The sequence below is a fragment of the Mauremys mutica genome, chromosome 7 (assembly GCF_020497125.1).
Source record: "Mauremys mutica isolate MM-2020 ecotype Southern chromosome 7, ASM2049712v1, whole genome shotgun sequence".
NCBI classification, from domain to species: Eukaryota; Metazoa; Chordata; order Testudines; family Geoemydidae; genus Mauremys; species Mauremys mutica.
The window spans coordinates 63301316-63545108 of NC_059078.1; the positions used below are offsets into that span (position 1 = coordinate 63301316).

The following is a 243793-nucleotide window of genomic DNA, read 5'->3' on the forward strand; positions in this document are numbered from 1 at the left end:
GGTATGTCTACATTGCAATTAAAAACCCACAGCTGGCCCATGCCACCTGACTTAGGCTAGTGGGGCTCAGGCTAAGGAGATGTTTAATTGCAGTGTAGATGTTCGTGCTCTGGCTGCAGTCCAGGCTCTAGGACCCTGTGAGGTGGAAGGATCCCAGAACTCAGGCTCCAGCCTGAGCCCTAACGTCTACCTCAGTATTAAATGGCCCCTGAGCCTGAGCCCCGTAAGCCCAACTCAGCTGGCATGGGCCAACTGCAGGTGTCTAACTGCAGTATAGCTATACCCTAAGGGATAAAGATTCCTAAACATAAGCAAGAGATCCCCAACTACACTGATTTGCACGAGCTGAGGATCTAGCCTGTTTTATCTAATTGTTATGACTATACTTCAGGGGAAGGTAACAAGGTCAGGTCCTTCTCAGACAGTGTAATTGTGACATCAGAGATAGCTCAACCAATCACCTTTTCTCGTCAGTTAAATTTGCATGCCACAATTCTATTAGGTAAAGAAAACTGCACATGCATCCTGTGAAGGAGTGGGCTGTTCCTGGTGGCGAGGTTTAGCATGTCAAGTGATCCCCTCCTTATTTTACCCTCAACTGGGGCATCATAGATGCATAGATTCCAAGACCAGAAGAGACCATCGTGATGAGCTAGTCTGACTTCCTGCATAACAAAGGCTAAAGAACTTCTCCACAATAATTCCTAGAGAAGCTATTGTAGAAAAACATCCAATCTTGATTTTAAAATTGTCAGTGATGGGAAATCCACCATGGCCCTTAGTCAATTGTTCCAATGGTTAATTACTCTCACTGTTAAAAATATACACCTTCTTTCCCGTCTGAGTTTGTCTAACTCCAACTTCCAGCCATTGGATCATGTTATACCTTTCTTTGCTAGATTGAAGAGCCTTTTGCTAAATGTTTGTTCACCATGTAGGTACTTATGCACTATAGTCAAGTCACCCTTTGACCTATCTAAACATACTGAGCTTCTTGAGTCTATCACTATAAGGCAGGTTTTCTAATCCTTTAATCATTTAATCAGTGCCGGCATCAGTCCCCTGCTGGCAAAAGTTCTCCCCCTTCTCCTCACATCTGTTGTGCTGTGCATAGGACACCCCAATAACTTGGATGGCATTAGACTCACTGGTGTCCAAATGGTTTGCAGGAGGCACCATCTTGTCTTCAATGGGCCAAAGGTACATTCCCTCACCATCCTGCTCATCGTATGAACCTTCCCCTGCCAGGTGCTCTCTCAGCAGGGTAGGGCTTCATGAGCCAGGGCAGCAGGTTGGCTCTCCCAAAATAATGGTGGGCACACACAACATGTTGATATCCATATTATTGGGTGGGAAATAAAGTTCCAGATTGTCCTCATTGGAAAACACCACATCTCTGTAATACCCTGGCATCCCATGTGCTTGCCAGTACATCCCATGTTGGTGTCCCTGAACCTCTCTCTACGATTGACCAAGGCCTGCATAATGAGTGAGTACTATCCTTTCCTGTTGACATATTCATGTGCACCTTGGAGGGGCAGACAGTGGGCACATGTGCACCCTCAGTGGCCTCAGCATAGTTCAGGATCCCCATTTACTTTTATTTTGGGGACATTAGCAATCTCCACCATCAGTGGGTGAAGCATAATAGTCAGTAACTGCCTCACAAATCTCCATCCCCACAACCCCGACAGCTGACTTTCCAACACCAAACTTGTAGACACAGACCTGTAGCATTCAGGGTAGCCAGCTTGTAGATGGCAACAGCAACTCACTTCTAGACTGGAAATGACCTCCCTCCTGTGTGTCTTGGTGCTGACGCTCCTCTCACAGCTCCATGAAGGTCTGCTTCCTCATGCGGAAGTTCTGTAGCCACTGCTGGTTATCCTATGTCTGCATGACAATGTGATCCCATCACTCTATGCTTGTGGCCCTGCTCCAGAATTGCTGGTGAGCATAGGTGGGCTCCACACCTATTACCCTGCATCAGCTGTCTGCACTGCTCCATGGCTGCATGCAACCTGCCTATCCGGGGGGACAAACTGTTGCTGAAATGCCCTTTGCCATGTCTCATGCCCTACATCTGCCTCCTGTTGCTGAAATGAGAGTTGTGTTAATGCCAGCCGCTGGGATAGGTCTCTGTCCTGAGCTGGATCAACTGTGGTTGGCTGGATCACTGGTTGGAATGGAGGCTGTAGACAGAAGGCTAAAGCATGCTAAGCAGGAAGTGGTTTATTTTACTTATTGTTGGGCTAAAAGCATTTTCTCACAGGGGCCCAGGAAGGACAGACAAGCTCTCCCACAATACATTGTGAAAGAATTAATAAAGCAGTGCAGCTTAGTGTGGCACTAAGACCCAGGCGATGTACCCCCAGAAGTTCTAGCACCTCACATGGGTGAATGCAGCGCCAGTGTGGACACAGCAGGTCGGGTATGGTTCAGGGATTGCTGTGCAGTGGGGGCGCTCACGGCCGGATTAGGTCAACCTGGGTGCTCAGCCCCAGGTGCCAGTTACACAGGTTAATGGGGCAGGGGAGGTGCAGTGGGAGCAGGTTTGTGTGTGTGCTGGAGAGGAGCACTGAGTGTCCTCTTGGATGTCCCCATTCTGGGCTCTCTGGAAGAATGGAGATGGGGCCAGGCCATGTGGGCTTCTCCCAAGGAGAAACATGTGAAATCCCACCACTGGAGGTTGTTAAGAACAGGCTGGATAAACACCTCTCAGGGATGGTCTAGCTTTACTTGGTCCTGTCTCAGCGCAGGGCCTGGACTAGATGACTTCTCAAGGCCCCTTCCAGTCCTACATTGTTATGATTCTGTGTTTTCTGGGAGGGGTGTGTGTGAGACAGAGAAAGAGAGAGAGTGTCTGTCTAGGTGGCCAAGTGCACGTATGTGCAGATCTGTTTGTGTGGCGATACGTCTTTCTTGCTCTGTCTCAGCTGGTGCAGACAGTATCCAACTTGTCCGTGCTGGGCAGATGAAGCCCCGTGACAGAGCTCATGTTGTTTTATGCTTTTGATGCTGCTGTTTTAAAAGAAGTCACTGTTGTTCTCACTCCCGCTTTGTCCTGCCTGGCTCCTTCAGGTGGAGGGAAGGGTGAATCGATACTGCTGCACTGTGTGTTCTTGGGCCTGGCTGTGGGGTGGGAGGTTCTCAGCTTGCACCTTCAACATCAGATATAACCTTTCAGGGGCGCCTTGCTGCACTTTCATGGACACTGGGAACTTCGGCAAAGGACATACAGCTCCTAGCCCTACCTCAGCCCTGCCCCTAGTGGTGCAAAGGGGACTGAGTGCTGCACTAAAAATACCTGATTGCCCCACCCTGCTTTGCACTCCAGACAGGCACCAGTGCTTTAGCACGGTGGCTCTCAATCTTTCCAGACTACTGTACCCCTTGCAGGAGTCTGATTTGTCTTGCGTACCATTACCAGTCCCAGCCCAGGCTCCTGCCTCCTAGGCATGGGCTCTCCCCACATGGTCACCCTGCCTGGCAGCTGACTCCATCACAGATCATGGCCTGGGAGGTGTTTAGCTCCCGGGCAGAGCCTTAGCTAGTTCTTCACACTGTGTTCTGCATTCCCGGGTGATTCCCTTATTTGGCTACTACCCAGAGATGTGTAAGTAACTGATAACAATCCCCAGCATTCCCAGTTAGCAGGATCAAAGGAAGGACAGGTTAAAAAGACCATGCTCTGGTGTGTGGGGGGTGTGCGTTGGAGTGGGGGAGGCTCTGGAGAAGGGGCTTTGATCTCCCTACTTATCTTTTCCCTTTTCCTTTGCGGTTTTCTGGTTTGTTTCAGGAGACATGGTCATTCTGGTGGGACAGGCAAGAACAATTAGATCCCAGTGCTATTGGACCAGCCTAAATGTTATTAGCTGCCTAGGGCCAATCAGGCCCCGCAACGAGGTGATGTTTTTATGAATCTGTCAGATCATTCTTGGGAATATTACAGTAGTCTTCCTGCATTAGTGCCAGATGCTGGAGCCCTTTCTGGCCCCAGTCTCTGATCTTGTAGAGATCTTACACTTCTGCAAGCTTTTCACACTTCGATCTCTTTCTGCCAAGCACCTCATTTCAATGCCCCAAGCTAGTTTCAGGCTGTGAACCTTCTACCTAGGAACACATTCATGTGATATTACCTTACACACATGCTCACACACATACAAGCTGTCACAGGGACCACTTGTGGTAAGGAGAGAATGACCTGCTGAGGTGATCTGCGAGCTGGTTCTGCACCCCTGGCAAGTTAGATGCTTCAAGCCCAATCGAATGTATGATGCAAAATTCCCACAGATGAACTGCATCATTTAGCACATGGCTGATGTATTGTCTGTGAGAACTGAGACTGTCTTGTTTGTGATATGGGGCAAGAATGTCTGACAAGATAGTCGGACTTCCCTGAATTCCCTGAGATTGATATGGAGCAAAAGCTCCTCTTGGAGTCCTAAGATGCCCAAGGTGGGCTCCCCAGCCCAGTGCCAAAGCATCAGAGACCAGATATGCGGCCGGACAAGGCCTTGTGAAGGATACCCCCGCACAGACTGTGCATCAGTCTAACCACCCTGTCAACAAGTCGAGGGTTTGAGATGGCACCGTGAGAACCCTGTCTAGGTGATGTCTGGAGGGATAGTATACCATAGCAAGCCTTGGCCACTGTCTTGCCCTCGTCCACAAGGGCAGAAAACTCCTGCTGGTTGTCCTGGGGAAGTTTGTCCTTCATTACTTCCCACATATTAAAATCATTGCAACCCAGCAAGGCCTGTTGACTTGCTATGCGGACCTGTAACACCCCCCCACCACCCTTCTGTGGAGTAGGCTTTCCTCCCGAGCAAGTCTAGCTTCTTGGGATTCTTCGCCTTTGGGGTGGGCCCCGCCTGGCCTTAACGGTCCCTTTTGTTGGCAGCCACCACCACAAGTGAACCAGGGGGAGGGTGCAAAAATAAAGATTCACAACCTTTATAAAATACTTCCGCTCCGTCCGTTTAGCTGTAGGAAGGAGGGAGGCTGGGTTCTGCCACAGAGTCTTGATGGGCTCCACAATCACCTCATGAAGGGGAAGAGCGACTCTTGCAGGGCTTGCAGCCACCAAGATGTCCAAGAAGCCATGAGCTGGCTCCTTCATGACCTCCGCCTGTATGTCCAAGTTTGATACCATCCACTTTATTAAGTTCTGGTGGGCCTAATAGTTGACCTGGCATGCAAATGCCCCCTTAGATACCAGTGTGTTGTCTGTCAAAAAGGAGGAAGAGGCTTGAGATGTTGCCCTAGCCTCTACTCTGTCCTCTGAATGGGGGACCTGTTCCGGTTGTTCAGTACCAGTCTTGGCACTGGGTTTGGTACCAGTCTCTCCAAGACAACTGAGTAGGAATGCCTTGAACTGGTGTTCTAACCTGGGTGAGACCCCCATGGGTTCCAGAAAGGCCACTGCATAGGTGCTGGTCCCCATGGGCCAAGTGTTCTGCGGAATCATCACGCTAAAAGCCCCTGTAGCTAGAGATGGTCGCAGGGAATGGCACAGACAGTCCCGGTGGTGCTCTTGAGCAGCAGGCCCCAGCACAGGGGACAGTCTGGGGTGGAGTGGAAGTGTGTCTGGGGTGGACCAGAGGAGGGAGGATATGGATTGGGGTCTGTAGCATGGGATGGTAGGGTGGATCTGTGCCCCTGCCATGGACCAAAGGGGTCACTGCAGCAGAGGAGCAAGATAGGGAATCCCTGAGTAGCCCATGCCTGTGCCAGGACTACATCAGCCCTTGCAGCCCCTGATGAGGAGAGGTACAAGCTCCCCTCCGCACATCCCTGGAGCAGAAGACGGGGTGCTCTGGCCCATGGTTTCCTTTTAGTGTCTGGATTCTGCAGCCATAGAGCATGCCCAGCCTTTGCTGTGCTGTTCACCAGAGCCACCCAGAGCAGAGCAGGGCAGGGCAGGGCAGGGAGGAGAGGATGCCTCTTTTCTCATGCCAAATGACTGAGCAAGGAGAATGCCTGCTGGTTCCAGGGTTGTCAGGGCTTTTCCATGCTCACTGTAACGGGCCTGGCCCTCAAGCAGCAGAGGGCAGCGGTTCAGATGCACAGGAGGGAGAGGTAGAGCCGGAGCTCTTCATGATAGCAAGAAGGGCTACAGGACAACACAGAGAGCTGGGGCTTCAGGTGACGAGACAAACTGTCTTTCCTCTGCATCGATTCCTTGTGTTGCAACAAACCATGAGAGGGAAGGACTAGGAACCAACAGCGGGAAGAAAGTCAGAGAAATGGTTTCTAGCCTGTAACAAATTGGCTGATTCTCACTTTCCAGCCTCAAGGTGATAACCTTGGTCTGTTTCAGCAGCTAAAACCTGCATGATGATGACCAGCCAGATCTATGTCTCAGGAAGGAATCAAACAAAGCTCCCTGAGATGCCACTGTATAGGGCACTAGATAATTCCTCGGAGCCCAGTGTTACTCCTGTCTTTCTATAGCAACCTTGGGATAAACGGCTGCAGAAGATGAGCTGAATAAAGCTGACTTTGCGATGTACTAGTGGAGTCACTGCCCTGTGGAGGAAGGCTGGCTGCAATGGGTGTGCTGCATCTTGGTGAGCAAATGTTACCTTGCAAAGTTGGTTAATAAAATACAGAAACACATGTGCTTCAAATTACCCATTAGCCATAGAGACGCTTAGGAAAAAGAGGTGGGTGTGGATCAAGGGATAGCTCGCTCTCTGAAGCTGGAGAGATACATGGGTCAACGGCTGTGAGATGGGCAATTCCTGCAGTTTTGATATTTTGGCTTTTAGCTGGCAGCCTCCTCTTGACAGGAGCGTTAAGCTGGGCGGGAACGTCAAAAATTACTCAGCTCCTTCTGCTTTTGTTTTTTCCAGCATCAAAAGCCCTTCTCTGCCTGCCATGCTACTCCAATCTCTGTTACCCGAACACATCAGCTCCAGCAGGAAGGGACCGAGATGCAGAAATGTATCATCCTAGAGATCTCAAATGCTCTACAGTTGCAGGTTCTGCTTTGATTAAAGAACACATTGCTAGGAGATGGGCTTTGAAGTTGAGAAAGAGTTTAAATTGAGCACTTAGTTTATGGTGACAACAAGAGGCTATTTGACATACACAACATATGGACTGTCACCTACCGAGCTGGGCACTGGGATGTGCAGGAGCCAAGGAAGTGTTTCAGAAGCCAACTCTTGTGTGTGTCCTCAACAAGCCAAGCTCAATGGGTCACTGGAGCTGTGTGTGGGCAGGGCTGAGAGCCAGCGCCAGGCATCCTGTGCCCATTGCACAATCAGAGAGCACGTATGACCTGGATTTCCTGCCAACTGAGGAAGGTCTCTGTACAAAGGGGGTTGCATGGCTGTGTTATTTTTGCAGGACCATGAGTACTTTGCCAGCTGTGTGTTTGGATAATGCACTCCTCACCAGGTAGCCAGGCCACCAGAGCTGGCTAAGCTGTCTGCTGGCCCCTAGTTCACAAGGCTCGGATTCTTTACCCTACTCCTGCTGCATCAATTCAACAGCTGCGTGAAGAGGAGGGATGGTCTTCGGTGCCTTTTGCAGGTGGCAGGAGGACTTGTGGGTCGAGTGGGGGACTCTGAGTTCTGTTCCTGCTTCTCCCAATAATTCCCTTTGACCTGATCCAAAGCCCATTCAAATCAATGCAAGTCTTCCCACTGAACTCCATGCACGTTGGCTCAGGCCTCTGTGACCTTGGGCACAATTCCCTGGCCCTCAAAGGGATGGTGGGAGAAGGCAGCAGAAACTGAGCAGAAAGCTTTGCTCCTTTTTACCACTGCCTGTGTACTGGAGGGGAGCTACAACGTTTGAGCACTCTGGTGCAGCTGTAAGGGCCACGTAGCACTGATGTGGCACAGCCGCCTAGGGAGGACTCACTGACTCATAGCAACCTCAGCAGCAAGGAAGTGAGGTGTCTGCTCCACAGGGGTCCTACCCTGGGCTAGGTGAGAGGTCAGTCCCAGGCTCCCTCTTCTCTGTAGGTTCTTGTACCACTCATCACTGCAGTACTCCAAGGCCAAGTGTGCCAATCTGGGCACTGCAGGGACAAACACCTGCTATCCCCCGATTTGCACCCCCCGACAGCTCTAGGACTTAGATGCTCCTCCTAGAGGTCCTGCTCTTAGACAGTGATATGTGTGGTGTGACCCAAGGACCCCTTGGTGATAACTGGATGAGAGTGCAGGGGGCGCATAGAGATTTACAGGGATACCTTGGGTTAGATATATGCATAATAGTTCACTGAGGGACAGCATGAGGTCTCTAGCAAGAGCCAGGAGCCCACTGGTTGATATAATGATTGCATGTACAGATAATAGCTAAGGAGTTATGTATCTATACTAAGATTATGTTCTCAAGGTCTTGGAGTTAAGGCAGGTCACCAGACAGTTACATTCCTTATATACGTTCCTTTCAGGCAGCAGGTAACAGACCCCTATCTCCCAGTCTGGTCAGGGGGTTAGTGTGTATTCTATGCCTCGCAGTGTCGGCCTATTTACATACTGAGCCACAGGCAAAATAAGAGACTGTGAAATCTACGAAAAGAGAGCTGCAAGATGAAAAAAAACAGCAGGGGTGGGGTCCTGTTTATGAATAAAGACAAAGGATGGGACTGGTGTATCTTGAGGGGGGAAGAAACACATTGAATCCTTCACCTAGGAGGCAAGATGGCAGCAGGCTTCTGTCCTGCCAGGAGGGTCACAGCCCACCTAGCTGTAAAGCACTGCAAGGATTTGGGGTGAGCCACACTCTACAGAGGCAGGAGTATTTTGTTAATTAAGTCTAGGCTCTAGAACATGTATTATGATTTTTCAGACCACCATTTGTTTCCAGACAGCTGCACCTATGTTGCTTATTGTATCCTTGTGATATAAAGAGCTCTTTGAAAGCACTTCCTGGACCCCTGTTCCCCTAGAAGCAGGGTCTGATAGCCCCAGTCCCTTCCGCTATATGTTCGTTTTAAAATGACATTATGTTTTCTCAATCACAGTGAAATACTAAACCTTGTTCTGGCTAATAACTCAGCTCTCTCCTGGAAAGGCATAAATTGGCGATCCCAAGCACTTCCTTAGTCAAACATTAGGAGAAACAAAATACTAAGGCTTCAAAAATGCTTCCCTTCAAAGTGTAGATGACCATTTTGTTCACCCGTTGTTAAAATGCCATTCAGAGCAGAGTTCCGGTCAATAGAAGGGGCAGGCATGTATCTGCTCTAGAAATGCCTCCATCCCAAGATGGAGTGATGATCTGATTTCATTCTCATCTGCTCTCCTCTCTGGGCTGGGTGTTAGGAGGAAATACTTCACATATGCTTGTTGCTCTTCAAAACATTTCTTTTGAATCACATCCAAACCATGAACAATAGTTCACATAGAAAACAACAATTCTGTAATGTTAAGCTTGTTTTGCACATTCTTGTGGTTTGAGTTGATCAAGCATTATAAGAAATTTTGTGTCAACTTTAATCTGTATCAAATGTGAAATTGCACAGTAGAGCTTGTAAAAGGCAACATTTGTTAATTTGATCTGTTTTATAATTTGCTAATTCACTGCAGATGTTTGATGTTAATTTATTCCCCTTTCTCGTTTATTCTGAAAAATGTGTTTTGAAATGGGCTTGGCTATAAAGACTGCTTTCCAGAGAGAAGGCAATAGGAGATTTGCTTTGGCAGAGTACAGAGCAGTTTGGAAGATGGGGCAAAGGACAAGGCTGCTTATGTCTTAGGAGTACTAACAATCATACCCCACCAGTCCCAGTGGAAGGAAAGGACTCTTTAGCCACTCTTCCCTAGACCTAAATGTATGCTACTTTCCCAGCAATAGTAAGTTTACCCCCAGAGTTGTCCTTCCAGTGAAGAGTTAAAGGGAAAAGGAAATGAAGAATGGGTCAGTGTCTAGATCGGGGTGGGCAAACCACGGCCCACGGGCCGGATCCGGCCCCTCAGGGCTTTGGATCCGGCCCGTGGGATTGTCCCCCGTGGTGCTGCAGGCCCCACACCGGTCTCAGAAGTGGCCGGCACCACTTCTCTGCAGCCCCCCAGGGGCGGGGGGGCAGAGGGCTCCATGTGTTGCCCTTGCCGCCAGGCACTGCCTCCCGCAGCTCCCATTGGTTGGGAACGGGGAACCATGGCCAATGGGAGCTTTGGAGGAGGTACCTGGAGGCGTGGCAAGGGCAGCGCATGCGGAGCCCTCCACCCCCCCTTCCCCCAGGGGCCACAGCGCTTTCCGGAACGGCGCAGCGTGGGGCCAGGGCAGGCGTGCAGGGAGCCTGCCCTGGCCCCGGTTCGCACCGCTGCCACCCCAGAGCCGCTTTAGGTAAGTGGCACGGGCCGGAGCCCGAACCCCTCCTGCCCCCCACCCCCCAACTCCCTGTCCTAAGCCCTCTGCCTGCACCTCCCACCCCTCCTGCACCCCTACCCCCTGCCCTGAGCCCCCTCTCGCACTCAGCACCCCTCCTGCACGCCAACCCCCTTCCGAGCTCCCTCATATGCCCTGCACCCCTCCTGTGCCCCAATCCCTTGCCCTGAGCCCCTTCCAGCACACCACACCCCCTCCCACATCCCATACTCCCTCCTGCACCCCAACCCCCGCCCCTGCATACAATTTCCCCACCCAGATGTGGCCCTCGGCCCAAAAAGTTTGCCCACCCCTGAGCTAGTGTCTAATGGCTGGAAATGGACTACTGTCAGCATCCTCTAGTAAATGTCGTCCCACCCTCAAACCCGCTTCCCTTATACTGGGAAGGGAGACAGGAAACAGCCTGACCAGATCCCCATGGTGGAAACTCAACAGTACAGCCCAGAGATCAGGTGCATGTGAACATACAGCATGGAATAATATTCCTTACAAGACTTCATGAGCACCAGTGCTCTAATGACCTGCCCAACGATTCATGACACTTCGCTCCCCGCATTCACGGAAGCAGAGTCTTCGGACTCATTGCACTGAGAGCGAATATTAGTGATTGGTTTATACAGCACATCCCAATCCTCGAAGTGCTCTGCAAAGCTGTCAGCCATGTTCAGATGTAATAAAGACCTCTTCCTCCACCAGGGAAATGAATGCAGCCGCCACTAGGCACCAGGAGAGTCAGTGGACAATACTCTGAAGAGTTATCTGGGATATTAAGATTTTTTAATGTATTTTCCAAACACAAAGAGCAACTTTTTGTTTTAGATGAAAGAAAAGGTCAAGGCAAGAAAGAGCCTTTGGAGTTCCAGTTACACAGCTACAAACAGTGACAGCAGAAATAAAACAAGACTTCCCTCTCTCCGTTCTAAGCTGAGGAGTGCAGGATTGAGCCAGGTTTCTCATATTCCTATGAATCACAGATTTTCTCTCTTAAATGCAAAGATCCACTTATGTTTCAAATTATAAATTCAAATATGTACCAAATGCCTAAGGAAATGACATAGCTAGCCTCTATCCAGCTGAGATATATGGTGATTAGCTGTAGAAGAAAGCATTTCATTCGATGGGCTGGTCTGATTGGGAGAGATTTACCTCTCAGCTTTCCTGTTAGGCCTTTGAGAACAGTCCCTGAATTAGGTTTTAATGTCTAAAGAAAACAACCACAAACTTTCTCATCCTGCATAATTACAGCTGGGTGTAATGTGACATGGTCATTAACACTGGGTCTGATTAGTAAAACAGTCAGAGAATTTACACATGATTTTCATACTTTGCATTTTCAAAATGTACAGAAGCTTCTTGTGCTATGTAAAAGCTAACCAGCAGTGACATGTCCACATTTCTACAACACAAACCCAGAGGAATATCCCAAATCAGCTATGGAATCCAACCAAGTAGAGCAAACGAGGCACGGTAGGCGTCCAAAGCAAGTTAAATGATAAGTAGATACTTAAAAGTGTAGCGAGGAGGAATGATGGTTTTGAAGCATTTTTCCTTCTGCTGCTTTGTTTGTATGGGACCAAGAATCCCCAGCCAGGCTCAGGGCCCCAGTGTGCTAGGTACTGTACTATGAAAACATTAGGCATGGCCCCGGCTGTAGACAGCTGACATCTAAGAAGATGAGGGACACACAAAGTGCAGCGCATAAGGAGACACTGGGATACTGACATTGCAATACTTCAATATTTTGTATATACGTAACCAGTTAGTGAATGGATAAATTCTGGTTTCCCCCACTACCTGTGAGCCTGTGGCTGGTTGCACAGAGGTCCTGAGACAGACGTGGCTTTGGAGAAGGTGTTTGAGGGAGCAATTGGTGGCTGGTAGTGGGTCAGTTCCATGCCTAGGGGAGCAGAGGAGAAAGCAGGAGGCCATAGCTGGCATTGTGTGGGGAGGGAAGAGGGCAGGAATGGACAAGACAAGGGGTTGATTTGCAAAGAGTCTCAAGGTGAGGACAAGAAGCTTGCACCTGGTGCAGTGGGAGAGGGGGAGCCAGGAAAGGGATTCTAGGGGAGGGGTGAGGAGGTCAGAGCAACACACAACTTGGGTGACCAGTGAGGAGGAAGCTGCTGTAACCCAGGCAGGAGGTGGAAAGGGCCTGCAGGAGAGCTTGGCTGCCTGCACACAAGGACGAGCACCAGTGTTAGAAACGTGATAGAGGGAAAAGACGAGGACAGTCTGGGTGCATAGAGAAGAGATAGGAGCCAGTATGGATCTCCTAGTTTTACAGAATTGATTGACAGGAAGGAGGATGCTGTTATCGCCAGCTACAGTGAATGGGAGGGACAGAGGATTGCATTGTGGGAGCGGTCGGGGAGCAGGCTGAGATGCAGGATTGGATGAGCACATCTGTGAGTTAGCAGCATGAAAGTGAGGTCACATGATTCCCATAGGAAATCGCCCCAAAGGGTGCAAGGGGAGGAGGAGCCAAGTGCAGAGCCCTCAGGGAGGTGGGGAGAGGGACAAGGGCACAAGCAGAAATGGAGGTGAATAAGGGGTGGAGTGAGCCACAAAAATCGAGGGAGGAGAACATGGACCAATAAGGTCAAAAGCAACAGGGAGGCCAAAGAGGGTGCAGATGGAAGAGATTTAGCCAAGAAGATCTTGGTGAGAGTGAAGGGATGAGTTGGGCTGGAGGGAACTCGGGTGGAGCTAGAGGATGAGATTTATGGCAATGCCTGTAAACTGGTGTGTTCGCTAGGTCTGGAGGGAAGAGAGAAGGGGGTGGGCCATGGCTGGAGAGACAGGTAGGAGCCATCATAGGCTCAGGATACCTGCACTGGGTTTGTACTGTATTGGAGAACTGACAGATCTCCCCCAAACAAGTTTGTTCTCCCAGAAAGGTGTTAACAGAGCTTGTTCCAGACTGGCATTCAGCGTGCAGTGTCACCAACCCCAAAGTTCCCCCCAAAAACACCACTCAGGCCACCAAAAAACAAAAACAAAACAAAAAGCCCAGCTTATTAAAAAAAAAAAAAATCACATCAGTAACATGACATGAACCTCACAATGTTCCCGCAAGGAGGCACAATAGTAATTGTCCTTATTTTTCAGACAGGAGCTCTGCAAAATGAGATGTTAAATATCCAAAGTCACTAGTGACTGAGCCAGAAACAGAACCCAGCAGTCCTGACCTTACACCACTCTCCTCCTGCCGAGCTATTGTGTATTTATCATTTATTTCCATCTCTGAAAGCCACATTTGAAAGTTAGGGTTGCAAAACGAAGCACTAAGGAGATTTCTAAGTGCTCAGTACTGGCTAAACTTTGTTCTCACTGAAATTAAGGTGGGAGCTTTACTTCTGGCTTCAGTGAGAGCAGGGTCAGACTAACAAGGAGCACTTCTGAAAATCCCCAGCTTGAAGGTTATAAAATGTCCTTCCAACTCTAACTCAGTGTGTGTCGTACATTATGATACAGCCTCTATCTGCATGGTCACATGCCGTTCTACCCTATTGCTGGTTTGACAGTAGTGCTGAGAGGCCAGGGCCCCATTGTGCTAAGTGCTGTACAAATATAAAGCAGAGACAATCTCTGCCCTAGGGAGCGTACAGTCCTCACCTGCGTCTGCACTCACAGGCCTTGCGACATCTTGTCCTCCTTTCCTTGCCTAGCACAAACACTGGACTGCAGCTCTGCACGTAGGAATCATGGTGTCAGGCACTGAAATGGACTTTAGTGGTGAAGGACACCGCCTCCAAAAAGAATTCCATGGCAAACCAACCACCAGGATTCCTCCAGCAATAAGTGACAGCACCATCACCTACAGAGCACCAGAATTTCTATCATGCCTCTCTCCATAGCTGAGGGGGCAGATTTTTGCCACTTGTCCCAAAATTCCACCACAAGGGCCAACAATAACTCCATTTCCCACTATATGTGTCCAGGAGGCAACATTCCAGTAAGACAAATGCAGATGCCCTGGGATTCCACCAGGAGGGGAAAAGAGGGGCACTCATGCAGAACCACCCAGACCTTTGAGCCATCTGGGCCTGGATACAGGATGGAAATCTAATGAGAACTTTCACCAGGAATTCCTGGTACCTCCCAGTTGAGGTCAGACTAGAAGACTCATTGGAGCAACCTTCCTCCCCAAATTTCAGAGTCATCCACATTCAGTCTTATTTGGAACCACAAAGAGCTGAGACTTGGAAATTAAGTGAACAGAAATTAACCCCTCCAGAGAACAAGCTGAATTTCCCAAATCTCCACTGATTGGTTTCAGACTAGGCTTGGCCCTGGACTGACTGTTTAATCATGTGTATGGAATGGAGGAAAACTCACTTCTAAAAGTCTCAGAGAGAAGCCCCATGTCCTGTAAAGGATCACTTAATGCAAGGGCCTGCACAGTTTTGAGGACGGTGCAACTGCAAAAGGAATTATTAGCAATTTTGGATCCAGGGTCCCCTACTCCATTGCACCAAACAGCGAGGGTCCTTATAACCACATCCCCAGCTTCCCTTCATACCCATTGTCCCTGCTCCCTCATCCCCATTATTATCTATAGGATATGATTCCAGGAATCACTCTAAAGCCTAGAATGTCTGGTGAGTCAGCGTAAAGTAATGGAAACAGCTACAAGCATGTCCGAGAACTCTTTTTGTTCAGAATATCCCCATGTTCAATCATCACTGGGCTTCATGGTCTGTAATCCCCTGTGACGGGGTGTGTATACCCCACACTGGACAAGAGAGGGTTAACCCCACACTTTGGGTGGCAGAAGTCCCACCCCTCAGACCATGCTGGGCATGCTCCATGCTCCAACTACTGCCTCAGTACAAAAGAGAGCAGCCCTACTCATTCTGGGTGGACCACTGGAGGGGAAGGACCCTGGGGAGAGGCTCCAGCTGAAGAGCCATCACAGCCTTTGCCTGCAGGAACTGGGTACCCTGACAGCCAGACTGGAGGCCTGCAGCTGACGGAGCCACAGGGAATCACCCATGCTGAGGAGCCCAGAAACCCCGATGTTCAATGGACTACTACAGCGTCTGGAAGTGCGGTAGGAAGTGACCCAGGGTGGGTGCGCGAGTGGTAGCTCCCACCTGAGTGAGGTCAGTGTGTTTCGGTAGGAGTCCCCACTGACCCAGTAGCAGACCACTCCACCACCATCAGGGCTCTGGGTTGAGGCCCAGTGGAGCTGGGTGGTCCCTGGCCTCCCTACCTGGGCTGCCACCCCTTTCTCCTCCCTGAGTACTAGCCATTGGCCCACACTGCCCTATGTCTAGGGGCTACTATATTCACACTAGCCATTGGGTCACACTGCCCTGTACCCAAAGGCTGTTATATTAACACTGGACCTTGGGCCTCACAGCCCTGTGTATAGGGGCCACAATATTGACTCTGGCCACTAGGCCACGCTGCCTGAATGCAAGGGCTGCTGTAGTTGACTCTGGCCTCTAGGCTGTGCTGCCCTGACCATGAGGGCCGCTGGAATTGATTCTGGCCATTGGGCTACACTGCCCTGACCCCAAGGGCCGCTATACCATCCCCAGCCTCTGGGCCATGCCACTTGCAGCCTAAGGACTGTCAGGGAGACTGTGACAGTGGCGGTATCACAACCCTACCCCAAGCCAAAGGGGTGACGGGGTGTGTATATCCCGCGACACGATACAATTTTTAAGTTCTCAGCCATTTTCACTTTACAAGTAGACCAATTCAGCGTAGAGCTTCAGTGAGGCCTGTCTCTCTGCCTTCCCAAAGTCCTAGATCATCATCCTATCAGAGGTAACTCAACCAATCACCACCTTTACCTTACAGCTAATTTGCATGCAAAGGTTGTACGAGGAAGGTTGCACAGATGGTCGATTACCTGGCCCAACTGCCACCCTCTCAGAGCCAGTGGTGAAAGTAAGCCAGTCCGGTCCGGTACGGCGTACTGGCAAGAGCCAGTACGCTGTGCCGGACCGCACTGGCTTCCATGGCAGGGATTTAAAGGGCTCGGGGCTGCCTGCAGCTGCAGGCAGCCCCGAGCCCTTTAAATCCCGCCCACGGCTCCGGTGGCCGGGCTGGGGCCGGATTTAAAGGCCTCAGAGCTCCTGCAGCTGCGGGTAGCCCAGAGCCCTTTAAATCCCGCCCGCAGCTCTGGCAGCCGGGCTGGGGCTGGAATTTAAAGGGCTCGGGGCTCCCTGCAGCGGCAGGAGCTCCGAGCCCTTTAAATCCCGGCCCCAGCCCGGCAAAGCTCGGGGTTCCTTGTGGCAGCCAGAGCCCCAGGCCCTTTAATTTGCTCCTGAGCCCCAAGGGGCTTCCAGCTACCTCTGAAGCTGGGAGCCCCTGGTTGATTTAAAGGCCCTGGGGCTCCCAGCCACAGCCGATGCCCCAGGGCCTTTAAATCTTGAGAGGCCCCACCTCTTCTGCTTGAAGCCACGCCTCTTCTGGATGAGGCCACGCCCCCCCTCAGGACTCCGGCAGTACCAGTAAGTCCTGTAAGTTACTTTCACCCCTGCTCAGAGCACCATAAATTTCCCAGCACAGCCCGCACCCAGACACAAATTAACCCTCATCCCCTCATTCGACACCTGCACAAATCCACACAAGTCAGACCCCAGAGTTCTGTGTAAGCGCTAAAGTATGTCTCACAGTAAGAGATTACCTCACCCAGCTTGTCTCTAATAATTGTCAGTCAGTAGGTTATGCTTCTGCACACAATCCTATATGTTCTGTTTAACTGGGTGTATTGGCAGTTAGATCTATGTGTTGGTACATATGGTGCTATTTCCTTGGGAAACTATCACACATGGTACAGTTTTTTCATTGCCTGAATCTCTATGACTAGGATCATTCTTAGGTGCATAGCTGCTGCATACAGGATATACCTTCTAAAATAAACCATTATATGGCATCTGAAACCCTTTCATTCAGGAGACAGAGCAGCAGTTTGCCCTTCTCTTGAATACATTGCTGGGTGCTGCAGCTTTGGAGGTGGCTGTTGGTTGCTTCCACTGGTTGTCCAATTCTGCCCTGTTGTGACACTAGGAGCAATGTGTCTTAAAAAAAAAATCAGTTACCTCTATAAATAATGTTATACACTAATCATAACCATATGGTCATGTCATGATGTCACTACAGGGCAGAATTAAGGTGCATTAACTGTACACTTCCATACCTTACCATGTCTTGATTTCTTACACTGAATTTCTTGGGTTTATAAAATCTGTTTCGGGGGATAATTTCACCAGTCCCCGAATGTTTTTAACCCTATAATACAGACAAGTGCTCTCCATCTTAACTCCAGTTTGAGATGACTTTTACCTGGGAATATATTTTATATTCGCTGAACAAAGTTCCGTATAAATGTACTGCAACCACTGTTTTGGCATCTGGGAATCTGACACCTTTTGCAGTCAAACAAATGACTAAGGGAGCCCAGAGCTCTGGCAAACCACCAGAGGGATATCTTCCACAAGCCCCCTAAGGAGGACACCCAGGTGCCCTGCAGGAAAGTTGTCCTTGGAACTTGGGCTTCAGATGATCTGGGAAATAGCAAAAAAAGCAACATCTCCAGGACCCAGGCTCATGCTACTATCAGCCACTTCTTGCTGATTCTTTGGCACTTCTCCCAGCTCCTGTCATCAGCAGCTTCTTCCATGGTTGCTACAGCTGGTGAATCCCTCCACTCCCCACTGACACCATTGCCTCTTGGTTCTCCAATTCCCCGCTTTCTCCTTTGCTTTCCTCCTCAATCCGACACTGCATCGCAGCTAACTTTGCTTCATCTCTTTGTGGTCTCGAAGTTATGTGGTCTCAAAGTTAATGGACCCACTCTTTGAAAGGAAGCACAAGCTACAGAGGACTGGTTTTCAGCTCAGCTAAGTTCAAAGCTAAGCGCTAGTTTGCTCATCATGTAGGATTCTCCAAATCTAGGTGAAAGGTTAGCCAACATTTTCAAACTTGGGTGTCTCACGTCAGTGGCAGCAGCTGGGGGGCTCAGCAGGAGCTCCGCCAGCTTTTTTGCAGTCCTAGGCGGTGGAAGGTCCCGCCCCTGAAATGCCACCCCCGACAGAGATGGCGGAAGGTCTGGCTGCCACAGTCACCGCCCCCAAAATGTTAGCGCCCTAAGTGACTGCCTAGGTCGCCTAATGGGTTGTGCCAGCCCTGGGGCTCAGCACTTGTGCATGCCAGGCCACTGATTGTGTGTTGCCTTAATATCGATTTATGCTTGAGACCCAAGTTTGGAAATCAGTGCAGCTGTAGGCTTAATGAATACATGCGATATGCAGCATACTGAAAACCACTGTGTTCATTGTTTTAAGGAAACACGCCAAGGAAAGCCATATTTTTTGTCTGTCATATGTATCTGTCTAATGCTTGTTAAAGGGTAACATCTATGGCAAGGAACAGCTACATTCATATTTTATAAACAGGGCAGGAAAGTTATTTGTAACGTTGCTGTATAAAGAATTTGTGTCTTTCCTTAAAGAATGGAGTCAGCCACCAGCACAGCAGCATTTCTAAAGCAAACCTTACCTCCCAAACTGATCGCGAGGGAGCTGAAAAGTCAAGCCTCCTGCCAACGGTCAGCTGCAGGCCTCCAGAGTATTAAATGCTTCTACACAAAGAGAAAAACCTGGGTGGACAAGAACATAAAAGGCAATCAGGGGGACTATACTCTTTCCTCCTGCATTTTTTAATTAGCATAGCAAGCCAATCAGTGGGAGCACTCACTGATGGGAGATGCCAGCCTTGATTGATGTCACATGTGTTCTATCAGGCTAATTGAAGCAACCTGACACACCAAAAAAAAAGGAGCCTTGAAGACCATGACAAAAATGAAGTAAATTCAGGAAACAAGAATGCCATTCCAAGAAAGAGGCAACCAGTCTCCCTAATGCAAAGCAGAGCAGTTCTGCAGCTTGGTGAGTCTCTCCAAACTTCAAATGTGAACTATTTGCCTTCAGCTAAGACCTCTAAATAAAAAGCATGCTGGAGAGCCAACAAATACAGAATATTCTGTGTTTCATCCTTCTTTTCACATGCAGAGAGGACAAGCTTCCATTGTTGAGGGGACCCCTGATATTGGAAACTGGATCCAGGTGCAGCTCCTCCCAAAGGATATAATGCTCTCTCTGTTAACCAGTACCCATCTGAGATAGCCAGATGGGCAAGGAACCAGCCACCAGCACTATATAGCAGAGATGGACTAGTAGGGGACCTCAGAGCTCCTGTTCCCTAAGAAAGAGAAATAATCAGAACCAGGAAGAGTCCACTTATTGACTCAAATTCCATTTGGAAGTGGAGCTCTCAGCTGCTTGGCCAGCAGCTCCCCATTTTGTGAACAGAATATTCACCACCCCCACTCAGCAGCCAAGGATGGGACATGGAACGAAAGCTTCATCAAAAGAAAAAACCAGCTGATCAATACCTTACGCCATTTCCCAGATAGCTCAGCTTTGTCCCATAAAATCCAGGCCCTAGTGAAAACATGCCCCCACCCAAAGAGCGTCTCTCGGCGTCTTGCTTTTCCATGCTCCCTTGGCATTGCTTTGGGCTCTCAGAACACTCCTAGAAACACAACCCATTCCTTCCCCATCCACACTCACACACTGGCTTCTGTTTCAGCAAAGCAGGTGGAGAATTTTGGCTGCAACCAGCCAAGCCATATAAAGTGCTGAGGGTGAGTCTGATCCTTGCTCTCTCATCAGGAAGAGCATGCCAGCTAACGTGGTTTGAGTATATCAGGCCATCAGAGCCAGTGTCTGGCTCAAGCTTGATTGAACTCCTCATGACAGGTTTCCTCTCTAGAATACTGCTCAGAACCCTGGCTGCCTGGAGACCATCAAGCAAAGATCTAAATGTTTCTAGAGAAAGAGTCCTTTCAGCCTGTAGAGTCAAGAAAGGCTGCTCTGCTGTCATGAGTTCCACTGATCTCCCTGTCACCCCCCACCTGCTCCCAGTGACCTTCTAAAAATGAAAAGTTTTCATGACACTGGGAGGCTCTCAGCTGAGGACATCACTGTGCTTTACATACCCTCGTTGTCCCAGCACCCTGTGAGCTCAGTAAGCATGAGCCCATTTTACACATGGGGAAGGGGGCTCTGTGCCTCCATTTCCCTAAGAGTCGGACAATGGCAGTGCTGGGAGTACAATGGAAAAGTCCTGATTTCCACCTGTGCAGTCCCACCACTGTGAATGTCCCACATTTTTTTTCCTCCAGAAACTAGACAGAAGACTGAGCTGCAAAATCTGTGTCTGGATTCAAACATCTCCACCATATTGGGATGTTTGGACCCAGGGTTTTGGTTGATGGCACCACACGTACATTGATCAAACAACTGGTGTTGCTCCTGTGCAATAGTGAACTCAGGCAAAAGGGCTAGGACCCTTGTGGAGAAGCTCCCTGTGGAAGGGGGCTCTTCTCTGCCACAGGGGCCTGGCTAACCTTTCACTTTCTGGGCTGATTTTCTCCTTTTTGCCCTTTGTTTTTAAATATATTTTAAAGTACTGGGCCCAGGGTGCGGAGGGAGGAGATGTCACAATATTTGGGCCACCCTGGTGAGTGGAATCTCAGCATTAAAGCATGAATCTGAGAAGGGTCCTGGGCAGGGGGTCTCACTCCATCCTTCACTCTGCTTTGCCTCCTTCACTTTCACCCTCATGTGGTCCCCAGTAAATGCCTTAAACCCTCACCAAAGACCCAGTCTGCCTCCTCCACAATTCTCCAAGTTCTGCCAGTTTAAGGCATGACAAGAGATTAAGGCAAGAAATTGAAGAGAGGGGGATTGTAACCTCAGAAAGGGGGTGGAGAAGAGGCCATGTGATACAGTTCTATAAAATGGTGAATGGTCTAGGGAGGGCAGATGGGGAGCCTTTGTTCCCCTGCCTCATAACAGGAAAAACAGAGCATTCCATGACATTAAAAGGTGGGAAACTCACAATCACTTAAGTCTTAAATACTTCTGAAAACCTGGCCCTAGGTGCTTAACAGTGCAGTTAAGCACCAAGTGGGATTGTCCAAGGTACCAAAATTAGTTAGGGGCCTGTAATAGGATGGCTTTCCCATGGGCTGGAGAGCCTGGGGCTAAGACAGCCCTGATTACAAGATGAGCCCAACACGAGCAGAATCAGGGATTCCCCTATAAAGGGCAGCAGGAAGCTGCAGGGATGGGTGTGGTTTAGAGAGATGGGTGTGGTTAACCTTGGCTAACCTGGCTCTTAGGGTATGCCAGAGGCAGAAAAGGCTTGGAAACAGGAGACAGTGTGGAGCTGAGGCTAATGAAAGGAGAAAGTCTGGTTCCTGCAGAGCCCTGGCCAGATAAAGCCTGGGACTATGAGTTAAAGCTGGGATGATGAGCTGAAAATCTTTGTTTATTTTGGACTTTTGAGTTCTGGATTTTTGACCAACTATTGCCAGCCTGAGGCAAACTGGTGAAGAGTGAATTAAAGGATTTGTGCTCAGCTGATCACTGGACCTGACTTCTTAGAGGGGCCTGGATGAAGAATAAATAGAGGCAGGACAGCCACTGAGGCCACCCTAGATGCAAAGGGGCTCTTGGAGGGCAGTAAGTGGCCACGGCCCTATAATGCCCAACTCCAAGTGACATTAGTGGCCTTGGGCACCTAACCTTGGCTAACCTGGCTCTTAGGGTATGTCTACACCGCAGTGTGGACACTGGCATGGACAGCGGCACTGGCTAGCCACCTAAGTACAAGACTGCCTGACTCCTGCAGCAGGAGTTGTTGCCCCACATCTGCCTGTCCCATCAGCACAGCCCCTCTTGTGAGAACAGCTTTGGGTTGCTGAGTGGAGGGGCAGGGGAAGAGATCCCTGACTGCAGCAGCTGTGATTGGCTATTCTGCTCCAGGAGGCAGGCCTATGGGGCAGATACCCAATCAGGTGGCTGAAATATGCTAGAGGGATGAAGTTTCTTGTGCCATGGCCAGACTGGTGCCAGCCCCAGCCGAAATCCCATCCCATCTTTGCAAAAGCATTGCCAGATCTGGTGACAGGGTGGAGACAGCCAGGCAGGTCCTATGGCTCAGCCTAGACAGGGCCAGGGTGGGGAGCTCTCTGGTGCTGCAAAGCCTAGTGTAGCTTGTGTTGGAGGAGAGAGCTGTCATTCCCTGAGCCCCATTGCAGACCCATTCCTTCTCCCAGCCACACTCCTCTCCCTGCACACCAACAACCTTTTCAAGAATAAAAACACCTTTGTGATGAAGTTGCAATTCTAGGCATATGAGCTGGGTGAGTGCCTGCCACTTTCCCAGAACATTAGCACTAAAACCCCCTAATATTAGCATCCCAGCAGATGCAGGGTTAAGGTAGCACTTTCACAGTATATATAGGCTTATCTCCACAGTGCCGCATTCATTCACATAATTAGTACAGCCTTAACTCTACCCCAGGAGACAGAAAAAGCCAAATCTCTCCTTAAATTTGAATATTCTGGTTTTCACCAGGAGCCAGATTCTGCAATGGGTCTCTCCTATGCTTAGTCAGGCACATGATCAGGGCCAGTCACAGGGGGAGCCAGCAGGGCCATTTGGCCTGGGCCTCAAGCTGAAAGGGGGCCTCAAATTTAGACACTTGTTAATTTTTTGGCATTTGATAAGTTTCACAACTTGTTCTTATGCGCATCCCATTTGCACAGGAAAAGGCTAGAAAAGCATTTGTTAAATAAAAAAATATTCAAATTATGTCTCGCTCTTTTTTCGTGCCTTATTTTGTCTTCATGTGTCGTCATTTTTAATGTTTATTATGGCTAGGGGCCTCAAAAGCTGGAAATGGCCCGGGCCTCTCTGGACCTCTGAGAGGGCCTGCATGTGATAGCGCTGCTGAATCAGGGACCAGGAGAAAATAAGGGACACTAACCCCTTGGCTAGACATTCATCAACAGTTGGCACATAAGTCACGTCAACAATTTCATGTTCACTCTCCTGACTTCCCTCCCATAAAGGCATCCAGCTGAACCCAGCCTTCCTCCAGCTGAACCTGACAATAACATTATGCAGTACCTTTCCCGTCACTCCAAGAATGCTAACTTGTCACTGCTCTGCTGGAGCAAAGTTAAGGTTGTTCTGGTTAATGAACTTGACTGTGTGGTTTGCAGTGGCAGTACAGCCTCAATTCTGAACATCCTGGGACCCTAACCTTGGTGCTTTGGGAACTCTGATGTCCTGGAAAGGTGACACGTGCTCTCTGATCTGTGCCTGGAACTACAGTTCACCTGCACAGAGATTTTTGGCACATAGCACCACGTTTGTAAAACAAGGTACATCACATAGCTTCACCACAATAATGACACTGCATCAGAAAGATATTTGGCTGCTTCAAACAGACATTTATCCCAGTTGATTTGGGTAGAGTCATATCCCTGGACTCTACCCTGGGGGGAGAGGGATATCAAACAAAAATATTTGACTAATGGAGTCTACAGAAGTCCCATGGTTTTCTCCTCCTGCAAAGGTCACCTTCGTTATGGAGGTTGCATCCAGGGGCGGTGAATTATATGGGCCCATGGTGCTCATGCTCCAGCAATATTTAGGGGCCGGGGGCCCAGCTCCACCAATATTCAGGGCCATGTCTCTCCCCCGGCCCCGCACGCCACCCCCGCACGCCTCCCCTGAGTGTCCCTGCCTGCACCCTGGGCAGCAGGTGGCTGTTCCCTGCACCATCCCTACACCATCACGTTGGCTCCCGGCATCAACTGCCGCCACAGGGTCCTAGCACCCCCCAACCACTAGTGCCAGGACAGGCTGACCCAGGCTGACCCTGCCCCTGCCCTTCTGCCTCGGATGAACAGACCCTTCCCTTTTCCGGCAGGACCCTCCACCAGACTCCCCATCCAAACCACAAAGCTGCCTCTCGCGTGGAGGTGTACTGAAGGGAAGAATGGATGTGCTGAATATCGCAGGATCTTACAGTGAGCAATTTATTGAGTAATTCATCCCGTCTTCCACTCCCAGCAATGACTGATTTTGCTGTGTGACATCTAGAAGAGCCATCTGAAGGAGAGATTTAGCATTTCTCATGGGAGTGACCTGGGCACCTACCTCAGTGAAAAAGGTGGAAGAAATCACTGAGGCGATCTTTGGCAGAGAAAGATACTGAAAGAAATACTCCCGGCAGACTGCCCGACATAAAGCTGTAAGTAAATATTAAGTCTGTGAAGTCAAACTACCACAGTAAATCTTGCTGACAGTATAAACTGAGAGCTGCTTTTCAAGCAGTAAAAATATCCATAATTGTCCAGAAAGGAAGAGAGTTTTATTACCAGTTGCAAAATCAATGAAGGAGGCTTGATTTTCAGCTGGCTTCTTGATTTCAGCCTGCCTGTTTCCTAGGTAATGACAGCTCTTGCATCAGGACAGTAGTGCACAGACCATATACAGTGTGAGTCAAGTGACTGTATCAGTCACACAGGGACAGGGCTGTTTATTCAGATTTTATAACTGAGATATAATTAAGGCCGTAATGAATCGCTCTTGTACAATCTTCAGTGTAGCCTGGCTCCATTGCATGTGTAATTGTATGTCTACCCAAACCTCCTCCAATAATATGCTATAATTAGGGCCATTTTTGTGTAGTCTCTTTATATTTCACATAAATAGATAATTTAATCATGGCATCTGACCCTATAGACCCTCTCACAAGGAGCCCCTGCTGAAGGCAAAAGGAGTCCTGCATCTAAGGGCAGGCCCAGAAAAAGCAGCTTAAAAACTAGTCATGCAAGAGCTTTCCCATATATGTGACATCAGTAAAAGGTGCAGTTAAAGGATCCCACAGCTGATCTCCACTGCCACAGACTGAGGAATTCTGTAAGGTCCTGAAGCATGGTAAGGCATAATATTACAAAATGGAAAGGAAATTTGTGTTAGACACCAGCTCCCTTGTATTGATTGCCATGGCATAACTCTCAGAGCCACTGAGTGCTCAGGTACAGAAAAAGGTGAATTGTTATCAACTGGGCTTTAAACCCCCATCATAGAACATCTTTCTAAGTTTATTTAGCAATGAGTTTACTGCTGGTGTCGGGGAGGATTTGCCACCCTGGAAGATGGAGTCCCAGCTTGTGCCAATAACAGGTACCAGACGGACAGCTGTAATTCAGATATCCTGGACATTGTGACACAGCAATGCACCTTACCCACACTTACATTCCTTCAGACTCTGCAGCTCCTGCAGTCTATGCACTCCTTCCTGAGAAGACCAGGAGAGCTGCATGATTGCAATAAAGGAATATAGACATTGCCAGATGGGGTCAGGCCCACAGTACATCTAATCCCCTATCCTGTCTGATGGTGCCCAGAGCCAGGTGCTGCAGAAGAAGGTGTAAGAACCCTGTAGTAGCACATGGGGGGGATAATCTGCCTCCCACAGCAGGATCAGGATGAGATCTAGTAGTTACAGATTGGTTTAAGCCCCAAAACAGAAAGTTTAATATCCAAATACCCTTCCAAAAGTGTTGTTACTAATAGCAGTTATAACTTTGGATGGTTCTGTTACCCATATAAATGTCTGATCCCTTTGTGAACCTGGCCTCAGTTCTTGACCTCAGCGACTTCGACACTCTAATTCTGTGTTCCATGAGAAAGTATTTCCTTTTATTGATTCTGAATTTGACACATTTTAAGATCATTACATGTGGTCTAATTCTTGTGCTGGAGACAGGGAGAAGAGAAGCCCCAATCTACCTTCTCTAGAACCATTCCTAGTTTGGGCACTTGATCAGTAAGCAAGCTCCTTTCTAGCAAACCATTGTCTAAGTTAGAAATGCCAGAGAGAACCTCTCACAGAAGCACAATTCCTAAACTCGGTCTTCCTCTAAATAAAATAAATATGAAGACTGAATATAGCGCCAGCATGAACTGACCATCTCTTCCCCCTCCCTGACCTCACTGGGCCAGCCAAGATTGCAGCAGGCCATTCATCCTTCTAAAGGAAAAACTTTCCCTACAAACATGTTTATTTTTTAAATGAATCATCCTGGAAAAAGACAACTTGGTTTCAAATGACAGAAAATTAAAAGGTTGGTAAATTCAAACTAGGCTGGGAAGATGGCAAAGCCTTTATCACCACAATTTTCCCATCCCAGTCAGAGGCGCCTTCCCTACATCTGAACGTCAGTGATTCCTTCTTGCTTCCTCACATAGGAACGTCAGTGCTTCCAGCCTCCTTCCACATGCAGCAATTACAGAGTTTCTCCACAAAAACTACTCCCTGCCCCACAAATTGTTTTCTTGAAATCAGTTGCCCCTGAAGAGTTGCTTTCTGTGATCCCATATCTGATGATGGTGAGTTCAAGTCCTTTATAGTCACGGCTCCAAACTCACTAGCACTTTATCCTCTTGCACCAACAGGTATAGTCATTTCCTCCTTGGAACTGCAAGGCTAGGTTAGGCCACCGGGTTGGGGCTAGGGGCGGCAGAAGGAGCAGGGCCCTGGGTGGCAGAAGCGGTGGGGTGGGATGGGGGGCTAGTCTTCCCAAACAGGGGGTTCATGCACCACCCATGAAGATACACGAGTAATACTTAGCATAAGAGTTGGGCCCAAACAAACTCCAGATACAAACAACCTCAAGGGAGTTCAGATGTTTCTCAGACCAGAGCTTTGTTGCCTTGTCTCATATCTACTTATCACTCACCTAATGCTTCGCAGGTAATCTGCTGATCTCAGTTAAACAGGTGTAAACCAAGAGTAACTCCACTGACTGCACTACAGCCATTAGACTTGTGCCAACGGAACTGAGAGCAGAACCTGGCTCCCTCTCTTCCAAATGTGTCTTTGATCTGAGCCTGCCCCCAGTCATAGCTGCTACTGCCCCCATCCTTTAGCCATGCTGCCTGTGTCCCTTCCTGACCACAGGTGAATTTAGCCTAAATATGGCCCAGGGCCAACGCCACTTCAGGCCACTCAAAAAACACTTTTCCCAATACACTCTTTCTTCTAGCCCAGCTCTCTTCCAGGCACCCACATGGATTCTATTCTATTCAGATTTGTATACAGCCTCGTCACCCGATTATCTGAATGCCAATTGTCTCCCTCCCCTGCTGGGAGCTTCATTTTAGTGGCACAGCTGCGCCACTACAGTTAAGGATGCATCGCAACTTCCATTTATAGGTCAACATTTAAGTACTCAAATCGACATACTTAGCGAGATTCCTTTGAAATATGGTGTGCTTCCTGGGGCTTGGGGGTTGTGATAGTGATCCAAATGTGAGGTCATTTGACCAAGGGGTTCCCAAGTTACAGCCCTACCCACCCACCCCCAAAAAAACCCCAGTTTCCTTCTGCTGCCTTTTAATGTTAAGCAAAGAGGTACTAGTGACTGGATGAATCACAGACCTTGTTGAGATTGATGCGTGTGAATTCACCCTTCAATTATCATAAAGGAGAAGTTAATCATAAGCCCCCCACCTAAGACAAAAGGAGTTTTGAACTAAATGACTGGAGGTTGCTACAATTTGAGAGGCATGTGGCCATTTTATTTTGGGAGGAATGTAATCAAAGTATTTTGAGATAGACATGTGACTGCTTCCTGAGAGGGGAGAGGTATTAGGAGGCAGAAGTGAGTCGAGTTTTACCCAAGATAGTGCATCGGTAAATCTTTGGGGGACCCTAATTGTGAATGGCATTTAAGAACACATTCACAAATTCACATCCCTAGATGTGCAATCTGGAAAGATTACCATGTGCATGTGCCAGTGAAGAAGAACAGAGGGTTTCTGTGCAGCTTGACGCTTACATGCCACAGCCATCACCCTGGCGAACACCCCTCCACTGATGTTTCTAGTCTGAACCTTTGTACACATGTACAATAAAGAATTAATAATGCATGTTAAGTGCAACAAGTTCTCTCTGTTACAGCATCATGTGTTTTTATTTTATGGGAGGTTTACTGTGAACACCACAGAATAGTCAGCAGTTGGTCTAACCAAAACCTTTGTTATACCAAGTGGGGAGAAGCCAGACACAGAGGACTTTGGGAGGAGAGGGGATGGACCCTGAGGATGAGTGTAGGCAAGCCCTGAATTGGTTGTTCCTTAAAATCTGTGTTTTACCAGTCCCTGGGTGGGGGAATGGTTCCTTCCTGATCGGGGGGCAGATTAATGTGCTGTTTCCAAAGACACATAGCATCAAGGGTTATAAGAAGTGGAACAGCTCCAAGAGGAGAGACTGAGGAAGCACTATAGTAGAACATTCCATAACCCACTGGCTAGGGCATTCTCCTGCAATGCTGGAGACTCAAACTCTAATCCCTTCCCACATCAAGCAGCTGGGAAGAACTGAACTTGGGCCTCCCATATCCCAGGTGTGCCCCAAACCAATCGGCTAAAGCTCCTAAGGGAGGCAGCAGCCCCTGGCCATGTGGTAAATCTAGTCCTCCTTGTCAGTGAGCATGAAAATCTAAACACCATTTTCCAGGCTGAAACCAAAGGAAACGTTTGACTTTTGTGGTTCGAGCTATACTACTGGGCAAACTCCACATGAATTCACCAATATATTCGGTCATTTTTAATCAAATAAACTATTTATCCAAAAAAACTTTCACCCAGCTCACTGAGTTCCACATCCTCTGGGACTTGAGCTCCTCCAGATGGCAAAGGAAGGAGTGAACAGGAGTTGGGGCTATTGCCCTCTCCTGCTCCTGACACTGGAGTTCTCCTGATGCCCAACGGAGAGCACCCTGCACCTTCCTGAGGACCACAGCATCAGGCCCACTTCCCCTGTAGCACAGGAGAGATTGTGCCTCCATACAGCACAATGTCCCCATAGGGTAGGAAAGAGCTGTGGTGCACTGTGCAATCACCCCACTTTGTACAATGTGGCTTTTCCCTCCTCGCCCACTCTATGCTCCACCCTCAGGGAGCCCAGTTACTGGATTTTCACCCAGAGTGAGCCGAGCAAAAACTCTGCTGTGTTTGCCCAGTGCAGGGTCTTCAAACACTCATCATTCAGTCAAACCAATCTCTTCTGAAGCAAGGCCATGTACTGCCCTTCTGTGAGAGGTATCTCCATGCTAAAGTACAGCACTCATGTCTCTGCCTGCCAAGCTGTAACTGCTATGGCCCAAACAAGGGCAGTCAGGACCATGGGGCACAGCAGGGTCAAACCTGAGGCTAGAAGTAGCAGAGGAGTTTGTAGTCAGGTTCTAGGCCAGGGTCAATACCAAGGGTCAGAATCCAAGTCAGGAGGCAAGATTAAAAACAAGTCAAGGTCAAAGCCAGGAGTTTAAGAGCAGGAGTAATCAAAGCAGCCATAGTCAATCCATACTGTTGCCCAGACACTTCCTGGAACACCCCTTGGGTTTATGTAGGGCGGGGAGCCCATAGGCGCCGACTCTGTGGGGCTGGAGCACCAATGGAAAAAAATTAGTGGGTGCTTAGCACCCACCAGCTGCCAAGCTCCCCCTTTCCCCCAGCACCTCTTGCCCAGTGGCCTGCAATCAATCAACTCATCCCCCTTCCTCCCAGCGCCTCCTGCATGCCGCGGGAATGGGGCATGCTCGGGAGAGGGGGTGGAAAGAGGCGGGGTGGAGCTTTGCGGGAAGGAGTGGAGTGAGGACAGGGGTGGGAAGAAGCAGGGTGGGACTTAGGGGAAAGGGATGGAGTGGAGGCTGGGCCGGGGTGGAGCAGGGGTGGAAAGAGGCAGGCCAGGCATGAGAGCTTGGGGGAAGGGGTGGAATTAGAGTGGGGTGGTGGAGCGGGGGTGGGAAAAGGTGGGGCAGGGGTGGGGGGCTGGGCGAAGGGGTGGAGTTGGGGCAGGGCCTGGGGATGAGCGGGAAGAAAATTAGAAGCCAGTGCTTGTGGGGGAGCCAATCAGGAGCCATGAGGCTGCTGCCTATCAGACCACTTGAGGCAGGACTGCCCATGGTCTGTGTCCACAGTGTGTCATGGGCAGTGGAGCACAAGCTAGTAACAGCTTTTGGAGATGTCTTCTGCCTGGTAGCTCTACAGGCCTGCATTCTAGACCCCCCGGGCCTTACATCACCCCCTGGAAGGCTGCCATGAGGTTAGGAGGCAGGCTCTCAGGATTGCTCCTCTGTGCCAGAGACCTATCAGTCCATGAGCTACCAGGGGGAGTTGCATCTGATTTTTGAGTCCAGTATCTAATGGACCTCATACTCATTGTGTCCTACTCATTGTGTGCTTGGATCCGCACAGCATGGGGCAGTAGTTGAGCCCGGTGAGCAAATGGGTTGTTGATGTAGAGTTTTAGCAGGATACATGAAACACTGGGTGTATTTTGAGGAATCTGGGTAACTGAAGCTTCATGGTCACTGGATTGATTAACTGGCTGATGGATATTCCCCTTTTCGGGATAAGGCACCAGCGACCTTGTTCTGGGCCCCTGGGTGGTACGTGATGGTGAAACTGAAGCATGGTGAAACTGAATCCCAAAGCTGCCTCTCATTCAGCACTTTGGCTCAGTGGAGATACACTAAGTTTTTATGATCCATGTATATCTGTATTGGGTACCGTGCACCCTTCAGCTAGTGGCACCACTCTTCGAAGGCCACCTTGGTGGCTAGAAGCTACTTATCTAGAATTTTGTAATTCTGTTTGACTGGAGTGAGCTTCTGTGAATAGTAGGTGCAAGGGTGGAGGTGCTGCTTTTGCATAAAAGTAGTGTCAATGGGGCAATTTGGCCTGAAAACCCAGAGATGAAGTGCCTATAAAATTTAGCAAACTCCAGGAAGTATTGTTTCTCCTTATGTTTTGGGGGATGCCAAAGTCCATATAGCCTCCACTGTCTTTGGAGGCCATCAGGGGACAAGATGTAGCACAGGAACTCCACTGACTGCTGGTCAAAGATGCACTTTTCCAGCCTTGCATATAGGCCATGTTGGCAGAGCCATTTCAGCACCAACCGGACATGCTGGGTGTGTTGCTCAGGATCCTCAGAAAAGATGAGGATACCATCTAGGTAGACTACCATGTACTGGTCTAGGAGGTCATGGAAGACCTCATTTACAAAGTGATGGAATGTTACAGGAGCATTTATGAGGCCAAATGGTGTTACCATAGTGGCCATACTGGGTTTGAAAACCTGTCTTCCATTCATTCTTGGCTTGGATCCAAACCAGGTTGTAGGCCCTCTGTAAGTCAAATGTTGTGAATACCTGGGCTAATCGTACATGACCAGTAGTTTTGGAATGAGTGGAAGGAGTATTGGTGTCTGATGGTAACCTGTCTGAGGGCCCAGTAATCCATGGATGGAATACAGGTGCAGGTTTCTAACTTCATTTTTAATGAACAGAATAGGGGTTGTGGCAGGAGAAGTAGATGGCTGTGTAAAACACTTGGCCAGATTCTCCTGGAGACAGGAACGCAGGGCAGCCAGCTCAGGTTCCAACACCGCACAGAACAGCACCTTGGCCCACCGTTGCAGCTCAGTCAGGCAGTCTTAATCCCGGTGTGGTGGTAGGGTGTCAGCATTCTTCTCCTCAAAGACACCACCATAGTTGCTGTACTTGGGGGGCAATGCTGGAGTCAACTCTGGGGGTGGACCCCACTTGACCTACAGCCAGGGCCAAAGGGGACCTGTCTTGGTTCTGGGGTTTGTCAGATGCATAGGCAGACCTGGGAGAAGCAGTTAACCTGGTGCTCATACCAAAGGACATGTGGATCATGAGCCATCAGCCACAAAATGCCAAGGATTATGGGGAAGTGTGGATCATTCCAAACTGAAGGACTTTCTGATGGTCCCAAATGGCAATTTCCAGAGGCACCATCTCCTGTGTCACTGGCCCCGATGATAGGAGTGAGCCATCTATAGTTTCCATTCGGTCAGGAACAGTTTTTGGTTGAACTGAAATACACAGGGCTTGGGCCACGTCAGCATCTAGGAAGCTGTCCGCTGTCCCAGAATCCACCAGTTGTGAGGGATCACAGGCCTCAAACCTGGGCCCATAGGTCCCCAGGCAGTGCTCAGGCCATAACCATCAACCAGCAGCTCACCTGAGAAACCAGTGAAGGGTCGGCTCGCAGAGGGCTCCACTCCCAAAGTTCTCAATTTGGAGAAAACATCCAGCACCTTGGTTGGCTGAGGAGCACTATATAAACCAGGATGTAACAACAAGAAGTTGTCTGAGCAACTAGAAGAATCTTTGGCTTACTGCTACTATGGATCCTTCCTGCTTACCAGGCTCCTGAGTCCTGCATTCCTGCCTGCTCCCGGTTCCTGCTTGCTCCTGGTTCCAGTCCTCTTATCCCAGACTTCAGTCTACTCCCAGTTCCTGCTGTCTTGCCTTACTCCAGACCCAGCTTCTCCGCTTTACCTCTGACATTGTCTCCATCTCTGCTCCCTGGCTTGGCATCTGATGCTGTCTTCAGTTTTGACCCTTGGCTCTGACTATTAGGCCTGGCTCCTGCTCTGACCACTAGGCATGACTGCCCATGCCCCGGTCATTGCACCATGTCCACTCTAGTGGAATTCATTAAGGCTCCCCTGGAACACAGAGGCAGACCTGGACTTTAAGGTGTGGGGAATGCTCACCATGCCAGAGGCATGCCTTGGTGAGAAGTAAGGGGGCATTATCTCAGGGCTTGCCCAGGCCAACCCCATGGCGTGGTCCTGGGTGTGGTCATTTCTTGAACTGTCATGCTAGACCTCAGGATAGGCAGTGGGTAAGAGTAGGGCCAGATCCTACACAGGAGAAACACAGCCTATGGTGACAATGGTGCTTTTTTCTCAGGGGTCACATGGCAGTGGGTGCTATCCAGCTGCATGAGTCCAGGGTCTAGATTGGAAACAGGTATCAATGGGCACCGGTCGAGTAGTAGCACCGACCCCTTCTCTTCCTCACATTGCTCATTAAGTCTATCGTCAACGTGTATGACAAAGTTGACAAAGGCATCTAGGTTGGTCAGGGCCTCCTCATGAGCTAGCTCATCCTTAATCTACTTGCATAGTCCCCACCAGAACTGGTAGAGCTGGGCCGCTTCATTCCACTCAGTGTTGGACACTAGTTGCCAAAAGTGGGTGTCGTAGGAGAAGGCCAGTTCCTGCCCCCACTAGAGTTTGCACAGGGCCACCTCTGCCAAGCAGGCATGGTGGAGATCATCAGATATGTTGGGACCCATGGAGGAAGGCATCCCAGTTTGATAGCATCGGGCTCACTCATTCGAGTAGGGGCAAGGCCCAGTCCAATGCATCTCCCATCAGAAGGTTTAACAATAAGCCCCACTTTTGCTTGGTCAGTGGGGTAGGACCAGGGGTGGAGCAGAAACAGCAGGTGGCATTGGTTGATAAACCCCCTGAATGTTTGGCAGTCCTCATTAAAATGTTCTGGGAGGGGAACTGGGTCCAGGTACGCAGGCGCAGTGCTTGCCCATAAGTGCAATGTTCTCGTCCTGCAGCCGGGCCTCCTGCTTTCATAGCATATGGTGGTCTGCGGTCGGCTGTGCCAGTTGGACCCACAGTGCCACGTTTTCATCATGGAGCTGGGTGGATTGCCTGCACAGAGTGTGGTTCTCTGTTGCAAGCTGTGATGCTTGAGCTTGAAGCATGGGTTGTTCTTCCTGGGAATGGTCAGTTCATTCAGGCATCTCCAGTACTGGCGGGGGAATGCCAGGCAGGGAGTGGTCTGCTGCCACCATGTTCCCCCAGAGTAGGCCTTCCCACAGTCTAGGGTGGTCCAGGCAAACTGTCAGGATCCTAACAAGGGCAGTCAGGACCAAGGGTCAGAGCAGGGTCAAACCTGAAGCTAGGAGTAGCAGAAGAGTTCGTAGTCAGGTTCCAGGCCAGGGTTGACACCAATTTTTAGAGTTGGAGTCAGGTTTCAAGGTCCCGATCAGGAGTGAATTCCAAATCATGTCAAGGCCAATGCCAGAAGTGCAGAGCAGGAGATCTGTACTGTTGCCTGGACACTTCCTGGAATGCCCCTGGGGTTTATATGCAGCAGGGAGCCAATCACGAGTCATGAGGCTGCTGCCTCTCAGACCCCTTGAGATAGGAGTTCCCATAGTCTGTATTCACAGTGAGTCATGGGTAGTGGAGCACAATCTGGTTACAACCTTTACTGGGTAGCAGCATGAAGATGTCTGCTTCCTGGCAGGCTTGGGTTCTAGACCATCTGGGTCTTACAGTAGCCCTGTTCTGGTCTGACTAAACAAGGGCTGCATAGTATAAACAATTACTGAGGGCAGTTGGTGGTAAATGGGGGATTAGAACGCAGCCCTAGGAGGGAGGAGAAATTTTGTTCTGGGAGTAGCAGAGGAGTTCTTCGTATGGTATGTTGTCAAGAGTGTTTGGAGTCATTTTCCAGTGAAGTTAGCAATCCTCATGCATGCATAGTGCATCATTTCTTAGGCCCAGTCTACACCTAAAAATTACTACACCTAAATTTCACAACCAATGTGCCATAGTTAGGTCGACATAACCCCCACTGTAGATGCAGCTAGGTCAATGGAAGAATTTTTCCATCAACCTAGCTACCATCTCTCCGAGAGGTGGATTAACTACATTGACAGAAAAAAATCCCTTCTCTCGATGTAGGACATGTCTACACTATGGTGTTACAGTGGCACAGCCACTACTAGGCCATTACTAATCCCACTTGCCAAGCAGGGTTTGAATGGGATGCAGTACACAAAGCAGGGGGCATGTGCTAAACTATGATGAGGAAAAAATATTGCACAGTTCTCTCATTCCTGAGCACCATCCATCCTGTGCACGGACTGAGGCAGGGGTACTGTGGAAAAAAATAGCACGTGACCATGTAACTGAAGACCGTATATGAATATATATACACAACATCAGACAACCTTAAATCTGCCATTTCCTGATTACTGAGTGCTTGACTTTGTGACCTATATAACTTTAATAATGTAGCTTTTGTGTGTAATTTAATATTTACACTAAAGTAGCACTCAAAGACTCATATCAGGATTGGGTTCCCACTATGCTGGGAGCTGTACAAACATTTAAGAAAAATGATCCCTGCCCTGAAGAACTGATAACCCAAGTTTCAATGAAAGAATCGAGATTTAATTTGGTCTAATTGCAGATATTATATTGTTACTCTTTGGGGCACAGGCCATCTTTATTTTTCTTCATCAACAAAGACATTGTTAGCACTTGACAAATAATAATAATCAATCTACTGAGTGAAAAACAAAAATACTTTTAAAAGTACATTCTTTCTTAACAGCTCATCAGTGACAGAAAAGGTCACTAACTCTGCCCACTGGCACCAATCAACCAAAAACTCCCTAAACCACAGAAGACCCACCCACCCGCCAATCACAGAGCCTCACCCACTTTCCTCACTTCCAATGCCAGCAGGCACTAGTTGACAAAAGTTCATTCTGCCCAGAGAGATAACTCTGCTCCTTAGCCAGTGAAAATAGCCGGAGTCAGGCACTGAGCTGTTACAGCAGTGAGCACAGTATAACTATCTGGGTGGATCACATTCAGTTGGGTCCCACAGTGATCCCTCACAGCTCACATAATTCTAGTATATTTCAACCTGCTTTAACATTTTGAAGGCAACACACAATGGGAGATAATGCCAGCATGTGTCAGTGTTTGCCATGGCACTTTCACTCAGCAGGGATGGCCCATCTACCGTCACCAATATGCATAGGACGGGACCCAACTGCCAGGGGCTTTGGATCAGGCACCAAGCCAGCACCATTGAACATCACAGTTGTGTGAAACAAACCACAGCAATCTGGGCACCACAAAGTGCAGGCCACAGCCCAGGCCCTGGTGTGCTATGATTGGTTTGTTTGTTGCAGAGCAGTGAGTTAAAGACAGAGGCTGAGCTCTAGCTCTGTGAGCCTTTTGCAGGTCCCTAGCACAGAGAGGCGGAATGGTGTTTATGTCCTTAATTCCCTGGCTGCGGGGCAGGGCCCGCATGCATTCCAGAGTCTCTTTTTGATCTAAATTAAAGTGGCTGCCCTCTGCAGCATAACCTCTCCCTACTTTCCCTCAACCCTCCTCTGAAGTGGCTCCGGCACTAACGTGCCCCTAAAAACGCACTTTTTCCAAGCCCTCTGTCTCACTGTGCAAAGTTGTCACTGGATACAAAAGCTGTTTTTAATAAAGTTAAAAAGGAAGGGATGAAAAGAAGATGAAATTGAGCAGCCCAAGCTGTATTATTGCTTCTCAGTATGGGAGCTGCCCTCTCGGAGGTGCTGGCAGCTTCCAGGAAGGGGGTGATGTGTTGCCATTGCTGCCTGAGGGCAGTGCAAATTATTTGCCTCTGTCAGGCTTCAAAGAAAGCAATTATACTTAAGTAAAGCAATGAATAGATATTACAGCTTGCCAGCAGCTTTGAAAACAGAAAAGCTCTTTGAAGGAGCACCACACCTTTGACTAATGCAGGGTAACACATATGATAATTGTAAGAGTGTCCTGCCCCTGAACCAAGGGAGACAGCGCATGTTAGCCAATGGCTCCTATTTGACACAAAAAGAGTCCAATGGCTGCACTCAGTATGAGCTGCATATTTAGTGAGGACAGCCATTGTGAAGGCACTTTGAGCAGTGGCACATACAAAGTCAGCTTCCTAGTGACGTTCTCAAAGAGCCTTTGATTGGAAATTGCTTTGGCAGGGGGGCTCACCTGCAGAGAGGAGTCTATAGTCCTTTTGAAAGCACAGCAGCTGCCAGGGCTGTAAGTCTGGGCACCTAGTGGGAAGAAGAATAGAAGATGGGGAGCCTTTGAATGAGAGGCCACTTAGTAACAGAAGGCATGTGCCAAGCTTGCAAAGTAAGAAAGAAAACTGCTCTTCAGAGTTTACTAAATATTTGAAGGAGACTTTTTTTCTCAGCTATTCTGTCCCCCTCATGTGAATAACAATGCAAGCAACAAAGTCACTGCACTGCAGAAATATACAAACAATCAGCCAATGAAAAGGGTGAAGAGTTAACTGAAGTGTGGAAGCCATCAATTAAAGAGAGCAAAAGCTAAAAACCCAGCAGGAAATGCACATTCTAATGCAGAGTTATGTAGGCACAGTGAGCAGATGCCCCATCAATGTGTTTCTATAATTAATTACTTGCAGTGCAATAGCAACGTAATGTGCATTTCACATCTGCAAGTAGGAGTTGTTGCATTTTGTATTTCTTGTTCAGCTCTCCATGCTTTTTTCCCTGCCTATCTATGTTAGCATCAATAGATGCAACATGATACTGTTAATATTGTATTTTCTTACTGAAGCCTGGTCATCAAAAATTAAGTTACCATGTTTTAAAAAAAAAATCATATTAGGCATGTCATTCAGATGATATATGTTAAAGTCAAGTTTTTTTAGGATGGTCTAAAATTAGGCTTCTAAATCCATATTTAGACTTCTAAATAAGTGGCCAGAAGAACTGAGCACATAACAGCTCCCAGACCCCAGTTCAGCAAAACATTTAAAAGCACGCGCTTAACTTCTTGAAAATCTTGCCTGACGTATTTCCTCTTGCAAACACAATTTCACATTTCAGCTCGGTGAAAACATTCTAAAGTCAAGTGTCAAACAGGTTTTACTTTCATTAGTCTGTCAGGTTTCTTCTTATCCAGTATCTGAAGGGAAATTTACTAAACTGGTGATAGCAACTGGGAAATTCGCAGAAAATTTCCCAAGTGTAGACAGAGCTCTAGTATCTTCATTGAGGAAGAACTGTGGTTTTAAGTTTAGGTTGCTGTCCTAAGAAAAATGGGTTTGGTTATCTCAATTAAATGAGAGCCCATACAGTAAGAACACTGCTTGTAATCTTACATGATTTCTTTGGCACAGTTGGCAATAAGCATCTCCAGAAGCTTGGCAGAGGAAATGGACTCATCCAGCATCTGACCCCAAAAAGGAAGCAAATCACTTTTGTGTTTGTGTTTTGAGTTGTCAGCCATCTTCAGCAAAGCTTTATATTTTCCTTAGAGCTCTTTCGAGCTCTGTCCCAAGCTGATTCATCGCAGAACATTTCAAAAGTAACCTGAAAGAGCAATCATCCCAACAGAACAGCTTTGTAACAGCTGGCTTTCAGCAGGCAATTTGTCTGTTCATTAATTCCCTAAGTACATCTTACTCTGTGGACTTAAAGGAGGCCAAAGTTTGCAGAATAACTGTACAACCAAGAATAAATTATTCTAGCACTTGTGGTTGCTGAGGATTTAAAACCTTTTTGTTATGGATGGAGATGGCTGTCTCAGATTTATTCAGATTTTATGCTTGCACTGCTCCAGAGTACAGTAAGGTTGTTTAGATATAGTTTGCTAATGCATCTGATGAGTGACACGTGTTAATGGTGCTGGAGGAAGACTGCACTTTCTTGTTGTTGCTGAGGATTCCTAGTTTATTTAGTTGTTGTTAATATTTGGGTTGGTGGTTATTGTACTTGAGCAACCTTCACTGAAACACTGGGTATTTTAATCTCCTTGTTTTTTGGAAGTCGTACACCATAGCATTATGGATATAACTAACAAGTTAAAGTTTAAGTTTAAGTTAAACTTTAAAATTTATTTTTTAAGTATGCTGATTTGGAAAACAAAATATTTAATATTAATTTTTCCTACAATAGCTGTTATCTTTCAACATCAATATTTACATGTGTAAAAACATCAATTTTGAAAATACTTTCTGAATCTAATGTGATTAATCTAAAACAGTGGTTTTTAACCAGGTCCACGGACTATGTCTAAGATTTTCAAAGGGGTCCACACCTCCATTTGAAATTTTTTAGAGGTCCGCAAATGAAAAAAGGTTGAAAACCATTGATCGAAAGTGTTCCTGAATGCCCATGCCACACTTTCCACAACTGTGAGATGTTTCCAGTAATTTCTTTAAATTAATTCTTGTGCAATATTTTTCACCATCGTGATTCAAGAAGCACTTAAGAACATGCTTGAAACAGCCTCCCTATTCAGGAAAGCAGTTAGCATACACCTAACTTTAAGCATGTGCTTAAGTGTTTTCCTGAATTGGGGACATAATGTTTAACACAGACATTTGATTTCTATTTTTCTTTTCATCTTAACAGCTAAGAAAAGTCTTGTTGAAGGAATCATTACAGACTCTAAAAACGACATGGAGTGCTTGTGGCACCTTAGAGACTAACAAATTCATTTGGGCATAAGCTTTCGTGGGCTAGAACCCACTTCATCAGATGCATGGAGTGGAAAATACAGGAGCAGGTATAAATACATGAAAAGATGGGAGTTGCCTTACCAAGTGTAAGGTCAGTCTAACGAGACAATTCAATTAACAGCAGGATACCAAGGGAGGAAAAATAACTTTTGTAGTGGTAATGATGGTGGCCCATTTCAAACAGTTGACAAGAAGGTGTGAGTAACAGTAGGGGGAAATTAGTATGGTTCCAACCAGGGCTGCTCTTCTGGGTAACTTCTTCCACAGACACTTTCTCCTTCTCTTTACTAGTTTGCTGTTTGGTTTGGTCTGGATTGTGGTATGTGCTCTCAGCCTGAGCTCTAGCATAACAAAGATTTGGTCTGGGGATTCCCATAGGGGGCTTTAAAAGGGTGAAACATTTATGGCATGTCCTGGGAGCAAGAGAGCCCTAAATTCTGCAGCACAGAGGGGTCAGGTGTGCCAGGGAGCTCAGCAGGACACTGGAACCATGGGCATTCAGGAAACAAGGCACCTTATAAAGCTCTGTAGCGCCACAGCCAGCCTAAATGAACCAGCTTCCCAGTACTCCTGAGCCTTCCCTGCTACCTCCCCCATGCTCTAATCCTCAGCCCTGCTCCCTGCCTCCCTCCCCAGCTCTGTGCTCCAGGGGACAGCCCACATTTTTAGATTTGGTAAGTCACACATCTTCCTGCCAATAAGCTCTGTATAAAAATCAATAAATTGCAGGCTTGCATAAATGTGTCCTTTACATATATTTAAATAATTTGCATACGTTCACAATGATCTGTGCTCAGACACTGAGAAAACAAGGAAAGGAACTGGAGAGATGGGGGCACGGAGACCCTGGCATTTCATTCTCTCCCTCTGCATCAGCATTCATTCTCCCCTTCCTTCTCTACCAAAGCTTTTCATTGGTTCCCTCCAAAAGCAAGTGGATTTAAAAGCACCCTCCTCTTACTTCCAAAAAAACCAACTTCACTTAGTCCCCACTCCAAGATTGGCCACTCCATTTTTCAAATGCATTTCTTCCTTTTTCAAACACTCCCTGCCCCAAAAACTGACATGAGAAGTCATTTCCCCTTCCACAGACTCAAGTCATTGCTTAAGGAGTGTAAATTCATCCTCAGAACAAGTTCCTTTACCAAAAGCTCCCCCCAAAAGTCCACCAAATGGATTTAACCTCCCCTCACCCATACCAACCATTGCCTTCTAACGCTTGGGCCCATCAACTTCACAAGCGCAGGGGAGTACAGCACAAGGAGGATTTTCTCTCCCACCTCTAGGCCTGGGAGGCGACAGCACAAGGAGCCAGTAGGGCTGGCTACTGCCCTGAGAAGCTCTCAGCCCAACAGCTGGGAAACAGGGAGAGAGGAGTCAGCATCCTTTCTCCCCACGCTGAGAGATGAGGCTGACCCTTGGCAAATGCAGCAGCTCTGACTGGCTGTCCTTACCCAAGAGGCAGGGGGAATGGCAAAGGGTAGCCAATCAGAGGAGATTTCCCCGCAGACCTGTACAAGTGTCTGAAAAATTGTAGTCTACCAGGAAAAGTTGTAACCTAGATAGGTGTGAAGTCAGCCAGACCCACAACCCCAGTAGGGATGATTTGGATATCTCTCTAATGCGCATGCGTGTGGACAGGCAAAGGCCTATGCACTAGTAAATAGGGAATTCTCCATTGTTCCAGCCACGCATGGATATCATAACTGGCTAGAGAACCAAGCAAATAGCAAATGGACTCAAGTAGCAGACTCGAGGGGTGGAAATTGTCCAGGAGGGTGCTGCAGGGATCACTGCCTGCATGTATTTGTAGAAGTAAATATCCTGGAGTGCCAGGATTTATGAGAGTGGCTTGAGGAGGTGAAATAAGAATAAGGGGATGAAATTAAGCAAAGGACAAAGTAAGCCAAATGTCAAGGAGATGGCCTGCTTTATTGGCCATGGAATCATCTCTGAAGAAACGCAAAGGAGTCCCCATCTCTTGGGTTATTTATTAAAACGTGACTAGACTAGAGATCTAGAAATTGTACTGCAGGGAAGGAACCAGCTCTGCCCACCCTGCCATTATCTGATTCAAACAGTTGCAAAAGAAGTTAAGATCAAAGCCGTCAACCCCACTGGATGTGTTGTGCCTGCACAGAGGCAGATTGAGATTTACTGGGGCCCTGGGCAAAAAGAACATTTGGGCCCCCCACACCTCGGGGGCACAGAGGCACCGGAGCAGGGGGGTGGGAGCTATGCCCACCCACTTTTTAACATGGGCGTAGAAAGCCTTGGGCAGGTGCAGAGTAGGGGCAGCAGAGGCTGCACTTTTCAGCACCGTAGCTGATAAGGTGATCAGCTTCCCCCGCCACAAAGTGCAGCCCCTGCTAGGGATGCCAGCTTCTTCCCAGTGGGGGGGCTGAGGTGGGCCTTAGCCCCCCCTCACCATGGGGCAATGCCCCCTGCTCCTCCTCTCCCTCCCGATATCCCTAATAGCCGCCCAGGGAGCCTGGGTCACTGTGAGGAGCCCCAGGCCCTCCACCTGCTCTGGGTGGCGCACCCCAGGGGGTGGGAACATGGGCCCGGGGCTGCTCTCAGGTCCCCTGGATCCCCGCCCAGGGCAGGTGGAGGGTCCAGGGCTCCCCACAGTGGCCTGGGCTCCCTGGGCAGCTCTTACCTCAGTCTGGTTCTGGCTTCTGGCCTGGCCAGGGGGCAGGGTCTCGGGAAGGAAGAGGAGGAGTAAGGGTGGGGGCCTGGGGGAAAGAGGAGGAGCAGGGGCTGGTGGCTCTACCCCCTTTTACCCCAGCTCTGGTGCTCCTGGGGCCCCCAAACTGAGCAGAGCTCCTGGGCTTGAGCATTAATCTGCCACTGCACCTGCATGATGTCGGGGACAGTCAAGAGTGCCTAAGAATTCTGTTGATGAGAGATCATGGCTTCGCATGAGATAGATTTTTGTTTAATGCAGAGGTGCTAATTTTGAAATATTTATGGCACAGCAAGTAGTGTATATGCTGCCTCCTTAAAGTCTTTTTAGTTTGCAGATGTAAGCAATATTAAATAATCCAATTTCATTCAGAATCCAGGTTGACAAAATATTACTTTTTAGGGGAGGGAAAGTTATTTGGGAGATATCCAAAGGTTATGACTAAGGCACAAAAAGATATTTAAATCTATTGCTCCTCAACAGCTAGGTTTCCAAATTAATGCCTCAAAGAGAAATTCTTGCAGCTACTTCTGTCAGTGATCCCACAGTAGTGAAGACAGTCCAGTTTTAAACAGAAAAATCTGCTGCTTCTTTGGAATTTTGAAATATCCACAGAATCCCAAGTGTGTCCTTGTTAGCCTGGAAAGTGAACTTACCAGGTCCTACTGCATGTATTATATCCTCACACAGTTTTGTGTCCCCTAAGGTGAGCACAGCTGTACAATGCTCCTTCGGGTCTTAGCACTGGGGTAGCCACCCTCACTGAAGTCCAGGTTCACATTTGCCTGGGCCTCAAGGAGTCAGAGCACACAATGGAGGATGTCAGGTCTCAACTGGTATGTCAACAAGAACCACCTGGAAAGACAAACACCATCACAGAATTTAAGGCCAGAAGGGATTGCCAGATCATCTAGTCTGACCTCCTGCATAGCACAGGTCACCAAACACCACCCAGCAACCGAAAACTAACCCCATTAGTTAGTTCAGTGAGGAGGAGAAAACGCACTGGAGGAACATTTCCATGAAGCAAAATTTGGGTACAGGTGAGAATGCCATAGAGCAGCTGCTCAGAGCCCAGGGCAGCTCCCTCCAGGCCTGCAATAAGAAATGAATGGAACAGAGAGAGAGAGTCCAGCCCCTGAGTGGCTGAGGCAAAGGGCATGAAGTCTGTAGAGACACACAGTCTGCACAAGAGAAATAGCATCCTTAACAACATCCCCTCCTCTCTTCACTCATCCTTCTTGGGTTATTTCCATTTTCAGCTTACTGCTACTCACTGCCAGAAGAGCCATGGGCATCGCTTGAGGAGTAAGAACTAGCTGTGCTCTGTTGGGGGCTCCTTGGGCTATCTACTCCTCCCAGCCGGCCACTGAAGGGCTCTGTGTGTGTCACCTTTGCTCTGGAGCAAGAATACGGTGGTTACAATGTACATTGACCTAAAATGCAAGTCTTGAGACGGGTCCATTCAATGGTGTTCTTGATGAGAAATGCCACCCAAAGGAAAGCCTGCCATATCTCCGAGGGTCAGCTCTTTTCTCACAGAGTTCTGATTGAATAAGAAGAGAATTAGCCATGGCTGACTAATATTTTAGAATGAAAAACACTAGGAAGTAGGTTCCTGAAGAAAACAGTGGGGGACTTTGCTAAGCTATTGCCACTGACAGCTTGACAATGCCTTGGTGATTCTTGCTGTAGGCACCACAGTAAAGTGATCACCAAGATTTGGGATGGGGAGCAACTTCCCTAAAGCAAATAATGGCAAATGACTATTTTTATAGTGGGCACTGAGCAGGGACTATCCGCCAAGAGCAGCATCACCTGCTCTCATGTTATCTCACAATATCTATATGAGTTTTTATAATCTGCTCAGGGAAGCATGGGGAGCAGGAGAGCGACCTTGTGTGGTAGGACACTGAATAGAAAATGAGACAATATGAGCTGTACATGGGAGAGAGGAGATTGGGGAGCATGGATGGATAAAATGAACGAGGCAGGAGACTGGTGGGTCTGGGAGGGATATGAGGAGGGCTGGGTGGGTGGGGGGAGCCAGGACAGTGATGGGGAAGGGGATATAGCGGGAAGAAGTGACAGCACCACAGCTGAACTGTCTCAGTGATTGGGTCAGAGCTGGGATTTTCAGTTTTTCCATTGCAGGGAGCAAAGCCAACCATGGGGTTCACACCCAGAGCCAGATCCAAGCTTCCTCACAGTTTGGAGTGCTTTGCTCCTGGAGAGAAAGTTTAATGGAGGAGTTCAGGCCCATCTCTGGATGGAGTCATATACTGTCTGTGCTGAGCAGATAGAGAAGCAGGTAGGGTGGGCAGGCCAGAAGACAGGATGGGGATGGGGGGACTGCAAGACAGGAGCAGCAGAAAGACCGTGAGAGCAGGCCAAATACAGAACAGAAGTATTTATTGGACACTTCTGCATTAATAAAAAGGAGACCTTTAAAAATGTGCTTAGCTAATTGTTTCCTAAAATTCTCTCCAAAGCAAGCATAACAGCAAACTACCCCGCCAACATGAGGTAGCAGAGAGCATTAAGGATGGTCAGGAGAGCAACTGAGTATTTGCCTGGGCTATTAAGGAGAGCAGGTCCATTCAGAGTATTCAGCCAACCCTGCATGTCTGTGCAGAGGATTTAGCCAACCACCTCCACTTCCCCATGGAGAACCCTGTATACACACTCCAAAAAACACAGGAGCAGTGGCACTGCCAGGCCAGATCAGACACATGGTCCATCTAGCCCATCTCCTGGTTCTGCAATGCAGTGGGAGGTGCAGGAACCGCTGACTGGATAATTCTTCTCCCTCACCCTAGGTATATGTCCCTGCAGAGCTGTGGGGAACCCTGACCAAAACCAGCCCTCTCCAGTGCAGAAACCTAGTAGTTACTCTGCCCTGCACTGACTGGTTGTTTGTTCCAACCCTCGCCCTCACCGCCTCCTCATCTCAGCTTCACTGCACACCTGCTTTCCCCTGCCCTGTCCCCCTCATCCCTTCCCCTCTCTTCTCTTTGGCTGATACCTTCCTAACTCAACCTTCCTAACTCAACCCACACAAGAAAAAAAATTGTGGCACTAACATAACATTTGCTGCCATCACATTGTTTCCTCTGTGGTGTGTTGGACTCTTGCCCCCACCCTGGGCCTGCCTGGTCTATTTAGCTTGTGAGCTCTTTGAGGCAGGGTGTATCTGTGCAGCACCTAGCACAATGGGGCCCTGGGTACAACTATAATAAACATGATTAATAATCATAATGGATGAGAAAACCATCTGCAGACATAAAGAGTGTGTGAAAGGTACACACAGCCCCCTGCTAAAATATACAGAGCTGGCCATAGTAAGAGGCCTCAACTGTATTTTGAGAGGAAGAAAGCCTATAACTCTTCAAAACCACAGCCTCCAAAAGTGATCTGCAACAAAAAGCCTCTGCCAACTCATAGATTCCTAGATTCCAATGCCAGAAGGGACCATTGTGATCATCTGTGTGTAACACTGGGTAAAACTTCCCCAAAATAATGCCAGGAGCAGATCTTGTAGAAAAACATCCAGTCTTGATTTTAAAATTGTCAGTGATGGAGAATCCACCATGACCCTTGGCCAATTGTTCCAGTGGTTAATTAGTGTCTGAATTTGTCTAGCTTCAACTTCCGGCCACTGGATCATGTTACACCTTTCTCTGTTAGATTGAAGAGCCCGGTAGTAAATATTTGTTTCCTGTGTAGGTATTTACAGACTGTGATCAAGTCACCCCTGAACCTTCTCTTTGTTAAGCTAAATAGACTGAGCTCCTTGAGTCTATCACTACAAGGCATATTTTCTAGTCCTTTAATCATTCTTGTGGCTCTTTTCTGAACCCTCTCCAATTCATCATCATCCTTCTTGATGTACACTGCTCCAGTGTTTATGAACAAGTGTCTCTTCCACTCACTCACAATGACGAGGGACTGAGAAAAAACAGGACACGTTAAAATTGTTGCATTTAACCACCACAAATGCTGCCATGTCTAATCGAACCCTCTTCTGGTAGCTGCTGAGGAAAATAGGAAGGGATGAGGTAAGGCAGCAGGTACATGCCCACAGCAAACTAACCCACCATGTTCCCCAAGAATGATATGCAGGCAATGAATGAGGATTAACCTTCCATTCCACTGCAATTGCTGATTACTTTGCTTGGAGGATATAACTCCACTAATTGACACCGAGACCTCTTTCTGCAACTCTACTGAATGCTTTGGCTGAGTGCACCAAGTGTTCCAAACTCAGGTGCACATTCCCTGACAGCAGAACGCACCAGGATCCTCAGACATTAGCCACAATATGGGAAAAGGAAGAAATTCCCTAAACTCTCTACACTGACGGTGCAAATATCTACAATATTGTGACAATGCAGACAACACAATAAGCAATCACCTCCAGACGGATACGGAAAATGGATAATCCCAAATCTGCACAGTGACCTTGACACTGACTAACCCCACAACTCCAGTGGGACATGAGCCCTGGCTAATCCCACAGATTCAGTGCAACCTGGCTAACCCCTCATTCAAGTAAAATATAGTTCTGTCTAATCAAACACCTCCATAGTGATGTGAGTCCTGGCTAAACTCTCTCCTCCACTGTGATATGTGATACTTAAACCCATGCCTCCTTAATGACATAGCTCCCAGATAATCCCACACCTCCAGCATGACATAGGCCCTGGCTAATCCCAAACCTCAAGACTGCCATGAGCCCTGGCTAATCCCATATCTCCAAAGTAATTTGAGCCATGGCCAATCCACCAGCTCCATAGAACCATTAGCCTGGGATTAGGTGTCTGGATGGAGGGGGAGTACTGGAATTAGGTGGATGGAAAGATTGGGATTAGAAAACTAGGCAGATGGCTGGGATTTGGATTAGGAGGCAGAGGGGAGAATTGGGATTAGGAAGATAGGGAGAGGGGAAGGATTGATATTGGGTGGCTAGGTGGAAAAGGAGGATTGGGAGTAGGAGGCTGGATGGAGGGAATGAATAGGATTAGGAGACCAGATGGAAGAGGAGGATTGGGATTAGGAGTCTGGATGGAGCAGAGAATCGGGATTAGGAAGACAGGCAGATGGCTAGGATTTGGATTAGGAGGCGGGGAGGATTGAGATTAGGTGGCTGGATGGAGGGGAGGATTTGGGATTAGGAGGCTAGGTTTGTCAGAGAAAAGGTCTCAGAGGAAAGGAAATTGGATAGGGCAGTTTTCTGAAGAGACAGCAAGGCCTCTTCCCAGACTCACAGGACTGTGTGCCACTGAACCATGTACCATCCTGGCCAAGTTTTGTCAGGCTGAGCAAAGAGTTTTGTAGTAATGGCACAAGGGGAAGCACATCATGAAGCTGTGTTTACATTTTTGCAGATGCCACTGAGCTTACTCAAAAGTGTTTTCTCACTCACTTAAACATTTCATATATCATGGCTCCCCAAACCTTTCACAGCCTGGTTACCTGATTACATCCCTCATAGTAAGGGCTCATATAGCCCAAAAGCTTGCTGAAGTCCTTTTCTAACAAGTGTGGTTACAATTTTCTTTTTCCAGCCAGGGAAGTGTTTTCCCTCCTACTTTCCCCATAACTCAAAAACATCTGATTTTGCTTAAATGTTCGGGGGGGAGAGGGGGGGAGTTAGCCTTGGAGAGTGGCTGTGTATGGAAATTTTCAGCCCAAAGTGTGAGTTTTAGAAAGTTGTCAATTTATAAAAATAGGGGGTTATTAGAGAAACTATTCTGCAACCTTATCTCATAGCATTAGTGAACAGCAGCCGCTAGAATTGGATTTTGATCCACTAGTATTCTGAAAGATATCTATGCCTCTACACTTGTGACAGACTGGAAAGTTATAGAAGAGGAGGGGGGAGAATGGATGGGGCGGGGTTGCTGCAGGAACAGCATGCTGAGCAGAGTTAAGTCTGTCTGAAAACTGGGCTCACCAACATTTTGGAAATGAAAAAAGAAGCTAAATTCCTCAAATAAATTATTTGTTCACCTCTAGTACCAGGAAACAATGGTGCACAGAAGTGTCGTTGGTAAAGAGTGTGCACTCTGTACTGTGCAATAGGAAGCACACAGATCACCTCTAAAACATTTCCAGATGTTTATATTCATTACAAGCAAGATTTTTTAAGAAGTTCAAATTAGTCACCAACTAACTGAAGAATCCTGTCTCCCTCTGACAGCTCAGTCCACAGCTCTGATCATCACATGAGTATAAATCAACTTGCAGCAGCAGACAACTATTTACTGTAAATCAAATGCTGTCCACACAGCTGTTGCAAATTGATTCATTCCCTGTTAATAGCTGGAATGGCTGCTGCTGACTAAAGTGCTGCAGAGAGTAAATAATTGTTTCTTAATGTCTGGCCTATTTCAGTCTTTTATTTTTGACTTAACATCTGAACAAATTCAGAGGCAGCCTTAATTAGGTCTTTCCTTTGTGAGCAGTGGAGACTCTTGGTAATATCACCAGACTATCACATCAGAAAAATCTATACATCAACAGTACGTGTACAATAGGGAGCTGGTAATGACACTTGATTCATAGATTCAAAGATGCTAAGGCCAGAAGGGACTGTTATGACCATCCCATCTGACCTCTTGCTTAACACCTAGTAATTTTTGCATCAAGCCGAGAACTTCTGGTTGAACAAGAGTGTCCCTCTAAGGCTATGTCTACACTACAGCTGGGATCCATGCTCTGAGATTGATCCACCAGTGGTCGATTTAGTGGGTCTAGTGAAGACCCGCCAAATCAACAGCAGATCGTTCTCCAGTCAACCTGTACTCTACCCCCGACAAGAAGAGTAAGGTAAGTTGTCGGGAGAGTTTCTCCCGTTGACCGCCCGCCGTGTAGACCCCGCGGCAACTCGACCTAAGGTATGTCTACTCCACCTACATTATTCACGTAGCTGGAGTTGCATAGTGTAGGTCAATTTACTGCAGTAGTGTAGACATAGCCTTAGAAAGCTAGCCAGTCTCAATATAAAAGTACTGGAGAAACCACCTCCACCTTAAGTCAGTTGTTCCAATGATTAATTACCCTCACTGTTCACAATTTTCATCTTATTTCTAGTTTAAGGGTTGGTCTACACTGAAAACTTACATCAGCATTGCTGTGTCTCTCAGGGATGTGAAAAATTCACACCTCTGAGAGATGCAGCTCTGACGACCTAACCCCTAGAAGAATTTTTTCATCTACCTAGCTACCACCTCTCAGGTAAGTGAATTACCTATAGTGATGGGACAACATCTGTTGTTGTAGTAAATGTCTACACTGAAGCGCTGCAGTTTTAGTGGTTTAAGTGTAGACATACCCTATATTAATCAAGCTCTAGTTTCTAGCCATTGAATCTTGTTCTGCTTCAATATAGTAGATTAAACTGTCTTCTACTATCAGAAATCTTCTCCCCTGGCAGGTACATATAGACAGTGATCAATTCACTTCTTTACCTCTTCTCCCATAAACTAAATAGATTTATCATGTTAAATCTCTCACTGAAAGGCAGGTTTTTCAGAGCCTGAATCTAGAGCTGGTCAAAAACAAATTTGCTGAAACTTTTTTTATTTTTGGGGGTAGAAAAAAATTGATTTAATTGAAAACCAAATTTGTCAAGAAAAATTTCATTTGATTAAATTTTTCATTTTTGAAAAAAAAAGTAAGAGTAATTTCAGGAAAACCTCAAAATCTTTTGATATTTTAGAAAATTTTCAGTTCAAAATTGTGCCCACTTTCTCTAGTTGTTCTATTTCCCATACCCACATTCAACTTTTCCCACTAGAAAATTGAGGGGGAAAGAAGTTTAAAAAGTAGAGAAAGTAACACTTTCCACTTTTTAACTTTCTCTTTCTATGAAAGAAAGACATACAAGGAGGAACATTTTGCTGATGGCTACATCTACATTACAGCCGGGATCCACGGTCTGAGATCGATCTACCAGCTGTCGATTTAGCAGGTCTAGTGAAGACCCGCCAAATCGACAGCAGATCACTCTCCAGTCGACCCCTGTACTCTACCCCCAGTGAGAAGAGTAAGGTAAGTTGACGGGAGAGTTTCTTCCGTCGACCATGTGCGCTAACTCGACCTAAGGTACATCAACTCCAGCTGTGTTATTGTGGCAGGGAACCAGTAAGAATAGGCTGATTGGGGGAAGTAGCCACAGGTGGGGTCATGCCCCAATCAGGCTTCAGCTGGCCCTATAAAAGGGCTGCTAGGCAGGAGCTAAGTCAGTCTCTCTTTAGCTTGCGAGAGAGAAGGGCCTGGCTGCCTGAGAGCAATAGGATTCCTGAGTGGAGCAGGGCTGGGGAAAAGCTAGAGGGGTTGGGAAGTTCCAGCCGGGCAACTCCCCAGGCTGCAGACCTTGAGAAGGGTCTAGAGAAGGCACTGGGGCTGCAGAGGTGCAGTCCGGGGGTTAGACAAGGGCAGCTGGTCCAAACCCCTCTTGCCTATGATGAGTGGCATTTACACTGAAGTCTGCCCCAGGGAATGGGGGCTAGCTGATGATTGGCAGTGGCCATAGACTGAGGTGAGGTGGGGGTAGAGGGTTGGGGGTTCCCCGGGGAGGGGAGGCCCAGACAGCTGTAGGGGTACTGCTGGGGCAGAACCCGTAGGCAAAGGGGCACTGGGGTCTGGGAGGGACATGGGGCCTGCACAAGGCGAGACACCGAGGGCGCGGAGGAGCTGGAAACAGAGCTAATTCCCAGGATAACTAGCAGGGGGTGCCACTGGTGAGTCGTTGCGCCGCTACAGTGTGTTAAGGTCTACATTTACTGTAATCTGTTCAAACCATTTAAATTAAATTTTAAAATATCAAACCATGCATGTTTGCTGCCATGTTCTAAAGAAAGTCCAAACGACTGAACTGGGAGAAGTCACTGGTTAAGCACCTGGAACCAGAGTTGAAGTGCTAACCTAGCTTTTGACAGCAGGAGCCTCTTCTGGAGGCACAGAGAGAATGTTTTCTTCATTTAAGTTTATTCAACTGGTTCATACTTCATTCAAAGTAAAAAAAAAAAAACAATGAGAGCTGAAAAGGCAGAAGAGTTTGTTTCTGTCTCCCACACAGTCCATGAGGAGCTAGCACCCCCACCCAGTCCAGGGGGAGCTAGTCTCTCCCACACGGTGTCCAAGAGGAGCTAAACCCTCCAGTGTGCACGCACACACACACACACACACACAGAGTCCATGAGGAGCTAGTGCCCTACTCTCTCCCTTCTCTTCCCCCTCCCCAGAATTGTAGAATCATAGAAATTTAGGTCTGGTCCAGACCCCTGTGCTGTGGCAGGACCAGGAAAACCTAGACCATCCTGGACATGTGTTTGTTCAACCTGTTCTTTAAAAACTCCAGTGACAGGTAACGCTTGGTAATCTATTTCAGATCTTAACAACCTTATAGTTAGAAAGCTTTTTCCTAATATCTAACCTAAATCTCCCTGGCTGCAGATTAAGCCCATTACTTCTTGTCCTACTTTCAATGGACATGGAGAACAACTGATCACCTCTTCTTTACAACAGCCTTTAACATATTGGAAGACTGTTATCATCTTCTCCCTCAGTCATCTTTTCTCAGCCTAAACATGCCCCGTTTTTTAACCTTTCATCATAGGTCAGTTTTTCTAAACCTTTGTTCATTTTTGTTGCTCTCCTCTTGTTCCAGTTTATCCACATCTTTCCTAAAGTGTGGTGCCCTGAACTGGACACCGTACTCCAGCTGAGTCCTCACCACTATTGAGTACAGCAGGACAATTACCTCCAATGTCCTATGTTCAACACTCCTGTTAATACATCCCAGAATTACATGAGTCTTTTTTGCAACTGCATCACACTGACTCGTTCAATTTGTGATCCACTATAACCCCCAGATCCTTTTCAGTAGTATGACCACCTAGCCAGTTATTCCCCATTTTGTAGTTGTGTGTTTGATTTTTCCTTCATAAGTGAAGTACTTTGCACTTGTCTTTACTGAATTTCATCTTGTTGATTTCAGACCAATTCTCCAATTTGACAAAGTTGTTTGAATTCTAACCCTGTCCTCCAAAGTTCTTCCAATGCCTCCCATCTGCAAATTTTATAAGCTTACTCACCACTCTATTATCCAAGTAATTAATATAAATATTGAATAGTACCAAACCTGGGACTGACCCCAGTGGGACCCCACTAGATATGCCCTCCCAGTTGGACAGGGAACCATTGATAACAACTTTTTGAGTACCATCTTTCAACCAGTTGTGCACCATCTGTGATGAACTGCTAAAATTGTGTCATACTGTTCAGCCACTAGGTGCAGCCACATGTAACATATTTAACTTGCGCTCACAATACCCATTCTTGACAGTACATTGAAGTATCTTATCATTAACAAATCTCTGGTGTATTTGTCTGGGAAGGAAGCTTTGTAGCCACTCCATATCTGGTACAAGAGCCTGACCTGCAACCTACCATGTACATAACATGGTGTCAGAAGTAAACTAGTATGAGAGGAGAACAGAAACAGAAGGAAATCAGCAACAAAGATTGCAAACAGGTGTCAAAGCAGCAAAGGTTCCAAGATCAATCTCAGCAACATACCACTCTTCAGTGCCACTGAGAACTTCAGTTTTGGTAGACCTACAGAATGGACAGACTGGAAACAATATTTTGCAAGATTTTGCATTGCAAACAAATTCTACAAGAAAACTTCAGACATTCAGGTGTGCTCTTAAATTTATGCTATGGGGAAGCAGGCAGAGCAAATCTTTAAATCTTTTGACTTTACTGAAGATAGTCACATAGATGACTATGCAAGGATTCTAGCTATGCTTGCTGTGTACTTTATACCTCTGAGAAATGTGGTTTATGAAAGAGCATGTTTTCACCAGACAATTCAGGAACCAAGAGAAAATGTTGAATCTTTTATAACAGCTTTGCATGCATTGGTTGAAAACTGTGATTTTTGGGACTGCAAAATATGAAAATATCAGAGACGGACTGGTTATATGGTTAACAAAAAGAATCTTTCACAGAGCTACAGTTAAAGACAGACTTAAATCTACATATAGCTATTGAAATAGTAAAGCAGTCTGAGCTAGTAAAACAGCAAAACCCTAGAGCAACTTGTGAAACTTGAAAAACCTGAAACCAGCTTAGAAGCTGTAAACAGACATATGAATTCTGAAGGTCATTACCATAAAAGCTATGAGGAAATTCCAGGCAAACACCAAAGCCTTTCAACCTAAATGCACAAGATGTGGAAAAAAATCATAGCCTAAGTCAAGAGATGATGCATGTCCAGCCAAAGGTGCAAGATATGGGCATAAATAAATGTACAAAATATGGACATTTTGAAGCAGTTTGCCATACCAAGGTAGGCAGGGAGCTGTCTAATATTACAGACACATAAGACCATTATTTCTGGGATCTATCCTGTGTGATGACATAGAACCTGCCCGGAGAGTGAAAGACTATTGAACTGAAAATTGACTTAGCAGCAGACATCACAGTCATCTCTGAAGGGACTTACAATCACCTTCAAGTTCTCCCAGTGCTGAAGCCATCTGACACAGTTCTGACAAGATCTGGACATATTCTGAACTGCATGGACTAGTTCACCACAGAAATAACTTAACAAAGACAAAAGCTTTGAATGCAGAGTGCCTTTGATCAAAGACCAACAATCTTCTCCACAATATGGCAGCCATTATGGGCCTAATGAGAAACGTGGCAGAACTCAGAGGATTTTATGATAGAGGACTTTCGAAAGGAGATCCTGTATAAATAACTTTAAGAGACAATGCTCTAAATATAGAACAACAACATCTCTACAGGACTCACTTTGGAAGAGACTAGCTGCAGATTTATGCAGATTCAGAGGATATCATTACCTGGTCATAGTGGACTATTTTTCCATATATATAGAAACAATGTACAGTAGAACCTCAGAGTTATTAATACCTCGGGAATGGACGCTGTTCATAACTTTGAGATGTTTAACTCTGAAAAAAACATTATAGTTCTTTCAAAAGTTTACAACTGAACATTGACTTAATACAGCTTTGAAACTTTACTACGTAGAAGAAAAATGCTGCTTTTAACCATCTTAATATAAATGAAACAAGCACAAAAACAGTTTCCTTACCTTGCCAAATCTTTTTTCTTAAACTTTCCCTTTTTTTAAACTAGTTTACATTTAACACAGTACTGTACTGTATTTGCTTTTTTTTTTTCCTCTGCTGCTTCTGCCTGATTCCATACTTCCAGTTCCAAATGAAGTGTGTGGTTCAGTGATCAGTTCGTAACTCTGAGGTTCTACTATACTTGAAAGACATAACATGTTGCAGTGTTGGTGAGAAACTGAAGTGTCCTTTTGCTCACTTTGGTATTACAGAACAACTAGTGATGGACAATGGACTACAATTCACTGCAGCAGCATTTAAATTATTTCAGACAAAATATGATTTTGATTATATTACTAGCTGCCCACATTACCCACAGGCTAGTGGAGAGGCTGAGAGAGCTATACAGACAGCCAAGAAAATCCTACAGCCATTCCTTGCTCTTCAGAGTTACAGATCAACACGAATAGCTGGATATAGTACAGCACAACTCCTGATGAGAAGACAAATCAGAACTATTGTTCCAAAGTTGGAAGAGAATCCATCTCCGAAGTAGTCAGACATGAAGAGAGTAGCCAAATCAGACAAAAAGAGCTTACAAAAACTTTCATATCAGACATGACTCAGTTACAGAACTGCCAGGTCTAGAACCTGGTGACCATGTTCATGTCAAATTGGACAAGAAAAAGGAACTCACCACCCAGATCAGATATGATTGAGACTGAAAGTAAAGGGTTCAACTGAAACTGTTGACTTCTATGGTTTGTTCCTCAGAACAATGTGCAGAGCAAACTGTACAAATGGCAGACACAAAACAAAAAGAAGACTCAGATTCCAAACTGACCACAGCCACTTGTTGCAACTAATGGACAACCAGATAACCAAGTTGTTATCCATTTGAGTCGCACGATTAGAAGAAACAGTATGATTCAGCGACACTTAACAGACGGATCCATGCTGAACTTAAAAGGTAGCATGATAGTGTAAATTTTGTAAATGGTAGGAATGTAAAACATAAAGGGGGAGATGTGATGGAATGCTAAACTGTGTTATACCATTCAGCCAGTAGGTGGTGATGTATGTAACATATTTCATAATAGCCATTCCTGGCAGTACCTTAAAGGCTCTCATAGCAAACAAATCTCTGGTGTGTCTCTCTCTCTCTGGGATGGAAGCCCTGTAGCCAGTCCACATCTGGTACAAGTGCCTGACCTGCAACCTACTGTGTACAAGATGTACATGACACCCACCTTATAGTAATTTCATCTAGACCAAATTTCTAGACACATGACATTGTTTACGAGAATGTCATGTGTGATTTTGTCAAAAGCCTTGCTAAAATCAAGATATATCACATCTACTGCTGCCCCCCAGCCACTAGGCCAGTAACCCTGTCAAAGACAGAAATTAGGTTGGTTTGGCATAATTTGTTCTTCGACAAATCCATTTTAGCTATGCCTTATAACCTTAATATCCTCTAGGTCAGGGGTGGGCAAACCACGGCCCACGGGCCGGATCCGGCCCCTCAGGGCTTTGGATCCGGCCCGTGGGATTGTCCCCCGTGGTGCTGCAGGCCCCACACCGGTCTCAGAAGCGGCCGGCACCACTTCTCTGCAGCCCCCCAGGGGCGGGGGGGCAGAGGGCTCCATGTGTTGCCCTTGCCACCAGGCACTGCCTCCCGCAGCTCCCATTGGTTGGGAACGGGGAACCATGGCCAATGGGAGCTTTGGAGGAGGTACCTGGAGGCGTGGCAAGGGCAGCGCATGCGGAGCCCTCCACCCCCCCTTCCCCCAGGGGCCACAGCGCTTTCCGGAACGGCGCAGCGTGGGGCCAGGGCAGGCTTGCAGGGAGCCTGCCCTGGCCCCGGTTCGCACCGCTGCCACCCCAGAGCCGCTTTAGGTAAGTGGCACGGGCCGGAGCCCGAACCCCTCCTGCCCCCCGCCCCCCAACTCCCTGTCCTAAGCCCTCTGCCTGCACCTCCCACCCCTCCTGCACCCCTACCCCCTGCCCTGAGCCCCCTCTCGCACTCAGCACCCCTCCTGCACGCCAACCCCCTTCCGAGCTCCCTCATATGCCCTGCACCCCTCCTGTGCCCCAATCCCTTGCCCTGAGCCCCTTCCAGCACACCACACCCCCTCCCACATCCCATACTCCCTCCTGCACCCCAACCCCCGCCCCTGCATACAATTTCCCCACCCAGATGTGGCCCTCGGCCCAAAAAGTTTGCCCACCCCTGCTCTAGGTGCTTACAAACTGATTATTCAATCATTTGTTCCAGTGCCTTTCCAGGTATCAAAGTTAGGCTGACTGATCTGTAATCTCCTAGGTCCCCTTTGTTCCCCCTTTTAAAAATAGATACTATGTTTGCCCTTCTCCCATCCTCTGGGACCTCACCCATTCTCCAGGAGTTCTCAAAGATAATTACTGATGGTTCCAAGATTGCTTTAACTAGTTCCTCAAGTACCCAAGGATGAATTTCATCAGACCATGCTGAGCTGAATACATCTAATTTATCTAAATAATCATTACCTGTTCCTGCCCCCTTGTTCGTATTAATTGTATTGAGTATCTGGTCACCCATCACCCATTTTAGTGAAGACTGAAGCAAAATAGACATTAAACACCTGCGCCTTCTTGAATGTCATCAGTCATTAGCTCTCCTCCCCCCTAAGTAGAGGACCTGCACTTTCCTTCTTCTTTCTCTTGCTCCTAATGTATTTAAAGAACCTCTTTTTATTGTCTTTCATGTCCCTTGCTGGGTGTAGCTCATTTTGTCCCGTAGCCTTTTTGATTTTCTCCCTACATGCTTTTGCTATTCTTGTGTACTCATTCTTAGCAATTCGTCCATGTTTCCACTTTGTGTAGGATTCCTATTTTCATTAAAGAGCTCTTGATGAATCTATAATGGCCTCTTACTATTCTTCCTATCTTTCCTTTGCATTGGGGTAGTTTACAGTTGTGCTTGTGCAGTTTGGCAGCTCTTCTGACCTCCTTTTTTTCTTTTAGATTTTCTTTCCATGGGATCTTACCTACCAGTTCTATGAGTTAAAATCTGCTTTTTTGAAGTCCATTGTCCTTATTCCACTGCTCTTCCTCCTTTCTTTTCTTAGAATCATGAAATCTGTTATTTCATTATCACTTTCACCCAATCTGCCTTTCACCTTCAGATTCACAACCAATTCCACCCTGTTGAACAAAACCAAGTTGAAAATGGCTGTCCTCCTGGTAACTCCATCCATTTACTGGAACAAAAAAATAGTTCCCAATACATTCCAAGAACTTTCTGAAAAAATTGTGTTTTGCCATATTACTTTTCCAACAGATGTCTGGGTCACTGAAGTCCCCCATTACTACCTGGTCTTGTGGTTTTGATATTTCTGTAATTTGTTCTATAAATGCCTCATTCCCCTCCTCTTCCTGATTTGCTTGTCAACAGGGCCGGCGCTTCCATTTAGGCGACCTAGGCAGTTGCCTAGGGTGCCAGGATTTGGGGGGGGCAGCATTTTGCCGGGAGGGCGGCAAGCGGCTCCGGTGGACCTCCCGCAGGCATGCCTGCAGAGGGTCCGCTGGTCCCGCAGCTCCATTGGAGCATCCGCAGGCATGCCTGCGGCAGGTGCACTGGAGCCGCGGGACGAGCGGACCCTCCGCAGGAACGCCTGCGGCAGGTCCACTGGAGCCGCTGGACCGGCGGCGAAATGGGTAGAGCCAGCCCTGCGCCTAGGGCGCCAAAAACCCTGGCGCCGCTTCTGCTTGTCAATAACAGATCCTTACCATGACCATGTAATTTTTTCTCCTTTTATCTTCACCTAGAGTCTTTCAGCTCATCTGCCTCTCACCTCCTTCTGAACCTCAGAACTTGTGCATCTATTCTTGATACATAATGCAACACCTCCTGCCTTTCTATTCTGCCTGTCCTTCCTGAAGAAGCTGTATCAAGCTACTCTGCTGCATACCAATATTCCAGTCATGAAATTTATCCCACCAAGTCTCTGTGACACCAACTGGCATAATTTCTCATGTACTAATACTTCCAGTTCTTCCTATTTATTCCCCTTACTCCTTCCATTTATGTATAGACATCTCCCCTCCAGACACTCACACGGTTCCTGGGGAGCTTGTCCCTAGGGTCACACACACATTCCCCGGGGAGCTAGGGCCCCACGCTGACTCCTCCCCTCCCCCTCCTCCACCCCCACCCATGCTCCCTGTACAGGATTCAAGAATGGGGAGGCCAAAACTAACCAACAAAAAAACCCCATGTCCCCTTCAGGAAGGGCTCCAAACCAACCCCCTTAGCCGGCAGAGCTCCTAGTTCCTTCCTGGTCCTAGGAGGCAGGCTGGCTTTCCCCTTCCCTTCTGCATCAGGTCAGGGGAGGACTTACTTAACCCAGCTCATGAATCCCTTGCCTCTGAGCCACCTAAGTTATAGTCAGAAAAACAACAACATCTCTAGGGCCCAGGTCAGGCTAATGACCTGGGGCCTGCAACCTACAGCAGGCACCATGGCTGCTCTGCCCTCCTCAGCTTCCTTTTCCTGTGTATAATGCTCAGCCACAAGGGCAGGGCAGGGCAGGGCAGGGGGCTCCTTGACTGCCCCCAGACTGCCTGACTGTACATAGCACTAGCCCTTAAAAGAGTAATACACCCTGTTACACTCCCCCAGTCTGTGAGGGGGTAGGCCCTGAGCCCCTAGTCTGTGAGGAGGAGGCCCCATGCGAGGAGATTAGTCCCTGAGCCCCTGCCTAGGGATCTTTTAAAGATGCGTTTGGACTCAGACTTGGCCATTTTTACCTTAAATGATGCAGGAATTGACAAATGCCTAATGTACAGAGCCTTCAAGCCAGCAAGCAGGGAATCAGAGTTTATGAGGAGATGGGGCCACAGATGTAGTATTTTGTTGGCTGAGGGTTTTGGCTCACTCACTTGCTTGTACATGGTTTGTCAGGGTGACGTTTCATAATGAAATTCTATTGAGTTCATAGGTTTTAATTAACTTCCTTCTTAGAGTTTTCAAATGTACCGAATCTCTGGGTTAGCCATGAGAGCTTGTACACAGACTCAGACACCTGAGACTCATCTTCCAATTATCTTTGATCAAGAAGAAGAATTGAACAGATCTCTATTATGTGACTTAATTGGCTTCCGTCGATTTGTGTAAACACTGCCCATGATTGCAAGGTTTCCCACACAACTCTCATGAGTTCTCCACTCCTTCCCCTGCAGCCTCCTATTATTCCAGTTCAAGTTGCAGTAACTCCAGAGCTCCCCTGAGAGAACACTATGTTTGGTTTGGTGCAACAGAGATTGTGAGTTTACTTAACATGTAGACTAGCACTTCATTTTCTGTCTCAACTGGGGACCCTGTCGTACATGTGCTCAGTATATTGATAAGTACTTCTCAGTTTGAAACATTTCTCTAAAATAAATTTCACATTTACTTTCACCCTGCCTGATATCCTGCGTCATCAAGTCCGACATGGTTTTTGCAGTCAGTGGCATAAAGCTGCTTTGAATCTGCCCTCAGAATAGATATTTTTTCCTCCCAATAATATGCTTAGAACATTCCTTGTTTTCATTTATGCAAACTATTTGCATTTGCACATTTTAGGATCCAGTGGACATTTAAATAAGTTCTCAAAACAGTGTGTATTAGCTCTGCCATTTCACTCTAAAGCAACACTCCTGGCAACTCAGCGACAAACACCTACGAGTCTGGAAAGAGTTCTCTATTGTTGTGAAGGTTATTGTGTCCTGAGAAACAATTTGGTCAAGTCAGGACATGGCAACTAATGATTAATACTCTCTGGTTTATCACAGTTCTACCAAAAGCTATCGTTTACCTCAGCTTTGTGGTTTACAAATTGTACGGAGGCAGTGGAAACCAAGGCTAGATTATACAGTAATTCCAAGCAAAACAAGCCTTAGCATTCTTCTGCGCAGGGCAGGCTGGGAAGTAAATGATGAGCTCCTAATGCCAAGTTAGAAAGTCCTTCCTAACACTGTTATGTGCAGTGTGTGTCAGAATCAGAGCAAAACTAATTTAAGACCAAATCCTGACTTCACTGGGGGCTGAGAGTGCTTAGTACCTCTCAAAAGGGATTTGGCCCCTACAAGGGTTGTGGGGGAGGGGAAGGGTCTCTATTTTCAGGTTATTTAAACCTACTCCTGTTTCCTGAATGCAAAATGGATATCTGACATGCTCACAAGTGGAGGGGAATCTGTTGCTGAGAAAACATATGGGCAGGTAAATGGGTTAAGCCCAGACTTTGTGATATAGTAAAATGATGTTATTCTAACCCGCAGAGCAGTAACTACAAAAACAGGTACATGGCTGGGATTAAGATGCAATTGAAAAAGAAAAATTCAAGGTTCAAGACATGTCCAAAGTTGTGAAAGGAAAAAAGAAGCTGTCCCAGAGTTGTTTTAGAGATGCTCCTTGATGAGCCCCAAAATTGGTTGTTTCTATGGGTTGATTTTAAAGTAAGCAGAGTCTGAATGAGCTCTCCCCTGACATCTAGGGGTGAACTGTGGAAAAGGACTTCAGGAGCTGATCATAGACTCATAGACTCATAGCCTTAAGGTCAGAAGGGACCATTATGCACACCCACCTGCTTTGGGACAGTGTCTCTGATGCAAGAGACTGCCCAGTGTGTACCAGCAGTGAGGCTCCCCCCACTAACAACTGAAATCACTGAGAGCTGTATTAAGTGGGTGGCCCTGAAAACATCTTGGTGTGGCTAGCAGGGCGGCTGGTGGGGAGGTGTGGCAAGCGGCCGGCAGGGTGGCTGGTGGAGAGTGCCAGAGCAGAGCCCTGCAGAGAGGGGTGGTGAGTAAGTGCCCGAGCAGTGGAGTGAGTAAGGTGCCTCATTAACCCCCCTCCCCTCAGGGTGGGAGGTGAACTCCGCAGGTGCACCTCTGAACTCTGGGTCTGCACTGTCCAAGGACAGCAACTATGAGTGGGGTGCACATAAGGGATGGGCACATTAAAGGGACTTTTGGGTTGCTGGATTTAAGAACCTTAGGGGAAAAGAACACTGCCTAACTTACTTGAGGGTGGGTCTTTTGATCACGGTTTATGTTTATAAACCCTGTTTGCAGTGTTTCCCCAAATTAATGCCACATTATTTCCCTCCTTTTATTAAAAGTTTTTTGCTACACTGAGACTCTGTGCTTGCAAGAGGGGAAGTATTGCCTTTTAGAGGCACGGAGGGAGTGGTGTGTAATTGTCCCAGGTTACTGGGTGGGGACTCGAGTCGGTTTTGTGTTGTATTGTTGAACCCAGCCCTTGTTGCTGCCCACTCTGACTGGCAGACAGGATACATGAATATACCCACCACTGTATCATCTGGGTTCATCCTCTAGTTACAAACAAATGGTAACCCACTACCTAAGCAGCTGTCCTTTGTCTTTTTGCTGGATATGTACTTGATGTACTAACTTCTCCATAACAATAACATGCCATTTTTTGACACCATTCTGCTAATTTGGGGTAATGATTCTCTTTAATAACAAGAAGCTACCAATAGTCCAGTACTATAGATTAATTCTTCATTTCCTTGTGTGTGACCATTTCTGCTGAGATGCCCCAGAATGATTATCAACAGATTACCCCATAATAAATGTCCAGCAGTTTGTAATATCTGATAATGAATCACATCTCAATACATTTTAACAGCATAAAATTAACTCTTTCCCTGTAATTTCTTCAACATTCACCCCATCCCCAGTCTGTATAATTTTTAACATTTCTGGTTCCAATGAAACAGGAATTTCCTTGTATACTAAGAATTGAGGTTGCTGATCCTCTTTTTCCAACTCAAAGCCCGTTCCTCTGGGATATATTTTCAGAGGCATTCCCATCATATAGTATACAGTTAGTTCTTTATTAGAAAAGTTGCCGGCATAGATAGATATATATTAATTGCATTACTTGGTCTCCTATAGAAGTCATCACTTCTATTAAAATTAGCTTCCTGTACAAAACACTTTCTCTAGAAAATGGAGAGACACACTTAAGGTCCCTGCAATGTCAGGGAAACAATTAAGGGAGACATACTATCATGGGGTGCATTGCTCACTGCTTGAGGCGCCTCCTGCTGGTTGCTCTGGGGATTAGCTCTTTCAGGTGATGCCCTTTTCCCTGGTTCCCACACTGTCACTCCACCTCCCTGACCAGCCTGCAGCCCCTCTCTCCACCTCAGCAACCGCATTGTCCTCGCTGTGACTCAGCCTTCCAGCAAGGTCACTTGAAATGCCCCCTTCTGGGGGTGGGGGAAGGAGGGAGAAGTTAGCTCATCAATAGTCCTAGGCAGTCTTCCCGCTCACTGCCTCAGTGCCTATTGCCCAGCGGCTGACAGGGTAACCCAGGCCAGCCCTCTTCTCCAGGTTCCAGCCCAGGGACCCTCAGCTCAGCAGTCTGGGCCTTCTCTGGCCTCACTGCTCTGTCCCTTGGCTGCTTCCTACTACTGGTTACCTTTACTTCCTGGGCCTACCAGTTCCCAAAGTTTCCTCCCTCTTCCCAGGGAGTGACTTCAGCCTGCAGTCTCCATCAAGTCCTCCTCTTCTCCTGAGAGTGTCTGCCTTTTCCCAGCCACTGCAACTCCCTGTGTGCAGCTGGCTACCTGGTTTTGTGCAGGCCCTGCCTGTTCTGGCACAGGTATGCCTGTTCCTCTAATTAGGGCTCTTCCCCCTCAGCATTCCATCTGTTAGGTTAGTTGGCACATCTAGCCTTCATTAACCCCTTCTATGCCTGGGGGGGTGAGGGGGTAGAGCAAGAGACCCACAACCCATGCTGCAGAGGAAGGCCAAAAAAGGGGGGGGGACCCCAAGGTCTCTGCCTGTCTGACCTGAGGGGAATTCCTTCCTGACCCCACATATGGTGATTAGTTAGACCCTGAACATGTGAGCAATAACTAACCAGCCAAGAAACTGAGAGAAAGAATGCTCTGTAACATCTCAGAGTCCTGGCCCACCCTGTCCAGTGTGCCGTCTCCTGCCATGGCCAGCTCTTATGCTTCAGAGGAAGAAAATCCCCCAAAATCCAAAAACATAGTGAAGGGAAAAAATTCCTTCCTGACCCAACAGGTAACCAGCTGAAGCCCTGAAGCATGACTTTTAGGAACATAAGACATAAATTAAAAGGGACTCCCAGAGCTGCTGAGCCCACCCCCCCAATCACAAGAAATCCCATGATACTATTACACTCATAAAATTGTCCATCTCTTTCTTAATACTAGCGATCTGGTAGCCCCTTCTGGCCTTCAATTTTATGACTTTAATTAAGTTGCTTGCCTCCACTGCTCCTGTTGACAGGCCGTTCTAGAACCTCACCCTCTGATGGTTAGAAACTTTCTTCTCATTTCCAGCTGCAATTTGCTCATGTCCAGTTTCTCCCTATTTATTCTTGTGCCTAAATTGTCCTTTAGCCTCAATAGCTCTTCCCCTTCCCTGGTGTTTACCCTGCATGGATTTGTAGAGAGCAGTCAGAGCCCCTCTCAGCCTTCATTTTGCTAGGCTCAACAAGCCAAGTTCTTGCAATCTCCTCTCATAAGACAGGCCCTTTGTTCCCCTGATCATCCTAGTAGCTCTTCTCTGCACGTGTTCCAGTTTGGGTTCATCTGTCTCGAACATGGCTAACCAGAATTGTACAGACGATTCCAGATGAGGGCTCACCAATGCTTTGTACAATGGCATTAATACTTCCCTCTCTGCTGGAAATGCCTTGCCTGATACATCCTAGGACTGCATTTGCCCCTTTTTGTAGTTGCATCACATTGGTGGCTCATAATCATCCTGTGATTGCCCCATGCACCCAGATCTCTCTCCTCCTCTGGCACTTCCAACTGAGGAGCTCCCAGCATGGAGCAGAAATTCTTATTATTAGACCTTAAGTGCATGACCTGGCACTTTGTACTATTGAATTTCATCTTACTTCTGGTTACTCCAGTCTTCAAGGACCCTGAAAAAGATTTGGCGGGAGATAATCAGCTGAACATGAGCTCCCAGTGCAACACAGGGCCGCCCGGGGGGGGAGGGGGAAAGTGGGGCAATTTGCCCTGGGCCCCGCAGGGGCCCCCACGAGAGTTTTTCGGGGCCCCTGGAGCAGGGTCCTTCACTCACTCCGGGGGCCCTGGAAAACTCTCGCGGGGCCCGGCCCCCCGGAGCTTCTTCCGCTCCAGGTCTTCGGCGGTGGGGGGTCCTCCCCCCACCGCTGAATTACCGCTGAAGATCTGGCACTTCAGCGGCGGGTCCCGCTTCAGCGGTAATTCGGTGGCGGGGGGGCCCTGCCGCAGGTCTTCAGGGAACTTTGGCGGCGGGTCCCGGAGTGGAAGGACCCCCCGCCGCCGAATTACCGCCGAAGCGGGGGCCCCCCACTGCCGAAGACCCCAGGCCCCCTGAATCCTCTGGGCAGCCCTGGTGCAACACTGCAGCCAAAAGAGCTAATGTAATCCTTGAATGCATAAACAGGGGAATCTCAAATAGGAGCAGAGAGGTTATGTTACCTCTGGATTTGGCACTGGTGTGACCACTGCTGGAATATTGTGTCCAGTTCTGGGGCCCACACAATTCAAGCATGATGTTAACACTGATTCAGAGAAGAGCCACAAGAATGATTAAAGGATTAGAAAACAGGTCTTAAAGTGATAGACTCAAGGGAACAAATACTTAATAATGGGCTCTTCAGTATAGCAGAGAAAGGTCTAACACCATCCAGTGGCTAGAAGTTGAAGCTAGACAAATTCAGAATGGAAATACAGAGTACATTGTTAACAGTGAGGGAATTATCCATTGGAACAACTTACCAAGGGTCATGGTGGATTCTCCATTGCTGGCAATTTTTAAATCAGGATTGGACATGTTTCTAAAAGATCTGCTCTAGGAATTATAGTGGGGCAGTTCTCGGGCCTGTGTTATACAGGAGGTCAGACAAGAAGATCACAATGATGACTTCCAGCCTTGGAATGTATGATGGTCATCCAATTCTTCCTGAATAATATTCTGATCCTCCTCTGTATTGATGATGCCTCTCAAGTTTGTATCATCAACACATTTCCATATAGACTCCTACTTTTTGTGCGAACATCATTAATAAAAATATTAAATTGGTTACACTAGTGGTTCTCAGCATATTACACACTGTGGGTCACATATGCGGCTCATAATGTGTAACTAGGGCCACCGGGGCAGGGTGGCAGGACAGTGGCAACCCAGACCCTGACCTCCGCCACACAGGCTGCTGCTTCTGGACTCAAGGAGCTGGCCAGATGCCCTGACCCTGGGACCCCTGCCACGTGGGGCAGGCCGGCTACCTGCCCTGGTCCCCCACAACAGGGCTGCCCTGGAGCCCATGGAGCCGGGCAGCTACCCTGGGCCCTGATCCCTGGCCCGCCCCGCAGCTGCCCCAGCCCCCGGAGCTTGCAGAGCTGGGCGGCTAAAGGTAAAGGTAATAATTGGAGATATACCAATCTCCTAGAACTGGAAGAGACCTTGAAAGGTCATTGAGTCCAGCCAGCTGCCTTCACTAGCAGGACCAATTTTTGCCCTAGATTCCTAAGTGGCCCCCTCAAGGATTGAACTCACAACCTTGGGTTTAGCAGGCCGATGCTCAAACCACTGAGCTATCCCTCCCCGCTTCTAATGTTTGTGGACCCTGGAGGGCAGGCTGGCTGCCCTGGACCCCGAGACCCCTGCCACACAGGGGGGGCCAGCTGCCCGGCCCGGTCCCCCGCCATGTGGCTGCCAGGGCCTCTGGAGCTTGGCGGGGCTGGGCGGCTGTCCCGGACCCAAGCTCATGACCCCCCAGGGCCAGTGGGGAGCCCCAGACCCCCAACTCCACTGGGCCGGCCAGGAGCCCGACCTCCTCTCTAGGTGGTGGGGCACCCCAGAGCCCTTTCCCCCGGGCAGATGGGAACCTGGGACCCCAGGCACACCCACGGCCTTTAGCACACAGCTGAGCTAGGCCGCAGCTGTGTGCTAATTGAGCTGCATGCGGCCCGTGGGTTGCAGGTTGAGAACCACTGCACTAGGATGCAGGGCCACCCAGAGGATTCAGGGGCCCTGGGGTCTTCGGCGGCGGGGGGCCCCCGCTTCGGCAGTAATTCAGCGGCGGGGGGTCCTTCCGCTATGGGACCCGCCGCCGAAGTGCCCGTAAGACACGCGGCGGGGCCCCCCGCCACCAAATTACCACCAAAGACCCGGCACTTCGGTGGTGGGTCCCGCTTCAGCGGTAATTCGGTGGCGGGGGGTCCTTCCGCCCCGGGGCGGAAGGACCCCCCGCTGCAGAAGACCCGGAGCGGAAGAAGCTCCGGGGGCCTGAGCCCCACGAGAGTTTTATGGGGCCCCCGGAGGGAGTGAAGGTCCCCGCTCCAGGGGCCCCAAAAAACTCTCGTGGGGGCCCCTGCGGGGCCCAGAGCCTGGGGCAAATTGCCCTCTGAGCAGCCCTGCTAGGATGTTTTCACAAACTAGTGAACTAGAAGCATTATTTTAAAAGAGGGCTGGGATTCTGGAGGAACCATTCACCATGACATATATTCATTGCAAATATTTGATGGTGAAACTATTCTACAATGTTCCTTCCCACATAGGCAAAAGTAGCTCGAACTGAGAGTGTTAATAAGCACTAACCCAACAGTGAACTGAGAAAGCAGCCTGAGCTTTAGCTATTGGGCCTAGGAGTTAGTTTGCAGGAAGAAAACAGGATGGGGCATGGAGGAAGGACAGTGGGTCGGGGCGGAAGATGCCTACTTAAGGAAAAGGATCAGCTGAGGGTCCCAGGAGTGGACCTATGCAGGGAGCTGGGCCAGGAAACTGAGGACCCACTGAAACAACATTATTTGCTGCATTTAAACTTCACCCTGCTGAAGGAGAAACTGTAACCAATGTTCAGGCTTTCCCCGCTCAGAGCTGCTCAATGAGGAACTAGGGGGTGGGGCAAGAGGGGTATAATCCTGTGCTGGGGTGTGTCATGGGACCCCACAGAGTCATGATATCACATCTCTTCAGTCCCCTCACAGGCACAACTCCAGGGGCACCCACTGCCATCCCAGCACCAGTCCACCCCCTTGCCTTGTCCTCCTCTACCTGTCTACCCCTGGCATAGTTCTGCTCCCACACAGCTCCAGGTCCACCCACATCCCCCAGCGTATAGGTCTGGCATCAGATACTTTGCACATAGATGTGACATCAAACAACTAACACACTCATGCACATGCACAACTGTAATATTTCTCATTCTAAAGCTGTGTCACTAAGGAACACCCTCATCATTGAGCTGTTCCCGTGTGAGCATCTGAACAAATAGGATCTGAACTAATAACTGAGCTTATTCAGCTGGATTCATTCTATTTGGAAATATCACAAACATGAAACCAAGTGTGTTTTCCATAGAAACATAGCTTCTCTCTCATTCCCGCTTCTCAGAATCTTCAGCCTGTCTTTTCTGAACCACCAATAAGAGACTCTGAGACATAGCTGTTTAGTGCTGACACCCTCTGGAAGTCAATACACTGACTGCAGATTCCAGCAGAATTTGCTCTTTACCCAGGCGAATGAATCAACAGTTTAAGTCTGGCACAAACTGTGAGGAAGGGTCATTATGAAGAGGAGACTAGCCCCACGTGTAGCACAAATATAATACAGATGGGTTGCACTGTGAAATCTAACTGGAAATTACAGGCTGAAATTGCTGGCTTCCAGAAACTAGAATTCATAGCAACTGAAAGCAGTTCTGCAGCTAGTGGCCCAATGAATTATCATTCTGGTCTCATCTTCTATGTTTGGATGTTTTTTTAAAGTCATAAACTACTGTATTCTGGCAACTAAAGAGATATATTAAAGTTAGTTTAAAAAGTGGAAAACTGGAAAATCAAAGAAACATCTTTTAAAAGTATATTAGTAAAATTCTGCCAATCACAGAGAGGAATAACTTTTTCTCAAATACAGGCAAATGCATTTAAATGCCTCCACTTTTGATCTCAGTTTGCCCAGTGGGTTCTATGGAAGGGTGTGCCTCAACATAAAGCTTGCATAAACACTCCAAAAGAACATCAGGGTAAGTATCTCCCAGCAGTTAAGTTATGATGCCTGTAAAGCAATTTTCACAGTCAGAGAAGTGCAATTGTATTTTCCAGCCCATTAATCAGCAGCACAACAAAGCTACTGCAAATCTCAGCTTGCTTAAGAGTAACAGAACAGGGCTTAGAGAGAAAGAACACAATTTTTTCCCCCCTCCTGAAAATCTCTCTGCCTCTTTACTTTGTATATTTCACAAATCCCTCCCAACTTCTGAAACCAAAGCCACCCATTATTAAAAGAAAATGTAGTGCTTGTTTATTCAAGGCACTTTTAACATTCCTCCCACCTATTGTTCAGCACACATGGGAGGAATTCTAAACTGCAATTTCAGGACAATTGGGCCCACATATTTGTTCTGGTCTCTCTCTTTAGTAATTAAAGGGGACCTCTAACCACACAAACATCTGTCACAGTGCCAATGTAGAAAGGGTTTTATGACCTTTTTATAGAGACTCCTACAGTGTGAATGTGGATGTTTGAAAGGAAATCAGCACAATGCACAAAGTGGTTTGCAAACTTCTCTACTATTTATTTATGGAAAGGCTCCTATGTGCCACTTGGAGCTGCAGTATCTGATTGCCTCTCAAATATAACTGGATGTTTCCTCAGCCCCAAAGATACGATTTTGCCTGATTTTCAGAGGGGTTGAGTACCCCCTGCTAATGCTGAGCACGTCTGAAAATTAGGGAAATATATGTGACTTATCCAGATCTCTTGGGTCTGGAACCATGGGCTGGAAATTAGATTGTTCCTTCACTTCCTTTTTCAGCCAGGGCCAGAAGCAGCACAAGCACAGCTTCTCATGGTCTTCGGGCACTTCCATTGCCTACTGCAGCCAGAAGAGGAGCAATAGAGCTGTTACAGGGACATGAAATGCTTGTGAAGATGAACAGCTACAGAATATTCCAAAATTATCCAGAGGGAGAGGTGAATTCACATGAATGCAGCTCTGAACTTGGGGTCTTCAATGACCAAGGACAACACCTGGGAGTTGGGGGTGATGGTGGAGGGAGAGGGGATGGGCATGTTAAAGGAGCTTTTGTTTGTTGGACTTCCTCGCTGCAAGCTGAGAACCTGAGGCAAAGGACACTGCCCAACCTACTCTGGTGTGGTTGTTTCGCTCATGGTCATATGCTTCTGAATCCTGCTTGCAGTGTTTTCCCAAGTTAATGCCAGATTTCTTTCCCCTTTGTATTAAAAGTTTCTTTTCTATACACAGACTCGGTGCTTGCAAGAGGGGAAGTATTGCCTCTTAGAGGTGCCAAGGGATGGTGTATAATTTTCACTGGTTCCTGGGTGGGGATTTGAGCAGATTCTGTGTTGTATTGTTAAAAAGGAACCCCTAGATATCGAACCTGGCTTTTGTCGCTGCTGACTCCACCTGGCAAAAAAAAGTGTCTCCTCCTCAAAATTACACCACTGACTCCTTGAGTGTAGAATGGATTTAGGATTAACAAGTAAATCTGATAATCAGTTTGAGTTCAAATGAAATTAAAAATAGGATCTGCAAGAGATTTAGCTCCCAGAATCAGACCTTTTGTTCCTATTTATCTTAATAATGGAATAAGACATACTCTTCAAACATCTTCTATAGTTAAAACTCTCACCAGTCTTGTGCATGGGCTACATGTAAAGATTTCTTTAGGTTTAGTGGGCATTTGTTGCTGTTATTCTTTATAACAGAGTTTTTCCATCAGCAGAGGCTGAAGAATAATGTTCTACTTCAGGGAATTTCACAAGGAACTGAGGGCTGCCGTCTCCTGTTGTTCTTCATAGGACCGGAATCACCTTCTGTCCCTAGCAAAAATGGCCACTGTCTCCATGCCTCTAGCCCTCACAAGGCTCCTCTTTGGGTAGGTTTACACTTACCTTCCGGGTCGACGCGGTGAGTTCGACTTCTCGGGGTTCGAACTATCGCGTCTGATCTAGACGTGATAGTTCGAACTCCGGAAGCGCTGCGGTCGACTCCGGTACTCCACCACTGCAAACGGCGGTGGCAGAGTCGACGGGGGAGCCACGGAGTTCGACCCTGCCACGTCTGGACGGGTAAGTAGGTCGAACTAGGGTACTTCGAATTCAGCTACGCTATTCACGTAGCTGAATTTGCGTACCCTAGTTCGACCCCCCTTCTTAGTGTAGACCAGGCCTTTGCTTCCAGACACCACAGAGCCACACACTTCCCTGAGGGCAGCTTGGCTTCACTCATAGTCAACCCATTGGGTGGTGGTGGCCATTTTGAAAAATGGCATCTTAACAGAGGGCAAGATCTGAGTGAATTTTAACTCTATGAAAAGGAGCACAGGGGACGAATGTGAGGAGGGCAGGAGACTGGGTGGGTTTGGGAAGGATGTAGGCTCATGATGAGGGAGGGGGTTGGAGAGATGCAGAATACCTGGGAAGGGACAAGGGGAGCTCTCTCCAAGAAGCCAGTGCAGAGACTGCATTTATGTGTGTGCACTGGAGGTTGAACTTCGAATCTGAAATACCTCACCTGCTTTGGGGGCCAGTGGCTACCTCATAAAGGCTCAGCAATGAGACAGACAAAATAAAGTGAATCTTAAAAATTGTGAGGTTTTCTTCAGGCCAATCTGATGATTTTATGGAGTCGAATTCATGACATATCCATGCCTGGGAATGGCCATGCCTACCCTAAGGAGCTGGCCTTCCCATCCCTCCCCCCCACCCAATCCAGCCCATGTTGAGCCCTCCATGAGGATATGTCCATGTTCTATGGGGCATCTTGTCTTGCCGGCCTGTCCCAAACATTTGCAAAGTCAACCTGCACAGAGCCAGCCCCCACAGTCACAGTCCTGTCCTTCTGTGCCCAGCCCAAAGCCTTCCCATCCAAGGATTTCTCTCTCTTCTCTCCCTCCCTCCTCAAGCTTCTATCTATCTCCGTGTCTTCTCCTATCTCCACAAAGGCCCTAACGTGAACGGCTAAGATGGCTACTAATCTGCTCTGCTGTAAACAAAATTCCCTTTTGTGGCATGAATGTGGCCTGATTTACATTAAACTGGGCAGCTGTGGCTAAAGAATGGATAACAAGGCAGGATGACAGGCTACATCCAAAGCTGGGTCTAATTCCATTCTGTGATTGTCAGAAGTTGGCACAGTTAACCCAGGTGATTGGCCCCGGGTCTGAGCAACCAGGTTAGCCTAGCCTAGTTATGCATGTGCCCACTGTAAAGCTTTGCCTGCCTGATGGTTCCCTCACTGTTTCTGCACGCGCCTGTGTATGTCTGGGAGGGTGTGTCCCATGATTCTTTGGTTTGAGAAGCTCTAGCTTTCTTGCCCATTCAATTGCAGGAGAACTTGACTGCCCTTGGTGGGGAATTGTGGGAAGGCTTTGGAGGACTACCAGTACTCGAGAGATTTGCCAGCATCCTCACTGCAAAGTGGGTGGATAGGTAGGTTCCAGCCCAAGTCAAAGCAGAGCCCAGGCTCTCACCCACCCTCCCAGCCAGGCCCACTAAGCTGGGCTAACAACACCTCCAAACCTGGCTCAGAGGTTTTTCAGTCTAGGTAGGAGGGGGATTAGGGCTAAAACCCACGTAAGAGCCAGAGTTAACTCTGCTACATGGACATACCCTGTATTACTGGCTCAAGGGCCAACTCAACAGCGGGGAAAAAAGGGATTTTACCAACCAACCCACACTCCCAGGCAAGCCCCAGGCTGCTCAGACCTTCCTTATAGCTTTTCCCTCCTTTTAACATTACCTTTAATTTTCATACTAAGAAAGAACCTGAACTGAAAGTTAACCATGTTTATTGTTTGTTAATTTCCCTACACCCTAACAGGGAGTTTAGGTCACTTGCTCCACTCCCCTCTCCTTCCCCGTTTTGTGCAGGGGCCTGGACTCCAAGTTGCAAAGTAACAACAGCCCGACTCACCCTGTTACATAAACTGACTAGAGAAGGCAGAGGGGCTGGCCCAGATAGGATGGTTTGAGCTAATGGAGCAGTGCAAATGGGTCTGCAGCTGGCATGGCAGTGAGCTGAAAGCTTTTAGAAACAGGAGGAAATGTCAGTTGGGGAAATCGCTGTACTAGGTTCTGGCTGGTGAATGTCACTGCCATGAGGCAGCCACCTCTTCTTGGACATTGCTTCATTGGACATTGCCCCGGATCCAGCATGATACTTCTGGGCCTTCATTGTCCTGATCCTGAGAGACATCCTGGCCAGACAGGGCGAACTGATCACATCACCCTCTGCATCAGAACAGCACCTGGGGTGGGAGACTTGGGCTCCTGCTGTCACCACCCCCCATCAGTCATTTTCTTTCCCCAGCTTGTCCCTGTCTCTCCTTTTGCCTCTGTCTAATATGAGTAGTCTCTTGATCCTCCAAGGCAGCTGCATCTTTTGCAACATCACTGGGAGCCTGTGAGTACAGAGGGAGCTCAAAGCAAGGCCTTAAACTGCTCGCACTAGTACAAGTAGTTTGCCAGGTCTCGGCACGCCTGATCAGATCATGTGCTAGGCCTGTGTTTCCCAGCAGTGAGGCTGCAAGCCAGACAGAGTGAACATCAGAAACAGAAGCTGATGTTGGTATTTTTTGGCTGTCTGTTCTTTCTCCCTTTGTTTGTGTTTATCTTGTTTTGTCTTAAAGGAAACAGGATCAGATTCCAACAACAACTACAGCAGCTTACTACTCCCTAGCAGGAGCACTAGAGCCTGGCTCTCCAATTTGATTTCCTCTGGGAAAGCCAAAGGCAGGTGAGGGGAAGCCTAGCGTTCAGTTCATGAGCACCTGTACATGAAGAATTCTGTATGAGCCATTCCGCACCAGGATTTTTTCGTTTCTATCTCATTGTCTCTTTAGGAAAAGAAAAGCAGAAATTTCTATGAAAGAAAAAGTGCCATGTGCATAAAACTACGTACACTAAGGCTACCTCTACACTTGGAGCTGGAGGTGCAATCCTCAGATTGCGTAGATGTACCCACGCTAGCTCTGCTCCAGCTAGTGCACTAAAAATAGCAGTGTAGCCCAGGTTGTGGCTCGGGCTAGCCACTTGAGTACATACTCACCTGGGTGCGTCTTCGTGTGGCTAGCCTGGGCTGCTGCCTGTGGTACACTGGCTACACTTCTATTTTTAGTGCACTAGCAGAAGCAGAGCTAGCGTGGGTATATCTACCCAAACTGGGACTCACACTGCAGATATAGCCTAAGTTATCCTCAGGGCAGAGAGATGAATGCACACAACTCCGCCCAGGATGAGAAGACTTCTGCCCACAACGACGACATATGTGCCAAAAGCTTCCTGAGCAGAAAGATACTCACTCCTCTCTCTCTCCCAGCTGCCACAGTCCTCGTCCATGACTCAGTCTCATTTTCCAGGTCTTCAAGTACAGAGCTATGACACTGACATTTCCCATGCCAGCATCCACTTTGGGAACCAGCCAAATGACAAGGGATGCTGATAACTTTGTTTCTGATACTTCCCTTTTAAAGTAACCTGCGCATGGAATGGTACAGAGGTATTGAACATTTGCTGTGTAAAAAGAAAGTCAATTTTAAGCTACAGGGACCCCCCAAAATCATACATTATGATTTAAACGTTCTAAAAGGGTCATTCTCAACATTCTGTAACTCAAATCCATTCATCAATTTACTCCAAACTTTCCAGAGAAATGCTACTAATGTTTGAGAGTAGCCACATGACAGTTTAGGTTAGAAGAAGTTTTCCATCCACGGTTATAGGTGCAGGGAAAGTAGGATTTATAATGGAGCCCTGATTTCAATCTCAGCTATGGAGAGACTAGCATTTGCCCATACTACATTCATATCTGCCCGTATTCTGTCCTGGTGCAGACCCCTGGGCTGGCCAGCCTGGCCTAACTCCCCACTCTTTTGCACAGGGTCCCAATGAGGAGACTGCAATCCGCACCCCTTTATGCATTGCATGTGTTCCACTGCACATTCAACACCTGCACAACTGCACTCCAGCTTCCTTCTCTGCTCTCAGCTCTCACTGCATTTTTCCCAGTGCCTTCAATTAGCCACTGATGTCTTGTGCCGCTTCATTTCCTTCTCCCAATCCCCCTTCTCCACTTCCTAGCATGCTACTCCGATGCCCACTCCCAGGCCCTTTCTGCTAAGCCACATGAAGTCCACCCCAAAGACCCACTTCCTTCCACAATGCCCCCAAGCAGTGAGCCTTGTAGCACAGAAAGGGCAGCCCTATGGGCTGTGTGGTCAGACTAGATGATCACAATGGTCCCGTCTGGCCTTGGAATCTATGAATTTTTGAGCCAACATCAACAGCAAACTGGGTTTCCTGTATATATATTCTGTGCCAGCCTTTTTAGCTCATGAACACTCTGAGGCAGGGACGGTCTCCCTTCTGGGCCTCTTGAACTGCACTGGGCAGCCTGCAGCCATTGACTCAGGGATATTACATCAGGGTGTATACATTCAATAAAGAACACCAGGCTGGGAAATGTCAGCTCTTCCTCAGGCAGGAGGTGGAACCCAAAAGCAAGCTGAGCATTTTTAAACTTCCTCATGTTGGGGTTCAGTGTTCACTGCAGGGTTCAAAGGTCAGTTCATTCTTGCCATCAGGTCGGAACCTCTGCCATTCAAATCTGGTCTGTACAGGGTTGATGGATGGTTGGATGAACAGAGTATGACCAGGTGCTGCCCTCGAGAGTGTGTGCACTTGAGATACTAAAGAAGTGGTTTGTATTTGGCAAAGAGAGTTAATAAACCAGGCCCATGAACAGGGGTGTGTGTTTGAAGTAATCTGGTCTGTGTAATTGAGTGGAAGATCCCAAGTGGGCACTGAACCAAGGGCACAGACACCATGAGGGGTCACACAGGGAGTCTGGCTGAGCTAGAGTAGCCATTCCACCATCCTTCCCACTCAGTAGGGTCTCCTACTGCTTGCAGAGCAGGATTCATTCAATCCTAGAACATCCAGGAGAGTTGCCCATTGCTCACTACTGGATCTGCAGTTCAGTTGGGTACAGGGGCAGCTCCAGGCACCAGCACACCAAGCGCGTGCCTGGGGCGGCAAGCCATGGGGGGTGGCCTGCCAGTCACCGTGAGGGCAGCAGTCAGGCTGCTTTCAGCGGTATGCCTATGGGAGGTCCGCTGGTCCCACAGCTTCGGGAGCAATTCGGCGGTGGGTACGCCGAAGGCACAGGACCGGTGGACCTCGCGCAGGCACGCCGCTGAATCCGTGTTACCAGCGGACCTCCCGCAGGCAAGCCTGACTGCCGTGCTTGAGGCGGCAAAATACATAGAGCCGCCCCTGGTTGGGTAACTGATATTGCATCTACCAAGTGCTGGCAGATGTGTGAGACTTTGGGTGAACCTAAAATGATCAGAGTGTCAGTTAAAAAAAAAAAATCCAGACACAATGATCTGAGCCAACCTGCACAGAAATCATCTGGTGCTGAAATGAGCCTGAACTGACTTTCTGGTGAGAATTCCCTACTCCCTGCTTCCGGCTAGCTCAGAAATACTAGTGTCACATGATGTCATGTTATTCCAGCGCCTCTATTTCCAGAACTAGCTGCCACCAGGAAGGTCAGAGGCACCAAAAGATGACTGACATCAACAACAGTGACAGGAAGAGAAATGGCCTGTGTCCAGCCCCACATAAAAGACAAGACTTGTGTTCAGTTTTGAGTTTCTGGCTAAGAGTCTGTCTGGTTCTAAGCCAATTCTACTCACCCGCCTCTGTAGGTTTTTTATTCCCTGGTCTACCCGTTAAATTCAGAATCCAACATCACAGACAGCTGTTGCTGATTAGCCTATCTGCAAATGATTAGCTTATCTTTCAGAGTTAGTGTGTTGCTCCGTTCATTTGAACATACAAAAGCTGCACATCCTTAATATTACAGACACAGACCCAATGTGACAGCAGTTGGGGCCAGACCAAACAAGGGTAAATGGACATTGCCTAAATCAGACATTTAGAATGAATCCTGCCACCCCACAGTAACAGTAAGGAGTGGTATTCATGATGACAGTCATGAGACTCAGTGATGAAACCCAAAACTGCTCTATGACTAAGGGAAAGAAGAGCCTCTCTCATCAATTATTTCATCCAATAAGACCTTTCAAATGCCTCATCCATTGCCATTCACACCAGAGAGGGTCCTAACCCTAAATCCTCCATGCAAACACCAGCCTTCCCATAATTTCAGAAAGTTCTGACCTGGTTTGGGACTTGGAGGTAAGTTTCCATCTCCTGTAGGAGCCAAACAAGCTCAGATTCAAATTTTACAGCTTGTGCATGTCTTTATTTCATCCCATAGTTGCCCCTTTCCTCAGTCAATAGAGAACAGCCTAGTCTAGCTCATGCTTCCATTCTCACACAAAAGACCTCACCAAGGTGAAGCTAGTTTTGCAGGTACTTGTCAGCCTGAGTGTCAGAGTGCATATCACCTTTAAGAAATGTTAACATTAAAAACAAAATAACTCTCCAATGCTAGAACCCCAAAAACAGCAGAGTTGAGGTTGCACTTCTCAAACAATGCATGCAAAGTACCTTCACTTACCCAGAAAAGATGCCCCAAAGGAATCACAACGCAAGTTCCTTTCTTCTCCATGACATACACTTTCATTTTGTTTGTGCCCACCAAACTATAAGGTAGAACCCGACAAGTGTCAGATCTGGGTTGGGTCAGATGGGAAAAGAACCAGACCCTCTTGGGGTCAGGTAAGGTCTCCTCCTCCTGCACTTGGGGTCAGTGTGGAGACAGCTGCATGTCCTGCTCCTACCAGTCGCCGCCACCTCGCTTTTGTATATGTGCTGCATCCGGAGTGAATGTACCTGCCAAGGAGTGTGTCTCACTCTACAGCACTCACACAGTGCAGCAGGAGGCGGCAGACTGCAGAAGGGCATGAAGCCACAGCTGCACCAACCCATGGCAGGAAGCTGCAGCAGCTAAGATTTGTGGGAACAGTCAGGGATGTGTCAGAAAACAACACAATCCTCTTGGCCTCTGGCTGGTCAAGCAGACTAGGCATGTCTCTTATGCCCATAGCATGGTGAGTTCATTCATCACTGGAGAGACATGGAGAATCACTGGTGACCGCCAGAGGTCAGATTGGACACATACAGCTTCATCTCCCCTTTCTTTCCAGCTGCTGAATCCAGGGAGGCATTCACTGACATGGCTTTTCTGCACGCCTCTGTTGTGTACTCTGAACCAGATGTAGCCTAGGTTCAGAGCTCACTTATACACACACCAGCTATACACACACCATCACTGGATCCTTTAATGATCTGCCAGGTACGGCTGAGCAGGGGCGGCTCTATGTTTTTTGCCACCCCAAGCACGGCAGTCAGGGAGCCTTCAGGGGCATTTCTGCCGGAGGTCTGCCGGTCATGCAGATTCAGCAGCGGTTCTGCGGGTGATCTGCCAGTCCCGCACCTTTGGCGTACCCACTGCCGAATTGCCGCTGAAGCCACAGGACCAGCGGACCTCCCGCAGAAACGCCGCCGAAGGCTCCCTGACTGCCGCACTCACAACCACCAGCAGGCCACCTGCCCTCCCCTCTTCCCCCCCCCCCCGGCTTGCCACCCCAGGCATGCACTTGCTGCACTGGTGCCTGAAGCTGCCCCTGCAGCTGAGGTATGTTTAAATAAGGTATTTTACACACAGTGCCATCTAGTGGCTGGCTGGTATATTGCTGTTTAGCATTCCATTACTTCTCCCCCTTTAAGTTCTACATTCCTTCCATTTATATTTACACTATCACAATGTCTTTCAAGTTCAGTACGGATCAGTCTGTTAAGTGTCTCTGAATCGTATTGATTTTCTAATTACATAACCTGAATACAGAACAACTTGGTCATCTGACTGCTCATTAGTCGCAATAACTGGCTGTGGTCAGTTTGGAATCCTAGAGTCATCTTCTTGTTCTGCCATCTGTAGAGTTTGTCTGTTGGACTCTCCACTGTTGGTCTCAGTCACACATGATCTGGGTGCTGAATTTTTTTTCTTTACCACAGCTGGAGCTGTCCATCTTTTTTCTCTGTCCAATTTCACAGGAACATGGTCACCAGGTTCTAGAGTTGGCAGTTCTCCAACTGAGTCACGTCTGTTGTAAACGTGTTGGTAGGCTCTTTTAGCCTTTTTATCCAATTTGGCTACTCTCGCCATGTCTGGCCACTTTGGAGATAGATTCTTTTCCAAAGCTGGAGCAGTAGTTCTGAGTTCTTTTCCCATGAGGAGTTGTGCTGGACTATATCCAGTAGCTGCTACTGGGGTTGTGTAATTCTGAAGAACAAAGAATGGATCTTCCTGCTGTAGCATTTTCTTGGCTGTCTGTACAGCTCCCTCAGCCACTTCATTTGCTTGTGGGTAATGTGGACTGTTAAAATATGATTTTGATCATACTACTGTTTGGAATTACTTAAATTCTGCTGCAGTGAATTGTTGCTCCATTGTCCGTCACTAGTTGTTCTGGAATACGAAAGTGAGCAAGAGTGCACTTCAGTTTCTCAGTAACACTGCAGCATATTATGTCTTTCAAATACATTATTTCTGTATATGTAGGAAAATAGTGATGATGTCCAGGGGTGCTAGAACAATTTTTATAGTGGGGGTGCTGAGAGCCATTGAACCAAACAGTAAACCCTGGATATAATGGAAACTACTTCAAGCCAGGGAGTGTGGCAGCACCCCTAGGGCTCCTAGTTCCAGCACCTATGATGATGTCTTCTGAATTTGCATAAATCTACAACTAGTCTTTTCCAATGTCTACCTGGTAGAGGTGTTATTAAAGGTTCTTTGTGTTGGGTTGGTCTGTTAGTTTTGTAATGTTCACATGCAGATATTTTATTCTTTATGTCCTTGCTGATGCCCAGCCACCACACTGACCGGTTGGGCGATTCATGGCATTTAGTTAATCCTTGATGTCCTTCATGGATGAGGTTTAGGATTTCACCTCTCATTTCATTTGGAATTATGATGCAGTTGCCTTTATTCATGATTCCATTTGACTCATTTAATTGTCCATGCACCGCAAAGTAGTCTCTTTTCACTTCTTTAGTATCCTTTAGATACTTGGGCCAGCCGCCCCAAATATAAACATAGAACTTCCTGAAGTTGTATGTCTGTCGAGTTTGCTTTTTGTAGCTGGAGTAGTCTGTTTTCTGACACTGGTGCGTATGTGTCCACAGCATCCACGTATGCCTTTACATCATCTTTGAGCTCGCGGGAAGTTGAATGCAATGCTTGGCTCTGTGGCAGAGTGTCTGCTACTACCAAATTTTTCCCATGAACATATTTAGCAATTGGGTTAAATTGCATTAACCTTAGCAATAGACATTGGCATCTCAGTGGTGCTTGATCCAAGCCTTTTCCATTGATGTGGGTTACAAGTGGTTTATGGTCTGTTATCAATGTAAATGAATCCAGTCCATGCATATAGCTGTAAAAGTTCTCACATGCCCATACACTTGTCAGGCATTCCTTTTCAATCATTGAGGAGGTTTTTGTGTTCTTCCATTGGAGAGCCATATATCAGATCATCCATGAAAACTACAACTCCATTTGTATTCAAAAACAGTTCTGCCATCTTTGTTTGAAAAAATCCCAAAAAGTAGTCTCCGAAAGCAAAATCTCCCAAAAGGTGTGATAAATGAAGTCAGTTTAGAACTTTCTTTGACTAAAGGAGTTTGCCAGAATCCCCTCAAGGCACCCAACTTGAAGAATATTGTAGCTTCTTTCACTTTGGGGAGGAAGCCATCCAGTGTTGGGAGGATATATTTTTCTCTCACAACTGCTTCATTAAGTCTTTTAAGAGCCACACAGATTTGCATTTTTCTGTCTTTCTTTATAACCAGTACCATTGCAGCACACCATGGCGTTGGCTCACAAATTTTCTCAATTATGCCAATGTGCTCCATTCTCTTTGGGCTAGTCTACACTTACCGTCCGGGTCGACGCGGTGAGTTTGACTTCTCGGAGTTCGAACTATCGCGTCTGATCGCGTCTGACTTCTCGATAGTTCGAACTCCGGAAGCGCCGCGGTCAACTCCGGTACTCCACCACTGCAAACGGCTGTGGTGGAGTCGACGGGGGAGCCGCGGAGTTCGACCCCGCCGCGTCTGGACGGGTGAGTAGTTCGAATTAGGGTACTTCGAATTCAGCTACGCTATTCACGTAGCTGAATTTGCGTACCCTAATTCGAACCCCCTTTTTATTGTAGACCAGGCCTTTAACTCAGTTTCCACTTTTTGAAGTAATGAGATAGGAATCCTGTGAGGTATATACACACTACATGGTTCAGCCCCAACTCCAAGTGTAGATGTAATCCTTGAACAAGACCCTTATTTGCCTCTTGGAGATTGTTACTCTGAGGTTTGTCCCTAATGTCAGGACAGCCTGCAGCATGCATGTGCAATCACTAACCTGACCCCAGTCCATCACCCACCCTGCATTGGAACAGGAGTCATATGCAAGAGAGAAGTATGATGGAAAGCATCTTTTCTTCGCAAGCGCATCCCAGACTGGGAAGAACAGATGGCAATGGCATTCCAAAACTGAGGGGAAAGTAACATTTGCAAGGAGATGAAAACTGGGACAAGAACTATATGTGCTGTTTCTCTGGCCCCCTAGCACCTGTCATGCTGTGGCCCTCATGGATAGCAGCTGAATGCCTGGCAAACTCCAAGGGAAGAGAAAGAGGATGAGGGCCAACTTATTCATTGACCTTGTGCCTATATTTCATCAGAGGGAGCAGAAGTTGGAGGAGTGGAGGGAAAGTTTCTTTCACTATGGTGCCAGGGAACAGTCCCAGACGCTCTCAAGGGAGCACATAGACAAAGAACAGGACATGCAGGTACAGCTGCTAGAGACAAAGAGAGTCCTGCTGGAGAACGTTGGGATACTATCGATGTTTATAGCCAGCACCCCATCTAGCCATATCCTGCAGTGCTTTGAGAATACCGGGAGCCCCTTTTCCCTTCTCCACCTACAACACATGCCTCCATGACAGCAGCCCTGACACTATGTACCATCACCAAACTGGTTAGCTACTGACTAGTGGCAATTGGAGGTGGCCAGGCTTCCAGATGGTGATGGCCACATGTTTCTCAACCCTGAGGGGAACTCTCAGGCCAGAAGGGACCATTGTGATTGCGACGGTGCCACCCATAAGGCTTTATGGATATATGCTTATGAATGTATATATAACTAGAATGTTTTATGCTACATATGCCATGTAACATATCTCTGTAAAGGTCATGATCTACTGAATCTATTAATCCTATTTGAATGCATGCATCATTTTTGTATTCAAAGTTATGAATACTGGCTGCATACTTGTTTGACTCTAAATAGGCTATAGTGAAGCAGTTGGTCAGCTTCCTGAGAAAAGATTATTCTCAATAAGTGCCCAATCAAGAAACACTTAAGCCAACAATGAACTTGGAGACACCAATCCACATCTGGGCTTTCCCAGGAATATAGCTTGGCTGGTAAGGAACTCAGCCATGCATGGACATGTGACTTGCCCAGGTGACTCAAAACTCTATTTTGTAGCTGGACTTTGCATAGGAGAGAGGAGTGGGTCTCTACCCACAAGAGAAAGTCTATTTAAGCCCAGGGGAGACCCCTCCATTTTGTCTTCAGCTAGCTAAAGAGGTAGCCTCTCCACCCCCAAAGATACCTGAAAGAAACTGGAACAAAGGACAGTGACTGCAAGGGGTGTGAGTGATTGCTGGACCCAGACTAAAAGGAGATTAGTCTGTAAAAGGAAGCAGTCTGGAACTGGTGAGGATCTTATCTGTATTCAGTTTCTTATTGTATTAGACATAGACTTGCATGTTCTATTTTATTTTACTTGGTAGTTAACTTTGTTCTGTCTGTTACTACTTGAAACCACTTAAATCCTACTTTCTGTATTTAATAAAATCACCTTTTACTTAATAATTAACTCAGAGTATATGTTAATGCCTGGGGGGGCAAACAGTCGTGCATCTCTCTATAAGTGTTATAGAGGGCGAACAATTTATGATTTACCCTTTATAAGCTTTATACAGGGTAAAACGGATTCATTTGGGTTTTAGACCCCATTGGGAGTTGGGCATCTGAGTGTTAAAGATAAGAACCTTCTGTAAGCTGCTTTCAGTGAAGTAATTCAGACCCTGGGTCTGTGTTGGAGCACATGGGTGTATCGGGCTCAGCAGGACAGGGTGCTGGGGACCCGAGCTTGGCAGGGAAAGCAGGGGCAGAAGTAGTCTTGGCACATTGGGTGGCAGCTCCCAAGGGGGGTCCTGTGATCTAACCCCTCACAGTGATCACCTAGTCTGAACTCCTGTATAGAACAGACCAGAGAACTTCCCCACAATTATTCCTAGAGCAGAGATTTTAGAAACACATCCAATCTTGATTTTTAAAATGGTCAATGATGGAGAATCCACCATGAACCTTGGTAAATTGTTCCAGTGGCTAATTGCCCTCACTTTTAAATTCAGACTGGAAATAAGGCAAAACAAATCATCTAGCTTCAACTTCCAGCTATTGGATCATGTTACACCTTTCTCTGCTAGACTGAAGAGGCCATTATTAAATATTTGTTGCCTATGCAGGTACTTCTAGACCAGGGGTGGGCAAACCACGGCCCACGGGCCGGATCCGGCCCCTCAGGGCTTTGGATCCGGCCTGTGGGATTGTCCCCCGTGGTGCTGCAGGCCCCACACCAATCTCAGAAGCGGCCGGCACCACTTCTCTGCAGCCCCCCAGGGGCGGGGGGGGCAGAGGGCTCCATGTGTTGCTCTTGCCGCCAGGCACTGCCTCCCGCAGCTCCCATTGGTTGGGAACGGGGAACCATGGCCAATGGGAGCTTTGGAGGAGGTACCTGGAGGCGTGGCAAGGGCAGCGCATGCAGAGCCCTCCACCCCCCCCTTCCCCCAGGGGCCACAGTGCTTTCCGGAACGGCGCAGCGTGGGGCCAGGGCAGGCGTGCAGGGAGCCTGCCCTGGCCCCGGTTCACACCGCTGCCACCCCAGAACCGCTTTAGGTAAGTGGCACGGGCCGGAGCCCGAACCCCTCCTGCCCCCCGCCCCCCAACTCCCTGTCCTAAGCCCTCTGCCTGCACCTCCCACCCCTCCTGCACCCCTACCCCCTGCCCTGAGCCCCCTCTCGCACTCAGCACCCCTCCTGCACGCCAACCCCCTTCCGAGCTCCCTCATATGCCCTGCACCCCTCCTGTGCCCCAATCCCTTGCCCTGAGCCCCTTCCTGCACACCACACCCCCTCCCACATCCCATACTCCCTCCTGCACCCCAACCCCCGCCCCTGCATACAATTTCCCCACCCAGATGTGGCCCTCGGCCCAAAAAGTTTGTCCACCCCTGTTCTAGACTGATCAAGTCACCCCTTAATCTTCTGTTTGTCAAATTAAATAGATTGAGCTCTTTGAAAGTCTATCACTGTAGGGCACATTTTCTAATCTTTTAGTCATTCTTGTGGCTCTTCTCTGAACCCTCTCCAATTCATCAACATTTTTCTTGATCATCACCATGCTTCTTTTCGTGTGGGTGTGCCATCACTGCAGCTCTGAGGTGAGCTCCACACAGTTCTCCAGTCATCCGCATCCTGAAGTTTTGTTCCCACTGGTGGTCATCCCAGGTCTGCAGCACTGTCCTATCCTACCAGGCCCACATGTGTATTGGTTTGTTTGCATTAACAACAGGCAGGATTGCAGCCCTCAGCAGTGTTTCTTCCATGGAGCCTGACAGCAGTTTGGAAATGGAGCTGGCTCCCAAAAGCCAGATGAATGATGGGGTGATAGGAGGGGAATCGCTGAAATTTGTCCAGAATTCCAGTGGCTTCCAGTACGGTATTCTCTTTGGCTAGACTGCTCACAGAAATGGAGATCCACTCAGGGACTGCCCATCTGTGAGTATGTAACCCCAATCTTTTATAAGTCTTCAAAATTCTCCAGGTATCTATTGTGGTCCATTATCTGAAGTGAGCTCATCACAAATACCATCCCTGGCAAATATTGCGTTTGTGGGATTGAGTACTGTGCTGACTAGCATGTTGAACCATTGAGTGACTTTGAAAAACCAACTGTAATCAGCAGAAAGTGGTTTCCTTTGTGTTCATATAGATCAGTTGTCTATTGCTGCCAGGCTGTGCTAGGTGTGTCATGAGTTGTCATTGGTTCTTTGCAGTTCTGTGTCTGTTGCATTTGTGCAAAGTACCAATCTCTGGCCATTTCTTCTATTTGTGCATGTCTCTTGCCCGTCTTTTGCAAACTACCATACTAAGGAGTCCCTCCTGGATCTTTTTCAGGATCTTTGGGTGCATTTTCTTTGAAATCACTATTTCCTTCCCTTTCAGCATTAGTCCATTCTTCACACTCAACACTGTGTTTTTATTCCAAACATTGCTGATAGCTATGAGAACTTGTTTTTGACCAGGGCATCCTGACTTTATTCTAGTTTATAAAAGATTAATTGCATTTCCTCTCTGTGTCTCTCACTATTTTCGATAGCTTTCTTGTAGACACTGGTGTAATATCATGTGCACCTGTTCCTCCAAGTTTTCCTCACCTCCTCCCCACCTTTTTTTTTTTTTGGTATCTTGTCCCTCTACAAAATTGTGAGAGAGAAAATCTGCTATACAGGAATTTCTCTTCCTGGGTTGTATTCCAGTTTCAAATCATACCTTTGTAACTTTAAGATCATGTGCTGAAGTCTTAGTGGTGCAGAAGCTAGAGGTTTCTGAAGAATGTTCTCCAGAGGTTTGTGATCAGTTTCAACTCTTATTTTGCATCCATATAGGTAGTGATTAAATTTTTGACATCCAGTGACAATAGCAAATAATTCCTTTTTTACATGAGCATAATTTTGCTGTGTTGCATCAGTGCTCTTATCCATACGCAAATAGAGCGCCTTCCTGCAACAATGCTTCTCCAACTGCTGCCTGTGAAGCATCTATTTGTACTGTTTTTCATTACAGTATTTTAGTTTCGTTTCATATTTTGGAAGGTCATATCCAGATTACTATCCTGGTACCAGTCCCCTTTTCTCCCCCAGTTTAGACAAAACAGTTTTTTAAAAAGCCCAGGAGCATTAATCAATAAGCAGAGTTACCTGCAGAAGGTTACTGTACCGATATTTTTAAGCTTTTTTTAATGTATAATTTTTTGTACTTTATCCCACTTCTTACACCATGTATTATCTTTGGTTAGATTGCTCATAGGAATGGAGAACCAGACAGATACACAGAGCCAGTACTTCAGAGTCATTTTGTATGCCTGTCAAAGGAACTGTGTGCCAGTTAGCTAATGGTGCATGAACACAATACAGGTATCCCACAATGCATGATTAGAAAAATCCCAGAATGCATAGAGCTTAGTGGCAGAAATTTACACCAGTGAACGTCTGCCCATAATGCTGTGCACTTATTTCAAAAAAGCGCAGTGCTGTGTGGACTCAATGATTTACAAGGGAAGCATAAAACAGCATAAAAAAAAGCAGTTGCGATGCACAGCGTTCAGAATTAGTCTGGAGGAGGTGTAATTCTGTGGGCAAGTTAGTGAGGGAAAGGTCAGGGAGGTGACATTTGATTCATAAAAATCCACAGAATCATAATTTCATTTGTGTCACCCTCTGCAGTGTGGCTGGTGTGAATTGCTATTTCCCCCCTGCTCCCAGCTCCACCTCCTCCGGAAATTTAAATAATACAATGTCAACAGCAATGGGTTGAGTTGGGTATCATTCAAAAGCCCTTTTTCCCATGAGCACAGGGTTCCAAACATGACAAACCTAGGACAATAGATATTTATTTCAGAAAAATGCTTTAAAATCTCTTTTAATTATACTTTAACACAGGCATGTCAAACATGCAGCCCTCACCAAGTTAAATGGTGGCCCTTGACTGAGCACTGTGTTATTATTTGATGCTCAGAACATGAGACCTGATTAATTTTTTTTAAAGTTACAGATTACCATAAATGGAAGGCAGGAGCTCTTCAAGTTGATTTGCCATTATTGGCCGAAAAAGAAGCGGTTCAGTGGTATTGATTATCGGCTTCGTTTATTGTGCCAAAAGAGTTGTGATGAGGCAAATGACTGGAATCCATCCACAAACAGTATGCACATAGTTCCATGACATACATTGCATAACAAAATTAATTACAGTCCAACAATAATTTATTACAAAAACTTTGTTTTTACCTTAGTCTTACATTGAGCTTCAGGAAGAAGTTGGAGATGCTGGGAGAAGTGCCAACTGTGGGCAAGACTTTCCTTATTCTAGGTCCCGTGGCATGCATTTCAAGAACACTCGCTTCTTTTGTGGTAAACCTGAAGCCCAAAGGCATCCCTTAAGCACAATTTCCACACATGAGCCAGGTGAGAAACTGTATGGAGCAGTCACTCTTAGTGAGAACGTTGCATGGAAAGTAAACGAGTGCTGTGACGCTGGCAGACCAGGCGCCAGTTCATGCCACGGTCCCCATGTCTCAACTGAACACTGACAAATACATAGCTAGCATCAGCCTGGCTGATGCATGTGTTAGTATTGTTAAAATAGGTGTTAGGTTTATAGGAATGTGTTTAGACTTTATTGAATGCTTGTGAGTTGCTGCATGTATTGATCCCACTTATAATATCCGTATTGCATATTATTTGTATTGTAAGCCTCAGTGATTGTGTAAAGCACCAGACAGGAGAGAGACATTAACTAGTGAAAAAGTGCTGGTCTCCAACAGAAGTGTTACATCCTGGCCAACAGGGAAGGCCCATCATCGTCGGACGGACTATTGTGGGATGTTAAAGAGGACAAAGGACTTTGCTGCTCTGCTCTTCCCCTGCCCCAAAGACAAGTCATGCAAGTGGATTCCTCCATTCAGCTGAATTTGCACATCAAAGCACATAGGAGGAGGGGAACAAAAACCCCTAACAAGAAGGAACTGTATCTCATTGCTGCTTGGACTCTTTGGAGACAAGATTTCTAGGCATAAGCAAGGGATCCCCAGCTGCTTTGCCTGGGTTAGCCCTAAAAGCCACTTAAAGCTTGTTTATTATGTGAGCTATTACCTTTTGAAACTTAAAATTGTAATTCATATGTGTATATGTATGCCTGTTTTAACCTTGTAATTAACTCTTATTTCCTTTTCCTAGTTAATAAATCTCTATATAATTTATTATCAGACTGGCTACAAGCATTATCTTTGGTGTGAGAGCTAAGGTGTTGATGACCTAGGGTAAGTGGCTGGTCCTTTGGGACTGGGAGTAACCTGAATATTGCTGTGATTCTTGGTGTTAGGGACCATCTATCACAAAGGTAGGCTCACCCCAGTGGCGAGACAGACCGGAGTAGCCAAGAGGACTATCTGTGACTCCATGTTAAGGCTGGCATAGTGCCTGAGGAGTTTACACTTGATACTTGGTTGGTGAAATCTAAGTATAGAACACAACCAGTTTGGGGTTTGTGCCCTGTTTCCTAACAGTCTGCCATGAGGTTGGTGCTTATGCTCTTGGGTCACCGCAGGACAGCTTGACAGGTGCATTGACCCAAAAGACACCCATGCATACGACACTACATATCACATCAAGTGCTACTGTTGTAACCCTCACCCTCGCTCTACCACCTGCAGCAGCAGCGATGCAGTAGCACAGAATGCAGCCAAGGAGAGGGCAGCTTGAGCTGGGGAGAGGCTCAAAATCCACCCAAAGGGGCAGCTGGAAAAAGCTGTTAGAAAAGGAGAAGAATTGAGATGCTGAGCCAGTGAATGAACTGGAGCCTGGTTAGGGGGTGAGGTGATAAAATAAAAGGAGAACAGGAGAATAAAAGAAGAAGACTAGGAAGTGAGAAGGCGGTAAGAAAGGTTTCAGGTCAGGAGAAGCAGGGGGTGGGGGGAGACCATAGATGTGGGAATGAGAGAAAGGAAGTAGAGAGAAATAAAATCTACAGTCTTACCACAGAGAGTAACAAGGGGAAAAGAAATTGATGGGAAAAATAAGTGGTGAAAAAGGGAATTGATCAAAAACCTGTCTTAGATTAAAACAGATCCTGAAAACGGTAAATGAGAAGCCCACCCGCAAAGGACCTGATGTGTATGAACAGAGATAATGACTGTTGAACATCTATTGATGGAATACAGTTCAAAAGTTGCCTAATGGACAAGTGAGGAACCACTAGGTGAAGAAACCCTGCTTGTGGATAACTCGGTGAAAAGAGATACAGGCACAGGATCATCAAAACTAAGGAGCACTTCAAGCCAAACAGAAGCAAAAAACAGGACCGCAAGAGTGGAGCTGGACTTACAGCCAAGGAAAGGAAATGTTTATTCTCCTCTGACATGACAGTATATTGTTAAGTAATCTCTTTTGTTCTTGTTAACAATGCATTTGGTACTAACTGCACAGTGTGTATAGGCTCACAAATGTTAATGAGTTGGTAACCTACAGTTTATTAGCAAAAATAGTAAGTCTTTGGTAATGTTCTATATTATTTCTGCTCCTGGTACAGTTTTGGGGTTTTCCCTTATAAAGTTCTAAAAAAATTAAAATGATCCCATTGTATTACCTCTGCCTCGCCTCACAGTTAGCACAGTCTAGCCTATGCGGGTTACTACACTACACCAAGAACTTATTGAACATGAACTGTGGGATATGGGTATAGTTTATGACTTCACCAGAAGTAACCAACCATCATTTAGACTGTTAAATGCCAAGAAGGGATAATTTTGAAGCTACAGAATGAGCTTATTTGTACTGGCAACCCACTCACATATTGACCAAAGATCATTAATATCAGGATGAGAGCAATCTTCAGTGATGAGATAGCTTAAGATGTCAAGTTGAGTGGATACTGTGGGTCATGACTTGTATGAAGGCTTCAAAACCTAAAGAATTATCCCAGGTTCTATGAGCTATGAGCTCCAATCAAGAAGAACAGACTAAAGCTCAAATGCAAAGAAGAAAGTCAGAGTGAAGATGACAGGGACTATTACAGTTAGGTCATTGTTTAGTCATCTCCTGCTCACGTCCAGATCTCAGAGTGATGTTGATTTATGTGATACTATAGGAAAGTACATGTTCTCTGTGGTACCACAATCAATAATAAAATGTGATGCAACAATGCATCTGTGCCAGGTGAAGAGCAAACTAACACACATCTTGCATGGTCTTCCTAAGCCAGCACCTACTGAAAATATGTCCAGTTCCTTTGCCAGCAGAGACCTTTCAGTGTAGCAATCACAGATGGTAGGTCTGAGGTAAAATGTTCGACAAACTAGAAACTGTTAATACCTGCCGAGAGTTGGCTGCACACTTCATTATGAGACTACAGAGAAAATACTGGATCTATGACTAAGTCCACCTCATGTCTGATATGCAGAGGAACCAATTAAAAATATTACCAGAAAGAAGAGACTCCATGGTATTGCACCTGTCCAATACAAAATTCCACAAACATCTCCACTGTCACAATGAAGAAGCTACTGTCTCAAATTCGCACAAAGGATGAGTCAGTGGTATACCTTGCAGGAAAAATGCTATTACATGCAAAGAATTGGTCAAAGAATTTTGTCATCACATGGCATAATGAAGCAGCTGCCTTCCACTGTTCAGTAGAGTGTCTTCATAGTTCCCAAGCGGAGGCAGACACTAAAATTATTTGCATGCCATCAGTGCACACAGAGAGGTATGTCTAATCTCTGGATTTTTGCACAAAACAGATATTCTAGTGCTCTCTGTGAGATGCTACCCAAGACTTCTGCAAGACTCTTTTTTTGTGCCTACTGTTGGGGAACAGAATTATTGTATATCCCTCCAAGAGGTGTTCCTATCACTTGGAACATTAAAAGCCGCCGCACTGCTAGGTTCCCATGCCCTTTCAGGATGTGACGCTACTGGAAGGCTGGCTGGAAAGACCAGATAATCTCATTGAAAGGCATTTGATTCACCATCCAAAGTCTCTCTCCTCGCTCTGAAGATGCTCAGAATGGCTGAGATACTCACTGATGAGATCATAAATGCACTGGAGTCATTCATATGCTGAGGTACCATGTGAAGACCAACATTACGACACTTGCAGAGCTACACTGGTGGATGTTTTCCAAGAAGCAAACAAAGAAAAATTGCCACCAACAAGGGGTGCATTTATATCTATTCTCAGGAGAGAGAATTATCAAGCAATGGAATGGCTCTGGGATAAATGAGTGCAACCAAAACTACGCTCCCCTACTGGACATGGCTGGGGCTTGGAGGATGGACTGATCACACCAGTTGTGTGTGAAATATGGTAGCTTCCAAATCAATCCTTCAGCTAATCAAAAACTCATGTGCAAAGACCAGATGCTCATCACCCTACAAACGTTTGACCATCAGCCTGCCTTGCACAGATATGTGCGAGTGCGGCACAGATGAGGACTAGTGTGAGCGTCTAGCAGTGGTGCCCTAGACAGAGACAACACAACACACATTTTCAGTCCTACATGTCAAGGCTAATTACCCAAGGATTACTAAAGAGCAGTGTCTCTTTTTGTGAAGCAACACATCCCTGTGTTAAAGCATAATTAAATAAATGTTGATTTTTAAACATTTTCTTGAATGAATATCTACATAATTGTTCTAGGATGTCATGTTTGGTACCACTGTATTCATGGGAGAAAGGGCTTTCAAATGATACCCAGCTGGACCCGTTTCCAATGACATTGTATTATCAACATTTCCACCAACTGGAGGACCTGGCACTGGGAAAGAACAGCAAGTCCCATTGCCAGTCTGCAGAGTGACACCACTGAACTTTTGATTCATAAAAATCTACAGAATCATAGGACACCTCCCTGACCTATCATTAACTTGCTCATGGAATGAGATTTTACCACATTATGCTCCCAGACCAAATAGTTTTATTTGATTAGCTCAAGCACTAAAATGTATTTTGAAGTAATCTTCCCTGCGTAAACAAGCCCTTAGAAGGGCGCCTAGTCTAACAGTGCCATTTCTGAGGCTTGCTGTCAACGTCAGCTGTGACCAGAGCTATGTGAGATCTGAAATTACATCATGCTTCTTAGTGGGAATGATGTGAATGAGAGTTCACAGCTCCCTGGTGATTTCTGGTAAGGGTGGTGACTGCCACTTCAAAATGCCAAAATGAATGAGGGCAGCTATTGCGTATGAAGACTGAGAAAGCAAGTCCTGCAGTGGACTTTCCCATAACCTCTGTGCTCCTTTCACAAGAAAGTGGGATTTGTAATAACTTGTCCCAAAAATCTGTGTCAGTATCAACTTTCTGTACCTTATGCAGTTTAAAACAAAATGGAAATGAATAACTATGAGGAGGAACATCTCATTTTAGTTTTCTTTTGCCTTGTAACAGGGTGCTTGGAGGGCTGAGCAGCCTAGTGGTTGGCATGCCTGCCTTATAGCTGTTGATTCCTTGGCAGTGATGCCTCAGTCTTGAAGGCAGTGGGGTAGGGGCACCTGGGCCCTCCCTATCACCTTGTCCTAGTGCAGGGCTGTGAGCAAAGCAACCCCCAAACATGGACCCTTTTTGCAGAGGGTCTAAGTCCACTGCCCTGGGCTACTTCCTACAACTGGCCTTTAAGTTTGGGGCGTGACCCTACAGTCCGACAGTTTGTAGTGGCTTGACTCAAGCAGCGCTCCCTCATGGACCTTGGTTGGCATCCTGGTGTGCCCTCAGGTGCCTCCAGGCGGACAGCTGTCAGTTTGGCCAGGCCTAACTCTACAGTGTGTCTATGTCCAGTCATTCACTTGCTCTCTCCTTGGTCTCCTCCACAGTCTCCCTTGGACAAGGAGGCAGTGCTTCTTGCCCAGTGGCTGTCAGGTTCCTAACGACGCTTCCCTCAGATAGGGAGGCAACTAGCTCCTGCCTCTTTGCCAGTCAGCCCTGAACTGAGCCAGGTTCCCTCCTTTTCTCCTCCCTGCAGGCCTAGCATTGGCTGCAGGTATAACGGGATGGGAATCGTTGGGCCCATAGGCTCTTTAACCCTTGCATGCTGGGCGAGGTTTCTCAGCTTTAATCACATGCCCATTTTATTTTTAAAGCAGGGGTTTCATTATCATAAATGTGGACAAGTTCTTCCATGAATAGAGCTTTATTTAACCCTTAACAGCAAAGCTGCAATACCTAGATGGCTTAAATGATGCTGAAATTCAAACACTTTCTGACCAAATGTCCTGGATGACATCTTGCCTGATTGGATCTCCTCATACTGTTGTTATTTATCTGTAACCAACAGGAGACAATAGCTGAAAAGAGATGGGCCATTTTTTGGTTACTTAGCAGATTACAAGCTGATGTGAATTGTTATCTGTTCTCCATATCTAAAGCCATGATCAGATATTGTTCTTGGCTTTTCTTTAAAAATGTCCTTAGTTTATACTTTAAAAGGATGCAAAAAGGGACATCTATAATTATTGGAAACTGTGAACAAATACACAGAATATTATATCATTCAGAAGTTACCAGAGAGTGACAGACTGTTTGGGGCCAGGCCTATGTTATAGAAATGTTTATTACAGTAATGTTTAGGCTCTATGTATAGAATGGAAAGAGAGACAAGAAGAGGGACACTGACAAATGAGCTGCCCAGTAACATGTGATATGAAAAAATGGGAGTGAGTTCAGGGAGAGTAACAAAAATTACTAGGGGCTGGAGGGGATGTCAGGTAAGGAAAGATTAAAAGAAGTGAAAATGTAAAACTTGCCCCAAAAAGTGATAAAAGAAGGGACCATGATAATCCTGAAGAAGTACTCGAAAGAGAGAAATATCAAATAGGGAATGTGGTGCAAGGGTGCATAACTAGGGGAAGTGAAAGGAAAGTAACGAAGAGAAAATGTTGGGTGAAACTTCCTAACAGTGAGATCTGTTTGACTGAGGGAAAAGATCCATTCCCCCCCGCACCACCACCACCACCACCACCCAGCCCTGGGGAGATATTGCAATACCAGGTCAATGCATGGGGTGGACAGAGCAAGCTCCTATTCCATCCCCTTTTTTCAAAAATCAATTTAATATACAGTCCTCACATAAAGGACCTATCAGATATTAAACTGATAAGAACAGAGACTGGAGCCAGAGGAGCATCATTCCATGTCCTATCCAGTTTTAAATAATTTATGCAATGGAGTTTGCACCTCTTCTTTTGTGTTCCAAAAAATCCTATGTAAAAAGTAGTGCCTATGTGTTGTGCATGGAGATGACACGCTTCACATTAACTAGCTACTGGCATACACAAGTTTATTGTTGGAGCAACAAAGTTATTGGTGGTATGCACTGCAATCCACTTCCTGACTGAGCTCTTAACTGGACGTAAATCAATTTATACTGTTTTAATACTTTGCTGACGCTAAGCAGAGTCACTGAGTCATTTTGGCAATCGTTGTGAGCAACATTTCACTCCCTGCTGCTATGCAACTGGATTTCTGTGAAAACCAGAGCTTCAAAGCTACACAGACAAGCAATACAGTCTGGCTGCAAGACTTGATAGAGTAAGACCTGGCAATCAGAATGGCCATGCTGAATACATCCTGGACTGTTGCAAACTTCTCTGTGTTTACAGCTAGCAGATGAGAAAAGAAAGGTAAAATTAAAACCATAGATGCTTTAGCAAACAATTTTGTACCTTAAAGAAATGTACCACACGAGAGAGATTCATTATCTAGGGGGGCCCTACCAAATCCATGGTCCATTTTAGTCAATTTGACAGTCATAAGATTTTAAAAATCATAAATTTCATGATTTTAGCTATTTAAATCTGAAATGTCACAGTGTTGTAATTATAGGGGTTCTGACCCAAAAATGAGTTGGGAGGGACTGCAAGGTTACTGGGGAGAGGGGGGGTTGCAGTACTGCTACCTTTACTTCTGCGCTACTGCTGGCAGTGGCACTGCCTTCAGAGCTGGGCAGCTGGACAGTGGTGGTTGCAGGCCAGGAGCCCAGCTCTGAAGGCAGTGCCACCGCCAGCAGCAGCACAGAAGTAAGGATGGCATAGTATGGTATTGCCGCCCTTACTTCTGCGCTGCTGCCTGCAGAGCTGGGCCCTCAGTCAGCAGCCGCCATTCTCCAGCCACCACTCTCAGGCCGCGCAGCTCTGACCCCCACTAAAATAACCTTGCAACCCCCCTGCAATGCCCTTTTGGGTCAGGACCCCCAATTTGAGAAATGCTGGTCTCCCTCGTGAAATCTGTATTGTGTAGGGCAAACGCACACAAAAGAGCAGATTTCACTGGGGGAGACCAGATTTCACGGGCTGTGACACGTTTTTCAGGGCAGTTAATTTGGTAGGGCCCTATCAATATATCTGATCAAAATGAAATTGAAACCACAGACTGATAAGCAGTCAGGCTCTGACAGTTAGCATCCTCATGCCAACAATGCTTGCTTGTATAGTTTTAGGTACCAAAGACAATGAAGTCAAAGAACATATGTTGCACCAATCAGGGTTTGCACTCAGTCTTTCTATTGATAAAAACTGTAGCAGCAAAGAAGCAAACAGCTCCAAAACCTAAAAGCATCTGAAATAAGTTGATCTACATCACACACAAATAGAAGCAGCACAGAAAACAAAGCATTTGGCTAGCAGTGGGCTGCAAAGGAAGACAGGCAATGAATATATTGTAAGAGAAAACATGAGCAAGGCAAACGGGCAGCATACAGTAATATATGTGCTTATTGCCATATGGAAAAAAGCAACAGAAACAATTCTATAATGTAGGACCAGATTTTCAAAACTCAGCACCCAGAACTGGGACCAGTTTTCCAGATGAGCTCAGCTCCCATTCAGACATGTAAACAAAGGCCAGGTTTCAAAAGCTGCTGAGCTTCGTGCAGTTTCCACTGTGACTCTGTTAGCCATAGCGCCATACACCCAATATGCTGAACTCTCTTGAAAATTTGACCCAGCCAGAACGTCACGCATCATCCAGGGCTCAGGCCAAATGTGAGTAGTTATGTCCAAGCCTTAATAAGCCAGGAAAATATATGAAATGAGTGTGTAGCAAAACAAACAAATCAACTGATGAATGAAATATCCGATTAACCCTGGAGCGAGCATGGCATGGATTTATGGCCAGTGGGAAATCCAGGCTGCCTTGTGATGGGTAATTGCTATTCAGATTATTGGGAAATACATCCCCTATGCACAAAATCCTCATCCTCTTTCTGAGAATGTGGCAAAGCTCACTTTGCCTGGCATAGAATTCCAGAGGCCATTATTACAGATAAAGGACTGCAGTTTGCCTGCTGGGAATTTGCAGTTTGCAGCATCAGCAGAATTTGAATACATCACATTCTCCCTGCCTCACAGCCAGTCTAATGGTAGAGCAGAAGTAGCTGTCCAGAGAGATGTATAAAAAACTACTAAAAAAAGGCTAAACTACTAAAACTACTAAATAATAAGGACCCATGATCAATGTTACTGGACACCAACAGAGGAATGGGCACAGGTCTATACAGTCTCTCACACCACACCACACCCAGACTTAGTATTCAATACTGCTTAAGACTGGGATTGTTACCTTGGGAAGGAGATGAATAAGAGGGGACACAAACATTTATAATACTGAATGGTCTAGAGAAGGTAGATCAGGAAGTTCAGTTTTCCCTGTCACACAAAAAAAGCAACTGAAAGGTGGCAAATTCAAAACTAATAAAAGGAAATACTTTTACAAACAATAGCTGATTAGCCTGTGGAACTCATTGCCACTGGATACAACTGAGGCCAAGAACTTAGCAAGATTCAAAAAAGAATTCGACATTTACATGGATAGGATTGGCTACTATAAATCTGCATATTTTTGTTAATTTTGGATGCAATACAAGAGCTCATGTGTCCCGGCTTAAGCCAATCTTTAACTTCCAGCAACTAGAGCTGAATGAATAACAGATTTTTGAGTTTGCTGGCAATTCTGAAAAATTACAAGAACATTTTTTGGGGGTTGAACCGAAAACTAATTTTTCATTTCAATTACAACCATTTTTAAATGTTTGATTTAAAAAAAAAGAAAAAGAAAAAAGAAATTCCCAAATGAAATGTCATTCTGACCTGAAAAAAATCAAAGTGTTTAGACTGTTTCAGAAATTTATTATGGTCTTTTTTCTTACAGGAACAATTTGACAAAACTGACGATTTCACAAAACAATCTCTGGTGTTGCTGAATCTGCATATTTCACCAAAAAAGTTTCAGCTGAAAAATTTTGCTCAGCTAGGAAGATTATCCCATTGCCTCCCTGCTGCAAGGTTCTTAAACCTTCCTCCAAAGCTTCTGGTGCAGTGTCCTGTTGGACATAGGATACAATGGACTGATTCAGTGTGCTCTGGATCTAATCTATATGGGGTTCCTAGAGCCTGGGCTCCAGCCGGAACCCAGAAGTCAACACTGCAATCAAACAGCCCTGCAGCCCGAGCCACAGGCCAACTGTGGGTGTCTAATTGCAATGTAGACATACTCAGAGACAGGGAAGCTGAACATGGTATAGTATTAGGTATGGAAAAATAAAGCCACTAGGGGGGCATACAGCAGAGAGGTGTAAGCAGAAAATAAAGTCAGTCTGGTAATCACTTCCACCATGGTGTCCTGAGTCTCTGTAACCTCCACATGGTGTCAACAATGGGCTCTGTAAGCTGGTAAAACAGCAGAGATGCTACATGTGACCCAGCATTTTGCAATTACCACCCCCATCAGAATTTGATTTTCAGCACCCTGAGGGATGGCCACTCTAGATAAACAGATTGCAGGGATGTTGTCTGAGCAGAGCCTAGGAGTGATTACAAATGAGGAGAAATGATAAATCCAAAGAAAGTTTAGTTCTTAAAAAAAAAAAAAAAAAAAAAACAGGCCAGCCAGATGGATGCAGCAGGAGAATGAAATAACAGGACCTTTTATAACGAATAGATAGATCAGCTAATTCTGCCAGTAAATTAAAACTCTTCAGCCCAGCCAGCTATTTCTATTCACAACACATTATATAAAAAGAACACACAATAAAATGAAAGGATTTTTCTCTAAGATGAAAGTGTGTGTGTATTAGGGACTTTGAAAGCAATAATGATCAATTGGGTATGCTAACGCTGAATCAGAGCGTGATAGTCAGCCGCTGACATGGGACCAGAATGGGCATTTTCAGGCTATGGAAAGACCTAATAAAGTATAAAAACCTCTAATCAAATTATAACTGGCAGGCAGATAATAGGTTGGGGAGAAAGTTATGTGCAGTGGGTCCTGTGTTGGGGGACCCTGGGTTGTGCACCAGGCAGGGGCAGGGAGCCTAGCTCCTTGGTGCTAGAAAGGCTCTAATGTGCGTGGGAGATGGGGGGGCTGTATATTAAATTGTAGGTTGGTATTATCAAAGGATTGGTCTGACACATGTAATTAGAGATGTAACGGTAACCACACAGGGCATTTTACATTTTCAGAGCAGTTCAGAATTAGAATCATCACTGGAGAACAGGGCTGTGAGGGGAAACAGTGGCTTTCTCCCTGTTTTTCACATCTGGAGACTGAAGTGCAGTGAGGATTTGCCCACAGCTAGGCAGCATCAGAGCTAGAGCCAGCTGCTTGCTCTACATGTTGAGCCACTGGTTTAAGTGACCCCATCCGTTGTATTCACTTTTATATCTTGAGAGTGAGTAAAGACCTGTGACTTCTTATAGTTGGTGACTGGGCTATATCCATACTGGTGAGCAGCCTTCAGTGCCATCCTACAGTCCTTGGGATGTGACCTCACCCTCCACATTGCTCCAGCTCTGACACAGAGGTAAATGTGGAGGCTCACATACATACAGTCTTTGCCATCGTACTGTGACCTTTCAGGGTCTCTCTGATAGTAACACCGCCATAGTTAAAATGTTAATCTGGAGATGACCTTAACAGGGATGGAAGCATTCTATTCAATCTCTGTTTTGAGTCAGGTGGTCAATTTCAAACACCTATTGTAATTTAGGAACAGGTTGAATTTTCTAGGGCAGGCTGACCAGGCGGGGGGGGGGGGGGAGGGGGGAATAAGAGGTTAGTTATTTTTAAAAAGAACCATAAAATCATCATTTTTTCCAGTGTCCCACAGTTTTAAAATGCCCTGGAGAAGAGAGGGGGATATGAAATGAATTGTGTTTGATTCTTTGCCAGGATCAGCTTGGGGAGACTTAAGTAGTAGATGTTTGTACTCTATCTCAAAAGCAGCAGATAAACCTCACTATCTGGCCTAACCTCTACAGGGGCACAGAGAGCCATCATTCCCCAAGTGTGGCTCTCTCTCATCCCATGGGAGACAGTGTATTAAATGCTGACACCACTTTGGCCTGTGTTACCAAAGGTCATTGTTGTCAATCACTGCTGTCCCCAGCTGGCAAAGGACCCATACTCCACTGTGGCCCTCAGACAACTCCCCCACTCCACAAAACCCTGATTCACCTTGACCCCCTGCCTCCACTGGCAGATTGACAATCCTCAGGACAGGAGTCTCTCATGAGGCACTGGGGTTCCATGGGCAGATGCCAGCAGGAATAGGAGATGGGGGAGGAAGGGTATGCGCACATACATCAGTGAGGGCTTCCACAGGGACAGATGTTCTTTATATAACAGCAGAGGCAGAAGGAAAACCTCCCCCCCAAAAAAACATGTCAGCTATTTGGTGGACCCCAGAGCACAGCTGTGGCACACTGGCAGTCACAGATGGACCACATGCCATTGTAGGTAGTCCCATCATACCATCCCCTCCATAAACTTATCAAGCTCAGTCTTGAAGCGAGTTAGGTTTTTTTGCCCTCACTTCTCCCCTTGGAAGGCTGCTCCAGAACTTCACTCCTCTGATAGTTAGTAACCTTCATCTAATTTTGAGCCTAAACTTGTTGATGGTCAGTTTATATCCATTTGTTCTTGTGTTCACATTGGCACTTAAAAACCAGTGAAGGAGAGAAATTATCCCTCTGATGTATTTATAGAGAGCAATCATATCTCCCCTTAGCCTTTGTTTGGGTAGGCTAAACAAGCCAAGCTCCTTGAGTCTCCTCTTGTAACATAGCTTTTCCAGGCCTCTTATCATCCTAGTAGCCCTTCTCTGCACCTGTTCCAGTTTGAATTCATTTTTCTTAAACAAGGGAGACCAGAATTACACACAGTATTTACAGATTAGGTTTTACCAGTGCCTTGTATAATGGTACTAACACCTCCCTATATCTACTGGAAATACCTCACCTGATGCATCCTAGGACTGCATTAGCCTTTTTCATGGCCGCATCACATTGGTAGCTCATAGTCATCCTGTGATCAACCAATACATCTAGGTCTTTCTCCTCCTCTGTCATTGCCAACTGATACATCCCTAGTTTAAAGCAAAAATCCTTATTGTTAGTCCCTAAGTGCATGACCTTGCACTATTAAATTTCATCCCATTTCTATTACTCCAGTTTTCAAGGTCCTCCAGATCTTGTATGATAGTCTACTCCTACTCCATATTGGCAATACTTCCCAACTTTGGGTCATCTGTCAATTTTATAAGCGCACATTCGCTTTTTGTGCCAAGGTCACAAATGAAAATATTAAGTAAGATTGGTCCCAAGACCAATCCCTGAGGAACTCCACTAGTAGCCTTCCTCCAGCCTGACAGTTTACCTTTCAGTATGAACTCTTTAACCAGTTCCTTAGCCACCTTTCAATTCATTAATCCCCATCTTCTCCAATTTAACTAATAATTTCCCATGTGGAACTGTATCTGGTTTTCTGAGCCTCCTCTCCCCTCCCTAGCCCTGGAGAACAATCCAATAAGGTATAGGTGCACCAACCCTGTATAAAAGCCACAGGAAATTAAACCAAAGCTGTGTTTAGTGACAGTTCAGGTTCCATCTTAGCCCACTCCACCCACCCACAGGCCAGGTTATCTGGTCATGATTAGTTTCAGTCAGAAGGGCTTGAAAAGCAGGTGGAGGGAAGGAGACAAATGTGTCCCTAGGCAGCAAAGCAATGCTGGATGTGTGCCCAGAATGGTCAGAAATGGGGTTGCCAACAGAAGATGTGGGCCTTGTCTACATGGGGAAATTGACTGGCACAGGTATTGAGAATGTGTTTCTATTGAAGGCTGTTGGCCACAGATACCAAAAAATACCCCATGTCATGGGCAGCCTGGACCATAGAGGCAAGCTGGGCTGAGCCTTGCCCAGGACTTACCAGCTATCCCTCAGCCCCACTGATGAGCTGGCATCATAAGAGCTGATGACCCCAGCAGGGTGTAGTGGCACTTAATTAGAAAGACTGACTCAACCTGTGGGGGAGAAGCAGGGCAAGAATTGCTTAAATCGAGCTGGAAACTCAGTAGAGAGGGAGACCCTGGAGGGAGGAACAAGGGAAGAGCATGAAGAAGTCAGGGCAAGTCACCCAAAGGCGATGGAGTAGGCTCCTGTGGGGAAGCCCTGAGCTAACACCTACAAGGAGCAGAGAGATCCTCAGAGGTAAACTGCTGGAGTCCCTGGCAAAGGGAAGCAGTGTGGGAATCCTGCTGGGGAAGAAACAGTGCAAAGAGTCTCTGTGGGGCCCAGGAAGCAGAGGATTTCAGTTGATCCTGAGAGGGACAGAAAAACTATAAGTCTGGACGTTGTTTGTGAACTTTAAATGTGGATCTTTAGTTACCCCAGAAAGGGAGTGAACTGTTATATGACTTGGCCGCAGGGCCAAGACACAGAAGACCCGAAGAGGGAGTTGGGAGAAGACACTGGCTTGGACTAGTCATTGCAGGGCCAAGGAAGTGGCCACCAGGATGCGCAGGAGGTAATCTCCTCTAAAAAGCCGCATCAAGTCATGGGGGGAGACGCCCAGAGATGAGGACTGTCAAGGTTCCTTCCCCACTCTGAACTTTAGGGTACAGATGTGGGGACCTGCATGAGAACCTCTAAGCTTAATTACCAGCTTAGATCTGGTTTTGCTGCCACCACCCAAATCATTTAAGAGTTATTTGGGAAACTCTGTCTACCTCCCCCCAGAATATCTCCCTCCACCAATTCCCTGGTGAACACTGATCCAAACCCTTTGATCTTAAAACAAGGAGAAATTAACCATTCCCCCTCCTTTTCCCCCACCAATTCCTGGTGAGTCCAGATCCAACCCCCTTGGATCTTAAAACAAGGAAAAATCAATCAGGTTCTTTAAAAAGAAGGCTTTTAATTAAAGAAAGGTAAAAAATCATCTCTGTAAAATCAGTATGGAAAATAACTTTACAGGGTAATCAGATTTAAAGAGCCCAGAGGAACCCCCTCTAGCCTTAGGTTCACAGTTACAGCAAACAGAGGTAAATCCTCTCAGCAAAAAGGAACATTTACAAGTTGATAAAACAAAGATAAACCTAACACACCTTACCTGGCTGTTACTTACAAGTTTGAAATATGAGAGACTGTTTCAGAAAGATTTGGAGAGCCTGGATTGATGTTTGGTCCCTCTTAGTCCCAAGAGCGAACAACCCCCAAAACAAAGAACACACAAACACAAGCCTTCCCCCAACCAAGATTTGAAAGTATCTTGTCCCCTTATTGATCCTTTGGGTCAGGTGTCAGCCAGGTTACCTGAGCTTCTTAACCCTTTACAGGTAAAAGGATTTTGGTGTCTCTGGCCATGAGGGATTTTATAGTATTGTACACAGGAGGGCTGTTACCTTTCCCTTCATAGTTATGACAAGGACACATCCCAGCTTCATACAACTGCTCTGTCATGAGATGTGTTAGTGATGACCTCAACAATGTTAAACCAGAATAACTTTCCAACTTGATTTCTATGCTTTCGAGGATCTGGTAGGTGAGGCGTGTGCTGATGCAAGCTGAACTGTCACGAACTATAGGGGGCGGTGCTGCTAATAGTCAATAATGGAAAGGACTGGCATTCTCCTAGGAACATAGACAAAATTTAACAATTTGCATGTCTTCACAAGGACACCAGTGGCATCTGCTCAGGGCTGGGTGGGCTCTGCTTATATCCTGAGTGCTCCCTAACACACCATCTGTTATTTAAGCTTCCATTCTCAGTTGGTGCCTAAAGATACCCAGGGCCCAAGCGTCTTGAAAGTCTTCATCAGGTGAGGTCTATGTTAAGTGAAGAGAGGACCTGTGGAATGACCCATGGTTACAGACAGATAGGTCAGAACACTTCTGCAGTGACCACTGTGACAATGGCCATCATCAAGGAGGGAACCCGTTACCTACCCTGCAGCACCAAAGCACACATCTCCACAGTTTGAGATAAAGATGGTGTCAAGGCTGCGCTGCGGAAGGACATGCCACCCTCAGGTTTTACATCTACTGATTACAGTGTCTCCAGCCTCAGTGCATCACACCTCTGCTTGGGACACATGCTGTAGCTTGCACTGCATTACCGCGGTCAGCTCCATGAACACTTCCTATGCAAGACAGGGACTGGAGGGAATATTCTGGCATAAGCTTTTACTGCCCAGTTACCAAGAACATTAGAACAAGTAGGAGGAGGTGAAATATCCCAACTCTATGCCACCTGAGAGGTGTGTGCATGGGGCACACTGGCATGTACATTTAGGTGGCTGTCCCTGGAGCTGGCAGGCAGCACTTGCACTGGGGTCTCAGTCCATGACTTTGCCCTGCTGCCACCAGGATCATAGGCGCAGACAACATGGGTGCTCTGGGGCTGGAGCACCCATGGGGAAAAATTGGTGGGTGCTCTGCACCCACTGGCAGCTCCCTGCCCTAGCTCACCTCCGCCTCCTCTCCTGAACGCGCTGCCATGTTCTGCTTCTCCCCCTCCCTCCCAACGCTTGTGCCGCAAAACAGCTGTTTCACGTGGCAAGTCTGGGAGGGAGGGGGGAGAAGGGGGAACACGGTGCGCTTGGGGGAGGAGGCGGGGCTGGGGCAGGGATTTGGGGAGTGGTCCAATAGGGGCAGGGAGAGGCAGAGTTAGGGCCAGGACTTTGGGGCAGGGGCGGAGTCAGGGCAGGGGCGCGAGCACCCACCAGCCTAGAAAAAAGTTGGCGCCTGTGACCAGGATGGCAGCCCTGGCTGCTCTTCCCAGGCCAAGCCCGGCTGCGCTGGCACTGGGCAGACTTGGCACTTGGAGCAGCGCACTCAGCTCTGCTTCATTCCCCATGCTATCTGCAGTGGCCCCATGGCCAGCAGGGTGGAGCTCAGCCTATATTGTCCTACATCTCCCACTCCAGCTAGATGCATGGACAATCCACGTGGGAACATCAGCTTGTCTCTCACTACACTGCCGTGCCCACTGCCTGCAGTGTGTGTGTGGGGCGGGGGAGGGCGAAAACTCTGTGACCACCTGCCCCCTGCTGGAGTACCCAGGCCTCTGACCTGGTGTGTCTGAGCAGATCACTGGAGAGCAAGCCTTGGGCAGGAATGGGCTGCATTAGACCTTTTCTTGACAGATAAAGAGGATCTGATAACACAACTAAGAGTTAAAAAAAGGCCACAATTGCCCCAAAAGCCTCACTTGAGGAAGGCGGCCATACTGTTTATAATAAAAAAAAAACTGATTGGGGGGAAGTGAAGGCAGCTATAACAAATAAAAATATATATAGCAAATGGAAGAAAGGGGAAGTTGATAATATATGTAATCAGAAGCTAGGAATTATGGAAAGTTGATGAGAGAGGCAAAGGGACATAAGAAGAAATCTATGGAAAGCAGAGTTAAGGAGAATAAGAGGAAGGGTTTTTTAAAGTTTATTAGGAATAAAAAGAATCCTAACAATGGTGTAGGTCTGTTATTAGATGGAAATGCTAGAATTATTAATAATAATGCAGAAAATGCAGAGATGTTCAAATGTTTATTGAATAAGTATTTCTGTTCGGTGCTGGTATACGGTGTCCAGTTCTAGTATTCACAATTCAAGGAGGATGTTGATAAATTGGAGAGGGTTCAGAGAAGAACCATGGGAATGATGAAAGGATTAGAAAACATGCCTTATAGCACCATTTCTAAAATGTGACCATCAGCGGGTTTCCCTGAAGCCACAACAGCTTCCTGGGCAGTGATGGGGTGGGGAGAGAACGGGATGGCAAAGCATCGGCCCCTCCCCCACCCTCCCTGTTGCTCCTGGATGCGCCAATCTACACGTCTCCGGAGACAGGTGGGGCACAACGCTGAAGGAGCAAAGTGAGTTCTCTACCTGCGGGGGTGGGGGGAGGGAACAGGGGGGCTTAGCGAGACTCGGACTTCAGCCCTGGGGGTGGTTGGGCCGTGGGGACTTAGGGAGCCTGGCTGCAGACTAGGGCTCCAGCCATGGGGCTTCAGAATCCAACTACTGGCTGTGCGATGGTGGGCTCCGATCCCTGGGTCTGGCCACATGGTGCCAATCCCCAATCTGGCTGGCAGCTGCTGGCCCCAGGTGCTGACCCCCATCCGTGCACTCCAACCCCCAGCCCTAGTCACTGACCCCGGCTGCTGGCCACCAAAAAATGTGTTGTGAGAACCCCTGCCTTATAGTGATGGACTCAAAGAGCTCCATCTGTTTTGCTTAGCAAAGAGAAATTTAAGGGATGACTTGAGTACTGTACAGTCAATAAGTATCTACATGGGGAACCAACAGATAATAATGGGATCATCAATCTAGCCAAAAGAGGTGTAACAGCATCCAATAGTTGGAGGTTGAAGCTAGACAAATTCATACTGGAAATACATTTTTAATGGTGAGAGAAATTAACTATCGGAACACAGTTTACCAAGGGTTGTGGGGGAATTCTCCATCACTGGCAGTTTTTAAATCAATTAATGTGAGGCAGTTCTCTGGTCTGTGTTACACAGGAGGTCAAACTAGAGGATCACAGTGATTCCTGCTGGCCTTGGAATTTAGGAATAGTGGGGGAGAGGGATGGGAGTAGAGGTCATGCACATATATTTATATGCACATTTTGAAAAACTGGTGCAATTTTGTTTAAAACTCCTGTATTTTGTTTGTTCTTCTACTGCCTCTACAAACACATTCACAGAGGCTAACACTGGTCAGACTGCCCCCCGCATCTCTACTGCAGCTTTATTTCTGGAGTCATTCATTCTGGCCAATAGTCCTCATTTGTGGGCACCTGCCTTAAAGGAAAGCTGAATACCACAGTAATAGCCACACAAAAAAGGAAATAGTTTGCTTAGACTGTTATTCTAGGGGAGAAAAGTATTTCCTATAGCAATCTGTCAAGGTGACTTCATCGCCATGCATCTGACGAAGTGGGTATTCACCCACGAAAGCTCATACTCCAATATGTCTGTTAGTCTATAAGGTGCCACAGGACTCTTTGCTGCTTTTAAGATGACTGCTTGTGACAGGAGCAGTCTACTCACCACCAGATAGCACCTCCTCCTGGCTGTTCAGGGGATTAGCTTCATGAGGTCACAGCCCCTCCCCACAGGGACATGCCATGTCTCCATCCCCTCTCTCACCCCACAAGCTGCTGCCACCTCTTCATGACTCAGCCCCAACCCAGAGTCACCATACACATTTCCCCCTTCCAGGGTATTAAAGTCTTTCTTCAGCAGTCTCAGGCAATCTTCCCTTTCACAGCCTCATAGTATCACTCCCTCAGGGGCCAGCAGGGGAGCCACCCACCTTCTCTTCCATGTTCCAGCTCAGGGAATCAGCAGCCACCCCTAGACCTCACTTCCTTCCCCTAAGCCCTTCCTACCTGTCTGGCTTCCTCCCTCTCTGGGTTTGCCAGCCCCACACCTCCCTCCTTCTCCTCCTCCTAGGAGTGACTGTGGGCTACCTACTGTACACACACCTCCCCTCCCCCAGGCACTAACTGCAGCCCCTTTTTGCTCTGAACTCCTTACCTGTGTGCAGGCCCTTTCACAGGTGAGTTTCCTCCCTCCACACAGCTTATGTCTCCCCCATTTGCTGGATAATTGGCTGATTGGGCCCACCTGATTTAATTCAGCCTGGGGAGTACCCATTACACAGTCCTGAGGGACAGCATGTGTATACTGCACAGCCAGCCTCCCTGCAGTCTATGAGTACAGGGGGCAATCCACTCCTCTAATGCTTGGGGGGAGCAAACTGGTCTAGCAGGGGGTGGTTTCTCTTCTTTGAGTTGCTCTGTGCCTGTGTTGGAGATAATTCCCCTCCAGAGGCTAACAGCAAACTGTGACTTGCTCACTCAGTTCCCTGAGGTGAAAGGCACCCCTGCAAAAGGAGGCAGCTTTGCTCTGCCCCATCGAGGGTGGGAGAGCACATGGCTGTTTGGGCTGGGGCTTGTTACAAAGGAGCTGGCCCATCAAGCAAGCTGGGCTGCCTCTCCTGGGCTGCAGAGTGTAAGAGGTGAGTCTGCAACCCAGTCAGCTGCCCCCTTGGCTGGAGAATGGGATGCTGAGCTGGGACCTGCCAACACAAAGGCCTTCCCTGAAGGAATGAAAGTGGGTTTGAAAGTGAATGAGTCCATTTGTGCACTCAGGTTCACGCATACAAATCCCCCTCCCCACGCATACACTCCAGAGGGCAGGTTGGGGGCAGCATAGCCTTGGGGGGGTAATAATTTCAGGGCCAATGTGCCAATGAAGGTGGCCAGATTCAGACTGGCTGGGCCCGCCTGGCAGAGATGCACTATCAGACAAGGTGAGGCTCTTCACTTGGAGATGAAGGGTCCTTTCAAAGTGGGTCAAAGTGCTGTTGCTTTCAAACATCAGATCCTAGGCCTTTGTACTGGGCCTGACACAAAGGGGCCCTGAGCCATGACTGGCACTCCTAGGCTCTAAGACTGTACAATTCAAATAATAATACCCAGACAGCTCTGCAGACAGGCTGCCCTGTGGCAATTGTCATGGAGTCACAGGGTCTGGACTATGCCCCAGCCTGTAAGTAGTCCCTTAGAGGGCTGGGCCCCAATGACTCACCCAGTGTCACAGGGGCAGGCCCGTGGCCTCCATGATTCTGAGACTGGGCCGTTGACAACAGAGATTCCCTGTCTCTCTCCGGGGATCCCTGCAGCAAATCCAGCCAAACCAGAGTCCTGCGGGAGGCATGTGCTGGGCCCCTTGGGAGCAGTGCTCTCAGGGAGTAGGGACAGATACAGGCAGCCTTTGCAAAACAAGGGAACCATCTACCAGTCACCTGGCTACAGAAGCTGAACGTCCCTTGGAGAGCACAGAGAAGCAGCAGTTACCCTATAGTCTGTCCTGGCGAAGCCAGTGCCATGAGAGTCAGTCAAGGTGGGATGGACTTCATCTCTGGCTCTCCCCAGCTCTGTTTGATTGTCCCCCCAGGTCTAGGCTCCTGAGTCCATCCAAAAAGCCCTTAATTCTAGCCACCCGACACCTTGTTCTCTAGCTCAGTCCCCAAGTCCCTGCTGGGGTTTTCTGCTCTTAGATGAGGGTTGTTCATTCCTTGGGGGCATCTCTGTTTCTGGCTGGACTCTCCACTGATGTGGGCTAGTTTGAGCCAATTTAATAACTATGCTATTGGTGCCCCCGAGACAGAGAGGTGACCCCCACCACCTGCCTCCCAGACTGTTCCAGGAACAGTGTTAACCCTTTTGCACCCACTGGGTAGCAATGCACCCTACAAAGGGAAACTGAGGCACACCTAGGATTCATAAAAAATGACAGAAAATTCCCACTTTGTCACAGAGGCCAGTTACTGTACGGGGTTACTTGTAGCTGACTGGGATCCTCCATAGGTCCCTGTGGTGTGGGAGCTGCAAAGAGTTGGTGGAATTCACAGGCAGAACAAGGGCTCCTCTGGGCAGGCTCTGCTTTCCCCACCATCAAGGGGCTCTCTGGCCAAGCCCAGAAAGTGAGGGCTGATCCCATGGCAATGTTTTCAAAGAAGTTATTGCTGGTCTGGCCAGGATGAGAGAGACCAGGGCCACAGAACTCTGCCTAATACAGAGCATGCTCAGATGGGAGACTCTTCGGAAAACCTGTGGCACTTCTGGGCTCCTTCTCATTCTGTTTAAGACTGGGAGAGGGACTAAGCATGTGTAAAAGTGACACCCACTACAATAAGAGGAGGGACACTGCAAATCCCCAACCACTAATCCATGGACAGATGCTGTCCTTGGCCATCAGCCCCTGGAGGTTACAGAAGGGTTGCTGCCCACTGACCTGCATAAGCTCTCCATTCATGCTGGTCCAGCTTGAGTGCTGGGGTGAATATCAGTATTCCCCCTCCCCCAGATGCACGGGTTAGTGAAGGGGCTGGCGGGCAGGCTAGCACAGCCTCATGGCCAGGCCCAGGGACCAAGCAAATGCTTGCCCTGGTGAGAGATCAGCAAAGATGCACAAACACTTCCCTCGGTCACTGGGCCCCATAAGCAGAAACAGCTGATGAGTGAGATGGCTAAGGATCAAACTCTCCAGGAAAGCCAAGGCTCACCTGTCACAAGCAGAAGTGGAAGGAGGCAGGGGTTGCACAGTCGAAGCCAGTGAGAATTAACCGATTTTAAAGTATTTATCTTGCAGGAGGTTGCTGTTATATCCTTGGGGGCAGCCGGTTTAGGAAGAAATCACTTGAGGCCAGACAGCAGACAGCTAACAAAACCACCATTTTATTTACAGAGAGAGAGAGCTCACTCAGCCGGCTGAAGCTGGCTGAGCTAACCCATAATAATCTAACTCAGTTGCCATAGCAACAAAAACCATGACAACCAAATACACAACATATTCCTCCCCCCCAATAAGAACATCCCCTAAATAAAACACACACTAGACTAGAGAAGGACTGCTTCCATTCCCAGCTAAACCCTGGGGATTATTTTGCCCCGTAACCGTGGGTTCGCCCTAGCTAAAGATCCAGCCGATGAGGAGGCCTTCTGTCTCTAGGTGGATTACGGTGAACTTCTGGTGTTATTGCACCCGAAAGCACTAGAGGCTCAGGGTCCGCAGCACGAACGGGTGAGGAGGTGGTATCAGCTCGTGCTGGGCAAAGGGGTATCTCAGCCGCCGGCAGTAATGGAGGAGAACAGTCAGGAACAGGTGACTCGTGATTCGGTGCCTCACCAGAAGAGGTGAAGTCAGACCCCTCAACTGCAGATGTGTCCTGAGGACTGGCATGACCTGGCAACAGCTGATCTACATGTCGCCGCCAGGTAAGATTCTCTGCAGTCCGGACTGTGTAGGAAACAGGTCCTGTTTGAGTGATGACTGTGGCCGGGACCCATTTAGCTCTAGAAGTATAATTCCGAGCCAAAACTGGCTGTCCCGGGCTAAAGGTTTGGTCTTTTGCTCTGGGTGCCCGTCTGATGACTTGATATTGCTGCTGATGTTGCACAGTTTGTCGGGGTTCAGAAGGTTTCAGCAGATCAAAGCAAGTGCGCAGCTGTCGTCCCAACATTAGAAAGGCTGGGGATGCCTGGGTCGTAGCATGAGGTGTGTTTCTGTAGGAAAGTAAGAAGGTATCCAGACGCTTTTGAATGGAGTGTTGTCCCCTTGCTGATTTCAAAGCGTTTTTCATTGTCTGCACAAATCTTTCAGCTAATCCGTTGGTGGACGGATGATATGGTGCTGACGTGATGTGGTGTATCCCATTTGCCTTCATAAAATTTTGAAACTCCTGAGAAACGAACTGCGGTCCGTTGTCGCTCACAAGTTGTTCTGGCAGACCAAAACGACTAAAAAGTCCTCGTAGTTTTTGGATAGTACTCTCTGCAGAAGTGGACTGCATTATAGAGACTTCTGGCCATTTAGAATGGGCATCTATTGCCACCAAGAACATGCTTCCTTCAAGGGGGCCAGCAAAGTCAACGTGAATACATTGCCACGGGTTTTCAGGCCAGTCCCATGGGTGTAGGGGTGCCCACTGGGGTGCATTCCTCACACCCTGACATGACATACAAGCTTTTGCCTTCTCTTCAATAGCGCAGTCCAATCCAGGCCACCAAAAATAGCTTCATGCAATTTCCTTCATGAGCACTATTCCACAGTGATCGGAATGTAGCTGTTCTAACATCTGTGATCTCAGTGGTGGTGGAATAATGACACGTCTCCCCCACAACAAACAACCAGATTGGACCGATAACTCCGTCCACTTGGACATGTAGGGAACAAGGTCGGATGAGACCGGAGAGGTTTGTCGAGATTTTCCATGCATCACCAGGTCCATAACTTGGGACAATACTGGGTCAACGCGAGTTGCCTTCTTTATCTGAGTAGCAGTGATGGGTGTATTCTCTACCTGTTCAAAGTAGAAGATTTCCTTTTGGGCACTATCTTGATGTTTGACCGGCAAAGGCAACCTTGAGAGGCCATCTGCATTGCCGTGCAGAGTGGATTTCCAATATTTGATTTCATATGTGTGTGCTGAAAGTAACAATGCCCAACGTTGCATACGACTAGCAGCTAATGGGGGAATGCCTGTATAGGGTCCAAAAATTGACGTCAGAGGTCGATGGTCTGTAAGAAGAGTAAACTTTCGCCCAAATAGGTACTGATGAAACTTCCGAATTCCAAAAACAATTCCTAATGCCTCACGTTCGATTTGGGCGTAGTTAGTTTCTGCTTTGCTTAGAGTGCGTGAAGCAAAAGCAATAGGTCTCTCTTCTCCCGAAGGCATAATGTGTGACACGACTGCTCCCACTCCATAAGGGGAAGCATCGCAGGCCAATTGCAGGGGTAAGGATGGATCAAAGTGCGTTAGAACTTCAGAATTTAACAATGCATCCTTAGCTTTGTTAAATGCAACATCACAGGCTTCAGTCCACTTCCAGGCCTTGTTCTGCCCAAGGAGCTCGTGAAGTGGTTTTAGCAGTGTGGCTAACTGTGAGATGAACTTTCCATAATAGTTCAGTAGTCCTAGAAACGAGCGCAGCTGGCTTACATTTCGTGGTGGGGGAGCCTCCACAATAGCTTTAACTTTTGCAGGGGCCTTATGAAGACCTGCAGAATCAATGATGTGTCCCAAATATCCAACAGAGGGCTTGAAGAATTCACACTTGTCTTTGCGAACTCGTAGGCCATACTCTTCCAGTCTTTGTAGGGTAGCCTCTAAATTCTTTAAGTGATCTAGTCCATAGCCCTCTGGAACAGGGCGGGAGCAGATGTTATTCCGAAGGGTAGGCGGCAGTATCAATAAAGCCCCTTATGAGTCACAATAGTCAACAGCTCTTGGGACTTTTCATCGACGTGCATCTGTAAATATGCTTGACTCAGATCAATCTTACTGAACTTTTGTCCCCCAGCCAGGCCTGCGAAGAGGTCATCGATGCGGGGAAGCGGGTATTGCTCTGCCCACAACACTGGGTTGACAGTGACTTTAAAATCACCGCAAATCCGGAGAGAGCCATCTTTCTTCACTATTGGAACGATAGGAGTGGCCCATGAGCTATGGGTAACTGGTATTAGGACTCCATTGGTGACCAGGCGCTCCAGGTCTGCTTCAACTTTTGGCCTGATGGCATATGGCACAGTTCGGGCTTTCAGATATTTTGGTGGACTGTCAGGTTTAATGTTCAATGTCACAGTGATTCCCTTCATACTTCCCAAATCATCTCCAAAAACAGCAGCATGTTTCCTTAGTATAGGGGTTAGACTGGTTTCTTCTTTAGTCATCCGGTGCACTTCTGCCCAGTTCAGTTGAATCTTCCCAAGCCAAGACCTACCCATTAAGGCTGGGTAGTTACCTCTCACCACAAACAGTGGCAATTTAGCCACCTGTCCATTGAGCTCCACCTTAACATCAATAGTGCCCAGCATAGGCACAGCTTCTCCCGTATACGTCTTCAGAACAGTTTTTGTTGCCTTAAGCGGAAGATGCTGTAGCTTTTCTTTATACACAGTCTCGGAGATCAGTGAGACGGCTGCACCGGTGTCCAGTTCCATGCGTATACGTTTGCCATCCAATAACGGGGTTACCCAGTATTCATGTGAGCCCACTGCCAAAGACAAAACATGCAGTGGCACTTTCTCTTGCGCTGAGGTGTCACCTTGATCATCCTGGGTCTGCTCTAGGGTATGCAAGGTTCCTCTTTTTGTCGGCCAGACCACAGGCCTCCTTTTCTTTTGTTTACAGGCACACTCAATGTGTCCCTTTTTGCCACAGTGTTGACACACCAGGTCCTTACACCAGCATTCCGATGCCTGGTGACCCGGCTTACCACAGCGGTAACATTCTTGACTCTGCACCGTTTTGTGGGTCAGTTCTTGTGACACTTTTTGCACCCTAGGGGATGCACCGATATATTGCGCCTCCCTTGTAGCCAGTTCCATGGAGACAGCAATATCAACAGCCTTCTGTAAGGTAAGCTGAGCCTCTGTCAGTAGGCCCTTCCGTATAGCTTCACTGTACAGGCCACACACTAACCTGTCACACAGGGCATCATTTAACATCTCTTTAAATTCACAGTGTTCTGCTAGCTTTTTTAAAATGGCTTCAAATTGTACAACTGTTTCATCTTCCTTTTGGTCTCTTTTGTGGAACCTATATCTTTCAGCAATTACCAGTGGTTTTGGGGAGAAATGGGACCCCAGGATTTCCACAATGTCACTGTAAGATTTAGTCTCAGGCTTAACAGGGTGTAGTAAGCTGCGTAGCAGGGAGTAGGTTTTAGCCCCTACAACACTTAAGAATATTGGCACCTTCTTTGTTTCTGTAATGTCATTTGCAATACCAAAAAGCTCAAAACGCTCAGTATACACATGCCACTGCTCTATATTCTCATCAAAAGGTTCCAGTGGCCTGGTCAGAGTAGCCATGATTTTAGTTTCACTTTCACAGTCAGTGCAAACAAGCAGTATTTTTATTTGTTTGTTTTGTACCTTGACTTCTACTTCCTTCTGTTACTGGAGCAGCACCAGGATCCCATCCATCGTCGCCACTTGTTATATCCTTGGGGGCAGCCGGTTTAGGAAGAAATCACTTGAGGCCAGACAGCAGACAGCTAACAAAACCACCATTTTATTTACAGACACAGAGAGCTCACTCAGCCGGCTGAAGCTGGCTGAGCTAACCCATAATAATCTAACTCAGTTGCCATAGCAACAAAAACCATGACAACCAAATACACAACAGTTGCACTTGGGTGGATATGGGGGGGGAGTATGTAGGGGTGCCCCACCCACTGCATCTTTCCACTCCCCTCCCAACCCTAGATTTTCAGCACAGCTCCAAGGCACACAACACTTGCCCTGCCTGACAGAGCCTGTGTGGAAAGCATGTGTAGGAGTGGGTCTGGAAGAGAGGGATTTTACCGGGTGGGGGGGAGCTGGGGTTGGGGGAGCAGCAGAGACACAGCTGGAAGGTTTTCTCCTCTCTTCCTCAGAGTCTGGTTTGCAGGCAATGGCTGGGGGAGGGTTGCTATTTTGTAGTGGGGAGTATTGGGGACCCCCCCATGCACTGAGCCATCCCCACCATATCAGTTGCCGGCAGCAGGGTATGGGTGTGCTGCCGGGGTGACGGATTCAACGGGGTGCACTGCCTTTGGGGAAGAGGGGTGGCACCTGCCCTTAGGCCGCAGTATGGAAGGGCCAGGGTTGGGAGGGGAATGGAAAGATGCACCCCATGAGCAACGGCCCCCTACTGGACAGCCCACTGCTGACTCCAGCCCTTGAGCATGGACCCATCTGCTTTCCCTGCACAGGCTCCATCAGGTAGGGCAAGTCGACTGGGCTGTGTGCCCTGGAGCTGGGCTGAAGGACCAGGGTTGGGAAGGGAATAGAAAGATGCACCCCATGAGTACTGGCCCCTGGACCCCCCAAATACAGAAGTCAAGCTACGTTGCACTGTGATTGCCATGAGACGGAAATTACATTCCGACCAATGTGGTGAGAGCAGGGTCTCCAGGACCCTTAGACAAAGAGGGGAAAGTAGCCGGGAGCTGTAGTTTCATCACAGTCTCGCTCTCCCTTCTTTACGGTCCCCTTTTTTGAATGGCTTTTGTTCCAACCGCTTGCTGCAGTTGGGCATACAGAGCAAATAGGCTCCATTTCTCTCTGTCTACAAGCAGCCTTTTAAAAATTAAATTTAAAGCTAGTAGCCAAGGTTAATGATCAGACATTTTATCTTGGCCCACTATATGTAACTAACAAATGATCAAACACACACACTTTTGAGCAATTCACAGTCCAATAGCTCTGAATATTAAAAATGCCTTGAAAGTGCAAGTATTCTACAGCTTGGTCTGAGGCCAGTCCAGCTTCTTTTCTGTGTTGTTACATCAAGTGTGTCTTTGTTTCACAATGTCAAATCTAACTAGATTTATTTCATTCAATTCAATGTAGAAAGAAGCTACCCTAAGGTGTGTCAATCACGCATTCTAAGATTATAAACCCTTCATTCATCATCCTTCCTTTTGAAAATATCATTGCAATATGAACAGATGGCAACAAGGTGAAACAGAATGAAAGATGCTACCAGTTTTAAACTAGCAGATGAAGAGTCTGAGGCTGATAAAGAGACTGCGTGTGTTGCAAAAAGTATTGCCGTGTGATATAAGCAGTAGACACAGCAATGTGGGCAAACAGAAAAAAAGTCTAGGCACATAGAGACCAGAACCAAACTGAAAACAGATAGTGTGTCCTGCTGTAGGGAACAGGAAAGGAGAAGTCCTTCCAGTCCATACATGCAAAGCACTAAGCATCAGGGGTGGCATAAACATAACCACAAAATGACAACAACGATGATAAAATTTACCAAGAAGACAAATGCCCAGTTGTATTTGATTCTAGTGTTTTATCAGGAAAGCATTCAGTTCAATGTTAGGTACGGTGGCTAGAAAGTCATTCTGCACTATTTTTTCCATGAATCTAGGGCTTGTCCATGGTAACATGGATATAACCTTCCAGGACATGCATAAAGATGAAAACCCAGCATTTATGGGAAGTTATTTCATAGTGATTTTTCTGCTTGTCAGTTTATTTATCCACAGCACTTTGTTAGAGAAAAACAATTCACAAATTCCAGGGTATTCAAGTTTATATGTGTGTCCTCCTTGCCTCTGTGAGTGTGTGTATAGATATATATAATTGCACATATTTAAATTAACATATCAATAAAGAATCTATCCCTGCAATGAAATGATATTCATTAAAAATTTCTTTGCCCTAAAGCACACTGAAGTTTACTACTCCTAAAACGGATTATCATAATCTCCATCTTTAAAGAAACAATGTTAACAACACAATTATCTACAATCACTTTAGTCCCTCTTTATAACCTTAGAGGAGTTCTTACAATATGGCATGAGAACCCTTCGGAAGCAGGGGATTTGCCTGTGTCGTGGGCTTTTCGGCCAATGCTTCTATATTTGCACTGGGGAGAACTTTGTTTTAATTGAATTTCCTTAGCATTGCTGAGCAATTGCAATAAACTGAAAACAAGTCTGGATTTAATTAAAAGAACAGGTTTGGGGGGTTTGTTTTTTTTTTTTTTGAAGTAATAGAAATATTTTGTAGGTTTCCTGAACATGAAGCCATGATTCTTACCTACACCTTGACCTTATTTTTTGTAACTAGATAACATGGCTCAACGGATGTTCATGTTCTTAACCTTCCTTTCTTCTCACCATGAGCCATCTATTGATATCAAAACAATATGTTTACAAATCTGTCCTTAAATGGTACAAATTGCTCAAAATGTTGTTACTGTTGCATTTGTATATCTATATATATTTTACATACTAGCTGGATTGTCCTGTGCTCTGATCATTAGATCCAACTGCTTGCATGCAAAACCAAAATAAAGCACGTTTGAACACTCCCTCCCCTCCCGAATAATTTGTAATATTGTGTGCCAACTGTGGACAGACACAGTATGTGCACACAGATAGCTGTTAGTGAAGTCTGGCAGCAGAGCAGTTAATAATACACGTTAAAAGTGTCAAGCCAGTGAACTTTTTGTCTAAGAATAAAACCTAGTCCCAGTTGCTGTTTGCTCGTTAGGGCTCAGTGACATATCACTGTGTTTCTTACCTGTCCGACAGCAGTCCTGCTAAGCCATATTGCATAGTGTCGGGAGTTTAGAGGGACTGAATGCATAGAGAACAATTCCAAATGAACAGGGAGTCTGTGCGTCTCTTTGGGGAGTTCTTGATATCCTTGGAGTTGAAGTCTGCTGTCTCAAGAACACAGCAGACACAGACTATAAGAACACAGACTGCGGCAAGGGGGCTAATCCCGCAGTCCTTGGCCAGGCCAGACTCTCATGGAAGTGTCCATGAGTTGCAGGGCTGGCCCAGAATAAGGACTAATGTACCTTTGTGGTCTTTCTCAGCAGCTTCAGAGGCAGCCTCCTCCAGACACTGGCTCTGCCTGTGCAGCTTGCTGTCTGGGCTGTGCAGCCCTTCAGCTCACAAATGCCCAATCTTGCAGACTGTGCTGAGTGTTTCCCAGAGTTTGCCCGAACAAGGAAGCCGTAATTTTCTCAATACAAAGGTGTCTGCGATTTCTAGACAGGGATTTCCCTCCACAGACAACTCTGAGTTTGAAAGCCAACATTTTGTTTTCTGTGTAATGTCCATCCCAGGATTCCTGAAGGCCCCCGGGGTCCTTTCTCTCCATCCGGAGTGTTTGTTGGACCTTGAGTCATTTCTGATCTGCAGCACATGGGGATGTAGTCCGCACTCGCTGTCCCAGGAGTTACAGCAGGGTCAAACATTGTCAAAGAAGTAGTTAGTCTAATCTCATTTATAACATTAGCGGGGTTGGCCAGCAATCGGATAATACATGGGCTGCTTCTGTAAAGATGAGGGTGACCACGGCACAACAAAGGTAGATCAGACTTTATTCCTTTGTAGACATTTGTTTACATATGGACATTAAGTGGAATAAAGTTTTACAACTTCTGAGACCTTATTTGATCAAAATCAGAATATCTGGAGATCCTGACTCATTTATTTTTACAGATACCAAGCAGATTTTCAAGCACATCGTGTGCTCCTAGGTGAGCACAAAATCACGCAGAATACATGTTTTTTTAAGTCTACGGAGAGGTATGAGCCTTGTCCTGGAGCTGGTGGACTGCCGGACTCTGCAGTATCACAGACCCACTCCTCCTTGGGACATGCAGATTCCCATTAATTCTTAATACACCATTTGACCAAATGGAACTGTTTACTGGGTATGAGCAGACAGAGCCGTGCGTGCAAAAGTTTGAAGTGAATATAGCCCACTTTGTATTAAGCAACCACTGAAAGATCTTAAAATAAAGATCGAAGAATATTTTCTTATTTAGAAAACATTACGGACCAGAGCGGTAAACCGGGGTTTTTCTCTCAAAACAATATGCCATTATTTTGTGAGTTGTGTCACCTTAGTGAATAAATTCTGACACATGCTAAATTAAAAAAAATACAAACAAACATAAATCTACTTTCAGTTTAATGGATTGCAACATACGGTAGCACATTTGGAATTTTTTACAGCAGTACCGTTTAGAATAGCAAACGTTCTGGAATAAATACAGCAAACATTCAATCCAAAAGCTCTTGTAAATCTGAAAAGAAAAGAAAAGAAAAAATCTTTTCAGCCTATGCACTAGAGTTTACTTTTAGCTGTATTTAATGTTGTCCCTCAGCGAAAACATTATTAGTGGTGGTAATACCAAACTTCATTGCTTTTCAAATAATTCCGGCAGTTCAACAGTTAACAGCCAATAAAAAGCCCGCCTGTGTGCGAATCTAGTCCTTTCAGCCACGCACTAGACATTAAATTTTGGGAGGACAATTAAGTAGAGTTAACTGTTGCCTATTCTCCCTGAGGTAGCTTCCCTTTTGATCCTGCGGCGCCTGGCGCCTTCCAAAGCATAACTTGTCTGCCTTATTAAAATGCTCCAACTTATGGTGAAGGATTGCCCGGTGCTTTTCAAATGAAGCAGCAACAATCAGAAAGGATCAAGACGAGCTGCACGGCAGAAAGACTAAGACCAATGTAATAAATTAGCAATTACCCTTGTAAGTAAAACAGCAGACTGAAAGTCGCAGTAAAGTTCAAGAAAACAGTGCGGGGGGGAGTTAAAGAACAATCCCAAGCCTCGAAAACAGCAAAGCAGCCCCTGGAGCAGGCTGGGCTCCCAGCCTTCGCTGCTGGCAGACCGGGGAGCTGCCAGGTTTGTGGCTAGTGGGGACTGATGAAATAAATGTTATGGGCCCATTGGGGTGCAAAGGCAGGATTTTGGGGAGAGGTGAAATCAGCAGGGAAATGCTAGTGGGCAGTTTGGGGGAGCCGCTCTCCCTGGTGCCAACAAGCGCCCAGCAATGGGGAGAAGAGGGGCTGCTGCCCTACTTGTTAACCACTGAACTGTGCTCCCGCAGATTGCAGCCCGGGGGCCACCAGCCGCCTCCCTCCCCAGCCAGGCGGCTCCGGCCTGAGAGTGTAGGCGGCCAATGGCAGCCCCTCGCCCGGCACGTCACGGGCTGCAGGGGGGAGATTGGAGGGCGGCCACATGAAAGAGGAGCGGCAGAACTTTTATAGCTGTTAAAGTGCAGGAGAAGCTTGCAGGGTCCCCGAGTCCCATCGCGAGCCTGCTGCCCTGCCCCAAGCATGGAGCCCGGGACCCCATCTCCCACCCTGCACTTCGCACTGCTGGTGCCTGAGCCTGGGGCAGGGAGCCTGGAGCCTGGACCCCACCCCTGAGGCTGGAGCTGGGTCCCTGGAGTCTGGACCCCACCCCTGAGACTGGAGCTGGGTCCCTGGAGTCTGGACCCCACCCCTGAGACTGGAGCTGGGTCCCTGGAGCCTGGACCCCACCCCTGAGACGAGCTGGGACCCTGGAGCCTGGACCCCACCCCTGAGGCTGTTGCTTGGGCCTGAGTTCTGGGGCGGTGTCTGGAGCCTCTGGGGGTGCGTATGCAGGGCTGACTCCCCTTTGCCCCCCGCAGCAGTTTTATGGCTCCCTCCTCCCTGAGGATGAATCCTGGCCAGAGGTCTCTGACCCCAGAGACAGCCCACGCGGAGACCAGCAAAGGAGTGGCCGCCCTCGTCAAGGGGAGCCCCCTTGCTGAGGAGCAGCTGCCCAGGATGGGCTCCAAGGCACTGGGATGCAGGGGCCAAACCACCTCCAGCCCTCTACTGCCTTTCAGTGTGGAGTCCCTGCTGATCACGGAGCGCAAGCTGTGTCCCCAGAGCAGTCGCCCGCACCAGCCACCCCCCGCTGCCACTGCCGAAGCGCCACCCACCCGGGCCCGGAGCAGCTTGTACACAGCGGAGTCAGGCCAAGATTTCCCGGAGCAGCGGACTAAGCAGCAGCCACTGGCGGTGGAGAGTCCGGGTGACAAGGAGCCCAACTCCTGGTTTGCAAAGTCTGCCTGTTCTCCACCAAGTAAGTACCTAAAATGACCCCACACCTCTGCGTCCGAGCACAGAGCCAGCCAGGGCAACTGTCAGTCCAGCTAGCGGGACCCCTGGGACCCTTCCCCTGCCTGCCAGAGCAGCGAGGGAGCACTAAGCTCATGGGGTGCGGATCCCTCCCTTGCTGGTATGTGGCCCTCTCCCCACCTGAGAGCCCAGGCCAGGCTCACCTGTGGCCTCCTCTGAACAGCAGAATGGTCAGGACCCGGCCCCACGAGTGGGAAGGGCATATTGCCTGCAGGGATACTGGATGGGGAGACAACAGCCATTCAGTGGGCCCTAACTCACCCCAACGCCTCACTTGCGCTGTGAAGCTCCAGCCAGGCTGAGGTGCCATCGCTTCAACCCCGAGCCGACCCTGAGGCGGCTGCAGCTTCCCATGCTCTGTGCCTATGAGCCCTGTGTGAGCAACACAGCCTGACCCGGGCTCCTGCTGGGACCTACAGCCTTGTGGTAGAGTCCGCCAGGCCGTTGGCCCTGCCATCACTCCATGCCCCCAGCAGCCCTTGCCAGCCACTCACTTCTGAACAGTGGGGGAAAGGCCCAGTGCGCTCTCCTGCCAATAGCACTGTACATTGCTCATGGTGCGCAGGGCGCCTAGACCTGGCCTGCACTCCTCCCTCGGGGGTCCCACCTGGGCCCAGGGCCACCGCTCACACCACTTGGTGCCTGCCTGTGAGCTCAGCTCCTCTGCCCACACCCAGGCTAGGTGCACGGTGAACCGCATTGCTCTGACCCCAGGCGGCTCTGCCTCTGTGAGCTGAATGGCACACTGGCCCCTCTGTGGAGCCAGGCACTGAGAACCGCACGGGCAGGGGAGGGATCTGCCTGCTCTCTCCACCTGAGACATGAGCTCCTGGGGACTAATGTGTGGAGCCTTTGTGCCACAGCACCCTGCTCCCTGACAGCCAGTGCCTGATCCGCATCCCAGTTCAGCATGCCTGGCCCCATGCCTGAGGGAGTCTCCAAGGCCCAAATAGGGGCTTTGTGAGTACCTGTTATGCAGTCTCTGAGGGGAAGGCCTGCTCTGTGACATGCTGGCTTCCCAGCCCCGAGGGACCAGGCCCTGCACCAAAGCTAGCCCCACTGGGGAAACGCGCATTCATGGCAGGGCTGGAGCCCAGGATGGACTCCATGTCTGACGTGGGTGGGAATACAGGACTGGAGGGTCCTGGAGATCGCTTCTTTGGCCTGGCAGCTGGGCCAGGGCCGCTCCATACTAAGTAGCTGGGCTGTTTGTTTGTGTCACCTTGCAGGGCAGCCCAGCCCTCCACCCTGCACTCTGAGGAAGCACAAGAACAATCGCAAGCCCCGCACGCCCTTCACCACCTCGCAGCTGCTGGCGCTTGAAAGGAAGTTCCGGCAGAAGCAGTATCTGTCCATCGCCGAGCGGGCCGAGTTCTCCAGCTCTCTCAATCTCACAGAGACCCAGGTCAAGATCTGGTTCCAGAACCGCAGGGCTAAGGCCAAGAGGTTGCAGGAAGCAGAGCTGGAGAAACTCAAACTGGCCACCAAGCCCTTGCTGCCCTCTTTTGCCCTGCCCTTCCCGCTGGGGGCACACCTGGGCTCCCCCTCCCTGTACGGAGCCACCAGCACTTTCCCCAGCAGAGCAGCCCTGCAGCCTGTCCCAGGTCTCTTCACAGCGCCAGTCACCTATGGCATGTACTACCTGTCCTAACAACCTGGTGCAGGGGCCAGGCTCTGTGTGCAGCACTTGGGTCACAGTGCCCCCGGCCTGCGCTGCTGCACATAGGGCGAGCAGCACAATATGTGGGCCGGCAAACCCACTTCTTCGCTGGCTGCTGATTGTGGACTAGCCCCCTTCTGACCAGCATGCACTGAGTGGCTTATGGCTGCCAAGGGTCAGTCCCTGGCTGTGGAACAGCAGGCGAAAATCTACTGGGAATAGTGTTTGGGCTTCAATGCTGAAGGATAGCTGCCTCCCAGATTGTAGGCAAGAAAAAGTTCCTTCCCCATGGGCTCCCTCACTTCAGCACCCCAGTGCAATGCACTTGCTTCCCAGCCCAGCTGGCACAGGGCTGACTTTAGCTCTGAACTGTGTCAGGTTACTCTTGATCCTGGTATGAATCTGATCCTGTCTTCCAGCCTCTGAACAGGGGAGACCCAATCATAGTATAACTGGAAGTTCCTATCACCCCATATCGATCTCTAATGGCCTTTCCTGTTAGCATCTCCCTCTCCCAAGCATATCCTAGTCTGGGGAGCTTGTCCCTGAGTGTATTCAACAACCACAAGTCACTGGTCTCAATGCTGGGGTTGCAGAGAGCAGGTCTCTGGCCTGTGCTGGTCTGACTGACTAACGTGATGGTACTGTGTGGCCTGAACACCCGTGGATGGGATTGTGCTGGATACTGACACTGCAGCACTGCATGGGAAGCCTGGTGCTTCCCCTGCTCCCGATGCTGCATGGCAGAGCACAAGGTGTTGAAGGACAACGAGAGTAAAACAGCACAAAGCAGAGACTGCTCCCCCCTGCACTCCTAACACACACACATTCTTCCAGAACCAGCTTGGGTTTGATTAATCATCCCTCCTCAGTGTCTTCCTCCCCCTACCCCTGACTACCCATCCGCAAGGCTCCCCCTGGCATGAATGAGTTCCACCCAGTCATGATTTCAGGGTATGGGACCAATGGGCCTGACTATGCAGCCATTATCCATGAGCAGTTGGCCTTACGGAGTCACCCCATTGGGGGATGGAGCTCTGCCAGGCCCATGCTGCTTTCCCTGGGGCTGGCAGTGACTCGAGGCCAGGTACCTTAGTGCTCTCTTGCTTTAAATAGAGGACAGTCTGATTTTTGTATGGGTCACTAGGGGGCTGTATTTGAGGATGCTAAGCTGTTTATAGGTGAGCTCTCGCTAGGACTCACAGGTGTGTCTACGCTGTGTGCATTTCAGCCCATGTGAAAGGCGCAGAGCTAATTCCACGTACATAGTTTGGGTTTTGTACAGAGCCCTGAATGGGCTGGGGCAGAAATCTCCCTGTTTTGTACAAAGCAGTCAGTCAATAAAGCCTCTAAGTTAATCAAGGCAGCGGTGCGGCTCACAGCTTTGTTCTTTGTAAACAATATCGTAGCTTTCCCCAAAATGTAACAAACCGTTTCCTAACCAGAGCCAGTGTATTCAGCCTGCACAATGAGGCCTGGCTGCTGGGGAGAGCCAAGAGGGGTTCATGTAAAATACTGCACAGATTAGCGAGGCCTGCCTGGCAGGTGTCAAGCTTGTGCCGCACACACAGCACAGCTTCCTGCCCTGCCGCTGCGGTAATGCTTGGGGCTCTTTGGATGTACTGCAAAAAGCTACCTCTGCCATTGCCCCGGCGCCTAGTAGGGTGACCAGATGTCCCATTTTTAAAGGGACAGTCCCGTTTTTGGGGAGTTTTTCTTATACAGGCACCTATTACCCCCCACCCCGGTCCCATTTTTTTGCAGATGCTGTCTGGTCACCCTAGCACCTAGCCAGCTACTGTGCACTGCCACTGCTAGAGGCAACCCCCCAGCCATCTCAGAGGAGTGAACAGAATTGAGGTGGCTGCCCTGCTGGAGAGCAGAGCCACTTCTCCAGGTGTTGGAGGTCTCCCATTTGCCAAGGGTCTCGCTCCAAGCCCCCAGGCAGTGGCTCCGGTCCACTCCCTAGCACTTTGCAGCCCTGCTTCACCCCCCCATCCCTACCCCACAATGTAGGGGCTGCTGCTCTTGTGGTGCTTCCCCAGCTCACTGCCCATCTTCCTGGCCCAGGGCTCAGGCCAGGAAGGGCGCAGGCTGGGGCTGTTTACCATTGGCAGGAAGTGGGGCAAGCCCAGGCACTGGTCAGGGCTTTAAGCATCTTTGCAGCCACAGCTCTTAAGAAGCTTCCTGAGGTGCTGCCAGTGAAGGCCCCTGCACTCTGTCAGAGGAATGCACCTCTCTGGGTGACCCCTGTCGTGCTATCCCTCCCCTTTGGAGGAGGCTTTGGGAAACCTGGGGTCCCCTTCTGCTCCCAGGAAAGCTGGTTTGGGGAGGGGTCCTACAGCTCACTGCCCGTTAGGCAGCCCCCTGGGTCCCAGGCACTTGCCCTGCTCCCGGTCAGGGAAGGCTTGGTGCCTAGCAGCCATTCTGAACTGGAAGCCCATGTCTCAGACTTTGTCATGATTCTAAATGTGTAGCAAACAGTGTGTGTTTGCGCTAGGCAGCGTCAGCCCTCAGAACAGGAAATTACTGGTATTTCTTGGAGACCTGTCAAGTTTCAAACTGTGGCTGGCTGTGAGGAGTAAGGGGCTGGGGCTGCGGCTCCAGACCTGCCTTTGCTCTTCCTTTAGGCATGATCGCCACCTGCTGGATGCCAGACACTCTGCACCGACTGGGTTAGAATCCATCCCATGAAGAAGCTACTGCTACAGCACTACTCAAGCCTCTGTGGGAATGGTTCTAGCAACTGCCCTCCAATGCCCAGTCCTTCAATCGCTTCTCCTCCTACCTGCCCTCTCCTAGCCTGGCTCCCTTTGGCCTGCTGCTCTGCCCATGTACCACCTGAATGAGTTTTCATTATCTTATCAGAGACTGTAGATGGGCTCTGAACTGCCTCTGCTTTACTGCAGCTTCTAAGGGAGTGTTGCTGGGCCACATCTGCAAAGGTTGCCTTCAAGACTCTGGGGCCATAACATCCTGCAGCAGCTGTGCTCCTCGGGAACCAGGATACTTTCCACTGTAGGAGTGAAAGGTATGAGAGATGGAGATAGATTTCTGCTCAACAGCTCCCCAACTGTGGAATCCCTTCCAAGAAGAGATTAGAGTAACCAGATCTCATTGCCTTCAAGACAAAATGTGAGACTCACTCCTTTGACAGTCTCCCCATTACAATAATGTTTTTGGCAAAGTGGTAGTGATGCCAATATTTCAAATTGCCTAATCCTTTCCACTGTAATTCCCTAGACTCGCTGCTTATAACATCAACAAACTTTTCTTTTGAAAGTTTCAGCAAATTAGGTTAGCCATTTTTAGATCCAGATCAATAAAAAATAGATACTTTCACCGATGCTAAAAACATTTCCAATGCTAGTTTAAACATCCCTAGGGCTGTGCAGCAGGAACTGGACGTTTGGCAAAGGGATAGTTGTAGGGTCAGGGCAGTGCCTTTCATCACCTCCATAATAATCTCTTCAGATTTGTAAGGTGTAGGAAATCTCCCTTGGCACACACTTGTTATTTGTTGAACAGTCCTACTGCACTGAGTTTGTTTCCAAGCCCCACTGAGCCTTCTTCGTTGTTTCCAAACAACTGCATAGACTAATAGTGTAAGTGAGGTGGTGGTGGCAGGAGCATGCCAGCCCTACAGCTCTCCTTTGGCCACTGGGAAAGTAGCTAGGCTAGGCGACACAAGCCTGTGAACTCTAATCACTAACACTTAATATCAGGTAGGGCTTCATACGCCTGCTTTAAGACAGAGGCAAGTATCCTCCCCTTCACAGATAACTGGGCATCAGTAAAGTTGCACAAGGTCACTTCTGGTAGAGCTAGGAAGAGAACCCAGGTCTCTGAAATGGCAGACCTATCTTTCAGTCACTTAGCTATACTGTGTTTTAGAACATCCATGCTAAATCTGTGTGCTTGGCTAGGGTGGCCCAATTCATTCCTGCACCAGTGAGGTATTTGCCACAGGAGACAAGGGGAGACAGCTTGTACATCCGTTTATGGAGGTGCAGTTCAGCCAACACAAAGGGGCCACAAAGCACTGATGAATCATGCTCCATGTCTTCAAAATGGGGCTACTCTAACACACCCCTCTTCACAAATAGGTTCGAGACCCACAGATTAATGAGCACATTGTAAATGCAAAGCATCATTTAAAAGCAAAGACCACTCAGGAGCGCTAATTTGCAGATCCCTTCTCTATTCATTAGACCACACTTCCCCACCGGAGCCAGGAAAGAACACGGACCCACATTCCCAGCATTCTACAAATGTCTACAAAACAGTGGTTTAACCCACTGGCAAAGGGTGTGTTCTATCCCTCCCAATAAAGGCTATATCAGACTGTTGTGTATAGCTAAAGAGTGGGAGTCTAGAGAGCAACTGAGCTATGGTATTTAAAGCCCTTGTTTACTGTTACCATGTTAAATGCCTACAGGGGGCTCTGGTCTCTTAGCCCCAGCTCCCACTGTGAAGAATCGCCTTTAAAATCCCTTTTATTAAGCTTGCATAAAAAAGGAAAACAATGAAAACATTCCAACCATAAAAGGTTACACACATTTTAATTTCAATATTTTCCCCTATTCTGGCCCAGCCTTTTAGCTGTCTAGACTGTCTTAAAGACATGACAGTCCTTGGCAGGATGTTAAAAATGATGTTAACTGTCCTAACTGGGAAGAGACAGTCCCATTAGGCCGGCTCCATTGAAACAGCAATTTATAGTGCTTGTTTTAGGGCCAAATCAGCCTCAGTTGATAATTGTTTTTAGGTGCTCCATTTTGCATATCACACACTAACTAGCCCCTTTCTGCACCATTTAAACTCTCTCCAAACTGGCAATGCCCTGTTACTTTCCTTAATTCAATCACATACTCAGAAATTCTTTCATTGCCTTTTTGACTCCATTTACAAAAGCAGGAATGACTGTGATCACCATGGCTTTTGGGGATAGATGAGTTTGTAAAATTTCCACATAATCAGCAAATGTTTCGGCTGCAAGTTTAAAAAGCTGTGGTGCTGCTTAGCAAGTTGCACATTTTAGCTCATTATGCTCAGTAAAACTGACTCTCTTCTCATCGGTTATACCATTCGCTCGTCTATCCTGTTCCAATCTCTTTTGAGAGGTGGGCCAGTCTGCTACTAAACTATCAAGCAAGTCCATTTCCCCCAAAGTGCCAGACATTTTTAAGTGAGCAGATCACTTATAGTCCTAGTGTTGCAAAGTGCAGTTCCCATTTTAGTTGCACAGTCCCTAGGCCTCTCCCTATTTCTGACCGTATTCCCAGATTAGGATCCCTGCCTTGCTGCTAAAGTTTTGTGTCTCTTGCTCTTTAAGCAACAAACAGGGTACGAAGGAACCATACAGGCACAGTGGAATACAACTAACAGTGTTTATTCAATTGATGCAGTATGCCAGACCTAGCTACATACACGCATTGCCACTCTGGTTGGGTTCTGGCAACTTCTAAAATATAGAACAGTGAGTACCACTAGAGGGCTCGCAAATTATTTAAAGGGATACTACTTTATTCCTAACCCCTAGAAAGTAAAAGTGGTATGCTGCTTCGTCTATGGGTCTGAAACTGGCTTTGGGTGTGTGGAGCTCCTGGACTATACTGCACAGCACTTTGTGATGTATGATGCTTTTGGTCATTCCAAACTCCCACCACTCCGCATGGGGTGGAGAAGCCTCCTACAGCTGTTGAGGCAGCAGGAATTGATTCAGAAACCACTCTAACTGCTTTATCAGCAAACAATCTCTTGCTCAGAGAGAGGGTGAGTGTGAGTGTGAGTTCATCTGATTCTGGAGCTGGAGGAACCCAGCCCTGGAGAACCTAGGTCCTGCAGGATAGCTCCATTGGGAGGGACTTGCAGAAGGGAAAAGTGGAACTCCATATGAACACATAAGTGACACAAGTAGTATATTAATAGAATTACAGAACTCCCCCAGAAGAGTAACCCTAATAAATGAGCATACCCCAAAGTAACGGCCACATCTGGTAACAATGCCAAGGAGAATTGAACCACATTTCAGCCACTAATGATTATGTGTGTGAAATGATTTTCAATGTGTATTTTGGGTTTGGCTGTTGCTGGGTTTTTTAGGAAGTTTGGGAAAACCAGAGCACCAGAAAAGCCTGATTTTTCACACCCTGCACATTTACTGCCCCCTGCAGCTGCCTGAGCAGTAACATTGTGACATCAGAGATAATCAGTCACTTAGCACTCTCTCCCCTCCAGGTCATTTGCACACTGGGAAAGTCACCAGTGCCCTGGCTGTCATGGCAACAGCTGCCTTTGCTGATTTCCCCTAACATTATTTCAGAGGAGCTTCAGTCAAAGCCGGGCTTGGATCAGCTGCTACTCGGTTCCTTTGGGCTTGTACTGGGGTACTCTACACTGCTTTTCAAAGGTACTTGCTGAAAAGGGGGTTACATGAAACTAAGATAGAGAATTATAGCTCCTTCCATGTATATTGTTTATTTGCTTCTTACCCATTGGGCGCTATATATGGCTTTCTGAATATTTACTTGTCATCTCCTATCATCACAAGAAAGACTCGCAATTGTTCCCTCCTCAAACAAGACTTTGTACAATGCTCAAATAAAAAAAAACTGTGTTTAACATTAGTTAAAGTTGCTCTCATCAATAAACTAATCCACAAAAATTAGAAAATACAAAGTTAGAGGATTAAAAGTGTGCAAAGTCAAGCACTCTCAAGTTAGAGAATGCCAAAATGAACATTGCTCATGATACAGTTGGGACCCCCGCAGAGACCCAATGCACTCCCAACCAGACGAACTCCAGGATCTTCTTCTGGAGGCTGACCAGGCTTCTCAAGAGCAGCCTCAGGGTATTGAATTGGTGCTAGAGCATGGACAGGAACAGTTGGTTGATCACAAGTGCCCTGCCTCAAAGGGAAAGGCACCAAAGCACCCCATCCATCTCTGCAACTGGTCAGACAACCTGGCCTCTAGATTGATGCAATTCTCCAGCTGGGAGAGATTGGTGGCAGAAAGGTACATGCCAAGATAGAGCACTGGACTCCTGCTCCACCAGATGGCAGAGAACGTGGATAGGAGAGAGACCACCTGATACCTGTACCCAACCATCAGGGCAGAGCTCTTGACTCAGTAGACCCATGCAGAGGAGACTGCTGAATAGATGGCTTGGCAAGCCTCCACACATGCCAGTTCCCGGGCCACAAGGAGCACATTGTCAGCACATGGCAGTAGGGCTACTCTCAAGTCCAGCTTTCACAGTACCAACCTGTCATTCTCTTGCAGAGGAGACTGAGAAGAGCTCAATGGCAATAGCATACAGCTGCCCATAGAGCGGGCAGCCATGATGCACCCCTTGACCAAAGATGACAGGCTTGGTCAGGGCACAGTTGAGCTTCCCCAGGCATTCTGCAGAGGTGCACAGCACCTGGAGAAACTCCATGAATTGAAGACCAAAGCCAAACACCCATGATCCACCCTGTCACAGGTGTTCTCCTGGTCAAGGGACAGGAGGTGGAGTGACCAATCATACCTACTCGCCAGCTGGAAAAGATCTCACACCAGACAAAGGTTGTCCTGGTTAGAGACTTATACAGTCTTCAGGGATTAATGCATTCCACCAAGTTTTTACAGTGACATTCCACCAATGTTTGCAAAAGAGCTGGGTTTATTAGTCACCAAGAACACAGCATAAGAAATCCTTAGGTTGGCATAGAGACGTAAGATTAAAGCGTAGTTCATTCTGGTCAGCCCAGAGCACCAGGCAAGTTGTTGTGAACCCCATTTTCAGGCTGTCTCTCTCTCTGACTTCCTTCCTTAGGCTACGTCTACACTGCGCACCTTACAATGGCTCAGCTGTGCCGCTGCAGCTGCACCATTGTAAGGTGCGCAGTGTAGCCGCTCTTTATTGCCGGGATTGAGCTCTCCTGACGACAAAATAAAGCCACTCCCAACAAGAGGTGGTACCTTGGTCACCAGGAGTGTGGCTCCCGCTGACAAAGCGCTGTCCACACCAATGCTTCTCATTAAAACTTTTGTCATTCAGGGGGGTCTTTTTTCACACCCCTGAGCGAGGAAAGTGCAATGTAGATATGGCCTTAGTCAGCTCCCAGGTGAGAGAACTCCAAGGTTCTGCCACAAACCAACTCTTATTCCCTCACCTTACACCTCCCAGTCCTTTGTTCTTAAGATGTAGTCTCTGTTCAGCTTCTCTGCTGAGAGTTGGGGAAATCCTCCTCCCTCTGGGTCATTGGTTGTTAGGTGTCAATGTCTTGGTGACTGGGCTTTCTATAGTCCTCTCGGATTTTCCACTGATATGGGTCTGTCTCGTTCAGTCCTTTTAATGACACATTCTGCCAGCTCAAACAGCTAGGCAACATACACACCTATGTGTCTCAGCCTGCCCCGAGAGTAAACTTATTCCCCCACTGTGTGGCCATGTAAAGCATTGAGGAAACTGAGGCACATTGGCTTCATAAAAAATATTACAAAAAATTCCTACTTCTTCAAAGCTATGACCTTACAGTCCAGGCTGAGTATTGATACTAGGCACCAATTCCTCATGTCATGGAGGTCCCACTTTTTGGACAGCAGGGCAAGCATGGCCTGTCCTGCACAACATGAGACATGCCCCACTCCCCAGGGCCTTGGTCCAGACAATGGCAATGTCTAGCCCAAGAACGTTCCAGAATGCACAGTACAACTCTCAAGTTCAGCCCATTATTGCCTAGAGATTTTGTTAGGCATCAGACGGAGGGTTTCCAAGAACTCAGCCAGAGCAGAGGAAGCTCCAGCCAGTCCCAGTCACTCGCACTGACTGTAGGGAGTTCGTCCCATGGGATCTCACAAGCACCAGCATTAGTTGGACCATAGAGAAGTCTGCATAGAAAGCTCCCATCCTTTCCTGCTTCTCTACTGGATCCGTAAGAGGGGTGCTGTCCTCTTCCAGGGGGCAGGTGGCATGCTTTTTCTCCATGGCATAGAAGCAGGAGCCGCAATCCACCTGCTGAAGAAGCTGGATACACGATCAGACAAAAGCATCCTGCGACCAATGGTCATCAAGGACCCAGAGCTCATCCTGCTTCTCCTGACACTACCTGCAGCAGGATGGATCCCCAGGGTGAGTGTCCAGGCACCTCTCCAGCTCCAAAACCTTCCACTCCAACTGCTCAATTGCCACATCCCTCCTCTGACTGGCCCCCCGATGTAGTCATGGTAGAAGAACTAGGCATGCCTCTTCCCCACATCCCACCACCTCTACCTCCGCCAGGCCAGCCAGAACTTCCAGGAGGCTGTTAAAATGCCAGTAGGCCAGCCCCAGCTGCCCAGGCATCAAATAAACCATCAGAGATACCACATGGTAGTCCAAGAAGGGGACCAACCTGATGCTGGAGGAGTGGGCCCAAAAAGAGTTAAAATAGGAAACGTAAATGCGGTCCAGCCAGGAGTGGCATGACTGAGTATCCTCTACACAGGCACAGGAAAAGGAGGTGGAGTCATCCAGGTGGTGGTTGCTCCAGATATCTACCAGGGCGTAACGATCTCCCTGAGGACATCCACTGTGGCCTAGCACTTCTCTCATGCACATCCAGAGTGCTGTTAAAATCCCCACCCAGGACCAGGCACTTACGAGAATCCAAAGTGCCAAGGAAGGCAAAAGCCCACGGATACAACTGCACCCGCTTCGGGATTGGGTATTGGGGCACAGATGTTGACAAGATTGAGGCTCAGCCCCTCCATGCAGACTCAGAGGTGCCGCTGGCACCCTGGCATGACCTCGGCAACCCCCAGGACCTTGGGCCATAGGTCCGGGAAAAACAGGGTGGCCACCCAGCCCAAGAGTGCAGTGAGGTGGCTGAAGTACATCCTCTTCCCTCCCACTCCAGCTGGGTTTGGTGGCTGAATCTATGTGAGTCTCCTGCAGGAAGATCACAGAGTACCATCCCCATCCCTCCCAAAGCGAGGAGAGTACCTAGCATCAGCAGAGACTCATCCTACAGCCTCTTGTATTCAGAGATGCAATGGTAGTTGGTTTAATTGGGGCAGCAGCACCACCTGCACCTGCACTTCCCAAAGGTGTCAGGGAATTGTGGAATCTGTGAGTTCACTGGTAGGCTGCGGAGTGCCACTTCTTGATCCCTTGACCCTCCCAAAATGGCCCTTGCACCCTGGAAGAGGAGATTGAACCCCCCCCACTTCTGGAGACTACCTTCCTCCTGGGTCTTCCAGGAATTGGTACAGCTTGTCCTGTAGCATGGCAGGGGCTGCAAGGTCTCCAGACCTGACTGAGCCCATGGACTCCCAGTCATCCTCCAGCTGGCCCCCATCAACATCTCCACAGCCTTTTGGGCAGGGGAGTGTTTACCCTTACTTTGATGGTGATGGAACGCTGGCATACCACCACCTTTACCACATTGTCCAACTCGTCCCCGGACAAAGGAGTACAGAAGTGGAGCCCCTGGTGGAGCGGGGAAGGAAACAAATACAGCCCTTCGGTTAAGTGCCCCTTCTCCATGCATTTATGGAACTCAAACATCTACAAACACAAGATCCCTTCCTCCTTCCTTCTCTCTTGCTTTTCCTTGCTGCAGAAATTGCTGGCGTTGGATCATCCATGATCACAAAGGACAGCCCCAAGCCTTCCCTGCCCTCAGTGTACAGCAAATTCAACACATCCATTGTTGTGCTCAACCAGGAGGAACAAGCAAACCCATGAATGATTAGTTGTATCTTTTATTAACCTCGGGGGCAAGGCCTTTTCTGCTTGTCTTTACTTGTCATTCCTTGTGAATCTGCTCCAGTGACCTTCATACTTTCTTCTTCATGCTTTTAAATCCTCGGCTGGCGCCCTGCCCGAAGCAAATAGTTGATGGGATTCTGCAACAAAAATATACCATGTTAATACAAAAATCTTGATGTCTTGTTTTTTTGTACTTATGTATGTGCCACTCAGAGCACACTTAACCGGAATGGTCACTTTGCTGAGATACCTAACAAGAAACCAACTTAGTCTGGTAGGAAATGACAATGACTGCTGTTTAACAGAGAGCGCATTAGCAAAAGTTCTGCTTCATAGGGACACAGTCAGCAATGTAAAGGCAGGACCTGAACGGGGAAGGATTGGTCTGTGAGGAGACCACATACTTCCACCTCTCCTTGGCAACCCTTTAGTTCTCCACACCCTAAACTCTTTAAAAATCCCCCTAGCCCTTATGAACGCTATTTATCATCATCATCAATGACCTGGAAGAAAACATAAAATCATGACTGATAACATTTGCAGATGATACAAAGATTGGGAGAGTGATAAATAATGAAAAGGACATGTCACTGATTCAGAGCGATATGGATCACTTGGTAAACTGGCCACAAGCAAATAACAGGCATTTTAATACAGTTAAATGTAAAAGTATACATTTGGGAATAAAGAATGTAGGCCATACTTACAGGATGGGGGACCCTACCCTGGGAAGCAGTGACACTGAAAGAGATTTGGAGGTCATGGCAGATAATCAACTGAACATGAGTTCCCAGTGTGACACTGTGGTCAAAAAGCTAATGTGATCCTGAGATGCATAAACAGGGGAATTTCAAGTAGGAGTAGAGAGGTTATTTTACCTCAGTATTTGCCACTGGTGCAACTGCTGCTGTTATACTGTGTCCAGTTCTGGTGCTCATGATTCAAGAAGGATGGTGATAGATTGGAGAGGGTCCATAGAACGATTAAAGAATTAGAAAACATGCCTTACAGAATCATAGGACCGAAAAGGACCTCAAGATCATCTAGTCCAGTCCCCTGCACTCATGGCAGGACTACGTATTATCTAGACCATCCCTAACAGGTATTTGTCTAACCTGCTCTTAAAATCTCCAATGATGGAGATTCCACAACCTCCCCAGACAATTTATTCCAGTGCCTAACTACCCAGACAGTTAGGAAGTTTTTCCTAATGTCCAACCTAAAACTCCCTTGCTGCTATTTACGCCCATTGCCTCTTGCCCTATCCTCAGCGGTTAAGAACAATTTTTCTCTCTCTTCCTTATAACAACTTTTTATGTACTTGAAAACTGTTATTTCCCCTTATAATGATAAGCTACATAGATTGAGCTTCTTGAGTGTAACAAAATGAAGGTTAAGGGTGACTTGATTACAGTCTACAAGTATCTACATGGGGAGCAAATATTTAATTATGGGCTCTTCTATTAGCAGATAAAGATATAATACGATCCAAAGGCTGGAATTTGAAGCTAGACAAATTCATACTGGAAATAAAGGCATACATTTTTAATGGTGAGAGTAATGAATCATTAGAACAATTTACCAAGGGTCACAATAAATTCTCCATCACTGACAACTTTTAAAGCAAGATTGGATGTTTTTCTAAAAGATCTGCTCTAGGAATTATGGTATTTTGGGGGAAGTTCTCTGGCCTGTGACATACAAGAAGTCAGGCTAGACGATCACAATGGTCCCTTCTGGCTTCGGAATCTATGAATGATACATTCTGTTCACATTTTGAAGGGTTTTTAACAGATGCAGCGGTGTCTGCCTACAGAAAACCTGAAACAGCATCTGTGAGGTTTGAATTTCCCTGTTCATCTCATCCAGTCGGTGAGTTATTGTTAGGCATCTGAGCTGACATGTCAACACTTAACTATTTCACTGCCCAAAGGAGAGGGGGGAAAAATATCACATTATGAAGATCTGCACAAGCCACTAAGGGCAGGTCCATACTCACCGCGTGGGTCGACGCGGTGAGTTCGACTTCTTGGAATTCGAACTATCGCGTCTAATCAAGACGCAATAGTTCGAACTCCCCGCGCGCTCCGGTCGACTCTGGAACTCCACCACCGCGAACGGCGGTGGCGGAGTCGACCTTGGAGCCGCGGCGTTCAACCCCGCCGCGTCTGGACGAGCAAGTCAGTCGAACTAGGGTACTTCGAGTTCAGCTACACTATTCGCGTAGCTGAATTTGCGTACCCTAGTTCGACCCCCCCCCCCCCTTAGTGTAGACCAGGCCTAAGAGTAACAGCTCATTTTGGCACCATGTGTGTTACACCTGGAGGATACTTCCTCTTATTCCTCCTTCCTCCTAAATCAAGGAGCCAAGCCCCAAGAGGCTAGCAGGGCAAGCCTCACCAAGGGGGAGTCAAGCACAGCAGAACACACATGATCATTTTTTGAAAATCTGAAGTTTAATGTGAGCAGTGTCTTATTTTAGCATCTGAAGCAGAAGGACCTTATTTTGTGGGCAGAACTTGGAAAACCACTACTCGCCCCCAATTCAACTTTTTGGTAAAGTGAAGTTTAAGTTATACATTTGTATCTTAAAGGAGACTGAAAAGTCTGTGACTAGGCCCTGTCTACATAACAAAGTTACACTGATTTAACTTCATTGGTTTAGAAAGCAATATAGCTAAATGGGTGCAATATCCTTTTGTGGGCTTTGAAATTTTTACCATTATTATGGGTAGGCAAGGCTTGAAGCCTGGGACTGAGGCCTGAGCCAAGTTAGGTAATTTTACAAAAATATTCACCCTGTTTTTCTGGACCACTGTTAGCCCTTGTGTAAGCAAGTCTCCTGCAGCTAGAGCCATTTTTCCACCATCTCATTTGAACTTTTTTCACCATATTAACGGTCAATATGGTAAAAATGTGCCTGGCCAGTAGAGCCTCGTCTATACTACGGCTCCCACCAGTCCTAATGCCAGCTTAGCAGAACTGGTGGGGAATTTTTGTTAAGTGAAAGTGACTAGATTAGGTTTGAGAGAAAATGCAAATAATAAAACAGCAGAAATGCTGACAAGTGAATTAGATCCCTAGAATTATTTTTGAGTTAAAAACCTCAGGTGTTACTAACAATTAGGGCTGTCAATTAATCACTGTTAATTCAAGTGATTACATCAAAACAAATTAACCCAATTAAAAAATTAATTGTGATTAACTGCAGTTTTAATCACACTGTTAAATGATAATAGAATACCAATTTAAATTTATTATAAATAGTTTGGATGTTTTTCTACATTTTCAAATATATTAATTTCAATTGCACAGAATACAAAATGTACAGTGCTCACTTTATATCTTTATTACAAATATTTGCACTGTAAAAAAGAAAAATCGTATTTATCAATTCACCTAATACAAGTACTGTAGTACAATCTCTTTATCATGAAAGTGCAACTTACAAATGTAGAATTTTTTTTTTAACATTACTGCAGTCAAAAACAAAACAATGTAAAACTTTATAGCGCCTACAAGTCCACTCAGTCCTACTTCTTGTTCAGCCAATCACTAAGACAAACAAGTTTGTTTATATTTACAGGAGATAATGCTGCCCGCTACTTATTTACAATGTCACTTGAAAGTGAGAACAGGCATTCACATGGCTGTTGCAGTCAGCGTTGCAAGGTATTTATCGGCCAAATATGCTAAACATTCTTATGCCCTGTCATGCTTCGACTTGCAAAATATTTGTAATAAAAAATAATTATATAAAGTGAGCATTGTATTCTGCATTGTAACTGAAATCAATATATTTGAAAATGTAGAAAAACATCAAAAAATACTCATAATACATTTAAATTGGTACTCTATTATTGTTTACAAGTGTGATTAAAATGGCAATTAATTGTGATTAATTTTTTTAATAGTTTGACAGCCTAACAATACATATAAGGAACTTCAGATTTTAAAGAAAAGAATACCTATATAGGGATAGGTTTTGACCCCCATCCTGGCCCCTGTGCATTGCTGCAGTAGCATACAAGAGCTGTACAGGAACCACAATTGACTCTACACTGCCCTTTGCAAGTCACAGTTAACCAGAGGCTGCTCTAACTATACTGATGGCAGTTTCAATCCACAGAGCAGCCCAGAATTTGGAGCAACCTTTGCACAACCTCACCTCACCTGCTGGAGGTGCTGCACACAATCAAATCCACTTGCTTTAACTGGATCCTAAGAAAGACTCAAGAGAAGACTGCACCCCTTCCGGGTCCCCCAGGCTGGCTGATTATTTAAAAAAGGTGAATTTGAGGGCATTTCCTTGGGTGAGTGTGTGCTTCTCATTCATTACACTTCTCTGTTACTGCAAAGATTCTCAGTTGTGACCGCAAGAATCAAAGAAATGAATCACTATCAATGCACAAAGCAGTCATTTGCTGCTGCCACCTGTTAAGTACAGAAACAGCAGTTTAATCCTAGTAAACTGCAAACAAACACCAAGAATTTGCTTTTTTTCTTCAAACTCTTTGCAAACATCAATTAAAAATCATGTTAACTTTTCAGAAGTGCTAAGCTTTGTGCATAAATGTGTATTTAGAAGGCTCAGCCCTCACTTGGGATGAGCACTTAAAGGTATTACTTTACAATACATCACAAGAGCATCCAAAGCCCCAGTTAAGGTCATGGCTCTATTGTGCTAGGTACTGCCCCAGCACATATGAAGACCTGATCCCTACTGCAAGGAGTTTACATAAAGGAAAACAGACCTGGATTTATAGAGCTTTTTCTCCTGCAGTGATGAAATTGGGCCACTCACAGGCTGGGTGGGATTCTCCACGCTCTCACTTGGACAGATTTCCATGGAATCCACTTGCGACTGCTCGAAAGTCTCCACATTCACATCCATTGGCATGCTCACATCCAGCTTAGAGGGAGGCTTCCTGTGCTTGGTGCTGCTGCAGAAACAAAACTCTCCTTTCAGGAGCTGCCAACTGCCTCCTAGTCAGCTTAGGCTCAAGGGCCCAAGGTCATTTGACCAGGAGGCTACAAAACAAATTAAGTAAAACAGGCTCAGGAGAGTCAGAGGGGGGCTAGCAGACGGCAGCAAGTGTCCTTGGTCACTCTGGGTGGCCTGTAAAATATTCAAGCAAGCAGAGCACTGTAGTGCTAGAGGGAAGCTGGCTCACAGGAGGAGCTCTCTTACAAGGGGGTCTGCAGAGTGGAGAGTCAGAACTACTGCATTACAGTACATGGGCTTCACCACAAGCTTCCTTCTTATGCCCATAAAGTATAACTGGGTTCATCTGGCTGAGCAGGGTCAATGAGTTTCCTTCCGTCCATTGCTTACGGAGTCATGCTCCAAAGATAAGAATGTTGGTGCCTGATCCGTGGCTAAGAAAGACACTTTCTACAATCAGCAGTTCACTTCCTTTCTACGTTCTAAGCCATTCAACTGAAAACTAGTGATAACCGAGTGGGTTTGATTGCCTGAGAGATCACTGGCCATTGCTAGTGTCACTGCTCAGATCAGTCTGTAAGAGCCAATGGCTCTGCCCCACTGTGTGCTTACTAAACTGTTAAGGATAGAGATTACCCTTCATTGCTAAATAAGCCTCCATGGTTCCCCAGCCTTGGAATAGGAATGGTAACATTAAGGGAGAGACGAAAAAGTTGATTAGTAACATCATTGCTTCACGTAAGTGTGTCTGTATTCATACCACTACTACAAACTTCTTACAGCCACCTGGGAAATGGGCATGCCTACGCATGGGGCCAATCAGGACTTTGCTTCTCCAGCTGTTCATGTAGCACTGAAAGGAATCCTATGTAAGAATCTATAGCAGTCTCTCTCTCTCCTCTTCCACCAGACTCAGCTGCACACTCGTGGCTGGCTCCTCTCCCTTAATGCTTCCACTGCTCCATGGCCAGGACAGAGAGCCAAGCACCAAACAAAGGAGCATGCCTCTGTTCTGCCATGTTTTTCAACCAGAATAGAGAGTGATGCAGAAGAGGTGAGGGACAGGCATCATATGGCTGTGGGCAGCACCCTAACCCACAGATAGCATGAACTGGGCGGGAATGGCTCTGGCCCTTGCTTGTGCAGGGTCACTGGTACCCTCTGGTTGACTTGCCAGCCTCCTCCACCTGGGATAGGATTCCTGAACATGTGTTGGGCTCTCCAGGCCCATGCACTCACTCTGGGGATGGATTCCTGCACTTGACACAGCTTGGCAGGCCTTTTCCTGCCACCGACGCCACAATAGAGACTGTTTGCCCTTCAGCCCTGCACTCACCTCCCTGAAGTACACAGGCAGAGAAGGGAACAGAGTGCACCCTTTGGAGCAGAGCAGGTGCTGCAGAGATTGCAGCTCGGCTCTCTGTACTTCAGGGAGAGTGCAAGGGAAGCAAGGGGCTTGGCAGAATGGGGAGGACTCATTGGTTCACTGATGAGGAGTGAGCAAATGTCTTTTTTAGCACCCCTTTCACTCACGTGATGTGGGTGAGTCACCCCTGTTGGAAGGACCTGAAGGCCAGTATTCCTTGGCTCATGAATTCGCATGCTAGGCTCTAACATTTTTGCATTCAGTAAACAACCTCTTTATACTCCAGAGGCCAGAAATAAACTAGTGCAATTACGGGAAGGGAATGCAGGAGCTCTGGAATCTGACACTAGCTTTTGTAAATATGAAGTGCTACTGACTAAGCCCAGAGAAGCATGAGATTGCTGGATTGTCAGGTGTTCTCTGCTTCTGAGGCCCAGTCCCCAGCACACAGAAGGATAAATGCTTGCTTTGGCAGTGTATTTGGCACTTACCTTTTAGCTTTTTTTGGTTTATCAAATCGAAAATCAGAAGGATAAAGATGTACTTTGACTAAGTGATCTTTTCGGTCTTTGCTGCTCTTGAACTTCTCCACACAACCTTCTACCAAACACTGATACTAAAAAGCAAGAAGAGGGAAAGGTAATTCTAAAACTTATGCAGTATAAGCAAGATGGGAGTTATTCACACAGAATTTCTCCAAGGCAAGACAAGATGTCTACCTGGCACTTCCATACTGATACACAGTACTAAAGATGTATCATCATCATCATCTACTGGATCCTCTCTGAAAAGTGATTTAGTCCAATCATAAACTATTGGGCTCTACAACTTTTGTTTATGCATGAGGGAAAAGTCATTCCCTCCACCACAGGAACCACTGGGGGTAGTATATTTTATGGCCTGTGTTATTAAAACCATATGATTGCGTGGTTCCTTTTAGCCTTAAAAACCTACGAAACCCAATATAATTCACACATTACAATCTTCAAGTTACATGGGTGCACTGAGATTGTTTCACAAAATTTGGAACTAGTTTAATTTGTTGGGAAACTACTTCTATCTCTAGTATTAGGAAGTACTTCCATCTCTAGTATTAGGAAAATATTGTTTATTTTCTGCCACCCCTTGCACATGGTTTCTTGCCTGCATGTGTATGAGGTAAAGTCCAAACTACTAAGGCCCATCAGACAAAATCCTGGAGAGTGCAATACTGGCTCCCCAAGTACCTGCACATGGTGGCAGCAGGAAACCTCCTTGATCAAAAATGTGTAGTTTAGAGAGGACAGAAAAGAGAAGTATCTGCTGACTGAACTCAGGATGCTTAGATATTAGCAAAGTTGGAAGCTAGTGGATAAATGTAAAGTAATGCACATTGGAAAAAATAACCCCAACTATACATACAATATGATGGGGGCTAATTTAGCTACAACTAATCAGGAAAGAGATCTTGGAGTCCTTGTAGACAGTTCTCTGAAGACGTCCACGCAGTGTGCAGCGGCAGTCAAAAAAGTGAACGGGGTGTTAGGAGTCATTAAAAAAGGGATAGAGAATAAGATGGAGAATATCTTATTGCCCTTATATAAATCCATGGTACACCCACATCTTGAATACTGCATACAGATGTGGTCTGCTCATCTCAGAAAAGATATACTGGCATTAGAAAGTTCAGAAAAGGGCAACTAAAATGATTAGGGGTTTGGAACAGGTCCCATATGAGGAGAGATTAAAGAGGCTAGGACTTTTCATCTTGGAAAAAAGGAGATTAAGGTGGGATATGATAGAGGTATATAAAATCATGAATGGTGTGGAGAAAGTGAATAAAGAAAAGTTATTTACTTGTTCCCATAATATAAGAACTAGGGGCCACCAAATGAAATTAATGGGCAGCAGGTTTAAAACAAATAAAAGGAAGTTCTTCTTCACACAGCGCACAGTCAACCTGTGGAACTCCTTACCTGAGGAGGTTGTGAAGGCTAGGACTATACCAGGGTTTAAAAGAGAACTAGATAAATTCATGGAGGTTAAGTCCATTAATGGCTATTAGCCAGGATGGGTAAGGAATGGTGTCCCTAGCCTCTGTATGTCAGAGGGTGGAGATGGATGGCAGGAGAGAGATCACTTGATTGTTACCTGTCAGGTTCACTCCCTCTGGGACACCTGGCATTGGTCACTGTTGGTTCACAGGATACTGGGCTGGATGGACCTTTGGTCTGACCCAGTACGGCCGTTCTTATGTTGATTAAACCAGTTAACAATTCCAACTCCACAGATGGGCAAACCGACTACTTTAGCACTGCACATGCAGGACAGAGCCTGTTTGACAGGAGACCCATTTCCCTTGTTTCTTTCCTTTAGGTACTATTATCCTAGGGAGAAGTTAGCTCAAGTCAGACTTACACACTTGTGTTTATCCACTTATTCTCATTTTTACAATAAGCAAAGGAGAGAGGATGGCTAGTCCTACATGCAGGAGATCTGGGTTCTACTCCTGGCACTGTGTATGACCATGGGAAAGTCTCTTCCTCTCCAAGAGCCACAGTTTCTTCATTAGAAAAACAAAAATAATACATTCTTAAATCCCTGGACATTGAGGCATAAAGAACATGTAGTGCTTAGAGATAGAAGGAACTAGAGACTGAAAAGAATGTTATTGTTTTCCTTTTGCATGAATCAACTTGTGTCTTGTGCTCTGTCTATAACTAGGACCGTATCAAATACACAGTCCGTTTTGGTCAATTTCACAGTCACAGAATTTTTAAAATAGTACATTTTATGATTTCAGCTATTTAAATCTGAAATTTCACAGTGTTGTAATTGTAGGGGTCCTGACCTAAAAATGAGTTGGGGGAGAGGGGGAAGCAAGATTATTGTGCAGGGGGTGGGGGTGAGGGGTGTTACTAGAATGTTCTCACGTGCTGGATACACAATGAAATCTTTGCTTGCAACTCACCATATTTTGCTTCTCTGCCATTATCTGGAAGAGAGAGTCATGCCACTCCAGGATGTGAGTATCCAACAGATGCACAGAGGGGAAAGAGCGTTTGCAGAAAGAGCACATGTTCCTGTGCAGTGTGTTGTAGTGATGTTCGTAACCCTCTAAGGTATCAAAGACCTGGCAGCACCCAACAATATGACAACAGAATTCTGACACCCTAGAAGGAAGCGATGAAAACATTTATATTTTTAGTTTTTGTCAAGGCCACCCAGAGCATGTGAATCAGTTCTTCTGCATACATCTAAATAAAATCTTTACATTATGGTAGTTTTCGTTAAGATCTACTCGACACAGGAGAAGATGAGCACTATTAAACTGGAAAGACAATAGAATTAGTTTGTGAGGATTTTGTAATTAGGAACTCATATTTGTGGCTCAGACTCCTTTTACCTAACTCACAGCTAGAACCTGTGGGTCATGCATACAGAGCTGAACTTACAATTAATTATGTAATGAATTAATACTGAGCAGCAGTATGAGGTATGAGCTTTATATTTCAAAATCCCGGTAGATCTCTATGAAATAGCTCACTTTGTTCTCTAGGTGCCTTTGAGTTTTTTCTGGGATGACTACTGAATATTTTGAAACTAGATGGAAATCTTGGGTTCATTTTGACAAGGTTATTTTCCCTGACCAAACATCTGCATATTTTCCCCTGAACTCCAAATCTTTTTTAATTGACTGAAGTAATGATCTATCATGTAATTTACTCAGATCTTCTAGGTTAGCTGAGATTTAAATTCCCTGGTACCTTCGGGAATTCATTGCCCATTTATACCCATGTTTTCTGAAGGGATGATTTCTCCAGATCTGGCAAAGGAGATAACCAACATTTCAAATTTAACATCATTTTAAAGCCAAATGCTTCCTCGACACCTGAATTTCTTTCAATAACTATAGGGAAAGCTTCAGGTTCAATAACTATCACATCTTCCACCTGTAAGGCACTTTGTGATGTCTTCCTTCCTTCTCCGTTTCCATGATTAGCGCAAAAAATAAAGGAGATTGAAAACATCCCTGTCTCGTGTCTGTATAACTCAGACAGATAAGACTCAACTCCAATCACTTATGCTGATGTTTTTGAACTGGTGTATAGAGAAATATTCCTCTTAAGGAAAGAGGCGCCGAAGCTTATCTGAAGTTGCAACAAACAAGCAAAAAAACCTGTACCATCCATCAAGAGACCTCTCTTTGTCAAGAAATACCAAAGGGGAATCAGTTTACTTTGATCTGGTACTAGGAATGATTGAAAGTACTCCACAACTATTCAACATTTGTTTATCCTTAATGAATCCAGTCCAAGCCAGATGTATACAACACTGACAGACAGTATGGACCACAAACTGGTAGTTAGAGGGAGGGTCAAAATTCAATCAAATGCATTTTTGTTAACAGGACCCACAACAGAATTTGTATGAACGACACCACTTACTTGGATCTTTCGGTAACTTCGGTAACATTTGTTAGGATATCTTGGAGATACAAGTGTCTATGAATGTCTCCATCCTGGAACAGGGAATAGCGATTATACGCATGTTACAGCAATGTGTGTTCAAAAAGCAAATTGGAAATTATTTTTATTCTCAACAAGTAACTCTGTTAAAAGAGAATTAAGAATGAGAATACATGTTACTGTGAACTTGACTCTGGATCAAGCATAATATATTGATCAAACTTTGCTAAACCCAGCTTATAGACCACGATTAAAAGTGCAGCTTGGCATACTCAACACAGCCCCAGGGCTTGTGTACACATATGTACCAGTGTCCTCTACTGTTACTATCAGCTGCTTTGTTGCTAACAACTGAGAACATAATTCTAGAGACACTCAAGATCACCGAGACTAACTCATGGGCATAATGTTTGAAAAGGATCACACATCCAAAGGGGATTCTTCTTTAGCTGAAGTGGAAAGGGGCTGTGCTTTTGGAGCAGGAATCAAGAGTTCTCTCTGTGCCATGGCTGAGAAGTTCCAAGTGGCTAAATCAGGCAGCACAGCAACAAATATGCTGCTATCATGGACTGGTTTCAGAATTCTTCTTGTTAAATTAAAAAAAAAAGGGGGGGTGGGGGGGAACAGTCCACTGCAGCTTTCAAAGAAGCACAGTCACTTTGAACCATTTTACTTGTAAATCTGTTTCCATACAACTTCTTTTCTGCCATTATAATCACATTTACACATCTGCACACATCATGTCGCCCTAGCAGCATATCAGAGCATTCTGGAATAGACTCAGCAGTTAGGTAATAAAGGTAATAATTGGAGATATACCAATCTCCTAGAACTGGAAGGGACCTTGAAAGGTCATTGAGTCCAGCCCCCTGCCTTCACTAGCAGGACCAATTTTTGCCCCAGATCCCTAAGTGGCCTCCTCAAGGACTGAACTCACAACCCTGGGTTTGGCAGGCCAATGCTCAAACCACTGAGCTATCCCTCCCCCCACAGTGCCTCACCAGATATAGTGCCCTGACAGGCATCACTAAAACAGAACACTACACTTCAGACATCATATCACAGAAAGCTAGGAGGACAGAAGACTGACAAAACTGCTGAATGTTACAGCGAGACTGCTATGTTCCAGCCTAAGCAACACATTGAGCTGCCAGTCATGCCATTAACTAGTTACAAACTCAGTTAACAGTGCCAGAATCTATAACCAAAGGCAGAGGCCTCACTATCCAGGTGAAAGACAACAAACCCACCCTAGATGCTGGGAAAGGGGAGGGTTGTAACTCCTTCCAGGGTGTTGTCCTTGGCCCTACTAGAGGGCTCTAGTTTTTGTATCTGCTAACAGAAGTCTCATATATTTGATGCCCACTTGTGTGCGTCTCACCCCAACCTGGCCGCTGAAAAGAACTCTCTGTTCCACCCTCACAACGTAGGGCCTTTTAGCTGCTGTGATGAAGAGCGGTGGTGATGGTGGACGATGAGTCTGCACAGTTCTGCTCCTGGTCCTAACTGGTTTGGAAGTTTGTCCTCAACCTCTGTGACGAACTCTAGTGCTTGTCTCTGCTGCTGCTGCTCGGACATTTCCTGAGAGCTGCACAACACAGAGGATTCCTTACCGTCATTGCTACTTACACAGCTCTGAAAAGCAGCAGAGGTACTACAGCCACCTGTCTGCAGACTTAGGCTCACCTCAGTTTGCTTTGCACTAAAATACTTTTTTTGCAACCAAAAGGGCTAGAGACATGAGGATCTACATAAAACTATGTCATGGACTCTAGCAGAGTGGACACATAGGACCCTTGTCCAAGAGCCTGAAGACCCTGGCCATCACAGTGCCCAGCCCATTGGGGATCAGGAAGATTTAACCTACAGCATTCCCCAGCTAGACCAAATGAAGGACTCATCCCTGGAGGTTGCTGGGCTGGACTGGTTCCTGCCACCAGTAGGACAGGCTTACAGCCAGTCTCACAGTTTAGGGCCATTTTCCTGAAACCACAGGTCCTGAGTCACATGACTACATAAAACGCTCCCTTAGTTCAACAGGAGCATAGTGTTAACGCTCCTGATTTGTGGGGAATGGGATTTTGGCTGCGGCTCGGGCCCGCCTGGCAATGCCGTGAGACGCTCCAGGCGTCTGGAAAATTTGAGCCCTCTCTTTGGCTGCCTGCTGCGGGCGGAACAGCGTGAGGAGCGAGCAGAGGTGAGGCGCGGGTAGGGGCACAGGAACAGCTCCAGGACAGCGGGGGTCACGGCGGGGATCGCGAAGTCACGGGTCAGCCCGAAACACACGGTACTGCCAAAGGGAGCCTCGGCTGGGTCCAGCTGGTGATCTGTGCTCTCGCGGCTGGCGGCACTGGCGAGCAGGTGTCTCTCGCGGGCCGGGCACCCGGCGGGCACTGGGTTGGAGGAACCCGGGGGAGGGGGGAGGCTGACAACAGCGCTCGCTGCTATTCGTCCCGGCTGGCGCCGTCGAGCGCGCAGGTACCCTCTCCGCTGGGAACTGCATTTCCCATCCTGCCCCGCGGGGAGCAGGCCAGAGGCACGCGAGGGCTGCCGGGAGCTGTAGTCGCAGCCGGGGCCTTACCTCAAAGAACTCGTGCTGGCGATGGAAGCGGAGGCGGCTGGGGGAGAAGCAGAACGGGGCCCGAGGCGGCGTGCGGAGCCGGACGGGCAACACGGGCCGCTCCACACGCAGCGAGACGCTGAGCTCCGGCGGCAGCAGCATCCTGTCGAAGTCCCCGCGAACAGGGCGCGCTCACCGGACCGCCATCTTCTGGGGGACAGGGGGAACGAGAAGATCACTTCCGGGTCGGCGGGTACTTCCGGGTCACACCGGAGTGGGGCGGGTACCGTGAGGTCTGGGAGCGATCCGGGGCGGCGGTTAGTGAGGAGACATCAGCAGGGCAGCGCAGGGAAACACGGGCGGGCGTGCCCTGAAATGACAGGTCCCCACCCTGTTCTCTGATTGGCTCCAGGGATGCTGCCGCTTCTGCGTCAGCCAATCGGAGTCTGCGCACCTCTTCCCCGCGCGTCGCGTGGTCGTCGCGGGCGTGCTGCTGGCTCCCGCTAACGGCTGCGGTGTGGATTCCTGAATAGCCCCCGGCCCTTCTCTAGTCTCGTGCACTGAGCGCGCGCCCCGGAGCGCCACCAACCCGCCCATCGACGTGCGGTCCGCTCCGCGCGCGCCGCCTCCCTCCCCCCCAGCGCGCGGCGGCGAGAGCTGCTCAGCCCCGGCACAAGGTATCCGCTTCCCAGCCGGGCGGGCGCCGGGGCGCACGAGGATAGCGGGGTTGAGGGCTGCCGCTCGGCCCTGTTACCCTCCCCCCCCCACCCCGCGGCCCTCAGCGCAGGGCTCGTGCGGGGCCGGCTGGAGAGCGATTATCGCCGGCGCCAGGGAGTGAGCGGGAACCTGGGCCTCGAGTGGGGTAGCGGTTCCCGTAGTGGCAACGCGACGGGCCGGGGGAGCCTGGCTCTGCGGGGTGGTACTGACCCCCAGGGGGATCTGCCCTCTCGCCGAAACCAATAGCAACACCACGCTCGGGGTTCTCTGGCACTGCTCTCCCGTGGGTGCTTGGTCTTTGATTGATTTATCACCGTATCTTACGTGTTGTGGGGCAGGCAGGTGAATGTCAGTAGTGTCAGTGCAGAGGTGTCCAAAGGCTTTCTTGAAGAGAGGTTTTTGTAGTTTCCTTTAGAGGTTCAGGCACTGGGCTCACCTAATAGAGAGAGAGGCTCCCTGCTTAGTTTGCATACCAGGGGATTTCTAGCCCCTGGCCGTAGCATTTTGGTTGTCACTGCTCTTGGTTGTGGAGGAGCCCCACTACTGTCTGCAGGGACCAAAATTAGTTCTAATCGTGTGGGGATATCCTTCCCACCAAGGCAGCGCACATTATTACATCACTGACCTTAATCTGAATTAATGTGACAGGACCCTTCGTCCCATTATTCTCAGAGTTTGTTCTCTGTCTGGATTTGATTAGGAGCTTTTAAAATTATTAGCTGAAGTAGCATCTTTTGTTTTTATGCAGACTCTCTCTCTGCCTGCTCCTTTCATCTTCTCTTTGCCTAGCCCTGTACTATATCTAATTTATGTCGGTATGTGAGGATATCTACTGACAATAAGTCAAAATCAGTCACTGTTTCCTTCTCGCTAAAACTCCAAATATATTTCTGTTTCCTTTACGGTTCAAACCCAGTTGTGAAATAAAGCCACCAGATTTCACTCAGTCTTATTTTCCCACAGATTTATGTTAGTATGTTACTTTTTTAAGTGTGGATTTGATTGACGTTCCCAGTGAGGTTAGCTAAGTATATTGAAAAACAATGCTAAATTCAGAATAACTGTGTGAGGATTCAGTTATCTCTTTCCCATTAGTTGTTACTCTATTTGATGTTGCAAGAAAATGTGTGGAACTGTAATAAGTTCCTTTTTTTACCCTTGAATATCTAAAGATGAGAAGATCTGCTGTGCTACTCTTCTCTCCCAGGGCTTTTCTAGACTCAGATTTGGAAGATGTTTGGGTTATTAACATGTGTTAGCTAAAAACTTCCAAATCCTAGTCTAGACAAGACCTCACTGTGCAATCCAGGTGTATATCTATAGAGAAGAATATTGGTTTAGGGAAGGGCCCTGCAGATTTTAGAGCATTTTGCTCTTTGTAATTTAATCTAGGTCTCTATACCATGCCCATCACCTTTGTATCTTGTTCCCAGTATTCAGCTATTCAGTATTTGACCATTATTTAAATACCATTTTCCTGCTTTTCTCCTGCTAATGGGGCTTTTCAGTTTTGTGCCTTTGGTCAAGATGTTTCCTATTTGACATGCAGACTTGTTAGTGTAAACTGATGGTCAGCTGCCTTCCTGCCATTTAACCTTTAGAGGGCTTCCTCTTCCTTCAGTGGGAGACATCTCCCCAAGCATACTTTGTGGTTGAGTCAGTGTAACTAATGGGGAGTTTAAGATCTGGTCATTAGATGAAGAGACAAAGTAGGCAGAGGCTGAGAGGCAAAGGAAAGGAAATACTTTTTTCTCTAGCTTTTCCACTGTAATTACTAACAGCTAATCTACATGTGGAAATTGGCTACTGTAACTATTTCAGAATAACAATTCCACTATCACTATTATGCAATAACTCCCCCCTCGTGGATGCTCTGTTCTGAAAGTAACTATTCCAGAACTGTGTCCACATGAGGAAATTATTCCAATATAGCTAAATTATGCTGGAATAATTTTTCTGAAATAGCTATCCTGGTCAGTTTCTCCCAGGTAGACCAGGCCTAACTCAGTTTTAAGTCGCATCTTTTGTGATTTTTGGTGCAAGTATGAATTACAAAGGATTTTTTTATTTTGGTGCAAGTATGAGAGCAATCCAGCCTTCAGAAGCCTGCAGCAACACCTTTAAATTTAACCTCTGCTGAAGAGAGCCTGTACTCTGCATATTACAAAGCTGTGGGGTAAAATTTTCAAAAGTGCCTAAGGGGCTTAGGAATCTAGCGACTTGTTTATACGTGGAACTATTCAGGGACAGCTATGTTTGGACACACTTGTTCAAGAATTTGTGTGCCTTGTTCCTGTTTAGTTTAATACACTTTAAAAGTGAATTGAACTACAGAGGAATAAAACACTCTTATTCCAGAATAAAAGTGTCCACATATGGAGTTATGCAGGAACCATTATTTCTGCACAACTCCATGGCTGTGTACACAATGCTGCTCAAGTTGGTATAAGTTATGTTGCTCAGGAGTATGAATAAGCCACCCCGTTGAGTGACGTAAATTAAACCAATTTAAGAGCGGGTGTGGACAGTGCTATGTCAGCGGAAGAGCATCTCCCGCCAACATAGCTACGAGCCTCTGCACTAGCAGCACTAAGTTCTGTAGTGTAGTCATAACCATGTGTAAACAAGCCCTAAGTCCCAATTTAAAAAATGATTTAGGTACTGAAGAGTCTAAATTATGTTGACTTTCAGTGAAATTTAAGCTTGTCTCATTTTTGAAAATGAGACTTGGGCTCCTAGGCCACTAAGGCAATTTGGAATTTTTTTACCCTTATTGATTAGCTTTGAGTTTTAGTGGTAAGGATCATCTGTTGTGCTTTGCATTCAGTGTGCTGTGAAATCTGTAACCCTAGGTGGAAGCATGAGTGAATTCCGCATTCACCATGATGTCAATGAGCTGTTAAGCCTGCTGCGTGTTCATGGAGGGGAAGGAGCTGAAGTGTACATAGATCTCCTGCAAAAGAACCGAACGCCTTATGTTACCACAACTGTGTCTGCACACAGTGCTAAGGTGAGCTAGTTTGGATTTACTCACTGCTAGGCTGCAGTGATGGTTGAAATGCATTTTTTTCTTAATTGGAGTGTGACTAGCTGACAAGTTCTCAAAATATAACCATAAACAGGCAATTGTCATTGAACAGGGATGTATGTTGTGCGGGTTCAGGGATCATTATTGGCCCTAAGCTATTTAACATTTTTATCAATGACCTGGAAGAAAATATAAAATCATCACTGATAAAGTGTGCAGATGACACAAAAATTGGGGGAGTGGTAAATAATGAAGGGGACAGGTCACCGATGCAGAACAATCTGAATTTCTTGGTAAGCTGGGCACAAGCAAATGATACGCTATTTAATAAGGACATGTAATGTATACATCTAGGAACAAAGAATAAAGGGCATTCTGATATGATGGGGGAATCTATCCTGGGAAGCAGTGACTTGAAAAAGGACTTGGGGTTGGTGGTGGATAATTAGCTGAACATCAGTTCTCAGTACAATGCTGTGGCCAAAAGGGCTAATGCTATCCTTGGATCTGTAAATGAGTAGGAGTATAGAGTTGCTGCTTTCCACCTCTTTACCCTCTCCCCCCCCAACAGAGTACCATTTGGCCTAGAGGAAGGCCAGGAGTCCATGAGTTCTTGCCTCACTTCTTCCACTTATGATCATTAATAGTCCTGTGCAATTCCCATCCCTGTTGTTGAGCATGACCTCATGCTTTCCTACTGCCTAGAGTATGGGTATCATATCTTGTCTGTAAAATGGGGAGGGAATCTGGAGTTTAGAGTTTGTACAGACCTACTCTGAAGGAACCTGGAACAGAACCTAGATCTGTAACTCATTCATTTAGCCACACTGTCTTTCAGAAAGAATATGCCAGATCTTGGCCATGGTGTATGTACAATGGGGATATTCCTGTATACCTGCCTTTGCAAAGAACTTTGAGACCCACAGATTAATGAGAATTGTGTAAATATAAACAATATTAAATAAACAAGTAGAACCCTAACTTTAAGTCTGTTGCTTTAACAACTGGATCATACTCCTTGCCCAGAGTCAGTAAGAGAACCCAGTATTCTATTTCTGTCTAGCAGATAGTTGCAGATGACTATATATCTTTATTTTCTCTCTTTATTTTTAGATCCTGGGAATTCCACACAATTCTATTTAGTTAAAATAACTGTATGAAGAGTCACTCGTAGGGGAATTCTGTGCCAAAAAAATAAAAATTCTGGGCATAATGATTTAAAATTCTGCATATTTTTTGTCAAAATAACATAATATAATCATGCCAGTTTCAATTATTTTGGTAATTGTATTTCAAAATACACTTGTCAACAGGTATGTCTGTAACAATACAGGCAACAGAAAAGATTCAGGAAATGTTTTTTGACAAATAGATTCCTAACTAGGTATAGTAATATAGAACTTACAGTAATAATTCATTTAAACTACAATACAGAAACTTATTTCCCACATCCCTCAGAAATAGTTGCAAGGCTTAGGGGAGTCAGGGATAATGGAGGAGCTGAGGGAAAAGGAACCAATTGCTGGGAAGGAGCCTGGAAGTAAACTTGGAGCGTTGTTGGGTGTGGGTGGGAGAAGTATTTAACAGTTTTTTGGGGGAGGAGGGAGAGATCGTTAGGGAGCTGGGGAGCCTCTCCCATGGAGCCCTGGCTGACACTTATCCTCTCCCATTCAGTCAGGCACATGTGGACCCGTCCCCATATGTCCCTGCAACCTCACTCACTCCCCCTGTCCCTGATCTCCATGTGGCTCTGCCCCTGTCCCCATGTGGCCCTGCATCCCCACTCCCATTCAGCCCCCACCCCAGTCTGTCATCTCCTCACTAGCCCTTCTGATCCCCAGTCTGTGTGACCCCCAGAAGCCCTGTGTGCCCCACTCTGTCCGCCCCCATATCCCGTGCCTCCTCATCTGGCCCCACGGGCAGGGCACTGTGAGGAATACAGCCTCTTCTCCTCCCTATCAGCTGCTGGCTGCTATGGTAGGTGAGCCGGCTGCCCTCTGTTCTGGTGACACAGCAGCCCATGGTGGGCGAAAGGAGTAACTTCAGAATCTCTCCAGCAGAATGTATTTTCTGCAGAGAAAAAAAAATCTGCAGGGAACATTCATTCTGCATGTGTGCAGTGGTGCAGAATTCCCCTAGGAGTAAAGAGTGTAAAGGAGAATCACTTAGAAATTAGGAAATGCTAGAATTAAGGTAGCACGTTGTGACATACAAGGGCACATTCCAGACTAGTGGGGAGCTGTGTGACCCCTGCCCTGCAATGTTGGGTGCCTTGCTTTAGTAGCTCCCACTTGGGCTGCTCACAAACGGCCTTCCAGCATACAGGACACCCTGAGTGTCTGTGTGTAACTGCAGCCAATCAGCTACATCCTGGCTCTCACCAGTCTTGGTTATACTGCAGGGTGACTCCAACACACCCTCCATCCAGGATCTTCCCCCAGAAATGCATGTCCTGTACTGCCGGGTCCTCTCCTGGACAGTACAAATACATTAAGTCTGTGATTTCTTTAAGTGAATAATATGCCATCTTATTATTTTAAATAGAGTACCCAGACACTCCAATTTAAACATACTGGATTAAATAAAACAGCAAAACTAGTTTATTAACTACAAAGAGAGAGATTTTAAGTGAGTACAAGTACAGGCATAAAAGTTAGAAATGGTTACAAGAAAAATAAAGATAAAATACTTAATGTCTAATTTAAGAAACTATATTAGGCTTTGTCTCCACTAGCACTTTTGTTGGTAAAGGGTGTGAAAAAAACACACCCCCTGACCGACATAAGTTTCACCAACAAACGTGCCAATGAGGACAGCACTATGTCAGTGGGAGATGCTGTCCAACCAACATTGCTACCGCCACTTGTTGGAGGTGGTTTAATTATCCTGGCGGGAAAGCTCTCTCCTGCCAGCATAGAGCGATTAAACGGGAGACCTTATAGCAGCACAGCTGTGCCACTGTAAGGTCCATAGTGTAGACATGACCTGAGATTCAAGCAAAGTTTCCTACCTCATGCTCCAGCTGATTAAGGAGGGTCCTGATCAAACTCTTAGGTCAGGACCCTCCTTCCCCACCAAGTTCAATGGCTGTTTCTCTTTATCATCTTAGGTGCAATGCCAGAGAGAGAGAGAGGAGGATGTCTTGGGTGTGTACACCTTCTTTTTGTAGTCCCGTCTCCCCTTTGAGGAGCATTTCCAGCTGGGAGCAAGATGACAGGCAGTCTAGTGAAGAAAGGAAACTCCATGCTGTGTCTTTGCTAAGATGTAGATTTTTGTCCCTGCTTTCTGCCTTGCCAAAGAATGGCCACTCAGGAGGTAATGGTCGATCAGCCTTGTTGACGCCTGGCTGAAGCATCAGCTTGCCCTTTGTCTCCAAGAAAGTAGTTTAGCCACTCTCCAGACTTATCTGGGAAAAATACTTCAGTCATGATTTCAGCTTATGTTTATAAATTTACATATAATGTTGCTGTGTGCATTTTGCCATGACATTATTGATTGCAAATTATGAATTTTTAAATACCTCACAAGGCATACCTTATACAAACATTATTACAGTAGTGTGTAGTTTGGACACGGGTGTATTCTGTCATACACATGTAAGCTTACTCCTTGCTACTTGTGCATACAGTCTTTAGTTATATGATCACATACTGTTTTTTGTGCAGCACTTCAGTGGCTCTTTGTAAAGTTGGATATGCAAAGGTAGCCCCATTTTACAAACACCAAAGCCAAGGTTTGACTTTTTTTTGTGCTTCTAAATAGTGCATTTGAAACTTTCTCCTAAAATGCTAACATTTATCTTTAAATACTTAACTTGTATTATTATATGATGTTTTACAGGTTAAAATAGCAGAATTTTCTCGAACGCCAGAAGATTTTTTAAAGAAGTATGATGAGCTGAAATCTAAAAATACAAGAAATTTAGATCCTTTGGTGTATTTGCTGTCAAAGCTCACAGAAGACAAAGAGGTAGCATATTTGTTTCTGCATTTCTGTCAGTCTGATGCATAATATTTGGAAATAAGAACAATGATTTCTGATTATAGTACACCCTATTAAGAAGCTGTTTAGACAAACATATCTGAAGCAACTAGTTAAGATTACAATAGGGTATGTGCGAGCATTCATTTTAACTCCCAGTTTTCTCGTTACTCATGAATTTCCCAGCAAGTTTTCTTTTAGGCCTAGACATGAATTTTAATTTTGACTTTGAGAAAAATCCATTCAAGCTATTTTTAATTATATTAGGCGTAAAAACCATACATTTTACTGTTTTAGAAGTTAACCATTCAAACGATTAAAATATATTTTGTTTAAACAGTTAACCGGCTGGGGTTAAGGAGGGTTAACTGGTAGGACTAATGCTTACCGGTTAACATTTTACATCCTTTATCTTGCACAAAGACAACTTATAAAATACTTGAATCAAGGAGTCGTTGAAAAAGGGGTGAGATGTGCAATAACTGTGTGCATTTGAGTGAATGTCTCTTATCATTTTTTTGATATTTCTAGAGCATCTTGTCTAAATCCTTGTTGTGCTGCATTCATGAATAAGTTCTTTTTGTTGTTGTGTATTTGTAGACACTCCAGTATTTACAGCAGAATGCTAAGGAAAGGGCAGAACTTGCAGTGAATGCCACAACAAGTGGCAACACCAGTTTTACCATTCCCTCAACCACTTCCAAGATATCCATGCAGGAACTCGAGGAGTTACGCAAGCAACTTGGCAGTGTAACAACCAGCTCCACTGTACAGCAGGTACTGTTTCTTCCACAGACTGGAGATACAAGACTGCCTTGAGAGTTTAGGGCTTTAATCATTAACTTTTATTATCTTGTGGTGTAATTGTGGCAAAGTGGGAATTTTCTGTAATATTTTTTTAAATCCTATGTGTGTCTCACTTTCCCTCTGTACTTTGCATTGCTTCCCAGTGGAAGAAAAAAGGATGTTTTCTCTTAGGGGGTAGGGAGAAGAGACGCAGGACATGGTGTGGGTGTCACCTTGCTATCTGGTTTGCAGTAAATAGGATAATTAAGGAACTGGTCAAAACTGATGAAGATCAATGTAGGGTCCAAAGGGACAATGAAAGCCCCCAGGACTGAACAATTGACACTCAGTACTAGGCAGGTGCGATTGCAAACTCAGCATGGCCATGCCTGGAGGCAGAGGACTGGGAGAGCATAAAGAGTGGGCTTCTGGAAGAAGCTGGCTGCTCTCATCTGGGACTGAAAAAGAAGTCAGAGAGACAGCCTAAGAAGGAGTCCACTACAGCTTGGATGGTGGATTGCTCTAGCTAGACCAACATGGACTATGTTTTAACATTTGTTTCTCTATGCTAACTCAAGGACTTCCAATGCTATATTCCAATTGACTTATAAATCCTGCTCTGTTTTGAAAATGCTGTTTGGTGTCACTGCAAATACTTGCTGGGATGCATTATTCCTTGAAGAATGTACAAGTCTCTAACCAGCAGTCTGTTTCAGTTGGACACATCGAGCAGAGCTCACAGTATGAAGCAGAAATTCTGGAGTCAAGAGGTTCAGTCTTGGGGCCAGTGAGGCCAGATGGCCTACTCTGAAGGAAGAGACCGATCCTTTGGTGGTCTAGCGCACTGAAAAGATTCCTCCAAAAGATTGTTTAAAAGCTGGGGCATAGCACAGATTCTGTGGATCTACGTATGACCGTAACAGACTCCCAGTGCAGGAAGGCAAGGAACTGACAGGTATTTGGTCGAGAGTTTCATCTGGCCTGACCAGTTCAGTGTTCCTTCACTCACTAATATCATAACCTGTATATAAAAGGTGTCATATAAGTTATCAATAGAAAGGTAATAACATACTGATCATTAATATTATTCTGCAGTGTATATACAGAGGATACATTCAAAATTACAAACATATTGGGAATTATGATCTTGAAGTGTGTTTGCAAGGCATGGCTGAAGTTACCCCAACCTAGACAAAGGTACTTCCAAGGAACATTAAGAGACAGTGGGAATGCATTTACATAGAAGGTAAACAGAATCATCAAGCTAACAAGGGGAGGAGATAACCACTGAGCATCATGTCAGTGGGGAGATTGCAGGAACAGATCAATTTATATTTTAACAAACTAGCTGGGAAAGAAGCCAGCATGGAACTTCCTTCCCCACAAGACTCCGTATCTCCTTCCTCACAGCGTGAATGAACTTTATTTGGGGGTAACTGTCAGGAGAATCCATTTCAAAGGTTCACTGTAGCATAAAAGAGAGAGGCAAAGAACCTCAGGGTATCTTTCATCTAAGAAGACAAAGAACAGAGCACTTTGGACTTGGTGACAGATCCTGACCAAGTGGGTGGTCAGCCATGTTGCTGGAAGGTAAGAATATTACTTTGAACCAGGACTGTAGTTTTGTTAAGTCTTGGTCTCTAGAAAGCATTTTTTACTTTTATTTCCTTGTAACTATTTCTAACTCTGTCCTTTATCCTTGAACTCACTTAAAATCCTATTTCCTTTTGATAATAAGCTTGTTTTGCTTTTAATCTAAACCAACCCAGTGCTGTGTTGGAATTGAAGTGGTAGTTAACTTCAGTTATAGTGAAAAGCTGTGCACTTAGTCTCTTTAGAGGAGCAAACAAACCTTATTCCTCTGAATGGTTCAGGAAAGGGGCTGGACATTGCAAAGTACACAGTTTTGGGAAAATTTGTGACTGAGCGGTATTTGGTTACACTTGGCAAGATGACCCTGAGCAGGTGGAGTCTAGAACATGACTGTGTTGTAACAAGCAGACTGCTGGAGTGAGAATTGATCCGGGGCAGCTTATTACACACTCAGATCATGCTTGTATGCTGGGTGGGAGCATCCAGCTACAGCAGCAGAGAATTTTAAGGCACTCAGGGTTACAGGGCAAGTGATGAAAAGCTCTCACTGGTGTGGATTCCTAGAGCATGACACAGTGATAGTAATATAGTCTGGAAGTACAGAAATCCAGTATAAGAGCTGTCCTCAACCCTCATTCACCACCAAGAATATAGGGTTCTTTTCTGGTTGAGGAGTTGCACCTTGAATGCACACTCCTCTTCCGGTGTCTTCATGACATTTATCCCTGGGACAGTGATATGCTGTCCTATTGGAGTCACTAGTGGCAGTGCCTGTTCATCTGACTTCAGTCGTTGGTTATCTCATTAGAACTCCTGCCAGTTTCTAGTCCTCAGGATTAGCCTTGTGACTGTTAGGCTCAGAAGCCCAAACTGTTGGAAGGAGAAGGGGATCAGACCATGAGCTGCCTCCTCATCTGGTCCTAATTTTAGAAAGGGAGATTGCATGCAATAGAGGGCCCCAAGCATCTGGTTGCTTTGCTTGTGCTTAAGGCTAGCCCTACTAATGCCAGAAGTGTTTGGAGACGGAACTGGCCAAGGGGGAGGTGATGGTATTGTTGGAGGAGAAAGAAGTGGAAAAGACCAGAACATAGAGAATTCATCCCACCACAAATGATATTTGGGGTTGGTCAGACGAGAAGCACAGAGTCCAGCAAAGCCAGTTCCTACATCAGGTAGGACTTGGGATATTTTTATGAGCATCTGCATATTCTGGGGAGCACTGGGTCAATGTGTGCCAGGGATTCCAGAGGTGGAATCTGTCACACATTTATCAAGGAGAATGGTGCATTGGGGTGGGAAAGTGCCATGCATTTCCTCAAATGCTCAGTATTCCTAGAGCTGTTCTGTGGTTTGTTAGCCAACATGTTATTCTCTGCATAATTTGGAAGATGGGATTTAATTCTAGGTTGTGACCTAGATTTCAACTCATAGTAAATTGTCACAGTTGAGAAATAAAACTCTAAAATCACCATTTATTCTGTGGACAATGGTAAACTCTACCTGAGAATGGCAAAATGCAAAAATGATGTCTTCCGTGGTATTGGCCAGTCCCTTGTAGGCAGAAAAGTTAACCTGCCTTTCTGTCTTCTTATAGAGACTGAGCCCTAGAGCTGGGAATGGAAAAGCCAGGCTGTTTTGTCTTTACTTAGAAGCTTTGTTTATTTCACTAACATACAAAGAAAAAAGCCCTGCATTGTTGTAACCAATAGCCAGCTCCTGCATCCTGTTCTCTCCACTGTTGTCCTCAGATTGACTAGTAATAGTAAAATTGATTAGTAAAATGATGCTTTTCCAGGTCAGTGTTTTTAAAGAAGCCCCTCTCTCCTTTCTGACAGCCTCTTGAGCTTATACGAAAGATACTCCGAGACAAGCAAAACAAGAAGAATTCTGGCCAGCCTATTCCAGTATTTCCAGCCTGGGTGTATGAGAGATCTGCACTTAATGGGGATTTCTTAACAGGCTCCAGTTTAAGCACTGACACAACAGTGCCTATAGGTACGTATCAGACAGACAAAAATGACGAGTGTTTTATTCAGTGTATTTGCTCTCTGGTCTCATTCAGATTTCACCAAATATTCAAGATGAGGAGAAAGCTTAATTCCAGTTAACTCTACTAAGGAAGAAATGGGCTGAGAGAAAAGCTTTAAGGCTTTGTTTACAGTATTTGTCAATACTGAATCCGAGCCTCAAAATTTCATTGGCTGCCATGTGTAAAACCAGATGATAACACATCTGTTTGCTCCAGTCAGACCCCAGTGTGACAGGTTTCTTCAGATCCTGTAGCTCCTCAGAAAGATGGGGCCTCCTGAGGTCATGACCATTCAGATAACTCATCCCCACCTGGGTGCATGTCAGAAACATCTGGCCAAAGCATCACGAATCAATGTCATCTGATGGCTCTGAGGGATGGAATGTAGGGTGACTTGGAAATGTCATAGTGCTAGTCCTTACTATATACTCATAAGATCTGTCAGTTCATGCAAGATTTTCTCTGGAGCCACCTTTCCCAGGTGTTGTGGAGATGAAAATGATGGTTCTTCTTTGAGTGATTGCACATGTCTATGCCACTGTTGGTATGTGTGCGTGCCTCGTGTACAGATATCAGAGAACTTTTCTCTCTGCAGCACCAATCAGGGTAGCTTGAGTACCCTCTGCCATCATGCACCATTGGGTGCAGGTATAAGAGGATGGAACCACCCCGACCCTTCTGTTCCTTCTTACCACCAGTAACAGTTGTTGAAGCGCTTCAACAGTCTTGATATTGCAAGTTTTTTCCCCTCGCGTTTTGTATATAGTTTGTTTGTTCTCTTTAGTAATTAATTAGGTATAAAGTATAATTAGTGTTAGTGATAGGTTTTAGTTTTAGGTCCTTTTTGGACTAAATTTGAATCTTAGGACCAGTACTGGAGCCATGCGTAGTTCTCCAGGGATTAAGTCCTGCTGGTTGTGTGCCAGGCAAGTGTTGGTCAGTGATAAGTATCACATTTGTAAAGGATTTTTGCCTCTCTCTAAAAAAAGAGCAGTGAGACTTAAGTGTCTTCCTATGGAGGCAGCAAGCCATCTGATTCAGAGCATGCTCTGAGTGCTGCACTTTAAGTATGGAGTACACCACCTGAGATGTCTGCAGCATATTGATCTGTCAAAGAAGAGAGAGATCTTCCAAAGACCCGGAACCCCATTCAGCAAGATCATTGCTGCCAAGGCCACCTAGAGGCAAAGACTCTGTGGGACACTCTGAGGGTAAGTGTTCCCCAGAGCGCTCCTCATCTAGAAAGGGGGTTTTGTCAATTTTGGAACTTTTGCAACTTCCATTGCGGCTGACCCCTGAAGTTCCTATGCAAAGACCTCAAGCTTAAGACCCAATTCAGGTACCGATGATGCCAGAGGCATACACAGCTGCCAGAGAACTACTCAGTCTTTCTGTACCAGTGTCTTTGGTGTTATAGGAAGAATTTCAGCCAGTACTGGTAACTACAGTTCCTACACCAGCTCCGCTAGAGCATGCAGCCTGATGCCCTCTACACTTCTAGTACCTAAGAGCCAGTACATTCCAGAGGAAACCTACCATTAAAATCCTCAGTACCACCAACCCCAGGCTCAGCTTATCTATTTCCTGTCCACACAGGATCTGCTCCACTCTTATTGCAGGACTCAGAGTCATCTCCTTCAGACTCAGAGTTTGGGTCTGTGTCCCATTCAAAATGGGATGCGTACCCCTCCATGAGAGCCTTGGGGTCCATGGGTCTCACAGCAGTCCCAGCAGTGAGCACATCTCAAGGCACAATGGTCTGTGCAAGCATGAGCCTCACCACCATGTCAGTGGCCTTTCTGGACTCTGTTGGGTGTCTCTCCCCTGCTAGGACCTTACCTCACCCACCTCAGTTGACTTCTTTGAGGGTGTACTGAGATCATTGGCACCGCAGATAACATTCTCTGACACTCAGTGCTGGTACCAAGCAGCTGGAAGTTGCTCAGACAGCAACTCCACCACAAGAGAGACCAGACATTGCTTCAGCATCCTGGTACAGTCTTCCTCATCACCAGATGAGGCTATAGAGATAGTGAGCAATTCACTGACACAGGAAGATTACCAGGCTCACAAAGAACTGCTTAAAAGGATGGCCTTAGTGTAAGACATTCGGGTGGAATTGGTCTGCAAGAAATCTTAGAAACTAGTGGACATATTCACTTCGACAGGTCCCTCCAAAGTGGTGCTCCTGATTAATGAAGCAATTCTGGAGCCACTCAGAACACTCTGGCACACCCTTTCTTCCCTAGCTCCTATAGCAAAATGTGCTCTTTCTAAGCATTTTGAATACCTCTACATTCACCCTCCCCCAGGCTCTTGATGGTGGCAGCAGATAATGAGTGAATGAGGCAGGGACACCAAGCATCGACGCAAAAGGGGAAGGAATCAAAGAGACTGGACTAGTTTGGTTGCAAACTTTATTAGGTGATAGGTCTGCAACTTAGAATTGCTAACCAGCAAGCTCTTCTAAGTCATGTTGACTTCTCTCGGTGGGAAAACATGAAGTTTAAAGACAGGCTACCAGAGGACTTCAGGCAGGAGTTTAATGTGGTGGTGGAAGAGGGCAAGCTGGTGGCCAGGACAGCTTGGATACAGCAGACTCAGCAGCTTGACTGCAGTCATCTGATCTTCCTCCTGAAGTATAGCAGAACATTCAAGATCTGCCTCTTTGTGGAAAAAATGGGCAATAGGCCACGTAGCCTAAAAGATTCCTGGACAACTCTGAAGTTGCTTGGAGACAACACACTGTGACAAGGAGGAAGCAGTTCCAGCCCCAGCAAGCTCTCAGTTATCAGAGGTTTATCCCATGGACCCAAGACCTTCCAAGAAAAAGGGTCAGGAATTACAGGTGTCGACCACCTCTGTCCCCTCTTCCTTTGTGACAGCAGGTTCCTCTCGACTAGCAGCTCAGTCTAAGCATGCATTTTGACAGGTTTGTTGGTGGCAATATTACAGTTCCTACAGGCCCATCTATTCCTTCCCATATGTTTGCCAATCATCTATCCCACTTCCTCTGTTCCTGGATTCATGTCACATTGAACTGGTGGGTCCTAAGCACAGTGTATCTGGGATATTCCCTTCAATTTGTTTCTGTCCTTCTTTCCCACCTCCTTCCCTGTCTCTCTTCAGATCCATCTTTCAGCTGTGGGGGCTCCCCTAAGTGGATATGTTTGCCACAAAGGCCAACAGAAAATGCTATCAGTTCTGCTCCCCGGGGGTCTGTGAAGGCTGACTCCCCACTCTGGCACTTCGAGTGCAGAAGATGGGGGCCTGCAAGCATTCTAAAAATTAGAATATACACGATGTCAGACTTTTTAACCTTTTACAGGTAAAGCAAGTAGAGAACAGTTACCAAGAAGGATTTTATAGCTAATTGACTGGCTGGGTGTCCATAAAAGGGAACTTACCCCTCCCCTCCTTCATTTATCACAGGGTCACAGCCAGGTTCATTAACAAATGCTTTCCTGCTACTGTGGAAGATACCAATACATCCTGTCCAGAGTCTCATGCAAGAGCAAACAGGACCATGATTGCCTTATACTAATAGCACCAGCGTGGCCTCTGCAATACTAGATCTCAGCCCTAGTAGCATTGTCGTGAGACCTTTTCTGTCTTTCCTGCTGGATCCAAATGTGATTTCTCAGGACCTTGGCTGTCTGCTCTGCCAGCACCTGCAAACCCTCTGCTTGACAGCATGGATGCTTCATGGTTAACAACATTAGAAAGTGCTTGCTTGAAAGATGTTAAGGAAGTACTTCCGAATAGCAAAAAGCCTTCAACCAGGCGTACTTACCTGGCTAAATGGAAATGTTTTTATCTGGTCTTAATAGAAATGTGTCTCTCCAGAGCAAGCTTCTATTAACCATGTTTTGGACTATCTATTGCACCTAAAATACTAAGATATGACAGCAGCAAAGAGTCCTGTGGCACCTTATAGACTAACAGACGTATTGGAGCATGAGCTTTCGTGGGTGAATACCTACTTTGTCGGATGCATGTCCGATGTCATGTTAGTTTATAAGGTGCCACAGGACTCTTTGCTGCTTTTGCAGATCCAGACTAACACGGCTACTCCTCTGATACTTAAGATATGACAGTTAGTTCTGTTAGAATACATTGAGCAGCTATTTGTTTTTCACCATTCAGTGGGTAATAGATAGTTATGGAGTTAAAAAATCAGATTTCTAAAAGGGTTAGACACGTTATATTCACAGGTACAATTTGTCCCCCCCCCCCCCACGGGATCTCAACCTGGTGCTAACAAATTAATGGAACCACCCTCTGAATCTCACATCTTGCTCCATACTCCACCTCTGTATGAAAGTGGGGTTTCTTGGTTCCAAAACCTCCTTGTCCTTTTGCTCTTCCCATGGGTATGTTCCTGGATCCCACCTTGTGACCTTGATCCAGATTTGCTGCCTGACTAGCAGGTGCATGTGGTTTCAGCATCCTCCCCTTTTGAGGATGCTATGCAGTTCCATGACTTTGTGGATTGTATGGTAGCCATGTTGAACTTACCTTCAGTAGCTGTAGAGGAAACCTCCCATCCAGTATTTGACGATGTTGGAGCTACTTCCATGAATAGGTTGTCGCTTCCTATCTTGGATTTTTTTTTTGCAACTTGCTACGGCTATTTGGTCAACACTAGCTTCCTGTCAGCCTGTTAAGTGCTGGAATTTTTAATAATATTTGAAATCATTATTATTAATAGGGCAAACCACCAAACATCAATTTAACGATAAATTCCTTTATTAAGTCCAAAGGCCAAATGGTATTTTATACAGTTGCTCTAAACATGTCTAACAGACTAAAAATAAGCAGTCACTTCACCCAATATAGTAACAAAGTATTCATAAGCATGTGATCAGTATACTTACAGATAGATCAGACCTAGGAAAACCATCTCACCGTGTCATGCTGCAACATGATTAGGTGGTGTCTGACAACTCTTAGATTCATAACTCTTTTTATACCCTTGAAAAACAAACAATGTGATAGTCAATTACCACTTTAGCTAACTAATTTGAGACGGGATTACCCTAGTTTTGAATTTTAATTCAAATAATATGTGCTACATCTTCTTTCCTAAGGTCTTTCCTCCTTATCAGGGAATTTGCAAGGGGTGTTAATGGGCCCACTTCACCTTGAATAGTCCCTTGAAATATATGTTAACTGCTTATGCTAAACAATCTGTTTCACCTTGTATTTAGCTGTGACACTCCGAGAATGTTTCCCAGACCTGAAGAAGAGCTAACTCTATGTAAACTCAAAAGTTTGTGTCTCTCACCAACAGAAGTTGGTCCAATAAAAGATATTACCTACCCACTTTGGTTTTTCTAATACCAGAAGGTAATCCTCTTCCTGGGTCTCATGGGGTTGATGGCAGCTACTGCTTATGTAACCCCCTTTAACGCTCTCAGAATGATCAGGGTGTTTTGAGTTTATATATCCAGTCAGGACTGTCTTCATAGGTTTGTCACCATGTCTCAGGATGTTCTGGATTTGCTGAGGTAGTGAACAAACAGCTCAAGCGTTCTCAGGTATGTTCTGTTCTTCATCGGTTATAATGTCAGATACTTCCAACACTGGATGAGGATCCAGTTTAGCTCAATTTACAATCCAAAGTCACTGGGCTTTTCCGGGAAAGAGCTTCGCACATTAATTATAGAATCAGCCATTGGCTTGGTTCTCAGATTGTTCTCAGATGGTATGCAATGACCAGCCAGTGAGAGAAGCATTCACCGACCCCTGCTTGAACAGAACTTGTTTATCACCTTCTGGGGACCTGTCTTAATTCACATACCTTAAGAACATAGTGTATTTATACTGAAAACAACTTCTTAAATATCATCTGTACGTATATCTTGCAGTTATTAGGATGATCAGTGCATTACTGGCTGTTGGTAGAGACCTCACATGCCATCCTTTGGCATGCTATTATGTAAACATCAGATCTAGGGGTTCCCTGTAAACCCCTATGCACCTCTTATTCCTGCTGCCAGTTGATACCAAGGCCTCCCTGGATCACAGACCTTCTGTGTGCTTTCACTCCTTTCCATTTTAATTTAGAAAGTGGTGAAGATGATTTGTCAGGACAGCAAAAATTATATTGATTGCCCAAGCTTGGCCAAAACAGCAGTGATACGTGGATCTGCATCAGCTGTCAGACAGATAAAACATGCGTCTTCCTCTGTCTCGAAATATCTTGTCACAGTAACAAGACAGGATTCTTTGTTCAAATCTACAGTTGCTTCATCTGACAGGTTAGGCTATCGGACTTGACTAGTCTTGAGCCATCATGTTCTTTGTTGGTACAAAATGTTCTGCTTAGTTCTAGAAGGCTGTCTACAAGAAAGTTACCTGTTAAAGTTGACCAGATTTGTTGCTTAGTTGAGGGATAAATTTGACTTTCTACTGAAGCTTCCATACCCTGTATTTTGCAATATTTAATGTACTTAGCGTCTGAAAGATAGTCTAATTTGTCTTTAAAAGTTCATCTGGCTGTTGTTTCAGCTTACCATGTTTTGATCATTACTTGAATGCTTTGTGTATTGTTCTTTTGTGTTGTTCATCTATTAAAGCAGTCTTTGGCCTGGTCTACACTAAGAAGGGGGGTCAAACTAGGGTACGCAAATTCAGCTACGTGAATAGCGTAGCTGAATTCGAAGTACCCTAGTTCGACCTACTCACCCGTCCAGACGCGGCGGGGTCGAACTCCGCGGCTCCCCCGTCGACTCCGCCACCGCCGTTTGCAGTGATGGAGTACCAGAGTCAACCGCAGCGCTTCCGGAGTTCGAACTATCGCGTCTAGATCAGACGCGATAGTTCGAACTCCGAGAAGTCGAACTCACCGCGTCGACCCGGAAGGTAAGTGTAAACCTACCCTTAGTTACTGCTATTACATCAGCCAGAAGGGTGAGTGCATTGCATGCCCTGATAGCTAACCTGCCATTTATGAATTTTGACAAAGATGAGGTGGTTCTTACACCTGATACTATTTTTGATTAAAAACCTGAGGTCTGAGTTTCATATCAATCAAACAATTATTTTACTGGTTTTCTTTCCAAAATCTCATGTTAATAAAGGAGTGTCTGCCTTACATACTTTTGGTGATAGGTGAGCTCTTGCATACTACTCAGATAGCATTAAGAGTTTTAGGATGTCATCTAGACTGTTTATTATGCTAAGAATCATGAGTCATGCTGTGTCTGCCCAGACTACTTCCAGATGGGTTAAACAATGCATTGTTCAGTGTTATGAGTTATGGAAATTCCTGAGCTGCCTGTTTTGCGGTCTCATTCTACTAGAGCTGTAGCTGCATCTTTTGCTTGTTTTAAACATGTTCCCATTAGAGAAATTTTTAAAGCTGCTACTTGGAAATCCGTGCACACATTCACTAAACATTATGCACTGGATCTAGTGTCTAGAGCAGATGCCAAATTTGGCAGAGAGGTGGCTCAATCGTTATCCCTGAGGGAGGTTGTGGAATCCACGTCATTGGAGGTTTTTAAGAACAAGTTGGACAAACAACTGTCGGGTGGTCCCAATTTATTTGGTCCTGCCTTACCACGGGGGTCTGGACTAGATGATCTCTCAAGGTCCTTTCCAGTCCTACATTTCTATGGTTCGATGATTTAATTAGGACTCTGTTCTCATCTTCAGGGTTTTTCAGCACCGCTTGTCACTCTACCTGTAAATAGGAATATCTAGAGACACTCTAAAAAGAAATGAAGATTACTTATTTGTAATCAGATTTCTTCGCGTTTACTCTGCATAGTCACACTTCCCACACACCTTACCCTTTTTCTCAGAGTCCTATCCAGGTTGTCTGGGTTGGCAGCGGAAGGAACCGAGGTGGTAGAGGGAGCAGCCTTCCCTTTTATAGCCTCACCCTCAGAATGTTCAGAGACACCGAGAGAAGGAGTAGGAGGGGGTGGTACACAGGTGCTCCAACAGGCACTGCTTGGAGTGGGAGAGGGTTCTACCATTGGGCACCCTCAGGCAGTGCAGAGTCCATAAGTGTGAATATTCAGTCCTCTTGAAGAACTCCAGTTACAAGTAAGTAACCTTCATTTATTTTTACTGAAAAATTTCAACTCTAGGAAAACTGCTGACAAGTGCAGTCCAGTGCAATTAGATTAGTGGGCAGAGTACAGGTGGGAAGATCAGAGGTGCAAAGTGAATGTAATTTCTTCCATAACTATCATGGTCATATATATTGGGTATGTATGTATAGCTGTATAACTTATATTTTGGCACACAAACAAACTAAAGGATTCTGTTCTCTGGTTTAGAAATCTAGGCGGACATTTTATGAATTTTACCCCAGATCAATTATTTTCCGTCCCTTACACAAAGATGAGGTAACTTAGTCGTCTTCTCCTTGAGTCATAATATTTTCTGTTGAGGTCCAAGTACTAGATCAAAACTGCAATTTTCACTTAAAAAGTCTCTTGATGACTTCTGAACATTCAGTAAAAACTCAGTGCACTGTGGTCCATCTTCCCTGAAGATTGCTTTGGTTTATCCTTACTACAAGGCCTAATTTCACTCTGCTTGTACTAAAAGGTGGGAAGACAGCATTGCCATTGAGGAGAATGATGCATACTGTCCCTTTTAACAGCACCTCATCTCCATGTTTCACTGTCTTTTAATCCAGCCTGAGCATACCAATCAAAAAGCCACAGAGGAATGAAAAGGGTTCTGTTATGTGTTCAGATTTTGTACTTTTTGTCCTCTGTTTTCAAATAGGTACCTTACCCTTAGCTTCTCAAGAGTCTACAATTGTGGAAGACTTGCTGTATGTCTTGATTGGCGTGGATGGAAGATACATCACAGCACAGCCTCTCATAGGCAGGCAGAACCGAGCTTTCTTAGTGGATCCCAATTTGGACATGTCAGTCAAAGAGCTAGTGACCAGGATTCTTCCTGTAGCTGCGAGTTACTCCACTGTGACCAGGTATCCGAAGTGGCCTTTGTTATTCCCATGTCAGGATGTGTCTGTCTGGTTTGATCTGACATCCAGAATTGAATTACAGAATCTCAGTTTGTGATGTTTTATGCAGTGTTTTATTTGCAAGTATGCTGCCTGGTTTAGAAACCACCTTAGTTTAGTTTATACCCATTGGGATGTAAAGTAAAATAAAATAAAATAAAAAACTCCTCAAAGTTGTGCAGCTGGCTTACAAGCCAGCCCCTGCCTGAGTCTCTATTGAGTCAGCACCTTAGCTTCAGCAGAGTGGAGCGGTAGTTGTGATGTCCTAGCATCACAGCTGTTAATGTGGTTCAGGGCTTCTGGGGTCTTAAATGGAGGCAGGAAGAGCACTTTGTGGTGTTTGCATGCTGAATGCTCCTCTGAACTCTGGCTAGTGGGGTTGGGGATTACTGCTCATTGAGGACACTCAGCACATACTGGTGAAGTAAATGGATTACTCCACTTTACTTATACTTCCCCTATAAGTATTCTTCTTCTTTCATATGGCATTTAAAAAGCCACGGGCTGAGATTATAGCTGAATCTTGAGATTTGAAAACCATTCTAATGCTTCTGCAGTAGCTAGGTGGATCCCCTTTGTGTCAACACTGTAAATGTGACTGGGACAGTTGTCTGTGATGTGACTGTGATGAGGTACAAACGAGGCAACACAATTAGGTGATTTTTTTTTTGAATTTTCCATTTGTGGAGGAGATATCTACACTTTCTGTAAGTTGTCTGAAGTTGCTTATGTGCAGTCCACTGCCTATGGGGAAGACAGAATCCTGGGACTTCTGAGGGAGGGGATGACAATCTTCATGCAGTCTCCCTTGTTACGTGCCAGAGCACAACAGATGTAATCAAATCAGCAACTGAACGTCCTTAAAGGATCACCCGATCAGAAAAACAATGGTGATAATGGCCCTTGTTAGGGCCAAACTTTTCCAATAAGTACTAATGATAGTTCTTAGAAAGGAGCTCACTTCACCTTCAAAGTATCTCTCATCTCCCTTCCTTTCCAAACTCCTCAGTCACGCCCTCACTACTTGCTCTCTGGAGTTCTTTTCCTCCAGCTCCTTCCTAGGGCTGCTCCATGTAGTTCCCACCCTCTATGCTCCCAAAAATTGTTCTCAACAGAGCCTAAAATGAACTTTTCTGGCCAGATCTCAGGTCCTGTACTCCAACCTTCTGACTTTGACACTATCAACCATGCTTTTCCTCTTGAAGTCTTGTCCTCCTTTGGCTTTTGTGACTGTCTTTTTGTGGTTCTCTTACCTCTCTAATAACACTGGTCTACAATTTTTGAGAAGTCGTCTGCTTCAGAGATAAAATGTGCTATTTATTATGTATTTTGATGTGCTGAATTCAAATATGACAATTAAAACAACTGATTGGCTACTGTTTCTAAGATATTTAAGTTTTTACATTTTATGTCTATATATATTGTGTAGATAGTAGAGTTTTAATCATAAATTGTAAACCTAGGTCTTTTCATGTGTTTATGGCTGCTTTACATGATAATATTTCACCTGTCCTGTTTATGTAACACTTTAAAAATCAGCAAAAGGGTTATATAAATAAAATTTATTATGAAACAAAAGGCAAAAAATTATTATGTACATAGTTTAGTCCTATTCAGTGTCTACTCGGCGCTTCTTGGCTTGTCTCTTGTATTCATTAAATGGAGCATCTCTTGTCACTGTCTAGCAATAGTCTGCAAGCATTGATGGGCTCCATTTGCCCTGATAGCGTTTCTCCATTGTTGCAATGTCCTGGTGAAATTGCTCGCCGTGCTCGTCGCTCACTGCTCCGCAGTTCGGTGGAAAAAAATCTAGATGAGAGTGCAAAAAATGTATCTTTAGTGACATGTTGCAACCAAGTCTTTTGTATGCCTTGAGGAGGTTTTCCACCAACAACCTGTAGTTGTCTGCCTTGTTGTTTCCGAGAAAATTTATTGCCACTAACTGGAAGGCTTTCCATGCCGTCTTTTCCTTGCCACGCAGTGCATGGTCAAATGCATCATCTCGAAGAAGTTCACGAATCTGAGGATTAGCAAAGACACCTTCCTTTATCTTAGCTTCACTTAACCTTGGAAATTTTCCACGGAGGTACTAGAAAGCTGCTTGTGTTTTGTCAATGGCCTTGACAAAGTTCTTCATCAGACCCAGCTTGATGTGTAAGGGTGGTAACAAAATCTTCCTTGATTCAACAAGCGGTGGATGCTGAACACTTTTCCTCCCAGGCTCCAATGACTGTCGGAGTGGCCAATCTTTCTTGATGTAGTGGGAATCTCTTGCACGACTATCCCATTCGCAGAGAAAACAGCAGTACTTTGTGTATCCAGTCTGCAGACCAAGCAAGAGAGCAACAACCTTCAAATCGCCACAAAGCTGACACTGATGTTGGTCATAGTTTATGCACCTCAAAAGTTGTTTCATGTTGTCATAGGTTTCCTTCATATGGACTGCATGACCAACTGGAATTGATGGCAAAACATTGCCATTATGCAGTAAAACAGCTTTAAGACTCGTCTTCGATGAATCAATGAACAGTCTCCACTCATCTGGATCGTGAACGATGTTGAGGGCTGCCATCACACCATCGATGTTGTTGCAGGATACAAGATCACCTTCCATGAAGAAGAATGGGACAAGATCCTTTTGACGGTCACGGAACATGGAAACCCTAACATCACCTGCCAGGAGATTCCACTGCTGTAGTCTGGAGCCCAACAGCTCTGCCTTACTCTTGGGTAGTTCCAAATCCCTGACAAGGTCATTCAGTTCACCTTGTGTTATGAGGTGTGGTTCAGAGGAGGAGGATGGGAGAAAATGTGGGTCCTGTGACATTGATGGTTCAGGACCAGAAGTTTCTTCTTCGAGGGATTGCTCCTATGCATTCCAGTTAGGTGCGCGCGCCGTGCGTGCACGGCTCTTCGGAAGATTTTTACCCTAGCAACTCCGGCGGGTCGGCTGGGCGCCCCCTGGAGTGGCGCCGCTATAGCGCTAGATATATACCCCAGCCGACCCGTCCGCTCCTCAGTTCCTTCTTTCCGCCCATGACGGCCGTTGGAACAGTGGAGTGCTCTCTTGACCTCCACATCCCTAGCTTATCTCTGGTTCTTGTTGTAATTAGTGTATATAGTTAGTTAACGTAGTTAGATTAGTTAGTTTGTTAGTAGTTTAAGGGGAATCGGGGGGGCTTAGCCCCTCTTTTTCCCGAAACGGTGCGGGTTCATGCCCAAGGCACCGGGGTTTAAGCCCTGTTCGGCTTGCCAGCGGCCGATGCCGATTGGAGACCCTCACGACTCCTGCCTGCGCTGCCTCGGAGAGTCCCATCGTGCAGATAAGTGCCCTATTTGCAAGTCATTCAAGCCGAGGACGAAGAAAGAGAGAGACTTTAGGTTAAAGCAGATCTTGATGGAGTCGGCACTTAGCCCTACGGTGCCGACACCAGCAGCTCAACAGTCCTCCTCGGTGCGGAGCGCACCAGTGGTCCCGAGCCGGTCCGGTACCGAGACTCTGAAAAAACAACAGCCGGCACCGGCGTCCCGACACCGTTCCCTCTCTCCGGCGAGGAAGCGCAAGCTGACGCAGGCAACCTCCAAGCCTCCGGCACCGGGACCGCTCACCCAGCCACCTCCGGCACCGACTGTGGTGGTGCACAAACCGTGCACAGTACCGTCGACTCCGGCACCGCAAGAGCCGTTGAGTCCAGTACCGCCCTGCTCCCCGGTGCAAACCGTGGTCGAGCTGCCTCCCCCGTCGACGCCAGAAACATTCTCAATGGCGAGAGAGCTGATAGCGCTCACAGAGCCACCGTGTCTCCAGCCCCCGGCACCGCCGGTGCGGGCTGTGAAGTCAGTGGGCAAGCCGGCCATCATGAGGCCTCCTTCCCCTGACAGATGAGACAGAAGGCGTTCCAGGTCCCGGTCCCAATCCCGATCCCGATCCCGGAGACGTTCGCCTTCTCGCCGATCCAGATCCCGGCACCGGTCACAATCCCGGTACCGTTCTCCATCTCGGCGCCGGTCGCAGTCCCGGTACCGCTCCACATCGCGGTACTGGTCGCACTCCCGGAGACGATCCTGGTCCCGGTCACCCGACCGTCGGTACCGGCGAAGGTCCGGATCCTGGTACCGCTCCCGGTACCGCTCATCGCGCAGCCGCTCCCACCGACGTCGGTCGCGATCTCGGTCGACCTCCCGGCACCCACACGGTCGATGGTCCCGTTCTTGCTCCCGGCACCGCGACGATCGGCACCGTTCCCCGGCACCGTCCAGGGACAGACCGGCAGCATCGACGGCACAGTCCCTCAGTGCCTCTGCCCCCCTGTGGCCTTCCCGCCAACCTTCAGTCGCCTCCCAAACGGGCAGCGTTGGTGATCTTCGCGCCGACCCCCAAGGGCAGGACCACAGACCTCAACAATGGGGCTTCTGGACCCCCTGGGCCTATCATGAGACTCAAGGGGTCCCCGTCGCTCAGCTGCCCAGAACTTCCGACCACAGGGTGCCGTAAGCCACGGTCAGCAGTCCTTCTCCATCACCATTGGGGGAGGAACCGCCGCCACCTGTAGGGGGACAACATCCCACACACGCGGAGGCTTCGCAACACGTGGACGAACCACCTCCGGAAGCCCTGGTCCAGGGCCTATCCTCGTCTTCCTCACCGGATGAGGCAGTGGCGGGGGCAGCGACATCAGGCCCTCCACCGATTGACCTGTGGGCCCACCAGGACCTGCTTCAACGGGTGGCACAGGCCATTAACCTCCCGGTCGAGGAGGTCGCTGAGGTCGATGACCCGGTGACCAGCGTTCTTGGAGCTGAGGCCCCGCTGCGGGTGGCCTTGCCCTTCATTCGGACTATACAAAGAAATGCCAATACGGTCTGGCAGTCACCGGCTTCCATCCCTCCCACCGCTCGAGGGGTGGAACGGAAATACTTGGTTCCCCCCATCGGGTACGAGTATTTATACACACACCCAGCTCCGGACTCCTTGGTAGTACAGTCTGTGAATGACCGGGAGCGCCATGAGCAACCTGCTCCAGCGCCAAAATCAAAGGAAGCGCGGAGGATGGATCTGTTGGGCCGGAAGGTCTATTCGGCCGGTGGCCTCCAGCTACGGATTGCCAATCAACTGGCTCTCCTCGGTCGCTACACTTACGACACCTTGGTCTCACTCTCGAAGTTTACGGAGCTGGTACCAACGGACTCCCGACCGGAATTCTCAGCCCTTATTGAGGAGGGCAAGAAAGCCTCCCGGTCATCCCTCCAGGCCTCTCTGGACTCGGCAGACTCAGGAGCCAGAACCCTGGTTACGGGAGTGGCCATGAGGAGAATCTCCTGGCTGCAGGCCTCCACCTTGCCGCCCGAGGTCCAGTACACTCTGCAGGACCTTCCATTCGACACCAAGGGCCTCTTCTCCGAAAAAACGGACTCGAGGATTCAGACCCTCAAAGATGGCCGAATCACCATCCGCACCCTGGGCATGCACACGTCGGCTACCCAGCGGAGGTCCTTCCGGCAGCAGCCGTACCGCCAGTTTAATCAGGTCAGGCCACGGCCTGATAATAGGCGCAGAGGCAGGGTGAACCGCCGCAGACCGTCAGGCAACCGGGGTAATCAGTCCCAAGCGCCCTCCAAACCCTCTCAGGGGCCTAAGCAAGCCTTTTGATGGGACGCCCGAGGACGGCCCATCAGTATATTCACCGGATCCTTCCCCGTTATTTTTCAACCGTCTTTCCCACTTCCTCCCGGGGTGGTCCCAGATAACAACGGACAACTGGGTACTTCGCACGGTGGAGTATGGCTACCGCCTTCAGTTTGTTTCGCCCCCTCCCTCCGACCCACCCTCCCCGTCCCTCTTCAGGGACCCCTCTCACGAGCAATTCCTCTTGCAAGAGGTTGAGACTCTGTTGAGTTTGGGTGCCATAGAGGAGGTGCCGAACGGCATGCGAGGCAGGGGATTTTATTCCCGATATTTCCTAATCCCCAAGACAAAGGGAGGTCTACGACCTATACTAGACCTCCGAGAGCTCAACAGATACCTACTCAAGCTCAAGTTTCGCATGGTAACCCTGGGGACCATTATTCCTTCCCTGGATCCGGGAGACTGGTTTGCCGCCCTCGACATGAAGGACGCGTATTTCCATATCGCGATTTACCCTCCTCATCGACGCTACCTGCGTTTCGTCGTCAACAACATGCACTACCAGTTTACGGTGCTACCCTTCGGCCTCTCCACTGCGCCGCGGGTCTTCACCAAGTGCATGGCAGTGGTGGCCGCAGCCCTCCGCCGTCGTCGCATACACGTGTACCCGTATCTCGACGACTGGCTGGTCCGCGGCCCATCCCGCCAACTGGTAGCACGTCAAGTGGCCGAGATCCTAGCGCCTAAGACTTCTAATAAACACCGAGAAGTCCACTTTAGCTCCATCACAGAGAGTGGAGTTCATCGGAGCGGTCCTGGATTCCAATTTGGCCAGGGCCTGCCTCCCTCAACCTCGGCACCAAACTATGGTTTCCTTCGTCCGGGACCTACAATCCTTTCCCACAGCAACGGTGCGGTCCTGCCTCCGCCTCCTGGGCCACATGGCGTCATGCACGTTCGTGACCATGCACGCGAGGCTGCGCCTTCGCACATTTCAAACTTGGCTTCCGTTGGTGTACCGCCCGCACCGCGACCCCATAGACATGGTAGTCACAGTCACGAAACCGACCCTCGATTCGCTCAACTGGTGGCTGGACCCAAAGGTCGTGTGTGCCGGAGTCCCATTCCGCCCTCCTCGCCCGTCCATCACCCTGACCACAGATGCCTCGGCGTTGGGGTGGGGGGCACACCTCGGCGACCTACACACCCAGGGTCTCTGGTCGCCCCGAGAGCTCTCCCTCCATATCAATGTCAGGGAGCTGCGGGCGATCCGCTTGGCGTGTCAAACCTTCCACGCCCATCTCCAAGGGCGCTGTGTGGCTATTTTCACGGACAAAACGACGGCAATGTTTTACGTCAACAAACAGGGCGGGGCCCGCTCCTCCCTGCTTTGCACGGAAGCGATGCTCCTTTGGGACTTCTGCATAACCCACTCGATTCACCTGGTAGCGTCCTTTCTTCCAGGAGTGCAGAACACGCTGGCAGACCATCTCAGCAGGTCGTTCCTCTCCCACGAGTGGTCCCTTCGTCCCGATGTGGTGCACACAATTTTCCAAAGGTGGGGGTTTCCCCAAATAGACCTGTTTGCCTCCAAAGAGAACAGGAAATGCCACCAGTTCTGCTCTTACCAGGGTCGCTCCCAGGGCTCCCTATCGGACGCATTTCTCCGCTCCTGGACGGATCACCTGCTGTATGCCTTCCCTCCGTTCCCCCTCGTACACCGGGTGCTACTCAAGCTTCGGAGGGACAGGGCCCGCCTCATACTCGTCGCTCCGGCCTGGCCGAGACAGCACTGGTACACCCTGCTGCTCGAGCTCTCGGTACGAGATCCCATCCCTCTCCCCTTATGGCCGGACCTGATAACACAGGACTTCGGCAGGCTTCGCCACCCGGACCTGCAGTCCCTACATCTTACAGCTTGGTTCCTGCGTGGCTGACACGAGCAGAGCGCGACTGCTCTGCGCCGGTACAGCAAGTCCTGATGGAAAGCAGGAAGCCTTCCACGCGCTCGACCTACCTCGCGAAATGGAAGCGTTTCGCACTCTGGTGCGATCAAAAGGGTCTCAATCCCTTCGCAGTCCCCATTCCTACCATCCTGGACTACCTCTGGTCCCTTAAGGAGCAAGGACTCGCGGTCTTCTCCTTGAAAGTACACCTAGCGGCCGCGGCCGCCTTTCGACCGGCCGTAGGAGAACGGTCCATCTTTTCCAATCAGATGGATTCCCGCTTCCTTAAGGGTCTAGATCGCTTGTACCCGCCGATACGGCGTCCTACCCTGTCCTGGGATTTGAACCTAGTTCTAGCCAATCTTATGGGAGCCCCCTTCGAGCCCTTGGCCACGTGTTCCCTGCTCTATTTGTCATGGAAAACGGCCTTTCTTGTCGCTATAACATCAGCAAGACGAGTTTCCGAGCTTCATGCCCTAACGGCTGGTCCGCCGTATACCATCTTCCATGCAGACAAGGTACAGCTTCGGCCACACCCACCCTTCCTCCCTAAGGTGGTGTCGGCCTTCCATTTGAACCAGGACATTTTCCTCCTGGTCTTTTTCCCGAAGCCGCACGCCTCAAGTCGGGAACAACAGCTTCACACCCTTGACGTCCGCAGGGCCCTCGCATTTTACATAGAGCGAACAAAGCCCTTCCGGCGTTCGCCCCAGCTATTCGTAGCAGTTGCTGATCGCATGAAAGGCAAGCCGGTCTCCTCTCAGAGGATTTCCTCCTGGGTAACATCATGTATCCGGACATGTTACGAGCTTGCTCGTGTGCCAGCTAGCCGCCTCACCGCTCACTCTACGAGAGCGCAAGCCTCGTCTGCCGTCTTCCTGGCCCATGTCCCCATCCAGGACATCTGTAGAGCGGCCACCTGGTCTTCTGTCCACACCTTCGCTTCCCACTACGCGCTGGTGCAACAATCTAGAGACGATGCAGTTTTCGGCTCAGCAGTCTTACACTCTGCCACGTCTCACTCCGACCCCACCGCCTAGGTAAGGCTTGGGAATCACCTAACTGGAATGCATAAGAGCAATCACTCGAAGAAGAAAAGACGGTTACTCACCATTGTAACTGTTGTTCTTCGAGATGTGTTGCTCCTATCCATTCCAGACCCGCCCTCCTTCCCCACTGTCAGAGTTGCCGGCAAGAAGGAACTGAGGAGCGGACGGGTCGGCTGGGGTATATATCTAGCGCTATAGCGGCGCCACTCCAGGGGGCGCCCAGCCGACCTGCCGGAGTTGCTAGGGTAAAAATCTTCCGAAGAGCCGTGCACGTGCGGCGCGCACACCTAACTGGAATGGATAGGAGCAACACATCTCGAAGAACAACAGTTACAACGGTGAGTAACCGTCTTTTCATCCTCTTCCTCTTCCTCATTTCACTCAAGTGAGAATGATTCTGGTGCATCAGGAACCGGCAGTCCTTCTCCGTGGGGTACTGGGCGTATAGCTGATGGAATGTTTGGATAATGCACAGTCCACTTTTTCTTCTTTGACACACCTTTCCCAACTGGAGGCACCATGCAGAAGTAACAATTGCTGGTATGATCTGTTGGCTCTCTCCAAATCATTGGCACTGCAAAAGGCATAGATTTCCTTTTCCTGTTCAACCACTGGCGAAGATTTGTTGCACAAGTGTTGCAGCATATGTGTGGGGCCCATCTCTTGTCCTGATCTCCAATTTTGCAGCCAAAATAAAGGTGATAGTCTTTCTTAACCATAGTGGTTATACTGCGCTTTTGTGATGCAAAAGTCACTTCACCACAAACATAGCAGAAGTTATCTGCACTGTTCACACAAGTACGAGGCATCTCTGCTCACTTTGGCTAAACAGAAATGTGTCCCTTTGCAAAATCAAACACTGACAAATAAGAGAGCACGACACTGTATGATTTCTAGAGCTGATATAGGGCAATTTGTTCAGCAGAGTGATGTAAGCTTCGTTATGATTGCATCATCCATGACTTCTAGGAATAACATGATGCAATTCATATCATGTATGACGCAATACCAGCTTCAGATTGCATCATTCATTGTTTTGCCTAAAAAGCAAGTACTGTCCAAACCCAGTCATAGATTTATTCATAGATCCAGTCAAAGATGTATTTTAGTCATTTCTGGTTTAAATTGAGATCTCTTCCCTTTATAACTCACTTATCCTTCGTTATTCCCAAGTCAAGGGTCGTATATACTGACCCAATATCATATCTTGAAAACTAGAGCCAATCAACAATTTTAAGCATCATTTTCGTTCTCAGTGACCCAGAATTAGTAAAGTTTGACTACATTTATTTCAGAAGCATTTTGGCTGTAGAGCAGTGTAATTTGCTCAATGCCTCCCTTTCATCTTCACCCACCCGTGCACACTTTCAATAGGTATCCCACAGGACTTCAGCCTTGGATCCATCCTATTCTCCTTCCTTATCCTATTGCTGGGTAATCTTATCCAGATGCCTACTATATTTACACTGATGACTCTCCAATCTACCTTTCCACTCCAGACCCCACTCCCTCCATCCAAATTTGCATCTCTGCCTGCCTGTCTGTCTGAACAACTCCTCAAGGGTGTCCAGCCACCAACTTAAACTCAGCATAGCCAAAACTGAAACCCCTCTCCAAACCTTCCCCGTCTCCCACCTCTCTATCACTGTGGACCATATCACTGTACTCCTGTCACTTAGGCTAGTAACAATCTCCACCCTCTCTCTAGACTCTCACATCCAGACCATGTTTCTTTTTCTGTTAACTTATTAGTGTTTTTAAAATATATATACAGAAAAAAAACCAGGACAAACTATACATAAACTTCTTATAATAGCTATATTTGAAACCTCTCTCTCTCTCTCTCTCTCTCTCTCTCTCTCTCTCTCTCTCTCTCTCAGGGGTCGGTAACCTCTGGCACACGGCTCGCCAGGGTAAGCACCCTGGCAGGCCGGGCCAGTTTATTTACCTGCCGCGTCGGCCGGTCCGGCCGATCGCGGCTCCCACTGGCCGCGGTTCGCCGTCCCAGGCCAATGGGGGTGGCGGGAAGCTGCAGCCAGCACATCCCTCGCCTGTGCCGCAGCTTCCAGGAAAGCATTCATATCTCTGAGAATTTTTCTTGGCTATCACGGAAAGAAGGTCAAGCTTATGAAATCTATGTGCCAGTCTTCAACTGTTGGTCACTTTTTGGATTTCCATTTTTGTAGTAATTTTAGCAATGATTAGTGGTCTGCTTAGCCAAAGTTTTTCAGATTTATTCTGCTTCCAGTTAACATCTATTAGGTTTAAAATATGTTTAGCTTGTAAGACAATTTTATTTTCTAGGAAAAAATTAACTCTGCAGTTAAGTTCTGCTCAAAACCTACAGGTATAGGAGCATTCGCCGAGCATATGGAGCATAGCACCTACTGAATCACAGTGCCAACGTTTGTCTGGACTTAGCGGCACCTGTTTGAACAGTCGGAGAGGGGTCTAATGCATGTTCCATATGATTTTTGATGGATTAATCATAAACGGAGGTCCAAGGAACAGCTCAGAGTGCTGGCTAAAATATGTTTCCATTGGTTAGCAGAGAATAATTGGCCTAGTTCCTCCTCCCTTTCTTTTTTAGGGAATCTGTGTTTAAGTCAAATTTGCCATCCAAGTTTGTCTATAGTGTTACCGTGGCTCTTGGCAATCTGGATAATAATTGGAGAAATGAAAGCAGTTCAGGTGGGTCGGGATAGCTCAGGCATTGGAACCAAACAGATAGGAGATGGCATTTTTAAGTTAGATACATTCCCACTCCTCCTTGCTCTGTACATTGAACATCTTTTTTAATATTGTAAAGGAGAGGAAGGTATAATTTTCAATAAATTGACTGATAGTCAAAATCCCTTTCCTAATGCAGTCTGGCCAAATAATGGGGTTGTCTGCTAGACAGAGTTTCAAGTTACCCCAGATAGGGTCTATAGTTATTACACTTTTGCACCTCCTTACCCAGTTTAAATAGTACAATAGTTAGGGCTTTCCTCATAGTAGGATGTAACATATCTTTATTTCGGGCATTTTTGGAAATGTATAATAGCTTAGGAACCAGACTTTCTTTGAGACTTTGATAGAATTCTATCAGTTAGCCGTCCTGGCGGGAGAAGTCTTGCCGAGGCTTGCCCAGGCTTACTTCTTTTATGAACTTGATTATTTTCTCGGATTGCAAGGGAGATGCCAGCCTTGCATGTTGCTCTTCTGAGATTTGTGGGAGGTTGAGTTTGAATAACTTTATTCGGCTCTTTTGGGTCAGGCGATAAATTATTATCGTAAAAAAATATTGTACTGGTAGAATTTCAAAAATGGATCATTGAGCTCTTTTTAATTAGTAATAACCTATCCTTGTTCTGATTTGAGGAATACTATTCGGGATGTTTGGCCTCTCACTTTTAATCTGCATGCAATAATTTTATCCTCTTTTTTTTCCCAACTCCCAGTGTGTTTGTTTGAGGATATAAAGAGCAAATTTGGCTTGTGCTGAAGTCACTCTATTACTTCACACTGAAGATTAATTTTTTAAGATTTCCTTGGGAGGGGTAGTTTGCACATTCTAAATCCAGACATTTAAATTGTTTGGTTAATTCCAGGAGCTGAGCCTGGTAAGCCCTCTTTCTAACCACTGAGTATGAAATGATCCTTCCCCTAATAGCTTATCCTATAGGGTAGATCAGGATATCTCTGGCATATCATTTGTTTTGAAGAAAAATCTAATTTTTTCTGTGACAGAGTACTGAGAATGTTTATCTTTCAAAAGAAAGGAGTTCAGTCTCGATCCTTTACAAATCCAGTTTGTCTTGGGAGGGGGAAATTGTAGGATTGCTGGTGCATGATCAGAGATCATGATAAACTTGATTTCGTTATGAAGCATTGAGTCAATCAAATTTGTAGAAATCAGGAAGAAATCTACTTGTGAATATGTGGAATGTGGAGAGGAGAAAAAAAACAAAATCCTTCATTGTAGGGTTTTGCAACCTCTAGACATCTTTTCACCCTATTTTTACATATGATCTTTTATAATGCTTCTAGCATGTGACTGCGTATGCTTGGACTCTTTTTTTGGACAAGTCAAGCTGGCCCAACACCTCACTAAAATCTGCTATGATGTGACTGATTTTAGTGGGATACTAATTAATTTGGAAAAAAAACTTGTTTAAAAACCTAGACCATGTTTAATTTTTGCCACTTCTTCCTATGTAATATTTCTAAGATTCAGTATTCTCTTTCTGTCTACACAGCTAAAAATCTCAGCCAGGTCCTACAGTAATCACCTCTTCTCTGCAACCTTGCCATTCTTTAGTCTGTTCACATTGCTGCTGCTCAGATCATCTTCCTGGCTTGTTATTGACCACATCACTCCCTTCTCTGTCCCTCCACTGGCTTCACCTTCACCTTTAAGGCCCTTGACAATTTAACTCCACCCTACAGAGTTGCTTTCTTAGTTTACTGCAATGTCAAGCCCACTTTCACTTTACCAACTTGCCCATCCCATACCACCTAGCAGTTAGTCGCTGAGCCCTGCTGTGACCATGACTACGCAGGTGGTGAGCAGGGACTGCCTGTTCCTTCCTTTCTGTTCCTACTCTTGCTAACTCCCGCATACCTGCCATTCCTCTCCCCTGACCTGTGTTCCCAGATTAAAAACCCAAAGTGAAGCCTGTAACTAATTAATGTGTGCTGATCAGCACCATGCTTATTTGCATGTACGTTATTCCCTGATTTCATCTGTGTGTATTTTTTTTGTAAGCTCCCTGGAGCAGAGAATGTTCTTCATCTATGTTTGCCCTTGAGTGCTACTGTAATAAAAAATATTGTTGTTAAAGTCCTCCAGTGGCTAGACTCAGAAGCACATATGAAGTCAGCAATAGCTTATTACCCTCCATTCTACACAGCACCAGGGGGAGGGAATGCTTTTAAAAATAGAAAAATGTGATGATTAAACAACAAAAATTGACTGGAGGGAGTCAAGGCAGGTATAGCCCCTAAAGCTACTTTATTTTTTAAAAAACTGCATAGATTTCAAGATGACAGTGCAGCTTCTAACTAGGGCACACTCTGCCCTTCATGCTTCTACAATGACATGTAAATACAGCTCCTGAAAATATAAACACTGCCTTGCCAAACAATTTTTTGTACGGCTTTTTGCAGGTTCATTGAGGAAAAATCTTCGTTCGAGTACGGACAGGTAAATCATGCTTTGGCAGCAGCAATGAGGACCCTTATCAAAGAATACATGATTCTTATCACCCAGCTGGAGCATCTTCAGAGACAAGGGCTTTTGTCCCTACAGAAACTGTGGTTTTATATCCAGCCCACAATGAGGACCATGGAGATTCTTGCTTCACTTGGTAGGTGTCCATACTTTCAAATGATGGTTAAATTTTTCATGCCTTTGTCATGAGGTTCTAAAAGCTGTATAGAACTATAAATGATGCCCACAGTACATGCAGTAATCTGCTTCTGTACAGTGTTCAAAGAACTCTAAAGAGGATTTTAATGATCAAAACTCTGTTATGAGATTCCAGAAGAGGACCAAGTAGCAGTGGTTTAATTAGTGCTGTATTAACAGGTTTACTGACTTGTTACTGACTTTAATGTGCCTCCATAACACTGTTTGTTAGTGACAGTCATAGTTAAGGTTGAATCACACCTCTTCAGTTTGATGGGACCTTAAAACCCCTCTGTAGCCTAACCAGAGGTTTTTGGTCAAAATAAAAATATGTTCTTTAAAGATTCTCTGAATTTTGAAGTAGGAGGGAGGGTATGTACTACTTCAGGGAGACAAGATGAACTGTCTTAAAAGTGCCACTTCCTTAAATTTCCCTTTCCTGGAATGCTACAGCTAACAAGCTAAGTTAAGGTTCCCCTTGCTCTGAAACTTGCAGGTGTCCTGCAGTTCCCGTCTCCTGCCCCACACAGTAATACTAACCTATTCATTTGCTCCAAGTACAGTATTTCTTTAGTATAGTACTTTTGAAGAAGAAGAGCCATTCTGGCATAACTGCAGAATGCAGTGCCAAGTTTGGGAGTGTATTTCCAGTCTCCCATGCAATTCAACAGATTCCTCTCAGTTATGGCTAGTAGTACTTTTCACTTGCCCCATTGCTTTAGCAAAGCATCCCCTTTACCTAAATTTTACTGTTATCCTAACTGAATTCAGAGGTTGAATCAATTTGCATGAGAACTTGTATGTTAGTGGAGAAAATAAACATCTACCACCAGTGGATACATCTACATAGTGGGCGGCAGCAAGTCTGAGTCCAGGTTGACAGGCTCAGGCTTGTGCTACGCACTAAAAATAGCTATGTAGACATTGTGGCTCGAGTTGGAGCTTGGGTTCTGAAGAACCTCCCATTCCCCCAGGCTTCAGAGCCAGAGGCGCAACATCTACATATCTATTTTAGTGTGGGAGCATGAGCCCCGCAAGCCTGAGTCTGTCGACTTGGGCTCAGACCTGCTGCCACTTCCTGTGTAGATGTACCCTTAGAGACCAGGCTTCTCTTCCCAGCTGTGTCACTAATGTCCTATGTAATCTTTAGCAAGTCACTTTAGGTATGTCTGCACTCATGCTAGGAGTGAGTCTCCCAGCTCAGGTACACAGACGATTGTAGCTCGACTGGAGCAAGCATGCTAAAAATAACAATGTGGATGTTGTGTCTCTACTGGAGACTCAGGCTAGCTACCTGAGCTCATCCCAAATAGTCAGGTGGACTTGAAAGCCTGAGCTGCTGCTTGAGGCACAACATCCACACTGCTATTTTTAGTACACTAGCTTGAGCTAGTATGAGTCTTGTCTACCCAGGCTACGAGGCTCACTCTGAGCTGCAGTGTAGACATAAATTAGGATTCCTCAGTTACCCATCTGGAGAATGGACTTGTTCCTGTGTCCCCTGGGTCTAGGGAACTTTTTGGACCCTGATCCTGCAAACATTTGTGCATGTGCTTGACTTTAATCCTGGTGACTTGGAGGATTTGAGGATTTTTTTAACATCTGTTCTTGTTTTATTAAAAAAATGTTTTCAGGTCACCTTTAAATGTTGGCTGCATAGTGGAATGGCTGCTGAGAATCAGCTAAATAATAGCATGTGTGCACTTCGAAAGTGAGGCTCGTGCTGCATTTTATGTAGCAGCTGGGTTAATAAACCACAGTTCTTATACTGAAATCTAGCCAACTAATTAGCTGATAACTCTTTCCATAACAAGATGTTTGTGTGAATTGCCAATAGTTAAGCCAGTGTTTCAGAATTCTCAGTCTGTTATTTTGAGCCTTGATAGCCTTCAACAAAATGACTCATTCTGTAAATGTGTAGATCTAAATTAAATGGCTTTTGCCTTAAGAGTTTTTCCTTTTTTTTAATTATAGCCACTTCTGTGGATAAAGGTGAGTGTATGGGAGGGTCAACCCTTAGCTTACTTCACGACAGAACCTTCAACTATACAGGAGACAGCCAAGCACAAGAGCTGTGTCTATACTTAACCAAGGCAGCCAGCGTGCCTTATTTTGAAATTCTGGAGAAGTGGATCTATAGAGGCATCATCAATGATCCATACAGGTACAGAAACATTGAAACAAAATTAATAAATCCTGATTGTTAGTTTTACATTTTCTAGTGGACTATAATATTGATTTGCTTTTGTGTAAATGATGGTAGCACCAAAATAAAGTGCCTATTTTATATATATTAAAAATACAATTGCACAACGAAGAATAAAACTAGTAGCCTGTCTTTGCCCCCAATCCTGGGGGTGGGGGAAAAACCCTGAAAATGAAGTCCAATCATCTCCCTGATGTGCCCTCAGGGTAGCCCTGCATTCCCCAAAGCCTGGGAATATAGGTAATCAGATTCAAGCTATTTCCAGGGATGAGGGATGGAGAAGCAAATTCCAAAGTCAGGAGCTCTTGGGAAGAATGTCCTGCCAACAGTGCTCAGTTGTTTGTTTTTTTTTCTTTTTTTGAGGGAAGTCCAGCTTAAGTGCTGACTGCAGCTGTGGAGGTATGTCACAGGGAGAGGGGCTTCTTTCAGCTGCACTGGTTCCAAGCCATGTAGGGCTTTATAAATGAAAAACAGTGCCTCATGTTCCACATGGAAAGCAGTAAGAAACCAGTGCAGATCATGCTTGTTCACAGTCCAACACATTTTTTTCTTTTTACAAAGTTTGATAACTTAAAAATGGCATAAAGGGATTTTATCGTAATATGGGGGAAAATGGCATTTTCCAGAGTGCACACTTTTTAGATTTACTTTTCATCCTTGTATAACTCAAACCAGAATTTTCCTCAGTGGCTTGGCTTTTAATTTTAAGGCCAATCTATACTATAGAGATTTGGTGAGTTTGTAGCCATGCTATACAATATTTTACTCCACACAAGGTTTACTTCTCTTACCATGGTTAAAACATGGTTCCTCACTGTGCGTGGTACCAATACCGCTCAATAACAAGGCTGTAACACAATTTGTCAGGCTGTGACAACCTGCACTAGAGATGGAACCAATTTGTGACATACCAAGGTACAATCCAGACGAGTGGGCAGCTATGTCACCTTGCCCTGTAACTGGGGTGCTGTGTAATACCTTGCTGCAGTAGCCTCCAACCTGGACTGCTCACCAAGTGCCACCAGCATGCAGATCACTCCCAGATGTGTTTGTGTAACTGCAGCCTGTCAGTCACAGCCTGGCTTTCACCAGCCTCGGTTATACTGCAGAGTGACCCCAACACACTCCCAGTTCCGGATTGCCCCCCAGAAATGTGTATCCTGTACTGCCCAGCCTTCTCCTGGATAGTCCAAATATATTAAGCCCATTATTCCTTGAAGGGAATAATATACACTAGCCTGTTATCCTAAATAGAGTTACCCAGCCACGCTGGATTAGACAAAACAATAAAACATATTTATTAACCGCAAAGAGAAATTTTAAGTGAATACAAGTAATGCGGCATAAAAGTCAGAAATGGTTACAATAAAAATAAAACGCTTTCTAGTGCCTAACTTAACAAATTGTATCAGATTGAAGCAAAATATCTCACCACATGCTTCCAGCAAGATTACTGACCAGACTCTTCAGGGCAGGGCTGTGGGGTTTGGCACATATGTTAATAAAAGATTCCTCTGTATAATGTTAACTTCATATACAATGTTGCCACACATATTTTATCATGACTATACTGACCAGCCAATTTTGAGTTTTCAAATGATACCTTACAAAGCATACCTTGCACAACGATTACTACGGTAGTATGTAGGACGTGAATACATGGGAGTATTCCATCACACACCTATCTGGGTCTGTGTAACCAGGCCAGCCAGTCTTCTTCTTCGAGTGCTGTCCCTGTGGGTGCTCCACTCTAGGTGACGGTGCGTCCCGGCGCTGTCGATCGGAGATTTTCGGTAGCAGTGCCTGGTTGGGGCGCACGCACCCAGATGGTATCTCCCGTCTAGTTGGAATCTTCCTGAGTGCGTGCGCCCCACACCCTCCTCAGTTCCTTCTCAACCGTCCTCGGCTGAAGACGGGACTCGGAGCAGTGCTGCCTTCTCTTCCCTGGTATCTATAGGAAACAGTAACAAAGAACATAGAAATAATTATTAATTACTTCCCAGTTGTTTCCCTTCCTTTAGTATAGTTACATAGTTAGTTACTTAGTTTAAAAAAAAAAAAATCACTTCAGACTTGTCTCTCACTGAGACACTCTCCCCTGCCATTTCTAATTTACAATGCCAGGGGCTTCAGGATTCAAGAGGTGTGTTTTCTGGCACGACTCCATACCAAGGTTGGATGGGCACTCACATTGTGTGAAGTACCTCGCGGAAGCCTACATCCCCGCAAAATGCCTCTACTGTATGAGCCTCGAGTCGGGGGCTCGGCACGACAGGGACCTGCGGCTTAAAATGCTTCTCATGGAGAAATCCCCGCAGCCGCTTTCGGAGATGGGGAAAGTTAAACCCACTCCCACATCCTCCCCAGCCAGATCGAAACCGGTGGGGAGCGTTGCTTCACCCTCCCTGGAGCGGAGGCAAGAAGCAGAGCAGTCTCATAGGAGAGACTCTAACAAGGGTAAGGGGTCTCCTGGGAGATCCCTACCCTCTGTGCTGACAGCGCCCAAGCTAGGCGCCTCAGCCCTGGATCACGCCTCAACAACGGCTCCCACAGACCGTAGAGGCGAACACAGAAGGATTCCGCGGCACCAAGCGTCTCAGCGTAAAAACAGCCGCGGAGCCGGCTGCGCGCTCTGTCCCGGTGCCGACAAGGACGTCGGCACCGCAAGCCTCAGGGCTAAAAATAGCCGCGAAGCCGGCTGCGCGCTCTGCCCTGGTGCCGACAAGGACGTCGGCACCGCAAGCCTTAGGGCAAAAAATAGCCGCGAAGCCGGCTGCGCGCGCTGCCCCGGTGCCGACAAGGACGTCGGCACCGCAAGCCTGAGGACTAAAAATAGCCGCGGAGCGGCTATGCACTCTCCCCGGTGCCGACAAACCCGTCGGCACCGCAAGCCTCAGTGGGGAAAAAAAAAAAAAATAGCCGCGAAGCCGGCTGCGCGCTCTGCCACGGTGCCGACAAGGACGTCGGCACCGCAAACAGTGCTAAAATTAGCCGCGAAGCCGGCTGCGCGCTCTGCCACGGTGCCGACAAGGACGTCGGCACCGCAAACAGTGCTAAAAATAGCCACGGAGCCGGCTATGCGCTCTGCCCCGGTGCCGACAAAGCCGTCGGCACCGCAAGCCTCTGGGCGCAAGAAGGGAAGGGGGGAAAAAAAAAAAAAAGCCGTGGCTCCGACCGCGTGCTCTGCCCCGGTGCCAGGTAGGACGTCGGCACCGAGCCTGCCTTCCGCCCCTGCACCAACAACAGACCCCCTGCAGGGCACCAACAACCGACCCACTGCACCGCTCACACTTTCACTTTCGCTTCTTAACATGACAGCGCAGTCCCACCACCTGAACTGGCTACCTTCACTGAGCGCGAACCTGATCTACAACGGCAAGCAGAGTTCGCCACACCTCCATCTCCTCCCCCACTGGAGCCTTTTTCCACCTCAGGCTAAGGTCCGCAGCCTCCAGCCTCAGTTTCCCTACTTCGCTCCCTATAAATGAGGCACTCTTGGAACCAGCTGACGCTCTCTGCAAACTCCAGCTTCTTTATTACCAACCTGCAGAAAAGCCGAACATAGATACTATGTTCCTGCTAAGGACGCTGACTTCCTATTTTTTTTTTCACAACTGAACTCTTTCATTATCAATGCAGTCGCACAAAGAACGAAACAGCCACAATATCAGTCCACCCCGCAGGACATGGACCATAAACACCTTGACGTATTGTGTCGCAAGGTTCACACATCCTCCACTCTACAATTCTGGATCGCAAACTACCTTGCACTCCTTGCCAGGCATGACTTTGATGACTACAATAAACTTTTGAATTTGCCTCTTACATTCCAGAGGACAGGACACCGGGCTTTAAATCAATTCTGAGCGAGCGCCAATTGATTTCCAGAACAGCCCTACAAGCCTCTGTAGACACGACAGACACAGCAGCCGTACAACTGCACCGGCTGTGATTATGCGCAGATCTTCATGGCTTTCTGCATCTGGCATCCCTAAAGACCTGCAGAACAAAGTGGAGGACCTCCCCTTTGATAAACATAAACTGTTTTCTTTAAAAAAATAAATAAAAAAAATACAAAACCACACCTGATGAACTACTTCATACGATGAAAGATTCTAGAGCGACACTGCGCACCCTGGGCATTCACCCATCTCTTCCCAGGGGTCAACGATATCAACCGAAACCTTACCACATAAATAGGAATCGCGCTAGACCCCCTAAGCGCAGACAAGATCAAGCTCAAGCAACCACTTCCCATCCATCTGGGAATAAACAATTTTAAAAGGTTGGTTCAGGATCTGTGCGACCACTCCTTGATTCCACAGCCTATTTGCCCATTTCGCCACCGCCTCCAGAGTTTCCAACATGCCTGTCAGCAAATTACACAGGACCGTTGAGTCCCCGAGATAGTTCAGTCCGGTTACTCTAGCCCATTCATATCCTATCCTCCTCCCCTTCCCCGTCCCTCTTCAGGGACCCCTCTCATGAGCACCTGCTTCACGCAGAAGTTGCTTATCTTTTACAGCTAGGTGCAGTGGAGCCTGTGCCAATGCTACATCCAGGGAAAGATTTCTACTCCCATTACTTCCTGACTCAGAAAAGGACTGGGGGCTGGAGGCCTATACTAGACTTACGCCAACTGAACAAATTTGCGAGGATACAAAAATTCAAAATGGTCACACTGGGCACATTAATTCCTGCACTAGATCAAGGGGACTGGTTTTCAGCCCTCAACCCACAGTACGTCTCTTTTCATATATCAATTCATCCAGCTCACAGACGCTTTCTAAGCTTCACAATCGGTCACGACCATCTCCAATATGGAGTTCTTCCTTTCGGCCTCTCCACAGCGCCAGGAGTTTTTTTCCTAAATTCTAGCTGTACTCGTGGCTCACCTCCACAAACATGGGGTCACGCAGTTCCCCTACCTGGACGATTGCCTCATCAAGGGCAACTCCTATGGCGAGACTCTCCAAGCTACTCTTTCACTATCGCCCTCTTTCACAGCCTAGGCCTCCAAATAAATGCCCAAAAATCCACCCTGACACCTACACAACAGATTGAGTTCCTCGGAGCTCATCTCAACTCAATCCAGAGCAGAGCCTTGCTCCCATATCACAGATTCCCCGCTATCACGCAGCTCAAACGCACGCTCTCTATTCATCCAAGGACACAGGCAAGACTCTGCCTACAGCTCCTTGGTCATATGGCAGCCACTACCTTCATACTCCAGTACGCCAGGCTGCACACGAGATGTCTTCAGGGCTGGCTCAATTCCAATTTCAAACCCAACAGACACACCTTACGGATGCTGTTAACTCCGCCTCCCAACTTTCTAGCTTCCCTACAGTGGTGGACAAGACCAGAGAACCTCTGCACTAAGGTTTCCTTCCAGAACTGATCCCCAGCACTCGTGCTCACCACGAACGCTTCCCTAATTGGTTGCGGAGCGCATTTAGAGGGACACAGGGCACAAAGCTAGTGGTCTGCATCAGAGTCGCACCTACACATAAATCTCTTATTGTTCAGAGCTGTGAGATGAGCGTGCTTTCATTTTCTTCCCCTCATAAAGAACAAATACCTGCGAGTCTTAACAGACAACATAGCATGTATTACTACATCAACAGACAAGGGGGAGCACGCTCACATTCTCTTTGCATGGAAACCATCCGTCTATGGAATTGGTGTATATAACGTCAAATACAGACCACCGCTTCCTACCTGCCAGACTGCCACAACACTACTGCTGACGCACTCGGCAGGCACTTCTCGACGGAACACGAATAGGAACTGCACCCCACAATACTTCAACAGCTCTTCTCCCTCTGGGGCACCCCGTCAGTAGACCTCTCTGCCACAACCCAGAACTGAAAATGTCCCCAGTTTTGCTCCAGAGTGGGACTCAGAACTCCATCCCCAGGAGACGCATTCCTCATCCCGCGGAACACCTCTCTCCTGTACGCCTTCCACCAATCCCTCTGCTACAGGGGGTTCTTCGGAAGATTGTGGACCATAAGGACCGGGTCATACTTATTGCCCCGGCTTGACTGAGACAGACGTGGTATCCCTACCTACTCTGCATGTCCTCCCGTCACCCACAGGCTCTCCCCAACAGGCCAGATCTCCTTTTCCAGAACAATAGACTGGCTCTTTACCCTGAGCTCCTCAAGCTCCACCTCGCAGCGTGGTTCCTTCATGGTTCCAAACCCATGAACTAGCCTGTTCTGAGCAAGTCCGATATGTCTTCCTGCACAGTAGGAAAGACTCCACTCATAAAACCTATCCGCAGAAGTGGAAGAATTTCGCCCTCTGGTGCTTACGTAAGCACTTAGCGCCCAATATGGTAACCCTCCCTATCATTCTACGCTACCTCTTGGAACTAAAACAAGACAGACATTCGCTCAGCTCCACCAAAGTGTACCTGGTGGCACTTACCACCTTCCATGACCTCTTAGCAGGTTATTCACTCTTTACTCACCCAACCCTAAAACGATTTCTCACAGGCCTGCAAAACCTCTACCCTGAAATTCACCCAATAGCTGCTTCATGGAATCTTAACCTCGTTCTACACGCTCTCATGAAGCCTCCATTCGAGCCCTTGGCTACCTCCTCTCATCTCCATATATCCATGAAGGTGGCTTTCTTAGTTGCCATAACATCGGCAAGGAGAGTAGGTGAAATGAGTGCCCTGATGGCCCACTCTCCCTACACAATCTTCTCCAAAGACAAAGTCACTTTGAGACCACATCCTAAATTTCTTCCTAAAGTGGTATCTACCTTCCACCTCAACCAACCTATATACTTACCTACTTTCTATCCCGAACCTCACAAGACTCCACAAGAGGCAACCCTACATACTCTCGATGTCAGGCGAGCAATTGCCTTTTATTTAGACAGAACTAAACCATTTTGCAAGTCTCCGCGACTCTTTGTTTCCATTACTGAAGAAAATCAAACGGTATGACTATCTCTAAACAACGTCTGTCCAAGTGGATCTCTGACTGCATCAGATCCTGTTACCGTGCGATGAATCTTCAACCGCCTGAAGGTGTTAGAACTCATTCCACTAGAGCCATGTCGGCATCCATTGCCTTCTTACACAATGTTCCCATTCCTGATATCTGCAAAGCGGCTACATGGTCATCTGAACACATGTTTGCAAAACACTGTGCTCTAACGCAAAACACCACGGCAGACACAATAGTAGGTCATACAGTACTATCTTCAGTACTCCCTGCCGTATCTCCAAAGTCCCACCAACCGTAGTGGGTACTGCTATACATTTACCTAGAGTGGAGCACCCACAGGGACAACACTCGAAGAAGAAGAGAAAGTTACTCACCTTGCAGTAACTGAGGTTCTTCGAGATGTGTGTCCCTGTGGGTGCTCCACTCCCCGCCCTCCTCCCCTCTACTTTGGAGTACTAAGATTACTCTCCACGGTAGAGAAGGAACTGAGGAGGGTGTGGGGCGCACGCACTCAGGAAGATTCCAACTAGACGGGAGATACCATCTGGGTGCGTGCGCCCCAACCAGGCACTGCTACCGAAAATCTCCGATCGACAGCGCCGGGACGCACCGTCACCTAGAGTGGAGCACCCACAGGGACACACATCTCGAAGAACCTCAGTTACTGCAAGGTGAGTAACTTTCTCTTCCTACATCCCAGGTGTCTGTGCTGAAGAACATCCCAAAATCCATGGTGTAAAATACTTGCAGTCCTCTGCCCCTGGCATTAGTGTTTGAGGCAGCATGAGGGAGGGACAGCTGCTTATTATTTTCCTTAGAATGCACTGATGCAAGGGTTATTGTACATCATGGTAGATTTTTCTCAAGCCAACGTGATTATGCCAGAAGAATGCTGCTGTTTGGTTGTACTGGACCTTGTTGCTATAAGTAGAAACTGACCCAGTTGTATGAATCTAGCTGTAGTATAGATAACATTCTTCCTGAGGATTGATGGCTTTGACATTGGTTGAGGAATTTCATTTAGCAATAACTCAAATGATAATTTAATAAAACTACAAATATTTTAAAATTTCATACTGCATGCTGCTGTCATCTCATTTTGAACAATACCTACTATATGAATTCATGTCTGTGGAGGTCTGCACACAAAATGCAGTGTAAACTGATTATGAGAGACCATTGAATCATCTTAACCATGACTGCTTCAGCTCCCTGTCAGCTAGCCTTCCTTTTCATCATCCTGCCATATTTGAAAATGTGATAATTAAATTTGCTTTTGCACTCTCCAGGGCTATGTTTAAAAAAAAAAAAAAAAACCTATAAAAATAGGGGGCCCCGCTGGTCAGGGAGACTTCCTGCTAGGTCCCCCATTCTGTTGGTCCCTAGTTTTCACCACGATGCACAGCCCCAGACTCTGCAAAATTTGACTGGAATGTGGGGTTGTTAGATCACATTTAAATGCACATGTTTTTAGTCTGTGGCTATATAGCTAAATGCACTGAGACCTTCTTTGTCTCTTTTGTTTTTAAAATTCAAGGTAATTAAGTGCAAAAAACTATTAACATATAGTTATAGTTAAGATTTCAGATTGAAAACCACCTTATTTCTGCTCAGTTTGTGTAGTGTTAGCTATAGTCCATTTTAGTGGTCCCTCACTCTCAAGCAGGGAGGGAGGCCACTCTGCCTCACTGCAGCAGCAGTTGGGCTCAGGCCCTGCTGGTGGGGCTGAGCTGCAAGCAGTCTATAGCTCATAGCCTCCTAATGGGACACACAACCATTAACAGTCTGGAGCTCTAGCCCCCTTGGGAGGGATGAAGTAGAGCAATAAGCAGTCTTTAGCCCAGAATCTTCTGGCTAGGGCTGACACCAATCAAGAGTCTAGGGCTCTGGGCCTCTAGGCAGGCAGAGCCCACAGCCTCCTGGCTGAGGCAGACAGCATGAACAGTCTGTAAGGGAAACTCTGGCTCCCGGGGCAGGGCAGAACAGGGAGCAGTCTTTAGCCCAGGGGTCTCAAACTCAAATGACCATGAGGGCTACATGAGGACTAGTACATTGGCCCGGGGGCCACATTACTGACACCTCCCCCCTGCCGCCCTCGGCCCCGCCCCCACTCCACCCTTTCCATGAGGCCCCACTCCTGCCCCGCCTCTTCCCTCCCCCATTCCAACCCCTTCCCCAAAATCCCCACCCCAACTCTGTCCCCTCCCTGCCCCCAGGGGGTGCAGGAGGGTTGTGGGGTGTGGCAGGGGGTCAGGGCAGGGAGTTGGGGTGTGGGGTGCGGCAGGGGGTCAGGGTGCAGGAGGGGTGTGGCAGGGGGCTCAGGGCAGGGAGTTGGGGTGTGGGATGCAGGAGAGGTGAGGTGTGGCAGGAGATCAGGGTGCAGGGGGTGTGTGGCAGGGGGCTCAGGGAAGTGGGATGAGGTGGGTGCAGAAGGGGTGTGGCATGGGGTCAAGGTAGGGGATCAGGGTGCAGGAGGGGCGTGGCAGGGTGCAAGGCAGTGGGTTGCGGTGCAGGAGGGGTGTGGCAGGGGGTTGGGGTACAGGGTGCGGCAAGGGGCTCAGGGCAGGGGGGTCGACTGCAGGAGGGGTTCGGGGGGCGGGCTCAGGCCCAGCGCGCACCAGGGGCAGGGCAGGCTCCCTGCCTGCCTTGCCCCCGCGCCACTCCGGGAAGCGGCTGGAACATGGGGGAGCAGGGGCACAGGGGTGCGTGTGTTGCTGTTACTTCTTCTTCGAGTGCTGTCCCGGTGGGTGCTCCACTCTAGGTGACGGTGCGTCCCGGCGCTGTCGATCGGAGATTTTCGGTAGCAGTGCCTGGTTGGGGCGCACGCACCCAGATGGTATCTCCCGTCTAGTTGGAATCTTCCTGAGTGCATGCGCCCCACACCCTCCTCAGTTCCTTCTCAACTGTCCTCGGCTGAAGACGGGACTCGGGGCAGTGCTGCCTTCTCTTCCCTGGTATCTATAGGAAACAGTAACAAAGAACATGGAAATAATTATTAATTACTTCCCAGTTGTTTCCCTTCCTTTAGTATAGTTACATAGTTAGTTACTTAGTTTAAAAAAAAAAAAAAGCCCCTCAGGCTTGTCTCACTCTCCTCGGCCATCTCTAATTCATAATGCCAGGAGCTTCAGGATTCAAAAAATGCATCTCCTGCCAGGACTCCATGCCACGGTCTGATGAGCACTCACATTGAGTGAAGTGCCTCGGGGACACCCACATCCCCGCGAAGTGCCTCCATTGTGCGAGCCTCAAGAGCTCGTCATGACAGGGATCTGCGGCTCAAAATCATCATGATGGAAAAATCCCTGCAGCCGCTGTCGGAGACGGGAAAGGTTGAACCCGCTCCCATACGCTCCCCAGCCAGATCGGAACCGGTGGGGAGCGTCGCTTCACCCTCCCTGGAGCGGAGGCACGAAGCGCAACAGTCTCACAAAAGAGACTCTAACAAGGGTAGGGGGTCTCCTGTGAGATCCCTACCCTCTGTGCTGACAGCAGGAAAGACAGCTGCCTCAGCCTCCTCTAATGCCTCAGCAACGGCTCTGACAGAGCACAGAGGCAGGGACCCTACCTCCCGCGCGGGGGAAGGTACTTGTTAATTCGGTCCCCTCAGCGCCACAAACGACCGCGGTGCGGACACCTCACTCCTCCTCGGCACGGCGAACAGACGCAGCACCGGCACCGCATTCCTCCTCCGCACCGACAACGGCCGTGGTGCCGGCAGCGCGTTCGGCACCGGCAGCGAAATTAACAACGGTACTCACAGCGCGGTCAGTTTCAGCGCCAAAAGCGGCCGCGGGCCCGCCAGCGCGCTCTGCCTCAGCAGTGAAAATAGCTGCGATGCCGACTGCGCGATCAGCCTCGGCACCAAGAAGAGCGTCGGCACCCAGCCACTCTTCTACCCGCACACCAGCAGCAGACCCCCTGCAGGGCACCTCTAAGCTCACTACAGCAGTACACTCTTTGTCACTCTCTCCTACTAACGAGCTAGCGCAGAGAGCAGGCTTAGCTCAGCCTAGGGAGCAGGAGCAACAGTTTCTTACTCAAAGTGACCTTTTAGTGCCACCTGAGCCTCACTCTCCGCTCCTAGATACAGAGGACTCTTTTCTTGAACTGCCACTTTCTCCTGAACTGGCTTTCACTGACGGTGACCTTGAGCTACAACAGCAAGCGGAGTTCTCCCCTCCTGCTTCTCCTCCACAGGCACCTTTACCACCTCAGGTCATGGCTCAAGCTCAGCATCCTCAGTTTCCCTACTTTGCCCCCCCCCCCGTGGGCGGCACCTGGGTTCTCCTACCCTATGCCTTGGCCTCAATGGTACCCATGGCAACATCCTCCTACCAATCAGCCTCCGTCTATGCCTCAATCTCCTGCTCCATCCACTTCCAGGGTGCCTGAGCCCCCTCCTGAGTCTGGGAGCTACGCACCATATCCTGACTCACCTAACCCTAACCCTAACTCTCCACTAGTCTCAGATGAAGCCGTCCTCCCTTCACCTCCACAGACCGTGGACGACTGCAAACAGTTCCAAGAACTTTTTAGGAGGGTTGCGTTCAGTCAGGATATTCCTTTAGAAGAGGTTCAGGAGAAGCAACACAAACTCCTCAAAATCCTTCAACCATCTGCGCCCTCGAAAATCGCGCTCCCTATAAATGAAGCACTCATGGAGCCAGCTGACACTCTCTGGCAAACCCCAGCTTCTCTAGTATCAACTTGCAAGAAGGCCGAACGTAAATACTACGTTCCTGCAAAGGACGCAGACTTCCTATTTTCTCATCCACCACCGAACTCTCTTGTCATCGATGCAGTTGCACAGAGGACCAAACAGTCACAGTATCGACCCACCCCACAAGACAAAGACCTTAGACGCCTTGATGTCCTGGGCTGCAAAGTTTATACATCCTCTACACTACAGTTCAGGATTGCTAACTATTCTGCTCTCCTCGCCAGCTATGATTTTGATAATTACAATAAGCTTTTCGAATTTGCCTCCTACATACCAGAGGACAGAAGAGCAGACTTCAAATCAATCCTGTCTGAGGGACAACTGATCTCCAGAACGGCCCTACAGGCGTCTTTAGACACGGCGGACACAGCAGCCCATACCACTGCAACTGCTGTGGTTATGCGCAGAACCTCATGGCTCTCTGCATCAGGCATTCCTAAAGAACTCCAGACCAAAGTGGAGGATCTCCCCTTTGATAAGGACAAACTCTTCTCGAAAAAAACTGATGAACTCCTCCACACCATGAAGGATTCGAGAGCGACATTGCGCACCCTGGGCATTCACCCATCTCTTCCCAGGAGACAACGATACCAACCCTACCAAAGACCGCGCACACATCAGTACTATCGCCCTCAATCCAGACCATACGACACAATTAGGAATCGTACTAGACCTCCCAAACGCAGACAAAATCAAAATCAAGCCACCACCTTCCGTCCACTGGGCAATAAACAACAGTTTTGAAGCGTTGGTCGAGGGTCTGCACGACCACCCCTTGATTCCACCACTTACTTGTCCATTTGGCCACCGCCCCCAGTATTTCCAACATGCCTGGCAGCGAATCACACAGGACCGCTGGGTCCTCGAAATAGTTCAGACCGGTTACTCCATCCCTTTTATATCCTACCTTCCTACCCTTCCCCGTCCCTCTTCAGGGACCTTTCTCACGAGTAATTACTTCGCACAGAAGTGGCTCACCTTCTGCAACTAGGCGCAGTGGAGCCTGTGCCTATGCAACACCAGGGGACAGGTTTCTACTCCCATTACTTTCTAACGCAGAAAAAGACCGGAGGATGGAGGCCTATACTAGACCTACGCCGACTGAACAAATTCGTGAGGACACAAAGATTCAAGATGGTCACACTGGGCACAATAATACCTGCATTGGATCAAGGGGACTGGTTCACAGCCCTCGACCTACAAGATGCTTACTTCCACATATCAATTCATCCAGGTCACAGACGCTTTCTACGATTCACAATTGGTCAGGATCATTTTCAATACAGAGTTTTTCCTTTCGGACTCTCCACGAGTTTTTTCCAAGACCCTGGCCGTCGTTGTGGCTCACCTCCGCAAACACGGGGTCACACTTTTCCCCTACCTGGATGATTGCCTCATCAAGGGCGACTCCTATGGCGACACACTTCAAGCCACGCATCTCGCCATCTCCCTCTTTCACAGCCTAGGCTCCAAATAAACATCCAAAAATCCACCCTGATACCCACGCAACAGATAGAGTTCATTGGAGCTCATCTCGACTCAACCCAGAGCAGGGCCTTGCTCCCATACAACAGATTCCTCGCTATTACACAGCTCATACGCACGCTCTCTATTCGTCCCAGGACACAAGCAAGAATCTGCTTACAACTCCTTGGTCACATGGCAGCTACCACCTTCGTGGTTCAACACTCCAGGCTACATATGAGATGCCTCCAGGGCTGGCTCAACTCCAGTTTCAAATCCAGCAGACATCCCTTAGGGATGCTGCTAACTCCTCCTCCCAATGTTATAACTTCCCTACAATGGTGGACAAGTCCAGAAAACCTCTGCACAGGGGTTTCCTTCCAGCAACGATCCCCAACGCTCATGCTCACCACGGACGCTTCCCTGATAGATTGGGGAGCGCATCTAGGGGAACACAGGGCACAAGGCCGGTGGTCTGCATCAGAGACGCATCTACACATAAATCTCTTAGAGCTCAGAGCAGTGAGGAGAGCATGCCTTCACTTTCTTCCCCTCATAAAGAACAAATACCTGCGAGTCTTAACAGACAACATAGCATGTATGTATTACATAAACAGACAAGGGGGAGCCCGATCACATTCCCTCTGCATGGAAGCCATTCGACTATGGAATTGGTGCATACAACATCAAATACAGATCATCGCTTCCTACCTACCAGGCTGCCACAACACTACTGCCAATGCACTCAGCAGGCACTTCTCGTCAGAACATGAATGGGAACTGCACCCCGCAATACTCCAACAGCTTTTCTCCCACTGGGGCACCCCATCAATAGATCTCTTCGCCACGACTCGAAATCGAAAATGCCCCCTGTTTTGCTCCAAGGCGGGACTAGGGACTGCATCCCTAGGGGATGCATTCCTCATCCCATGGAACAGCTACCTCCTGTACGCCTTCCCACCTATCCCTCTACTACACAGGGTTATTCGGAAGATCGCGGACGACAAGGCCCAGGTCATCCTTATTGCCCCGGCTTGGCCAAGACAGACGTGGTACCCCTACCTTCTCCGCATGTCCTCCTGTCACCCAGGGGCTCTCCCCAACAGGCCAGACCTCCTTTACCAGGACAACGGACGAATCCTTCACCCCCAGCTCCAAAAGCTCCACCTCACAGCCTGGTTCCTTCATGGTTCCAAACCCATGAACTAGCCTGTTCTGAGCAAGTCCTATATGTCCTCTTGCAGAGTAGGAGAGACTCCACTCGTAAAACCTACCTTCAGAAATGGAGGTGTTTCGCTCTTTGGTGCTCACATAAACATTTAGCACCCAACAACGTGACCCTTCCTAACATTCTAGGTTACCTCCTGAAACTAAAACAGGACGGACTTTCGCTCAGCTCCATCAAAGTGCACCTGGTGGCGCTTACCACCTTCCATGAACTATTGGATGGGTACTCACTCTTTACACACCCCACCATTAAACGCTTTCTCTCTGGCCTGCAAAATCTCTACCCTGAAATTCACTCAACAGTGGCTACATGGAATCTTAACCTCGTTCTTCATGCTCTCATGAAACCTCCATTTGAGCCCTTGGCTACCTCCTCTCATCTCCATATGTCCATGAAGGTGGCTTTCCTAGTTGCCATAACATCAGCCAGGAGAGTTGGTGAAATGAGTGCCCTGATGGCCCACCCTCCCTACACAATATTCTCCAAAGATAAAGTCACTTTGAGACCACATCCTTAATTTCTTCCTAAGGTGGTATCAACCTTCCACCTCAACCAAGTATATTTACCTACTTTCTATCCCAAACCTCACAAAACTCCACCGGACGCAACCCTGCATACTCTCGACGTCAGGCGAGCAATTGCCTTTTATTTAGACAGGACTAAACCATTTCGCAAGTCTCCACGACTCTTCGTTTCCATTGCCGAAAGATCAAAAGGCATGGCTATCTCTAAACAACGTCTATCCAAGTGGATCTCTGACTGCATCAGATCCTGTTACTGTGTGAAGAATCTTCAACCGCCCGACAACATTAGAACTCATTCCACTAGAGCCATGTCGGCATCCATTGCCTTCTTACACAACGTTCCCATTCCTGATATCTGCAAAGCGGCTACATGGTCATCTGAACACATGTTTGCAAAACACTATGCTCTAACGCAAGACACCACGGCAGACACAATAGTAGGTCATACAGTACTATCTTCAGTACTCCCTGCCGTATCTCCAAAGTCCCACCAACCGTAGTGGGTACTGCTACACATTCACCTAGAGTGGAGCACCCACAGGGACAGCACTCGAAGAAGAAGAGAAAGTTACTCACCTTGCAGTAACTGAGGTTCTTCGAGATGTGTGTCCCTGTGGGTGCTCCACTCCCCACCCTCCTCCCCTCTACTTTGGAGTACTGAGATGACTCTCCACGGTAGAGAAGGAACTGAGGAGGGTGTGGGGCGCACGCACTCAGGAAGATTCCAACTAGACGGGAGATACCATCTGGGTGCGTGCGCCCCAACCAGGCACTGCTACCGAAAATCTCCGATCGACAGTGTCAGGACGCACCGTCACCTAGAGTGGAGCACCCACAGGGACACACATCTCGAAGAACCTCAGTTACTGCAAGGTGAGTAACTTTCTCTTCAGGCACCGCCCCCAGCATCTCCCATTGGCCGGGAATGGGGAACCGCGGCCAATGGGAGCTGCTGGGGGTGGTGCCTGAAGCAACATCAACACACACTCCTGCGCCTCTCCTCCCCCAGGTTCTGTCCGCTTCCCGGAGCGGCGTGGTGGCAGGGTAGGCAGGCAGGGAGCCTGCTCTGTCCCTGGTGCGTGTCAGGCCAGAGCCGCTCTAGGTAAACGCTGGGAGAGGGCGGGGGGGGCACAAGGAGCTCGCGGGCCGCAGAAAATAACCTCGGCCCGCGGGCCACATGTTTGAGACCCCTGCTTTAGCCTAAGTCTCCGGGCTAAGGCAGACAGCACTCAACAGTCTAGGACTCTTGGGGCAGAGAAAGGGGGCAGACTTTAGCCTAAGCCTCCTGGCTAGGGCAACCAGCAAACATACAGTCTGGGGCTCTGGCCCTCTGGGTGGGAAAGAACATGGAGCAGACTTTTGGCTAAGCCTCCTGGCTAGAGCAGCCAGCAAATACAGTCTGGCCTCAGTCTCCTGGCTGGGGCAAGCCACAAAGAATGCACAGGCCTTCTAGCCTAGGGGTGAATAGGCCCCACCCTACTCCACCAGGTCTCAGCCCAGAGTCCTAACAGTGGCAGATGTTTCTGCCACTAGGTCACTGGGATCCCACCAAAACCCACTGACTCGTGCTCCAGCAACAAAACCAGACAAAATCTGGTTTCCCTGGGTTATTTCCTACCCTAGTCCAGGGGTCCTGGCAATGCCTGTCCAGGGTTGGTCTCCTCTTGGGGCAGGTGCTGCACAGTGCAGTTTCAGCTCCAGAGGTCTCCAGTCCACTGCAGAAATCTGCCTCTTTCCATGTGTCCCGCTCAACTGAGCTGCAGAGCCCTCCCTTTATATGTCCTGCCCTGCCCTGGTACTTCCGGTGAGGGGGGCGGAGCAGGTTTGTCTCTTTCCACCATGGGGAGTGTAGTGCTCCGTTGCTCTCAAGTTTGGAGGGAGGCCATTCCACCTCACTATATCCATTAGCAGGATTATTTAACAGGACAGGTTATCAATAGTTTGAGTTACAGTTACTCTGGGAACTAAAATGTGAAATATCCCGGGTTTTGTGGAATTAAGCTTTTTATTGATGCATTTTTTTGCAATGTAACAGATCATGGAATATTTTCATTGTGTGTTTAATGATTGGATAACATTTTTAGAATACTAGAAAAATTATAGTTCATATTGATTGTTTAGATATTTTATTTTCAAGAGAGAAACATGTTTTCTTGCGGTGGGAATGTACATATTTCACTAAAATTAATGCTAATTTCTTAGTTTATTCCACTGTAATTGAATTGTAATTGAATTGTGCTTAGTTTATTCCACTGTAATTGAATTCCACCTGGTAGAGGTGTTCTAAAATTCCATAATTACAAATGGTGCTTTATATATGGCTTCACTTATTTACATTCCCCAGTGGTGAAGGCTACAGGTCAATACTGAGACTCACAATATTGCCATTTCTGTTGCCACAACTGAATACCAATCATCAAGACCCCAGTGCTCATGAAACATTTATTAGGAAATATTCCAGGAGCCAGAAGTCTTGTGGATTCCCATTTCTGATAGATCACATTACTAGTTTGAGGTCAAGTTAAATAGTAAACTTGTTTGTACTTGTTGTATCTAAAAAACCTGCTTTAATTGCACAGTGAGTTCATGGTGGAAGAACACGAGTTGCAGAAGGAGAAGATACAAGAGGATTATAATGACAAATATTGGGATCAAAGATATACTGTTGTTCAGCAACAAATTCCATCATTCCTACAGAAAATGGCTGACAAGATACTTAGCACAGGTAAGTAAGTGACTGTGACTCTGAATGTATAGACGTGTCTAAGATGTACAGTGACAACACAGGATGAAAGTGATCGGTTGCTATAAATTCTTCTACTATTCAGCTCATAATTGCACTAAATGACATTAACATTTTAAATTGCCCTTGAGATGCACAGATGTGCATAATGTGATACAGCATGGCCAGAGGGCAACAGGAGAGTGATCAAGGGGAGATATGTAAGCCCAGGATGATGAGAGCCTTGTTCCCTCTAGAAGGAAGAGAGGTTGCTATAGATTAATTAGAGCACCTGAAGCCAATTAGAGCACCTGAAGCCGGTCACCTGATTTAAAAAAAACCCTGCTTCAATCAGACAGGGAGAAAGGAGTTGAAGCAGAGTGGTTTAGTGTTGGAACAGAGAGCAGTTTGGAGAAGTGCTGTGGCGGGCCAGAAGACCAAGACCCTAGGTAAAGGAAAACCCTGCTTGTGCAGAGCAGAGGGACTCCACAGAGACAAGGGGTTGAGAGAAACTTGGCCCAAGCGGAGAGAGGTTAGGAAGCCCCCACAAGCTAGAGGGCCGAAGAGGGAAGTGGCGCAGGGGAAAGTATCGCTAGTTCAAGTGGTCTGCCGCTATCCCTAGGGCCACTGGGTTGGGACCCAGAGTAGAGGGTGGGCCCGGGTCCCTCCCTCTCCACTCCCCTTCTCTGGGACACTAGTGGGACAGTTGATACCACAAATCAGGGGTGAGAAACAGCACCCTGAAACCTCCCACAAGAGAAGAAAGCGTGGGACCTATCATAATAGTGCTGGCAACTTGCCACAATAATGAACGTCAGTAATCACATCAACTTTTCTGTTTCACATTGTCAGTGTATGATTTGGGGCTATTAATCAGCATTTTTTATTATGGGAAGACTACAGTATGCCTTGGCACATTCCTTCTAGAGAAAAAGGATCAACTAATGGTTAAGACACAGGATTGGAACCAGGGAGTGTTGAGTTCTGTTCTTGGCTATGTCATTTCCCTTCACTGTGCCTCAGTTTCCTTGTCTGTAAAACAGTAGTGATAATCTATTAGGGCTGTCAAGCAATTAAAAAAAATTAATCACACGATTAATCGCTCTCAATAATAGAATGCCATTTATTTAAATATTTTGGATGTTTTCTACATTTTTAAATATATTGATTTCAATTTCAATACAGAATACAAAGTGTACAGTGCTCACTTTATATTTAGTTTTTTATTACAAATATCTTCACTGGAAAAAAGAAAACAAAATAGTATTTTTCAATTCACTTAAAACATACAATCTCTTTATCATGAAAGTGCAATCTCTTTATCATAAAAGTTGAACTTACAAATGTAGAATTATGTACAAAAAATAACTGCACTCAAAAAATAAAACAATGTAAAACTTTTGGAACCTATAAGTCCAGTCAGTCCTACTTCCTGTTCAGCCAGTTGTTCAGACAAAGAAATTTGTTTATATTTGCAGGCGATAATGCTGCCCACTGCTTGTTTACAATGTCACCTGAAAGTGAGAACAGGCGTTCGCATGGCACTATTGTAGCCAGCGTCGCAAGATATTACATGCCAGATGTGCTAAAGATTCATATGTCCCTTCATGTTTCAGCCACCATTCCAGAGGACATGCATCCATGCTGATGATAGGTTCTGCTCGATAACAATCCAAAGCAGTGCGGACTGACACACGTTCATTTTCATCATCTGAATCAGATGCTCCCATCAAAAAATTGATTTTCTTTTTTGGTGGTTCCAGTTCTGTAGTTTCTACATTGGACTGTTGCTCTTTTATGACTTCTGAAAACATGCTCTCAGATTTTGGAAGGCACTTCAGATTTTTAAACCTTAGGTTGAGTGCTGTAACTACTTTTAGAAATCTCACATTGGTACCTTCTTTGCATTTTGTCAAATCTTCAGGGAGAGTGTTCGTAAAATGAACATGTACAGAGTCATCATCCGAGACTATTACATGAAATATATGGCAGAATGCAGGTAAAACTGAGCAGAAGATATACAGTTCTCCTCCAAGGAGTTCAGTCACAAATTTAATTAATGCATTATTTTTTTAACGAGCCTCATCGGCATGGAAACGTCCTCTGGAATGGTGGTCAAAGCATGAAGGGGCATACAAATTTTTAGCATACCTGGCATGTAAATACCTAGCAATGCTGGCTACAACAGTGCCATGAGAACACCTGTTCTTAATTTCAGGTGACGTAAATAAGAAGCGGGCAGCATTATCTCCCGTAAATGTAAACAAACTTGTTTGTCTTAGTGATTGGCTGAACAAGAAGTAGGTCTGAGTGGACTTGTAGGCTCTAAAGTTTTACTTTTTGTTTTTGAGAGCAGATATGTAACAACAAAAATCTACATTTGTAAGTTGCACTTTCACGATAAAGAGATTGCGCTACAGTACTTGTATGAGGCAAATTGAAAAATACTATTTTTTATCATTTTTACAGTGCAAATATTTGTAATAATAATAAGTGAACACTATACACTCTGTATTCTGTGTTGTAAATTGAAATTGTTGACTTCAGAAAAGCAGACTTTGACTCCCTCAGGGAACTGATGAGCAGGATCCCCTGGGGGAATAACATGAGGGGCAATGGAGTCCAGGAGAGCTGGCTGTATTTTAAAGAACCCTTATTGAGGTTGCAGGAAAAAACTATCCCGGTGTGCAGAAAGAATAGTAAATATGGCAGGCGACCAGCTTGGCTTAACAGTGAAATCCTTGCTGATCTTAAACGCAAAAAAGAAACTTACAAGAAGTGGAAGATTGGCTAACTGACCAGGGAGGGGTATAAAAATATTGCTCAGGCATGCAGGAGTGAAATCAGGAATGCCAAGTCACACTTGGAGTTGCAGCTAGCAAGAGATGCTAACATACCTGAAGAAACCCTGCTTGTTACTATTAACAACAAGAAGAAAGTCAAGGAAAGTGTGGGCCCCTTACTGAATGAGGGAGGCAACCTAGTGACAGAGGATGTGGAAAAAGCTAATGTACTCAATGATTTTTTTGCCTCTGTCTTCACAAACAAGGTCAGCTCCCAGACTGCAGCACTGGGCAGCACAATATGGGGAGAAGGTGACCAGCCTTCTGTGGAGAAAGAAGTGGTTCGGGACTATTTAGAAAAACTGGACGAGCACAAGTCCATGGGGCCAGATGCGCTGCATCCGAGGGTGCTAAAGGAGTTGGCGGATGTGATTGCAGAGCCATTGTCCATTATCTTTGAAAACTCATGGCGATCAGGGGAGGTCTCAGATAGCTGGAAAAAGGCTAATGTAGTGCCCATCTTTAAAAAGGGGAAGGAGGAGGATCCGGGGAACTACAGGCCAGTCAGCCTCACTTCAGTCCCTGAAAAAATCGTGGAGCAGGTCCTCAAGAAATCAATTCTGAAGCACTTAGAGGAGAGGAAAGTGATCAGGAACAGTCAGCATGGATTCACCAAGGGCAGGTCATGCCTGACTAACCTAATTGCCTTCTATGAGGAAATAACTGGGTCTGTGGATGAGGGGAAAGCAGTGGATGTGCTATTCCTTGACTTTAGCAAAGCTTTTGATACAGTCTCCCACAGTATTCTTGCCAGCAAGTTAAAGAAGTATGGGCTGGATGAATGGACTATAAGGTGGATATAAAGCTGGCTAGATCGTCGGGCTCAACAGGTAGTGATCAACGGCTCCATGTCTAGTTGGCAGCCGGTTTCAAGCGGAGTGCCCCAAGGGTCGGTCCTGGGGCCGGTTTTGTTCAATATCTTCATTAATGATCTGGAAGATGGCGTGGACTGCACTCTCAGCAAGTTTGCAGATGACACTAAACTGAGAGGATTGGTAGATTCGCTGGAGGGTAGGGATAGGCTACAGAGGGACCTAGACAAATTAGAGGATTGGGCCAAAAGAAACCTGATGAGGTTCAACAAGGACAAGTGCAGAGTCCTGCACTTAGGATGGAAGAATCCCATTCACTCTTAAAGCCTAGGAAGCAGTTCTGCAGAAAAGGACCTAGGGGTTACAGTGGACGAGAAGCTGGATATGAGTCAACAGTGTGCCCTTGTTGCCAAGAAGGCTAATGTCATTTTGGACTGTATAAGTAGGGGCATTGCCAGCAGATCGAGGGACGTGATCATTCCCCTCTGTTCAACATTGGTGAGGCCTCATCTGGAATACTGTGTCCGGTTTTGGGCCCCACACTACAAGAAGGATGTGGAAAAATTGGAATGAGTCCAGCAGAGGGCAACAAAAATGATTAGGGGTCTGGAGCACATGACTTATGAGGAGAGGCTGAGGGAACTGGGATTGTTTAGTCTGCAGAAGAGAAGAATGAGGGGGGATTTGATAGCTGCTTTCAACTACTTGAAAGGGGGTTCCAAAGAGGATGGATCTAGACTGTTCTCAGTGATAGTAGATGGCAGAACAAGGAGTAATGGTCTCAAGTTGCAGTGTGGGAGGTTTAGGTTGGATATTAGGATAAACTTTTTCACTAGTAGGGTGGTGAAGCACTGGAATGGGTTACCTAGGGAGGTGGTGGAATCTCCTTCCTTAGAGGTTTTTAAGGTCAGGCTTGACAAAGCCCTGGCTGGGATGATTTAGTTGGGAATTGGTCCTGCTTTGAGCAGGGGGTTGGAGTAGATGACCTCCTGAGTTCCCTTCCAACCCTGATATTCTATGATTCTGTGATAAAATATTTGAAAATGTAGAAAAACATCCAAAATATTTAATAAATTTAAATTGGTATTCTATTATTTAACAGTGCTATTAAAACTGTGATTAATCACGATTAATTTTTTAAATTGCAATTAATTTTTTTTAGTTAATCACGTGAGTTACTTCGATTAATTGACAGCCCTATAATCCATATTTACCTCACAAAAGTGGGTTGTGAGTCTTTGTAAACTGCTTTGAAATCCTCACATGTAGCCTGAGTCCTGACTTTCAGAAGGGCACAACAATCGTGAGTTTCAAAAGATCTTTGTTCTTCATTTATGTGCCTAAATCAGTAATCCAGTCTTTCACAAGTCTCCAACACCCCATCAGTTCCTATTGTTCTCAGTGAGAAGTTGCTAGGTGCTGGGCATTTCTAAGATATAATCCCTGATTTTCAAAGGTTTTGAGTATCTGCAGCTCCCATTGACTTCATTGAGAGCTAAGGTTGCTCAGCATTTCTGGATATCAAGCCAGTTCTGAGTGCCTATGTGTGGTTTTAGGAGTCTAATTTTAGATACCTAGGGTAAAATTTTTAAAAGTGCTTGAGTCCTCTTGACTTCTAAACCACAGAGACATTTTTTGAAAATTATACCCTTATATTTGAAAGTTTTGGCCTAAATGTCTACCTGTTCGAGAGAGTGAAAATTAATTGCATTAATATTAGTCAGACTAAACAGCAGCTGCCACTTTTTTCTTTTAGGGAAATATTTAAATGTTGTTCGAGAATGTGGTTGTGATGTTACCTGCCCTGAGGCTAAAGAGGTCATCTACACATTGAAAGAGCGAGCATATGTGGAACAAATAGAAAAAGCTTATAACTATGCTAGCAAGGTTCTTCTGGATTTCCTAATGGAGGAAAAAGAACTTGTGGCTCATTTGAGGTTTGATTTATTTCCTAAATGTATATTAATGTTTGTATTTAAATAGTGAAGTAATGATCTTTTCACCTTTTGGGTTTTTTCCGTGCCATGTTACCATTACATCATTGCAGTTCCAATAGAAATTCTGATCTGTAAAAATAAAGCAAACTAGATTTATGAGTTTAATGTGAAAAACAAATGGTTCTGTCAAGTATTAGGTCAAAAATGTATCTCAGTTGGAATTCACAGAATCATAGACGTATTAAATCATCCAATGTATTCCTCAGGGCCAGTGCAGGATCATTCTTAATAGGATGCTTTGTAGTGATTTGCCCAGGAATGGGGCACATGTTTAATAAAAAATCTGAACACACAAACACCTGGATCAGAGGGTGGGGAAAAAGGAAGACATAATAGTTCTAGTTGTATGTCCAATCACAGGAAAATACATCCTCTACATGAGAGTCTGCATACTGGCTGAGAGCTGATGGCTTTTGCTCCTTTTTTTCTACATTTAGCATTACAGATAGTTAACTTACTTAGCTGTCAGGAACAGTATCCCTGATAATGTCACAGCAAACCTGGTGGCTGAACTTTGTGACTTTGTCTTCACCCACAACTGTTTCAGATTTGGGGACAATATAGACCTTCAAGTCAGCGGCACTGCTATGGGTACTCCATGGCCTCACAGTATGCCAACATTTTTATGGCTGACTTAGAACAGCGCTTCCTCAGCTCTTGTCCCCTAATGCCTCTACTCTGCTTGTGCTACATTGATGACATCTTCATCATCTGGACCCGTGGAAAAGAAGCCCTTGAGGAATTTCACCATGATTTCAACAATTTCTATCCCACCATCAATCTCAGCCTGGACCAGTCCACACAAGAGATCCATTCCCTAGACACTACAGTGCTCATAAGCGATGGTCACATAAACACCACCCTATACCGGAAACCTACTGACCGCTATACTTACCTACATGCCTCCAGCTTTCATCCAGACCACATCGCATGATCCATTGTCTACAGCCAAGATCTAAGATACAACCGCATTTGCTCCAATCCCTCAGACAGAGACAAACACCTACAAGATCTCTATCAAGCATTCTTAAAACTACAGTACCCACCTGCTGAAGTGAAGAAACAGATTGACAGAGCCAGAAGAGTACCCAGAAGTCACCTACTACAGGACAGGCCAACAAAGAAAGATACAGAACGCCACTAGCCATCACCTTTAGCCCCCAACTAAAACCTCTCCAGCACATCATCAAGAATCTACAACCTATCCTGAAGGACAGTCCCTCACTCTCACAGATCTTGGGAGACAGGCCAGTCCTTGCTTACAGACAACCCCCCAACCTGAAGCAAATACTCACCAGCAACCACACAACAAAAACACTAACCCAGGAACCTTTCGTTGCAACAAAGCCCGTTGCCAACTCTGTCCACATATCTATTCAAGGGACACCATCATAGGACCGAATCACATCAGCTACACTATCAGGGGCTTGTTCACGTGCACATCAACCAATGTGATAAATGCCATCATGTGCCAGCAATGCTCCTCTGCCATGTACATTGGCCAAACCGGACAGTCTCTACGCAAAATAATAAGTGGCCACAAGTCAGACATCAAGAATTATAACATTCAGAAACCAGTCAGAGACTACTTCAGCCTCCCTGAACGCTCAATTACAGACCTCAAAGTCGCAATTCTTCAACAAAAAAATATCAAAAACAGACTCCAACGAGAAACTGCAGAATTGGAATTAATTTGCAAACTGGACACCATTAAATTAGGCTTGAATAAAGACTGGGGGTGGATGGGTCATTTCACAAACTAAAAGCTATTTCCCTATGCTAATTTTTCCCCTACTGTTACTCACACCTTCTTGTCAACTGTTTGAAATGGGCCATCTTGATTATCACTACAAAAGGTTTTTTTCTCCTATTGATAATAGCCCACCTTAATTGATTAGTCTCAGAGTTGGTATGGCAACCCCCATTTTTTCATGGTGTGTGTGTGTGTGTATATCTGTATCTTCCTAATGTATTTTCCACTGCATGTATCTGATGAAGTGGGTTTTAGCCCATGAAAGCTTATGCCCAAATAAATTTGTTAGTATCTAAGGTGCCACAAGTACTCCAGTTCTTTTTGCTGATACAGACTAACACTCTGAAACTTAACTTACTTTCTAAATCTCCTCTTTTTTGTATTTGCATTTTGTTGAGTAGGTCTATAAAGCACTACTTCCTAATGGACCAAGGAGATTTCTTTGTTCACTTCATGGATCTAACAGAAGAGGAACTGAAAAAGCCGGTAGATGACATTATACCTACTAGATTAGAAGCTTTGCTTGAATTAGCCTTGAGAATGAGCACTGCCAACACAGACCCATTTAAAGATGATTTAAAGGTAAGAGTCCATATAAGGAGAAAATAATCTGAAATAGAGCAGTGAGGCCCATCCATGTCCTAGAAAAATCCATATGCTTTAAAGAAACTTGTAAAAGCAAAGCAAAGAATCCTAGAAAATATAGATGGAAGAAAAAGCCCTCTTCAGCTGTCTCAGGATACTGTCCTTTCCACTTCCATTCCTGCTTCATTATTGACTCCTGTGCTGAAAGGATGAGGTGGACTCAGTATTGCTGAGTGCATACTTCCACTTTTATTTCTAGCTCTGAACCGCATCGCCCAAAATAATAAAATGAAGTGTTTGAGTCAATTAGTAGCGTCTGTCTATCTATTATGTTCAGAAACTTTAGCATGAAAGTCCCAAGAACTTCTTGAACCTTTGTTCAGGTCTAGCTGTCCAGTAGTAACTGACATTCAGCAGAGATGGATCTTTGCTGGCCCTTGTTTAGCTCTCTTGAAGGTAATGATCTCTCCACAAAACATCAAATTGACCATTCTTCTGTCTGTTCATGCTCTAATGTCACCAGAACTGACACTGCTGATTAGCTCATCAACAGCATGATGGATACTGTACCAGTCGCTATTACTTAACTTGAGAATGAATCTAACAACATTCCATACAGTGCATTCAGGCCAGTCCTCTTGCCACACGTCTGTAGCTAAACAATAATAGAAAATGTCCAACAACATCTTTTTCCTGCTCTTTGTTTCTTTACAGATTGACCTGATGCCCCATGATCTTATTACACAGCTCTTGAGAGTTCTGGCCATTGAAACGAAACAGGAAAAGGCCATTATCAATGCTGATCCCACAGAGCTCACTCTCAGTGGCCTAGAAGCATTTTCTTTTGATTACATTGTCAAATGGCCTCTGTCACTCATTATAAACAGGTAAAGTATTAGGCCACAAAGGAAAACTGCAAACCTACTTCTGCACAGAACTCATACAGTAGTTAAAAAAGCAAGACAAAACAACAGAATGTCTCTTTCTTGGAAGATGTAAACTCCCTAGGTTAGTGATACGTAAAGGGGCAGCACTGAGGTCATTTACTTCCATTGCTATGCCTGTTAGATCCTTAGACCATGACTTTATCTGCATTAAAACACTGCCAAATTATTGGTTATATGACCAAAATACCTGAGGTGTCTTTAGAATTTCAGGCTTCTGTTTTAAACTATATAAAAACATAAAACTTATCTGGAAATGCTAGCAACATATTTTATAACTTAAGATTGCCTATGCATTTCCAGTCTAACTCTCACCGCCCCCTGTTGTAGTCACTCATAACTTTCTGACATGGTTGCCTTTCAGGCAGAAATATTCCAAGTTAGGTCTCTGCTTGAAGGTGAATTCTTGTTTTAGAGTTTGAGCAAATGGATCAGCCATTCTTTGAATGAGAGAAGAGTTGGGGAAATACATTTCCCTCATTATTTTTTTAAAAAGGCACTTCTGTAGTAGTTCTTGAAACAAAATGGAGGGGTGGTATGGGCAAACCATTGTCATTGAGAAATGCCTTAAGTGATGTGGTGAAAATTGGTTTTTATTTGACCAAGTTACGATAGTTTGAAAATTCCACTTAAGCTGCAGCATAATCTCCTACAAAAAGCTGCATCTATTGGGTGGGGCACAAGGGCCTCTTTGTGGCACTGAACATTTGGTGTCCAAAGATATTAACAGAAGTGCCAGTCCCACCCACCTCTGTTCCCCCTTTTAATGCATTGACAGCAAGTAGAGGAACTGTCACTGTGTCCAGAGCCTGGTCCTTGGCCACATCTTTCTCCTTTTTCTCTTAAAAATCTTGGTGAAAAGTAGAAGCATTAGCACTAGTTTTTAGTGTAGTTGGTGCACTGCTGCATGCTTTGGCATCTGCCAGCCTTCCAGCACTCCTTCCCCAGACGGGGATAAGTGTGTTTTTTTTCAGAACTGTGCAGAACAGTCAGGTGTGGGGGGGGGGTTGGGGGTGTGTGTGGCTGACTGGCTGTTCAAGGTGTTGGGGCAGTTGTGGTTATCACTACTGGGGCAGTTATGATTGTGGTTGCTTTAGTGGTGAGTAGTGCATCTCTGGGTGGAGGAGTAAAATGTATGTCATGTTAGATGCCTTAGCTTTTTATTTCCTTGCTTTGGTGGTTTTGTATTATGTGTGGTGTGTAGAGCAACCTTATCTTGTCTGCTAATTAGAATGGGGTTTAATCTTTATTATCTTCGTTCTTCCTGTGTTCTATTTCCAGGAAAGCTTTAACCAGATACCAGATGCTTTTCAGACACATGTTCTATTGCAAGCACGTGGAGAGACAGTTGTGCAATGTTTGGATCAGCAATAAGGCTGCTAAGGAGTACTCACTACATTCAGCTAAGTGGTATGGCTTTTTTACTCCCACTGGAGTATTGTGAAGTTTTTTCTTCCTCTTAGTGGTTACACATTTTAAATGTCCCTTGTTCTGGTCCTTTCGCTAAGTCATTGTACATGCTTTTGCCAGGCGAAGAGCAAACTGCAGTTGTTTTAAGCAGCATTTCAGCATCTGATAGAAAGCCTGCTGATTAATTCAGACCTTGTACTTGATGGTTATTCTTCTTTAAAGAGAATTTAGTGCTAGTAAAGTATTAGTAAAGTGTACCCACGCCCACTGAGGTCCCTGGTGGTCTTAGCCCCCAATAAGAAAGATGACAGGGCAATAGGTGTCTACCCTGAAATCAAAGTATGCTAAAACACTCAACTTGTTTGGCAGAAAGCTGGCCTGCAGTTCAGGATCACTAACCAGCTGGCATTGCTGGGGCACTATGACTTCAACTTCTGGGACAATATATTAAAATGTATAGACATATTGCCAAAGGATGCAAGACAGGAATTTCTCGGTTGCTGGATGAGGGAAAGTTATTGGCTAGAACCTCATTTCAGGCGGGGTTGGATGTGGCTGACTCTGCTGCTAGGGCATGGCGTTGGCCATTTCAATGCACAGATGTTCATGGCTCCAGTCATTAGGTCTCCCTCAAGAGGTCCAACAGACTTTCCCTGTGAAGGGTCATCCCTTTTTCTCCAAGCAGATGACATGACAAGCCGCATAGTCTGAAAGGCTCCAGGTCAACACTCAGATCTTTGGGCACATATATACCAAATAAAAAGCAGTTTTGTCCTCAGCAGCCACACTGCTATTTTGCTTTCACACCTTGCCACTAGGACCTAGCGAGAAAGAAGAGCAGAGGATACAGGGGAAGACCTCCCCCTTCTTCAGAAGCTGCTAGTTCATTTTGGCAATCTGGGAGTGCAAAGCAAACACTTTGTGTTTATCAAAGACAGCCTACCAGTTTCCATAGTACCAGCCTCTCCTACTCCTCTGTTTACCAACTAGCTATCACACTACCCGAGTATTTGTTCTTGCCTCACCACAGACCAGTGGGTCTGAAGCACAGTGGAATTGGGATACACCCTTTAGTTCATTTCTATCCCCCCCTTCCCACTTCCTTCCCTATCCGTCTTCAGGGACCACTCTCATGAGGAAGTTCTCCTTTGGGAGGGGCAGTGCCTCCTACAGTTGGGAGCCATAGAGGAGGATCCGCAGTTGCACAGAGGGAAGGGGTCTTATTCCCTCTATTTCCTGATCCCAAAAGCAAAATGAGGCCTCAGACCCATACTAGACCTGTGACACCTCAACAAACATTTTAAAAGGATAAAGTTTTGCATAACCATGCTGGCTTCCATTATCCCCTCTCTTGGTCCTGGAGACTGGAATTCTGCACTCAACTTAAAAGATTCACATTTCCATATGGCAATACAAAAGTGTATGGTAGCAGTGGCTCCTTTCCTCAGAAAATCAGGAATTCAAGTGTTTCCCCACCTGGATGACTGGTTGGTGAGAGGATGGTCCAACGCTCAGGTGCAGTCCAGTATGATTGTGATCCAATCCACCTTTGGCACGCGAGGCATCAACAGGACAGAGAAGTCAGTCCTGTCTCCTGTACAAAAATAGAGTTCATAGCAGCAGTCTTGGACTCTCCAAAAGCAAGGCCTTCCTTCCCCAGGTACATAAGAATGACCCTATTGGGTCAGACCAAAGGTCCATCTAACCCAGTATCCTGTCTTCCGACAGTGGCCAGTGCCAGGTGCCCCAGCGGGAATGAACAGAACAGGTAATCATCAAGTGATCTATCCCCTGTCACTCATTCCCAGCCTCTGGCAAACAGAGGCTAGGGACACCATTTTAGACTATGCTGGCCATTGCTTTAGATCTGAAGGTTTATCCCACTGTGACAGTGCGAAATTGCCTCAGGCTTCTTGCGGCCATAACAGGTTTTTGTCAGAAGATAGACGGATATTCAGTATTCACTCATTCGACAGCAAACAGATTCCTCAAGGGTATGTGTAACCTCTTCCCAAAAATCAGATGGACAACTCAGAATCTTTAGAAAAGGGAAATTTAATTAAAATACCTTGTAATTCTCCTTCTCTGAAAGTATCCTTGTAATGGTCTCTAGGCCTTAAAATGAATGAGATCTCTCCTTGGCTGTACTGCCTTATCTTAGGTTTGTAGGTGTAATGGTTAGTGATCTCTCTCAGGAAACAGAAATGGTCTCAGGGAGGCACTCTGAAATTCATGAATGAGCACATGCAGTTGGTTCCATGGTTGGAGTTCCATGAACAGGGTGGACTAGAATCTCCCTTCATCCTCAGTGTGAGGAAAATCATGGTAGCCCCTGATGATCCTAGCCAGTCTCTCTTTCTTGGAAGCAGGCGAGCAAGGCAGGCTGGGAAATGTAGACTGTCTGGGTAACCATGCTGTAGTCCCAGCCCTGTCTTATTCATAATTTTGTAAAGACTTCTTTAACAATTATATCGAAGCATACACCTCTGAAGAGTTTTTGAATTAACATAAGAAAAGCCATACTGGGTCAGACCAAAGTTCCATCTAGCCCAGTATCCTGTCTTCCGACAGTGGCCAATGCCAGGTGCCCCAGAGAGAATGAATAGAACAAGTAATCATCAAGTGATCCATTCCCTGTCACCCATTCCCAGCTTTTGGCAAACAGAGGCTAGGGATGCCATCACTGCCCATCCTAATTACCATTGATGGACCTATACTCCATGAATTTATCTAGTTCTTTTTTGAACCCTATTATAGTCTTGGCCTTCACAACATCCTCTGGCAAAGAGTTCCACAGGTTGACTGTGCGTTGTGTCAAGAAATACTTCCTTTTGTTTGTTTTAAACCTGCTGTCTACTAATTTAATTTGGTGACCCTTGGCTCTTGTGTTATGAGAAGGAGTAAATAACACTTCCTTATTTACTTTCTCCACACCAGTCATGATTTTGTAGACCTCTATCATATTCCCCCTTAGTCATCTCTTTTCCAAGCTGAAAAGTCCCAGTCATATTAATCTCTCCTCATACAGAAGCCGTTCCATAGGCCTAATCATTTTTGTTGCCCTTTACTGAACCTTTTCCAATTCCAGTATATCTTTTTTGAGATGGGGTAACCACATCTGCACGCAGTATTCAAGATGGGGGCATACCATGGATTTATATAGAGGCAATATGATATCCTCTATCCCCTTTCTTGGAAGCTGCGTGGTTGAACCTGCTACAGCTCACATGCTCAGACCCCATTAGAAAGGTTCTTCTGGGTAGCAGAAAACCTTCAACTAGAGCGACTTACCTAGCCAAGTGGAAGAGATTTGCAATTTGGTGCTCGCAGAGTCATATCCCTCCAACACAATCATCGGTCACCTTTATCTTGGACTAACTCCTAAAGCTGAAACAGCAGGACTTGTCTCACTCCTCGATAAAGGTTCACCTGGCTGCCATCTCAGTTTTTCACCCAGGAGAGCATGGATGCACCATCTTTACTAATGAAATGGTGCAGCGGTTCCTCAAGGGGTTGGACAGATTATATCCTCATATTCAGCAGCCCACCTCCCACATGGGACCTTAACTAGGTACTCTCGAGGCTGATGGGGCCCCCGTTCGAGCCCCTAGCGACCTGTTCACTTCTCTGCCTTTCCTACAAGATGGCCTTTTTGTTGCAATAACATCAACCAGAAGGGTGTCCAAGCTCAAGGCTCTCACATCCCACCCCCTATATACCATTTCTTACAAAGATAAGGTGCAACTGCGACCTCACCTGGTGTTCCTCCTGAAGGTGGTCTCGAATTTCCATGCCAATCAAGACATATTCCTTCTGGTTTTTTTCCTGAAATCCCGTGTCAATAGCCGTGAGCAGAGCCTCCATTCCTTGGATGTGCAGCATGCATTGGCCTTTTATGTTGAACAAACTAAGCCGTTCCGCAAGTCAAACCAGCTATTTGTTGCAGTAGCTGACAGGATGAAAGGCCTCCCAGTGTCCACACAAAGGATATCGTCATGGATCACATCCCGTATCGGGGTTTGCTACGATCTTGCAAAGGTCCCTGCCCCCACTTTGACTGCATGTTCCACCAGAGCTCAGGCATCTTCGTCGGACTTCCTGGCCTTGGTACTGATCCAGGAGATATGTAGAGTGGCTACGTGGTCTTCGGTCCACACCTTCACTTGACATTACGCAATCACCCAGCACGCCAGGGATGATGCAGTGTTCGACTGGGCTGTGATTTAATCATCAATTCCATAAACTCCGACCCCACCTCCTAGGTAAGGCTTGGGAGTCATCTAATTGTAATCGATCTGAGCAAGCACTCGAAGAAGAACTCACCTTCTCATAACTGTTGTTCTTAGAGATGTGTTGCTCATATCCGTTCCAAATCCACCTGCCTTCCCTTCTGTCGGAGTATCTGGCAAGAAGGAACTGGAGAGGCAGCGAGTTGGCAGGGCCCTATATGTGGTGCCATGAAGGCACGACTCCAGGGGGTTCCAGAGCCGATCCAATGGATGCTGCTAAGGGGAAAAATCTTCTGGTGAACTGTTCACGTGGCGTGCACGCACGTAATTGGAATGGATGTGAGCAACACATCTCGAAGAACAAGTTACAAGAAGGTGAGTAAACATTTTATTTCCTGTCTTCTGGGTGGTTGTCTTCAGTTGTGCTTCACCTGCCTGTCTAAAGTCAATTCCCAGTGACGGTTGCCATCTCTGAGTTTTGCTGCTTGTTGCCTCTTTCAGGTTTGCTGGTGCTTTCACACTACGACAGCGGATGCTGAATTTTGTACAGAATATCCAGTATTATATGATGTTTGAAGTGATGGAACCTACATGGCATATCCTTGAGAAAAACTTGAAATCGGTGAGTTTAGTGGTTTGACCTGTGGCCTGTTGGACAAGAGTCCCACATCACTGAACTTTACTCTTATCCCTTTTTATTTAAGAAAAAATCAGATTTCAGTTACTTAAAGTAAATATTTAAATGTACTGTTCTCTGGAAAACAGTTACTGTGTTCCCCACACTTACTGCGCCAGAAGACATTGTTGGGAATTCTATAAGTGCTATTCCTGTGGTGATTACATCAGAAGCCTGACAATGCTTCTGCCTAGAAAGGAAAGAGACTTAAGGAGGGGCAGCTAAGGGAAGATACTGGATCCAGACAAGAGTTTTCCAGAAGGACACTTGTCTTACTCCCCATTATTTTATTGCCTTCTTAGAAGTCTAGATTGGAGTGACTCTCCCTAGCAATGTTGTCCCTTGGCATGTGGCTGTTCCAGTGATTGAAGTTTACAATGCTAGTTTGATTTTTGTATGTGTTTGTGCACCAGCACCTGCTAAGAGAATAGTTAACTCCTGCAGAAGAGTTTGCAACACACACTTTTGGATGTGGGAGACCCACAAAAGTAGCTCTTTTTCTTTTCAAAATTTATTCCTCCAGAGGCTGTTCCTGTGCAGGCAGACACTTACAGGGCTAAAATTGTTGGTCTCACCACACCACAGTAGTGCTGACTCCTCTTCTTCACTTCCCAGCTTTATTATTAATAAAGGCTTTTCCTCTCTTAGAACCACTTTTCTCTGTGCTCCAGTGCCTGCTTACACCACCATGTGACATGGTGCCAGCAGTGGCTGGATCCCATCTACCAAGAGAGAAGAAAATAACAGGAACAGAAGAAAGATTGCAACTCCTTTGCATGAGGGGAGAATGGTCCCAGAGCACTGGGATGCCAAGGTTTTAGACATACCCAGGAATCATTGATGCAGAGTTTTGGCTGACTCTCTCACTGTGACTATGACTAATGATCACTCTGAATTCTTTTGTATGTTCACTCCAATCTCCCTGAGGGTCCAGAGGACTAGACTTTTGGTCAGGAAGGTTGGGTGACATATACATTGCTTTTGTTTGTTATGACAGTCAGTTATGAAACAGAATCATCCTAATCACTAATTTGCTATTAAAGGCATGATACAGTCTTGTAAGGGAATTGTCAGCAAGGGTTTAGACCTCCCCAAGCATCTGGGGAAAACTTCCATTGATTTCAATAAGGCATATATTGCACTACATGTTTGGAGCACCGAACTAGCTCTTAATCACACTTTGGGACTGTTTGGGTGAGTTTTTCCCTACCTGGTATTCCATGAATTAGGATCACTGAGATTTAGAAATTACGGGAAACGGCAGCCCCTTTCAGGCTGATGTTCTGCGTTGTGCCAATTCTCCTCGTTTTCATCAAGCAGACTGTCATAAAAAAGAGCTCTGAAATGGAAAAGGAACCCCTTGGCATAAGAACCAACATCTCTGACTCATTGGGGAATGGGGTTTATCCCTATTCCATTCTAGTTCTGGGAAAGGTTGTGCTTTTGACCCTTGTTGGCTCTGAGAAGTGTAAGCAGATGTCTTAGATGTATTTGCTATAATACCCTTCTCGTGACTCAATTTGTGTTCTTAATCTCTGCAGATCTTGAGTCAGTGTAGAGTTTTATCTGAATGTAAACTTGTTAAAACTTGAAGCCATATCAGTTGAGATGACTAAAAACTTGTAAAACCCTACAGAAACAGTATCTCAATCTCATTTTGTTCCCATAATGTATTTCCGGTCTGAGTTTAACCTTACATTTTAAGCACTATGATCTTCTCAATATCTCATAGTAATTTTACTTTTTCTTTTTCCATTAATTTATTTCACATCACTAATGATATTTTAAATCTCTGGTAGCAGGCTAGTGTAAGGAATTGGTTGATGTGTTGTTTATTGTTGTGTTTTCCTGTAACAGGCTTCCAATATTGATGATGTCCTGAGCCACCATACGAGCTTTCTGGATAACTGTCTAAAGGACTGCATGCTAACAAATCCTGAGCTGCTGAAGATCTTTTCCAAGCTGATGTCTGTTTGTGTCATGTTCACAAACTGTATGCAGGTATGGGGCCTCCCAGCACTCACCACAGGGCTTGCAGCTGCTCAAAATGCCACTTCCCTCTTCTCGCAGTGCCATTTCTTTTGACTTGCCCCTCTCTCCTCCCTCTGAAATACTTTGCTTCTTTCACTGGCCTCTCCTGTTCCTGTGAGCAGCCTCTTCAGCTTTCTTTTTACTATTCTGACAGCTGCTTTGGCAAGAAGATGATGACTGAAACATCCTAGGGAAAGTTTGAGTTTGTTGTTCCAAGAATATTGATAGAGTTTATTACTGATGAGAATTGACTCGTAGTGCTTGTTAAGAATATAAAAATGGCCATACTGAGTCAGATCAATGGTCCATTTAGTCCAATATCGTGTCTTCCGCAAGTGGCCACTACCAAATGCTTCAGAGGAAATGAACAGAACAGGGCAATTACTGAGTGAACCATCCCCTGTCATCTAGTCCCATCTTCTTCTGGCAGTCAGATACTTAGGGACATCCAGAGCATGAGGTTGCATCCCTGACCATCTTGGCTACTAGCCATCGATGGACCTATCCTCCATGAACTTATCTAATTATTTTTTGAACCCACTTCTATTTTTGACCTTCACATTGTTCCATGGCTACGAGTTCCACTGGTGGACTCTATATTGTGTGAACAAGTACTTCCTTTTGTTTGTTTGAAACCTGATGCCTGTTGATTTCATTGGATGACCCCCCTTGTTTATGTGTTCTGTGAAGGGGTAAATAACACTTCCTTATTCATTTTCTTCACATCATTCATGATTTTATTGACCTCTGTAATACCCCCTTCAGTTGTCTCTCTTCTAAGCTGAATAGTCTTTTTAACCTCTCCTCATATGGAAACTGTTCAATACCACCAATTCATTTTTGTTGCCTTTCTCTATACCTTTTCCAATTCTAATAGATCTTTTTTGAGATGGGGCATCCAGAACTGCATGCAGTATTCAAGGCATGGATTTATATAGTGGCATTGTGCTATTTACTGTTTTGTTCCTATCCCTTTCTAATGGTTCATAACATTCTGTTGGCTTTTTGGTCTGCTGATGCACATTGACTAACCACAATGACTCCAGGATCTCTCTCTGGAGTGGTAACAGCTGATTTAGACCCCATCGTTTGGTATGTATAGATGAGATTATATTTCCCTATGTGCATTACTTTACATTTATCAGCACTGAATTTCATCTGCTATTTTGTTGCCTAGTTACCCAGTTTTGTGAGACCCCTTTATAACTCTTCGCATTCTGCTTTGGACTTAATTATCTTGACTAGTTTAGTATCATCTGCAAACTTTGCCACCTCACTGTTTACCCTTTTTTCCAGATCATTTTATGAATATGTTGAACAGCACTGGTCCCAGTACAGATCATTTACCTCTTTCCTTTTTGAAAACTGACCAGTTATTCCCATCTTTTGTCTCCTGTCTTTTAACCAGTTACTGATCAATGAGAAGTCCTTCCTTCTTATCCCATGACTGCTTATTTTGCTTAAGATCCTTTGCTGAGGGACCTTGTCAAAGGTTTTCTGAAACGCCAAGTACACTATATCCACTGGATCATCCTTGTCCACATTTGTTGGCATCCTCATAGAATTCTAATAGATTGGTGAGGCATGATTTCCCTTTGCAAAGGCTGTGTTGACACTTCCCCAGCATATCGAGTTCATCTGTGTGCCTGATCATTTTATTCTTTTCTATAGTTTCAACCAGTTTGCCTTGTACTGCAGTTAGGCTTACCAGCCTGTAGTTGCCAGGATTGCCACTAGAGCCTTTTTTAAACATTGGTGTTACATTAGCTATCCTCCAGTTATCTGGTACAGGACCTGACTTAAATGATGGGTTACATACCCGTTAGTATTTCTGCCATTTCATATTTGAATCCTTTTAGAACTCTTGGGTGAATTCCATCTGGTCCTTGTGGCTTATTACTGTTTAATTTATCAGTTTGTTCCACAGTCTTCTCTATTGACACCTCAATCTGGGACAGTTTCTCAGATTTGTCATCTATGCCTGATTGGTTGGAAGAGTCAGCAGACTGGCTGTTAAGCCCAGCAGCATTCAATGGCTGCTCAAAGCATTCACACACAGCTTCAGTAGTTCCTGCACCTGTTTGTTCCCAGCCTTCTTCTAGTCCCATTCTTAACCCAGCCTTCTAACCCAGTGGTTAGAACAGGATTTGGTAGTCAGGAATATTCAGGTGTGCATTGTGCAAGTTCCCTGTATATCTCTGTCATTGCATCTCTGCTCTAACTCTCAGCACCCCAGGCTCTTCCTTTCTGTCCTCTTCCCTCAAACTCTACCAGAGCACCACTGTACTGATCTGCAGCACCCTTACTGTTCAGTCATGGGCACCCCTAATGCACCTCAATCCTGACCTGTAATACAGTTGTTTCTGCCAGCACTGGTGTCTCATGCAAAATGATGTTGTGTTTTAGTGATGTATGGGCAGTGAAGCAAATGGGAGGTCTGATGGGAGACACCAGATTCATCACTGCCTTAACCAGGATTTGATCGCATGTACCCCACTGCTATGGAAGAAAGCTTTTGTGAACTTTCTTGAAGCTCTAAAGTCCTGCCTGAATTAAAACCAGTTCTTATGCTTCATTTTAACTATAGAAATGTGGCTTACCATTTACAATGTTTTATCATCTACTCTTCCCACAGAGATTTACCCAAAGCATGAAGCTGAATAATGAAATGGGCCGGCTTACATTAGAGCACGGCACGATGTTGGGCCCACCAACAGAGCAGGAGCGTGCCGAGGAGGTTGTGAAGAAGCAGCTAACTAATAAAGTAAGACACCCACTTTTCAGAGTATTTATATACTTGTTCTTAACTGGCTAATTTTTCCTTCCAGACAGCACCTTGGAAGTCCAGTTTCTTCTTCGAGTGATTGCTCCTATGCATTCCATGTAGGTGTGTGCGCCGCGCGTGCACGGCTCTTCGGAAGATTTTTACCCTAGCAACTCGGGCGGGCCGGCTGGGCGCCCCCTGGAGTGGCGCCGCTATAGCGCAGGATATATACCCCAGCCGGCCCGTCCGCTCCTCAGTTCCTTCTTTCCGCCCGTGACGGCCGTTGGAACAGTGGAGCGCAGCTTAGCTGACCTCCACTTCCCTAGCTACTCGTAGTTTTCTCTCGTTCTGTTTATAGTGTAGTTAACTCTGTTCGTTTGTAGAATAGTATAGTGTATTTATTTTACAGGGGTTCGGGGTTTATCCCCTTCCCCTCACCCGGTGCCGGGTCCGATGCCCGGTCCACAGGGTTTTCTAATGCTCGGCCGGCCACAAGCAGCTGCCGACAAGAGATCTTCTCCTAAGTGCCTCGAGGGATCTTACCTCACAGATAAGTGCCGCATTTGTGAGGCCTTTAATCCGTGAACAAAGGGGAGCGGGGCTTTCGTTTTAAACAGCTCCTGAGGGAGGCAGCTCTTGCTCCTCCGCTCTCGGCGCTGAGCGCTAGTTAGGTTTCAAGGTGCGCTCCCTCGGCACCGGATCGCCGGTACCGCCAAGGCCTCCTGGCACGACCGTCGCTGGCTCCGACGTACCCTCGGCATGGATCCCTCTCCTGGAGGATGAAGAGGCACAATATCCTTGCTGCGTCCGAGCCGCCGCCTCTGCAGCCGAGCGCTATGCTCTGTCGGATCGTCCGGCACCGGTGTCTGCCGCGGCACTGACAATATCCGCACCATTTACTCCAGCCAGGCAAGAGCCGTCGAGTCCGGTGCTGGAAAGCTCCCATGTACGGACCGTGGTCGAGCTCGCTCTGAAGCTGCGTCCGAGATGCCTGCTCCCCAGCCGAGCGCTATGCTCAGTTGGATCGCCCGGCACCGAGGTCTGCCGCGGCACCGACAATATCCGCACCTTTAACTCCGGCCAGGCAAGAGCCGTCGAGTCCGGTGCCGGAAAGCTCCCCGGTACGGACCGTGGTCGAGCTCGCTCTGAAGCTGCGTCCGAGCCGCCTGCTCCACAGCCGAGTGCTATGCTCCGTCGGATTGCCCAGCACCGATGTCTGCCACGGCACCGACAATATCCGCACCATTAACTCCGGCCAGGCAAGAGCCGTCGAGTCCGGTGCTGGAAAGCTCCCCGGTACGCACCGTGGTCGAGCTCGCCCGGAAGCTGCATCCGAGCCGCCTGCTCCGCAGCCGAGCGCTATGTTCAGTGGGATCGCCCGGCACCGATGTCTGCCGCGGCACCGTCAATATCCGCACCATTAACTCCGGCCAGGCAAGAGCCGTCGAGTCCGGTGCTGGAACACTCCCCGGTACGGACCGTGGTCGAGCTCGCTATGAAGCTGCATCAGTGGTGCGAGCTATGGTCGAGCTCACTATTCCCTCCACGCCGGAGACAGAGTCCACGTCGAGGGAGCTGATTGCAACGACAGCATCTGCGCTGCTTCAACCCCCGGCACCACCGGTGCGGGTTACATAGTCGATGGGCAGGCCTGCCTTGATCAGACCACCCTACGTCGGCACCGCAGAGCGGCACCGTTCAGGGTCGCAGTCCCGCAGATGTTCTCGGTCCCGTCACCGATCTAGGTCTCGACGCCGCTCACAGTCTCGGCACCGTTCTCCATGTTGGTACCAGTAGTACTCGCGGCACCGGTCAGCATCCCGTTCACCGGTCCGGGACACTCAGCACCGATCCAGCTCCCGGCACCGCCCCAGACACCGGGACGCCCGTAGCCACTCCTGATCATCGAGCCTCGCACCCTCGGTCGACCGCCCGGCACAGCTTCGGTGGCAGGTCCCGTTCTCGGTACCGGTATGTCTACCGGTACCGATCCCCGGTGCCGCATCGAGCGACGTCAGTTACAGACGGAGATTCTACCAAGAGCTTTCAGCTCCTCCAGGGCCATCCAGCCACGCATCAGTGTCGTCCCTTGCGGACACTTCATATGCGTAGCACTCTGTTTTCCGATGTGCCCTCCAGAGTCTTCCAGGAGACCTATCAGTGGTCATTCTGGACGCCTTGGGTGTACTACCACTCCAGAGGCGTACCGGTGAACCCATCTCGCTCCGTTCCCTCGGAGCTCTGGGTGCCAGAGGTGACAATTAGTCGTCCCCGTCCGACCGGTACAGAGCAACCCCCGGTTCGGCACCGGGCTCCCAGATCCCACCGGATCAGGAGGTCTTCCAGGAGCTCGAGCCCACATAGGACCCGCTTGTCCCTGGCCTTTTCTTTTTCCTCCTCCCCAGATGAGGCGGGGGCAGGAACATACCCCTCCGGCCCTCCTCTAATCGAAATGCGACCAGCCCCTAAATCCAAAGAGGCTGGGCGTGTGGTCTTACTGGGCCGTAAGATGTACCCGGAGGGGGCCCTGCAACTTCGTGTAGCGAACCAGCAAGCCCTGCTTATCCGCTACTGTGGGTGGCGGTGGGCAAATTTTCAGAGTCGGTTCTTCGGAACTCCCATCAAGAGTTCGATGCCCTCCTGCAGCAAAGGACGGAACTGGAGAGAGCTTCCCTCCAGGCCTCGTTGGACGCAGCTGACTCCGCTGCCATGACTCTGGCCTCGGGTGTTGCCATGCGGCGCGTTTCATGGCTCCAGTTGTCGAGCCTTCCCTCGCAGCTGCGGCACGCTATACAGGACTTGCCCTTCACTGGCACAGGCCTGTTCTCTGAAAACACTGGCCCTAGGCTGCAGAACCTAAAGGGCAGCAGGGTCACTTTGCTCTCTCTCTCTCGGCATGCACATGCGGGTGATTCAGCGCCAACGTTTCCGTCCCCAACCTCCGCTCTTACCCTGCGCCTTGACAAAGTCAGGACTTGGCCAGCGGGCGTGGCTTACACGGTCGTGGCCATCAATCTGCACCCCAAAGGAGCCGAAATTAGGGTCCTTCTGACCACCAATGGGGCAAAAGCCTACCCATCCTCGCCCCTCCTAAGGACCCCTCTCACGAACGATTCCTCTGGCAAGAGGTGCGGACGCTCCTCTTCATCGGAGCTATACAGGAGGTACCTAAGGGCGAAACCTAATCCCCTAGGCGAAGGGAGGTCTCAGACCTATCCTTGCTCTACGGGAACTCAACAAGTCACGATGCAGATGAGTTCCGCATGGTACCCAGGGCGACCGTCATCCCATCCTGGGATCCCGGAGACTGGTACGCCGCCCTCGATATGAAGGGCGCGTGTTTTCACGTCGCCATTTCTCTTCCACACAGAAGGTACCCTCGGTTGGGGGCCTACCATCGTTATTCCCAGTATATGGCCCCAGGGGTATTCAAAGTGCATGGCTGTAGTCGCCGCCTTTCTTCACCACCGCCGGATACACGTTCTCCGTATCTAGATGAGTGGCTCATTCGAAGAACCACCGGGGCCCAAGTTACCAGTCATGTGGGCATCGTCACGAACCTATTCCTGTGTCTAGGCCTGATGATCAATAGTAAAATCCACTCTGATTCCCATACAGGGAAGGGAATTCATTGGGGCCGTCCTGGCCTCCAGACTCGCCAGAGCCTGCTTACCTCAGCCTTGGTTTCAGGCGAGGGTAACAATTGTACAAGGTCTATGGACCTTCCCGCCAACTTGGGCTCGCACCTGCCTAGGTTTCCTGAGTCACATGGCTGTCTGCACGTTTGCAACCAAACATGCCAGGCTTCGCCTCCGCCCACTTCGATCGTGGCTCACCTGGGTGTGCCACCCAGGCAGAGATGGCATACTCGTGGTCGTCTCATTCCCCCCGAGCAGCCCAGGCTCCCTCGACCGGGAGTGAGCGTCCTCCCTGGTGTATCCAGGGATGCTGTTTCATTCACCCCTCGGGGTCCCTCATGACAGACAGCCCATCTCTCGGCTGGGTGCGCACCTGGCGTAGTTTCGCACTCACGGCCTTCGGTCAGCGCAAGAGCTGGCCTTACACATCAATGTCCGAGAGCTGAGAGCAGTCTGCCTTGTGTACCAGGCGATCGTCTCAGCAGATCCTTCCTGTCTCACAAGTGGTAGTTTCCTCCCGTCTTTATATATTCCGTTTTCCAGAAGTGGGTCTTTCCCCGCATAGCCCTCCTCGCTCTCGCGAGAACGGAAAGAGAGAGAAATTCTCCTCGTTCCAAGGCCTCTCCCCAGGCTCGGTCGTGGAGGATTTTCCTGAGGCCGTGGATCAGCCATCTGCCGTACGCTTTCCACTGTCCCCGCTGGTTCACAAGGTCCTGCTAAAACTCCGCAGGGTCAGAGCGCCCCTCATCGTGATCGCTCCAGTGTAACCTGGGCAGCACTGGCACACCATGTTGCTACACCTGTCGGTAGCAACCCTCTTGGCACAGACCCCATGACGCGGGATCACGGCAACCTTCACCACCCGGTCTTGTAATCCCTGCTCCTCACAGCAGGACTCCTGCGTGGCTAACCCGATCCGAGTTACGTTGTTCTGCCTCGGTTCTACAGGATTCTCCGGGGTGGTAGAAAATCTTCCATTCGGTTAAAGTATCTGGCCAAGTGGAAGCGTTTCTCCTGCTGCTCCGAAACGCGCAATGTTTCTCCCGCCGAGGTCCCGCTCCATTCCATCTGGTTCCTCAGAGCTTGGAGCGTTTATACCTCCCCCCGAGTAGGGCCTCGCCATAAACCTGGCTCTTCAATCTGGTTCTAACCAGTTTTATGAATGCCCTATTCGAGCCAATGTCAACATGCACATTGATATACCTGTCCTGCAAGACAGTTTTCCTGTAGCCTTTCCTGCGGCCAGACGAGTCTCCGAGCTTCAGGCTCTCACAATAGGCCCAAGGTATAACTTCAGGCTCTCACAATAGGCCCAAGGTATACTGTGTTCCTCAAGGACAAGGGCAGTTATTACCACGTCCAACCTGCCTCCCTAAGGAGGTGTCGGCCTTTTATATCTACCAGGATATCTTCCTTCCGGTCTTCTTTCCGAAGCCACCCTCTTTGCAAGGAGACCAACAATTGCCCTCCTTCGATATCCGTAGGGCGTCCGCGATCTATATCTAGCGGACAGAGCCCTCTCGTAACGCCCCCAAAACCTTCATCGTACCGGCATACCGGACAAAGGGCATACCTGTCTCCTCCTAGAGGCTTTCATCTTCAATGACGTTGTGCATCCGCACCTCCTCTGTTTTGGCCCATGTTCCATAGAGCCACCTTGCTACACATTCCGCCAGGGCTCAAGCTTCTCAGCTGCCTTCCTGGCTTGCATACCCTTTCGGGGGAGGTGTTGTACACCTACCTGGTCCTCGGTCCACACCTTTGCCTCATTGGTCCAGGAGTCCAGAGCTGATGCAGCCTTTGGCTTAGCGGTTGCGTTCTGCAACATCTGACTCCGACCCCACCGCCTGCGTAAGGCTTGGGAATCACCTACATGGAATGCATAGGAGCAATCACTCGAAGAAGAAAGGACGGTTACTCACCGTAGTAACTGTTGTTCTTCGAGATGTGTTGCTCCTATCCATTCCAGACCCGCCCTCCTTCCCCACTGTCAGAGTAGCCGGCAAGAAGGAACTGAGGAGCGGACGGGCTGGCTGGGGTATATATCCTGCGCTATAGCGGCGCCACTCCAGGGGGCGCCCAGCCGGCCCGCCGGAGTTGCTAGGGTAAAAATCTTCCGAAGAGCCGTGCACGCGCGGCGCGCACACCTACATGGAATGGATAGGAGCAACACATCTCGAAGAACAACAGTTACTATGGTGAGTAACCGTCTTTTCTCTTCTTTCTACCTTTCTTCTATTGCACTGAAAAAGCCATAGAGGTACTTCACACTCATCCAGCCAGCAACGTGTGCTGTTTCTGTTTGGTAACAAGGAGGGAATAAGTGTTCTTTAAACTAACCAGCCAGGCTCCTTTTAAGTGTGAACTTAAAAGTTTGTGTAAATACATCCAAAACATTCCCCAAAGAGCGGCTTCATTCTGAGAAATGGCCCCTCAAGATTCTATGTCTATTATGCCCTTAGAAATGCCTTTAGTGAATTCAGATCAAATGTGCTCAGGTTACAAGAGAAAAAAAATATTTTTCTAACTGCTAGCACGACAAGCTCAGCCAAGTCTCTGACAGTCAGGCTGAGCTTTTTTCTTCTCAAGGATGGTTATCATTCATAGAGGTTCTGCGAGCTTCCAGTGACAGCCATGCAGCTCTGTTGTCTTCAGTGGGTTTGCGTAGCTGTAACTGACTGGAACTTAGTACACAATTCTGATGCTAGAGGAAAGGAAGAGAATCCAGCTTTCTGTCAATCTTACACCTATAGAGCCAGCCCAGTCAACAGATAAAAATCACTGAATGCTTACTTTGGTCACTAAAGTCAGCAGATCTGCCTCTCCATACACACATGGAGTGGGTCTGCTGGGTAAGGGCCAGTTCCACACAGCAGCTGTTCAGTGCAGATCCTTGCTGAGATACAGAATGGTTACAGACTCAGCATACCACTAGCATCGGTAAAAAGCACTTAGCCAACCCCGTGCCCTCTCAGCTTCTTTTTGCCAACCGTGATGGTCTCTGGAACTATTCTTGCATTTGCAAGTTCTCACAGTTGATTTTATTCTTTATATATTGTAAATAATTAGTCACTAGTAGTAAAATTACTAGTGTTTAGTCAGTCAGTTATATTGTCTGTGTTTATCTGTTTTTCCATCAATCCTTGGTGCCAACGGATGCCTTGGTCACTGTGCTTCAAGCCCTGCGTTTCCTACAATAAGTCTATGCCCTTGAGCAACCCACAGTCAAGTTGCTTGAAGTGCCTTGGGGAAGCTCATACTGGGACCTTTGCCAAATTTGCAAGGACTTTAAGCCTCAAACAAAAAAAAGATCAGGAAGCCCAGATAAAGTCTGCTCATGGAGGAGGCACCAAGACCTCCATCTGAGCCAGCCAGTCAGAATCAGCACAGAGTGCTTTGGCATCCTACCATGTCAGAGTCCTGGCACCAACCCTAGTGCCTAGGAAGAGGCATAAAAAACAGACTGCCGAAAGGGGGCAATCCACAGCAATGAAGTTGTTGTCAGTAGCTACTGGTGTGGTGCTCTGCTCTTGTTCGATGATAACAGTCGGCTGCATGTGTTTTCCCTCTGTGTGCTCTGTGCAGATAGCTGACACAGCAAACCCCAAGAGAACCCCCAAAGACCACAGACTCTAGTAAGGTACGAAGGAACCCGAGACAGGTTTATTGTCAAACGAAGCACAGTAATAGTTTCCCGTAGGCTCTACAAGACACACAACGAATTTGTGCCCTCTGGCAATGGACCGGCTCAGTCAATGGCGGGACTTTCCACTGCCCCCTAGGCCAGACAAAGATGCGCACTCTGGGACCTACTTTTGTACAGTTACAGGACAGATTACCCATCCCTATTGATGTATTGAGGTACAGCTCCTTGGCTCATTAGGGTGCTGTCTCCCCCTTTGATCATGTTGTTTCAGACAAACAGATCTATCCATCATGCTGTCCTGTCTTTAAGATGCACCTGCCTGTTCTTTGTTATATCTATGGAATATCCTTGTATCGGGCTGTCCAGGTGCCATCTTGGCACAAGTTCCTCTTATTAGCACTTATATGTGAATGCACCTGCTTCTAATAACCCTCTTCTCGCCAACTTCTGTGAGTGAGGCCTACCTCTGGCTCACAGCCCAGCTTTTGCTTAGCAATGCCTAGAAGTACTTTGGTTCAGGCCTCAGACTGGGCCTCTGACACAAAAGTTTGTTTCAGGGCCTCATCTTACTACAGAAGTCTGCCAGGCATGGGATCAGAGTAAATTGCACTCTAAACCCAAGCACTCCTCTGCCTTGGTACCTCAGAAGCCGGCACCTATGCAGGTACTCTTGAGTCCAGAGCCAGAAGAGGCTCCCATATCTGCAGCACTGCACCGTACCGACTCTCTCGGTACTGACTGTGTCAGAGGTGTTTGTAGCTGCTAGTGATCTCTTGCTGTCAGAACCGGTGTTGCTGGCAGGACAAGAGTCGTCGCTTTCAGTGCTGGTGGACATTGGTGAACTGGCTGGATCATTACAACGCATGGTACTGGACCAGTCTTGCGTACCCATGACAGCTTGCCCTTTGATATCATCAAAGGGGAAACCCACAGTGCTGGTCTTGCTGCAGACCTCTCCACCTTGGCACTGATCGCCAGCACAGTCAGGAACTGCACTCCCATGGCCACTGGAATGAGAGTTGTTCTCTTCTGAGTCAGAGATTGGGTCATACTCTTCCCAGTTTCAAAGCTGCTCTTGTTACTCCTTGTGACGTTATTGATATAAATTGGGACCATATAGAACATGGGTTGCAACCAAGGTCCTGTAGTGGCACCAAATCTTAGATAAAGGGGGTCATCTAAGGTGTCTAAGACCAGATTATGGGTTGCTGGTTATAATTATGCTGTCTGTATGTCTGTATCATTTTTAGTTGAAGTTATGAATGTTGGCTCTATGCTGTCTGTATTTCAAGTTTGTGCTGTGCTTCTGGGGGAAGCCTCCCAGACAAGCTGGTGTTAGCTCTGCCTAGCCTGTTTGATGGCCCATTAAGGACCATCAGCTACACAATTGACCCATGGAGAGAAGGCAGACACGCCTTGTGACTCAGCAAAGTATGCAGAGACTTGTCCATGTGACTGCAGACTCCATTTTGCTGGGATTTTCCACAGTGAGAACAAAGAGATTCTTACACCTGGAAAAGCCTATATAAGGCTGATGCTGCATCTCCATCTTGTCTCCAATCCTGCTTCTGACCTCTGGAGGGACTTTGCTACAAACTGAAGCTCTACACAAGGGACTGAATGATCCATCCCAGCGGGGATGTATTCCAGAGACTTAATTTGAACCTGCAATTTACTCCAGCACTGCTGCAAGCCTGAACTAAGAACTTTGCCATTACTGTATGTAATTGATTCCATTTAACCAATTCTACCTCTCATCTCTACCTTTTTCCCTTTGTAAATAAACCTTTAGATTTTAGATTCTAAAGGATTGGCAACAGCGTGATTTGTGGGTAAGATCTGATGTGTATATTGACCTGGGTCTGGGGCTTGGTCCTTTGGGATCGAGAGAACCTTTTTCTTTTATTGGGGTGTTGGTTTTCGTAACCATTCATCCCCAGGACGAGTGCACTGGTGGTGATGCTGGGAGACTGGAGTGTCTAAGGAAATTGCTTGTGTGACTTGTGGTTAGCCAGTGGGGTGAGACCAAAGTCCTTTTTGTCTGGCTGGTTTGGTTTGCCTTAGAGGTGGAAAAACCCCAGCCTAGGGCTGTGACTGCCCAGTTTAAGCAATTGGTCCTGATTTGGCACTCTCAGTTGGGTCCCGCCAGAATCGCTCCGTCACACTCCTCCAGACATTTCTAACCTTCCATGGTTCCAGTCACAGGAACACCATCGAGTGGTTGGCCAGGAGGTCACTTGGGTCCTACGCCAGTCTAGAGGCCCTTTTGGAACCTGTGGGGTTTTCCTCTAGTTTCCAGGACACATTCCAGGCACTTCTATTTGGTGGCTTTGGAAGGATGTCCTGCACCTTCCCACTGGGCAACACCTCTTCCCGACTGTGGTACCGAGCCCAGTCCCAGACTCCAAAAACAGGTTCAACAGGCCCTCCTAGATAAAGAAGGGAAGGAAGAGCATCCACAACCAGTGCTGGCCTCCTTGTCCTTCTCTCCTGACAAGGCAGTCTCAGTCGAGGGCATCTTGCCTCCCCTAGATGACTATAAAGCTCACCAAGAGTTGTTAATGAGTGTAGCCTTAAATCTGAGCATACAGATGGAGGTAGTAACAGAGTCCTCCCATAGCCTGGAAGGGTTTCTACTCCTGTTATTTCCTAATCCCGACAGCCAAGGGAGGTCTCAGATCTATTTTAGACCTGCATCAACTTAACAATTATTTAAAAAAGATGAAGTTCTGCATGGTCACCGTGGCATCAATTATTCCTTCTCTGGATCCCAGGGACTGATACGCCACCCTTGATTTAAGAGCTGCTTCCTTCTATGCCTCAATGTACTGAGGGCACAGAAGGTTCCTCAGGTTTGTAGTCACATTACCAGTTCACGGTGCATCCATTTGGCCTGTCTGCAGTTACTCGGGTATTCCCAATATGTATGGCCATAGTGACAGTGTTACTGAGGAGATTAGGAGTGCAGGCCTACCCTTATCTGAATGACTGACTAGTCAAGGGTCGGTCCAGGACTCTGGTTGTGTCCAGTGTTTGACTCATCCAATCAGCATTCAAGGCCAAATCTACCCTTTGTCTGGTACAGAAGATAGTGTTTATTGGTGTGTGTTGGACTCTATCCAGGCCAGGGTGTTCCCCCCTCCCCAAAAGTTACAATTTCAATTGGTCCAATCCCTGGTTACACTCCTCAAATGTCATCCCATCACAGCAGCCCAAAACTGTATAAGGTTCCTGAGCTGCATGGTCTCGTGCCCATGAGTGGTACAACATGTGAGACTGTAACTCAGACCCTTCCAGACTTGGCTGGTCTCAGTGTACTTGCCAAGCCATCTTTCTCTGGACATTGTATTCACAGTTCCTTCTCAGGTTCTTGTTTCTCTGAATTGGTGGTTTGATCCTCTCAATGTTTGTGTGGATGTTGCCTTCATCCACCCTTGACCGTCAGTGACTCTGGTCTCAGACGCGTCAGTGCTAGGATGGGGAGCTCACTTGGGTCCCCTCAGAACTCAAGGTCTTTGTTCATTGACAAAGATCTCTCTTCATATCAACATTAGAGAGCTCAGAGTAGTTAGTCTTGTCGGTCAGTCATTCCTGCCTCATATCAGAAGGAGAAACCTATTTGTTCTGACAGACAACACCGCAGCCATGTTTTACCTCAACAGGAAGGAAGGAGCTCACTCATCCCTCCTTTTTCAGGAAGCAGTTCATCTATAGGAATTTTGTATAGCCCATTCAGTCTACCTTGACGTCTCTTACCTTCCAGTGGTGCAGAACAAGTTAGCAGATCACCTGAGCAGGTCTTTCTTTAGTCATCACGAGTGGTCTGTTTGCCTGGATGTAGCCAGAGGCATTTTCAAGCAGTGGGGGACTTCCCAGACAGACCTATATGTGAACAAGTATGACAGAAAATGTCACCATTTCTTCTCCTTTCAAGGCTGCCATCTGGGTTCCATCGCAGACGCCTTCCTGCTACCCTGGACGGTAAAGCTTTATTATGCTTTACCCCCAATTCTACTTGGCATGGCCATGCCAATACTGGTTCTCCACTCTACTTGATCTCTTAGTGGTGACTCCAATCTTACTTCCATTGCATCTGGATTTGATCACTCAAATAGATAATAGATAAAAAGATAATGCACGCAGAAATCCAGCAACAGACTGGGGGCTATCCAGTTTATTGCACCCAATGCAGCATGTATGGTTACCTGCCCTATGGGCAGGTGGCGTATGTGTGCATTTGGTGCAAGGAGCTCCTGGCCCTCGGAGACCACGTATGGGCTTTGGAGACCAGAGTGGCTGAACTGGAGGAGCTAAGGGAGACAGAGAGGTACATAGATGAGACTTTCTGGGACATAGTAGAATGGTCCAGTCTGACAGCCTCTGTGCTGTTGAAGAGGATGAAAGTCTCAGGGAAGGAGAACATTCAACTGGAGCAGAGGGAAATGATCCCATAGTTGGGACCCTCCTTCCAGATGATGTTGTGGTATCCTCTCACACTGAGGATACCTCTCTGGGGGAAGGAACTCCAGTTATTAGGAAGAGACAGGTATTGGGCGATTCAATCATTAGAAACACAGATAGCTGGGTTTGCGATGACCGGGAGAACTGCATGGTGACTTGCCTGCCTGGTGCAAAGGTTGCAGATCTCTTGAGACATCTAGATAAACTTAGGTGTAGTGCTGGGGAGGAGCCCGGTGGTCGTGGTACATGTAGGCAGGGGCGGCTCCAGGCCCCAGCACGCCAAGCGTGTGCTTGGGGCGGCAAGCTGCGGGGGGCGCTCTTCTGGCGCCACAAGGGCGGCAGGCAGGCTGCCTCTGGCGGCTTGCCTGCGGAGGGTCCGCTGGTCCCGCGGCTTCGGTGGACCTCCCACAGGTGTTCCTGCAGAGGGTCCGCTGGTCCCGCGGTTTCGGAGGTCCGCCAAAGCCGCGGGACCAGCAGACCCTCCGCAGGCAAACCACTGGAGGCAGCCTGCCTGCCGTGCTTGGGGCGGCAAAATCCCTAGAGCCGCCCCTGCATGTAGGTACCAATGACATAGGGAATGATATGAAAGACGTCCTGGAGGCCAAATTTAGGCTGCTAGGTAAGAGATTGAAGTCCAGGACCTCCATGATAGCATTCTCTGAAAATGCTTCCAGTTCTACACACAGGTCCAGTTAGACAGGCAGAACTGCAGGGCCTCAATGTGTGGATGAGACAACGGTGTAGGGAGGAGGGGTTTAGGTTTATTAGGAACTGGGGAAACTTTTGGGAAAGGGTGAGCCTATACAGGAAGGACGGACTCCACCTAAACCAAAGTGGAACCAGATTGCTGGCACTTAAAATTAAAAAGATCATAGAGCAGTTTTTAAACTAAGGGCTGCAGGAAAGCCGACAGGTGCGGAGGAGCATGTAGTTCGGACAGAGACATCCTTTAGGGAAGGATCTATTAATGGAGATTCTCTGTGTCCGAGTAAAGAGGAGAGGATGGAAAATGATAAAATACAGCTAGGATCTGATGAGAAACAGTCAAATGAAAAAAGTCCCATCCAATTACATCATATAATGACAGACAGCTAAAAAGTGACAAGTTTTTAAAATGCTTATATACAAATGCTAGAAGTCTAAAAAATAAGATGAGTGAACTAGAGTGCCTCCATATTAAATGAGGATATTGATATAATAGGCATCACAGAAACTTGGTGGAATTAGGATAATGAATGGGACACAGTAATATCAGGGTACAAAATATATTGGAAGGACAGAACAGGTCATGCTGGTGGGGGAGTGGCACTATATGTGAAAGAAAGCGTAGAATCAAATGAAGAAAGAATCTTAAATGAACCAAACTGTACCATAGAATCGCTATGGATAGTAATTCCATGCTCTAATAATAAGAATATAACAGTAGGGATATATTACCAACCACCTGGCCAGGATAGTGATAGTGACTGTGAAATGCTCAGGGAGATTAGAGAGGCTATTAAAATAAAAAGCTCAATAATAACTGGAGGATTTCAACTATCCCCATATTGACTGGGTACATGTCACCTCAGGATGGGATGGAGAGATAAAGTTTCTTGACACCTTAAATGACTGCTTCTTAGAGCAGCTAGTCCTGGAACCCACAAGAGGAGAGGCAATTCTTGATTTAGTCCTAAGTGGAGCACAAGAACTGGTCCAAGAGGTGAATATAGCTGGACCGCTTGGTAATAGTGACCATAATATAATTAAATTTGACATGCCTATAGTGGGGAAAACACCACAGCAGCCCAGCACTGTAGCATTTAATTTCAGAAAAGGGGACCACACAAAAAAAGAGGAAGTTAGTTAAACAGAAATTAAAAGATACAGTACCAAAAATGAAATCCCTGAAAGCTGCATGGAAACTTTTTAGACACCTTAATAGAGGCTCAACTTAAATGTATACAACAAATTAAAAAAATGTAAGAGAACCAAAAAAGTGCCACTGTCGCTAAACAATTAAGTGAAAGAAGCAGTGCAAGGCAAAAAGGCATCCTTTAAAAAATGGAAGATATATCATAGAATCATAGAATATCAGGTTGGAATGGACATCAGGAGGTCATCTAGTCCAACCCCTGCTCAAAGCAGAACCAATCCCCAACTAATATCCTACTGAGGAAAATAGAAAGGAGCATAAATTCTGGCAAATGCAGTGTAAAAATATAATTAGGAAGGCCAAAAAAAGAATTTGAAGAACAGCTAGCCAAAGACTCAAAAAAAATAGCCAAAAAAATTGTAAGTACATCAGAAACAGGAAGCCTGCTAAACAGCCAGTGGTGCCACAGGATGATCAACACGCTAAAGGAGCACTCAAGGACGAGAAGGCCATTGCGGAGAAACTAAATGAATTCTTTGCATCAGTCTTCACGGCAGAAGATGTGAGGGAGATTCCCAAACCTGAGCCCTTCTTTTTAGGTGACAAATCTGAGGAACTGTCCCAGATTGAGGTGTCATTAGAGGAGGTATTGGGACAATTGATAAACTAAACAAGAATAAGTCACCAGGACCAGATGGTATTCACCCAAGAGTTCTGAAGGAACTCAAATGTGAAATTGCAGAACTCCTAACTGTAATTTGTAACCTATCATTTAGATCAGCTTCCGTACTAAATGACCGGAGGATAGCTACTGTGACGCCAACTTTTAAAACGTGCTCCAGAGGTGAGCCTAGCAATTACGGGCTGGTAAGCCTGACTTCAGTACCAGGCAAACCGGTTGAAACTATAGTAAAGAACAAAATTGTCAGACACATAGATGAACATAATTTATTGGGGAAGAGTCAACATGGTTTTTGTAAATGGTGAGGCATGATCTCCCATTTTTTGAGGGGGTCAACATGTGGACAAGGGGGGTCCAGTGGCTATAGTGTACTTAGATTTTCAGAAAGCTGTTGACAAGGTCCCTTGCCAAAGGCTCTTAAGCAAAGTAAGCTGTCATAGGATAAGAGGGAAGGTCCTCTCGTGGATTGGTAACTGGTTAAAAGATAGGAAACAAAGGGTAGGAATAAATGGTCAGTTTTCAGAATGGAGAGAGGCAAATAGTGTTGTCCCCCAGGGGTCTGTACTGGGACCAGTCCTATTTGACACATTCATAAATGATCTGGACAAAGAGTAAACAGTGAAGTCACAAAATTTGCAGATGATACAAAACTACTCAAGACATTTAAGTCCCAGGCAGACTGTGAAGAGCTACAAAAGGATCTCTCAAAACTGGGTGACCGGGCAACAAAATGGCAGATGAAATTCAATGTTGATAAATGCCAAGTAATGCATATTGGAAAACACAATCCCAATTATACATCTAAAATGATGGGGTCTAAATTAGCTGTTACCACTCAAGAAAGAGATCTTGATGTCATTTTGGATAGCTCTCTGAATACATCCTCTCAATGTGCAGCGGCAGTCCAAAAAGCAAACATAATGTTGGACATAATTAAGAAAGGGATAGATAATAAGAAAGAAAATATCATATTGCTTCTGTATAAATCCATAGTACGCCCACATCTTGAATACTGTGTGCAGATTTGGTTGCCCCATCTCAAAAAGGGTATATTGGAATTGGAAAAGGTTCAGAAAAGGGCAGATGATTAGGGGGTATGGAACAGCTTCCATATGAGGAGAGATTAATATGACTGGGACTTTTCAGCTTGGAAAAGAGACTAAGTGGAGATATGATAGAGGTCTATAAAATCATGACTGATGTGGAGAAAGTAAATAAGGAAGTATTGGAAGACAGGATACTGGGCTAGATGGACCTTTGGTCTGAACCAGTATGACTGCTCTTATGTTCTTATGTAATACCACAGTCAGCTCCCCCCCCCCCCCCCGAACGTGTGTGCCCTTCATTTAACAGCCTGGAAGCTCCATGGCTAAATCCTAGAGAACAAGCTTGTTTGGAGCAAGTTCGCAAAGTTTTACTAAGCAGTAGAAAGCCCTCCACCAGGGCCACCTACCTGTCAAAATGGAAGCAGTTCTTAGTCTTGGCTTCCCAAACCAGAGTCTTGCCAATGCATTCGTCCATCCAACGTATACTCAACTATTTGCTGCGCCTGAAATAGCAAGGCTTAGCAATTTCCTCTATCAAGGTTCACCTGGCAGCAGTATCAGCTTTCCACACTTGTGTGGATAACTGTTCTGTTTCTTCAAATGACATGACAATCAAATTCCTTAAAGGCCTTGAAAGGTTGTATCCTCATGTCTCTCCCCCCCTCCTCCCCCCCCGGAACTAGAGCAGAAGTGGGCAAACTACGGCCCGTGGGGCCGTCCTGCCCAGCCTCTGAGCTCCTGGCCGGCCCCAGCCTCTCCCCTGCTGTCCCCCCTCCCCCGCAGCCTCAGTAGGTGGGCAGTGTGGGTGGCAGGAGCAAGGGGAGCGTGGCTGGAGGACTCAGAAGGAGAAGCGGGCAGCCGCGCAGCCGGCTGGAGAGAAGCGGCGCTTTGACGGGGAAACCGCCGCTTCTCTCCGGCTGTGCGGCTGCCCCTGCTCCTCCTGAGTTTTCTGCCCATGTTCGCAGGGCCACATTCTGAACGGGGTGGGATGGATAGGGGTGGGGTCCCAGGGGGGCGGTTAGGGGCAGGAGGTCCCAGGAGGGGGCGGTCAGGAGACAGGGAGCTGGGGGGTTGGATAGTGGGTGGGGTCCCGGCGGGTGGTTAGGGGCGGGGATCCTGGGATGGGGCAGTCAGGGGACAAGGAACAGGGGGAAGTTGGATGGGTCGGGGTTCTGAGGGGGGCAGTTGGGGTGGGAAGTGGGAGGGGGTGGATGGGGGCAGGGGGCAAGCTGTTTGGGGGCGCACAGCCTTCCCTACCCAGCCCTCCATACCGTTACGCAACCCCAATGTGGCCCTCGGGCCAAAAAGTTTGCCCACCCCGGACTAGAGCCTGGTCTTGTCTAAATTTATGGGAACACCGTTTGACCTTTTAGCAATGTTCTCCTTACTATACCTCTCTTGGAAGGTGGCTTTTCTAATTGCCATCACTTCTGCCAATAGTGTCTTGGAACTCCATGCCCTGACATGGGAGTCTCCATATAGGGTCTTCTTTAAAGATAATGTATATTTACACCCTCATCTGAGTTTCCTTTGTAAAGCAGTTTCAAATCTTCGTAGCAATCAATCAGTCTACTTACCTGTGTTATAACCAAAACCTCACAGAAATAGGAATCAACGATTACACACACTGGATGTTACATGGGGGGGAGGGAGCTCAGTGGTTTGAGCATTGGCCTGCTAAACACAGGGTTGGGAGCTCAATCCTTGAGGAGGCCATTTAGGGAACTGGGGTAAAAATCTGTCTGGGGATTGGTCCTGCTTTGAGCAGGGGGTTGGACTAGATGATCTCCTAAGGTCCCTTCCAATCCTGATATTCTGTGAGCTCTAGACTTATACATAGACAGGACTAAACCATTTCAGCAGTCCATCCATCTGTTCACAGAGGATTTTGTCTTGGATATCTTCATGTATCTGTGCTTGTTATGAACAGGCAGGCATTTTGCCACCGAGTAACCTGACTACTCATTACACAAGATCTCAAGCATCCTTAGTGGTGGTCTTAGTGCGAATACCTATCCAAGACATTTGTAAAGCAGCAAGCTGGTCATCAGTGCACACTTTCTCCTCCTATTACACCATCACCTACTACTCTAGGGATGATGCCAAATTTGGTTAATCTGTGTGTATGTGAACTCTGATCCCTCCAGCTTTATTACTTCTTGGGAGTCACCAAGAGTGGAATGCACATGTGCAAGCACTTGATGAAGAAAAGACTGTTATGAACCTTTTGTAATTGTTCTTTGAGATGTGTTGCACATGTCTATTCCACGACCTACCCTCCTACCCCTCTATGTTGGAGTTTCTGGAAAGAAGGAACGGAGGGGGGCGCAGGATCAGCTAGACATTTTATAGCAGTGCACAGCAGAGGGTACCACTGAGGGGAAAAAATCTGGCAACTGCATGGGACGCACAGGCACTAAGAGTGGAATGGACCAAGTGCAACACATCTTGAATAACAACAGTTACAAAAGATTAGTAAGCGTTTTTTCATGTCATTTTCCTTCTTCCTCTGGTTTAATGAGAGCGCTGACCCTGCTAAACATGTACATTGTTACCCAACTGCAGCAGAATTGTGTTGCTTACAGCAAACATTGGTCTTATTACTTAGTTCTGAACTGTTTTCGTCAAGGGCAATGGGCACTAACGCGTGGGCTATGCATGGCTCGGGTTCTTTCGCATCTCCAAAGTAGTATCTCATGGCGAATAAGCCAGTTGGAGTTTAGACTGTTAGACCCTTTCCAGCCCATCCCTTTTAGGGCTAGGACACCTGGTTTTGTTTATTTCCTTTCTGTGTATATCTATACTAAGGGTATGGCTACACTTACAAATCTGCAGCGCTGGTAGTTGCAGCGCTGGTCGTCCAGCTGTGCAGGGCCAGCGCTGGTGTGTGGCCACACTCACAGCTACCAGCGCTGCAGTGTGGCCACATTTGCAGCATTTGCAGCGCTGTTGGGAGTGATGAATTATGGGCAGCTATCCCAGCATTCAAGTGGCAGCAACGTGCTTTTCAAAAGAGGGGGGTGTGGGGCAGTGTGACAGGGACCGGGGGGGGGAAGAGAGAGTGGATTTTTGGAACTGACACTGTGCAAAATCAGAAAATTTTCCCACCCCCTTACTGTTAACTGCAAACAGCCTGCATCCAACATACTCTCTTTCCCCCCTCTGCCCCCTCCCTCCGTTTCTCTCAAGCAAAGCAACCACTCAACCCCTGTGAATGACTCCTTTTCTCTTGCTGGTCAAGCAAAACGCAAACACTCAACCCCTGTGAATCACGCAGGGAGGAGGATCTCATTTGATTGTTCACAGATTGATCACAGCAAACAGGAGCTGATAAGCAGCTCTGGTAGAGCAGCTCGGACCGGAGGTTCACAACAAAACAAAGAGAGGCTATATAACAAAACAAAGGGAGTAATTTAGTTAAAAGCATTCTGGGATACACCCTTATACCCTGGAGGCCAATAACAGCGCTGGTGTGTGGCCACACCTGATGACCAGCGCTGCAGCACCAGCGCTGCAATCCTTATTCCCCATGCTGAGTGAGGTGTACGGCCAGCGCTGCAGCCATGGAGTTGCAGCGCTGGAAGTGCCCTGCAGGTGTGGCCACTTACTAATTGCAGCGCTGGAAAGCCTCCACCAGCGCTGCAACTCGCAAGTGTAGCCATACCCTAAGTAACTTCTCTCACCCTGTTGCTTATAATCTGCTTTCTGCTAGGCTGACACACCATTCCTGCAGACAGCCACTAGAGGGCCACTAAAGAGCATTGCGGTGTAAATGCTTGAAGGTGGTCTGCTGGACATTCCCTGCCTGTGCTGTTTGCCTTGTGAACTTGTCTCATGTACAGCACATAGCATTTGAAAACAAGCCACTCACAGGATGCTTCTGATCATAGTGCCTGTGCTGAAATTCTGTAGAGATCAGTTAAACCCACACTACTACCGAAGATAAGAAATGCTTTTAATGTTTATTATTGAGAAGGGTGATATGTCATCAGTGCCAGGCTTTGATCAGGCATGTTCTAGAACGGGTTGGCAACCTTTCAGACGTGGTGTGCTGGGTCTTCATTTATTCACTCTAATTTAAGGTTTCTTGTGCCAGTAATACATTTTAACGTTTTTAGAAGGTCTCTTTCTATAAGTCTATAATATATAACTAAGCTATTGTTGTATGTAAAGTAAATAAGGTTCTTAAAATGTTTAAGAAAAATTTAAAATTAAATTAAAATGTAGAGCCCTCTGGACCAGTGGCCAGGACCCAGGCAGTGCCATAGATTGCCTACCTCTGTTCTAGAAGCAGAATAACACAACTCTAACAGGGTCCATTTCAGGCTCTTGGATTGTGTCCCAGACCAGCATGGCAAGATTTTTAACCCCCCAGGGCATGACGTCTTCTCAGGGTCAGTACTTTGCCCAGGGAGCATGCTCTAGACCTGGGTCTCGCAGCATACCTCTGGGGCAGTATATAGAATTCATTTCACAACTGTTCATCCTGTTGTATGCCTCGTGAGAAACATATACAGAGGGATAGCTCAGTGGTTTGAGCATTGGCCTGCTAAACCCAGGGTTGAGAGTTCAATCCTTGAGGGGGCCCCTGAGGGATCTCAGGCAAAATCAGTACTGGGTTCTGCTAGTGAAGGCAGGGGGCTGGACTTGACGACCTTTCAGGGTCCCTTCCAGCTCTATGAGATAGGTATATCTCCATATATCATGAGAAAAGGTGTGTCTGGGATGGAGCAGTTTTGAAATTTTATGTCAATATTCTTTCATAGAAACAGTAGTTTGAAAAAAGAAAAGAGACAGTCCTTGTACAGTATATGTCTGGTTGACATACAGAACCACTGTCACTTACTGTGGCCTCCTCCTGATAGCTTTTAGCAGAGCATGCAGACGCCTTCCAACTAACATCTGGCTTTGAGGCAACTATCAACAAGTTTGACAGCAATTTCTCAACACATCTCCTGGACCTTCTGGATAAGCTGAGCGTTTACAGCACCAATGACTGTGAGCACAGCATGATCAACATCATCTACAGGTGAGCAGAGTGGAACTGTCTCCTAATCGCACAGGAAGGAAAGAGTCCAACTCTAGCCCAGGCTGAAGTTTGTTCTTTATTCCTTTTTTGTTGTATCATGGCAACCAGCTGTTCTATCAGTGTAACACTGAAGTAGCAAAAAGCTTTAGTCAGTAGTTCAGCAAATAGCTTTTTGAAATGTACTTTTGCAAGAAATAAAGTTGGGTAAATGGAGCGTTATTTTTTAAGCTATTGAAAATCTGACTTTGTAAATTATGCTAGCCTCACTGTATTTGGTCATAGCCTTGTCCTGTGTCACTGAAATCACTACACTTCTTGGGAAACTGACCTACCCACTCCATGCCTCAGTTTCTCCATCTCCAAAATGGGGATAATAGTGCTGCCTTTGAAATGCTTTGTGATCTACAGATGAACAGCTGCTATAAAAGTGCCAAGTATTATTAGTAACACTGGGTCTTTAAGATCTCTCCGCAGCTACTTTTCAACATGGCGCGAAATGTGTAGGGCCTGCTGAGGCGCTGCCAGTTTCTCATCCCCACAGAGTATGCACTGGGAAAATCCTTCTCAGTTGGAGCTTGGGTGAAGTGCATCAAACAGAAGCGGCTCTTGCTCTATGCACTCCTGCCAGTATATTTTTTTGCCCAGAGGAACTGAGACAGTTGTTGCTGTTGATGTCCACTGGTGGCAAGCCATTTACAATACTGGGCTGGGGTTATTTTTTATGAGAGAAGATTAAAATTAAATGAAATCCAAATATGTTAATATCTGGAAATGCACAGGTAAGGCACCAAACAACTATAGGGTTAAGGGGATGAGTGAGGATGGAATGGGGCAGAGACACTTGGCATTCCTAATCTGGTGTGCCATAGGAGGAAAAGCAGTGGAGTTACAGCCTAGGATACTTACCAGCTTGGACTTAAAAGCATGGAAATGTTCCTTGTATTAACATTTCTAAGTTGAAATAGCTGTAGTTTCAGAATTGATTGGCAGGTGTGAGATGCACAGCCCCAGTGGGCCATAGGCTGTAGCTTTGGTTCACAAAGCAAGAATCCTTGTTTTAAAGTGTATAGTCTTGTTTTTCCCCTTGCGGAGACGGTGTGTTTATTGCGCATAGAAGTAATTTTAAATGGCTAGTAGTAGCTTGTAACCAAAATATATAATACCCATTTGTTACCCTTCCTAAAACATAGTGCTTTGCTTGATGTTTCAGGATCATTTTCCCCTAACAATAGTTGAGACTTGGATTAGTAACATTCAGTTTTACAGCATAGTCCAGACTGGAGGTTGGAAGATCTGGGATCTTTTCCCAGTTCTGCCACTGACTTGCTATTTGGACTAGTGCAAGTCATGCCAGCCCACTGTGCCTCAGTTTCCCCATTTGTAAAATGGGGTTAATGCTGCTTATCTGCCTTTGTAAAGTACTTTGAAAACTCCAGACAAAAAGCCTTACAACTTGCTTTTATGGCATATTTGTGATGATTCTGTTTTAAACACAGGTAAATGCTGATGTCAGAAAAGTCTCCCAGAATCAACATTTTCATTTACAAAAATTCCAATTTTAGCTAACTCTGATTTTCTGAAATTCCAATATGCTCCCACCCCTGAGCCATTTAGATAACTGGAATTTACCTCTATAAGGTCTCCCATAAGTACACTGTAAATCATAAATAATGGTAATTATGGTAACTGGTGAATTTTAGGTATATGCCCGGGAATTTCTCTCATTTTTACTATGGAATTTTGAAACCCTTGAATAGCATTTGAAGCTGTTACCACTTCTCTCTGTTTTCACACTTCTGGTCCATTTGTGGGAGGACTATTGAACATGTGTTTGCTTTCCCCTAGGCTGGATTTTAATGGATTCTACACAGAGCGGCTGGAGCATATTTCTGCACAGAGGAGTCAGAAAGTAGTTTCCGAAGCTCCCCTTCTTCCCAGGGTCGTTGTATCCACCCAATGAAGCTTTTATGTTACATATTTTAGATGCTGCACCTTTCGCATCAGAATACAGTACTCTTGCTCAGTTGTATCTGTGAGTAGTTTGCACTTTAAACTCCATAAAAGCTATAAAACAATAGTTGTCTAATAAGATAGTGTTTGAGCTTCTGAAATCTAAACATGGAAAGGATTTTGTCACTTCTGAGATACTTTTGTTAACTTTTTTACCAAATATTAAAACTGTGTGTGTTGTATAATATATAAAGAAATAAAACATCAAAATTATTTGGTCTCTGTTATCCTGAACTTACAGCTCACTTCAGTCTTTCTGGGTGACTAAAGCTTGATCATCTCATGTCGTTCTGCTAATGCATAGATAGAGCTGTAAAGTGGTTCCCTGTTGTGACTTAGGGCCTGAAGAAAGCTCGCTGAAGCCCAGTGGAGTCCCTCCATTGACTTAAGTTTGGATCCAGGCCCTTTTTCAGTGTCTGTCTGCGATTGTGGCATAGATGCCCGAGCTGTGCAAATAACAGACTTTTCAGTTCACTGGCCAAACTGAAAAATGGAAAGAGAAATTCACTTTCAGATGACCTGAAACAAATTTTTGGTTTTTGGCAAACTGAAATTTTTTTCTTTTGGATTAAACTAAACATTTTGTTCCATTTAATAGTTCAAACTTTTTAAATGAAATTGGAGTAAAATTCAAAACAAAAGGGCATTTTGAATTTTTGACCAAAATAGTTCAGTGAATTCCACATAAGTTTGCAAATGTTTTGGTTGACATGAATCTGCATTTTTCATAGGGTGGGGATGCGGGGAGAGGTTCATCTGAAATATTTTTCCCAGGTCTAATGGAATCAGAACATCTGTCTGAGGCTCAACCCACTCATTATTCAAGTAAGTAATGTTGCTAGGTTGGGAGGAGTGACCCAGAGAAATGGGAGAGCTCATCACCTCCATCCCTTACTACTCAGGATTGCACATTAAGGGGCTCCAGTTATCTAGGCCTTTGTCAGCTCTTCAAGGGACTGTGGGCATGCACTCCACATACGGCTGCTCCTCGGGACTGTTTGTATGTGCCATGTGCAGGCAGCTGCCTAAGCATGGCAAACACAAGGCTGCCTGCAGTGCTTAAAGAGCCCTTATGCTCTGTGGGTTTGCACTGTAGTTGTTTTTCAGGTGTAACTCGGGGTGTTGGATTTGACCTGTAGAACCCTATATTGTTTTGGTTCTGGCTACATATTCCCATTTCCGCAGAACCCAGATGTGGTGACCTTC

At 46.9% G+C, this 243793-nt stretch overlaps 3 protein-coding genes, 2 long non-coding RNA genes and 1 pseudogene across 8 annotated transcripts; 4 read left to right on the plus strand and 2 right to left on the minus strand.

Moving 5' to 3' along the window:
- Positions 1-56086: 56086 nt before the first annotated feature.
- Positions 56087-69575, plus strand: LOC123373769. The gene is made up of 3 exons (XR_006580853.1): positions 56087-56114; positions 68157-68265; positions 69058-69575. It is a non-coding gene; the product is annotated as an uncharacterized LOC123373769 (long non-coding RNA).
- Positions 69576-93151: 23576 nt separating this feature from the next.
- LOC123375222 lies at positions 93152-93331 on the minus strand (annotated as a pseudogene).
- A 24239-nt stretch (positions 93332-117570) lies between these two features.
- Positions 117571-123159, plus strand: LOC123373766 (homeobox protein MSX-3-like). Its single transcript, XM_045022887.1, has 3 exons — positions 117571-118057; positions 118418-119424; positions 120710-123159. The coding sequence occupies exons 2-3, from the start codon at positions 118992-118994 to the stop codon at positions 121129-121131; spliced, it is 855 nt and encodes a 284-aa protein (XP_044878822.1). The 5' UTR covers positions 117571-118057; positions 118418-118991; the 3' UTR covers positions 121132-123159.
- Positions 123160-126845: 3686 nt separating this feature from the next.
- LOC123373768 lies at positions 126846-136420 on the plus strand. Its single transcript, XR_006580852.1, has 3 exons — positions 126846-127552; positions 133663-133752; positions 136010-136420. It is a non-coding gene; the product is annotated as an uncharacterized LOC123373768 (long non-coding RNA).
- Positions 131856-145520, minus strand: ZNF511 (zinc finger protein 511). 2 transcript variants are annotated; one of them, XM_045022889.1, is made up of 6 exons: positions 145221-145520; positions 142619-142692; positions 141142-141343; positions 138683-138807; positions 136685-136823; positions 131856-132017 (listed from the first exon to the last, which is right to left on the minus strand). In XM_045022889.1, the coding sequence occupies exons 1-6, from the start codon at positions 145359-145361 to the stop codon at positions 131970-131972; spliced, it is 729 nt and encodes a 242-aa protein (XP_044878824.1). In that variant the 5' UTR covers positions 145362-145520; the 3' UTR covers positions 131856-131969. The 2 variants fall into 2 exon arrangements, with proteins under 2 accessions (XP_044878824.1, XP_044878823.1); XM_045022888.1 differs by having other exon boundaries at positions 136635-136823.
- Positions 145521-145689: 169 nt separating this feature from the next.
- Positions 145690-243377, plus strand: TUBGCP2 (tubulin gamma complex associated protein 2). 3 transcript variants are annotated; one of them, XR_006580850.1, is made up of 19 exons: positions 145690-145876; positions 148769-148926; positions 152785-152913; positions 153526-153702; positions 157140-157299; positions 166085-166292; positions 180101-180300; positions 182316-182505; positions 200034-200179; positions 205588-205768; positions 207983-208163; positions 208881-209053; positions 210392-210520; positions 215251-215371; positions 217283-217426; positions 220092-220220; positions 240414-240577; positions 242423-242609; positions 243362-243377. XR_006580850.1 is itself a non-coding variant. In XM_045022885.1 (18 exons), exons 2-18 carry the CDS (start codon positions 148777-148779, stop codon positions 242535-242537), a joined length of 2697 nt encoding a protein of 898 aa, XP_044878820.1. In that variant the 5' UTR covers positions 145690-145876; positions 148769-148776; the 3' UTR covers positions 242538-242785. The 3 variants fall into 3 exon arrangements, 2 of the variants coding, with proteins under 2 accessions (XP_044878820.1, XP_044878821.1); XM_045022885.1 differs by lacking the exon at positions 243362-243377 and having other exon boundaries at positions 242423-242785; XM_045022886.1 differs by lacking the exons at positions 145690-145876; positions 243362-243377 and adding an exon at positions 146060-146199 and having other exon boundaries at positions 242423-242785.
- The last annotated feature ends 416 nt before the right edge of the window (positions 243378-243793 follow it).

Bases quoted from the DNA above. Each gene is read 5' to 3' on its own strand.
- ZNF511 (XM_045022888.1), bottom strand. From the start codon at position 145,361: ATGCTGCTGCCGCCGGAGCTCAGCGTCTCGCTGCGTGTGGAGCGGCCC. The intron at 141,344-142,618 runs GTAAGTGGTGTC...GCTTCCTTCTAG, and splicing joins GAAGTTACCGAAAGATCCAA to GGTGTCAGAATTCTGTTGTC. The intron at 136,824-138,682 runs GTAAGTGCCAAA...TTGTTTCTGCAG, and splicing joins AAACCAAAAAAAGCTAAAAG to CAGCACCAAGCACAGGAAGC.
- LOC123373766 (XM_045022887.1), top strand. From the start codon at position 118,992: ATGGCTCCCTCCTCCCTGAGGATGAATCCTGGCCAGAGGTCTCTGACC. The intron at 119,425-120,709 runs GTAAGTACCTAA...GTCACCTTGCAG, and splicing joins GTCTGCCTGTTCTCCACCAA to GGCAGCCCAGCCCTCCACCC.
- TUBGCP2 (XM_045022885.1), top strand. From the start codon at position 148,777: ATGAGTGAATTCCGCATTCACCATGATGTCAATGAGCTGTTAAGCCTG. The intron at 166,293-180,100 runs GTATCCGAAGTG...GGCTTTTTGCAG, and splicing joins AGTTACTCCACTGTGACCAG to GTTCATTGAGGAAAAATCTT. The intron at 217,427-220,091 runs GTATGGGGCCTC...CTCTTCCCACAG, and splicing joins TGTTCACAAACTGTATGCAG to AGATTTACCCAAAGCATGAA.